The 288,358-nt window shown below is 39.1% G+C and overlaps 23 protein-coding genes and 1 long non-coding RNA gene across 37 annotated transcripts in view; 10 read left to right on the forward strand and 14 right to left on the reverse strand.

The window, feature by feature from the left end:
- Positions 1-12,740, forward strand: part of LOC134816096 (uncharacterized) — a 14,708-nt gene extending 1,968 nt beyond the window's left edge. Inside the window, exons 5-6 of one of the 2 annotated variants that reach the window (XM_063824840.1) lie at positions 1-37; positions 3,157-6,353. The exon at positions 1-37 is cut by the window's left edge and continues 139 nt beyond it. In XM_063824840.1, the coding sequence (XP_063680910.1) occupies positions 1-37; positions 3,157-5,275 (2,156 nt within the window). In that variant the 3' untranslated portion in view covers positions 5,276-6,353. Of the gene's footprint in view, positions 38-3,156; positions 6,354-7,699 lie in introns of those variants that run through there. The other variant, XM_063824842.1, reaches the window with a different exon arrangement.
- A 4,881-nt stretch (positions 12,741-17,621) lies between these two features.
- LOC134815627 (protein salivary glands marred-like) lies at positions 17,622-24,665 on the reverse strand. The gene is made up of 4 exons (XM_063824177.1): positions 24,490-24,665; positions 24,035-24,208; positions 21,681-21,793; positions 17,622-18,918 (listed from the first exon to the last, which is right to left on the reverse strand). Exons 1-4 carry the CDS (start codon positions 24,646-24,648, stop codon positions 18,753-18,755), a joined length of 612 nt encoding a protein of 203 aa, XP_063680247.1. The 5' UTR covers positions 24,649-24,665; the 3' UTR covers positions 17,622-18,752.
- A 7,261-nt stretch (positions 24,666-31,926) lies between these two features.
- Positions 31,927-33,452, reverse strand: LOC134815712 (uncharacterized). The gene is made up of 3 exons (XR_010160280.1): positions 32,932-33,452; positions 32,499-32,660; positions 31,927-32,386 (listed from the first exon to the last, which is right to left on the reverse strand). It is a non-coding gene; the product is annotated as an uncharacterized LOC134815712 (long non-coding RNA).
- Positions 33,453-36,501: 3,049 nt separating this feature from the next.
- LOC134815643 (uncharacterized) lies at positions 36,502-66,477 on the reverse strand. 3 transcript variants are annotated; one of them, XM_063824196.1, is made up of 8 exons: positions 66,304-66,477; positions 45,451-45,574; positions 41,772-41,854; positions 39,413-39,599; positions 39,156-39,266; positions 38,715-38,929; positions 38,361-38,466; positions 36,502-38,073 (listed from the first exon to the last, which is right to left on the reverse strand). In XM_063824196.1, the coding sequence occupies exons 1-8, from the start codon at positions 66,417-66,419 to the stop codon at positions 37,294-37,296; spliced, it is 1,722 nt and encodes a 573-aa protein (XP_063680266.1). In that variant the 5' UTR covers positions 66,420-66,477; the 3' UTR covers positions 36,502-37,293. The 3 variants fall into 3 exon arrangements, with proteins under 3 accessions (XP_063680266.1, XP_063680268.1, XP_063680267.1); XM_063824198.1 differs by lacking the exon at positions 66,304-66,477 and adding an exon at positions 60,566-60,651; XM_063824197.1 differs by lacking the exon at positions 66,304-66,477 and adding an exon at positions 52,974-53,185.
- LOC134815644 (uncharacterized) lies at positions 63,445-66,681 on the forward strand. The gene is made up of 4 exons (XM_063824199.1): positions 63,445-64,378; positions 64,490-64,693; positions 64,782-65,030; positions 66,032-66,681. Exons 1-4 carry the CDS (start codon positions 64,250-64,252, stop codon positions 66,173-66,175), a joined length of 726 nt encoding a protein of 241 aa, XP_063680269.1. The 5' UTR covers positions 63,445-64,249; the 3' UTR covers positions 66,176-66,681.
- A 2,742-nt stretch (positions 66,682-69,423) lies between these two features.
- On the reverse strand, positions 69,424-79,921 carry LOC134816108 (zinc transporter ZIP3-like). 3 transcript variants are annotated; one of them, XR_010160355.1, is made up of 9 exons: positions 79,624-79,921; positions 78,412-78,545; positions 77,757-77,831; positions 76,374-76,547; positions 75,138-75,276; positions 74,907-75,000; positions 73,842-73,995; positions 72,093-73,472; positions 69,424-69,627 (listed from the first exon to the last, which is right to left on the reverse strand). XR_010160355.1 is itself a non-coding variant. In XM_063824856.1 (9 exons), the coding sequence occupies exons 1-9, from the start codon at positions 79,742-79,744 to the stop codon at positions 73,251-73,253; spliced, it is 1,242 nt and encodes a 413-aa protein (XP_063680926.1). In that variant the 5' UTR covers positions 79,745-79,833; the 3' UTR covers positions 73,169-73,250. The 3 variants fall into 3 exon arrangements, 2 of the variants coding, with proteins under 2 accessions (XP_063680927.1, XP_063680926.1); XM_063824856.1 differs by lacking the exon at positions 69,424-69,627 and adding an exon at positions 75,908-76,036 and having other exon boundaries at positions 73,169-73,472; positions 79,624-79,833; XM_063824857.1 differs by lacking the exon at positions 69,424-69,627 and having other exon boundaries at positions 72,044-73,472.
- Positions 79,922-84,284: 4,363 nt separating this feature from the next.
- Positions 84,285-85,688, forward strand: LOC134815481 (digestive cysteine proteinase 1-like). The gene has a single exon (XM_063824017.1). It carries the CDS (start codon positions 84,285-84,287, stop codon positions 85,686-85,688), a length of 1,404 nt encoding a protein of 467 aa, XP_063680087.1.
- A 156-nt stretch (positions 85,689-85,844) lies between these two features.
- LOC134815482 (nucleoporin SEH1-like) lies at positions 85,845-92,643 on the reverse strand. Its single transcript, XM_063824018.1, has 6 exons — positions 92,617-92,643; positions 92,242-92,400; positions 91,679-91,793; positions 91,295-91,401; positions 88,895-89,050; positions 85,845-86,012 (listed from the first exon to the last, which is right to left on the reverse strand). The coding sequence occupies exons 1-6, from the start codon at positions 92,641-92,643 to the stop codon at positions 85,845-85,847; spliced, it is 732 nt and encodes a 243-aa protein (XP_063680088.1).
- A 1,113-nt stretch (positions 92,644-93,756) lies between these two features.
- On the reverse strand, positions 93,757-100,402 carry LOC134815348 (beta-alanine-activating enzyme-like). Of its 3 annotated transcripts, XM_063823873.1 has the most exons (5): positions 100,384-100,402; positions 98,071-98,138; positions 97,887-97,948; positions 94,336-94,459; positions 93,757-94,213 (listed from the first exon to the last, which is right to left on the reverse strand). In XM_063823873.1, the coding sequence occupies exons 2-5, from the start codon at positions 98,128-98,130 to the stop codon at positions 94,136-94,138; spliced, it is 324 nt and encodes a 107-aa protein (XP_063679943.1). In that variant the 5' UTR covers positions 98,131-98,138; positions 100,384-100,402; the 3' UTR covers positions 93,757-94,135. The 3 variants fall into 3 exon arrangements, with proteins under 3 accessions (XP_063679943.1, XP_063679942.1, XP_063679941.1); XM_063823872.1 differs by lacking the exon at positions 100,384-100,402 and having other exon boundaries at positions 98,071-98,139; XM_063823871.1 differs by lacking the exons at positions 93,757-94,213; positions 94,336-94,459; positions 100,384-100,402 and adding an exon at positions 94,586-97,667 and having other exon boundaries at positions 98,071-98,144.
- Positions 100,403-105,608: 5,206 nt separating this feature from the next.
- On the reverse strand, positions 105,609-111,675 carry LOC134815206 (protein disulfide-isomerase A4-like). The gene is made up of 12 exons (XM_063823720.1): positions 111,612-111,675; positions 109,985-110,075; positions 109,641-109,835; positions 109,243-109,363; positions 108,939-109,049; positions 107,931-108,054; positions 107,703-107,810; positions 107,405-107,533; positions 107,003-107,192; positions 106,624-106,707; positions 106,260-106,468; positions 105,609-106,083 (listed from the first exon to the last, which is right to left on the reverse strand). Exons 2-12 carry the CDS (start codon positions 110,069-110,071, stop codon positions 105,825-105,827), a joined length of 1,617 nt encoding a protein of 538 aa, XP_063679790.1. The 5' UTR covers positions 110,072-110,075; positions 111,612-111,675; the 3' UTR covers positions 105,609-105,824.
- Positions 111,676-114,832: 3,157 nt separating this feature from the next.
- On the forward strand, positions 114,833-116,588 carry LOC134815370 (uncharacterized). The gene is made up of 3 exons (XM_063823901.1): positions 114,833-115,811; positions 115,933-116,106; positions 116,275-116,588. Exons 1-3 carry the CDS (start codon positions 114,869-114,871, stop codon positions 116,361-116,363), a joined length of 1,206 nt encoding a protein of 401 aa, XP_063679971.1. The 5' UTR covers positions 114,833-114,868; the 3' UTR covers positions 116,364-116,588.
- Positions 116,589-117,758: 1,170 nt separating this feature from the next.
- Positions 117,759-125,523, forward strand: LOC134815038 (uncharacterized). 3 transcript variants are annotated; one of them, XM_063823486.1, is made up of 11 exons: positions 117,759-118,014; positions 118,276-118,392; positions 118,720-119,117; positions 119,408-119,549; positions 119,691-119,795; positions 120,033-120,112; positions 120,313-120,551; positions 121,733-121,906; positions 122,058-122,167; positions 122,343-124,134; positions 124,564-125,523. In XM_063823486.1, the coding sequence occupies exons 1-10, from the start codon at positions 117,842-117,844 to the stop codon at positions 123,217-123,219; spliced, it is 2,415 nt and encodes an 804-aa protein (XP_063679556.1). In that variant the 5' UTR covers positions 117,759-117,841; the 3' UTR covers positions 123,220-124,134; positions 124,564-125,523. The 3 variants fall into 3 exon arrangements, with proteins under 3 accessions (XP_063679556.1, XP_063679558.1, XP_063679557.1); XM_063823488.1 differs by having other exon boundaries at positions 122,343-122,575; XM_063823487.1 differs by having other exon boundaries at positions 117,794-118,052.
- A 203-nt stretch (positions 125,524-125,726) lies between these two features.
- On the reverse strand, positions 125,727-133,031 carry LOC134815483 (mucin-2-like). The gene is made up of 5 exons (XM_063824019.1): positions 132,930-133,031; positions 132,719-132,812; positions 130,168-132,613; positions 126,093-126,195; positions 125,727-125,765 (listed from the first exon to the last, which is right to left on the reverse strand). The coding sequence occupies exons 1-5, from the start codon at positions 133,029-133,031 to the stop codon at positions 125,727-125,729; spliced, it is 2,784 nt and encodes a 927-aa protein (XP_063680089.1).
- A 254-nt stretch (positions 133,032-133,285) lies between these two features.
- LOC134816098 (translocation protein SEC63 homolog) lies at positions 133,286-177,356 on the reverse strand. Its single transcript, XM_063824845.1, is given in 7 exon segments — positions 133,286-134,476; positions 134,647-134,749; positions 134,922-135,106; positions 135,269-135,351; positions 135,630-136,483; positions 136,486-136,980; positions 177,328-177,356. Coding segments are annotated over 6 exon segments (2,229 nt in total). The 5' UTR covers positions 136,976-136,980; positions 177,328-177,356; the 3' UTR covers positions 133,286-133,962.
- LOC134815484 (uncharacterized) lies at positions 137,549-138,439 on the reverse strand. The gene has a single exon (XM_063824021.1). The coding sequence runs from the start codon at positions 138,437-138,439 to the stop codon at positions 137,549-137,551; it is 891 nt and encodes a 296-aa protein (XP_063680091.1).
- Positions 152,947-156,922, reverse strand: LOC134816116 (uncharacterized). Its single transcript, XM_063824871.1, has 2 exons — positions 155,235-156,922; positions 152,947-153,964 (listed from the first exon to the last, which is right to left on the reverse strand). The coding sequence occupies exon 1, from the start codon at positions 156,917-156,919 to the stop codon at positions 155,996-155,998; it is 924 nt and encodes a 307-aa protein (XP_063680941.1). The 5' UTR covers positions 156,920-156,922; the 3' UTR covers positions 152,947-153,964; positions 155,235-155,995.
- On the reverse strand, positions 157,329-163,328 carry LOC134815362 (mediator of RNA polymerase II transcription subunit 6-like). Its single transcript, XM_063823885.1, has 5 exons — positions 163,115-163,328; positions 162,826-162,908; positions 162,562-162,701; positions 157,679-157,780; positions 157,329-157,526 (listed from the first exon to the last, which is right to left on the reverse strand). The coding sequence occupies exons 1-5, from the start codon at positions 163,293-163,295 to the stop codon at positions 157,406-157,408; spliced, it is 627 nt and encodes a 208-aa protein (XP_063679955.1). The 5' UTR covers positions 163,296-163,328; the 3' UTR covers positions 157,329-157,405.
- Positions 171,078-190,578, forward strand: LOC134816114 (death-associated protein kinase 2-like). Of its 5 annotated transcripts, none has more exons than XM_063824866.1 (11): positions 171,078-171,240; positions 171,380-171,595; positions 171,736-171,877; positions 172,074-172,200; positions 173,237-173,285; positions 173,942-173,968; positions 185,231-185,383; positions 185,600-185,656; positions 188,360-188,422; positions 188,965-189,062; positions 189,584-190,578. In XM_063824866.1, exons 1-10 carry the CDS (start codon positions 171,152-171,154, stop codon positions 189,053-189,055), a joined length of 1,014 nt encoding a protein of 337 aa, XP_063680936.1. In that variant the 5' UTR covers positions 171,078-171,151; the 3' UTR covers positions 189,056-189,062; positions 189,584-190,578. The 5 variants fall into 5 exon arrangements, with proteins under 5 accessions (XP_063680936.1, XP_063680937.1, XP_063680938.1 ...); XM_063824868.1 differs by lacking the exon at positions 188,965-189,062 and adding an exon at positions 189,159-189,183 and having other exon boundaries at positions 171,084-171,240; XM_063824864.1 differs by lacking the exon at positions 188,965-189,062 and adding an exon at positions 189,159-189,187 and having other exon boundaries at positions 171,084-171,240; positions 189,584-189,749.
- Positions 190,579-190,746: 168 nt separating this feature from the next.
- LOC134815378 (N-alpha-acetyltransferase 60-like) lies at positions 190,747-216,828 on the forward strand. Its single transcript, XM_063823911.1, has 6 exons — positions 190,747-190,919; positions 203,372-203,662; positions 204,320-204,436; positions 204,861-204,981; positions 205,110-205,348; positions 215,955-216,828. Exons 2-6 carry the CDS (start codon positions 203,573-203,575, stop codon positions 216,066-216,068), a joined length of 681 nt encoding a protein of 226 aa, XP_063679981.1. The 5' UTR covers positions 190,747-190,919; positions 203,372-203,572; the 3' UTR covers positions 216,069-216,828.
- Positions 216,829-217,775: 947 nt separating this feature from the next.
- LOC134815716 (uncharacterized protein ZK1307.1-like) lies at positions 217,776-220,932 on the reverse strand. Its single transcript, XM_063824291.1, has 7 exons — positions 220,765-220,932; positions 220,482-220,583; positions 220,078-220,239; positions 219,757-219,854; positions 219,239-219,421; positions 218,976-219,061; positions 217,776-218,526 (listed from the first exon to the last, which is right to left on the reverse strand). The coding sequence occupies exons 1-7, from the start codon at positions 220,837-220,839 to the stop codon at positions 218,372-218,374; spliced, it is 861 nt and encodes a 286-aa protein (XP_063680361.1). The 5' UTR covers positions 220,840-220,932; the 3' UTR covers positions 217,776-218,371.
- A 2,046-nt stretch (positions 220,933-222,978) lies between these two features.
- On the reverse strand, positions 222,979-239,033 carry LOC134815377 (uncharacterized protein ZK1307.1-like). Its single transcript, XM_063823910.1, has 7 exons — positions 238,910-239,033; positions 233,980-234,086; positions 233,655-233,812; positions 233,177-233,345; positions 224,600-224,710; positions 223,822-223,969; positions 222,979-223,636 (listed from the first exon to the last, which is right to left on the reverse strand). The coding sequence occupies exons 1-7, from the start codon at positions 239,017-239,019 to the stop codon at positions 223,540-223,542; spliced, it is 900 nt and encodes a 299-aa protein (XP_063679980.1). The 5' UTR covers positions 239,020-239,033; the 3' UTR covers positions 222,979-223,539.
- A 2,362-nt stretch (positions 239,034-241,395) lies between these two features.
- Positions 241,396-241,854, forward strand: LOC134815485 (octapeptide-repeat protein T2-like). The gene has a single exon (XM_063824022.1). The coding sequence runs from the start codon at positions 241,396-241,398 to the stop codon at positions 241,852-241,854; it is 459 nt and encodes a 152-aa protein (XP_063680092.1).
- Positions 241,855-242,058: 204 nt separating this feature from the next.
- On the forward strand, positions 242,059-242,553 carry LOC134815486 (octapeptide-repeat protein T2-like). Its single transcript, XM_063824023.1, has one exon. The coding sequence runs from the start codon at positions 242,059-242,061 to the stop codon at positions 242,551-242,553; it is 495 nt and encodes a 164-aa protein (XP_063680093.1).
- Positions 242,554-266,382: 23,829 nt separating this feature from the next.
- On the forward strand, positions 266,383-287,888 carry LOC134815487 (titin-like). The gene is made up of 34 exons (XM_063824024.1): positions 266,383-266,503; positions 272,260-272,364; positions 272,581-272,736; positions 272,908-273,069; positions 273,229-273,303; positions 273,537-273,642; positions 273,759-273,970; positions 274,235-274,408; positions 274,555-274,708; positions 275,220-275,335; positions 275,931-276,062; positions 276,251-276,412; positions 276,767-276,858; positions 277,090-277,219; positions 277,396-277,561; positions 278,005-278,129; positions 278,930-279,023; positions 279,246-279,451; positions 280,818-280,936; positions 281,391-281,565; positions 281,798-281,951; positions 282,117-282,250; positions 282,445-282,563; positions 282,721-282,904; positions 283,053-283,231; positions 283,350-283,467; positions 283,736-283,864; positions 284,094-284,258; positions 284,417-284,548; positions 284,710-284,804; positions 284,937-285,012; positions 285,211-285,317; positions 285,500-285,671; positions 287,869-287,888. The coding sequence occupies exons 1-34, from the start codon at positions 266,383-266,385 to the stop codon at positions 287,886-287,888; spliced, it is 4,566 nt and encodes a 1,521-aa protein (XP_063680094.1).
- Positions 287,889-288,358: the final 470 nt, after the last annotated feature.

Below are 288,358 nucleotides of genomic sequence, written 5' to 3' on the forward strand. Positions count from 1 at the left end.
AGGAGGATGTGGATATTGAGGGGATGGAAATCGTCGAGTGAGTAGATTATTTTTATTTTAATGAGATCTTTTATACTTTCAAATTTATTATGAAGACACTAGTGACACTACACATGTTATTTCCGAACAGTTCTTGTGATTTACCATTTCATGTCACGTTCACTGCCATTCGTACATCTTAAAATTGAAAACCTTATCTCTTAAAAATAATCGGCGCGGTAATTGATGTTAAAAGACAAAACTGAACTATAATGCTCATGTGAAACATCTCACAACATAGCTGTCAGAAAAGAAACATCTTGTGGATTGTTCCCGTTCGGTGTTAGTTCTTAATCAGCATTTTTCGATACATCATAGTAAAGGAAGTATAACCGCGGAAACTATATTTAGTTTCATGCAACAAAACGACCCAAAATAACAATTAGCTATCACGATGGACCTTTTCTTGTTGATCATGCTCAATAACTTGTTCCACTGCAGTTGTAAATATAATATTATGTCGATTGATGTGTCATGGCGAAGAAAGTCGTTTTTTCTTGGCAGTGGCAATTAACTGTTGATTGGAATTGAGTTTAGTTTAGTTTCATAACTAAGAGAGTAGTTCTTAAGGAAAGAGTTCCCAGAGCTGAGTTACTTTTGCATTTACAATTTTAGTCATCTTCTTACCGATAACTCTATTAATTTCAAGTATTTATTTTGTGTTCTCGCATCCATATTTTAAAGTTAAAAAAAGCAATACTCTGCCTTTAAAAGGAGTAAAAAATATGCAAATACATACGTGTTACCATGAAGCGTGTCGTTTTGTATATTTGTCTTAGTTTTGTGACTTAGTTTCCAATTTTATTGCTATTTCAGTAATTGTTAAAGTGACTGACATTTACGTCAAATCTGTCAAATCTATTACTTCTAACTCTCTCTGAAACTTTGTTGCTCGTTCGTGTGTGTAGTTCCAAGAAATTGGTTTTTCTTGGAATTTGTTTTTCTTGGAACAATTTTTAAGTGTTTCAATCTATATCATTTAACCCTAAATTGACGATTCCCAAATCGTATAAAAGCCACTGCAGCCTTTATAACTGCCCTAGTTATAACTAGTTATATCTATTAATGCCCGAAAGTTAACTATTTACTACCTAGCTCTAGCAGTACTTCAGCTTCATTAAAATATAATTATCATATTTAGGAATTAGGGTTGCTTATTAACGTAGTACTTGCACTGTAATTATATTTTGGGTTGATTATTTTAGCAGTAATCGACTCTCTAAGTTTCTTGCCAGTGCTTTAATCATCTGTTTACTTGGATTGTGGCTTACCAAGCTCCTTTTATTTTCGTGATAGCTCGCAAATTTTAGTGTAATTGTTTTTTAGCAGCTAAAAGTTGTGATGCTGATCATTTCTACTTGTTTAAATAAAGTTGAATAATCTAAATATAGGACATTTTACCTCACGACCTTCTGTCGTGAACTACAATTTGTAATTAGAATTGAATAGGGATTATTTAGTTTAAGGAATGCGGATTTCAATCGCCCCAAGACATCGACCATGGCCCTTTCGGTCCTTTAAATTAGTACAATATATATACATAATATTATATAATGTGTACTTCAAACTCTTTTACATTCATTGTTTGTACATTAACATTTAGCAATGACCTTATACTGACATACAGTAAATTATGATTACATGCAGTTATCCTTACATAGAAATAACCATAAGTCCGCCAGACTATTAAGATTGCAGCGGACAGAAGATTCTGCTAAATTTCAGTTTCAGATTCTACACATATTATTTAAATGCATACTTATACAAGACTGTTGACTAGTCTTGCCAATCCTACTTATTGCACAGCAGATGAGTGGAGTATTACAAACTCTGACACGGGTTCAAATCTGCCTATTTTCTTGCTTTAAACTTGTGAACAATCTAATTCGTCTAGTACTAATTTTCCACATTTAGACCTTTTCCGTTTGATAATTTTTCATTCTGTTATTGAATTATTAATATCCAAATTATACTCAATCAACTTCGTGTAACCGGCTACTCAGTAGACTAGAAGGTTAAAAGTAGTTGACTGAATCTACTGCTTTAAAGTATAATTTTGATTAACTACAGGGGCAAAATTCAGTGCACATACGTTTGCATCGGATCATATAACATGGCCATGTTTCATATTTGGGACCTATAACTTGATAGAAGGAATGCTACTCATTTGACGATTCCGTCGCCAAAATTTGAATTCGATTTTTAGAGGCCACATCCAATCAACACTGAATTGCTTTAAATACTCGTGTTTGTAGACCTGCTAGAAATTAGGCTTTCTGCACGATTCCCATAGTGCAGATCTAGTGTCAACCCAATCATCTGATCCCACGTAATAGCTGGAGCTCCAATGTTTTCAGGATAAGTTTATCTTAAAAATTTATCTTAAAAGGCCAAACATAATATATTACAATTTGACTCGACCTGATCATTCAAAATATCTGAAAAACGCAAAATTGAACGTTAATTCGGAAAAAATGAAGATTGTTATTATTTGATTTGATATATTCGTCAAATGAGTGATAATAGCAAGTTAAACATTATGTTTATAATTAACATTATGTAATATGTATGTGTAATGACCCCTGTAGTTCGCAATCCTGCTTAATTAACATTAATTGTTTGCTTGTATCGTTGTTGAAACATTAAACGATTTTAATTTTACATGTTTTCGAAACTGTCGTGAGAGCGTTTCTCATATTTATGTCCATAATCTGAATGCTTGTCAATACATGTTTAATGTTCTTATCAATGAACAGATTCTTATGTTTCTGTGTCATTACTGTTGCATTGTTAATATTAGTTAATTAACAACTTAGTAGTAAACATTTAGGATTGCTTAGCAGGATATATACATTCCTTTGTTGTAAGGGCGTCGGCCTCCTGAAATATAAACAATTATTAAATTCACTGTGCTGTCCTGTAATGAGCTATTGTAAATAAGCCACAATTTTAAGAGTTACTGATCAGACTGGTGAAAAAAAGGTTATAGCACAATCTTGAATCTGCAGTGGCAAACAATTATTATGTAACTTTAGAAGCAACCCTAATTAAGATAAAAATGTTTGTATTTTCTTGCAAAAGTTTACGTTTTGAATCTATCTAACTTTACTTTTGCAGGTATCAAAAGCTGGACAGATTGGACAGTGATGGCGTCCTTTTTGCACGCTTTGCCTCATTTTGCTTCAACATAGAGAGCAATTCCATCTTCCAATCCATTCTTGAACAATATGACTTCTGCAAAGAATGTTGCCCTGTTGAGTGGGTCTGTGTCGTTTACATTTCGATAAGGATGATTCTGCATGCTTTCATGAAGAAACGCAAACTCAGTCGACTTCGTGACATTGGAGTATCTCCCAAGATCAGAAAATCTTCACACCTCAGTAAGATTGGCACCTTTCATGATGTAAGTTTTGTGGTGCGCTCACTTTCGGTGAACCAAGTTTTCATGATGAACGGAAGGTATGGCCCTAGTTTACCGCAAGCCAATTCGAACACTTCTAATCCTGGAAATTATGGTCCTAGACTTCCAAATACAATGAATCACGACGTCTTTCACCCAGAAATACCTCAACAATCTGCTCAAAAGTTTGGACCATCTCTTCCAATTGGTACATCCTCTGGGAATTTTGGGCCTCCTCTACCGAATTTCCAGAGAAGTGGTGGTATGTTTGGACCAGGTATACCTGTGAGGCCCACATTGCCAGAAACTTTAAACAACTTAGTGAATAATCCTGACAAGTTTGGACCTCCTCTTCCCATACAATCATATCCGATATATAGACCTACTCTTCCTTCTGCTCCAGTATTTTCATCCTTTCCCGGAAATTCTGCTGCTAACAATGAACAGTTCAAGCAGCCTGCGGATGATATCCAGAAAGACAAGATCATCATATCTCAAAGTGATGACATTCAACCTGTTCCTGTTCCTGAAAACTGCCACACAACTATAGAGAGACTATTTCAGCTCTACAATACTGAGCCTGTGGTCCTTCCAAGCAAAACTAATTTGCAGGATGTATTTGGGGGGAATGCTAGAGGTTTTGATCCATCTGATGACAAGATTGAACCAAAGATTATTTCCCAAAGTTTGGAATTGCTTCCTAACAAGGAGCACCAGCCTGAAGAACCAATTGAAGATCCTCCAACCTCAAATAACCCTATCTCTAATGTTCTTGAACCAATTCTTAAAGCATACATTGGTTCATTCCAACCACCTACATTCAGTTTGTTTCCTTCAGATGTAGTCAATGCTGTGATTAAGGGAAAGCCAGATAAAAGTGACTCTAATGCAGATCAGAAGGGTGCTCATCCAGAGCAACCTGCCCATTCTCCTCGGCATCGACATAATTCTCCACCACGGCAGCGGCAGCGGACTCCTCCACGGCAGCGGCAGCAGACTCCTCCAAGACAACGGTCTCCTCCAAGACAACGGTCTCCTCCAAGACAACGGTCTCCTCCAAGAAAACGGTCTCCTCCACGTCAGCGGACTCCACCTCGCCAGAGGACTCCCCCACGACATCGGGTTTCTCCACGACAGAAATCTCCTAATCGACAGCGTTCCCCTCCGAGACAACGCTCTCCCAGGCGAGAAAAGTCTCCTCACCGCAGACGCTCCCCTCATCGTGATCGTAGACATTCTTCACATCGTAGACAATCCCCAGCACGAGATACAAATTTTGATAGGTCAAGATCAGAAAGTGGGAGACAGTCTGATCGGGATAGAGCTCCAGATAAACATGGTCCAATGATGGGGGACCCATTAGTTCTGGGACCTCCAATGTCATCCCCGAATATTATGCCTCCAAATAATATGCAACAAAACAGGTTCGGGCCTCCTATGCCACCAAACAACATATCACCCGTTAGATTTGGCCCTCCCATGCCAAGAGGTAATATGCAAGCTGGTAGATTTGGTCCCCCTATTCCTAATAATATGCAAGGGGAACGGTTTGGTCCTCCAATGCCATCAAATAATATGCAGCATAATCGATTTGGTCCACCAATGCCACCAAATGATATGGGGAATATGCAGGGACCTAACAATTTTGGGGCCTTTCAGCCACCTGGCAACCGTTTTCCACCTGGAATGAACCAGAATTTCCCTCAAAGACCAGGAATGGGAGGTTCTGGTCCAATGAACAACATGATGGGAAATCCTCAATTCAACAGAGGTTTTAATCCTCAGCAAAGAATGATGCAACGTGGTCCTGGTCCATTTCGACCTAGAGGGATGTAGATTTTCATGATTGTGATGATTCAGATAATAAATTATTTGTGACTTTAGCCAAGTACAGCTTTTCATCTTTATTAGAATATTATAATCAGTACAAGATAACTGAAGACAATTAACGTGCTATCAGAATTTTCTGCTGGAATCTAATGATGTTTTTTTCTAAGAAGTAAGGAGTCTTATTTCATTAAAATAATTGCATTGCTGGTTATTCTTTGTATTTTTTTAAGTACAATGTAAATTATTTAGTATTACTGTGTCCCACTGTTTGTAACAAAGTACGTTTTACAATCTTGAACACAAACATTTATGGAGAAATACCTTCCAAAGTTCCAAGAAAATTCAGTAATTCTGCATTTCTGCAATCTTAGTTTACTAAATACAGAACTGCATAATAAATTGATCAAACCCGCTAGGCAAAATTTGTAAGATTCTTTAAACCAAATCAAACCTTTATCTTAAGTAAAAGTATTCCATCGAAACACAGGTGTAATGTCACGTTAATTTTAGCACTAAACCTGATTCCAGTAATATTTGACAGCGTAATTCTACGAAGCTATGTCGGGCTCCTTGGATAGTACCATATTTTCATGATCAGTCATGTTATCAGAATGTATCAGAATGTATCAGAATGTATCAGAATGTACAGTGTCGCTTTTAAATTCGGATTTAAATTGGGGCAAATAGTTCTCGAAAATAGCCAGTTAAATTTTTTTTGGGACAACTTAACCAAGTACTTAATCAAACACACAATTGTTTACGATTTCGCTTTCTTGATGCTTTGCTTGTATGTTGCACAATTATTTGTATTTATTGGATGCTTTTGGGTTGATTTAATTTTTTGTTAAGTCAGCTTGGTGGTTAATTTTGTTACAGTGCCACACTCTTGGAGAGACAATGGGGCTTTCAAACCGTATTCATCCACCATGACCCGTCCTTGAAACTGAAAGACAGGGCCCGGCTGGGGCCATGGGTTGAATTATAGACGGCTGGGACTACATGTTTTTGCTGTGCTGCATCATTCAGTAAAATTTGTGATTTCTAAATGATGCTGCTGGCAGGGGAGAGAAAAGGATATCGACAAGTAAGAATTTTAATATTTCTCAAAAATATATATTTTGAATAATATTATATCTACTTTTCATCTTAAAGAAAAATTCCATTTTGTTTTTCCATTTTTCCCCACGATTGCTCTTCAATTCTTCTTCACATAATATTATCATTTACCAGCTCATTTTCAGATTTTCGTGACTGTGGTACAATAACAGTCTTGACGGTTAACCCAGTACAAGTAAGTAACATCTTAAAACTTTAATTAATCTTGATCTCTGATTCATTTGGACCAACATTATATTTTCGTTTTAAGTAATCGGTGATTAATTGACTGATTTATCACAGCCGAGTATTGCAAGAAGAAGATTAACGATTCTGTTTGAGAGGTAAAGCAACTTTACTTAGATTATCTTGATTTTTGCGTTTGAATATCAGATTATACATTTATGTACTTCCATCTAAAGAAACTGCTCATAGCATAGAAATCTTTCAGATAATTAAACCGTGGCAGCTGTTTCCTAATGTATGCATTCCATGTTTTCAGGTTCCCAAGGCTATATGCACCTAAAACGCAGACAGGACTTTATCTCAAGTCTCGATAGTTGGATGAATCTTATTTAAAAAGGACTTCTCCTTCATCTACACATCAAGTAAGTGGAGAAGGCTTTTAAGTCTTAAATTCACTGCTCGATCATCAACGCTTTCAATCGTTTTCTGAATGTTTCATGGTCTGTAGATGAAGATTCTCTGATTGAAAACATTGTTGATTTATATTTCAGGTCAGAACAAACAGTAATCAGTATGTCTACAGAATGGAACTGATGCGGATAACTATTGCATTGATTTAATATTTCTGTTTGGATGATAATATTAGTTAGAAATAAACCTTCATTTTGAATCCTTGCAGCATTTGTTTTAAAAATAAAATCGAGAGGTTTTTTCCATTGTTTTAGATGTCTGAAAGCCCTTGCTAAATATCTTATTATGAAATAACCGTATTTTTAATAACATAGCATATAATATGTGGTACTGGTGTTTTTCTTCTTGGTACATAGGAAAGTGACCACTGCTTCGTATTCTTCATCTGCTGATAATGTTTTAATCCCAAAAAGATGTCAGAAATCAAATTAAATCATTTGAAATACGATCTTCCAGTCAAATATTCCATAAAAAACATTCCTACCATATTCACATTTCATATTATTCACATTTCATATTATCCCTACCATATTCACATTTCATTTTATTCATATATTTCATATTTCTACATTTCGTAGACATTCAATCAAATTTAATGTAATCGATTCTCAGGTCTTCTGCCGAACAGTGAAGAAGATAATTAGCTTTATTTAATTCTAACGTTTAAAACTGTTTCAGATCGTCAAGAAGGAACGATAGAGACGATAGAGACAGGTCTGATGATCCTTTGGCTGATGACTTCAACGGAAGTTTTGCTGATGATGGAATACGGCCAGAAGATGCCATAGACGAGCAATTACCATACGCCAAACCTCGAGAGCAAAAGAAACCAAAGAAGACAACAAAGAAACTGCCATCATATGATCCACGCCAGATTTTATCTTATGGTTTTCGATTGGATGCACCGCCAGATGGTGAGCAAGCTGTTGGCTTCATGTTACTTCCTGATGGAACTTTGGCTGCAATACCTATCGCTCCCCACATGTTCCTTGCTAAACCGAAACCAGTCTCTCCAAAGGCAGAGGAGGTTGAGGAAGAGGTAGAGGGTCCAAAAACTCCTGAAGGAACACCTGCAGTTCAAACTCTTGAAGAAGCTGATGGCAATGAAAAGACTGGTCCAAAAACTCCAGATTTGGAAGATTCTGAGCTAGAAGAAGGTGAAGTTAGTGAATCAGAAAACGAGGAAGAAGATTTAAAGGTCAATCCTGGTGCTGCGAAATATGATCCTACTTCTGAGTATAATCCTGAGCTGTCTGGGAAATATAATGATGAAGTTGATGGTGTTCCATTTGACATCGGTGAGGATGGATACATTACTGATGAATACAAGGATTCTGCTTCCTCTGCTGGCAGTGCTCCCTCTATGCCATCTCCGGAGGTTTCTGATGAAGAGGACCCCCAGGCAATAGCCTTGAAAAATGTTGAATCGTGGAAGGACGATTATAATGAAATTGATGGTGAGGCACTTGAGGAAACCAAACCACCTGAACCGTCTTCATCAGAGGAAGGGGAATTGTCTGATGGAGAAAATGCCCCTCCTGCAAAATCAGGTATGACTGGTCTTGCATCATTCCTTGATAGATTATCAGATGGTGAAGAAAAGAGTGCTGTTCAAGAGGAAAGATCTGAATATGAGCAATTCTATCCTCCAGGATATCTCGAAAATTCTAAAATCGAAAACAAGTCTAGTAATAAATCCCCTCCAGTTAAACCATCTAAACCTGCATATCTGATGGGAGCAATGTAAGCCCTGACAGGTCTTTAGATTCATCTCGCAAAATATTTCATCAGGAGGATAGCCAACCTCCACAAGGCTATCAAGACATGATGGGTATGGACAAAACATCTCCTGAGCCTAGGATAAGACACAACTCATTTGGTTACAACAGTATACCTCCAATGAGGCCTAATGCTCCTCCCTACAATGGTGGTGGGCCAAGATTGAGGTATGAACAGAGAAATCCTGGTCCTGGAAATGAAAGAGGATTTCCTGGTGATTATGTGAGACAGAGACCACACCATGAAGTATATTCCCCATCTCCTCCCCATTATCAACATTCTCCTCCATCCCTTTGTAACAGATCACCACCCCCACCTAGGTCACCTCCAAGAAATAGGTCACCTCCCCGCAATAGGTCACCACTGCGGAGTAGGTCGCCTCCTCGCAACATGCACATGATGTCACCGCCTCCCATGCTGCATCAGCAACATCAGATAAGACCCCAGCCTTCAGGTTCTCGTGACTACCAAAGACATCCTCGACCTTACCCACCAGCACCTGTACAGAGACATGCTTATCCTCCTCCAAGGCATCCTCGACCACTGAGTTACTATTCTGCTAGACCTCTTTACATTAATCCTAATTCCGATGACAGAAGGGAAGAGGATTTTCCTCCGATGAATCATTTTTTAGGGGTAAGCCCCCGCGCCATGCGACTCGAGGGAGTTGGCAGCGGGGGTACCATTAAAGCAGCTGTTCAAATGTTCCAAGTTGTTCATTTTACAGTTAAATGTGCAGTGACTCTGTGTGTTTTTGCTACTATCATAGAAAAGTTGAAAGTCAGATTAAAACTGATAGGGTTACTCCCTAAAAAGTCCAAAGATGTATCAAGCATATTTGGGCCGAACTTTGCCTCTCAAGAACAGATTTTGGTGTATGTTATGACTGGTCACTCTTATGGTCCACCACTACCACAAAGACCTGCTGTACCTGAACAGACTGCTTACTCTGAGAGCTCACAAAGTCATGGGAGCTATTCAGGGCATCAGCAGAGACATGCAGATCATCAGGAACAAACATATTACGCAGAAGATCCACGATATGAATCGAGACGAGAAAGGCACCATGGTGATGAATATGTTCATGGTACTAATCCAAGTTCTGATAGACATCCTGACAGACAAAAGTCATCAAAAAACAGAAGGACCATAAGCCCTAATCAAAATATTCGTTCAATTAACCATTCAGGGCACTATCCAGGTCAATCCTTTGGATCTGATAATCCATCTATAGATGGAAAGCTAGTTATGCAACAAGAAACTGCTCAAAACAGTGAAATTCAACAGTATCATACAGATGGCATTCAAAGGTACAATACTCCTAAAAAGTTTGGTCCTCCTTTACCCTCTGCCCCATCCAACAATCCACAAGTCTATTATAAGGATGATTCTGATGAAGAGTATTTCAAACCACGAGTGCAGCAATACTCCTCCAGACCAGATGTTCCTAGTAGAAGACCAGATCCTGTATACCCCCGACCAGATCCTGTGAACACCCGACCAGATCCTGTGTACGCCCGACCAGGTCCGCCTGAACTAAAGCAAGAACCGGTAAAACCACCGTTTGAGGACCAGGATAGGCATAGTGTTAAAAAAAGCAGGGAAAGAAAAAGACCTCAACCAGTAGACATTAGCAGCAGTGATGATGCTATGTCTGAAAGTTCTGAGGATGCATCAGAAGCTGTTCAAGATATTAATCATGTTCCCTTTGCTGATTTGCCAGTGCCAAAAGTAAATTATTCAAAAGAAAAAGCCAGTAAGCCCTTCAGTGATATACCAGCACCAAGAATTTCTGCCCTGCCTCATACGGGCATGGACTCCTTAAATTTCAAGCCATTTGATGAGTTATTGTTGAATGAGAAACAGAAATTCAAGCCAATTGAAGAAACCGGTGAGGAACCAAAGTTTTCAAGCTTTCCAAAGTCAATCTATGTTATGCTTAAAAATGAAGAATTGGCAACATCCATTGACAAAATTCTAGGAGCATACGATATGGAAACTATCCTAAACAAGCAAGATAGTGAAGATGAGGGAGCTGATATTGGACCATCAATTTTACAGTCTATTTTTGGTGGAGAAAGCAGAATGGCCCCAAATTATGACATCATGGACAAAGAAGAACAAATGGAAGAAAGACGATTAGAAATGCAAAGAAGGGAACCTGCAGAAGCTCAGGCACTCAAAGAAAAAGCACTAGCAGATAAGACTCCTGAGAAAGAACCAAAAAAGATGAAAGACAGACGGAAAAGAGGAAAGAAATCTAATGTTGAAAAACCAAGTTCTTTGAAGTCTCAATCCTCTTCGATGGCTGTCAAAGCTTCACCTTTGCATTCATCCATATCCCCTTCAGTACCACAAACGGTGTTATCCTCTGCTGTGACTAGGCCAAGTAATGTACCAACAGTTGCTCCAACAACCACTGTGGTGACTAGCAGTTCAAAGCCAAAGATACTAGATGCAGATATGGAGGCTAAACGTGCCGAGGTGTTAGCTAAAATAGCTATGTTCAAGCAGCAAAATGAACAGGAGAAACAAGAACTTCAGAAGTGGAAAAAGGAGAAAAAAGGGGATGTTGTTATCAAAGATGTTGATCCCAAAACCTTGACGAACTCTGGGAGAAAACGATATACTTTCAACATCGAGGAAGCAAAAGCACAGCAAGAGGCAAAAGCACAGCAAGCTGCTAAAGCTAAAACTTCAACTACACCTGCTCCTTCCGCAGCTACAACATCATCAGCTACGTCTACTATTACATCTGTGTCCCCTTCTGTGAGTAGTGATACCACATTAAGCACACTGCCTAGATTTTATCAAGCTGCAGTTCAAGGCATACCTCCGACTCTGGAGACCATGTCAAGTGTTGGATCTTTACCTCCCTTACCAGTCATGCCTACTCCTCCTGGTATGAATCCAGGTTTTAATCCAGGTTTTAATCCAAATATGCCAATGAACATGGGTATGCCAAATATGCCTATGAACATGGGGATGCCAAATATGCCAATGAACATGGGAATGCCAAATATGCATATGAACATGGGGATGAATATGGGGAACCAAAATTGGTATGGGCCTCCTATGGGCAATTTTAACCAATTCCCAAATTCAATGCAGAATAACTATAATGGTTTCAATGCTCCCCAAGTTAGACCTTCCCCCCCTATAATTTCTGCTCCTCCAACTATCAGACAGGTTGGTCCCAGACCAACTCCACCCGGACTAGAAGGGCCACAACCATCAGGGGTCAATCCAACTTGGTCTGCATCAGCTGGTCCAAGAGCCGGGTCCTTCTCTTCAAATGCCTTGCCTACATCTAGCACACCCCGATCTTCTATACCAACCATAACCATGTCTACCAAATCAATTCCAACAGTTCACAGTTTACAGCTTGCCTCCTCCCATGTTTCAGGAGTGCCTCAGACTATTACTGTAGGTTCACACAGCTCTTCTAAATCTGCACAAACTAAAAAACAAGTGGCTATAGATGAAGAGAAGATGAAGAAGGCACTAGAGGTGAAGCAAAAGTTAGAGCAAGGAATGAAGAAATTTCATGAAATGAAGGAAAAAGGAATGGTGGTCAAGAGGAATAGGTTTGATGTTACTCCAGATGAATTGAAGCTTCAAGGGACAATGAGCAAGACCGAAACTATGTCTACTCCATCTACCCAATCTAGCCAGCAGCCTGCAAAGTCTATATCTGATGAAGCGGCACCTGGTGTTGATTTGGATGATATTGACAATCTTGTTGATCTGAAAACTGATATGGAGTTAGATCTTGATTTTTAAATGATGGCCTCTTTGATCTGAGCTGATAATTTTCTTGTTTGAAAATTCGTTGTGCAAGGGGTTCCTCAACTTTCTAGCTAAAATTATTTTCTTTCACCGTTTTTATCTATCTTTATTTATTTTCTTCAAATTATACTAATTGATATTGATTGTTATAAAAAAGAATTTTCATTGTTCGCTCCAAAACTATGCGACTAAATTACAGTTTACCAAAAATAACTACCTGATGCAATGTAATGATAGTATGTGCTGCAATTCCCAAGATTTTAGTGCCAACCTCCTCCTTCTTAAACTGTTTTATACTGCCCACATCTGGATAATCTGAAATTACCTAATTTGTTCCACGATATTTTAGTCCCCCTACCCTGACTCGGACATATGGCCCTAACTAAAACCTACAATTGCAGCACTGTTTCCGAAGCTACATAACTGTCAATTATTCTATGTGCATTTGCAATGTTACGGGGGCCATCTATAAATTGTGCTGTTGATTTTTGAACTGTTTTTACACCCCCTGCTCCCAACCAAAATTTAACTGGCATTATTTGCATTTGATGTGGCGTTGGAAAATATTTTATACTGGGGGAAGCATTCACAAAAACATAAGCTGACATCAAGGGGTCTCCAAACTGAATAATTATAATAATAAATAAATTCTAACATTTATTACACGCTTCGACATTAAAATATACCCAACAAAGATGTAATTGATATAAGTAACATCCTTTAAAGCAGTGTGAGCGCACTCTAATCAAGTGATCGTGGGTTTGTTAAGTCACGTGGTCTGTGTGAACAGAGAAATGAATATTGGCCATACTTATAATACGCCACATAAACAGTACAAATCAGAATACAGTTCCGTACAGAGCGCCTGTGAATCCTGTTTGGCAATTAAAGTCGGTCACAAATTTTCAGCGTGTTTGTCGTAAACGGAAGGCGCGAAACGCTTGACTCACACAAATGACCTACCTCTTCAGCACTAACACGTGCGAAGTCTAGCGCGCCGATATAGCCATAAAACTTAGAAGATAATAGTTGCGGTCCGAAAGCTTCGGAGTTCTCTTCGGAGCCCGTTTTCGATTTGTTTATTTACACCGAAGTTCACGAAATTTTATTTTCAATCATCACAACCAAAACTGGCGTCTTACTATATCCCCCGATGCATTTACAGATTAGCTTAGTATTACATTGAACATCGACCGCTACATGTCATTATTCAAGTTTCAACAGGTCCTCTGATTAGCAGCTTACCCGGGGTTATTATGTTCATACACATATATATTCCGCCGAATAGAGATTTGTCGGAATGACAGTCTGAACGCCGCCCAGTAAATTAGCAGCTAGAATAAAATATGAAATGGGCCATTTCCAGCGTCCAGTGTGATTGCTATGACAAAGATACTAAACATGCTTCCAAATCCTACCATATTGCTGTACACTAAATTCGTGTGTAATTTAGTGGTAAGAATAACAAATTACATCAGATTAATACTAAACTAAGTCTGGGTATTTTAGCAATTTATGGATTTAGCCACCTTATAAACAAGTGTGTCTCATTTTCTGTGTAGCTACTACTTTAAAGAGGTGTAATACGTTCTTTAAAACCTTTAGTATCCTCTGCTCTGTTTTGACACATGAAAATCAATTGCAATGCAAGTATGTTTGTACACCGCCTTAACTGTCACTAACTTTATAGCTACATTGAACCAATGTGGCTACAAGTTCCACTGACTTTTTCACAAAATAATTATTACTGCGTTTAAAGTTTAGACACTAGATTGTAATGGCAGGCGGTGTAAACCATACCATGTCAAGTCAGTCACTCAACTATTTTTCAAGTCTGTGATATCCTTTTAAAAATCAGGCAGCATCTGCAGTCTGCATATTCAATCATCTAGTTTTGTCCTAAACAACGTAGTTACACCGGTCCCACTTGTTCAGAAATGGGGTCATACAAAATGTGAAGTACTATTTAAGTCGGTATTAAAACGGTATGGGTTCAGTCTACTTCTCAAAATTACAAATTTGTCTTCACTCTTTATAATAAGCTTAGTTGTCTTCATGATTAAATTTGAAAGTATGTCTTAATATCAAATAATAAAGTGTTCTGAAATATTTTAAAATTGTATTCGAAATTACAAAAAATCACCATGTACTATTATTTAAAATTAACGGTGCTTTGTATTGATTCAAGGATGGAGATGAGATTATCAACTGTACGCTCGTTTTGTTCGAGAGATGGCGACAAGTTCAGATTTAGCTTCCAATCAGAAATGGTCACAGTCTCGATTTGATGCCCCACCAACCTGCAAAATGATCAGGTTAAAGACTGACAAACTTTTCTTAAATTCATCTTTCTCCAACTACAAAATTGCATATCTGCATCTCTTTATTTGTGCCTGGTGCTGATTGATAACAAACCTCTACAACTGCAGGTGAACGGAGCGATAAGCGATTACTTTCTTCTCACTGATAAGTAATAGTATGATGTGGCTAGACCTCTTTCTCAATTAATGTAAGTTTCTTGCTTCCATTAAGGTATTATCTGCTGTCAGTGAATTTAAATTCATCGCAAACGATCAATTTGATCTCCTTGAACAATTCTGATGATAACCGGAGTATAACCGGGGCCGGAATATACCAAAGTCAAGATCATCCTTGCTTGAAGAATGCATCCAACCAGTTTTATGAACTGTGTGTGCAGATTGCGGTTATATTAGGATCCCTATATTATGGCTCATATAATATGAGGTTATTTATATTACTGCACCCGATTAAATGGTTTAACCACTATTTCACTACAGATCTAAAATATGAAAGATAACACTTCTATATCACTCTGACAATGGATATTGGAAGGGAAGTGTATGTAGTGGTGGAAAAGATGGCTTACAATCTTAATAGAGATAGGTAAGTAATGAGAAAAACTATTGATCTTTGGCTTTTTGCATAATACTCGAGAAAATTGAGGGTTGCACTATTTATACTTGAATTATTGAACCAATCACTCTGGTTACTACTTTGTGATAATTTATTACTAAGCTTTGTCTCACATCAGATCACACGGTTTCTGTGAAGAAGATATGAGGCGGACTGTGGCGAGCAACGGTGAATCTAACCTGAACCGAAGACACATTTCTCAGTTGTCAGTCGTCTAATTTTCAAGTGAACTAATATTTATGGACCATTCCATCACAAGATTGCAGCAAGGAACTACTATATTCAGAAGCACCACATAAATTACTGTATTAACTTTTATCGCTTATATTGCTGCACCCAAGAAAAGAGGAAAAATAAAGATTTTTTGTTGCTGAAGATTTTTGTTTAATAAGAGAAGAGAAAGAAAAAAAAAACAGTATATGTAGCTTTCTTTCTGCATGAGATGCGGAATACCTTTTCCAGCTCCCTGCTATTTGCTTGTCAGGCGACTTCACCATTTTAAAGCTTCATATATAATACATTTTGGATAGATTTAGTGAAATAATTAGACTGTTTTTCGTATTTTTATTACTTGAATTAAATGAGTTTTTCACTTCATGATAGACTTAAAAGAGGGTGGGATGGTAATATAAGATTGTTGTCTATCCTGTCGGTTGCATTAACAGATCATTAAGAAAAGCCTGAATTAGATAACGACATAAACCAAAATTATAATATGGAAAGACTAATTTATCGTGTTAACTATACTTAACAATTAAATCGTGTCTCCTACGATTAACATGCAATATTATGGACATAACCACCATGGTTGTACGATTAAAATCTGCGGAATTGCCAATATTGTCTACAGCGCGTATTTTAATTATGTATGTAGTGCACATATAGCGCGCAGCGCATGGGGTTCTCGCGCGACATGTATCATCAAGTTTTCTTCAGCGTGCTCCATCAGTAATATTTGGTAGACCCTTCCAATAACGTTATCTCAGGATTAGGTCTCCCTCTAAGTGTGGTCTCTTGGGAGTTTAATTATATGCTTGTGTCTTGTATGATATGTATATAGATCGGCCGTAAAGAAAAGTGAATTTTACAAAGCAAGACTGTCAACCGTCTGAAATTGATCAAAATGGTATAAATAATATAATTCGGGACAGATATGAACAATAAACCAGACAAACGCGAACTGACACAATTACAACCATCGCTGATTTTAACATAGTTGTTGGGTTAATGAACGAGCTCTTAGCGGTTTCTGACAATACAGGAAGCCTCAACAGAACCTCTGGTACTGTTCACACCTTAGCTCAGGTATGTTCAAGTATTTGGATGTGGGACATCTCGCTGAGTTGGGAATTTGTAGAAAGTTTTCGAGAAAACTGCCCGGGGACAACCAGTCCGTACTCCGTATTTGGTCGTCATTTACAACGAATCACCGATATTACTGATATTGAATATCGTTACAGCTAGCTTGCTAATCATCCTTCCAAAATATGTCATTGCCTAATATTTCCTGTTACCACTTTATAGTGTCGCCATTATAACTGAATGCTCGGAGACAAAGTTCGCAGCAACTTATCCCATAATTTGTCTCTTTGAACAGCTTATTAAGCATCTATTTAATCTTTTAGTCTTAGGAGTGTGGATTCAATACTTAGTTAATATATGTAAAATACAATATAAATACCTAACGTCATATCAGCTTGAGGAGATTGAAGCCTAACTAGGGAAGTTAACTAGTCTTAACCTGATATTGTAAACACGTTGTGCGTGAATTAGGTTATGTTTTTCTGAAACGCTTAACTGTATATTATCAAACTTAACGCTGAAGTAGCAGATTTTAATCCGTGGATAATTACATACTTAATTAACGACACGATTATATCTCTCTATGTAAACTGTTGTTTAAATAATCTTATCGAGTTTGCTTTAAATCACAATTCCTCGTTCCTCTGTTTAATAGTGTAAATAATTATCATTTGTAGAAGAAACCAGACCTATAAATCAAGTTTAGACATCATGCAAATTAATGCAAATTGATGCTGTTAAATTGCTGACTGCTACTTCTCCATCATATTGAAAACAAATTGACGACAAATGATGTCAAAATTTTAATCAAACATGAAATAAATTAGTTACAAATGTAATTTTATAAGATATAATGTGTCAACAATTAAAACATTATATTAAACATCCATTAAATTATTAAACATTATAAAACATTTAGCTAGAAACATTGAGCGTCAAAATGTGGTTATTCTTGACAGAGCAGTCATCTGAAAAGTGAGTACCGAGCCTGTGATCACGCCTCAAAAGTCAGAGACGAAAACTGCAAGCAAGTGTAAATGAAGGAAAATCACAATATTCATATTAACATGATATAATTATTATTATAATTATTACTTCTCAACTATTTTAGGCATCATCATTTAAAATCATCATAAGGCATACTTTAACGAATAGAGCAAGCAATAAAAACATGCAAGAGTCAGAGAATTTGGTTAAACATACATAAATAAATTATAATAAATTACTTGTGTGTAAGTTATAATATAGAATTGAATAATTTGGCAGACGTAACATTAAAACAATCAATTTAAATTTTCATAGGTCATCAGATCTTTTTACACATTTAAAAATATATCGCTCGTGCGATTAATATAAACAGCAAATAAACAAATCAAAAACAAACTACATAATTAGTTAATCCATTTAGCCCGTTTTAAAAACGTGTGAAAAGCTCATTCCGGTTCATGTTTACTGTTTTATTACTTTGTATTGTTGGAACCAGTAAATTATATAAACACGTCCTAACAGATTTATCGGAACTTTTAGGAAGTAAGAATTAAAAAAATAGGAGGAAGCAAATTTTTGTGGGCAATCCAGCTTATACAAACTTCTGCTAAATCAGGATTTAGATTGACATAATATCTTATTAATATGTACCGTTTTAGTCGGGGCAAGTTTACACTGCTACACTTATACGGATCCAGCCAATTAATTTGGTTCTTGACAAATATTTGTTACAAAGAGTGGTGGCAGCAGACAAAAGACGTCACGGACTTTAAACATTTAGTCCGTGAAATTGAAAAAAAGGATTGTGTCTGATAACAGTCCCCTGTCTATACAGTGTAAATACAAACACGTCCTAACTTATAGATGAAGACGTCTCAAGATAACACCACTGAAACGGGGAACCTTTCTGATCGTCTCTAACAAACAGGGCTAAGTATTATTAGTGTTGGAGGGAGCAGGTTTCAGGATCCTTCCCGAACACATAGTCCCTGAGGATGGGAGCCAGCACATCAAGGTAAGGGCTGTGGAAACGGGTTGTATCTTCAGGAGGAGGTCTGAATAGGGTCCCCAGCAGAACACTGTCTGTCATGGTGGTAAACACGAACCTGCAGGATATTATTGGATATTATAGGGTTTGATTAAACAAGGAAACAAAAGTGATAATTACTTTATTGAGAACACAATAGTAGTAATCCTGAAATAATTTAAGTTGAAAACAATTCCAATTATTTACAAATATAGGCGTCATGTAGCCTCCAGGCTCGACAAACCCCGACAAACCCCGACAAACCCCGACAAACCCCGACAAACCCCGACATATCCCGACAAACCCCGACAAACGGGGTTTGTCGGGGTTTGTCGAGGGGTTTTGCCTCGGGCCCACCGACTACATGAGGCCTTCTTGTATAGTGTTTTTCCACGTAAAGCTTGATGACTCCGTCTCGGCTTTTTGTTGGGAGACTCAAAAAAAAAAAAAAAAAAAAAAAAAAAGCCTCCAGGCTCGACAAACCGGAAACCCCGTCAAACCCTGACAAACCCCGACAAACCCCGACAAACCCCGACAAACCCTGACAAATCCCGACAAACCCCGACGTGTCAAGATATGTCGTATCATGTCGGGCCCACCGGCTACATGATGCCTAAATATGTGGGAATAATTTAGAAATATTATATTATGCTAGTTTGAAAATAAATCGAATTTGTAGGATTAAATTTTATTTATTATTGGATATTATAGGGTCTGATTAGATTAGCCTTATCTCGCACTGCATCAGGAGGGTGATATTTTATTAAATCATGGGCTTAATTAATATCTTGTTAGTACAGGTTGGTGGTAATTACTATCCAATTACTAATCATCCACACGTGGAGTTTCTAGGAGACAATAGGAAATTGGAATTACTGTTTCAGTAGTTACATGGTATTCACCACAACCGAATATGAGTGATCAATATTTCAAAATGAACGAGTTGTCGTCAGTGCGCTGCATAACAGTATTATTCAACAAACAAGTATTAAAATACATGCAATTCACGTCACTGTGAGGCTTACTAGAGAATGTATTTTTAGAACTAATTCACCAACGTAAGCAATGCCCGTCTCTAGCAGTTGATAGTGTGAATTTTCAAAAGCCTCCCACTCCTTTCTAGCTACAGTAAAATGATATGCACGATTCTAATGCATTAAAGTACCGTAAACTGTATACTAAAGTATACTATACGTTAAACGGGTCCTGTTGTATAAAATGAGGTCCACTATTAATACCACGACTACCTTTAAATTTCCAGATTAAAGATCAAAGTGATTCCCGGGACGCTCTGCGTGAATTTAACCTAATATTGCTTGAATATCGCCATGATATTACATATTCCAGGCAATGAGGGAAGCAATAATACAGCCTAAAGTAGCAGCGTGCACTGTTCATAATCTCCAACATCACACTAGTCAATATCTCACCTCAAAGTGCAATGATAGAAACATCCTTAAATTCTTCCTCAACAACATTATTTAAATGTTAATTTACCTGACTCTTCTCTCTGATTTACTGGTAAGATGACGGGTTATGATAGTGATTATCATTAATTTACCTGACTCTTCTCTCTGATTTACTGGTAAGATGAGGGGTTATGATAGTGATTATCATTAATTTACCTGACTCTTCTCTCTGATTTACTGGTAAGATGAGGGGTTATGATAGTGATTATCATTAATTTACCTGACTCTTCTCTCTGATTTACTGGTAAGATGAGGGGTTATGATAGTGATTATCATTAATTTACCTGACTCTTCTCTCTGATTTACTGGTAAGATGAGGGGTTATGATAGTTATTATCATTAATTTACCTGACTCTTCTCTCTGATTTACTGGTAAGTTGAGGGGTTATGATAGTGATTATCATTAATTTACCTGACTCTTCTCTCTGATTTACTGGTAAGATGAGGGGTTATGATAGTGATTATCATTAATGTACCTGACTCTTCTCTCTGATTTACTGGTAAGATGAGGGGTTATGATAGTAATTATCATTAATTTACCTGACTCTTCTCTCTGATTTACTGGTAAGTTGAGGGGTTATGATAGTGATTATCATTAATTTACCTGACTCTTCTCTCTGATTTACTGGTAAGATGAGGGGTTATGATAGTGATTATCATTAATTTACCTGACTCTTCTCTCTGATTTACTGGTAAGATGAGGGGTTATGATAGTAATTATCATTAATTTACTTGACTCTTCTCTCTGATTTACTGGTAAGATGAGGGGTTATGATAGTGATTATCATTAATTTACCTGACTCTTCTCTCTGATTTACTGGTAAGATGAGGGGTTATGATAGTGATTATCATTAATTTACCTGACTCTTCTCTCTGATTTACTGGTAAGATGAGGGGTTATGATAGTGATTATCATTAATTTACCTGACTCTTCTCTCTGATTTACTGGTAAGATGAGGGGTTATGATAGTGACTATCATTAATTTACCTGACTCTTCTCTCTGATTTACTGGTAAGATGAGGGGTTATGATAGTGATTATCATTAATTTACCTGACTCTTCTCTCTGATTTACTGGTAAGATGAGGGGTTATGATAGTAATTATCATTAATTTACCTGACTCTTCTCTCTGATTTACTGGTAAGATGAGGGGTTATGATAGTGATTATCATTAATTTACCTGACTCTTCTCTCTGATTTACTAGTAAGATGAGGGGTTATGATAGTGATTATCATTAATTTACCTGACTCTTCTCTCTGATTTACTGGTAAGATGAGGGGTTATGATAGTGATTATCATTAATTTACCTGACTCTTCTCTCTGATTTACTGGTAAGATGAGGGGTTATGATAGTAATTATCATTAATTTACCTGACTCTTCTCTCTGATTTACTGGTAAGATGAGGGGTTATGATAGTGATTATCGTGTTCTCCACTGCTCTCAGCTGGGTTACCAGGTGCTGCTCGTCGTACGAAAACGCCACCTGTAAACATGTTGCTCAGTTTCAAGGAGAGGAGACGTAGCTCAGCTTCAGGAAATTGGAGACGTAAATTGAAGACAACCAAATTTATTGTAGGACATGTACCACTTGTCGAATGTCGATATATCACTAATTATCAGTACATGAAAGCTCACAAGGGCCCATGATAGCAGCGAGCTAACTCAATAATCCTTAAAACACTATATGATAGATCAGGTGCTGCAAGTAAATGCCATTAAAAGCATGCTACAAGCTGCTAGAACACTTAAACTTAGAGTTCTTACATGCAACATTTTATAATGCTGTCTGTGGGTCCCTTTCCTAAGAGAATTAATGCACTGTGTTTTAAGAGCAAGAGAGATCCATCATATCACAACCTTTTTATTTAGTATTATGAACAGCATGTTTGACAAGTTAGTAATTCTAAAGGCTTAAAACCTGCAAAAGGAATAATATTTACTGGCCATTCTGTTTGGCGAGTCACGTGATGTCTGTGAGTAAGATGGTTTAGCCTGTACACGGTTTATATTAATCTACATAGTCTATACCACGTCCACACACATACAGCTAGCCTGTAAATTTAGAGCTTTGAATGCATTTATAATGCAATTTCGAGCTTTTAAAGGCCACCATTTTGTGGCTGTGGTATATCAGTATTAGGTTAGTCTATATGAAAAGAGGTTTAGTTTGCGACGATGGATATTTTAGTACACATGATGGACTTTGACATAATTTGATTACATTTATTCAAATATGATGAATACTATAGCTACGACTATTCATTGATGTAGCAATATGAGTGCTATATGCTATGTTTAGTACCACTACCAGAACACACCTTGCAAGTTGCAACACACCTTTAATTGCATTTACTTAAATGGTCAACATGATCATATCGATTTATATGTGTTGCACAATCTGATATGCCCCTTTCAGAAGAAATAATTGAAAATCATGCGACAGTTTAAACAACACTTCAATGATTTTTACAGATATATAATGTCCACTCGGGTCTCGGATAGTCGGAGAATAATATAAACTCAGAGCTGAGTCGGGATACTCATTATATGATGTTGAGTGTCATGATGACGTAGTAAATTAATTATTACAGAATTATGGGGATCGATACGGTTACCCTGGCGATACTTGTGAGAATTAGCAAGGAATGTTCGGGAGTACCCGGGTAATCTTATACCCGAAAATATTTCATTAATCTTGCAGATCTGTCGAGAGCTGTGATGCTCCCTACTGAACACTACAATGTCATTAATCTCACGAAGACCTAGATAACACAAGTGGTTAACAAGAAACCCAAGCTATCAATCCAACCATCAAACGTAGATCCAGTTCTACATGGCTAGAGTGATCTATCAAATATTAGCGGAAACCCCGGGCCCGCTCATAACTGTGAGTCCCAGTTACACTAATTTTATAGATAATTTGACAGCCGTTAATACTCATTATTATATTTGACAACAAAGCCTTTTTCTGTTTTTTTTTCAGGGAGCAAATTTGCCATGTATAGGTACAGGATAAGACTATACTATACAGAAGTAACCGGACAGTGTATATATACTGTGTATACCGGACTTTTGGGCAGGATGATAGAATATGCGACACACAAATAGAGCTTTTACCCACAGCAGCTAAATATAATATTCTGTGATAAACTGTGTTTAATATATGGAGACATATTTTGCCAATATATACTGCCAGTGCCACTCGGTTCAACATATTTAAGCTTAGCAGTAATATTAGGGCCTTGTTTGTTCTGCCGTAGCTAAATGTCTGCACCAATACACCATACATGGTATAACCATAGTTTTTGAACGCCTCAAAGTAAATGGTGCATTAAGTTTAAGGGTAGCTTTTCAACATGGGTAAATAATCAAAGATTGTCATAATATGCAGGTGTTAGAAAAAGAACATTTTGCAATGAACGTTAATTCTGATGGTTATGCTGTTATCCTGTGCGCAATAACCATTTTGGAGCTGAGCCAAAATTTAAGAACACTCAAATTTCGACAACAGGGATTGAACCACTTTTCCTGATCCATACTGTAGGTTTTTATATTCAACAGATAAGTCTCTCGATAACATAACACAGAAAAGGGTTAACAAAATTTACTGAAACATGGGAACATGTTAAGGAAGATACTGACAACGTTTAATAAACATGGAATATATTTATTTAAACAATAAGTTAGGCTGGATTATATTTGATAAAATTGTAACTACTCTTACCTCCCAAAACGTAACTAGGGTCATGATAAGTTTAGAAAAGTTTCGAATCATCTGTTTCAGCAGTTGCTTCTCATTTGGTGACAACTTTTCGTTTGAATAGAGAATTCCAAGCTTAATTATTATCTTAATTATGCATTTTATCAGTTTTTTTGCCTCGACCTCTGACTTGGCCTCCTGGGGAGAGTTATTCAAAATAAAAGATTGCTCAATAAAATATAACTGTACCAAAGATTCCAGGAGTAAATATTACTGTAAATAATTAATACATCTGCATATAATTTGACACACACTGTATTGTGATGATCATGGAGTAATAATGCCAATCTTAGAAACAACAGTCCTTTGTGATATGTGCCTATTACTTTATCAATCACAGATTAAGGGAATCAAAATCCCAGCATGATATTTCAATGGGAAAAATGCAACCCAAAGATGTTCATTGATAAGGTACTCACCTTCAAGAAAGCGTACAATGCGTCAAGGATCTTGCCTGCATCGTCATCGATAAAATGTCTTGCAACGGAGCGGGAAGCCATCTTACCAAGAATCTTCTTTTGGATTCTGATACCCAAAGAGTGGGACTTAACACAACTTGCTCCATTTTCATCAACCATTACAAAGTCTGAGAATTGTTTGTAAAAAAGTCAAGTTGACTCATTTCGACTATTTTTTCACATAATTATATTATTATCTAACAGCATATTATGATATGTATACAAATAAAAATAAAAATCAATAAAATGGGGTCTTAAGGAGGCCAGGGGTCCCAATACTATAAATGACTAAGTATTATTAAGAAAACAACAAATTTAATTTAATTTCCATAGCACATGTGATTTCAACTGGGATGCAACAAAAATGACCTTTGTTTCTAACCAATAAGGATTTGTGGGATCGTTTTGAAACTTAGCAGGCATAAAATTTACGCTGTTTAGAGCAGACAAAATTCATACTGTCAGCATTTTCGATTTAAAGGCCTAACTTAAAGTTTTGCTCTGAAATAAATTCCCTAAATAGTATTTTGTTTAATACTTTGACACTACTGCATAACAAATAATTTTAGTTATGTCAAATCGCAAGGCACTAGTCGAGTAATGATGCATATTGCATATTACCGGTTAAGTAACGATTCAGTTTCCCTCCCTCCATCCTGTACCAAGCCAAAGAAGCTTGTTTATCTCTGTACAAGGTACTGTTTTCTTCTATTTAAAAAAAAAGCAAATTGCAACAACAGTTTTGTGATAATCCTCTAAGTATTTGTTTAAGAGCTCTGCTTCGGATGACTACAGCATCAACAACTTTTGTGAGTACGGTGACGCCCTTTTGGACAGTGTGGAGAATGATGATCTTATGGCTTCAAGTATTTAAAATCGGGTTTCAATAAAAAAGTATCAAAAGCTGAGGAGCAGAACAAAATTGTTCGCCTTTTTCTGATGCTTACACCGAGAACTCGATCCTAAAAAGAGTCCTTTTATCAACCATGGCCATGATTTAAACAAATTCCTAGCCACAAATAATACTCTGACCAATATTTTTTTTCTTGAAAGTTAAAATTGTTGTTTTCTTGGAGATAAGATCAACTGTGAATTTGGAGGTAACCTGAATGTCATCAGTTAAATGGTTTCCCTTCTGATGCTATCAGAAGTGTGCAATTTGTTGATAACAGACAAAAACATTTTTGGAGCAATGCGCTGGCTATAATTTATATCCCCAAAGATGGTATGACCTAGTGATGCGTGTCAGTTTTCAGTAAAGGTTCCGTCGCCGATCAGTCCACTCCAAATGTGTGAAAGGGTGAAAGATTTGAAATAAACTTGTCCTTTACAGCGCGGCGTTCATCACCCATTTGAATAATACAACCCTCCAAAATCATAAATATGTCGGATGTTTCTCACTATGCAGCGCTTTACCTAACTTGCTTTTCTTACGTAGAAGCGAGCTAGAGCTGTTCAGGAAGCAATTGAAAAGAGCGCGGTGCACAGGGACTGGCGTGCCAGGTACGCTCCCACTTGTCAAACGTTGTATGACCTGCCGCGCACGAGTGCGCGGCCCTGTATTGTCGCGTAGAAACGCTACACTTAGTGAAACGACAATGGGGGTCACAACGTGATACAAGTACTTACCCAGCTCAGTATATTTAATTGCTTGCTTCTCTCAGGAAGCTTGCGCTTGAAAAGAACGCCGCGCACAGGGATTGGCGAGCCAGGTAACTATATTTCATACTAGTAAGGTTTGCTGGAAAATTGGAAATGAGCGGGAAATTATAAGGATTCTGGTCCGAAAAACTATTGATATTGTAGCTGGCGCGATGCGTTACTGGGTCGCGCGCTGCGCGTATCCAATAATGCTTCTGTGTTCTCGTTAGATTTAATCGGCAAAATGCGCTACTTGCCTCATGCCAAGCTACTATACAAAAAATGTTCACCTAACCTTAATTGACGATGTCAATTCATGGCAGCTCGGCGCGGCACAGTAGCGCATCTCGCCGATCTCTCTGTCGCTGTGAGAAGCCTCATTGAGTGCGCGGCGCGGCACAGTAACGCATCGCGCTACAACACCTAACCATATGCTTTCGCGCCACTTCGGGCGCGCTTGTTTCACAAGTCGTGAGGCGGGCGCGCGCTACTGCAAGCGCAAGGGCTCTGGATAGAGCAACGAAAAATTGACACCGTCAATTAACCAAGCGCGCAAGGATATTAAAAATACAAAATAAAACGTTCTAATATTATTTGGGGACCTCGAGCTTTTTCTGCCGCGGATAAATAAATTGATGCTGCGGCGGAATAACAATGACCTGAACAAGCTGATCGCCTACAACCAGAGGAACCCCAATAGACGTAAGTCACTAATGACGGACGTAGCATCCCAATAGGGAGGTAAAGTGGGTGCCCCAACATTTAAAAAAAAAAAAGCTGATCGCCGCCCAGTTATAACGCGTCCCGGCGCGAGTTGCTCCAACCAAAGCCCTCTCGCTTAATTGCAGTAGCGCGTGAAACAAGCGCGTCACGCAGTACGCGTAGACACATGGCTATGTGAACGGCGCGAGGGTGGAGGGTATCAAAAATATAATACATTAATCATCGAAATGCACAATGCATATGTGCCTATTATTTCGTCTATCGCACATCGAGTATCGAATCGACAAAAATATTTTATTACGTACCGTTCATATCATAGAAAACGTACATGAAAATAAAAATAAATTTATTGTCATGCAAGACGCTTTAAGAATTTAAAATCAGCAACATCAGTATACATTATGAAGCAAACAATGTTAACGTTACTGTCAATCCAATTATCGGCCGTTCAATCAGTCAGTCTCCTTTTTACTTAGCCATGAATCTACGCGTACTGCGTGACGCGCTTATAGTTATTTCACTTTCGGCGGTCGCGCGCTACTGCAAGCGAGACTCGAGAGGGCTCTTGATAGAGCAAATTCTCCTAGTTCACTATCAGTTTACCTGGGGATCCCAGGCTACTATATATATAAATAGAGATTTGGCGGAATGACAGGCTGAGCGCCGCCCAGTAACTATCAGTCTCCTTCACCACACGATCTACACCAAGAAGTGACTTTTCTCCAGTAGTTTACATATTTTCTCCTCAACTCCTCCTTCCTGCAGATCAAGATAACAGGATAAAACACTGCGTATATTAGCGGCAGTGTGAACTCGGAAAATCCTAGTCCCACTCCCAAATCTGCTATCACGTTATCTGAATGGGATTCCTTATCCCAATGATGAGCGTTGTAGTATAGCCAGAATCCTACGATGAGGCAGACGTACAAAGTGTTACAGATGAAGAAGAGAAGTGATACAGACAGGACTGTGATAGAAGCATTTCGAGCAGGGTTGGGCATCAGTGAGGTAGCTTCATTCTCTTCTTCTGGCAACGATCGCCTCAAGTACACCACTTGTATCACCATACAAATGAGCACAACCAGTGGTGGAACTAAGAAGTAGACTGCTACCATTGAATACTGAAGATTATCAAAAATCTCCTTGTTATTCCCCGTGTGCATATGGTCACGGTCACATCTTGTCCTTCCAGACTCATCTCGCATGCAATATAAGACGAGAGCGGTGAAGCCTCCAGGCACTTCGAATACAAATAGCAAGAACAAATACAGATAAGCGCTTCCGATACCAGGATCATACAAATTCAATTTTGGTGTTTCTTCAATCACCATGATGACATCCGAAAGGTGAAGCATGGCTATAATCGTAATACAACAACATGTCACCACACCCATAAAGCGATCAGAATCGATCCTGTCAAAAGGGTTGACCACTTTTATGGTGATAGAGATGGTCATCGCGAGATTGAACACCTTGGACCAATTCGCACCAGGGAGTGCTGTCAACATGTAGTAAACCAAGCTCTTATAAAGAACAGTCACCTCGACCAGTCCTGTGTACGCTAGGATACTGATCACCGAGAGAACCAACTCTCCTTGTGCTCTGAGAATGTCAGACACGGCAATACCCATGAACAAGCTTGGGATCAGCTTGTTCCTGTCCTTGTAGTAGTTTAGAAAGATGACAATGTTTCGGGTTATCACTATCAGACTCAGGGGGATGGTGAGAGGAGATAAATATAAGAATGTTCCTTTGAAAACGAGGTAAACAACGTGGTCAGAAATATGTTCTACATTCGACTGATTCATTATCAGATTGTGGTGCTGGTAAATAGAGTTATCAAGGTGAAGGAGGTGTTTTAATTAATTGTACAAAAACCAGCTTTAAATTTTAATTTAGTGGAAAGTCTACCTAACAGTAGCAATCCCGAGAAGGCTAGAACAAAAAGAGGAATACATGTTTGCATCAGATTTGAGTTGCACTTGCAGGTTGTGCTTATAATTTAACAATAACAAACTATTTATATTAGCCAAGTCGTAAAGAGAAACACTCACTATGTAAAATAGGTAACTCGGTGTTCAAGGTAAAGGATCAACATTTTTCTAGCTTCTACTCAGAATAAATGTTCAGGCACGGTAAAAGGGCCCTGCTTGTACTTGTAGTACTAACAAGTAGCAACTATTTCCATTACATTCCACATTCCATTATATAACACCATCAAGAATATTCTTCACTCTCCACTTACTTTCTCAGTCAAAACGTTAACATTTAATCTCCTATCATTTCCTAATACCCTCAGAAAATTGTAAACTCTTTGTGGGTGAATTATTACGCTTAATGAATAATGACGCTTGATGACTGACCAACTTTTCCAATATATTTGAGGCCACCTTTCACCACATGTCAAGTATAATCTTATTTATTTATAATCCTACCTTCAACTGTTTAGACCACGATTGACAACAAGTGTCCCCAAGAAAACAACATTTTTTTTCAAGAAAACAACATTTTTATTTAGTATCAATTAAAGCAGACAAAAGTATATTTCATATATATATAACTAGCACGAACTTTAGATCAGATATCTTAGGGGACTTGGTATGGAGTAGCAAGAGATTGACTAGAAGGTATATACCTTTTACAAAGATACGTCGAGAAGAATCCAGGGTGATACAGGATCGGAGAGGGTGATACAGGATCGGAGAGTGCAGACCAAAAGTTTACGCACCCACCTTTGCCTCCTGAGTTCTTGGGTGGATATAAATTTATGCAAACTTGGTCGTTTATACTCCAAGTCCCTTTCTTAAAAGAAGTAGTATTAACTATGTCTAGAGTTAGCTTCGTTCAATAATAACAATAACAATATAATCAATATCAATACCAGATAAACCTACCGAATAAATTATTAAATATCAATTAATTCATTCCGATAAAAAATTTTATAAATTTAGATATTTAGTATCTAAAAACATTACAACAAATGGTTAAAAAGCGCCCAAAATCGATTTGAAAGATTTTCTGTCTATAGTACAATCATGATAGTAATAGTAAGTGTGTGCCGCTGCAATTAGATTTGATTACTGCAATTTAAAATTGTTTGGAGTCCAAGTATCTTTTAAGTCAGCTGCCTGTGCTTGTATTAATAGTGCTTTGGTTCTCAGTTTTATCAAGCTAATGGACGTTTCTAGGCAATTGCTTGAAGTTAAAATTTTTTTATGAACAGCGTTCCAAAGCTTGGCTGCATTAAACAAAAAGGTATTTGATTTATTTAGGAGAATAACCGTGAGACTCGTTGCACGGTTTGAAATGTTGATAGCCTCATAAAGGGAGTATGGGCAGTGGTACTTGATAATCTTAGAGAATTCTAAGATGCAGTGATATTTGTACAAGTTTTGAGCCGTAAGAATTTTTAATCTATTAAAAATGGGTTTTGTATGCTCCTTTTCAAAGTGTTTATGGTCTAGTTTTTGCATACCGTATGGTCTAGTACGTGCACATGTTGATTGTTTATCTAAATATGAGTCAAGGTCGCCAAAAAGGATCCTTATACAGTGCTTCTGTGTGATGAAAAGACTATCATTGGACCGTTCTCTGAGGACAACACCCCAAACACTTATACCATAACTGAGATGTGATTCAAAAAGAGCGTTATATATTTTCAAATATAGTTCAGAAGGTATCGATTGCCGAATTCTGCAGATTGCACCAGTCATAGATCGCAGTTTTTTACGGATGTAGTGCATGTGGGCAATCCAGTTTAGCTTACTATCTATAACAACACCTAAGAATTTGGTATCCTTGACTTTAGTAATAACCTTACCATTGATGAATATTGATCTAGATTCATCTAGCAGGATAGCAAATGGTCTGGTCCGTGCACAGGTGTCATCATATTCAGAGGCTGGTTTAAAATGTATGTAGCAGCATTTGGACATGTTGATATGAAGTAGATTACATTTCATGTAAATCGAGACATGTTTAAGCACTAAGTTGGCTTTTTTGTATGTTGCTTCTCTAGATGGTCCTGATATGAAGATATTAGTGTCATCAGCATAAAGTACAAATTTCACCTCACTGTCTGAAAAGCAGTTTACTATATCGTTCATATACAATAGGAAGAGTAACGGCCCTAGAATTGACCCTTGTGGTACTCCAAATTTCACGTCCATTGTTTCTGATGGTACATCGTTATACATAACATACTGCTTTCTGTTAGTCAAATAGCTTTTTAGTAAGGTAAGTGCGAGAATTTAAGCGATAGACTATATCTATATAAATAGACTAGCAAGCTAGGTAATGAAACAATGTGACATTTGTACTGTCAAGTGTATCACTTGTTCAACATCAAATTATCAGATATAATACGGGACTCGGGAGGATATAATTTCTTTAATCCTTAAATCAGGCCGGTAATATTGCAGTTTACATCAGTCCCTAGCTATATATAGTAACTAGCCACACCGCTATTGAATAACGGTATTTCTCAGTCTATGGTCTACTCAACAAAATATTAGCATCTGATCAAACTGGTGGGACACAGGTTCGTCGAATGATCTTTCTATTATCTCATCATTCATTAATTATCCTTTCCCGACCCCGTGACTTTACTAACTACCATCACGTTACTATGAGACACTCGCCTCATCATGATGCTGGATCATAAATGCTACAATAAAGTAGCATTTAGTGGTTTGTGCGAAGTATCGTGTAAAAATGGGACAGCGAGGTTTATTTCTATGAGGCATATTAATCTTTTGTTTACCGTTCCAATATTTCGAGCCCGGATACAATTCTAAGTATAATATTCCTAGTTTGTAAACTCCCTTGCATTTCCGATTAGTGACTTAATTGTGTGATTAGTAACCCAGCAGTCTGATTAGTGATTTGTGGGTTGGATACGATATATATAGCAAAACTAACGCTAACTTGTTTTTACCAAAACCCAGAATTGGGTAGAGCGGACCGTTGCCTTGTTCCTCCTTTTCCCAAACAAAAAGAAACGATGTAAATATGAACCGTTCTCATATGCAAAATAATACTGATTAATTTGTCGGCAACTAGAACTTTATGTTTCATGCGATGTATGTAAAATAAAATCAATAATCTATCAAGCTTAAACTAAAAATTTAATTTAATTTAACATTCAAGTCATTGTCTGTTCGATTCCAAAACAATTTTTAATATTTTCCAGTTCCGCATGCTCACTTTTTTTAACCGTTTTTCATAGCTTTTTTTTTCATTAAAAAAAAAAGAAACTAAATAAAGTGTTTATCCGTGCAGTTCAGTTATAACTAATTTTCCATATTTAATTACAACTACCCGTAGCGGCAGTAGTGAGTGTTGCATCTTTGGTGTATGACGGAAGGTCCAGAGCACGATCTGCCACCATGAGCTGGGGCAGGATTGTTGCAATATCTTATGTTTACCCGATACCCTCCCCCACATGTTACAGAGCACGCGGACCAAGATCCATAGTTTGACCATCCTCCATTGACTGTGACAGGAATAACGTGTTCATTTTAAAAGAATATAATACTCTTTTAACACTTTCATACAGTTTGTCAAAAATATTTAGAACAATAATATCAAACGAATTTGTATCCTACCTGGGCAACTTTTTTTATTGCAACGTTTGGATTCCTCAGCATTGCCAACACAGTCAGGTTCACCGAACGCTGGGGCAGGGTTATTGCACAATCTTCTTCTTACCTGATCCCCTCCCCCACATGTTACAGAGCACGCAGACCAATCTCCAAAGTTTGACCATCCTGTGGCAAAAGTAACGTTACATACGTTGGCCTTTATAGGCCTTTATTTGGCCTTAATTATAGGCATAGCTCTGTCAGTGTCACTGATCGAGGTAATTATTTTTTGGTATGATTTACTATCACATCTCATTCAAAAAATATTCATGTTTATTTTTTTCGAATGAAGGTTCATTTTCGCATTTATTTGATCGATTGAGTACAAAGTAATCGCAAATCGGCCGATCGAGCTAAATTGATGAATCTAAATTCGCATTATTATGTTCGTAATTACCTGGGCATTTTTTTATATTGCAACTTTGGGATTCCTCAGCTTTGCCAACACAGTCAACTCCACCAAACGTTGGGGATGGGTTACTGCAAGATCTTCTCCTTATTTTCTTTCCTTCCCCACATGGCGCGGAGCAAACTATCGTGGTCCATTCTCTGTAGTCAGTCCAACCTCCATCAATCGGGGGCAGGCAGGAGTAGTCGCACTTTTTCAAAATCCCTTCGAGCTTGCGACATTTCTTCGTGGCCTTCTTGCTCAATTTTCCTCTTTCAGTCTTGCAATCGATAGATGATTGGAATCCTTTCTTTAGACATTTACTTTTGTACTGCTTTATTTTCTTTTTGACTGCATTCTTTTTAAGCTTGCACCCGCTTGAAGCTGTCAGCGCCACTACCGATATCGCACAAATTATTACAACAAAGAGCGTTATATTATTATTACTCATTACAAAGTAATTTATTAAGTTCAAAGTTATTAACTTAAAATAATAGAAACACAAACGAGAAATAACCTCTACTAGTACTACAGTAATTATACTACACCTTGGTTGGGCGGTACAAAGGGACACTCTTTGAATCGGTTTTCAGCCGCGTCACAACTTTAATTAAAAGGGCGGGCATCATCGCCATAAAGACATACCTCCAAGTTCCCACCTATAAAATTATTATAACAAAACATTGCAATAAGTATAACTGATAATAAAGAAACGCTCAAATTGTTGTTTAACTATAAAGTTAGTTTGAAAAGGACTCTACGTCAAATTGTAAATGGTTTCATGTGGTGCAGTAAACAGTGGACATAATTGTTAATGTTATACTTTAACTTATAGTGAAGAATATTTCAATATCGGTCCTGCATAATATATTCAATATTAGGTACACCGCTGGAAGTGAAGCTAGAATGAACACAAATAATAAAGTCACAATGCTGGCAAGCACGAACGTTGACTGTTATATAGTTATACCCCCTTTACTATTATACCCCCCCCCTTTACTACTATTTCCCTCTCACTATTATTTTACCTATTTATTTAGACTCAGTTCATCAGAATTCGTCCGGGAGGTTGAGTTTTAGTTAAAATGTATGTGTAGCATTCTATAATTCAATGCTAAAGAATTTAGGTTTATTAGTATTACATAGCATAAATCACACTTTGCAGAAATTCCTTTGGCTTGCTTTCGGGCCGATAACTATAAGCGTACTTTGAGATTAGAGCGGTAGGTAGTCTGTCCAATGAGGCCGTGAGTTTTATCACATCGTTATTGCCGAGGACTGCCTACGGATAATGCTCCTCAATGAATCATCAATTGTGAATGAATGGGAACTCCCGATTTTGCAACATAGTAAAAGTTCCAAATTTGGAGAATGGCTATATATTCCCGGCTCTGCTATATACTTATAGTATAGTATATAGTTTGTCAGGCGAGACGCTTTTATTCTGTGTTAACTGTTCAGTGTTCAATATGATTCAGTCACAACGAGATGCAGCAGGGCCTACTCTCATGCTGTCTCAGTGTCTCGAATATAATTATATGCGAATATATAATCTACAAACTGAAAAAAAAAATTATTCAGTCAGCTAAGACCAAGCAGTCTATTAATTTTAAATGAAGAACAAAGGATTCATAAGCGAAAGAAAGTCATATAGGCTGAAACATAATGCTGAACAAATGCACTCAGTCTCAATTGATCCACATCTCGAATATCGTTTGAACAAACATTTCTTTTGTTTTCATTTTTTATTCTCAAAGTTTTATTCAATTCGATATTTTATTTTCATGACATTGTAGATCGATGTTAAAAATGAAGTCTGAGTAAAACTAAAGGTTTAAAGGCGTGTTGAACTTGACGTTCGGTTACCTTAAGAAAATACAATAGAACTCTATAATCTATATACCAAATCTCTCGGGGGAAAGGTAAAACGTACGTTGTAGGAACAAACCCGGTATAGAGATCTCAATCCCGGTACTTGTGATTCTGTAGCCTCTCAAATAATGCATCAATTAGCGTCTCATATACCCCATTATGGCCGTATTTAAACACGAGCTAATTGACTAAAAGTATGAGGAAAACGGAGGCCTGGTATATCGAGGTACCCGATATAGAGAAGCATTGTCATACGTTGTATGACCCGCCGCGCACGAGTGCGCGGCTCCCCCTGTATCGTCGAAACTCTACAGGGGGTGTAGTACTCCACTATAGTGAAGCGACCGTGGGGGTCACCACGTGATACAAGAGAAGCACGGTATAGAGATTAAAGAAGTTCTACTGAAGCAAAATTCTTAATTCAGCTAATTTAAACTCTTTATAGGTCAAAGTACAATGATATTGATAATATCATAGCGGATTGTATAGACATCAACAAACTCTGCACTGAAAGAAAACGGCAACATAACATTTAAGTTTAACATCGACATGATTTTACTAATGTTGATATTCGGTTCTAGCGTATTGATAGCGATATTCGGGACAATAACAAACACTGTGTCCCTATCATACTTCATCAGTAAAATCATGGCAAATAGGCGAACAAGAAACTCTGACACTCTCACCACAAAAATATTTGCTGCTCTGAACATATGTGATCTATTGGTCAGCGTGATGATGGCATTTTTAATACTTGATTCATTTTTCAAAGATCTAGCTTTTGATTGCATATTGTACCCAACAGTATTAACGACTGGTTACTTAACTTGTCTACTCACAGCTGTCAGGGCAATACATTTGATATTCCCTCTTCACGTCATTAATTGGACGGCTTTTAAATTATTGTCTGCAATTTATACTGCACTTATTGGATTGACAATAGCAATGAAATTTGTAGACTCTTCAGAAGAGTCTAACAATAAAGAAGAGGCTTCTGTTGCCGTTTATATTCAATTTGTTTTGCTGGTTAGTTTGTTTCTACCTGTGGTTTACTGAACGTTATCAGCTTTGGAAAGCTTTACCTCTGCAAGCTGTCCCAAACAGATACCTGGAGGAGGAAAGCTGCAGTTACTGTGGGCATTATATCACTTATATTCTGTGTCTGCTATGTCGGTTTGTGATCATTGTTGGATGGAGAATCGTATCTGTATTGAGCATTCTGCAGATACCTCATGCTCAATTACTGACTGCTGTAACATATAACATCCTGCTTCCTCTCAATTCAGCCTGCAACCCAGTGGTCTACCTTACCAGGAAAAAGGAGATGAGATTCTGATTATACGTTAAGACGTCGTGGGGTAAATTCGTAGGATGCCTGTGCAGAAAGGATAGAGAGAACGATGCAGAAAATAGAAGACAACCTACTATGATGACTGCAGATGTATGATGGACACTATTGTAATGCTATACGAGGCAAAAAGATATGCATGTAAACAGCATCAACATTTTCAATTTGAATCGTACTGAACTACTTTTCACTGCAGTTTTGAACCACCGACTAAAAGCTGATATCATATTTTGAAGTTACAAATTTAAAGTTTGGATTTCTATTTTCAAGGTTGTTTTCAAAACGATTTATTACTTTTATATTGATATATGTCTGCATCAGCAAGGAATCAATCGATAGTTGAAACAGTTAAAAGAATAATTCTTATATCGCATTAAAAATAAAGAAGCATTTCATAACAAAACAGCTAAATCTTTCTCAAACTACTTTATCAAAACTATTTGAAGAATGCGTGCAGTCCTAGAACACTAGAAGTACAAAGCAGATCTGAGGCATAATGGATTTGTCAGACGCCGATTATTATTAAATATAATCACCAGGATTTAAGATGGATTTAATAAATATTTCTAATAAACTGTAGTTAAAATATTTATGCGGACAAGGTTTCACTTACAAGCAGAATAATTATCGGCGTCTGACTGTTGATAAATTAATTAAAACAGGAAATAAAATAGCAGGTAAACTGAAACTGATAGCGAAAAAATATGCAGAAATTTCTAATACTTGTTAGGTTGTTACTATAAGAATTGGATATCCTTACATTATTAGAACTGACAGTAGAATAATTACCCATATCTGTTTATATAACAAAATGATTGAGGGTCAAATATAACTGTAATGTGTAAGTTTAATATGGGATTGTTTTTCTAATCAGAGTGTTCTCGTAAAAATTTCAGATTCCTAATAAGATGACAGCTAAAACCAATAATCACCATTCGTTGATGTAGTTTGCAAGACTTAATAGTGCTATTTACTTGTAGTATAGGAGAATGATGGCAGATGGCAGTATGATAGAACTTATTTGCACTTTTCCATTTCATTCTGAATCTTACTGATGGTCTCAAATCCAAGTCCTAAGCTTGATCATTCAACCATAGCTGATAACACAATCTCTGATAGGATAGGAAGGTCGCTAAAAGGTTGGGTAACACCTAGACAGCAGTAGAGTGCTGGCTTGTTGTTCCATTGGTCATGTGACCATTGGACATGTGACCATTGGTCATGTGACCGTTGGTCATGTGACCATTGGTCATGTGACCATTGGTCATGTGACCGTTGGACGTGTGACCATTGGTCATGTGACCGTTGGACGTGTGACCATTATAGTTTGTGACGTTGTTATCCTGCCAGTCGGAGCAGGAATGACGTCTGTTCTCGAAGTTTCTGTTAACGAGCTCGTTTCTCTGTCTGTTCACTCTGAGCGTTTGAAGGTACTTCTCGTAACTGTTTGTTATTTTTTCAGGTATGACGTTGTCATGGCAACGTGTGAGCGTGCTCACATTGTTCACATCGGGCTGCTTGTAACTGCCAGCACGTGGTCTGAACTGCATTTGTTTGGGTTCAACTTTGTTCATGTTGTCCTGACGACGAGATCCAGATATCGATCCAGCAAGACTCTCGATACGGAAAGGAAATGAAGTATTGAAGAAGCTCTTTGATTTAGCCGAGTGAGGCGGAGTTACTGGGGAGGTTGGTTCATAGTTCACTGAGTTTTGCGGAGTAATTGAGCCTCTTGTGTCGCTTCGCTTTCTCGGCTGAGTTTTGGTAATTGTGTCGTCGAGAAGAGTTAGCTGCAAGGAGGCACGGACACTATCCTGACAATTGGTACCAATAGAGCTGGAGCTTGAGTGACGTGACGGTTGCTGGTTGTCACAGAAACCGGGAGAGAGCGGTGTGGACCAATCTGATTCTGTGGGATCGTATCCAGACACCTGTAATAGTATCAAACTTCAGATATAAGACATGAGGGACAACAATATTATGTTTATCAACGTGACTATAAACATCAGTGCCAGTATAATTAATGATGTTTGATCGCGATTATACGACTGTTATACAGGTTGTAGGTAAACATCAAAGGAACACTAATGGAAGAAAGCGGCTCCGCTCTTTTTGGCCTGATGATTATTGATTGCCCTAAAGAGAAGGATCTGGTTGGGAGCTATAACCAACTCCATTATCTCACTAATTTACAACAAGTTCTAGAACAATCTCGTACCTTATCTTCACTGGTTGACGAGGAGACAGTTCTGAAGTGAGGATAGTAGCCGTTATCAGTTACAGCCTTGTAGTAGGTCTGGTGCTCGTGAAGCTTCTGTTTCTCACTGAGGGGAGGTTAGAGTTTAGAGGTGGTTTCCATGGGGATTATTATTATCAGATACTCTACCGTACATTATTCAGCTGTGGCCTGATCTGTGTGGGCTTTAGAAAGTATATTGGTAACGCAGGTGACAGAAATAGTGAAGTAATTTGATAACCAGGGGTCCACAATCACCACGTACGTGTCAACTGACACTATTTCTTATTATTTTAAGCTGATATGATTACTTATTATTTTGGCGCGGCAAGTTACCTGTCAGAGGTATCCGGGTTACAGGGTCTCTGGAACCTCTTAGCACTCTGCAACTTCCGCTCTAGCTCCTGCAGCTTCAAAAGGGCCCGCTGGGTTGCCATCTTCCTTTCTCTTTTGGCACTCCGCCCAATTCCATGTTCACGAGCCAAACGGCGCGCAGCGTGCACAATCTTCTTCTGGATCTCAACGTCAAACTCGAGTTGGGAAACTTCGTCCTGATAATAATTGAAATATAAGAGGGCTATTATACTAACACTATTATGCTAACACGTCTTAACCATGACGTATTGTTCAGGTGGGTTGGGCAGTTTAACTCGTCATTGATAATAAGGACCTCATACGGGAAGGGGGAAAGTGCGTCATTACACATCCACAGAAACAAAAAGGAGACCAGGATAAGTTACAAATTAGCGAACAACTCTAAAGTTTAGTTACACCTACCATAGAGCTGATACCCTCGGAAGGGTTGTTGATGAGGAAGCCGGTGTTAATATGTTTCCTACTCCAGTCCAGACCAGCTACCTCGTGTATACGCTGTCCTGTTATAATTGCCTGCGGAGGACACATTGTCAACACGGTTACGGTAAACACTAAACAGCTGTGGCTAATATGGTAGTCATATTCTAGATTAACGTAAACAGTCTAGACACAATGTTTGTATGTTTATACAAATGACATGTAAACTATATAGAACTCACCGCTTCTTCGTTCTCCAGATGTATAACCCTCATCTGCATCTCGGCTCTTCTCTCCAGCAAGTGAGCTCGTTGTGTTCTCATGGCTGTGATCAGGTCCTCAGCAGCTATCTCGGCCATGCTCTCTGTCATGCTGCCACCGGTGGTGTAGCTGCTGCCGTCAAACAGTGAGCTGTTGTCCTCTGAGTGCCTGGAGAGGGTTTAGGTTAGTTGAGGTGATCACAACCACACACACAGAATACACAGAATACATTATGTATGACATTAGTTTAGGTCCCTACATTATTCAGATTATTACACTGGGGAACGCTATTAGTTGTTACTTAATATGAGGGTGAGACAGTGGTCTTTATGTAACTGGAACATTACTGTGCTGGTCATTATAACGCATTAGGGATATTAAAGTTTGTCTAATTCATTTTAAGTAGACTGTGAGGGTACCCGTACCCAGTCAGTCAGTCAGTCAGTCAGTCGATTGAAATCTGAGCCATGTAACATTATACCGGAATCATGGATCAAGTAACACTATTTGGTAAACCATGGAGATTTGTCCTGGATTACTGCCAGATATTGTGACGTTGCTATGGTTATCAAATTATCACGAGAGTTAAAAATTGGTTCTAGAAATTGCGATAATCAGTTTCCACATGTCACAGCCTTAGGCAGCGTACGAGACCTATAATTTGACATGGTCCCTCTAAAATCTCTGCCATATTAAATTACCGATGCAAAATCAGAATATTCCCCAGGTCTTATCTACCGCTTTAAATTATCAATATCATAAAACTAGGATAAGATGAAACACCTCCCTGTAAGAGAGAAGGAAAAGGAGTGGCCAGTACAAGTAAGGCTTACTTCATATTCAGATTTATAATGAAATTATGTCTGCAGGTCGAGTACAAATCTGGATTTGGTTATCTGCCAAGATATTACTATGGTGGTCCAGATGTGGTTAAAAAGTCCGATATGGTGACAATTATTTGAGCAGAATTGTTTTAGTGGCCTTCTTACTAAGTGAGCTGGCGCCAGGGGCTGCTGGATAACTTAAGTTATACATGAATAGTCAACCATCTTTATGCAATCTTTCAAGTAACGACAACCTATTATAACTGAGCAATAGCGTCACGTTACCATTTGTCAGTCACATAGGTCAACAATGCCGGACTTCAATTTTGTGTGTCGAGGAAAAAAACTACGTATATTTGGAAAGAAACTACGTATTTTATTTTTGGCGCGAAAATGTATGGCAACGACAAGTTTATGCTCTCTAGAAGGCCCCTCCCTCTCTATCTCTGGTACCGTTAATTAAATCACAGTCTATTAAATTTTTTCGAGTGAAATATTCTGATCTCATGTAATGAAACGCAATCTTAGATGGAAGTTGACTATAAAACTAAATTAATTTAATTTGATTTTCTTAGAAGAACATACCCAGATAATTGCCGGTTTAGGTTAAAAGTCTTCGGATACTTCATGAGAAAAACAGAACGAATATCAGATGAACGGAGATAAAATGATAAATAATATTAATTTTTCTACGCTATCCTGGTGTAAATTAGAGAGCAATTACTCCAACCAGAGTAAAGATAACCCGGGGAATGATCGCAACTCCTGTCGGATCAGGTAACACTCTAATTCAGTTTGTGAGATCCTGTTCTATTTGTTAAACATCTCATTTTCACGGATGCTAAAGTAACGAGGTGTGAGAACCCGCACGTATACCAACATTGTTTGCAGATAAATCTTGATAATCGATAATAATAGAAAGTCCAAAAAGTTGCCACATACTTGGAAGGATTGATAAAAGGGTTATCACCATTTTTGTGGAACGTGATTTGAGGTGCAAATATTATCTGATAGGCACCAAGTAGATCATATGTGGAATTTCGGACCATTGTTCGTTTGAAGAAGCCTTGATATTGGCAAACATAATTAACCCTATAAATACTAATCTCTATAAACACTATAACTTACTAACTACTTATAAATTTTATAAACTTAATATAACTCTAATTATTTTAAATTCTTATAACTTACAACTTACTTATAAATTTACTTATAAACTTACTTATAAACTTACTTATAAACTTACTTATAAACTTACTTATAAACTTACTTATAAACATACTTATAAACACTTATTAACTTACTTATAAACTTACTTATAAACTAAAGTTACAGAGAAACCCCGATTGGATAGAAACGGTATATACCCATGTGAAGTCTGTGAAGAGTTTTATCAAATATCTCAAATTGTTAGTTGAGTCATTAGTGATACTGTCTTAACGAGTAGCTGTAAAAGCTACTGAATGATTGGTTGTTATAGCAACTAGTAATTAGTAAATATAAGTAGTTTACATACCCAGCTGAGTCAAGAGATGCAATTGAAGAGTTTAGCTCTGACATGATATCGTTTAGACTCCGACATCCACCATTCGTTGTTACCTACAGAAAATCAGTTAATATCAACAGAAATAAACATGTAGACTAACATCATAAATTAAAATGATCGTTAGTAACAAATCAATGATCACTGCTTATCTATTTTATTTGTCGATTACGCTTTGAATTACCTCAAGAACCATCAATTTCTCAGGACTAATCGATTATTTTGTAAGTTCAACTCAAAAGTCAAACTGGAACTCCAACAACTGTCAACCACACAACAAGTAATGTACAGCTTCACAAATATCCACTGATAAGAGACATAACGACTCTTTAATTAACCCAGTCAGAACCTAGTCAGAATGATAACGAGAAATATAACCTATTACAGGGCGTGTACCACAGTCCACACCCAATCTAACAGATTATATGGCAGCAAGTGGACAACTAACAAAAAGTTACACCGTAACCAGCATCCATATGTTAATCCTCACCATGTGCGCATACGATTATAAACTCAAAATGTGAGGAGGTTACAAACTAAGAAAGAAACAACTCTCTTCCTAAAATAACCCAGCTAAATTCATCCCAGGCGGGGGAAGGGAAGGTGGGCGGAAACTAGATACCTCCCTTCTTCTCTCAACAGTCACAGGTAATTAACAACGTCAACCTAATTAACATGGATCTTAGTGAAAGCTGCTATATTTGCACTAACAGGAAAAGATGCAGTAACAATGAGAGAATGTGCACTGTGCAGTAGTACGCTACAAAAGCTCTCTCTCTCTCTCTCTCTCTCTCTCTCTAGGCCGGTGGTGTACAGTGCCTTGTTAGTGAACACTAAATATAGACGGTTATAGACACAACTACATTACAGTCCTTTCTGAGAGAGTCTTAACTAGATGAAGTGTGCTCTGAAGTTGACACCATTGTAGTGCCACCTAGACAAATCATTCGTTAGTTAGTTAGAACCATTCTCTAAGTCAGTGTAAGAGAGTAACAACACTAGTGCTGTTCAGACGAATGATTAGTTAGTTAGAGCTATTTTAAGAGAGTAGCAACAGGATTATAAAACTCGTGTAAAGAGACACAACCTAACAGTGTTTCAGAGAAACAAAACATAACAGCTTTAGAGAAACAAAACATAACAGCTTCAGAGAAACAAAACCTAACAGCTTCAGAGAAACAAAATCTAACAGTCGGAGAAACAAAATCTAACAGTCGGAGAAACAAAACATAACAGTCGGAGAAATAACACAGTCGGCTGTCGGAGTAAAAGAATTGCAGTAAAGATTGGAACAGGAGGCTAATATTGTAGTGGAGTAATAACACGAGGCTAGTCGTGTGCCTGTAATTTAGTGTGACCTCATGAAATATCGGAATTCAATTTGTTTATGTAACACTATATTATTATAGTCACACCAAATTTACTCAAAATAGTTAAGGTTTTTATAATTATGCCGTTGTTGGCAAAAATCGCGTATTTTCTGTGCGGTTTGACTGAAACTTGGGATATTACAATTGTTACAAAACTCGTAAAGTTGTTACAAATGTTACAAAACTCTAAAACTCGTAAGGTTGTTACTCTAAAACGCGTATGTTCTCAATTCTAAGCCACAATGCTCACATCCCAACCTTGTTAAGGAACACACACACGAGCCGCTTGTACATAAAAATTAAGACGACCAAGGCCACTAAATTATAACGATCGCCGCCAAATAACAAAATTTCCCGCCAAATTACATTAATATCTTATATGTTATAGTTCTACAGAATTAAGGAACATTTAAATAACTAGATAACATTCACCCTATAAAAACCTTCACTAAAACCCTCACCTCAAACGAAGCGGCAAAAAACGTTTCAAGAGCTGACTCCAAACACAAAAGATGGAACAAAAGTGAGCAACTAGGAGGGGAGGTAAGTCAACAAAGGAGCGGGTGTAATTAGATCCCTCCCACCTCGCTCCTAACTCCCGATCATACACTGTGTACCATCTCAAGACAATGAACTGAGAGGAGCCCGCTCACCCAGACCTGCTCATAAAGGAAGCACGTTTATTAGACGACATAGTAGTACCTTCTCTGCCATTACATATGTGAAAATGTGATTATCGTCTTGACGTCATGATCGCCGCCTCTTGGAAAAGAGCTGGATCAGTGATTGTTTAATTGATACTGCGGAAAAAGGCCGGGTAGATCTGTGTGTGAAGGATGTAGAACGGAAGTGTAGGATGTAGAACGGAAGTGTAGGATGTAGAACGGAAGTGTAGGATGTAGAACGGAAGTGTAGGATGTAGAACGGAAGTGTAGGATGTAGAACGGAAGTGTGTGGGGTATTTTCAGACAACTACCGACTATAAACTCAAGATTTGACACCTTCCCCTAAAACACAAAGGATATGGTATTCCTTGTACAATGTTCACAAGGACCATTAGGCTCAACTTGAAAAGCCGGGGTGTGATTTGAGAATAAAACACGCAATCTTTGCAGAATCTGCTAAACGGAGCAGGTATTATCCACACATGTGTGTTAAAAGACACACTGGATCTGGGCAGCTCAAACCTAGACCTGTTCTACACCGTCATGCTCTGTCATGCTCTGATAACCGTATTGTATATAACACTCCTATTATGGGGGCAGAGACTGATTGCGCTTCAGAATACAAACAATGATCTTACCGTCACCTGGTTTAATCATGACAGTGATTTGTTTGATGGGTAATATGTAATATGTCTAATACCCTCCCAATCTTACTACACGCCATAACAAAAGGAGCGTCAACTTGATCAGAACATGTAATCAGGATCCGGGATAGAGCTGACACCTGATTGGCTGTCAAATGTTTCACCTAAGTGATATTAATAAGGCTGAGGGCACCCATTCACCCAATCAACACGACCAGCTTGAGCGGTACAAGGTGCTAATGTACGTGTTATATGTTATATGCATGAGATCTGGTCCCAAATGTAGTAAGAAATATGACTTCCATTATTTTACCTCCGATTTCTGAGTGGGAAATGAAGATGAAATTTCGATTTTTACAATGAGACATGGGAATTAGAGGCCATTAATATTCCAATTAGAGGACCATGGTCAAAGGTGAAATCACTTAGTCGGCTACCTGATATTTAAGTAAGGTTATCCCCCATCAAAGGTTCCACAATGCTATAGCGGCTTTCTAAACTTTAGGTCTTTTGATAAATTTGAGCTTCGAGCTAGGATATAATATTCACAGAGTTCCCTCAAAGACAGCGCGATTTTTGATAGATAACAGTAAAGGCTTGTGATGACAATCCACTTTTGAACAATACTACCAGCATGAGATTTGATTTTACAGAAGGAAATAATCGATAAGATGAGGAAACTTGTCGGATACGGTTTAAGAGAAAAAACAACTGATAATGATGAGAACTTGTATGTTATCTAAAGGGATTACCAAGTAGGTTACAACTGTTTTCCTGGATCTAGCGTATACTTATGACCTCAAAATCAAAATGTTTTCGACTAAAATCAACGGGGGTAGATATTTTCAGAGAACCAAACAATTACTGCACACTTTATTTTGGAATTTTATCAGCAAATAATTACCACAAATGGAAATAAACAATAACATATGGTAAACAAATTTTGACAAAAAGTTAAAAAAAGTTAACTCACCCCAAGCCCTATTTTTCTGTCCTTTTTTGAGGTTTTGCTGTTGAGCATCTCAAATAGTCGGGAGGTCGATGAAGCGTGAACAATGACTTCCGGGTTCTTTGTAAACTCCTTACTGAATTCCTTCCTGATCAAACATATGTTATTAGTAAATAGGAAGGGTAGGAGTAGCACCCGAAAGGCGCCACTTGAATAAATAGTAAGAATTTATTCATTGCAATATTGCAATATTGAATTGATTCATTGCAATATTGGATATTGCATGAATTAGCAAGTGGGTAAACCCCACAAGAGAATCTGTAATTTGTGATTGAAGTAAGTTGTGCAATGATTGGGAAATGTTTTTGTAAAAGTAGCACAGGGCCGAGAATCACACTTAATTAATCACCAGATCTCCTATATAAAACAATGCGTTTGTTCAATCTAATGTAATCATATTCACTCTGAAATATAATCCACCGAGGACCCCGCACGTGGATCATACCAATGATCAAAATAAAAATCAACACACATACGAAAACATGGAAATTGATACGCAAAAAATAAAACACCTCCCCAAGAGAAAAAGGACATGTAATAATGAACGAAGACAGAGTAAGATAATATAAATGTTCACTATATAACAGAGAGCTAGTGTAATATAGAGGCCCGGGCAGCAGCAGGTGGCTGGACCTCACTGAACAGCCGCACACACTCTCTCTCACTGAGAGCAGCCGGGATCACACAATGACCTGAATATTAACTGTTGGCGTCGTGCCAGGGAGGGGTAGTAATGAGGGGTTTACTATGTTTTTAAAAGGAATTAGGGGGTAGTGGACGGATACTTCCTAGGTCTGGATGATAGCAGTGATATGTGTTTACATGGAGAGCTAGTTCACTGTTAGTACATGTTAATTGGGTATCAGTAATACGAGAAGGGAGACAATTAGTGATATCCCTGCGATCCCAATTAACCGATAGTGAGTTTTTTAGGGGAGCTACATTTTGGTTAGAAGGTGATAATTCGTCTGATTCAATTAGGATAAACTTAATTTAAGTAGAAAAGTGCCACATTTTTAGCAAAATAGAATCAACATGAGATATTTGATACAGCCCAATAAATACAGACTTAATTCCGTGGCCGCTAACTTTTTAGTTATACCACCGAGTGGCCGGAGTATTATCAAAATACAGGTATTGGATCCGGCTGCCCCGTTATTAGCTTATTAGTAATAATATAAATTAGGTCTAACTTGGTACTTGAAAATTAAAACTATCAACCAACAAGGCTCCAATACGGAGTCAGTTGAAACAGAAATAATTACACAGGAAATTAATTCACACAGAAACAAACATAATCAAGAATCACGAAAGAGTAAACACTACTTTCAATTTACATTTTACAGAGCAAAATATTTCGCTCGATCATGTTAGAACGAATATCCACCATATTTTATGTCATTTAATCCGATTTGGGGGACTTTATAAGATTTATTTCGGTAACTTAATGCGTTTTCTGTAAGGTGGGCAGCAGAGTTAACCACGCTATAGGCGAGGCTCTTATATAACTCGATCATTTAATTAATCTTGCAACTACAGTCACAGAGACAAATTGGAAGTTTGATGATACACAGCATTCATTATCAAACTTGGGTTTGGGTATTACAAGAGATATTTCAACTTCCCCCATGAGCAATTGACAGATATTAATGAATATTATGTCTCTTACTCATTGTCAAACGACGCATTCAGAAGTGGCATATCAATTAGCAACCATGCATATAGATTTAACCAGATGGTTCGATATCGCATAACCCGCGTTATCATTTCATTGAAGGAGGTTTTCATTTGATATTTGTCATTTATAATGCCATGTCGCAGATTTCTTGCAAGCTCCAGGTTACTTGTCAGAAGGAACCCGGAGAAGGGATCATTCCTGCACCTCAGAACTGCGAGCCTGTCAGGTTCTTGTGGTGCTGATAATGATTACACCATGTTTGGAAGCAGTATGTTGCATCTTTGTGAGAGCACAATAGATATATTATTCATTTTCATGCTTGATTTACGTAGCGAACCGAATCAACAAAGCCATGTTAAGTATCATTGGGGCCCCCATGTGCTTTTTATTATGTTCGCGAGTTATACTTGGTTGTGATCTAAAACGCAGCATAACGTTACACACATTATGCAACGTTGGATTATAACAACAAACAGAAGAATTCATCATATTTACTCACGAAATTATCTGGAACATCAAGATATCAAAATGAACTCCGAAGGGAAAAATTTAGGGAAATGTAAAGAGCTAAGAATACAGTACTAAAGATACTGCACAGTGCACGAGGGTGTACCAGGTACCTATGTGAAGTGTACTTATGTGAACCGCGGATTTAACCATATGTAATACGATATACATGGCCAGTACTCAATAAAAATAAACCGCAAATATATACGGTTTGCGGATAATTTCGTTTAAATTAAAATGAGATATCCTAATTTCATCCAAACGGAAGATTAAATGCAATTCATTAATATTACGGTTAAATGTGGTGCATCTTCAGTATCTTATGAATAATGTTCATTAGAAATGTGGCAGTCTATGACCTATGTGAAACTTAATCTAAAATCGATTATGACAGAGTTCATACCCGATAACAACTTGATAAGAAATTGTGCAACTGCTTGCTACTATTCAGTATTTCCTTATTCCCCGGAAAATAAAAATATTAACAGTTCCGTTTGGCAGCAAATCACGAATTTGAACTGGTAGTTGGACAACAAAAATAAAATCACAAAAAGCGTAAGAAATATTGGTGGGAAATCAACTTAAGAATAACACAATTAAAAAGGTTCGACTAGGACAGGATTTACACAGTTACAGCTCGCACGTCACAGCTATGACAAATACAGGAAACGAGGCTTGACAAGGTAACAGTAAAACACCGTCAGCCATAGAGAGAGAGAGAGGGAGAGAGAGAGGCTGATCCAGCCCAGATCAATCACCTTTAAGTCGTGACGTCACGCCCTACCCCGGCTGTAATACTCGCCATATTTGGAGAGTCTCTCACTCCATGTGTGTGATCTTTATAACCATGTTAACGTCAAATCATATTAGGTTGGGGCATGATATGTACAGTATGGATTACATATTATCCACGGTTTATGTAAGTAGGTACTAATTATAGATTGTAACGTATTTAGGCTGGTATCTGCCTGGTGCTGTGTTGTTTTGTAATTGATAGCCCTGAGGGTTCCATGTCAGTAATCATAATAGTATCAATATCAAGTGATACGATTCAAGCAGCCTGATATTTTACTGTTTAGTTACACTTCTAATGTAATCCTGAGTGTCTTAAGTTTCTGAACAGGAAATTGTGAAAAAATGCCGGAAATTTCGACGATCGCAATGACTCATAATATGACCAAATATGTGGCGAGGTTTTTAAATTGAAAATTCCTCGAATATTTCACTCCATTGTTTAGTAACCCTAATGAATTGCTGATAATGACTGTTATCAAAGAAAAATGTTGACATCATTACATATTTCCTCACACATACTCGACAGTTCAGATTAGGATTACATCTAACTGAGTTGCATTCCTACCAGATTAAAATTAATCATTAAAAAATTAAAACATTCGAGAAAATGGTACATGACCACTGACCAGTACGATAAACTCTAGTACTCAAAATCATTACTCATCGAAATGACGCTCCAACCACAAGAAATAACTGATTTTCCTAAACAACAACTACTAGACCACAGTGTAACATCAACAAACAAATAACAACACTTCCCACACAACACCTGACTAGTACACTACACAAGAGAACAAAGAGCGGTAGCAGAGCAGAGAGCGCGAAGAAGAAAGAAGAGCTCTGCTTGAGAAGTGAGTTCTCAGAGCTCCGGGGCTGCTGCTCCTACATAAACACTTTACATGCTAGCTGCTTGCCAAACATAGGAAATATCCCCCACTCACTAGTCACCACATCCCGGTCTGTCAGTACATTTCCCACTATAAGTGTACCTCTACTGGAACTACTACTGGAACTTTCTAAATATAAAGCTACGACATATAGCTGCCCTATTGTTGTAGTAATATACACGACGTTAGTCACTGACTGGTTGGAGGTGATTTTGAAATATAGAGACCATGTATAAACATATGAAATGTATACGTTTTGAAATATAAAGAGCATATTATCTATCACATCACATGGAAACGAACAGCTGTTAAACCAATTCACTGTGCTGTATCACGAGTTACAGAACGTCTGAGGAGGACCAATGTTCATTGTTCATTAGTAAGTCTTGTCTTACCAGACGAAACACAGTCTATTAATAGGACGCTCACTAGTGAGTACTGAGTTATAGTGAGTCACTAGTAATGTTACTATGAGGAGCTCACTGTGGAGTCCACATAATCACGGACCATCACTTGGACTCATGCCGAATCAGTCAGAACTCTCGACAAATGAATACGATAATTCACAAAACAATCGTGTGTTTTAACAAGCATTTTACGGTCATGAGGAAGCTCGTCTCCGGAGTGTGTTGCTGTGTATATTATGTGAATATTATTCAAGTGAATGTTATGTACGGAGCGTCTCTCTCTCTCTCTCTCTCTCTCTCTCTCTCTCTCTCTCTCTCTCTCTCTCTCTCTCTCTCTCTCTCTCTCTCTCTCTCTCTCTCTCTCTCTCTCTCTCTCTCTCTCTCTCTCTCTCTCTCTCTCTCTCTCTCTCTCTCTCTCTCTCTCTCTCTCTCTCTCTCTCTCTCTCTCTCTCTCTCTCTCTCTCTCTCTCTCTCTCTCTCTCTCTCTCTCTCTCTCTCTCTCTCTCTCTCTCTCTCTCTCTCTCCTTAGCTGCCTCTACCTCTGTCTGTATCAATTACACGACGTCTAGTCACTGCTAGTGTGTTGAGTGATTTTGTATAGAGACCATCTTATACATGTACTGAAATGTATTATCTTCTCTGAATACAATAGCTCATTTATCTATCACATCTCATGACAACACATCGTTAAACCTTCAATTCTGTTCCACGAGTTTACAGATACGTCCTTGCAGGAGGCTCATGTTCTTGTCTTCACTTACTCTCTTGCTCTCTCTCAACAATACTCATCTATCTAATGACCTCATCTCAGTATACTGAGTCTCTATCGAGTTCTTGATTTAGTGACTCTCTCACTCAATGTTACTAGAGGACTCTACTCTATCTACATATCTCTGCTCATCACTGTGATCATTCTCTCATATCATTAGAACTCCTCACAACTATACATAATTGCATAAATCAAATCTTCGTTCTTTAAAAGGCATCCTTTACGTCTGGATAGCTCTACTCCAGAGGTTTGCAGTTATTTGTACATTTATTCAATTGAATGTTTGTATTAGGACTCGTCTTCTAGCTCTCTTCTCCTGCTCGAATTACACGAATTATTATTAACTCTCATAAATTAACTTGCAATTACAAGACTACTTTGAAGATAAGTGCGTGCTAAACTATGCATAGAAACATAGTTAGTATTATATACTGTGAGTTTCTTCAAATTGAAATTGCTTTTTGGGACATACATGTACTTGTAGCATTAACATTGTCATAGGAACCTATTGGGTCAAAAGGGTTGAAAATCAAGATGTAGTATACACACTAGGAAACTTATAGTAATATGTTTTGAGTATGACAGAACTGTATGGCGATATCTTTTTAAAGAGCTTGATGTTGTTAGAGAAATGATTTTCAGAAAAGCGGCAAGCAAGATGTAAGTCAGAGAGCAAGTTAATTGTAAATGATTAGATGACTAAGGCGGAGAAGATATCGGATATCGGACACTGGTTTTGCGGATGACATTGCTCTGATAGCAGATACTGTAAAGGAGGCAGAGACGCTGATGCAAGAGGTAGAAAGGGTTGCTGCTACAGTGGGACTTAGAATGAATGAAGGGAAAACCAAATTCATTACTCAGAACATCGAGAACCCTGATACCATCAAGTCCTTGGGTAACAGCACAATAGAGCATGTGGAAGACTTCACCTACCTGGGTTCTAGAATCAGAGACAGTGAGAGTGATATCAGGGTTAGGAAAGGAAGAGCATGGGGAGCATGCCAAACGTCAAAAAAATTTGGAATTCTAAGCTTAGGAAGTCTATCAAGATCAGAGTGTTTACAGCACTAGTCGAGTCGGTGCTTCTGTACAGTTCCGAGACTTGGACTATGACGAAAAGCTAGAGAAGATGGTTGATGGTTGCTATATGCGAATGTTAAGAATCAATCAATATCGAGCCCATGTCAGCAACCACAGCCTGTACGGTGATCTTCCCAAAGTCAGCTCCAAGATAACCCAACGAAGGCTCAGACTTGCAGGTCAGGATCACCGACATCCGGAGCTGACACTGAACAAACTGATCCTCTGGAAGCCGAGTCATGGGCACACTAACAGGGGGCGACCTTACTTAACACTACTAGATATTAGATAACCTAACAGCAGATACTGGGCTGAAGTCAGTAGATGAGATAACTAGACTGATGAAGGACAGAAAGCTGTGAAGAACTGTTGTTAATGGATCTCGGGAATACTACCCGCCTTAAGTCAAGTAAGTCAAGTAGATGATCAAGCCACGAGTGTCATAGGAAAGTGGGCGAAACTTACTTTAATGACTCAGAGTTTGAGCTCAGTATCCTCATACAAATAGGTTAATTCTTCGGAAATGGTTTATTTCTTCAGAAATGGTGGTATAGAACGGCATTTCCTGTTGCTTTTTGTGTTACTTTAAGGTTGTTGACAGTAAAACTCCTTCGTAGTGAAGTTCCATGAACATTCGTAAATATAGACCGTTAGTCGTTAATCGTTGATTAGGTTCAATAAATCTATACAATTATATGTCATTATTCAAAGTTGATGATTATATATAATTACTATGTTGTATGATGCCTTCAGTTACATTTGTTTTGAATTCAACGTGGATCCATTTAGTCACAGAAGTTCTCACTCGAAAAATTGAATATTTAGTAAGGAGAGCTGATCTAAAATAGGTAATTTATAATTTTTAATATTCATGCTCGGCATGAGCGGGATATAAATACTCTCTTTCATCTCATTACACATAAATCAAAGGAGGACAGTATTAGACAGCAATACGAGACTATAATAGCATCCTTCTAAATACCAGTAATTGTTTAATGTCTATAAAATCACAGTCCAGTATCTACTAATAGTACATGTGGCTGGGAATACAGAGATGTCCTGAGTTTGTGGCACTTTCTTCCATGCTTATAAAGGGCCGTACCCTCTTGGCTTCGGCAAAAAGGGACAATTCATAATGCAGTAAAACACTGATTTCCTGTGAACTCATGTTGAATCGGTGTAAGATATTTTCTAAAAGTTATCCTAAAATCCCCGTTGTACCAAACTGCACAGCGATACTTTACGGCTGATGTTCAGGCCTATTGAGAGGGGCTGAAGTTGACCTAAACAAAACCAGAAAGATTCACAACACAAACAAAAACCCGTTGTCATGGTAACAGGTAACCCTAGCAACACCATACCTGTAATTCCTGAAGGAGTTCCTAAAGGAGATCTTCTTAAACGTCATGTTGTGTCTCACCTTCAACACTAAATTCTCAAGTAAACCAGATACACACACTAAACAAAACGTGATATACAATTACAAAACGAAAGCAGATTATATGATACAGTTCGCTCTGAATACGCACTTAGCAGTGCGAGACAAGCAAAGTGAAGAACAGTGCACCGAATCACGCATACGCACCGGTCGTCGCTTGCTGTGTTGCTTCTCAAGCTACAATATACTACATCGCCATATTTAGAGCAGCCATTAAATGATCTGGAGGAAGGGCAATAATAGTAGGATTTATGAGCTTGGTGACGTCACAGTTCAGGGCGACCAATAACCACTGCTAACTGGTATCGTCTAGGTAGAAGTTGGGTATGGTAAACGAAGGTAGGCTAATATATCATATGATAGCTGCAGTCTTATTGTAGCCTGACAAAGTGAAACAGTGCGGTGGTCTGGTGGTCACGTGATCTGATGTTCGTTAATAGGCCGACAAGCTGGCTGGTAATTGGAGCAGAGAGAAGTGAGCTTATAAGTGTTATTGAGTTGATAAGCTCATTATTATTGAGTAAATAAAAATGATTGTAAGCTGCAAAGTGTGGTGACGTTTTATACAGCATGAGAAAAGAGAGCCTGCTTGAATAGGGCAGCAGTCGGCGAGACAAAATAATCGTTTGAGAGGAATTGTTTACAAGATTGGAGGAGATAGTGTTATCTGGACTGGAACATGGGTTGTGATCTTGAGGAGATAATTATTTCCTTAAAATATGTTGATTGCATATTGTTATTCAAGTTTCACTAACTAACCAAACCCCCTTTGGTGTTCATGGAGGGATAAAGAAAATGCTGGACATCTACTTAGCCTACTGCCCGAATCTAGCGGTTCTGGGAACATTTTTATATTGTAACAGGCGTAAGTTTTTGATTTGTATGATTTTACGTATAATAGTTTGTCATGCTTAGAATTGTTATGAACTTAATATTTCCAACTGAAATAGGAACATTCACTATGGTATAAAAAGTGCACACTGTGCTGTGTGAACTGCAAAGGTTCGTATTTTTACGGTTAAGAAGTGACCACACAGTGTACTGGACTGAAATATTGCAAAATCTCGATAGTTTTTAGGCCATATTTTTTTGGTAGATCCATTGGCACTCAACAACTATGATGGCATAGTATCTTGCTGTCCTGCATTGTCAAAGTTTTTATTAGGCCATGTTAAATAGTTCCTGTAATATTTTACGTTTCCAGAAAGTTCAAACGTTTTAATGAGGTGTGATATTAATATTAACGAGTAACATTTTTAATAGCTGTTACATTCTTTTTGTTTCTAAATTCCGAAATCAAAATTTGCCATTAAGTTAAATAATTTCTCTTTAGCGCTGCTGTATTATTATAAAATGTGGTTGTTCAGTCAGTGGTTACTTTCGGGACAAGTCTGTTGAAATTACTTGATAGTTTAAAGAATAATCAGAATCTGTCATTTGCATCAATCAGTTGCACTTTACAATTCACAATCTTATACTGGAGACAGCGGGGTATAGAATTAGAAGGCTGCCAAATTATCAAAAATGCGACTTTTACAAATAGTAGTTTCAATAGTTTCAACGCCTTCTTCTAGACTTACTAATAACTTACAATAATTTATTTATTTTCCTGAAGGAGCTCAACGGACTGAAAACATGCATGCACTTAGGAGGAACTTGTAGAAAGAATCAGTTAGCGTTTGATAAGAGTGACATAAAGGATTAGGGAACATGGTCTTCAATAACACGCACCACTGCACATGTCTCTATACCAACTATAGATCAACTTCAAATAAAGTTAAGGTCTAGACTACCAAATATGTAACACCCTATCGCGCTTCAATTTTGGACATAAAATGTGGGTTTAACTTTTGTGCGAATTTTGCAGTAGATGTGCACTGCATTGTTTTCGATCTGCATTGGTTTGGCTATGCAAAGGTTTTTATAATTTATAAGCTTATACCTGCTTTATTTATAAAATTAGACTTATTAGAGGGTAATAGCATCTTAAAACGATAACAAATCATTCCTTGGTCGGTATTCTCCAAACAAAAAGCCTGGCAAATAGGTCCCTCGACCACTCGTAATCCTGATAAAAGGCCCGCAGTTTGCCGAATATATTAGTAGTATTGAATGTATTAAAACCTTTATAAACCAAGAATATTGAATAATAGGTCAGTGTAAATTAAGCAGCCAGTTGTCTAACATAAGCTCTTAGCTCAGGTACCCTAGTAACCAGCTAGTAACCTAGTAACCAGCTAGCAACCTTGACTTGAACAGCAGATAGTATGCTGTTACCTTAATAATTCAATAGCTTTGTTATCAGCCCTGATAAGTTCATACCCCACCCTTGGATTTCAACGACATTTGTAGCTCCGTCACAATTTGGAATCGGGATTTCATCATGTCATTCCACAATCCACGTCATTTATGAGCCTACTTAAGTAATCTATTTCATAAGGCCACTTCCGCTATTTTATCTAATGTATTGGTGATAGCATGAGTAGTGGTACCACTGTGATTTGGCAGGTTCTTAAATTAAGATTGTTCATGTTTGATTTTCACTTATTTTACCACTATAAAATTGAATATGTACGTGTTTCTCAGTTTTTAGTATTAAGTACCTTTAATCACATTATGTTTCTACTTTTTCTCCGTATGATTTAAATCGTTTCATGAGCTTAATGTCCCATGTAACGGTGCGTATCTTAATAAAACTAAATATAAAATATAAAAAACAGTAGTAGGTCGACAGAGATATCCGCATTTCCATTAACCATGATTCATTTACGGTAGTCAAACGTGCGAACTGCTAAACAAGATTTAGTCAAAATAAGCCATGCAATAGTCTGAAAAAGCTTAAAAACATCAAAGCGGCATGGTTTTTATAGTTCGGGATAAATATGTCGACCTTAACGCATCAACCTCTGCTAACTTACTTTCTCACTTCACTTTTATTGACTCACCTAATCATAGTAACAGCCTTCATGAAGGTTCATGTGTTCTGACTTCCGTGTGTTTATTGTGCCGTTTTTATTGTAAATGTATAACAGATATTATATCATTGAGTTGTTGAATAAAATTATGGAGAATTGTGAATATATTCCATGATTGAGAAGTGAGAACTAAGTCTTCTGATTTTTCCGGGTTTCAAATAAAGGGTCCGATCACAGCACAGAAATTCAATTAATAAACCCCTATATTAAATTTAAAACGTACACAACATGCAGTTGTCAATTTCCCGGAATTTCCGTCGGTATAATGTAATACTATAGCCTTATCACCCAAACAATTATTAACAAGTGCGTAATATTTCTTCCTCGTCAACGGTAATGGTTACTTTCATTTGTATCTGTCTTTTAACACAGTTATTATTACGCAAAACTCGGCCGTGAACTTCAGGTTTTAAACTGTTTTGGGTCGTGAGGGTTCTAGGAGAGCAACAATTAGAGGTAGGTCAAAAGCCCCCGAAACGCCCCTATATTAAGATACAGAGAACTGTTGAGGTAGCAAAAACACCCTTTCTATGGGGGAACTCATGAGGTTTCAGTGTTCTTTTACTATGCGTATAGTCACGTGTACTTTTCACATTGTTTCATTATACGATAGCGTTTGTAACGTTTTTAATATGACTGAGTTTCTAGGTTCTGATTTTAGTTCTGGTTAACCTTTCGACTTGGAAATTCCATTTCACTTCACACTGGCAACCGTCCAGTTTCCCCAACTTGCGGAAGTTTCCCTCCAGCTTAAAGGTCATTACTTTATTAAGCGCTATTGGTTGGAATAAGAAAACGGCTCTCACATGACACCTTAATTGCTCCTTGACAAAAACAATCACTTCGTTAGAAAAGGAGTGTTCGGTTGGAAAGTGTTATGTGACAGCCTAGCAAGAGCTTCAGGATAGACCCCCAGGGAAGTCCGTTTGGGGAGGAATCGTCACGCTCTATTGTCAACCAGAGCCCCGAATATACTGACAATAATAAACCTTGACAAAGCATTGTAAATTTAGAAACTTGCCGATGTTAATTTTGTGGTAAATCACTCCTTTGGCAAAGAGCGAAATAGAAGAGCGACTGGCTCCATGTGTTTGTCAGCGTATATTTACGTTTCCCCCGTGACTTGTCAGGGTATGTTTGTTAAGGATCCCGCGGGACGAATTAACGATTATCCCAGCACCTTGCGGTCCAACCAACCTCAATTATTGACATCACAGTGCTCATCAATATAATTACTGTTAAAACATCTCACCATAACACAAACTTTGTTATAGTACGAGTCGTCAGCTTGGTATCCTGTGGTAGTATCCTGTGTTTCTAGACTGTATAATTCCTACCATTTAGGTATGGGATCGTTAGACTGCTTCTTCAAAGGTTTCATTCTGTATAAAGGTAGATACTGCTTCTCTAATCACTTTTATTAGTCTCTGTAAACTCGAGCCGAAAACTCCCGACTTTGTCTATAATGAAGAATTTTCTGATACTTTTCAGTGTCAGTAAATACGGCGTTCTTAGAAGTTTTGACAAATCCAGTGTTCTTTTTCGTAACTTCAGTACACTTTCGTAAGCAGTCCTATAAAAAAAGTCCTATTCATAACCAATCCCTATTCACAACAATCCTACTGGAAAATCTTATCCGATCTAAAGAAGATGATGACTTGATATTTGTTTAAGACTTTTACTTTTGATGATTTGAGTTTAGTGAACACGTGAGAGCTCGTTTTAAAGTTACGCCTATTTCTAATTGTTGGTTTTAAACTGAGCTATAAACATTCCACATACTGCTACAACTTACAACAGAATTATCATTTTTAAACTGAGCAATATAAACATTTATTGCATCACGCACTGATCTCATGTAACAAAAACAACAACTCTCTCCCAGAGATGTAGATATCAGGTCAGAGAGAGAAACAATGCAGCACAACTACACAACATTTCACAACAAAGTTAACAACTACTACACTGAGCGGATACGAAGTAGAGACGAGCGGTATTTCTGGACTTTATACAACATTATCGTGGCTCTCTCATCCCTCCTGGGAGACACGACCATCCTGATCGCCACCATAAAATGGAAAGCAATCAAACTGCACCGGGTAATCGTGGTGGTGATCCAGCATTTAGCGGTATGTGACCTCCTCCTCACCACATTCCACGTTATCCCAACTATTATCTCCCTCATAGCTGATGACTGGGTGTTCGGACAGTCCCTCTGTCATCTCCAGGAAACAGTAGACTGGTTGTGCTTCCCCATGACGGGAGCTCTGACTTGTGTTCTTACTCTCAGTAAACTAATCATTGTAAAGTTCCCCCTGAAAACAGGGACCTGGTCGAGGAAGAGGGCCCATGTGGTGTGTGGGATGGTTTGGGTCCTCAATGTCGTCTCCCCAGTTCACGTTATCCACATCTTCTACACCGACTCCGATACCATCTTCTTCAGCTACGTCTCCTACTCTTGTAACTTTGACTTGTCTTTAACTCGAGCCCCAGGATGGCTCCAGAAGTCAGCCCACATCTCCATGTTAGTGTCTCTAGCTGTTGTCTTCATAATCCTGGCTCTGTCCTCAGCTCTGCTGCTGTTTGAAGCCAGGAAGACAGCAATGCGACAGAGGTCCTCACTGAGGTGGCAGGGGGTTGTAACAGTCATCATGACCACTGCTGTCTTCATCATATCCTGGTGTCCTAACCTCCTGGTGGGAACCACTAGTCTCACCCTCTCAGTTCACTACAATATCTCAACATGGAGAACCACTCAGTTTCTGCTGAACCTCAACATTATGGCTAACTTCTTTGTATACACTCTAACAGTACCGAGCTTCAGGGAGACCCTGAGGTCTAGATTTCAGACGGCAGCAGGGAAAGTAGGACAGTTGAGAACGCCGCCCGGTGAGGGGATCAGACACTTTGGTGGGGTTACAGCCAGGGTGGGCAACTTACCACATATTGTGTGGCAACAGCTTGAGAACTCAGATCAGTCTGAGCCGGGAAGGCCCGGATAATCAGTTAAAGAGGGCCAGATATGAACATATCGAAAGTTTTTAATAATTATTATTCGTTGTTTGCATATAATTATAAACGTACAGACTGAGTGATATTTGTAACAGGCCTGATGTGACTACATTTTGTAAACCTACGTCGCTAGTGATTCTAAAATTCTATTTAGATAAAGTCTCCAAAAATATATTCACGTATTGTATTTTAAGAATGTCGTTATAAATTTCACAAATCGACGTTGTCTCAGACAGGAGCCTCCCGGTTTTTAAAGTTACGGTAATCGAGTAATGGGAGTAACTGATATACTGATTATAAAAAGCGAGCGGTTAACTAACAGAAATCATGAAAAAATGAATGAAATTAAACGTGTATTAACAAGAGAAGAAAAGTGCAAAAGTGACCATCAACACAAGTGAAGAGTCAAACTAAATCTCACGAAACAAGAAAAGACGAAACAGAGCAAGAAATGACACACTGCAATATCATCACACAGTATTTACAACCACCCCAGCAGCTCATGAGGTCGCATCATACGACGATGATGTAATGTTCTAGAACACTAGTTCCACATCGAGTGTGTACCCCACTAAACGTAACAGTTAACTTAATGCTATTCAACTTTACAAGTGTACAGATAAACTAAAGCTGGACCTCACTTTTCGATTGTGGTACAGGAACTGTTCAGATAGAAAATGAACAACATGCCCAGTGGTATATATACCAAATACAATACAAAATACAAGGGGGGAATAAATGAGGAGATTTGGCTCTCGAGATGCCCCCTATATAGTGTCATTATTCCATGTGTGCGTATTGGTTTACATGTTATTAACCACCTGGATCATTTCTACATCCAGTACTCTATTTACCTCTCTACACATAGCTCTCGCTACTTGTAAACACTAGAGCTAGTTAACAGGACAGAGTAAGAGAGGGGGGATAGGGGGGGGGGGGGGGGGGGGGACTGGCCACTGGGGGAGCTATGAGAGTGAGATGAACAGTCGGAATAGCTCTGCTAATTTCATGAGAAGATAATCATTTTCATAACACTGTAGAGATCAGTATATATTCAACGAAAAGCCGCAAATATCCTATGTAACCTAGCTCACTAAAATGAGATGCCATAATGAACCGCAAGATTGAAGATACAATCTGGAAATTAAAAAGTATCTTAACAATAAATAAACGTTACGATTAACAGTATCGAGTTATACGAGAATGGAATCAACGCTGAGTAATAATATAAGGGGAGATTTACTATTTAGGAGAACAAATGAAGCAAACAAAAGCATTAAGTGTGGGAGAGTAAAGTGTGGGAGAGTAAAGTTAAGGAAGTGGAATATAGCTGGAGTGTTCTCCTCTGGATTAAATAAACAAATTTAATGAGGCCTAGCAGCTGACTTCTTACTATAGCGTGTGGTGTGTATTGTGTGACTTATTGGTGGAAAGTTGCACACCTTTTGTACAAATTAGGTGTTAAGTAAATATTAGTTGTGTAAATATTGAGATCTACAGCTCTAATGAGGATTAGGAAAATACTCACATTTTTCTGACAAGTGAAGACATCTCAGTGGTCAAAGGAAAGTGGACTAGTGATTAATTGTCAACTTCAAGCAAACAGTCGATGGTAAAATGGAATTGATCGTTGAAGCTGTGATAGTGATAAAGCAGGAACTCGTGGGAGACAGGAATGTCAAGTGATAAGATTATAGAAGTGATAGCGGTACATTTACATAGATGATAAAACAAATTCTTAAGTTAACATCATCTACATTATACATTCTACACCAATTTAGGAGATAACCGGAAAGTTGTGGGTTCTATTTATACGAACTACGGAACTGATACTTGATAGTAATATGATCAGAAAATCACAAGAACTGGCGTAGAACGTCTGCATTTTGAAACACGTGCGCGCGGCGTGGTGGTGTGACGTCACGCTGCACCCCTATTTTTAAGTGGCACTGTACCACATGCTGGGTAGTGGGTATGCTCTGATATCCTCTCAACCGAACTATCCCCGACCTATTCTTGTAACACAGTAAATATACCACTAACCTAAGTTCGAAAGCTTACCTGGTAACTAATGTATAACAACTTGAGAATAATAATTAGAGAAAGGAGGGATGATAAAAGAAAAGTTTGTTAAAGCAACTAGACTTTAGTTATTACTCCACCATGTATGTAATTATAATCTAACAATATACATATTATATAATAGGGGAATTTTTCAATATCGCCGTATCTCAGGGAAGCGGTACAAGTAGAAATGCAGATCCCATATAATTGTGATGCAGCAGCTCTGTAACGAATGTAGATCTCTTGTTAACAATCACCCGCACGGAAATTATAATGAAGCAATTATTGGTAAGGAGTAGACAATGATCTCTCCGAATCTGCAGCCCCAAATACAATAGAGGATGTTCTGCATTGTCCGTGAGGCTGATGATATAGTAGTAAAACATGCACTGTGCAGTAAAGCATGCCATATTGGGTGCATACTGCATACCAAATCGTCATGGCATGGACCTTCAAAATCTCTTCAAAATCTCTCAGAAGTAGAGGTGAAACCACCACAAGGACTATATAAGGCTTGAAAATGTACAAACAGAACAAATGCCACACCATTTCTGATCTTTACGTGCTGGCTTTTATATATCGGTGACAACTGCAGAGAACATTCGCATTTTTACAAGTATGTATTAAGAAATTACGAGCAAACGTTGTATACCTTGAAACATTGCAACAAAATTTTGAGATATTAAATCGCAATTATTAACAGAAGTAACGCGGACACTAATATTGACATGATCGTTCCTAACGATGTAAGATGCAACACCAGTAGTCGGATGTATCATATGATCATATTATGGCTCCAGCTATTAGCTAATATGTAGGCTGATGTTTCTACTTGGCGACGTTATGATTCTTGGATATACGTTAAGTGGCATCAAATTTCAGGGAGGATGATCTACCAGTAATATCAAAACCGGACGTGCCTCCCAATGCCACCTGATTTAAAATTTGCATGCTGATCATTACATTTTGTTTGGAAATGTATCAAAATAAATATGAATATGTCATTTTAAGGGTAATCTGGCTTTGATCATTGACGAAGACACCAAATCTAAGAGTACTGTAAACAAACTGCATGAACTAAACAGAAACGGAAATGAAACCATCAAATCTACAGTTTATCACGATAAACGCGGCAGTTAACAACAAGAAATGAGTCAAGGGTAAACAATATGATATTTAAATATACAAATGTTTTACAAGTCTTATGAGTTTCTAACAGGACTGAGGACGGCACAGCGTGATTGTACCCTGCTGTTACTGTCCAGCCGGGTAGAGATGCAGGTTGGACTAATCTCTCTCTCGACAACTACGCAGCCTCATTGGAGCGCAAACATTACAGGCCTGGTTCCTGGAGCAACAACCGTCTGCACGTTAACCATGGTAATAACTTTGCAGAGGTAAATGGTTAGCCTGATAATAACTTTGCAGGAGATAATGACGTAATGATCCCTCTAGTCGAATTGTGTTGAACAGCTCAGGATTGTAGTGACGTGCCCGTATAATAATCTGTAATCCAAGCAGAGCTGGGGGTTGGTCTTGTTAATGTTTTGTGCCCGTACTGTCGGGTCTAATTACGTCATTGAGAGATAATGTTATCGCTACAATTACGTGTGGCCGGTGGTTATTTCAATTTGGGCGTTAGGAAATGACTCATCAATCAGGAATAGAAAAAGTCAAAACTCGAAAGTATCGCTCAATTTCGGTTACATGCACCTGCAGGCTCTAAAGTGACACCTGCAGTTTTGATAATTAACAAAGACCTAAGTGCTTGGTGTGCTTCAAGTTCAAGAGTGAGATCAAATAACGTACACAAATCACGGCACAATGCGCTGAATTCATTTTCACTGACAAAAGAGCTAACCTGAGCAGTTGACAAGGGTAGAGAATAGAGCAAAACCTCGGGAAGTTAACAACATCCTCCCCACTAACTACATCTCCACATCCAATACAGATTGTGTAAGAACACTCCTCAGTCTGATCTTCACAAACAGTTTCCTTGTGTTTGGATTCGCTTATCATGATAACTTCATTGTCCTTTTAGTCGTGATATTGATGAATCAGTCGTATTTGAAGGTGGAAACTGACGAGGATCTTCAAATATCTATCGTACTGAACGGATCAAGAAGTTGAGCAAGAAGCGTACAAGTTGTCATATAATCGTTTACAGCCCCTCTAGTACTAAGACAGTTGAAACGAGAAGATGAGAGCGATAAAAAGAGACTCGTTAATTGTAATGTAGTACTGTGGCTGTAACAACAGCAACACCTGGACTAAGTTTACACATCCCCCACACCCTGCGTGGGTACATTATATGATAAGTCTGCTAATAATGAGAAACTTGCTGGCCTCCCCTCCCCAATGTTTGGTATTTTAGTAGTTTCTCTCGATATGACGTAAGATTTGAGCTTGTTGTTCTGTCTCCGATAAGTTGGAACTCTGCCAGGAGTTAGCGATCAAAAGCTTTTGTGTTGTTCTGATAACAGATGTTATGGAGTGTTACAGCTCATTTGGCTGACTATCGACATCATGAAACATGACAGTTTCTTTGCTATGTCTTTATAAGGATCGTTTGCATATCAAAGTTGGCCTAAGTACGGACGCTGATAAAATTTTTGTAATGGCCAGGATTAAGCTCGCTGAGGGAAGCAAATTTTCAAAATCTTGCAGACGTCATATGTGAACAGTATCTAGTTATTTCTACGGTTGGAAAACAAGTTTTTACCCATCAAAAACTCCTGCATGCATACACTAAACATTTCCATCTGCATAGTGATTCCGCGTAGGAATGGCCGAGTCTAGCAGTACCTTACACGTGTTAACAGGAAACAAAGATGCAAATGCGGTCCAGTTGATGGCCAAGATATCCAGCTTGAGTTTGAATGTGGTAAAGTAGGTCACAGGTCACTTTAGCTTTAAATCGATCATGTTACTGAGATGACCTTATGTTATTGTAACACAGTTACTTTGAACAATAAATTGTACAGGAATATTCTTAAATTCAGTGCGACGGAATCATATTTGTTTTGAAGTTGTACGGGATTATTCAATCGTAATATTCGTTGGTATTCTGTATTATTTCCTTAAAGCGATTAATGATTTAATCAATCAGTCACCACCTACGTCCCACAGTCACGACAAAGAAGACGAAATGAAAAGTTCCGTACCATTTGGAGAGTTGCCAGCTCTGGAGGTGGATTTACAGCTGTATTCAGGGGTGGAGCCTATCCTTCGTTATGTGGCTCAGCTAGCTGGCTTCTGTCCTACTGACCCCATTGAGGTTGAGCTTGAGCTGTCTTTTTGTTAAACGTTTACTTTCTTCGCCTTCCTCATAGTCATACTTATCGTTTTGTTTTATCCACGAGAGTTACCTTGACAAATATTTGTCCAGGTATTAGAAGCAGACATGCTGTTAAAAGCAGTGGAGGATTTCAGAAGGTGTCCTAAACCGATGATCCCGAATCCAACAGACGAAGAGCCTGGCCAGGAGATGAGAGGTCTGATGAGAGGAGTTAGGGGGCTGGGGAGACCTCCCCGACGTGGAGGCAGGGGGATGAGGAGGGGGAGGGGCATGAGGCACCTTGTTGATGACGAGGTAGGGTATTATCATTCCTGGTCCGCTATCATTGCTTGTCAGTTCTTAGTGTTTGAAAGATCTATATAATTGGTTATCTGTTTATCAGTCAGGAGGGTTTGGACCAGTACGGAGACAAAGACGACGGCACGGACTGGATCCAATGAGCGGTGAAAGAAAGAACCCATTCGACTTGAAGGAAGAGGAGAACACACCTGGTAATCTGATTCTTGGTAACCATCTGCTGGAAAACCATCGCCAGCTCAGAAAGATTAAAAAAGCAAAGGATTACTTGATTGGATTTAGTCGACATCTAGAGAACAGTCTAGATGGAGCAGAGTTCCTGGTGGGAAGCAATGTATGTGAAGTAATCTAGATTCACGTACTCTAGTTCGACAGTCGACACGCACTATAGTTCGACAACTTAAGTTCGCCAGATATATACCCCTGTCGAAATTCGGTACGTGTCGAACTAGAGTCCAGGTAGCGTACTCTAGTTCGACAAATAGTTTCGGCTTGTGATCCAACGGCTATTGCCAGGTCCTCATCATAGAATTATAAATTACAGGGTTCAATGACAGATAAAACAATTTTCTGACATCTAGCAACTAGATTTACCAGCGGTTAGAAATTCCAGAACCTTTCAGTGGTTTTAATTCTCCTGTTTGCCACTCGGTTCTGGTATAGGTAACAGGAAAATGGATTGATATCCGACTGTTTCCGGTTCAGCAGCCAAATCTCTAGATCGGTACTCGGTTACTAGTCGTTTGTGATAATATAAAGTGTGGTATGTGATATTTATATTAATATAGCGTACTCTACAAGCTAGATCTATAAAACGGAGTACGAGTTACCACGTTTGTCTTTTATCTCTCCGCTAAGTCTACAATTCTGCTAACTAACAATTGAGTATGGAGTCAATTAAATGTTCATAGATATGGATTATAGATCGAGATAACATTCACACACAATTGAACAGCATGGGACAAGTGGAAAACAAACGAATAAATTTCAAGCTCGTAAAGGATCGTTGGTTGAGATCGGAGATTTCAAAACTCTAGTTTGACAGTCTAAGTTCTCTTGTCGAACTTTAGTACGCGTCGAACACTAGAAGTTGAGTTCAGGTAGCGCACTTTATTTCGACAGAGTCGAACCTAGGTTTTGTCGAACTACAGTACGTGTAGAACTAGAGTGCGTGTCGAACTTGAGTACGTGTACCTTGTATCACGTGGTGACCCCCACGGCGGGTCATACAACGTATGACAACGTGTACCCTAGTTCTAGATATATAGTGACGATGATTTAAAACTAACAGTAACAATTACAAAAGTACTCCCATAATGATAATTCAAATTTCAGCTGAGCTATGCGGATTTTTCTTTGTTTGCGGAGCTGAGGACTCACTTAACGGCCCAGCCAGAGTTCCTGAAACATTTCCCAACTTTGCAGAACTGGCACAACAGCCTGGCAAACGCTCAACCTTTCAGCAACTTTATGAACTGAAATCTGAGCTAGTGAAATGAAAATGATCATACCTTCCGCATTCGATGTTGGTGTTGTTGTGAAAATGTTGTTTTAAAACTAAAAGTGAACAAGATACCATAAAGCTAGGAGTAGGTGTGTTAACTCACCTCAAAGTTGAAATACATTCATGAGATTCAGGGATATCTTCCAGTGTGGCTGTGTGGATGGGTCTTGGAGCCTGTTGATATGCTCTTTGTTGCAGCGGCTGCCACGGCCACGCCATTAAAATCTTATCGATTTAACCAACATCACAAGCCATCAAGTTATTGTCATGCTAAATTGAAGCACCTTGAAAAATTAGAGAAACAGAAGGCCAAATCATTGAAAACATTTACCGACAAAGACAAGTATATCATTTGTCTTTTATAACGCAGTTTTCCAAAGAACTGTGTAATATTAGCCTAGCTATTTAAACTTTTTAAGGTCGACTGTAAAACGGGTATATCAACTTCATGTGACTTTTAATGTATTGCATCTTAAATTCTGAAACAATCTGACTTTAATGTTATTGGAGCACTCGTCCCATAAAAAACTTCACAACAATGAAAGTATTATCAAGAAATGCGATTACCTGGGGACCCCAGGCTATAATGTTCATAAAGTTAAACATAAACATAAACCGAATAGAGATTCAGCGGAATGATACATGATAGGCTGAGCGCCTCCCAGTATAAAGAAATGCGATTGCTGTTGATGGGATTAATCCTCAGGATCTAGGAGGGTGTACGTGTTCTATGCAGAAGACTATCGTTTTTGCATTTCAGAAATTTGTCAAACTAATGTTTGTCCATTAGCTGATGTTCTGGGGGGGGGGGGGGGGGGGGGGGGGAGGGGGGTTTCCAAATGATTACGCTGGTGTAATTTTGATACAATGGCTATGTGTAAAACTGCTAGGTTGAGATAATACTACAGAAATGGATCTTTCACAGCAGCAAATACTGAACTGAGGGCCAAGGCTCTCCGTGCTCTCTATGGCCTCAAAGGCAATATCGTCAAAGATGCCCTCTCTCACCGTTCTCTAAACTTTCTATTTGACTCTCTAATAAAACCGATACTGCTCTATGGCTGCCAAATCTTATGTCCTCACTGAAAAACCATGAGATACCTCTCCAAAGCAGATAGCAAAGCCAACCCCCAGCATACTCTCAGGTACATCTCACAAGACCACTATGAAAGATTCCACCTTAAGTTTATCAAGTGGTCCTTGTCTGTCCATTCAAAAGCATCAAATATAGGCTGCTGGGGCGAAAGTGGGCGCCACCCCCTCTTCTTTGAAGCCTGCAAACTTGCAATAGATTTCTATACTCGCCTTGAAAGCACTGAAAATGAACTTCTCTCCGCTGCATTTCACGAGCAGATTATGCTGGGCCTTCCTTGGTACACCAACATCTCTAATCTTCTCACCAAATATAACTTCCCCCACTCATCCTCTTCAAAATCCAAGCTCTCTACCCAAATCAGTCACAACATGAGGGAAGAATTTGTGGATACCTGGAAATCTGCCAAGGCATCCTCACCTAAATTAGAATTCTACAATCAAATTAAACATGATTTTGAACCAGAAACATACTTAGGAGTGGTTAAGATCCCCGATGCTCGGAAAAGCTTAACAAGGTTTCGTATTAGCTGCCACAATTTTTACATTGAGAGGGGCCGTTACGAAACCCCCCTGGTACCAAGAGAACATCGATGGTGCACTTTTTGCTTTTTCAGCAAGGGGCTTAAGCCTATTGAGGACGAAATTCATGTTCTAACTGACTGTTTACTCTACTCCTCAGTTAGAGAAAAATTTAACTTCCATCCCAAAAATATTACTGACCTAGCCGGTTTGCTATCCGATAAAACACTAGACCCTACAAAATTTACTGCCACAGCAAGAGCAATCCATTCAATTCTCTCTGTGAACGAAAATTTTACAGCCTACTATAAGAGCCCAGATTTCCACTCAAATACTGGCCAATGCATAATGCTATAGGACCTCAAAAATAGTATTATATTAAACATTTCTATTTTATCCCTACACATCTGTAAATAACTAGAATTGTGTAACCTTAAATTATTTCAGAATTATAACTATTGTGAATTCAATAAAATAATTATCACTTTTGTATCCTTGTATCCTTGTATCCTTGTATCCTAGCGGTGGCATGCCGGGTGTTTTAAAAACCAATCCATAATCAGTAAGCAGTTAGCGGGAAGCAGCCAATTAATCAATAGGTAGATCTAAGATCCAAATAATGTGAATATAAGCGAATATGAGGAGAACAATTAAAGCTGTATTATATCATCAGAGGAAAGCGGTGGTAAGTAAATAAGGTAAATAAATAAGTTTAACCTAGTGGCATTAAGGATTAAGGCAGCACTCGTCTCATATAAAATTAACAACATCTAAACATCATTGAGGAGAACTAACTAGCGCTAACAAAGTTTTGATCAATGCAAGACTACTCTTCTCAAAGTTGGTATACAAAGAATGTCACATACATAGGAATGTCGTCCATAAAAGTATGGTGTAAGACTGCTGTCCCTCAATTCCTCAAGTCTCTTTTGATCTGCAATAATTTAACAATAACAATGAGCAAGCAGAAAACAATAGCGGCCGCCAATAAATCTACAGGTTGATAATGTTCACTCATGGTCTGCACTGAGTATCGATTGAACTTCTCAAACAAAAGGGTACAACAAAGAAAACAACAATTTCAAGAAAAACAAAGCGATAACATCATACAACTTTCCCAGTCAGTACTGTTGAGTTCCATAAACAAAGGCGCTGAAATCTATATAAGAACCTACCCTACATAAGAACTATGCTCTATTTCTAAGCCAATCAACAGAAATCCATGGATCACCGTCGATTAACCGTCACTGATTTAGGTGACGAAACCTGATCTCAGTGGGATTCTAGATGGATTCTTAACGGTGGTCGGTCACCGGTTGATTAAGCGGCAAAATTTGTTGCAAAACTTCTGTTTTGTTAAGTACGTATATCATATTCATAATGTGGTGATCTTTAAAAAGTAAAACTGGCGAATTCATAACGAAATTTTGTAAACTATTACAGTTGAATGTTTCAATAATTATCTAAACGTACAAACCGAACTCCTCGGTAACGATCGCACACTGCACACCATCTTGTAATGTTTACATGTACTATTATAGTAAAATAAGTAATACTTATTAAGTATCGATAAAAGAGAGTATTAAAAGAAAAGAATAGCCAAAAAGGATTTACAAAACTATCTTTTGAAATCAATTCGTAAAAGAATACATAATTTTTGATGGATTATATAAATAATTAAGATAACATCGACAAGTTTTCAATAAACCATAATTAATCAGATCTATGAAACCGTATTTAATTGTTTTCGTATCACTTTGAAAGGTTCATCAGATTGAGAAACTTCATAATCATAAGTCTTTGTAAGAGAGAGCTCCTTTAAGGGGTCGTTCACATATTACGTAATCAGCCGAGGGGGGAGGCACAGTGGGGTACCATTATGACTTTTGCTAAAAAGTTGACTTTCTCAAATACTTCATTTTAGGCTTTGTTTTAATTGAGAATCGTTTGCACAATCCAAAACTTTTTCAATTATGCAAATATTCCATTCCTATGAAACGTTATGGCTTTTGAAGTGACGCGCTTGCCAAATTTTGGTAAATCTGGTCTTTGCTTTGTTGTGAGGGTAGTGATTCAAGTGGCAGGCTGAAACTGCTCATACACATAACTTACATGAAATGTCATCCTGAATATGCTTGTTAGTGATTCTACTATACTTGGAGCATATAATCTTTATAAAAGGACGGCTGTATCTCCTTTTTCTGATTTTTAGTACCCAATAACAAGGTCTGGGCTTAAAAATTCACCTCCAAATTGTGTTTTTGATTTTTTTTGGCACCAAAGGGCTCAACCAAAAATCGGAAAGAATCGGAAAACTAGCTGTTATGTTATTTCGATAGCCTAATATGTTTTAAAGAACATATTTTTTTTTTATATTGAAATCTTTCAATCATTATCATCAGAATTTATTACAATATCAATGTTGTATAGAATTTCTAAAAATGGACTAGAGAAACCAAAAAATGCCTTGACAAGTGTACAGCGATGATAACAATCAGGGGACACCAATACACCCAAATAACCAAACAAAAGGCCTCGAGAGACCTGATGAAAAGTCGAGCAATTACATTGGGCCCCAAGTGCAGAAGGAGAAAAATGGGCAAATAATATGAGCTGTGAACTTAGGAGGCATTTCTAGGTTTTTAAGAATAATTGCCACAACCCAAAAATTCTCAATTACAATTGGCTGATTTGTAATATTTCCGATGGAATGAAGTTTTAACGATAAAATTTAAATAATTGAATATAAAAGACTAAATCAAAATTGTATCCGAATAAAGCAAAAATGCGTGATGAGTACCTCAAAAAAAATTAAAACAAAAATAATAGAGAAATACACTACCCGTAGTCTGGAGAAAAAGAATTGTCAGGATCTGAACTAGGGTCAATATCTACAGATGCAGTACAAACATGTTCCTTCCAGATGTGTTTAATAAGTTCTGTTTTAAACACACCTGGTCTGATAATCTCTCGAAGGGAAAGAGGAAGTCGGTTCCAAGTGAGATGAGCTCGATAAAAGTAAGATTTAGATATAGCTGAGCCAGGTGGAATTGAAGATATTACTGATAAGTGATCAAGATGTGAGCTTCTCAGTCGGCTTGACCCGGAGAAGAAAGTAAGGTACTGAGGCAGAGTGGTGCATGGGTGGTATTGATGCACTAGGGAATGAAAGAACTTGAGATCATGGTAATCAAACCTGTACTTTAGGGGCAGAATATTTAACTGTTTACAATGGGCATTATAGATTTCCTCTACACTATAGCTTACACCGTAATCATTACGAATCCATTTGAGGGCCCTTTTCTGCAATCCTTCAAGCCTATTGATAGTGCTACTGGACGCTGGTCGCCAAATGATGGGACAGTGTTCGAATATTGAGCGTACAAGAGTAAGATACAAGACTCTTCTCTTGTTCAGATCATTAATAAAATGACAATTTCTCTTAAGCATGCCAAATTTTTGGTTAGCTTTACCATATTTTTATAAAAAAAATTACCGTTGCCTACCGTTGCATTTTTGAGAAAATTTTTCTTAGCCTTGAAAAGCTCAATGATAGACTAAAAACTGATTTTTTTCATTTATTTCACAGCATTTTCGGGCACACTTTGATATTTTATGTCAATACCAGCAAAGTTCAATATGAATAAGCAATATTTGGATGGAAAAATAGTGCATATGAGCCAAAAATAGCCAGGGGCAACTCTGATTTCATAGGATTTTTCTTATATTTTTGTCATATTGCATATTGCATAGATTTATGGTTATCCTTGCTAAAATACCCTTAAACAATCACATCAGCATGATTGATGACCATTGCCATACGACTACTACTACTACTATGTTGGAGCTAAGCTACGCCAGAAAACCCCCTTCATATATCCCTGTCCCGCATCAGGGTTCGCAGTTCCTCTTTAGAGTTTGTCCCAATGCACTTTTTCTAATGAGGAACTGTATAGTGATATACAGAAAGAAAATCTGTAGTAGATCGAAAATTTACTTCCATACGAAAAAGCAGAAAATGGGACAGAAACCGTTAAAAAATCGATGAAATCTTAAAATTGCTAGTCAAAAAAGATGTTTTTTGTGCGACAGAAAGTGCCAAATTTTCAAAAAAATTATTTTTTGCCCAAAAAAGTAGTGACAGTTTGGAAACCCTCCGGAGGGTTTCCAAATTTTACGCTAGTGTAATTTTGACATAATAGTTATGTGTAAAACTGATTACGGAGGGGGGAGGGGGTTAAAAATTTACAAAAAGTGATTACGTAATATGTGAACGACCCCTTATGAGGAGCATACATTACTTTTAAAATATTTATGATAAATGTTACGAAAAATCAGTTTTATTGACACTTCGAGACGTAACTTGATTTTAAGATTTTGTAATTTTCGTAACATTCATATTAGAGTCCTTTGCGGCAATTACAAAACTAAAATTTAATTAAGAAAAGAGAATAAATTAAGAGTTACTATTAATAAATACTAAAGGATAAGAAAAAAGGGTAATCTATGCACGAGAGATACATACTATTAAGCTTTACTATTAATAAATACTAAAGGTTAAGACAAACAGAAGGGTTATCTAAGTAAGAGTCAGCCAGAATCTTCATAATTGAATACACCTGGCAAGTTTGGATCCCTTTCCTGTCTGTCGATAATGTAAAGTGTAAACAACCAGAAAAATGTAGAGTAGAAAACCAACAATTCTTATGATAAAAAATAGTACTCTTCAGCTGCTCACATGATTACCCCCAAAGCTAAATAAAAACCAAATCATTCCTCCATCTTCCATCGGATACACATTATAATACAGCAATATATAACAATTGATGAGCTATTAACGATAAAAAATAATTGTTTCGCTTTCCGTTTAATATTTATATACATTTTCAACTGAAAATACGTGCAAAAAACCTAAAATCTAGCCAAAAATAATCATTGTGGAGACTCTATGGCCAATATTCCCAAGCTCACTTGACATTCCCTATTTAAAATATTGTGTGAAGTGCTAAGCATCTTCGATGTTTTCTATAAAAATAAAATTCGTGAATTGATGGTGCGGGAGTTGCTACATCAGCCAAATAAGGAATGATTTTAGGAGCTTCGACATTACTGCGAGTACATTACATTATGTACTCAGGAAACAAAGCAGTTCTGCACCTTTGGTGACGAGAATTTGAAGCTAGGGACCCAGTATGTTTTCTTACTACTGCATTGTTCAACTCAAAATTACCATTATCTGTTAGCAACTTTGTTGGAATGAATAAAACCGAGGATCTCGCTAAACATTGCATAATGTCCTGATTTCAAGAACATGATAATTGAAGTGGCATCACTACGTCAGCAGCAGCAGTGATCAAAATTTCAACATTCCTTATTTGGGTGTGGCTTGTTAACGTTACAAATACAGTTCCTATATCCTAGTTTGATGCGGGGGGACTAATCGTGGTCCAGGTGATTTCCCAGATCGTCAAGGTGGTCCTCGTCATGATGTCCCACTCCGTGCGCGTGAGTGTGGGTGTGAAGCAGAGAAGCCAGCCCAATGATAAAGATCCCAAAGCAGATACAAGGGATCTTATACTTCATGTCTTGCTTGTTTTTTAGCTCCGGGAAAAGGATTTCTGCAAAGGTGATGTAGAGGAAAATACCGGTTCCTAGTGCCTGAAAAAGGGCAAAGATTAACAAAAAGAACAAACAAAGAGGGGTTTATGGGTGGCATCTAAATAGCCGATAAGCGGGTGGGTTGCGAGGACATAATCAATTTGTTATGAAATAATGTGGAGCTAACAAGATTAGTTTAGTCGCAATTTTCTGTATATTCAATCCAGGATTTAACTAGATTCCGGCGAAATATATTTCAGTTAATCATTCTATTAGAACTTTAGAATAAATCAAATTAACCTGCACTGTGCAGGTTGCAGAAATGATTCTACAATCTATGCCACTCACTTTATTTATATTGCTTATGATGACTATTGCCTTTGGTGCAAAAAAGATTCCGAAAATTTTCTCGTAGAATAATAGACTTACCTGAATGACAGCAGTCGTAATAAGGAGAGTGGATCCAGTCAACTTAGCTTCAACAGCTACACCCAGTACAATACCAATAGGGGTCCCGACAGACAAGATAACCGCATACACGCACCCTTTCTTGAACTGTATTTCTTGGGTTACCAATCTCGACCTAGAAACATTTAGCGTTAACAATTTCTATTGATATCTAGAGAAGTCACCTTTCGCGATGCCGCATCAGCCTGATAGACGACCGACTCAGGTGATTTCGCAGGATGAATCGACTGCCTCGTGAGTAAGCTATTGATAACAACTTAATTCACAATTGGTTATTATGTCTGCAATGATAACACTGCATGCTGAATTCTGTTGATAAAATACGATAAACGGCCACATGACAACGTAACGCGCCGCGCGGATGTCAATTTGATTCACACGCGCGTCTTTTTGCGCATATTTATGAGTAAAAATGGATACGCGCGTTCCAAACTAAATAAAATGTAGACCCTCTTTTGTTCTTTGAACTTTTCGCCTGTCAACGATGAATGCAAACAGACAGGACTCTCACCTTGACCGCGCCCAAAATCGAATTTAGAATTCAAATGAATGTGAACCGGACACTCACGCTTTGAGGTACACGTATTCGGTCAACAAACCGCAAATACCTGTCTTAAACCTCATATCCCGCACTGTAACAAGGAACAAAGCCATAGCAAGGTCAGTAGTCAACAAGAGCGAATCCCCAAATGTAAGTAACCGCTAATCAAATAATTATGGGGATGAAACTAGACGCACGTCGAAGTGCAACCAGCGTCTTGCCCTGCTGAGATCACGTCATCCATCTTTCAACAACAATTACACATCAAAGTTGTATGACGAGATGAGCAGACCCTTACAGTGTTATCTTACTCTACACCCCCACACACAACCAAACAGCTGCACATTTAACACGTCAAGTGTAAGGGTTTGTGTCAGGTTATAGAGTTACATGCAGGGAGACGGCTATAATCCTACCTATCGTTAGTATGACATAGCTACACGCGTGTTAGTATCAACACTTTAATGGTATATAATATAGCTCACCCCAGGGTCAGAGCTATAGCACATTTGTGAATTAGAACAGCGCCCATCAGACCCATTATAGTCTCTGCTTGTCTCTCCACACCTACTGCACCCCCTGCAATGTTAATAGATTGTACAGATTGTGGGGGACACTAGATAACACTGAAGTAAAGTTAAATTAATAATAAAGCTGTCAAATTAATAATAAAGCTGCAGGGATTTAATTATGTCTTAATTATGTCTTAAACTAACCCTCGAAGACGGAGTGAGTAAAGAGTGAAGCGAGTAGTATGCCAATGTTATGTCTCTTTTCTACGACACATCTTTTAGGAGTGTTGGAAGGCATCAGAAGAGAGTTCTTGTCAGCTTGTAGGATCACGTCCGTTGTTTCCTGTCATAGATATTCATATTATAATTAAAATATCATAGATATATTCTATAAATATAATATTCATAATCTAATTTCATAAAAACACGATGGTAGAAAAGAAATACTAAAAAACGCCATCTATTTTTAGATTGAGGTAAAAAGCAGCCGTTGATCATGCTACCGTTCCTTTCGTCAAAAATGCAAAAGATCTTATTTCACCATAATATCAAGATTAAACATAAACTCATTAACTCATTCATTAACAATGAACATTAAGTAATTAGAACAGATTATGGCCCTCTGCACCATCAATTCAATGCATACCATGCATTACCCTCTTTCAAAATCTCCCGTTTCTGGTCAAAGCACCATTCTTTACCTGGAGGAAGCCTCCTCTATGTTCTTGTACACGAGTTTTATGTATATATATAAATATAATATCTTATGTCACTGAAGATGACGCCTTGCAACATGTTTGACGATAGCCTGTAAATTTATAGTTTGATCTCAGTATTATATTAACAAATCATCTAGCTTGATTGATTCAAAGGGAGAAAATAAATTCTTCTGGAATAGTTTTAACCGTATCATGCATTACATAAGTTAAACCATGCCGTTACTACGCATTCCGATGTTTTGTATACCAATTTACTTTTTGCAAGTTCGTACGACATGTACACGAATCTGGGATCACCAATTTGGGAAGGAAAGGACTTTCAACTTGCGTATTCTCAATCTGTGTCATGTCTATGACTTCAGTTGTTGCTGTGGCGACATCACCCTTATTGTTTATAAACTCATAAACATCACCCTTATTGTTTATACCTTATTGTTTATGAGCCACTAGAATAATCCAAACCGAAAAATATCACTTAAATCCACTAGGCAATCAATGCCATGAAAATATATATTAAATAGAAATTTAATTAATGCTGTTAATCAAGTGCCTTGTTGGTTAGATTGTAAAGATAAGGGAAAGATAACCACCACTGAACTATATAATTAAAATGTTTTATAAAATAAATATCAATTATCAAGTAAAGGTATGCCTGCCAGATTTCGGCATATATAAAAAAAAACAAAACTATTATATGGTATGAAGTGAGATGTGAACGTACGACGGGAGGTAGGTTGTTGCACTGGTCAGGGCTGATATTCTCCAACATGTGCAGGTCGTTGTGTTTCTTCTCGCACTTCTCACAGTCCTCTGCGAACACGCCCTTCTTCAACTTCCGTACTGATAGCTGGTCAAAGAGCGTCTCTAGAAACAGGATCAGACAGAATCCTAACACCTGGAGTATTAGGGTTACAGGGAGTGAGACAGAATCCTAACACCTGGAGTATTAGGGTTACAGGGAGTGAGACAGAATCCTAACACCTGGAGTATTAGGGTTACAGGGAGTGAGACAGAATCCTAACACCTGGAGTATTAGGGTTACAGGGAGTGAGACAGAATCCTAACACCTGGAGTATTAGGGTTACAGGGAGTGAGACAGAATCCTAACACCTGGAGTATTAGGGTTACAGGGAGCGAGACAGAATCCTAACACCTGGAGTATTAGGGTTACAGGGAGCGAGACAGAATCCTAACACCTGGAGTATTAGGGTTACAGGGAGCGAGACAGAATCCTAACACCTGGAGTATTAGGGTTACAGGGAGTGAGACAGAATCCTAACACCTGGAGTATTAGGGTTACAGGGAGTGAGACAGAATCCTAACACCTGGAGTATTAGGGTTACAGGGAGTGAGACAGAATCCTAACACCTGGAGTATTAGGGTTACAGGGAGTGAGACAGAATCCTAAGACCTGGAGTATTAGGGTTACAGGGAGTGAGACAGAATCCTAACACCTGGAGTATTAGGGTTATAGGGAGTGAGACAGAATCCTAACACCTGGAGTATTAGGGTTATAGGGAGTGAGACAGAATCCTAACACCTGGAGTATTAGGGTTACAGGGAGTGAGACAGAATCCTAACACCTGGAGTATTAGAGATACAGGGAGTGAGACAGAATCCTAACACCTGGAGTATTAGGGTTACAGGGAGTGAGACAGAATCCTAACACCTGGAGTATTAGGGTTACAGGGAGCGAGACAGAATCCTAACACCTGGAGTATTAGGGTTACAGAATCCTAACACCTGGAGTATTAGGGTTACAGGGAGACAGAATCCTAACACCTGGAGTATTAGAGATACAGGGAGTGAGACAGAATCCTAACACCTGGAGTATTAGGGTTACAGGGAGTGAGACAGAATCCTAACACCTGGAGTATTAGGGTTACAGGGAGTGATACAGAATCCTAACACCTGGAGTATTAGGGTTACAGGGAGTGAAATAGAGAATAATTATTATCAAGAAGTAATGTTAAACACTTAGTTTATGATTATATACTCGCCACTGCGTCATGACAGAATTTTCTGTAAGAGTTGAAAGCACTATTAAAAAAGGGCCATCTCATCATAAATTAGACTTTTTGAAGATAAAGAAGTTATTTTTTACCTCTAGGGTTTCAGCAAGAGGAACAGGCATTTCTTGACCAGTCTGCAGCAGATACTGATTCATCTGTTGAGACACCTGAGCACAGAACCATAGAGTGAAAAATTCTAATGTTACAGTTTAACATTGGAGCTATTGAAAAAGGTTAATAGAGGGCTCTTTGTTAGTATGGTCGGCAAAAAGGACAAAGAAGAAATGCAATTATCAGACAATGATTAGTCAATGTTCAGGAAGTAATATTCCAGAACCACGGGAACAATGATTGCCTTAATTGATATATTATTGTGGTAACAATAATATGTCAATTAATAGATGTGTCAATTATAGATGTTTTTATAATCTGGGAGCGTTTGAAGGGTCATTGTTCATCTAAGAAATCTGTAACGCCATACATCTTAGCTAAACGTCTTATTAAATAAATCTAAGCATCTTAAATCCATTCAAACAAAAATTAAGGACTAGTATTTGTCTATATGAGACAAGAGAAACACATCATAATGTATAACTTAGAAATCTTGTCTTGACGAACAGAAAATGATTGTCTAGACAGTAGACACTGTTGTCTATACATGCTCTAGAAATATATATTTATTTAATGATATTTCAGAAATAGCATTAGTATGCTGAATGTTGGATCTTGGAACGGAAGGGAACTGACCTCAGGAATAAGATGAAGGAAGATGGTCCCAAACAGAACACCACCACCGAAACAGTTAGCAAATGATATGAGCCTCTGTCTGTGTTCGCAGGAGTACGTTTTATAGGGTAGCACACAGAAAACTGTTGTCAGAACTGAGAGGAGACCTATATTAAGGTTTTGTATATGTGGATTGTGGTGGGGAGGTGATGCTTATATTTTCTTAACACGTGACAGCATTTTTGGAGTTTGATTGTTCAATACTGGAAGCTGTTTGGTTAATTGTGTTAGGAATATGTTTCACATCCCAACAAGGATCCACATCTCTGAATACTACCCACATCATGAAGTATAATGCAATACGAGTTAGTGATGTCTGAGTTGGGACCTAGGACCTGTTCGGTCCACAAAATCTCAAAATCTTACCGGTCGCGGTATGGAAGTTGGTTTTCATTTTGTACTTTTTTGTTTTTTTAAGAAATGGGTCCCCTTCAGGACCAGTACAATGAGCACCAACTCTTATCTGTACCATTGTGCAATACACCATTGTGCAATACACCATTGTGCAATACACCATTGTGCAATACACCATTGTGCAATACACCATTGTGCAATACACCATTGTGCAATACACCCTTGTGCAATACACCATTGTGCAATACACTATTGTGCAATACAACAGTGCACTTACCATTGTACTGGTCTTAAGTGTAATTTAAGGGACGGTGTCAAACCTTCCTTACAATATATATCCATCCAGGTGCCTAAAAGGGCCGATATTCATAAAGTGCTTTAAGTTCTGTAAAAAGTCCAGCAACAATTGTGCTAATGTTGATCAATTTTGTGCTAGTATTACTTGCACTCTAAATTTATTTAAAGACTGACAGTAGAGGCGATCATCCTTGACAAAAATTGAAGAATATTGCGAGATAAGTCTCTAACGTATACCCCGAATTTGTACAAATGGCAAGTGTGTGATACTTATCCCAGCGTGCCGTCAGCTGTTCATGCTTCTTAATTTTCAAATTCATCGCAAAATGTACTGGATATGTGATAAACGCCCATTTATAAACGATATAAATTATCCAGATTTTGAGGACAATTCTCTTAAATCTCTCATGGTCTCAGTGGTAAATGAAGAGTTTACAGTAATTTAACGACGAAAGTCTTTCATAAATCCTGTAAAATTTTCTAAACCATGTTAAAACCATGCTAATCAACCTACTGACATACCCATCATGACGAGAATTCCAATAGACTTCATGGTGATGATGTAGTTAGGATTAATGAGCATCTCCTCTCCTCCTTCTCCCAACTCCAGTCCCTCGTCATGGTGGTCGTGCATATCTGTCATGCTAGAAGAGGACGTGTGTGTGTGTAGGTAGGGGTGTAATTAAGTCAGGAGGTGTAGTCTTCTTTATCTTTCTCTTGATATCTCAAACTCTCAGTTTGTTGTCCAGGGGTTTGGTAGTGTTCAATCAGTTGGTTGAGGGTTTACAGGTCTCCCTTCAACAGTCGTGTTTCATAGAACCTACAGTAAGACAGGTTGGTTATTAGAGGGAAACATACAGCAACATTGCGCAAACACTGTTCTCAGTAGGTTAAGTTAACATTATAGGTTTAATTAGCATGTCACGGTGAAGCTTGAAAAGTGAAAGTTTGTTACATGTTGTTAACCGCTACATACAATAAGATATCAGTTACATAATGCAGTCTACCAATAACATATAACCGGTCATAGCACAGAACATACTAGATCAAACATGTTATACGGATGTGATTCCGGGGTAACATCAGAGGTTATATTGTCTCGTTGCATCAGACACGTGCATTTTTATAAGTTGACTCATACGCGAGGGAGGGATTGATTGTGATTGGAAGATGCTTTCAACTGAAACTCATACGTAGAGAATATTTATATTTTATGGTTGCGACATACCATTAAAATTGTGCATATCACTCAATAAAATCATTCCGCATAAAAACAAAACTTCCGAATAAGGCAAATTTGATTGATTTTTATTTATAAACCAGAAATCTAATAACTTAAAATGCGTTGCATTTTGCAATCCAATCAGTCCGAATTAAGATATATATTGAGCAATAGTTCTCATACAAAATGTGAATATTCAAGATCACAAACAGCAGATAATTTCGATCCTAAAAACAGTTAAAAAGCAAGTAGTCATGGCTATATCAGTTAAAAAGCAAGTAGTCATGGCTATATCGGTTATAACATACTATTAACCAGCAATAAAACCACGCGAGAAATAGAACACATCACAGTCTCTATTATACACACTACACAGTGAACACACGTAGAGTCCTCACTCAGATTAGATACTCAAACTAAAGTTTCACGTCATACAACATAATCAATACAGTGTAGCCAGTCCACACTCCACACCCATCCATAATATGAAGGACTTGTTTTAATTCTAAATGAAAAGCTAGAATTTACGTCATACGTCATACAGAACAGGATGTACAAAATACCAAAATAGCGTCCTGTAATTGTAAATTGGTTCGAGTAATCACCGTGTCTACTGGGGGAGTAACTCGCACTAAAATCATTAATTGTAAGATTAAACCAGGGAGTGGAGCTCCGAGAACGTTGTGAGCCAGCTTTGGTTTAAATAGAACGAGTGCATATCACGCGATGTTGTCACGCGATGTTGGGTTGTGATGTTTTATCAGCTGGATGATGATGAGGTTAAGTGTTCGGACTGATTTTTTAACAATTTTATGGTTCGATGCTAATAATGTTATAATGGTATTTGCAAAACAGCGAAAAAGTGGAAATTTTGAAAAGACCTAATTGATCTTAACGAAGCGGAACGTTAAACAAAATGATTGGCAGAAATCCAAAAAGCCTGACTCGATAATAAAATAAAAATTTAGGGCATTCCAATTTGTAGGTCATGAATGATCTAAAGAACCAGTCATACAAAAAACATAATTTAATAAGCCTGCAAATTGGAAAAAATGTGTTATCTTTACTTCATAAATAAAGAGAGCGAACAACAGGAGTCAGTAATAAAATCCTCTGAGCAATAATCACAGACCAAACGAATAAAAACAATCGTCATACAATAAATATATAAAATTCTAGAATCACAGACTCTCATAACAAAAGCACGCCACTTAATTACTAATTTTAATTGCCGAAATGTGAAGCAATCCGTGAATTACCCGCCCTCAAACAAATTTAACCAATCACAAATCACACAATTGGGCGCTCCCAAGAGCAATTAATAATTGAGCCAGCAATCTGGCAGCGGCACAAATCATGATCTCAACATGCAAGCAGTTTAAAAATGGTACGAAACTTCCTCCTGCAACCACTAACTGTGTGATATTGGGAGGTTCCCAGATCACGTCAATTACCCTGATCAACGCATCTACTTTACAAAGCAATTATATCTGCCTGAAGCTCAACCAGCAACAGGAACCATATCCTGGAAATTGGACTACAATCAATGGGTATAATTTCTTAAGCCAGCACTGCATCTTAGAACCAACAAAACAATTCCATATAAATGGTTAAGTACCCTGCCCATCATTTATACGCTGTTAAGTAGACGTTACGTAGTGAAATATTTGGGAGGTTTCGTAATTTTGAGATTACGTCCATGGGCTGTGGGCGGACAAATCATATGGCTAACTGTAGTTCTGGAGATGGATCTAGGCGGACTGAAAGCAAGGAGAGGGAGGCAGAAAGTAGTGGGATGAATGGCGAACTACCTTCAATAGCCTTCATGGTACAGGGTTATACCATCGCCAAAAGACACTCCAAATTTGGCCAGTATAAGGGGGTACTTAACAGGGAGTCTACGACAAGAGAGCTGGCAAACCACTTCGTGCGAGCAGGAGCTGGGTTGAGACGGCGTCAAAATCATTGCACTGCCAATTTCCGGGGTACTAAACGTAGCTAAGTTTGTAATGAAAAGTTGGAAGATGGATATATTGCTACTAAATTGTAATTGTTTATAATTTCAGGTACTCTGAGGTCGGCTAAATAGATGATAATATGCCAGAAAGGTTGGAGTCATCACAAGTTTCAATTGTTGCATACCACTCCCTGTCAGTCTTAATCTCACAAAAATAAAAATTTTGTTTTGTGAGCATAGCTGCTCTGTGATGATGAAACGTAATTTATAGTATTTGGAAGAAGCTTCGGATTTTGTCAATCAATTTTCATCTGAATCATATCTAGATACCAAATCTGTTTCTTTACAAATTGATAAAAATCAGCTGAATAATGTCTCTGATACCGAAATATTGAATTAATGATAAGTAATGTTCGTTAGATCCATGTTTGAAACTAATTCACTGGCTGTCCACTGCCTTCTCGGCTGAAACCTGGAGATAAAAACAAATAAAAGACAATTGGCAATGAGCCAAAAAGTAAATCAAGTAGAATGCAGAAGCTTAGAGTTTAATAAGAAGTTGAAGCTTAGAGTTTAATAAGAAGTTGAAGCTTAGAGTTTAATAAGAAGTTGAAGCTTAGAGTTTAATAAGAAGTTGAAGCTTAGAGTTTAATAAGAAGTTGAAGCTTAGAATTTAATAAGAAGTTGAAGCTTAGAGTTTAATAAGAAGTTGAAGCTTAGAGTTTAATAAGAAGTTGAAGCTTAGAGTTTAATAAGAAGTTGAAGCTTAGAGTTTAATAAGAAGTTGAAGCTTAGAGTTTAATAAGAAGTTGAAGCTTAGAGTTTAATAAGAAGTTGAAGCTTAGAGTTTAATAACAAGTTGAAGCTTAGAGTTTAATAAGAAGTTGAAGCTTAGAGTTTAATAAGAAGTTGAAGCTTAGAGTTTAATAAGAAGTTGAAGCTTAGAGTTTAATAAGAAGTTGAAGCTTAGAGTTTAATAACAAGTTGAAGCTTAGAGTTTAATAACAAGTTGAAGCCAGAAAGGAAATATAATCTAGTTCACTTTAAAATTGAAAATCCACAGAAATTAATGAAATGATGAACATACTTCCAAGAATAGCTCTTGACAACTCCTGAAGCGAACAGGGCGATGATCTGCCTGCCGAACATGTCCCAGGAGAGGTGTTTTATGGGCTGACTGTGGTCCTCCTTGGGACGCAGTACTGGTTCTCGCTCCGGGACTACTTCCTCTGCCATTTCCTGAGTCGGGAGACTAATTATCGTCCAGCAGACTAATTAAATACTCCAGTAGACTAATTAGGGTAATTAACTAACAGCCTGGGTTTAATTGGGGATCTGTAGAACATTTTACGACACAAAATGTTTCAATTTTCTGTACTAGCATAATTCTGAAATTATATCGAAGTCTAGGCTTGAATGAGCTTCTGCAGAACGTGGTACGATAAAATGTTACAATTTTCTGTAGCACAATGCTAAAATTTCTCGTACGAGTATTAGAGTTCTTTATAAAGTTTACTGGAGAAAATTGGCATTCTAATTCTATTTTCAAAGACTTGGCCGAATATAATAAAAATTAGCAGGTGCAAGACACCTCAAACCTTATCAGTTTTATAAAACTTGTTAGCGACCACAAACCATATATGTGGATCTAGGAGCGGTTTCTTAGTCTTGAATAATATAAAAATTCAGGTTATATTAAGACACCAGAATGACACATATATGCGAGGATAGCACTTGGAAATTAGATTAATTATATTATGTTTACTGGAATAACCTGAATTAACTCTAAAGTATGAAACACAGTGAGACCATAAACGAGTGACATTTACCGTACAATTGCAGAAACAACTAGAAAGTTAGAGTCCCTGAAGCTAACTCTATTAGCATGGCACGGATAAGTGGCAGCTGGCTGTAGGTAATCCGAGTTTATAAACCCAGCAAAACCTCCAACTTGCTATAAATCTGACCCCAACTTGTGACTTATCCTACGAAGACGATTTGGAAATGACGAATATAACTCTACTCCTGTGCTGCCTGACAAGTGCCCTGGCCCTCCAGGGTGATCTCAAACAGATTCTGAAGTCTCCTAAAGCTACTCTAAAGCTCTACAACGGATTTAAATCCCGCCAGGGCATCCAACACGATTCTCCCTCCGAAGACAGACTTAGATTCGGACTTTTCAGGAAAAATGCCCAGTTTGTGGCAGACGCTAACTCCGTAACCGCTGACTCAGCGCTATACGGTTTAAACTTCTTCTCAGCGATGACATCTGAAGAACAGGGAACGTATCTGGGACTGAACGCAACAGGCAGGTCCCCCAACCCTCCTCCAGCTCTAACAACCTCCGAAGATGTGATCCCTGACTCTACGATGTGGGTCAACAAAGCTGCCGTCACCCAAGTCAAGGACCAGGGAAGCTGTGGATCTAGCTGGAGTTTTGCAGTGGTTGGAGCGATAGAGACACGGTACCAGCAGTTATCTGGCAGACTGAGAAACCTGGCTGAACAAGAACTCCTCGACTGTGTGTACTGGTTTAATGGTGGGTGTAAGGGAGGGTGGATGAGTGATGCTTACGATTGGATTATCGAGTTTGATGGGACTCTCTCAGCAACGAGCGAGTATCCTTACACTGGTAAAGACAGTTGGTGTAAAGTTAGCAACACTTACAACGCTCTCAGATCTCACAAGATCGTCCGGGCGAGGTCAGTTCCTCAGGGTGAGGCTGCTAACATAGCCGCCCTGGCTCAAGGCAGTTTAGCTGTATCTATCGAGGTGACAGACCACTTCAAGTACTACTTGAGTGGGATTCTGAGAGACGAGACGTGCTCTGGAGATGTGAACCACGGAGCTGTAGCTGTGGGTTACACTAGGGACTACATCCTGGTTAAGAACTCCTGGTCTCATCTGTGGGGAGAGGATGGGTTCGTGAAGCTAGCAAGAGGACACCACAACTGCGGCCTCTACCAATACAGCAGTTACCCTGAGTTTGAGGAGACAGGCAAGATGGATAACGGCGAGTCTGATGCGGCGACTGAGTACAGAGTTGACGACATTCTACCAGAACCAACCCCCACACCCACCATCCCTGAACCTACCCAGGCTGAAGTTACAACACCACAACCCTCTCCAGCTCCCACACCAGATCCTGAGTGCAGAGACAAAGCGACCAACTGTGAACGAGACAACCTGTGCCAGTACCCGAGCCAGGCAGAGACCTGGTGTGCTAAGTACTGCAAGTTCTGTGATTCAGAGCCTACTCCTAACCCAACTCCAGTAACCAACCCAAACCCAACTCCTGACCCAGAGCCTCTGTGTTACGACAAAGCTACCAACTGTGTGAGGGACAGTTTGTGTGATTTCCCCGATCTAGCTGAGACGTGGTGCACAAAACAGTGTGGTTATTGCTAGTGCTTCACTTCTAGTAAACTTTAAGCTTATTTTAGCAATTAGTTTGTTTTTATTCTTCTTTCAAGGCACAATCATAAATAAATATTAATAAAAGTAAATTATAGGTAACACTGGAAATAAAACCAGAATGACACCAGTAAAAGTAAAATAGCACAACTAAAAGTAAGTGCAAACTACCTCAGAGCAGATCTTGAACACAACCAGTTCAGCCTCAGTAGCCACAGCTAGAATGTTATCCCGAGCTCCATTGTTGGGTCGGAATGCCACGTGGTGTAGTTTACTAGTCAGGGGTATACTCACTATCTTGCTCCACTTTTTGGGGCTCTGAAAGAAAGGATTTTAGTTTATTTAGTGGACCTAATTACAACGAGTAGTAACATTTTCAGAATTTTCTAAAGAATAATTAATCTGGTTATCCTGAAGAAGTACACATTACAACACAGTATTAGTGAATGAAATATTATTTTTATCCGTTAGAAGCAATAACAGTCCATCATGACGTCAGCAAGGTTTCTAATGAACAAATTAAAACTTTAAAAGAGCTCCATCGTCAGATTAGCTGGTGAAGATGGAATATTAACTTTATTAATCCTGGGTAACTTAAGTTCATTAATCCTGGATAACTTAAGTTCATTAATCCTGGACGCAAACAGTTTGACCAAATATTTTAATCGAATTGAAGAGTCCTACTCAACTGTGGTCAGGAAAATAAGGTCCTTATTATTATAAATTACTATATATAATATATGTATTACTATAAATCTATACCTACACGACTGCAACGACTGATTTTAACTTCCAGATTTTCGCAGAGTTGGAAATAAAAACTCACCATCTTTAAGTGTCGTATTAAAATCTTGATGAAGAGTATTTTTCAGATAATACTGTTCAATCGACAAAGAAATGGCAAAGTGAATTCGATGGTTTATCTACTTTTTCAAGCCGGTTTCGGGATAAATAAAACTTTAAAAAGCAAAAAAATCCGGAAGCCCGGAGAAGCAGTGACGAGCCGCTGGCGGTCGTCCATAAAACATACCTCGAGCGTTTATTTACTGAGATAAAGAATATGCTTGTTGAAAAATCACATGAGGTGCAAAAAGGAGAATGACTAACGTCAAGCAACACATAGACAGTACATTCGTACGAGTATTTGTATAGAGACTAGTAGAGTTTATATCAACATTTGAAAACGTCTACTATACAGAATATTTTAATAACGTGAGAGTACATTTTTCGTTAAGAATTGTTTTACTATGAACTTATTGTTTCTACTTCTGGTTGAATTCCTTCTGATCTCATGGAGCACGTGATGATGATTGTTGTTTTATAATTATATAAAATTATGCTAGAGAATGTTTGTTACCGTAAAAACTTTAAATTTAGTGATCTACTGTTTATGTGAGCCCAAGCGGCTGTTTCAGTTTTATGTGTAAAATACAGAAAAACAAGGTAGCTGCTTCAAAAATGAACTTCTAAGTGGTCCTCGTAAACTAGATAATATGGTTTCAAACAGTAATTGGCCTGCATGCTGGGCAGTCCAAATCATGCAATATCGGTTTTATGTGTAAAATAGAAAAACAAGGTAGCTGCTTCAAAAATGAACTTCTAAGTGGTCCTCGTAAACTAGATAATATGGTTTCAAACAGTAATTGGTCTGCATGCTAGGCAGTCCAAATCATGCAATATCAGAGTGGGTGCATTATATAAACAATATACGGTAAACTAGCAATCATATAATGAGCGGCGTATATATAATGTGAATGATAAGTTCTAATAGAATGAACGGTTTCCTTAACAATAACTACAAGATTAGTTGATAAAATCATAACAATCATGCATACTTACTTACTTTCTTACTTACAATCTAATGCATCATGCTGCATGCATATTATTATGATCAAGCAAATCACTAAGCAAACTTACGGCTATTTACCAATATGCTGATATGCTGCTAGAGCTCAATCATCTATACTAAAGATCCGACATAGTTAAACTGCCCTTAAAAAACATGCACAAATAGTTTATTTACGTTCCATTTCTAGATGTTCATTTCTTATCGATGTTTATCTAAAAATACTACTAACCGATTAAAGCATAATTCGCACTAGGTTCACAAATCCGCCCAGAGTAATATTTAACTTCATGTTCGCGTTCTACACGTGATCTTGCTAAAACCTGCCACCATGTTGACTATCAACAGTAAGACACGTGGAGATAAATTAAGACCCATAAATTGATCTTAACAAATCATAGAAGTGAATGCCATCAAGCTTCGCTATTCTTTTATCAAATTTAGTTGACGGTAAGTGAATGTATTTGTAATCAGTAATTCAATAAAGACAATAATAGACTTAGTGCAGCAGAGTACACACACACGCTGGTTTTATAATCAAAGAAGACAAATGATCAATTGAATGAGTTTAATCAAAAGAATTGAAACAATTTGCTCTAATCATTACTCAGGAATCTTGATACAGACTCAGGAATCTTTGGAATAAAAAGTGACAGTTTTGAAAATTTCCTCGTCTTATAGATTAGATTTTTAATTGATTTTAATCGAAATAAAACAGGGATCATGTATGATGTATGATCGCCTTTAAATCGGTGTAATATACCTATCATGAATCTAGAGTATAGGGTCTAAACAGGACTCCGTAGCTATCCAAATAAAAAGCACACAAAAGTGCATAAGAATAGACAACACAATATAACAATGTTAACCAGCCTAGATATAGAAGAATATAGTATATACTTCAGAATATATTTCAGATTATACCCCGAGATTACATTGCATCATTATTAATTTTGAGAATACATTCCTCAGGCCAGAAGAACGGACCATGATCTCTAAAATACTCCAGAAGTATAACACCGAGCTGTGTGTACCTCGTAGAAGGGCCTAAGCAAGGAAATGACTAAGAAATGTTTCAGTTGATACGGAGGACTGGAGGGGAAGTTTCTATCGGATAGCCAGGAGGCCTCACTTAACAGCAAATCAGACCATCGATCCTGCTGAAGTATTACAGAGAATCTAAACAATGTGAAATGCACTAAAACTGCAACAAGAATTATGTTGATTAATTCAAGTATATCTTAGAGTGTTTTATGCACCAAGCGCGCAGGGGCAGGGACATGCGCGCAGGGACATGCTAAATATTGTCCCCAACCAGGAACCTACCCTATCAGACAGAGAACCAGGAACCTACCCTATCAGACAGAGAATTCTCGCTGAAATTGTAGAGGTCGACTCTGGAGCCTCCCTTACCTCCTAGCACTCCAACAGCCAGGACTAGGTTGGTGAAGCGAGACGAGGAGTTCCAGGACAGACAGGAGATCTTACCCGGCTCATCGGAGTAGTCTATCTGAGGGCAGTTTTTAAACTAGCTTAAAAGCTAATTAGAAGCTAATTAGAAGCTAATTAAAAGCTAATTAGCTTAAAATTATACCTTTATACGCTATTTGTGCATATTTGTAAGGGCAGTTTCACTATAATATATGGGCAATTTCATGAAACATGAACAAGGAGGGAAAAAAATAAATTTCAGTTATGGCACTAGCTTTGATTGGAGTCTGAAAGAGAAGATTATAAACTGTTAGACACAAAAAACCGCTTATAAATATCTCACTTCGTTTCTGTGTTATCGCGTTTTCAAAATACCCATAAATTGTCATGTTTTACAGGCTAAAACTACTCTATAATAAAAGCTGTTTACTAAAAAGAGATTGTTGTAATATTCATTAATTCTTGATCTGTAAAGGTTCATACCACTTCACTGAAGCTGTATGCAAAATTTGGGACTCAAAATTTAAGCAGATTCGGAGCAATGCTATTCTACTTTCTCCTGTTTTTAGTGTAAATTACTATACATAAAAAACAAAAAAGTTTTCTGTTGGCCACATTTCATGTTATTTCTTGCTGAAATCTTGCTAAAACAAGCTAACTCTGATGTCAAGACATAATGTACTTGTTTATTTGGATCCATAGATATCAGATCATGTCAATACCAGCGTCAAGTAAGTTACATGTCAAGTAATTTACATGTCAAGTAATTTACACATATGCTTTTTATTCAGTAATAGTAGTAAAACACAACAAGTAACGATTGTCAAACAGAATAAAAGTTATTTAAAAGTGATAATAGATTGGTTCTGGTCAGAATTTCATTAAAGAAATCTATAAAAATGGTTTAAAATGGTTAAAAATTGACTTTTCGAAAATATAATATAAATAATACTTTACTTTACAGAAAATCCAGTGGCCTGCTTGAACACAAATTTTTGAGCTGGGAAACATTCGTACATTTACGCCCACCTACCTACTCTGTATAACTGGGCTAACTGTGGACCCAATCAGTGGATCAATCAACCAATTAAGGGGGCCGGGGGGTCTTCATCAAAATTCCCTCGAAATTGACTTTTTAGTTGTTTCTGATAGAAGGGAGTGATATCTATCAGATGCTTTTGGTCCCATGGAAAAATATTATTCCTAGCCGAAATTATTGTCGGTCAAAGATCAGCACTTATGTGTAATTGTATTGCGCGAGCGATTTTTAATCACATGTCCTGAAAATCGAGTCTAAAAATCTATTTTCTCCTACATGTTTTGAGCAATCACCCTGAAACTTTCAGGATATGTTCTAGAGATAATTTAAAAGAGATGAGCCAAACAGAATTTTGAGATAGGCCTTTAAACATATTTTATTCGATTTTGAAAATCTTGAACCTCGTTTTTTGACGATTTTTTGAGGTCTAAGATTTTCAAAAATTGAAAATCGCTCGCGCAATACAATTACACATAAGCACTGACATTTGACCGATAATAATTTCGTCTAGGAACAATATTTTTCCATGGGACCAAAAGCATCTGATAGATATCACTCCCCTCTATTAGAAACAACTATAAAGTCAATTTCGAGAAAATTTTGATGAAGGCCCCCCCGGCCCCCTTAATTGGCTAATGATAAACTGATATATCATTATTAATCATATATTACATAGTTCATACACTTAGCAAACGAATTAAAGACAAAGGGGCAGCTTTAAACAGTTAAAATCAAAGGATTGTGTAACAGTGTAAACTACTTGACACAAAAGAGTAACTTACTTTACAAGGAACAAAGGCTTCTACAGAACACAGCTATTAACCATTTACCAAAACAAACCCTTTCCAGTACAGGCAAGACATTTGCCAGTGTGCATGAAAAATATTTAAATGTTTACTCTCACACCTGGGCACGAAATGAGATTTCAATACACGTTGGTCAGGAATGTCAATTTGTGCCCTGTAATTTACTTTACATTTTCAAACGTGCCTCACTCAAAAGCCATAGCAGTTGGAGTAAAAATCTTAATATAGCTGTGTGTGGAGTACATAAGAGATGTTTCATGCAATTTATCATGATTCTGTTATGTTTGTGTAATGCTTGAGAGTCAGAATAAGGCCAAATTTTTGTGCAAAGTGTAATTTACTTTACGTGAAATCGCCCATATACAGAATACAACTTACTTAATACAACTTGTTAACGTCTCAATAGAATCTAATGTAGTTATCAGCAGAATAAAATTAAGATCTTTAAGCTTTTTCATTGAATACGATTTCAACTCACGATATTTTCAGAGGTGCAGTCACAGTAAGTGTCGTTGAGTTCTGAGTTCACTTGCACAGTGTACAACCTAACTTTATCCTCACTACACGCAGCTAGTCTCAGCTGATCTGGCGGGGTAATACACTTTACCACAATTTTTTCAAATAAATATTATAGAAATATTATAAATCAATTTATGTTCTTGTGCTGAGCTGTTTTATACTTGAAAATTGTCCAATGAAGAAAACATGGCAACATCCAAGAACCTCGACCACTAATGTCTAATAGTGACCACTAAGGGTACACATTAGAGTAGACGACTTAGTGGTGGGGCTTGTTGAATACTGGCAACATGACCAGATAATCACGTACCTTGTTGAATACTGGTAACAGATAATCACGTACCTGGAGAACCAGTCATCATATCAGACCAGGTTCTGGGGGCGAACTTAACGTCAGTAACTGGTGTAGAGCTGTCTGTTAGCTCTTTCTTAACCCAGTTCGTCTTGTCGTCGTTCATCTGAGGGAGGGTGCGTGTTACCAGATGATGACAGGAGATAGCACTGATAACAGGAAATCACCCAAAATTAAACTTAAAACTAAATAATAAGATGAATAATTTAGTATTTTACAGAATGTTAGCCTAAAATCTTACCTGAAATAAAATAACAAAAAAACTAAAACCCCTCTCCATACTCATGTCTCATACAAACATGAGTTAGTTAAAGTTACAGAAGCAACTAACCATGCGCCAGATAGTTGCCCGGTGGCTTGTAGCACTAACAGCACTAATAGCAGGAAATCACCCAAAATCAAACTTAAAACATTATAATATGTAGAATTTACAGAACGTTAGTCTAACATTTCGCATGAAATAAAGTAAGAAAAACAACTAAAATCATTCTCCATACTCATACAAACATGAATTTAAGTAACAAAAGCAACCGAAACCCCTCCTAGAAACTAACCATGCGCCAGATAGTAGCCCGGTGGTCCATACTACAGGTAGCCAGGATAGTGCCGTAGTCAGGATGTGCCCACGTGACCCTCCAAACTGGGGAGTAATGCGCCATTATCTCCTTGACTACTGTCCACGTTCCACTTTCCAGCTTCTCCCATATCTTTACCTGCATATATATTTTATCAACTGGTATGGTTGATGGAAACGGCCTTAATTAAGGTTTGGTTTGAAGTACTAGATTGAGGCAGAGCATTGAGTAAGATTACAAATCATGCTATTTCATAAAACAAATATCAAGGAGCCAGGAGAAATGTGCTCAACTAAAATTAAAACAACCAATAAGTTATCAGGCAAACAGTGATAATTAACACCTGAAACTAACCTTGTGATCTGAAGAACATGTAGCCATCATGTCACCGTACCAATTAAACTGGATATCATGTATCGTATCTTCATGGTGATATCTTCGATCTGTTATAATGTAAGCAGTTTCATTACGACATAATAATTGAGCTTGCACGTCCAATCAGGAGTTTGAGTTTAAGTACAAGAATGACAAATGGTCAGCTACAGGTCGAATAACTGGTCAATGCATACATCGGAACTCATAGTTTCAATAAAGTTCAAATGAGAAACTAAGAATAAAGTCATCTATTAAACGTTTGGGAGATAAAAACAATTAATCAACTCGTAGCGGTCTCTCAGCGGTCTCTCAGCAAATATGCCACCACGAAGAAGAAACACGATATGAATTGACACAATACCGTGTGTCTTATTGTACGAATACTACAATGAAGAGCTATCATATAAAGAATAAGGATATAATATTGCTATCATATAATATAGCGCACCGGATACATTATCATCATAACTTAATTTAATTAAACAAATATAATGCAGGTCGTTGTAACTTAGGCAAGATCAAAAACAAAAAATACCAACAATTTATCTTCATGCACAATCGTCACCGAGACGGAGAACAGATTGTGTAATGTGTGACGGCATTAAAAAAAGAGCACTAATGACTAAACTTGGGCCTTATGTTAGAATTAGATTATGAAATGAGATAATAGCACTATATAGCAGCACTATATAATAATATAATATAACTGTGTACCTTTCTTATTTTCTGAGTTCAAGAACTGGATTTCAGCGGTTGGCATGACTGGAGTCCACCACTTTCTTCTGCGTTATTTGCACTAGTTCATACTTTGTTCCACCTCAGACATCTAAAATTGTTATTTAATGTGTAATCAGATACTGGTGAGCAATATTTTCAGTTTATCTAACACGTGACTGCCAATAACCAATCAGCTATTTCAACTCAAATATGGTTCACTTCCCATGTTATATAAGAAGTATATAACTGATAAACATCAACTAATGATTTTAGTTCCGTGTAGAAATTCAAGTTCAAATTTTCTACTACGTAAGTTGTTTAATGTTTATGTTTACCAATGGTAACAGTTAATCGTTATAATATAACAACTCTCTTAAATGCGGCTTCTAAAGAACACAATCCTTGTTATACTACATAGTATCAAAATATAATATTATGATAGATAACAATTAATACTGTGATCAACAAAACATCACATATCTAATAAATAAATTTCTGGCTTTATCCACAATATTTACAAATGGAATGTACACGTGCAAACGATTTTGTCAATTCTAATGTAAATCACAAATATAATCTGAAGAAACGTCTGATAAATCTGAAAATACTGTCTGAAGGGTTGTATTATATAAGTCTCTGATGGGTCGTCCAGTCCTAATAATAGTACTGGCACATAGTTACACATGTTTAGTAGTTACTAGTGGTTACTAGTGGTTACTAGTGGTTACTAGTGGTTACTAGTGGTTACTAGTGGTTACTAGTGGCTACTAGTGGTTACTAGTTATCTGGATTCTGCAGAAGGTGTTCGCGAGGTTTCATCTCTGCTCATGCTCGTCTTCTCTGTGTCTTCAACAAGAGCCTGATAAATTAGTAATATAGATAACAAAATATGGTGATTTAACAGGAACCGAACTAATTCTGGGAGAAGTTTATTTTGCATCAGATTTGATAAGAGGAAAAGAAAAAGCGTTTAATTTGGACCTGTTGATGTTGTGTCAGGACCTGCCCACTGTGTTCTTTACGCCACGCAGCAAAGGACTCTGCACCATACTCCGAGTACAACTTTTCTCTCTTGTCAGCGCATTTAGCTACCTCTGAATTCATTCTGTAAGACAAGATGTTACAACGTTTGAAAAGAAGGATGTTTTCAAAACGTTTTCCTTGAATTATTTTCGTGTCGGCTTGCCTTGCCTATTCAGTTAATTAAATAACAATGAAGAATGGCTTTTATATTTACAAAACAATATTAAAAATCATGACAATATTCATAAAAAAAGTTGAATATAATTTATTTTTGAAAACCACCCAAAATCCATAATCAAGAACAATAGTCATCGCGATCGCTTCAAAAAAATGTGAACATAAAATAAATTATAAACTCCTGATTATAATAATAACGAGCTCATTTCTCAATAGAATAAATTATCTCAAAAAGGTTCTATCAAAGACAAAGTTTCAAAACGTAACAATAGTTATCCCTACACCCGACAACACAATACACATCAGATCCAAGATAACAAACCCTCGGAGAAGAGAAACACTTGCCTGGAAGAGCGAAACTGCTGATACACTGCCCGTCCTTCACTTCCACCACAGACACTGTCCCATCAGTGGAGCTTAACAGAATAGCAGAGTCCCCGACCAGAGCAGGTGATGAGGATACTTTGTGGGGTGTGTTACAGCTCCAGTCCTGGTGTTCAGGGAGACTGTCAGGGTAGCAGTGTAGCAGGTGGTCGTGTGAAGTTATGTAGAGCTTACCGTCGTCAAGTACCAGGTTTGAGTAGATTAGTCCATTTGTAGTTATCTTCTGCTGAACTGACAAGTCTATTGTAGATAACTTTAAAACATCACCAGTTACTAAGGCTATAAATATGGAAGATTCGTCAGTTGAACTCACAGGTGAGCTGAATATGGGAGCTTTAAACTGGTTCGAAAACAGATGATCAAGCTTTTTGTTTAAGGTAGTTACTTTTCCTGACAGACTGCAAGCCACCAGAACTGACGAAAGAACAAGTACAGAAGCTGAAATGGGTTTATTGTCTATTTCCACAGATTTGGTCACGAAGTTGGTTGAGCCCTGATCCAGCTGAGGTGACACTTTATACAATTTACCGTCGTGGGAACCACAGTAAACAGATCCACTTCCAGAAGTGTCAGTGGAGGGAGAACACTTGACCTGATCTCCCGTTCTAACACTATACTCTATAGTCCCAGTATCTGAACTAACAACGTAGATAGACCCGTCATAGCACCCCACGTAGACACGTGACAGTAAGAAGCAGGGGGAGGATTCTATCCTGTCTGGAAGCTGACATCTCCAAATCTCTGTAGACTCCGGGATTGTACCACAGAAGAGGACCCCTGAGTGGGACCCAACACAGTAACGTACTAAACCGGTGCTTGTAGTGAACACTACTGGGGAGGAGTCAACACAGAGACTTAGGTTTGCTCTGGATATTACTGTTAATTTGTTCGTTTTGTCGTATGGAACTTGTGTGTCTTTTGGTGTAACCTGTTTTGGCAGAGTTTCCCATAGTCGGTCAAGTGGGCAAATAAACAGGGTTTGGAGCAAAGAATCTGGGTCTGAAGATAAGGCAAGGGTTGGGAAAATATCCAATAAATAATTTGAAAGCTGCATCATGTCGAGTGAGTCGAGTCCTAAGTTGACGAGAATTTGACAGGAATCGTATGAGCAGTAGCCTCTCAACATCAGGAATTCTCTTACAGTATTATTCAAGTTAGTTTCCGTGAGCTCAAGAGTCAAAACATCACAACATAACTTTTCCTCGTCAATCTTAAGATGCAAGGTCATAGGGATCTTATCAGAGGCAACCTTAATTCTGTCAAACTTGTAGTGAGGTGGTAAAACTTTTTTCAGTTCAGATCTCAGTTTATACTCTGGCAGATCTAAATCAGAAAATAGGAACAAGTACACCCGATTGTTAATGAATTTGACATGTGATTCAATACTGAATATTTCTTTGATGGTTCTCTGTATAACCACCCTGCAGATCTTCTTGCCATTGATCTTCACTTGATCTCTGTTAATTCGACCAGAAATGTACAATCTCCCATCCTTAACCAGTACCATATCGCCAGTTGCATACCATTCTGGTGCCAACTTTTCATCAATGTAACACTTTCTATCACCTCCCAGAAACAGTTCGCCGTTTTTTACACAATACTTTGTTCCAGGTACTGGTTCTCCAAGAGGGACATTTTGTAAATTGATATCGTTCCTGGTGAACTCATGGATGAAGCTCCAACAGGATTGTTCAGTAATACCATAGAAGTTGAATATTCTCAATTGTTTGTTACATTGCTTTGATGATGATGTTTTGCAGTAGTGCTCATTGATCAGGCCCAAAGGAAACATTTCACCTCCCAGTGCAAGAATTCTAAGGTTCTTTAGTCTTTTACTTATAGGATCAGGAAGAATGCTTAGTAGAGAAGGTGTACACAGTAATACAGTTGCCTCAGATATGTGTTTACTGAGTGTTCTAGGATCACTAATCTCCCCCTCAACGAAAACAAAAGATGCCCCAGCCAACACTGTCAAAAATATTTCAATGATTGAAGGATCAAATGTCAATGGAGAGCACGATAAAACTTTATCTGAAGTCTTCAGTTGTAACGTTTCATGAAAGTTAATAATATTTGGTATAATAGATGAGTTTGGAACTGAGACCGACTTAGGTACGCCAGTTGTGCCCGATGTTGTAAAAATATATGCTAGATCCTGATGAGGCACGACTATAGACTGTTTCTCCTTATAACCATGAGTACAGGATGGGTTTGAAACGCTAATTGTTACTAGCATAGTTTCAGCTGCAGGTATATGAGGTAATAACATAAAAGCGGTTTCATCAACCAAGCAAAAGTCGACCTTACATCGATTAAGTTTCTTGGCAAGCCGTACCCAAGATGCACAGTAATGGCAATGCTCTATTAGAGTCTCCAAACATGGGCTACAAAACTCGTCTCTGCCTTTGTGTCTTTTTACAGGTTGATGTCCAGGAAAAGAGCTCCTTGATAGCGAACACTCTTCAACACTGACAACAATTTCATCACAAGTTTGGAGTTTAGAATCAAAAATGGATATAGGAACATAAATGCAGTCTTGTTGGATAACATGTAAAATATTTATTATTGTCTGTGCTGTCTTTGGACCGCTATGAATGACTCCAACAACAGACTTGAACTGCAGGGAAGGTTTTGAGTCGAGTAAAGTCAAAACATCAGAATAGAGTAGACATTCACAAAAATGTTCTTGATGATGTTTATTGAAAGAAATCGTTAACATCTCTCTTAACCTAAGGATATAATTTACAATAACTGATGATACAAATTGGCTCATTGTACACAGCAATAAATAGTACAAAATATTGTTCTGATGTTACCTCATGATAAGGCCATGTAGCCCAACAAATATCCTATATAACTCTATGGCCTTCACCTTAGCTACTGATGAGATTTTAATTTGAATAGTTGTTTTTAAGAAAGTATTTTTAGGAAGTTTTCAACAATCTTACTGTTTAATAGAAGAGAGAGCACTGTTGTAAAAATTTTCCATCTTGTTACTGTCGATACCATCCTGAGAAATAATTTTAAGAAAGATGGCCAAAAAACTTGATCCAAAACATCAAAATATGTCAAATAAATCCTAAAATAATGAGTAATGAAACTAGTCATCCAACTTTGAACCTCTAAATTTACCTCTTGTGATGAAAACTGGCGATCTGCTTCCTCCATGACAAAGTTTTTAAGATTAGCCATACTTGAGCCTAAAAATTAATGGGAATAGTTAAAAGCTAACAGACTTGGTGTTATGATAATGATAACAAATATTTTTATTGGTAAAACATTCCTTGTTGAGATTTTTTAATAGGAGCAATCTCGTTTATAGCATACTCAAAAGTACTCAAAACTCTTATTTACAAACAAATGTATATTGTATAGTTATACAAGAAGCCTGACCATTCATCAGGAATTAAGCCAACAATTCAACAGGGCAAAAAGTGGTATACAAAAATATCAGGTATAGAAGGGTTAACACTATAACACTATCACATACTGACTAATGTGTCATAGGTGAAAATAAGTTTAAAAAGTGGCACCTTAACGTAAGCCGAAATATTTTAAACCTGGCTTTTTTTTTGCAAGAGATGTTTACCTTGGCTAGGGATATCGCTAAATTTTAAAAGGTTTTTTCAACATCAGTTTAATTTATTATTAATTTTCTGGGGGTTTCTCCATGAGCTTGTTGATCTGGGCCCCTACAAAGTTTATGCAGTTTAGAAACGCTTTGAAAAGAAATAAAGGGGAGAGCAGGCTTTGGAGCAAAATGATAAATTTTATTGCTCTCTGGGACTTTCAAACAGGTCAAATTAACCTCTCTCAAGTTAAATTACTTTCATGTTCATCTTTTCACTTTAACTTTTTCAACAAAAAAAAGGTTTTGCTCTGGAGATGATCACTGAAGGAATACTGGCCGCAGACCAAAAATGTTGATCAAAATGATCAATTTTATTGCTCTGTGGGACTTTCAACTAGGGTTAATTAACTTCTCTCAAGTTAAATTTCCTTCAGGCTAATCTTTTCACAATTTAACCTGGCTTCAAAATTTAACCTGGCTTTGAAATTTTAGGAGGCCGAGGGGGCCATGAAAGGTACTTATTTACAGTGGTGTACTGTGTCGTTTTCTACTGTGTCGTTTTCTACTGTGCAGAGGAGAAAGTTGTTATGGACACTGACTATGCCGATGATATAATGGCTGTGATGGATAATACTGTAGGCGGGTTGCAAGAATCCACTGACCTTACCGGGTTGAAGATCAAGGCCAAAAAGACAGTGTATGGTTATCAGTAAATGTGCGTCCCAGCGACCCTACACCAAAAGAGACACAATTGAGCTGACAATGGAGGGGGAACCTGTTGAACAGGTCAGTAACTTTGTCTATCTGGGTGCCAACATTAGTGGGAATGGTACTATCAACCGAAATCTTGACATTAGGATCCAGCGTGCCAACTGCCAATGGCGCGTTCCACCAGCTCTGGAAGATATGGAACAGTAGAACTATAAAAACACCTGCCAAGATCCGCATCTACAAGGCTGCTGTTGTCACTATCCTGTTATACAAAGCTGAAGTCTGGAACACTACTAAGAAACAAATAAAGCGTTTTGAGGTTTTCCATCTAACCTCCCTGAGAAGAATCTTGAAGATAAAGTGGTTTTACCAGGTCTCCAATGATGAAGTTCTAGGCGTGCTGGCGTAAAGTCTATAGACACTTTCATCGGTTCTGCTAGACTACAGTGGTATGGACACGTTGTAAGAATGCCAGCGACTAGGTTACCAAATTTTCTACTGGAGTGGAAACCTAACTATGGAAAGCGATCGAGAGTGAGACTCCAAAAAGGCTGGATGGCCTGTGTACTCAAGTATGCTGCTAACTTTACAGGTGTTGACAACATCAGGCGAGATGCAGTAAACTGAGTGGAATGGAGGAACCTGTTACTCCATACAAGGGATGTGTGTGATGCAGGCCATTTCAACGACTAGGAGGAGACTAGGAGGAGACCATCACACACATCCCTCTACAAGGGATGTGTGTGATGCAGGCCATTTCGACGACTAGGAGGAGACCTCTTCATGTAGCATGTGTAACTTGTCGTATTTTGATTTTTAAAAAGTTTGATGTGTACTAACATCCAAGGATCAACCAGGACCACTTTTTTGGCCAGGACCAGGACTGGAAAAAAGTGCCAGGACCAGGAATAAGACCAAGACCAGGAATAAGACCGGGACCGAGAATAAAACCGGAACCAGAATTAAGCTGGGATTGGGACCAGGATCGTAGCTAATGACGTTAGGTTTAGCATTTAAACAATGTGCTATGTCAGCAAGTTGGTTGATCAAGTTGGTTGATCAAGTTGGTTGATATTGGATTTCTAGAATATTCTTCATTTGATTTTAGCATAAAACATACTACTGGTATTTAGTTTTCCGAATCTATCAGAGCATCTCTTTACCTACAAGTACAAGGCAATCTCAAGCCGCCGAAGAGTTTCTGATCTCCAGGTTTAAGAGAGATGTGGGCTTCCGATAGAGAAAATGTACAAGAATCAGTGCGGACAGTGATATCAAGAAAGGAAAAAACAGCGATACTGACGACTCAGTCAGAGAGATTTACGATGATGCAGCGACTTGGAACCAACTGACCAACTTCTACGCAGTACTTCAGACAGCTAGGCCCGGTTTCTCAGATATTTGAAGGACAAGCTGGTGCCCCAGAGAAGTAATCCCCTGGAGTTCTGGCGGAAAATCACACTCTGTACCAGTGGCGTAACCTTGCTTGTGGCCCCCTGCTGAAAATGCACCCCCTGTTAGCGCCCCCTTCCTTTTGGCATCCCTCCCTAAAATTGAACAAATTAGATGATTTTAGAGGATACGTCAGTAAAATCTCTAAAAATGTGTGTTTCTTGAGCAAAACGTGCAGTTTTGCTAGTACCGCAGTTAAGTTTTTCCAAATTGTCCCACATTGAAACGACGATTTGCCCCCCCCCCCCCCCCCTCCCCTAAGATTGCCCCCCCCCCCCCCCTGCACAGCGGCCTCCGCGGCGGGGCCCTTCATTACGGCCCTTCAAAATCAACTTGATTATTAAATACAACTGAAGAGTGAAACTACGAAAATTGAAAAAATTTGTTGTTTTCTCGAAATATATATATATATATATATATATATATATCAGCTCAATTTTCCTCCTGATTGGTTATTAGTTATATTACGTTGCCCCGAACAATCTGAACAAAGACGACTCGGACGACGAGAGTATGGTTACGGAGTCTAATATAAAAAGGCAGTAAGATTTACAGACGAATTAGATGATGAGGACATAGCGTAGGGTAGTATTAAGTATGCGTTAATTTACTGACTCTGAGTTCTGAACTACTATACAGCCTTGGCATCTTTTACTGATTTAAAGCACAGCTCACCACAAAAAACCAGCACATAACTCTCAATAAAACAAAAAATTTCAATGAAACAAGAAATTAAATTGTTAGCACATTTTACAAAATAAAATAAATTACAATTTCTCCACTTTCCGTTTTTGATCTTAAAACCTTCACTCGCGACGTTTTATATTGTTAAAATATTAAACTTCATTCAAATTACTTTCCAGTCGTCTACCTGTTTACCGTTCCTCCTTCATCGATCTGGATACTCAACAAAGCTTACTGGCATGTTTGGGTTGCGTTACTAGCAACTAGAGGTGATTGTGTTTTCACAGCGTGCTCATGCTCGCGCGCGCGCTTAAGTTTGTTGCTCGCGTTACGCATTGCAAAAATTCAGCCAATCAGAGGACAACCTTTTTGTATAACCTACCAAAACGCGCGCCGAGTTGGACTCGTCGCCGGTCTTGATATTAATATTTGGAACAAATTAAATATTTGTATCACGTCGTGACCCTCACGGTCGTTTCACTCTACCGCTGTAGCATGTAGAGTTTCTACGATACAGGGGGCCGGAGCCGCGCACTCGTGCGCAGCGGTTCATACAACGTATGACAATTAAATATTATTTACGAGTTATATCACCCATTAAGTGTTAAGGTGTAAATAGTGATGAATCATTTCACCTAGCCATGAGTCTACTTGTATCACGTGGTGACCCCCACTGTCGCTTCACTATACTGTAGAGTTTCGACGATACAGGGGGAGCCGCGCACTCGTGCGCGGCGGGTCATACAACGTATGACAAGAGTCTACGCGTATAACTGCGTGACGCGCGCTTGTTTCACAAGTAGAATACTTCGACGGTCGCGCGCTACTGCAAGCGAAAGGGCTCTGGATAGAGCAACTGAATCATTATATTATTTGTCTGTTATGTACATTGTAGGGTAAATTTTGTTACACGCTTCACAGGAGGGCCAATTAAATGCAAAATACTGCTGCTCAGTGCTCACTGCTGCTAACTGCTGCTCATTGCTGCTCACTGCTGCTAACTGCTGCTCATTGCTGCTCATGCTCACTGCCATGCTGTTTGGAGGACTTCGCCGCTTCGGCGCGCCGCGCAAACTAGCATTCTTGCTTCGCATCGTCGATCGTTGCTTTGCTTCGCAGAGCAACGATCTTGATGGGTTGACATCCTCAATCAAACTGCTGTTAATACATAATATATATAAACTGCTGTTAATATATAAAGGGGTCATTCATAAACGAAAACTCAGACTCAAATTGTGAGATAATCTTAGATTTTGAGATCAAATTCGCTTTTGGTATTCGTAAAGTTAATTATTTGCTGGGCTGAGTATTTTGTCGCTAGTAAATGCTCAGAGTTGGAACTAGCACTCAAATCGGTATTCATAAAGTTAGTATTTACTCGTCACCCAAAACTAACTCAAGATTGGTATTCATAAAGTTAGCAAATGATCAAAACTCATGCTCAAAATGTGAGAACCGAATTCACATTCTCAAATCATTTTCTCACATGTTGCTCAACGACTTTTAACGTCAATAACTTCCCTTCTAATTGATATTTTCACTTCAAATTTTCAGGGACGACTCCTCACTGCCAGTACAAAAGCTCTAATAAATTTTGTCCCGATTGGATGACGTTTTTGCAAATTTTCCCAGAAAAATAAACACGTTAGAGTATAAGCTTCCTTGTAAGTCCAATATAGATGCGACCATTACGGTTATTTAAAGCTAAAAATGGATGTGGATCACATGAATCGGGTTCATTATCATTATTATCCCGTTCATCAGTTTCATCATCCTCCCAGTCATCCCCCAAGTATTTCCCTACATTGTGCAGCACACAGCATGCTATAATAAACTTCGGAACCATTTCAATACTCACACGGTTAGGGACACGCAACATTTGAAAACGAGACTTTACTTGCCCAAAACTGTGTTCTATTGTCGATCTATCCGAAGTTAGAACATCGTTGAATGCCTTTTTGCGGGATCAGTAGCAGTTTGTGCTGCGGGAAATGGTTTCATGAGAAAAGGACTTAGTGTATACGCACTGTCAGTGTCACCGATAAGCAAACACCTCCCACTAACACCTGTTGATAAAGTCCGATAGGCTGCTGAGTTTCTCCATATTCGAGCGTCATGAACTTTACCAGGCCAAGAAGCATCAACATCCAAGAATTTGTAGTCAGCATCGCAAATCGCCTGAACGTTAAAGCAGTGAAACTTTTTCCTACCAGAGTAGTACTGTTGAGGGTTGTGTCGTCGAGGTGGGCCTTGAACCTTAATCAAGCAGCCGTCTACGGCCCCAAAGCAGTATGGGAAAAGTTTTTTCATCGCCCAGAATTGAGCCGCTTGACTGAAGTCCTGAGTTGTTGTCGGGAAAATAATCCAAACATCACGTTTTGCCACAATTCTTTCTATTACATACTTCACAGTCCGTGAAACAGTAGGTTGGGAGACGCCGACTATTTCGGAAACCCCATTTTGGAAACCCGGGTCTGAAAAATATCGGAGACAAATCTCCATTTTCTGTTTATTTGTCAAGGCGCCTCCTCGCGTTTCACCGGAATCAGGTCCCAAAAAATGCCTGGCCATCCAGTCAACGGACGGTTCTTCAAAGCGGAACTGGGTTTTGTAGTAAAAGTCCGTTTGGGGCTGACGTCGGGTCTTGAATGTTCTAGTCGAATGTGGGGCCGGTGGTAAAAGAGGAAGTGCCATAGAGCTCAGACTTAACACAAGCTGAGTTCAAACTTCGTCAATTAATCAATAACAAAATTAATCAATAACAAAAGACACAATCATGTCGAAAACATGCCACGAACATGATCATACAAAAGTTCAGCTTACCTTTCTATCACTGTCGGTATTGGGTTAGAATATTCTGCTAGGTAATTATTGAACATCGATATGTATTTAATAAAGTTTGAGAAATTGACGGCAAACCACAGTAAAACTACGGTGGGTTTCGGGAAACTACCGTGGATAAAAGAAAACTACAGTAAATCACGGTAAACCACTGTAAAAGGGACGTGAAATTACCTGTAGGGGACACAATATCGCACACGAAACATTCATTATAGATGTCAAGAATGATTCTGAATTATCTTCGGAGTCAAGGGTGTTATCATTTTGCCGCCATTTCAAGATTGCGATATCACAAATTCCATCACAGACATATGCGGTACGTGATGTGCGAATGTCGAATGTACTCGACACAAATTTCCCTCGAAAATGTTTATTTCACATTCCTTCGATACATCGATGTACACCCGAATTTGGGTGTTTTCCCATTAATATAAGATGGCAAACAAAAGATCTGAATTAACCTGTCGTGCTTCTTAAAATACTGATTTGAGTATTTGAGTGCTAGTTTGAGAGCATTTTAGTGAGTATTTACTTGAATGTAAGTCATACTCACGATGAATTCAGCTTGAGTATTAGTTTTTACTGGGCAGTAAATGCTCAAACTTTGTGAATACCGATTTTGAGACTCAGAAAAATCTAAGTAATTACTACTACTAGCGAGTATTTACTTAAGAAATACTTAGTTATTATGAATGACCCCTTAACTGCTACTAAGTCCACTAACTAAATATAAGCTGCTGCTAAAGCCATGTTTTAATGGACGATGTCAATTCATCGCAGTTCGGCGCGGCACAGTAGCGCATCTCGTCGATCTGTCGCTGTGAGAAGCCTCATTGAGTGCGCGGCGCGGCACAGTAACGCATCGCTTGACATACGTTGCATGCCAATTTTCGCGCGCGAAGCTACAACTAACCGCTACAACTAACTGCTGCAAATGCAAATGGCCCGCGCGACAGCAGCAGTTAGCAGCATTTGGCAGCATTTAGCATCAGTTTCTGAGTTTCTTGTTGCACTTTGTTCTTCCTGTGACGTGCGTCTTTGTTGATTGACGATGCCAACCCTTCCAGATCGTTGCTCTGCGAAGCAGCGAATGCTAGTTTGCGCGGCGCGTCGAAGTCCTCCAAGCGTCTTGCATGATGACAACTTATGCTTTGTCAAATATAATGTAGAGGGTTTTACAAGTGTGCGCGGTTATCTTACCCACTAACCTAGATTATCTTACCTAGCTTGTCAGTATCTTACCTAGCTTATCTTACCTAGCTTATCTTACCTAGCTTATCTTACCTAGTCTATTGCTCGCTACTCTCAGTTCTCACGGAGCTGTGCAAGAAGCTCGACAATATTTCTTCATTATCATGAATGAAATTTAGAGATAATCAAACGTAAATAAACCTAACAAAATCAAACAAAATTTTAAGACCATTCTGACGCGAACGTATGTGGTATGACTATCAGATATAATGTACAATAACAATATTAATAAATAAATCACCGAAATACAAACCCAAAAATTATTCTCACATGTAATAACAAGCCGCTGTCGTCAGTTTTAAACCCATGTTAATTGCAGAGTCAGATAGCAAAAACAAGGGACATGAATACAAAATTAAAAATTACTGGATGAGAATTAAAGTTCACTTTTTCCAGCGGAACATTGACCCTCCGAGGATTGACCATCAGGTGTACCTGAGCAGGTTTCTGAATCTTCGTTTTCAGCCTTTTCTTCTGAAGACGTCTTCATGAACTTCTCTTCAGGTTCAACGAAATGAAGGTCTTCTTTAGTATTAGCTTGCATGAAACTTATAATATTTTCAATGGATCTATCTCCCTCAAATTTGATAGGTCGAGAGTTCTTTCCCTTCGGTACGAAATAGATAGTGGGAAATCTGAAATGAGAATTTCGTTACTGTAAAATATATTATGAATTATGATAGTGTAAGGTATAGGTAATAATTAATAAACCCCATTTACATCGCGGTATGACTCAGTTAAAAATTAAATGCTAACATGAACTGCGGAACTACTAATACGAATGTCACAAAATTTTAGTTCAAACACCTACCCTCTAGACTCAAAAGGTCTGGGAAGAGAATTAGAAACTGCATCCATCTTTGCAATCAAGAGATTGGTGTCCTCCCTTGCACGAGATGCGAGCTCGTTGTACGCGGGAATGAACTGCTTGCAATGTCCACAATACGGAGAGTAGAACTCGATCAGGACGTGTTTAGACTCGTCCAGTACCATGTCATGGAACGTTGTCGCGACTACTTTCTGAAAGTAACAAGGAGTTTGTGGAAAATTGAGATATTGGAATGTAATTTCGCACGTATAACTATAATTCTCATGTAATCCTTACAGAAAATGCTCAAGTTTTTTTGGATCGATCTTAGGACTCCAGGGATACAGATTCACATCAACAAATCTACCTTCACTCGTTTCTTCTGAACTGGAGGTTCGTCTGTCTTGTAAGGTTTACCCTCGATCTTTCCCGACAAAATATCTTCCACGACCTGTGAATATTGTGAGGGTTATAACACATGACATCAGGGACAAAAGGAAATCGCGGCATGTACGGAATCGCGATTTTTCCCATTATTTGCGACAAATTTTAATTTTTATGTATAGTTTAATGTATAGTCTGTTAAAATTCGCGGTATCGTGAATTTTTGGCCAAAATAATCGCGAAATCCTTTTGTCCCCGCATGACATTGAGCGGCAGATCTACACAGATTATAGAACAATCCAAAGGTTCACACAACAACATTGTTATCTGGAGTACCGGGAGGAGACAGCATCTTAAATCACCTGCTTGACATTATCCAGAGAGAATTCCAGCTCCTTGGGTACGGTGTATTCCCAACCCTCCTTAGTAATCACAGTCATAACAACTCCAGTGTCATTGTAACGGTCGTCGGGAGCGTAGTAGTGCGTCATGTTCAGGTTACCCATTGCAAATGTCACCCGTGGACTGTATTCGGAGGCAACTTTCAGAAGTCTGGACAGAGGGAAATAAGGTTATTCAAATTCAATACTGTCACATGTCAAATCAATAGTGTATCTCTTAAGTCATCCGCCAACCTAGAATAGCTTATCATAATGCCTTGCGAGGATGACAGATTCAATGTAATAACACGAACGATCGCATATAATTATATGGGAGGTGTGTAAGGAACGGACGACATCGTTACCTGTTCCTGACATCGTTACCTGTTCCTGACGTAGTTAGTGTGTTTCCTGTTCACATCAAAGTCGACATCAAATGTGGTAATGAGAAGAGGTCGTGAAATCTCAAAATCTTTAGTCGTTTTTTTCGTTATCATACCGACCAAATCAACTCTGTGGAACAGACAAATAAAGTTTATTTCTGATCATGATTAAACGTGATTGTCCATTGGTAAAGTTATTGATATGAGCCTGATTTCAACGCAGAAAAATAAGCAATACTGAAACTCTCGTTCCCCATATACTTATAGTCATGTTGGCCAAAAGTAATGCTATACCTTACCTAGAGGAATGCATGAAGTTCTTGAGGTCGAAAGGTTCACCAGAAAACACTATAGTACTGGATTCCCACTTGTTTCTCAGGAATTCTGGCTGATACGCAATAACTGCACTGAAAATAAGTGGTCAAATTAGTTATCACCACCGCATAATCACTTTTTATGCAGGAATGAGAAATTGCTTTATAATATGCTACTTTTCAATTGAAATACATCATGCAGATCTAACTAACTTAGTTTGTCCAAGTTTCTTCAAAAGTTTAGGATCCTGTACGAGTGCGAACTTGAAGAATTCTCGTGATTCTTCAGCTAGTTTCAAAAACTCATTTGCCAGATCTGTTTCTTCGGCAAAAGCTCCTGTGAATAGAAAGCACAATTAATAATTACAGGACAGGATATTGCTGTAAAGTGTGAATTCTACTGATTGAAGACGTGATCGAGTGAAAAACGTAAGTCCTGTCATCTTTAGTTGATTCCGAAAACGGAGGCACCGGATAGCACACTGCACAGTCACACTGCACAGTCACTTGCTCAGTGCGTTCAAGTGCAGAAATAGAATAACAATGTTGACACTTTACAAGTCACTTATCCGAAGTCATTTAGAGTACTGCTGCCCTCTGTGGAATACCAGTAAAATCTCAGACATCCAACAGATTGAAGGAGTACAGCGTACTTTCACCTCAAGGATTTGGGGTGTTCAACATCTTGACTATTGGCAGCGGCTCAAAGCACTAAATCTAATGTCGATGCAAAGGAGGAGAGAGCGTTATATTATCATCCACATGTGGAAAATCTTACATCAACGCTGCCCAAATGACCTTGGGATTCTTTTTTCTACTCCATCAAGACACGGAATCAAGGCCACCATTCCAAGTCTCAGCAAGAGCAGTACTCAACGTCAACAGTCATTGTATGATGGTTCATTTGCAGTAATGGGGCCACGTTTATGGAACACCATTCCATCAGATCTTCACCTCATTGAAGACCCACTGCTGTTCAAAGCAAAACTATCAGCATTTCTTAAACCGTTTCCAGATAACCCACCTGTGAGCAATTACAGCTGCCCTAATGGAAATTCTTTGCTGGACTGGAGTATGAATAAGGCAGCAGCGATGCTGCAAGGGCGGTCGAACTATTCGATGACCCAGTAGAGGAATCTACGAATCTTTCCAAAGTATCCAAAGTAAAGTACTTATCAGTTTGGAAACACTCGCCAAATTGAATAATTAAAAGAGTCTTACCGACAAACATATACTCAGGATCGCTGACTGTGAACTTGTTCAGCTCCTCCTCTGAATCTATTGCTTTAGCGTGGTCTCCAAGCATGTTCAGAGCGTAGCGCACCAAATCCTCTGCAACATTATTTAGTTTAAGACTTACATAAATATATCAAATCAGCTGTACTGTAAAGTCCCTCTACAATTTCGATCAGTTTTATTCAGAAAATAAATATTAGGTTTGACGATAAGGACCTGTATTTCGAATAACCTATTTCAATTTCATTTCTCGGTGCGATAAGCAAATAACTTGATATAATGGACTCACTAGGCGTTCTCTCCCCGTAGTACCTCCTCTCCTCTACTCCATTCCTGTACAGTTTTAGGGTAGGGTAAATATCCGCATTGGCGTGGTGACAGGTGTGGTATCCTGGCCCGTCACAGTTTACCTGAAAAAATAGTTAGAGATTAAAGGAAATTAAAACTGTCATGATTTAGAATGCTGTTGAAATAGAAACTTTCAAATATGTACAATGATCAATATTGCAATTGGTAAGTTTCAATAATTTTAAATATGATTTTAGACGTATAGATACTAAGTAAAGCGTTAGGTACGAATTGCAAGTATAGGCAGATTAGAGTTTAGTGATAACCTTTACGGTGCCATGTTATCAAAAATAAACTGTCTGCTGATAACCAATAGTACCATACAATATGGTCAATTACCTTGACAAATGTAACCGGGATATCATTTGTTGTCAAAACTTTTGCTGCTTTTTCAAAATCGGGAGTTAATCGTTTGCAATGCGGACACCAAGGTGCGATGAACTCAACGAAAGCGGTATCAAACTTTTTCATTTCAGCGTTGAAGCTATCATCTGTCAATTCTACAACTTTGCTGTCAATCCCATAGATAAACCCCTGAAATAATATTCAGATTTCAATAGCTATAAAAGTTTAAGGAAACTACTCTAGTCTTGGAACATAAATATCAAATATATATAAGTGTTACTTTACAGTTAAATTCTAAACAATGATCACTAATCAGATCAAAAGTGTGGGGGTTTTACCTCGACAGTATCCAGAAGTCTGTCGATGTCATCTTTACAAGAGATCGAGCACAACAAAACCAGGAAACAAATAGCTCGCAACATCATAAACCTGATGGGTAATTTGATTAAACCAGGAACCAAGATGTTACAAAATGAAGTCAGGGTCGAGATTCGATAATTTTGCATTTGCGAAGATTTAAGATACGATAGAACCACATCTTAATTCTTGAAGAGCTATTTAAACATCATATCAGAATGATTCAAAATGAACAATCTGCATTGATAACACGACGAAACCTAAAAAGTGAATTTATATTCATTATTCTATGCTTTTTCTTAAATATTAAGACGCAGCAAACACAATTCGCCCAGCGCAAGACTTAAAAGGTATAGAAGAAATACATTGTATTTGCGTGTACAAGGGCGGGATGCATTGCGCGCGCATTTCGCGCGAAATTACACACGTGCAATAGATTATAATACCATAACAGGTTATAAGAACAGAATACCTTAATAGAACTATTTACTTAACTCAGCTCAATACAAAAACTCCAATTATAATAGGCAGGTTGAAACATTTAAAAGAATACGTTTGTAACGAACAATCTCATGGAGCCGTAGTCCGAACTACCAATTGGAAATTCATAATCTCAAGGAGGCAGTGCTGAGTGCTGGAACATTATATATCAGCTTTGAACGTGATTTAAAGAAGTTCGAGGCAACAACGTGAACACATTTTACATGTATAGTGTATACACTAATAAAACAAACATGTACATTAATTAATAGTCATAAACATTGCATTGCTAGACAGGCATGAGTCAACAACGGAAATATCCCACATAGTCAGTGTAATAAGCGCCAAGCGCGAGCACAGAACTTTTTTTCTCCTATTTCGATAAATTTGGTACCAAAAGTTGTCTAAAAATGTGAATAAAATAAATCCACCGTGTAGCAATTTTCGCTAAAAATGCTACACGGCGCTTGTTCGCCGCGCGTGCTTTTTTTGCGCAAATTTTTGGTTTTTGGCCTATAACTTTCACATTTTCAGTTATTATCACGTAATTATTATGGCATCGTAATAAACTCATCGAGACGAAACTTTTGGTACTAATATTTTAAGATTTAAAGGAAAATTATTGTCAAAAATTTTTAATCTGAACACAAGGGTCCCCCCTTGTGTGAAATTTTGACCAAATTTTTGAAAATTTTTGTGCTTCAAATATTATAATTTGCGTACTAAAAGTTGCGTCTGACTAAGCTCATTACGATCCTGTATGAATTATTTCAAAATATTCAATATGTTAGGAGTTATAGGCATTTTAAGCAATAAATTACCCATTTTTCGTCCTTTGTACACTCTTGCGATGCACAAAAGGCCCACATACAGCTCGACGTTATCGTGCTACACGGTGAATTTTCATTATTCACACATTGAGGCAACTTTTGGTACCAAATTTATCAAAATCAGAGACAAAAAATTCTGTGCCAGCTCATGGCGCTTATTACATACTTACATAGACTAACAAGTCACGACTTAATGATGCCACTGCTAAAAGTTAACAGCGAGTAAAAAATCAGCAAGTCTTAGAAAGAAACAGGTGGCTAAGCTAGGCCTATTGGTTGATCGAGAAACTCGTTATACCTGTACAACCTCCGAGATATTTAGCAAATAATTAGACCCAGCAGTCAGCACCATAAAAGATGACACAAGGGGAAGCACCAAAGTTAAACTAGAACGAAACGAACAATGCAGATAAAACAAAAAGTTTCTTAAAAAGTGGGCCACGTAAAGAACATAGCTGTAGTGATGTGGCAAGAAGAGAGAGGTCCACGCTGCCTAGCACCACACCACGTGACACCACCAACTCAGCTGGTCAAACAAAGGAGCACACTTTATTAGGACACGTGTTCATTTCTCCAGATACAAGCCCTGGACCCCTCATTTCCGTCTACCCACACCCCGTCATTGTTAGCACCCTGGTTATCACGGAGGGAACTGATCCCGGGTCTGGGTTCAGGGGGTTAATCCGACACTAGTTACCTGGTGGTATCGTATCCAACAATATCACGTGTTTAAAACAGTGTTTCACGTGGCTGGGTCGAGTTACACGCCTTGTTAATAATTGCACCTTCTGGTTAATTTGATGGCTTTTGTTTAGGGGGACTACTATAACGGTGGTGTCAGAAGGCATGTAACAAGTACCAGGTCAAATATTGGACACGTTGTGGTGGAACATGTTTAAAGACACGTTGTGGAGCGACTGTCTTTAACAAGTCGCGCTTTGTTCTCATTACAATGACCTCTAATTACTAGTACCCTAATATTAACGGATAGTAATTATTCATTTATTAACCATGACAACATGGTTAATGGCAGATAAGTCCCCACCTCCGTGGTATGAGGCGGAGTCCGCCTCATAATGACCTACACCTTTATATAGATGTAATATTATATAAATATAAGTCCCCTTCTCCTCTTTTAGGAACTAACTCATCCGTTAATACCTCTAATCCTCTCCAGTCTCCAATTATATAACTCTAAGTCTCTACAAAATTAATGGATGTTGCGTCACTATCAGGGGTGTAGGAAGGGGGGGGGGGGGGGGGGGGGCAGGGGGGAGACCACCCTAACTGCAGTCTAGCTGCACGATAGTTGCCGATTTATAAAATTCAGAAAACATTGCATGAACCATGGAAATCTGTTAATTTATATTACATACTCCGATATTACATGTCAAGATTCATCAGAAGTTCAGGAACCTAGCGATTATAAAATTCAGATAATATAACTGATTACTCTTTTATGCCGTGTTCAGTATTTTCAATACCAGAATTTTTCAATGAACCAGAAATCTGTTAATTTATATTACATATTCTGATATTAAACGGGTAGCTGATTTTGAAAGAAAGAAAAAAATAGCGTGATCCGGCGTGATCAATTATTGTAATTGAAGTACAGTGGCTGCAACTTAATAAGAGACGTATATAATTATATTAGGACATTTTTTAATTTGATAAAATTTAAGGTTTTGGTACGGTGTGTGAATTGAAGGTCTTTAAAACAAAGGATTGATCAGTAAACTAGCAGGACACAGTTTGCCCCTTAGCTAGAATTCGTTCCTTAAAACAAATTTACAAGAATTGTTCCAGTTTTCCCTCCTTGCATGTTGTACCCTCTTTGAGAGTGAGACCTATTACTGTAAGCATATTTTTCAAAATTTGCCGGACTTTTCCTTTGACCCTTAATTAAATTGGCACAACAAAATCTTCATGGATTTATCATTTCACTTAATTTGCGAGAATGCAATATGCATCCCTTTTTCGAACTAAACTTATTTCTCAAGAGCTGCTTGCAGGCCCTAATACTCTAATATGCATTTGCATTTAAAATCGTATTATTTTAATCGTTCTTGAAACTGTGTTTGAAAATTATCTCTATTGCCAAATTGCTCAGCTAGGCCTTTTACAGGTTTTGCTGTTTTTGAAATTCAGGCTGTGGCCAAAGCGCGTGCTAAATTTGAAAAACGCTAAGATTTTGGCCCCCTCATGAAGAAAATAATTCCTACATAACACCCCTGGTCACTATGGACAAATGATATAAACATTTCACTGCACCGGTGTAATGTGGTACTAAATGAACCAACTAATTGTATATTTGTACAGACATGCAGTTACCCTGTACATACCGCGCGGGATCCGGTTTCCACTTTCCAGTTCCACCATGGTGGTACTTCCTTTAGCAAGTAAATACAATTTCATGTGTCTGCAACCTGAGAAAAAAAAGTGTTTTAAGCAAATGATTACTGGAAATTGTATAATAACTGGCCCCTGACTAAATATTATAGTAAATAATATTTACTAAATAATCATCATGATTTGCTACAGTTCGATATAAATATGAGGTGATTAGCTACGATTTGTTATGGTCATCTCCGCCTACCCTGATAAATAGAAACTATTTACTATTTAGCCACGAAGCATATCCAGGTTCCAAGTTATGTAGATTGAAGGAAGATGGAAGCTGGTTTTACAGATGACCTGTCTAATATCACGCGAACTCGAGTCTCTGGCTGGGCTTCCATTGGCTTATTATGTAGCATTATTAAAATATTCTTTATAACTACTTCCGGGAATTATATGCACTAAAACTCGTGGACAATGAGAGCTGATAATTTGCAGATATTTCCCGCAAGGAACAGACGGTATTATCAGCACATATTGAGAGTCACCTCAGACTAGCTCTCAGTGTCGACGAGTTTTAGTGCATATAATTCCCGGAAATAATAACAATAATACCTTCGCTTCTTCGGGCCGCAAATTCCCTCCAGCAAGCTGTCGGGAATTATCACGCGTAGCCCTCAGGCTCAAAAGCGAAGGTATTATTGTATTATAATATCGGGATATCATAATGCTTTTATCACTATATCTTTCCATCACCTTGGCTAAAATCTCACATATAGAAGCCATACAGATGATAAGTTTGATAACTGTCGTCCTGCCCGAAAATCCCAAAAGTAACCAATAGAAATTTGCTAGTATTATTGAGGACTGCACCTATAAATCTACCATCTTCTATTTATTCATGATTATTTTTATCTCCAATTGTTCAATATTTCCTGGTAAGCTCGACAGTTATACCAAGAAGCTAAGCTCCGTGAAACATGTTCTATTCGTCTATCTCGTCTTATTAACTCTGCTCATAGCACCTTGTCGTGTTAGCTGCTTTTCCCTGAGTTCGTTTTCTGAATTTACACTTACAGCACTCAAGTTTACCCAGATCAAGTTTACCTATCTCAAATTGTAAAATTAATCCTTGTTACTTTTAAAAATCTCCCGCTAATTTGTGACTGTTTGATAGGACACCAAGACACCCGATTCACAGTAGTCAGTAAGTGAAACATGTCTGCCAATCTCCTCTTCATAACTCTGCTGGTTGCAACCTCTCGCGTTTCTTCTGATATATTGTCGACGTTCAAAGTACTCCGGTTTACTCAGGAACCAAGTAGTTATATACAATTCAACCCAGATTTCAGCCAGTACACACAAGCCATCTCAATATGTGGATGGATCAAGTCTCTTGGATCTGCTACCTACCCTACAGTCTTTTACTATGGTAGCTTTAGTAACGCTGAGCTGACAATGCTGGATGATGGAGGTTACATCTGTATATTTGATTCCTGTATGCAATTGAAGGGCAAGTTCACAGTGAGTAAGAACACGTGGTTTCACACGTGTGTTACATGGGGGGCCTCGTCCCGCTCTCACAAGTACTACGTGAACGGGCAGATGTTGGGTTCCCAGCAGACTCCATCTGGCAGGTTACTGAAAACCGGACAAACACTCACACTGGGAAACTGGAGAGGAGACGAGAGTAACAAAGAGTTCGGAGGAGAAATGGTTAACCTTAACTTCTACGCTAAAGAACTGACAGCCAGTGAAGTAAAGACAATGGCAGATGATGGGATGTGTATCAACATGGTTGTGGATCAGCACGAGGAGGTCCGTCTTTTGAAGTGGGAGGAAATATTCAAGCAGCCGAGGAGCGGGACTATCACTGAAGTAGACATGACAGGAACATGTGCTGCTTCGGTAAATACGCTTTATTCGCAACTGATGGAGGCAAAAACTAAGCTAAACGAGACTGCTGAGAAGCTTCTGGAAGTTTCAACAAGACTTAATGAGACAGAGAAAGGACTGGACAGAGCAGTGAAAGAGCTGGAGAAGTACAACAACACCAAGAACAAATGGGATTGGAACATCTTTCTTTCTGAGCAGTTTATCAACCAGACAGTCTCCCCTGAACAATCAGAGCAGATCCGGACTAGTTGGGATGATATTGCACGTGAGATTTATATTCAACTTAATATTAATTGTTATTATCATATTATCATTATAAACTTTATTTCAATAGTAAACTGAATATGATATATGATATTTTGTTATCAAAATTAACTGTATTTCAGAGAAACTGGTAGGGTTCACAATAACAGAAGATCTGATAAAATTCTGGAAAATCGTAGACTGTGTTGAAACTGAAGGTAGGCCCTGGTTCATGCTCCAATCTGAAGATTACCTGAACCAAGTCCTGACACAAGATCTGGCTCAGCAACTTACTTCCACCTGGGACGGAGTTAGTGGTATGGAAATCGTATTTTATAGGGAATATATTATACAATTAGAATTTATAATTCTTGATTTTACCTTGGTTGAATTAGTGTACTAGAGATTTGGTAAATTGCATGATTCTCGTTGGATAAGACCCTGTTGTTTCAGCTGATAATTCCCTAATACCTTTTTAATTACAGAAAGAATTGCTGGCGTTACCATGACCAAGGAGTTAGTGGATCTTCTGAATTACGTATCCGAGGAAACTAATTGTTACTGTGGTGACTGATATTGTGTCACGTGTTGTACACTTTAGACGAGGAACAATCTGAACAATTTATAATGTGAAACTGGAAACTCAGCTAATTAAATTATTTACACTTTACTTATATGATTCGGATAATTTTAAACAATCTTTTAATGTACTTAAAGCGATCGAAAACCTTTATTTAATCCTGAATTCGGTTTTTTGTTCTAAAAGATTAAAGTTGTCTTTAGTATTGTAAAGCTAGATTGATTTGGTGTTTTTAACTGATAAAAGTTTATTGCATCTTATTTTATTTCCAAGGATTTAATACGTTAAATTTTCGATTAATCCTATGATTTGGGGACATGGGAATTGGGAATGTTTATGAATGTAGTGTCTTTCTTTACTACAATATGTTCATTATTACTTTAATTAGTGAAATTACGACAGGCTTGGAACAGTTACTCCGCGAACTTTATCAAATTGACTTGAATTTTTTACAAAACTATGTGTATACATCAATATTCAAAATATGAACGATTTCTTAATATGATCTTGTTTTTTTTTCACTTAGGATGAATAAATGATAATTATCAAAGCGAACAAAAAAGTTTGAATCGGTGATCATAACGGCTGAACGGTTCATGAAACCATTCGGAGAAGCAGAGATATAATTATAATCCTACATAAAAATGAAAATTATCATCAATTGAAAAGTGTTCTCTTTAAATTTAATTTGGTAAGATCAGACTAAAGTTGAATCGAGATAAAAATCCAGATTTAGATGACAATACGTCATAAGCATTAAATTTCTGATGAGATAATTTTAAAATCTTCTATTCGCAATTGTTTCAAACAATGCTTAAGTGTTAACAATTTCAATCACGTTTAAAACTTAATTACATCACAAAACGAACATGTTATCTAGCCAATGCTACTGATGACCAAGAGCTGATGATTTGAATTTTAACAAGTAAAATGTAAATTATGCGTAAAATTACGTTTTGATCTCTGTACAAATTTAAAACACATCATTCGGTAACGACTCAACAACGATTGGATAACTTCCCAAGTTTCATATTCACAACATTTTCCTCCTCGCATGTGCACGTATCATCACGAAGACGAGTTTAACTTGTCCGGGGTAACCATATGATCGGCCATAAATAAAGAGTCACGTGACGAGCTCGTAGGATGACACGTGACTTTTGCTGGCAAGCAAGGAAGTTTTTTAGATATTGTAACGCAAGTACAGTTTTAACTGCAGCACATGCCAGCTGCCAGAACGTCCTGAGAATGGTCAAACAAAGGTAAACCATGAATATCTGGGCTGGGTTTCAGGGGAATCATGACAGCGTCACATACTCAGGTTGTTTATCAGCGTGCGTACTCGTGCGTATCTCTGGCGTAAAGACTTGTTACGATAACAGATTGACGAGCAGTATTTAACAGAGATCGTAAGGCGGTCCTGCATGCCATTTCTTCGTCACTGAGCGTACAATTTGTGTGATTTTTGCAGCATGATGAGTATTTCACGGTCAACAGCTAGTTTGGACAAATTTCGTTCGGAGAGCACCGTCGACAAGCTCGGAAGGCTGTCAAAGTCATACAGTTTAACTAATTTGAGCCAACGTAAACGTAGTTCTTCTTCTGAGAAAACTTTTGATAAGGACACTCTCTCGTCACGATCCAAGTTTGTTCGTTTTTAGATCGAGTTTTATTTCACCTAAGGTATTTACATTCATAGATTCATTTTGCCACATTCTCTGTAATTTCGCGATCTTGTCGATTGGATAACCTATCAAATGTTGTGGTCAACGTAGCAAAATCTGTCGTAGAAGTTGTGCAACCATTGTGCCTTGGCATCCGCAGTGCTTCTCAAATACTTAAAAAATCTAACCATGTAAGCATGTACATGTCAGTAGAAATCCAAACTAAGCTAGAGATCTGTCAGGTTAAAGGTGAACAGAAAGAAAGAAAATATAAGAGACAAGACACTTAATCGGCTCTCGAGGAACATCGAACGCGACAGAAACTCAGAACAAGTCTTCTCTAAGGCATACCGTGAAAGGTAACACTATAAAATATAGGATAGTGAAATACAGCGGTTAAAATAAATTCAGTCCAGCAAATGTTTGAGTTTACTATTTCTTTGCACATGTGTATTGTGTACAATATGAAATTAGTTGCTCGTGTTCTTTTATCTTTATATTATGCTAGCGACTTTATAAAAGTAGCAATATAATTGATGAAGCATGATTTTGCGTAAAGAATCGTTCCCTGCATCTCCACAAATTATTTTGCATTGCTTAACTCCAATTCGTTTTTTCTGTCCCTCTAATTTCTGATATAATCTGAGAACAGCCATGTTTCTGGTCGCTAACACGAGTGATGACAGGTGGGAAGGAGTCATGAACCAGACCACATCTCGAACAGAATCCAAAAAGAGGGACTCAGCCGCCCTTTCTGGCAGTGCCGGCAGGACTAGACTGCCTCCCATCTCCAAAGCAACAGCGAGGCAATCAGCTCCAGGTCCCAGAGCTAGGTCCGGGAAACTGGAGGTTACCAACCCTGCACCACGTGCCAGATCAGGGAGGAATGTCAACGAGGAACCAGCAAGACCAGCTCGGTCTGGTAACCGTAAAGATGAGGATGCTCGTAAAAAGTCGGGACGGGTGGAGGAGAGCAACAGAGGAGGACGAGGAGGGAGGAACTTAGCGGGAGCAGTGAATAGGGCAAATCCGGGGAGAGGTGTTGCAGGAACTGTTAACAGAGTTGTGGCTGCTAATAGAGGAGGTAAGATCAGCTTCACATCACTAACATCCGGATTAATAAGTGGCTTGTGAACTTTGAATAATATGCATTTTATTTCAGAAATGTTGAGTGTTTTTTTACTACTATCTAAGTTATGCTGCAGAGTTTTTAACCTTTTAAGGTAGTTGCAAAAACGGGTAATATCACACTCATAAATCTTGCATAATATTAATACATTGAGTGCTCAAAACATGTGAAACTCTGAACCAAACCTACTGATATCTCACATCTCAACAATATGTTCAGCACATAAACGCTCATACACTTATCAGGAGCAGGACACAAGCCTGCAGATGATGTCAAGTTGAACAAGAAGTATGCTGGGGTGGTATGTGAAACATGCAAGTTACAGATACACGAGAAGTTAAAGAGAGGTTACACTAAATACCGGAGCCTGGAGAAGATGAAACCTTGGTATTTTGGTCTTACGATAATTTCATGTTTCTTGAAGTGAAAAGATAAGCCTTCTCTTAAATGTTGATATGTTTTAAATTTAAAACAGTCAAAAATACACTACCTATTCAATTATCCATCGTTAAACTTACTGAACTTCAGTGAAAAGTGCCAGAAGTCAGTGATAGACTTCGACTTCTACAAGATCTGCGTTACTTGTGCTAAGGACCTCCAAGTCTGTGCTAAATGTGCCTGCGGCTCGACACAGTGAGTAACTAAAGTCTTAACCTGCCCATAAAATCTTACGAGCATTCTAATTTAGATACTTACGTCTCATTAGTCATTACAATTCATTTAAATCTGAGGTTTTCCGCAAGAATTTCGTACCCAGTGCGTCATCGAATCCACAAGTAATTAATTTGTATATCAATAACACCGCAAATTTACAATATTGCAATAATAATTGAGCCTGTCTCGAACACCTACTAACAATGTTGAAACCAGGATTTCGGGAGAACGGTTTGTGGAGGTAGTAAGACATGGGGTGACAGAAAACATACTATCGATGAATGATAGGGAACTCAGTAAGTAATGCGAATTAGCGACACTATTCCTACATTATCCTCTTACTATTTGAAATTCTTAAATCGGTCGGGCCTTCTTTTATTGAATCGGCTCATAAAGGATCATGGGGGCTTTGATTGAGAAAAAGGCTTCGATTGAGAATATTCTCGCTGTAGATAATAATTTAACTTTAGAACCAACATTTATCGAACTGATGCAGGTCAATTTGCGAAGAAGCACGCAAAGATTGGTATAGTTGAGCAACAAATAGAAATGATAGAAGATGAAGCGTCAGACCAACCTGCTCTCACAACACGAACTCCCTCGGCTAGATCCTCCAAATCTAGAGCGACCTCGTCAGCGAAATCAAAGAAAGGCTCTAATCAGTCGCCTAAGCAGATTGAGGCGAAGTTAAAAATGGAGGAACCGCTTAATGTTTCCACTTCAAAATCTAAAAAGGTATTCGATTTGAACAATATTTCGTATGTACTTCGAAAAATGTCACTACGACTTTAAACAAGCAAAAAGGTTCATGACCTGCAGTCTTTTTCCTTTGTCCTTTTTCCTTTGTCTTATTTGAATTTCCTAGTATAATACAGAGTAATTTTATTTAAAGAACTGGTAATTAAATCCAACTTTTTAAAGTACGTGGTCCTCAGTTCAGGCTTGTAAAAATCGTTTTCAAAAATTAGTCTGTATTGAGCTGTGAAATAACGCCATGGGTGATGAATAAAAATCTGGACTGCGCGGAAATCAATAATCTGTCCCGTGTGAACGAGCATTCCAAAAATACCGGGGAGGTTATCTAAAAGTTATCTGGTGAAAAATTTCAGTTGTCAGCAAGAACAGCGCCGAAATAATTTAGTACAGTTTCCTGAAAGATGGAAACACCGCTACAACTCTACAACGATTGGATATGTATGACAGATCATCATTTAATGGACCATCAAGGCTTTCCTAAGTCCATTATGTACAATGTCTTAAGTCAGTGTAAACGTCTGAACGTATAGAGCGCAAGAGAGGGAACTGGACCGGAGAAAAAGAGGGGCTCAGAAGAGAGAAGTAAATCATAAAACTAACATTTCTGGATGAGAGCTTGCAGTGTGATCCGGCTGTGTCCAGTCGCATATTTCTGGAACTATTAAAAGACTCAGAATCATGTTTCAGAAATGGTCGCATATTTCTGGAACTATCAAAAGACTCAAAATCATGCTTCGAAAATGATGAAAAGTGCTAAAATACATAGGAACAACGCTGTATAATTCGCCAGAGCAGCAGTTTCTGTTTTGGGGAGAAGATTTCGGGCGTACATCGAAATAATCCAGTACTAGCGACTTCGACTGCACAAGCTATGACGAGAAAAAGATTCTTCGAGCGTACAAGCTGGGGATTTCCGAACTTTAACATTGATTGTTAATGTTTTTAAAATTTTTCAAAGAACCTGTTTATTTTATTGAAAATGTCAAAATTTTAAATTCAACTAATTTAAAGCGATAATGAACTTAGACCAGATTTTTATGCATCACCCTGTTAATACGATAGGCGACAGCTCTAATCTGTAACTTAATGCTCGGGAAGCATGAACTTAATAATTTCGAATTAGATTAAAAACCAAGTATTCACATATTCAAACCGTGCAGGTATCCAAAACTACTCGGTCAATGACATCCTCATCGAGTCCACTGATTGGAGAAAGTGAAAACGAAGCCTGTCTCAGCAGTACAGAATCAGACGAGGCATACGGGTCGGGACACATTTCATCAGTTTCTGACGTAAAAACAGTTCGATCAGCTACAACTCGATCAGCCACAAGAGTAAGCTTCTAAGTTAAAACCTTGCAGTTTGAGACTTAGAGTGAAATTGTGAATTTTTCAAGACATATCATCCTTCTACATCATTTGTTAGGATTCTTAAAAGATTACAATTAAATTGAGGTCGTTTAAAATTTAATCGTTATTATTTCAGAGTAACCGGTCGAGACATAAATCAAGTGAGATTTTGAGACAGATCAGATCTCTGACAAGTTTACAAGTAATATCACCGTCCTCAGCACAGTCCGTCATCAGAGAAATAAGGTAATTCTAAATTATAAGACTCAAAACTCCTTACTTTAAAATTTAAATATTCAATGACAAACTGCTCGGGAGAATTCTACTTTTCATAACAATTATTCATGAAAGTTCTACTTATCATAATTCTAGTAACAGTGTGAAAATCATCTATAAACCACTAAAAACATCACAACTGCAGGTCACTAACGGAGATGGAATGTTATGATGACGATAACAAATCTCCAGAAGGAGAAAGACGCACACCCAACACCCCGGGCAAGGCAGACCACACCCCAGTCGCCTCCCCACAACCCAGTTACACTCCCTTCAGTGCCACCTCCGATAAATCAAACCTGCACGAGGACAGAGAACTGACGGAGTACATGAACAGTTGCAGTCGAACCCCCAACTTTCCTCCAATCACTATAACAGGTACAGTGAACCAGGCATCACATTCACATCCTCAGCTGGAACCGAGCCAAGTATCGGCGGACCTCCAACAAGAAGTGAGGGAGTATTCCCCCTCACCACCAGTAGTAACGATAACTACCCTCACTAAAGAGAGTGGCGGAGACGAATCCAGTGGAGATTCCAGTGATGACAGTGCAACTGAAGAACACAGTGATAGTACGTTTGAGGGGGTACAGTTAGATAACATAACCCAAAATAAGGAAGAAGAATACATTGTTAGCGAAGATGCCACGAACGTAGAAACCGGAAATAATGATGGTGAAGAAAGTATAGATGATGAAGCTGAAACGGTTACAGATGAAACGGAAAGTATTGCCGAGGTCGTAGAGCACGTGTCACAAGAACAAACTGCAGGAGTCCCTGGAACTGGAGGAGTCCCTGAACCAGCTGATGAAGATACAGCGTCACAGCTGGCTGACATTGAAGTAACCTCTACTAACGAGTCTTTACAATTACTAGACTCTGTAACTGTACCTCCTCACAACCAGAAGCCTGATGAAAGGGACGATGAAAATAATTCCTCCGAGGTGGCAGTGGAGGTTGAGGCTGATGAGTATGCACCAGTCGAAGTGATGGAGACTGAGACAGAAACCGGTTTATCATGAGGAGGTTCTAGAAATTCATATTCCCGTCGAATATGAGACCTTTGAAGAACCAGCACACGAACTTGCTAGTGACGATGTAAAGGGAAGCAACACTAACGAAGAGATATTAGATGCGGATTCGCGACAAACGCTCGCAGAATCCGAAGATATCTATGAAGACACTGCTGCTACAGTAATTGAGGAAAGCCGTAAATTAAAAAGGGAAACAAACAACAACGAGCTGGTAATGATAGAAGATGTCCTTGAAGATGAGACGTCTCCTGAGCCGATATTTTCCAAAGAGGATCATACAAAAAGTGCAGATATTCTAAGAGAGGACATCCTGGAGACTATAGAAAGTGTTACTGACGTTAATGAATCTTCTGAAAAAGAGGAGGTGACTGAAATTGTCACAACAGAAAATCAGGAAATTGATGATTCAAAGGTTAATGAGATTGTAGCGGCTGAGAGCCGACAAGTTGATGACGTTCGAGTCGAGGACGTGGACGATGAACACTTCCTGAGTATCGACCAGAACATCAGAACAACCGAAGTAAAGAAACTCATGGCAGAAGAATTGGCCGAGGATTCCAGTGACACGACTGATGAGGCGAGGCTCTCATCAGAACTGGAAACCTTTATGGGAGACACACCCAAAAGTATTGATAGCAGCGAGATAGTCCACGCAACCACCAATCCAGGTCTCAGGACCCTTCCAGCACAGAAGTCCAGGTATCCAGCAGTGCGTCCGACCTAGAACAACAAGCAGATGAAAACAGCGAGGATTCTACTCCCAGAAGTCGGAAACCAGTCTTTGAAAGACAGATTTCCGAGAATGCCGACGAGAAAGAATCTGGATCTGTTTTGGATACGGTTGGACAGAACTTTGAAGATTTCAGCCAATTTTATCAGAACCACGCATTTGACATCGTAGAGGTAAGTGTCTGACTGATCCGCTCAGTGATTTACAAATTAATAAATAGGGTGGGTTATTTTAGCCCGAAATTAAACAAGGAGTAATGATCCATGACAAATATCAAGTCTCACCTCATCATAAACAACTGTAAAGTTAAGAGTAGATACAGTGATTTACACGCTCTCTACCCAAAATTATCCTTGAAATCAGTAAAATATGAGACAATGCAGCTCCAAGATCTGAAAGTTTCAAAGAATTATATTTAGTATTAGTACTTAGTAATATTTATCGTTATTACGCATTTAAATAACATGGACCACAAAGGTCACGTTACCGGAAGGCCTGAAACTCAGCGGTAACTGAGTGTTATCTGAGTGTTTACTGAGTGTTTACTGAGTGTTTGCCGTCTGAGTGTTTGCCGTCACATACAGTAAAGAACTGTTCCCCAGATCCACAAGAATACTAGTCCAGAAGAGATCCTGTACGAGGAAGAGGAGCAACAGGACTACTACGACCAGTGCTATGACCAGTACCAGTATAACGTTAGACTACGGATACGACTAGAAGATATCCCTGAGGAGGGTACTCTCTCCAAGGAGTCAACCTACCTCAGTAGACCCTTCACTGACACCATGGACACCCTGGAAAAGGAAGATACTGTGGTAGATAGAGAGGAATCTAGCTCTGAACGAGGAGAGAAGGTGCTGAAAAACGTGGAGGTACCAGAGAAGGATGACTCTGTCGTAGAGAAAGAAGAGTCTTCACTTGACAAAGAGGACGATCTTGATAGAGAAACTTCGATGGTTGTAAATGATATTGTAAACTGTGCTCTGATAAGAGCTTCACTCTCTCTAATGGATGAAAAACAATGACAATACCCACAATAGTTGGAAGGTTTGCCTTGATAAGGACAATAATAGGGACTGACGTCAAAATAGAAACGTGGAGAGCTTGTTACCTAGATTCAGCGAGATGATGACAGAAGATTTAGGGAGTTAGTCATTGTGCTACGAAACTATTGATTGATAGGAGAATGAAGAACGCTGTAGGGAGGCAATGCTTACAGATTCAGACAAAACGATCAATTTCGCCTTCTGAAAAGACTTGAGAATGGAAAGTTTTAAGATGAAAGATTTAGATATGCTTTTGTTAGAGAATATGACTTTGTTTTATTCTTTTGAAGTTAAGTATCACTTCAATGATTGGAATGTTTCAGATTTTTTACAGTATGTGGTTTTAACAAATTTGTATTCACAAATTTTCGAGAATAAATCAAAGCTGATTCATATTGTTTTCACGAAGAATTTTAAACCTTAGAGTTTGTATTCTGTATTGTGTCTGGTTGTCAGTTTATATCGTGTATGATATCCAAACTTATTAAAACATCAGCCGGAATATTCTTTCACAAAGTTTGTTTGAGTTTCTTTGTCTTGAAGTCTGCAACAATTATCTCAAATAAGGGCACATAACGAATGGTCCACACTCCACAGTCGATAAGCTTTAACACAAATAACTTCTCACGTGGCGTCAATAGTTACTCCTCTGGGGCTCCTCTGGGGCTTATCTGATAGTGGTCACTAAGAAGGAAGAGGAACTGATACTCTCATCGGCTTCAGATCTCAGAAATTGTGGCAATACTCTCCTCAGGAATCTGAAGTAGATCTAAATGTGTGAAGAGAATATTCTATAATTAATGTTAAAAATGCGGAAAACTATCAAAAGTAAAGAAATTACTCAAATGCAGATTACTGCGAAATAAATTGTATGATAGTAAATTTGTTATCCTTTTGTGTAAGTTATTAAACAATTATAACAAAATGTGACACTCTTAAACCAGTACAACACCCTTCATCAAACATCCAAACAACATTCTGCAAATTGTACCCAACATCCAATACCCACATATCCAAATTAAACAAGCTCTGTATTATAACATCATTAACTAAATAAAATTAGACAAATCCACGTATTTTATTACCTTGACTCTTTCACTGTTAACTTTGACGGTGTACTTCATGGGATTGTTTCTACGTTTGAAAGTGGAACCCTGCACTTCATGCCAAATACCACTTATCAGAATCCTGAGAGAGTTGAATTGGGTAAACTTTGTGATGTAAGCTAAATCAGAGTCAATCAGATATGAGAATATAAAGGATCACTTGTTTTATTTTTTCCCAATTTATCAAAATATCTTCATCGGCTAAAGTAAATATTTAGTTGGTTTACTGCAGCTTTCTGGAAATTAATGATGGGGGGGGGTCCAACCCGATCATTTCCGATCATTCCGATCCCGATTTTGGCCTCATCAACCCTCATATCGGAAAAATCGGGAAAATTTAAATCTTTCCTCTGAGGTTTCTAGGCGATATATGTAGCTATTTCTGTACTTAAATATGACAAGAAATCGATTGGTGGTGGTCCCAGAACCCCAAAATGGTTTCTAGTTCCAAACAAGAATCGTTTCGTCCGAAAAACAACACACTGTCGTATCAACTCTTGTTTGACAGAAACATCCACCCCGGTCCACAATTGAAAGAGGTACGGTTGGTAATAACAATAGTAACAAATAGGGAACGCTTTAGTAACTTTTGATTTAAATTGTCTCCACAATTTGTAACAGGCTATCTGCAGAAATGGGTAGCACGGTTAATGACCATTGACCATGGTCCTTTCTCAAACTTCCAATCCTCAGTTAGATACAAAGAATAGTCTACACAATTTTAAATAACATTAAAAGAGAGGAGGAAGAGAAGGAGGAAGACTGAGGAGGAGGAGGACTGACGAGGAGGAGAAGGACCGAGAAGGACAGAGGAGGAGGAGGAGGACTGAGAGGAGGAGGACTGAAGAGGAGAGGGAGGACTGAGGAAGAGGAGCAGGATTGGTGAGGAGGAAGAGGAGGACTGAGGACGGGGAGGAGGAGGACTAAGAGAACGCGAGGGCTAAGGACGAAAAGGACTGAGGACGAGGACGAGAGCGAGGACTGAGAGGAGGACTGATAAGAAAGAGAAGGAGGAGGAGGAGGAGGACTGAGGATGAGGAGGAGGAGAAGGAGGACTGGGGGAGGACTGAGGAGGAGGACTGAGGACTGAGGAGAAGGAGGACTGAGGAGGACAGAGGAGGACCAGGACGAGGACTAGGAGGATGAGGACGAGGACTAAGGACGAGGACTAGGAGGATGAGGACGAGGACTAAGGACGATGAGGATGAGGACGATGACTAAGGACATGAAGAGGACGACTGAGGAGGAGGACTGATTAGGAGGAGAAGGAAGAGGAGAAGGAGGAGGAGGGTGAGGAGGAGAACTGAGGAGGAGGAGGAGGAGAAGGAGGAAGACTGAGGAGAAAGAGGAGGACTGGGGAGGAGGAGAAGGACCGAGGAGGACTGAGGAGGAGGAGAAGGACCGAGGAGGACTGAGGAGGAGGAGGACTGAGGAGGAGGAGCAGCTGATTGGTGAGGAGGAGGAGGACTAAGGAGGAGGAGGACTGAGGAGGAGGACGAGAGCGAGGACGAGGAGGAAGACTGAAGAGGAGGACTGATAAGAAGGAGAAGGACGAGGACTGAGGAGGAGGACTGATGATGAGGAGGAGGAGAAGGAGGACTGGGGGAGGACTGAGGAAGAGGAGGACTTGGGGAGGACTGAGGAGGAGGAGGACTGGGGGAGGACTGAGGAGGATGATGAGGAGGAGGACTGAGGATGAGAAGGAGGAGAAGGAGGACTGGCGGAGGACTGATGAGGAGGTGGACTGGGGGAGGAGGACTTAGGAATAGGAGGAGAAGGAGGAGAAGGAGGAAAAGGAGGAGAAGGAGGAGGAGGACTGAGGAGGAGGAGGAGGACTTAGGAGTAGGAGGAGAATAAGGAGAAGGAGAAGGAGGACTGAGGAGGAGAAGGAGGAGGACTGAGGAGGAGAAGGACTGAGGAGGAGGACGAGGAGGATGAGGACGAGGAGGAGGAGGAGGAGGAGGACTGACGAGTAGGAGGAGGACTGGGGAATGAGGAGGAGGAGGACTGAGGAGGAATAAGATGAGCGCTGAGGAAGAGGACTGAAGAGGATGAGGAAGAGGAGGAGGACTGAGGAGTAGGACTGAGGAGGAGGAGGAGGACTAAGGAGAAGGATGAGGAGGATGAGGAGGAGGAGGAGGACTGAGGACGAAGACTAAGGAGGACGAAGACTAAGGACGAGGACTAGGAGGATGAGGACAAGGGTTAAGGAAGAGGAGGAGGAGGACTGAGGAGGAGGACTGATTAGGAGAAGAAGGAAGAGCCCGAAGAGGAGGATGAGGAGGAGGACTGAGGACGAGGACGACTAGTGTAGGACTGAGGATGAGGACTGATGAGGAGAAGGAGGAGGAGGACTGAGGAGGACGATGAGGAAGAGGAGACTGAGGAGGAGGAGGAGGACTGTTGAGGAGGAGGAGGAGGATGATAAGGAGGAGGACTGAGGAGGACTGAGGAGGAAGACTGAGGAGGACGAGGACGAGGACTAAGGACGAGGAGGAGGAGGAGGACTGATTAGGAGAATAAGAAAGCGGAGAAGGAGGAGGAGGATGAGGCTAGGAGGAGAAGGAGAAGAATGAGGAGGAGGACTGGGGGAGGACTGAGGAGGAGGATAAGGAGGAGGAGGACTAAGGATGAGGATGAGGACGATTGTGAGGAGGACAGAGGATGAGGACTGATGAAGAGGAGAAGGAGGAGGATGAGGAGGAGGAGGACTGTGGAGGACTGAGGAGGATGACTGAGGAGGAGGATGAGGAGGAGGACTCAGAAGGAGGACTCTGGAGGTGGACGAAGATGAGGAGGAGGACTCAGGAGGAGGATGACGACTATGAGGAGGACTCAGGAGGACTGATGGGGAGAAGGAGGAGGAGAAATGAGGAGGAGAAATGAGGAGGAGAAATGAGGAGGAGGAGGAGGAGAAGGAGAAGGAGGAGGACTGGGAGTAGGACTGAGGAGGAGGAGGGGACTGAGTAGCAGGGTGAGGAGGACTGAGGAGAAGGACGAGGACGAGGACGAGGAGTCAGGAAGAGGACTGAAGAGAACTGAGGAGGAGAAGGACTCAGGAGGAGGAGGAAGACTTAGGAGGAGGAGGAGGACTGATGAGAAGGAGGAGGAAGACTAGGGAGGAGGAGGACATGTAAATGTTTTGTCTGTTTTTGTCCGTTTTTGTTCGCCCTACTTTTTTTCCGTTTTGAAAATATAGGGTACCGAACGGACACAAAACATGATCCCCCAGCCAAGCATGTGTTACGATACAAATGTACTTGACTACTACTGGTATACATTTAAGGTGCAGTGTACTAGTGATATCATGGTATGTTTAAAGACCGGACCACAAAATATAACCCGGTACCTAGTGTTGTACTAATACATAATAACAAGTAACAGGGATAAAATTAATGAGCAGAAACAATCCGACAATCGATGTCACGTCAAAAGGCCAAAGCACTCGGGTCTGGGAGTACATGACAACTCCAACTAGTAGTGAGCATACTAATAAGCCCCTGCAGTGGAAAAACACATAAAACATACTATTGGAATGTCCAATTGGTTTGTTTTCTTATAACAATATAGCATATGTAGGGGTTCTGGTTGAATTATATCACTTCTGAGAGGTTTTAGAGATCGATTCTGTAAATTTCTCAATTTTCCGATTTTTCCGATTCCGATTTTGGCCTCATCAACCCTCATATCGGACATCGGGTTGGACCCCCCCCAATGATAGGATTACTTGATAGAACATCACCTGTATCGCTTACTAGCGTGTATATTAAAGTCTCCTATTCTCAGAGTTGAAAAACACAGCATATCTCGCGGTACAACAATCATCGGGGCATCGTCCTGAGTGGAGTATCACTTCAAATCACGTGATAGTCGATATCCTACAAAACTTTATACACATAAGTTGTTGAGAGGCAGTAAAAATTTCATCAGAACTGACCACTTGGTCGTCCAAGAGAAGAGGTGGATTTCTCAAATTCTCAATATTGTTGAAAATAAACAAATATAACTAATTTCACTCACATTACAAAGACATGCATATTGCGGGTAGACGGACCCGTCAGGTCTGAAAATCTGTTTAAGAGGGAAACTTTTGTAGTTGTCAGGTAGGATATTCTCCAGAGGACAAAGAGTTGTGGCGGAGTCACAGCGTTTATCAGTTAAACCAGGTCCTGGCTCCACTGGTGCTGTGAGTGTGAGGTGAGGATCTGGTATTTTGTTGTAGATACGAAGGGGGATGGTTTGAGGTAGTGGACTGCACATGTTGCAGTAGGGACGTTGTGAGGACTGGAGGTTGATGTTAGAACCTGGAGACTGCTCGTGAGGTTGCGGTACTGGAGCCTGGTTATCAGGGAGTGTTGAAGAGTGCGTTTCTGGGACTTGGTTGCAGAGGTTCTGGTTACTTAAGGCAGGTGGAACGGTTAGTGCCGTATTATTTAAGATTCCTTGATTATCTGCAGAGGGAGAATTAGCAAGACGAGTGACATAGTTCTGATGGGAAGGTCTAATGTAAGAAATGTGTTGGGGAATATTGTGGTAATCAGAGGGCAGATGTCTCCATTCTCGAGCAGCAGCAGTTGTCCTATCCGGAGGATTACTGTACACATTTTTGGGTGTAGTCGTGGTTTCGGAGCTATTTAAAGGTATTTGTAGTCCACCTGACATGCTCGCTCCAGGTTGTACAAGTTGCTGTGCAGGGATATTATTGTAGGGGCTCTGGGGACTATTTAGATAATGTAATCTACCTGGGCTATCACTCCATGGCTGATTAATGTACCCAACATTTGGAGATATTTGTTGACCAATATGGTAGCCAGGAGCTTTAAAACCGGGCCCAGATTGCCACTGAGGGACAGATTTACAGAGAATAGGATATCCTGCAGCTGCAGAATCACCGTTCATATTAGGACCGTTCGTGGAGGGTGGTGGGAACTGTTGACTTGCTAGGAGGCAGCCAGTGCATCCAGGAATTCCACCATAGGTGTGGGGTGAAGAGAGTTTGGTACACGGTGGGTTATTAGACCATGTGTTAGGGCATCTTGCCTGTTGAGGAGATGCAGTGTAATTAGGTTCTGATCCGAAGTTATTAGCAGTTAGATGAGGGGCAGTACAAGGGTTCTCTTGTCGAGGAGAATAAGCTTCGTGGTTAAGAAAGGAAGGGGCCATATTGAGATTTTGCATAGAATCGTTTAAACCATCAGAGTTTCCAAGGTTACCGTGATGAGCTCGATCCACCTGGACACTCTGAAACGCTGAAGGGTGACCACTTCCAGGACTGGAAGGCTCCTCTGGTACAGTTGAGACAGCCGGGCTAGGGAACCTGCAGGTAACAGTGTTGAATCTGGAGGAGACTTGACTACTCTCCGTACTAGGTGAGCTGCTGATGTTTGGTACTGAGAGTGGCGTAGAACTGAGCACACTAGAACAAGGTCTCTGTGCAGGGGAGGTTGCTTCGTCAGATCGGGTTACTTGCCCGGGGATACCATTGCTTGGAACAGGAGGAAATTGGAATACTGCAGGCTTGTTATAGTAATTAGGCGCAACTGTAGGTTGAGCAGTGGATTTAGGGTTGCTATAGTAATTAGGAGCAACTGCAGGTTGACCAGGAGATCTAGGGTTGCTATAGTAATTAGGAGCAACTGCAGGTTGACCAGGAGATTTAGGGTTGTTATAGTAGTTAGGAGCAACTGCAGGTTGACCAGGAGATTTAGGGTTGCTGTAATAATTATGAGTAACTGCAGGTTGACCAGGAGATCTAGGGTTGCCATAGTAATTAAGAGCAACTGCAGGTTGACCAGGAGATTTAGGGTTGCTATAGTAATTAGGAGCAACTGCAGGTTGACCAGGAGATTTAGGGATGCTATAGTAATTAGGAGCAACTGTAGGTTGACCAGGAGATTTAGGGATGCTATAGTAATTAGGAGCAACTGTAGGTTGAGCAGTGGATTTAGGGATGCCATAGTAATTAGGAGCAACTGCAGGTTGACCAGGAGATTTAGGGATGCTATAGTAATTAGGAGCAACTGCAGGTTGACCAGGAGATTTAGGGTTGCTATAGTAATTAGGAGCAAGTGTAGGTTGACCAGGAGAATTAGGGTTGCCATAGTAATTAGGAGCAACTGCAGGTTTACCAGGAGAATTAGGGTTGCCATAGTAATTAGGAGCAACTGCAGGTTTACCAGGAGAATTAGGGTTGCCATAGTAATTAGGAGCAACTGCAGGTTTACCAGGAGAATTAGGGTTGCCATAGTAATTAGGAGCAACTGCAGGTTTACCAGGAGAATTAGGGTTGCCATAGTAATTAGGAGCAACTGCAGGTTTACCAGGAGAATTAGGGTTGCCATAGTAATTAGGAGCAACTGCAGGTTTACCAGGAGAATTAGGGTTGCCATAGTAATTAGGAGCAACTGCAGGTTTACCAGGAGAATTAGGGTTGCCATAGTAATTAGGAGCAACTGCAGGTTTACCAGGAGAATTAGGGTTGCCATAGTAATTAGGAGCAACTGCAGGTTGACCAGGAGATTTAGGGTTGCCATAGTAATTAGGAGCAACCGTAGGTTATCCAGGAGATTTAGCGCAAGCGGTATAAGTTGGCGGATGAGACGAACTGTCGAAAGTATCAGAGGCTTGCACTCCTGAGAAAACAGCTGGACTGTCAGCTCCTCTCCCGGCCGTTCTCTCGGGTAACAGAATCATACAGGACTGAAATAGCCTTTTGTCAAACTCTCAGTAATTTTCTGTATACACACTATAGTATTCACTGTTAATTAACTCAAAATAAACGAACCTAATAACAAAACGCAGACATCAGTGACTCACGTTGACAATTTGAGAGAACTGAGGAAGAACCTGAGATCCGCAGAACACAGTCGAGGCTGGTACAGCCGTGTACTTGGTGAAATCAAGTGAACCTCTACTCATTTTGTATAGAAAACCTCGAAATTTTAGGTCACAGAAAAATAATAGTAAACCCGAACGCTATATTCTAGAGTAAACCACACGTCACATGAGAGAAGATAACTTTAGTCAGGTGGAGACTGGATACCTTAAACAGTGATTGGCTCACATTAGAAAACTTTTGTTTACATTTTAGAAAGACAGACCCCATCATCCAATTCAGTTTTTAGAGTACTACGAAACTTGATTGTCAGAGGAATCAGGGAAACACGCAGATCTAAATGTAGTTTAAATCAAAACACTTAATATCGTTATGTTCACAATGAATCCGAAATAAATATTATTTTCTTCGACTTATCAGAAGTAAATGGCGTGTTTTAAAACAAATTATTCGAACAATGCAAATAAAATAGAATTTTGTTAATTTATCTAAATTATTGTTACCGTAACCCAACCATCTTTAAATCTAAAAGGTCAATCATCTGAAAATTAAATTCATCACAAACAAAAATTGAACCGTGTTCAATTTACTGCATATATGAGGGGGAAAAAAGTAAAAATCTCTAAACAAAACCCATAAGACAATTTCAATTAAATTAACATTTTCCATCTAGATCTATCCGAGCCAAACATAAAGTTTTATAATATTGTAAGATTGTTTCTTCCGAACGATTAAGACAAGGGTAATCAGCGATTTATAATGATAACATAAAGTAATGACTTGAATTTAAGCTCTAACAGTAACTCCTAACTCCTAAGCAAGGATTACATACAATTTCGACGAACAAATATATGAACATCATGGATTCTGGATCTCAGCAAAAATAAACAATGATCTTAATTCTTAGTTCTGACGCGATATACCGATAAGAAAACTGTGGCAGTTGTAACGCGTATTGGTGCTAGAAAACCTAAGGACGAAGGTAACTTATAAACTACAAAAGAAGCAAGACAACTAGTCCTCATCCTCCTCCTCGTCACTGTCCGTATCAGTGATCTCACTCTCTGACAAACTATCACTCTCCTCAGAGTCGGATATGTGCTCCCACTGCTTCACTGCCTTCGTCTCTATAGCCTTCTCTACCAGCAGCTTCAACAAAACCTCCTTCTCACAGCTCAGGTACGAGTCACTCTTCAGTATAACATTAAACTTGTGGTGTCCCAGAACTTCGGGTGCCTGGAACTTCAGGATAACTTCCTGTTTGTCCTCCAGACCCGCCACGTATTTGGGAGGTGTGATGACCTCGCCAGTCTTTCTATCCGCAATGAAAACCCACCAGCCCTCCTCCTTGTCGACAGGGAAGAAAGGGCAGTGAACTGGGTGAGAGTCAGCTCCATCACCATCCTTGTTCTTCTTCTTTGTGATTTCTTGTTGTAGGGATCTCCATTCCTCGTCGTCATCGTAGTCCTTGTCACCTCCTCCTGTCGACTCTTCGTCTTCACTGCCTGATTCGTTCTCATCATCAGACCTGGTTTGAGAGCTAAATTTAAAAATAGGATTTCAGCTTTCTATTTACAATATAAATTATTTATAATAATAAATACTAACAAAAGTCGATCATCATTTTTAAATGCGAACTCTTTATAAATTGACCTTGAGTCTTATAAATTCTAAACTGAAACAAATATCAGCTCATACCTGTCTTCAGCGTCTGACTTCTCCCGCTCATCCTCGCTGTCTTCCTCGTTTTCATCGTCAGCTTCCTCCTCTCCCTGTTTTACCAACTGCTTGTTCTCTTCCTCTGAGAAGTTATCGTTGAGACCAATCCGTGGCAAAATGAAATTGAACTTATGGATGCGAAAACTTAAGTAGAAGAAGAACGGTGTAGTTATTGACTACTAGCAAAGAAACTGATTTCATAAACATAAAAACATCCTTCGAAGAGAATGAAAAAAGAAATAAAGCTTGATTACCTGCATTCTCGTTCTCTTTATTTTCCTCACTCTTGCTTTTCTTCTTTTGGGAGACCTTCTTTTTCTTCTGCACATTTTTCTGCTTCTTAGCTTGTTTCTGCCATGATTTTTTCTTGACATCCTTATCTTCTTCATCCTTGAGCGCAAGAACTGGCTCATCGTCATCTAGAATGTCAACCACATCCCTGGAAAATAATAATTCTAAATAAAGTATTATGACGATACACAATTTGCGTTCATTTTTAATTTTCTGTAATTGCTGTCGAGTGTCAACTTAGCAACATCACATGGCGCCTGGCGGAGCGTTTAAAAAAACCAAAAATTACGTATATGCTAAATGAACAAACCTGAGTGACTTCCTGTCCAAGAAGCACGTGACCGTCACAATGGAACCAGCAGAGATAGTCATCGTGTTCTCGTCATCTAAAACCTGGTGTAGGACAGGGTAAACACTACTGGTAATTAACTGAAGTCAACACTCAGCACGGACTTCTATCTTACAAGTTCTACCCGGGGAGGGGAGGGGGGGGGGTCTGCTACACTATTTTAGCAGACCCCCCCCCCCTGTTCTACCCGGTAGTTTGTTAAGCAGACATATGAGATTTCGCTGGTTAAGAATATTTGTGGCAGACGTGTTTCAGTAAAAACTGATCAGGCAAAACTCTCAAAACAATAAGTCTCAAAAAATCTATATAAAACATTGCTAACCTCGCTCTTGACTTCCATATCAATATGTGGCATCTCCCAGCAGACCCTCATCATATTATCATACTCCTCTTCCCCCAACATCCTCAGCCTACTCCTCCTATCAGCGTCACTGAGCTGAGCAAACTGGAGCAGAGACTTGATGTTACTACGTTTGGTGGAGAAATACTTCAACATTTCCTCAGTGAAGTGAGGGAGTTGCAGGAGAGGTGACTTGTTGTCCCACGTCGCTTGGATCGCCATTACGTTTATTTTTATCAAGTTTTCAAATGTTTTAACGTTCGGTGCTGCGACGTGTTTTTGTCGCTTAGAGAAGTAGATCAGTTGGAAACAGATGTTGAGTGCCTCGCTGATCAGGGCAGGTATTTTCTTAGTTATGATGTTGATGTCAAGATTATTTTCTTCATTTAGTTTCTCTGAACGGTTGCAAAACGAATGAAACAGTGTCCTAGCCTTAATACTGTAAAGGTATTTGAAGGGCGGATTGGGATTTTTCTCGTGAAGCTGCTTGCACTCCTTCATCAGGAGTGGTATCTGGATATTATCTGATTCCCGTTCTTTCACCTCTTTATTCTGTGATTTCTCGAACTCAAACGCAGAGCACAGGATCATGATGCACTTGCTAACATTATGAAGACTGTTCTTGGCAAGGAATGAGAGGTAAAGCTGGGTGGTATGAAGTAGAATATCATCCGCTGAATATTTTATAGATCTGTACCACCAGGACCCCACCACAGTTGGGAGCAGGATCATGAACATTAGCACATACAGTCCCAACACGAACACGGAATTGTTCTTGTCGACTATCCAGGAGGGTAGGGCAATACCAAACTGCATAGCTTGAGGGCCATCAGGATTCCATGATCGATCCAGTTCTGACGCGTTACATCGTCAGTTAAAGCCTGGTAGGCCTTGTTTATCTGTACAAACATTTGCTCGTCACCTCCCTTGTCAGGATGGTGAACCAGCGACAGCTTTTTGTAAGCTTTCTTAATCTCCTTAGTCGTGGAACTAGGATCAATGCCAAGAATTGTAAAGGGGTTATACTCGACATGCGTATTCTCTGTGGTGGACGCTTTGAAAGCAAAGTACGCCACTGCGCTCCACCCTAGGATAATAACCAAACTTTTTATAATCTTACTGCCAGTGTTCTTACGTTTCTCTTTGAGCATGGAAGATTTGCCAACACAAGACTTACAGGTACAGGGCACAGTTCGTCTTTTGGATCTGGGGTCAGGGTAAAATGGCCATATTACGTAGGTCAGAGGGATAAAGACGATGAGGAGGAATGCCAACATAAAGTAGTAGAAGGTAGACCCCGTCTCGTCATACTCAAATTGCATTCCCATCCTGCCTTAGAGAAGTAACTGATTAACAACAAGATAATAATGGTAATTAATAATTTTTACTAAATACAGCATTCCCATTAAATACAGCAACTCACACAAAATAAACAAAATTTCAATGGCACATCCATGACAGTGAATCTATCTGACTATTATAATTCTCTTTTAGGATAAGCAATGAAAATGTGCATCTAAAATTTCCGTGCGATACGTCTAGTTAGAGCTACTCAACATAATTTCTACAAATTTCAACAAAATTACCGCGTGAACATGACGTTTCCGAGTAAAACAATTTATGCGTCTTCGCGTAAATTTGTCGTCGCGCCTTACAAATACGAATATAAAAACGTGCTTCTCAATACTTAGATATTTAGAGTATCAAGATAGTGTTATCAGCTTTCTTAGGGAGACGGGAGTGTGACACAATTTCGTTGTTTTAAAACACAATATGGAATATTCCTAGCTCACATGCTCAGATGAATCTATGAAGTTGTTAAAGTTGTTAAAGCATTAGATAAAAGTCCAGACAATAAATAAATACAGTACAGATGGCATGTATATAAAAACCCGTTAAAATCACAGAACTTGGTAAAGATGAACTGATTTGAGGGACTCCAAATCACACTCATCAGGAACCAGTTCCTCATCCAACTCCCACTCAATCTCACTAACCCAGTTGTCGGGTAGTTGACCTTTCAACTCATCCAAACTTTCCTGTAAAGACGGAACCGTAACAATAACCTGACCCTTTCTTCTCAGACTACCAAATATAACGTCCCAACACTTTGCTTGATCCTCTGGACTTTGGAAATGTTCGAATACGTTGTTCAGTATTACCACGTCGCAAGATTTCAGCAGCTGATCTTGTGTTCTGATATCAGCTTGTATCACTTCTATCTTGTCGTAGTTGTACTGTTCGATGATGGAGTTCTGCAGTGCACAGAAATCAGGGTTTAGTTCTACACCGATTATTTTAGAAGCGTTTGTGTACTCGGCAGCAGCGTAAAGAACGCATCCCAACCTAGAACCAACATCCATGATGACTTTGTTAGCGAGTGGAGGGAGGATTTTAGTGAAGAGCCATTTCAACTCCCACACTGAAAAGGAATGTGATACCAAGTCTAGTTTCTGAGTTTTCTTAGAACCACAGTTTGAACAGTAATGTCTACTCATCTTTCCCTCGTCACAGAAATCATCTAAAACATCGTCTGGAAAGAGAAAAGCGTCAATGTGTTCAGTCTGAGGATCGTCCAGGTTGACGATTGATTCAGATTGTAAAACTCCAGAACACGGTACGACTGAACGCAGCTGCTCTGAAATGGACTCCAGGATTTGAACATGGGAATCGCTGATAAAATCTTCTATTTCTTCAGAGTTCTTGAGAAAGTTTATCAGATCCTCTCTTGACTCAGCTTTTGTGTTCAATAATAGCTCTGAAAACTTCTGCTTTGCTTCGTTCAGATTCATATTCCCTAGGAGGAAACAGTTCAATGTTAAATATTTTAAATTTGGAACAAAGGAACATTTATCCAACAAACAGTATTATATTCTTAAAGTACCAAAATCCTATCACTGATATTATATATATTGGTAATACATCTACACGCATTGTTGGCCTTTTAGCTGCTGCCTATAGCTCCCAAATGCTCAGATCACATGTCAGAATATAAGATTTAAATCGTTGTATTTTAAGTAAGGCATGATTGTCGTGTGATCTCAACTGCCTATAATTTATGAACCACCTGGAGTTTTAGGCGCCTCAACGGTTTTTAATAACCCTGACGGAAAGTTGCCCTGACGTAGAAAATCATTTGAATCGTTCAAGTAAGATTTTAATTCGACAAAGTTATTCCACTTTTTGATTTATAATATCTAATTCAATTTAAAATTTCAAAGACATGATCTAATTCTCTAAATTCAGTAGGTGTCCCACTAAAACAATTAAACTCGTAAGATTATGAGAAGATTTAATAAGAAAACAAAGAAATTTTAAATGAGATGATCACATAACTTAATCAAAGCTGTCCAACTCAAAGTTTGACAATGGTGAGCAGAGTTTACGACGAACTAATCAGTTTACAATTCAACCATCTGTTCTACAAATTAATGGTATATATATTATCTAGTCACCGCTGACTGCACCAATATTTCTAAATTAACTTGCCCAGTTTAACTTTTATCTATCTCTCGTGATGTTTAAGCATCTTTTTGTGACTGCTGCCTTTGTGGCCACTGCTTATGGGTAAGTGTTCAACATTCAGCTTTATGTTAGCCTTATCTATCAACATACGTTCTAGCCGATGTAATTTATATTCGTGTCGATGAATCCGTTATTCTGTTGAACTAACGCTGTTTACCGTTCAGTTACACTTTACATGAATTTCAGTGTTGAAGTAGCTCTCCGAGCTGAGGATGGTGAACTTGAATTCATCGACTTCAACGACCCAGTCATTCAGGTACAGTTATTAGATTCAAGAGGGCTCTTATAGTTCAGGTTATAGAGAATATTTAAGTCATCACAATTCAATTTTGGATGCCAAAGATTGATGTCAAAATGAAATGGTCAATACTGAATACTAATTACTTACCGTAAAACTTTTTAAACCATGAATTAAGTTGTAAAGATCTTCAAAATAAACTTAACATCCGAATCTAAAAGAAGAAATCACTAAAACTGATTTGTCCTCAGGAGCTGATTAGGAAGCTGATTGCATTGAAGAAGGAGCTACTCTGTGGAGGAACTGTGGACAAGGTTATTGAAGTTCTCAACCTTCCTGAACAGCTCAAGGGTGTTGTTAACCTACTCAAAGGAATCATCTGCATCTAAACTGCATTTCGTATTCGATACACTATTTGAGATACATTTGAATTACTTTGTTTAATATTAACACATCGATTAAAAAGTAACATGCTTATTAAAGGGTAAATTCAAAGTCACAAAAATCACGTTCCATAGAAACGGTGTATAAACGTTACAATCTATAATTTAATCATAATGGATAATATTTCGCAACCTTTATTAAAGGTACACATTATTATTAGCATTTAACAGGAGCATACACACAAAAACTATTCAAACTGAGTATCTTAATGAAGTTGAGTGACAATTTATTTGTTATTTGCAACGAGTAAAAATTTAGATCACAGTCTATGAGTCTTAGCCTCTTACTCTCTCAACGGATTCCCGATTCTGTAGTCTGTACCAAATTTTTGGGTCATCCAGGAAACTGTAACAATTTATATCACAATTATTTATTGATAAAACAAACCAGTTTTATCTCCTCGTTACGACTGAATGGATAACCATCAACGTTCCATAATTCTTCTGGGAATTCAGGATCCTTTTCAAATATTATTCCATCTTCATTCCAGGTGAAAAATCCTAGCATATGTTCCATATCAGTGGAATAAATACGGCTCATAACAGTAAGGTGTATTTTTTCTGATTTGACACACTCAGGATGAATGTGAAGTCCTTCAGGATATTCTGATTGAACTAAACAGATATTAGCAGTAAACTTGCATGGTCTGCCTGACTTGAAAATTGGTGTAACTTTTAGCAAGAACCCACATTTTCCGGCCCTGGGACAATCCCTAGTGTTAGGATGCTTGAAATGGAATGCAAATTGTTGCTCGGTGGAAAAAAGCTGTTCTATAGTGCACGTGGTTTTGATTTTATTGTTTACTGATCTGTTGCCTAGTCCAACAATCTTGCCAACCCTTCGAAAACTCTCATCGCTCGACAGGAAATCATGGCCATAATTTTTGATCATATCACGATATTTGGGGTAGTCCTCATCAATATCAGGCCAAGATTCAATAAAGAGTGGAGAGATTTTCCCCCAGCCTCTTTTAATTCTAATTTTCTCCAATTTATTGATTAATAGGGCATTATGAGCTTGATCATCATTGTAATAAAAGTTCAGAATGAGTCCCTCAATAAGCATGTACAGATTAGCGATTAGGGGAAAATCAGCTGCTGCATCTAAGAAATCCAGATCGCTATCATAATGACCCGGATCGAAAGGGGCAAAGGATGAAAACACATTGGGAATCACAGTTAAAATCGAATCTGTATTACAGCAAGAATGAGACGCTCTTGAGGACATGCGGTCTTTGGCATATTTAACAGATTTTCTGTACAGCTTATTAATCATAACCGAATCCTTTAGAGTTAGCTGCACGAGATTCTCTAAAGTATCAAACACCTCCTCAAAAAGTGCTTCGTTATCGGTGATACATAAAGAGAGGTTTATATTCTGCAGCAGGAATCGGGAGGTTTCATCAAGCACCATTCCTTGCTTCTCTATATTTTGTTTTACAATGTGCAGCAGAGAAGATGGACTGTTTTGAGTAATCTGAATGATACAATTCAGTTGAATAGCATCTAGTCCAACATAGTTCAGCTTCATGTAGGGTTCAACAAATATCTCAGCTCTGTTCTCCAGACCACAAATCTTCTGTACCACCACGTCCACAAACTTGTCACATTTCATCACTCTCATACAAAACCTGGCCTCCTCAAACAAGAACAACAAAGTCTGGTAGTCAGTGTGAACACTAACATCACCCACCAGACCAGTGAAGTAGTCCCAACATCTCCCTGACAACCACTCCACTTTGAAGACGTGACAGAGCTTGTTGACATCTCTGAACAAGTGCCTCACTAGTTGGATCTCCCCGCTGTACAGGGCCCCCAGGAAACTCTTCACCGCCTCCCCCACAAAGTCCTCCATCTCCAGAACAGACTGTTGTAGTTCCAGGAACAGGTGAACAAACACTGAACTGTGGTAAGACAGGATTAGAGAGTTTGCTTTTATGTCCTCTCCTCCTCGTAACTTTAGGACCACGTTACCGTGAAACTGAGAGTGTAGGTTCTCTATACCAAAATCTGCCGGTACCACCACTTTAGGAGCCATGATATTCTAGTGGATTGATATTGTTAGTAAACAACACATTTTTGAGCTATTTTATAAAGAAAACGTTTAAGCACAAACTTGAAGAGCTATTGTGCTGTTTAATATCTAATGACAGTTATAATAACATCAATCATTGATGAAAACAAAGAAGATTTGACAAAAAAAAACACTATTGAAAATTATTCAATTTTATTTAAACGTATTAGATTCCCTGATATAAATGATTCACAGGGTACGGTGTTTCAAAAGTAGATTGGTATAAAGTGGTAAAGTTATTCAACATAAATCGTAATTTCACCTACGAATCTGAGGATCTATAGCCACTCCAAACCAGTGGAATATCTAAAACTCGTAAAAATTGCTCAAAAGAATCACAAAGTTATGAACGCAGACAGCTTAAGAAAGTCACCAGGGGATAAGTATACACCACCTACTTTCCATGCTAACATTGATCCCTCATCATATTTTATCACAATACCGAACTCATTCCAGGTAAAACTGGCTAAGAAGTATCTCATTCCATGGTCATACTCAAACAAAGGCACCAAATGAATTTTGTCCGCTTTCACAAAGTCAGGATGAATATGAAGTCCCTCAGGATATTCTTCTTGATCTAACAACAATACGGTTTTCGGCCGGGTCGGTCGTGTGAGCATGCGCTCCTTGATGCAACCAACACGATTAGACACGACCTCTCCAAAAAAGAGGTCTCTCTACTCCTCCTACTTGATTTTAGCAAAGCGTTTGATGTAATTTCCCACGATATTCTCTTAGACAAACTGTATCATTATGGCATAAGAGGACTAGCACACCAATGGTTCAAGTCTTATCTAAGTTCCAGGAGTCAGTATGTTTCAATAGGGGGCACAAATTCTTCCTCACAGTCCATGAGACACGGAGTGCCGCAAGGCAGTATTCTAGGACCTTTACTTTTCATAATATATATCAATGACATGCCAAAAATCAAATCGTACGCAAAATTTGTTTTATATGCTGACGACGCAAACATAATTATCTCAGGTAAAAATCATCAAGAAATACTACAAAAGATGACAGAATTTTCACCTTTATTGATAAACTGGGTAGATCAAAATGGTCTTTCGTTAAACCTTAAGAAAACGTGCTACATGCTCCTCTCACCCAACAGAACCTCAACACCTGACGTAAATATTCAAATTGCAGGCACCACTATTGAGCGAAAAACTGAGGCCCGATTTCTTGGCGTAATTGTTGACGAAAAATTGACCTGGACCAGTCACATTACTGCTCTTAAAGCGAAAATGATGCGGTATATTGGTATTATGTACAAAATAAAAAGTCGGCTGCCGATTAAAGTTAGACTCCAGATATACCAAAGCTTTGTACAGTCTCATATAAACTATTGTTCATTGATATGGGGTTTTGCTGCAAAAAGCCATATAGATGCTTTATTCAGCAAACAGAAGCAAGGAATAAGGGCTATTATGCCTGGCTTCGTAAACTACTACTTTAAGGAAGGTGCCTTACCACAACACACAAAGCCATTTTTCAGTGAACATGAAATTCTCACTGTGCATGGTCTTATCGTTTACAACACAATTATCTTGATGCATAAAGTTAAAAACATGCCACAATTAGTCCCCAAAAACATCTCTCAAGCTTTTCCCGCCGACATACCCACAAAACTTTCTGATCACACGTCAGCCTGCTCCTGGCTCCAGTTATACGGGAAAAAAACACTTTCAAAACAGTATTTTCTACAAGGGACCACTGCTCTCTGTCTTCGCAGACAAAGCAGACGTTACTACACTTCCGACATTATTTTCGATAAATCTGTTCAAGACTAGTGCCAAGAAAATGCTACTTAATCTTCAAAGTGATGGTGATGTTAACGAGTGGCAACCATTCCTACTGCACAATGTTCCTGGCCTAAGACAGTCTAGACGTGAAATTTAAACTTTTAACATTTAACCTGAATCGAATTTCAACTGAAACGAATATAATCTAAGTTTAAATTAAGTCTATTGTCTAATTAATGGCTTGCAACAGGGAGCAGTATGAAAATCACACAACCCAACACATAGAAACTACACTAAATGACACAAATTTAAATAACAACTTGCAATTCCTGACTACCAATATAATAACCGCTCGCATAACTACCCCCACTTAGCGTAGATAAGCAAGCATTTCACTGCCGCTAAATTCTTTTTCCATACATTAATCTCAATCGCGCACTCATAATTACTGTAAGCGCTGAGTTACCGGCCAAAATCATTAATCACTGATGGTAAAATTTTGCACAAAATTTTAAAAACAATAGTCTAAGCTGTTCAGTGCAATTCTAAACTTCTTAACCTATAGGATCGATATTATGGATGTGTAATATCATGTGTTGGTGAAGCGTTGTGTTTTTAAATCTGTAGTTCATAGTACTTCATGATCACAGTGTACTTTTTGATAAACCGTGTGCAGTGCCCTTTCCAGAGGGTTTTTTTAAAAAGAATTCTTTAACGTTACTATTTTCTATCTATTACTGTTTGTATTATAATTTTGAGTAAACATTAATCGAGTATACCGCTCGATTCCCAATCAAATCTAAACAAAGGTTTACTTTAAAGTGACTAAGGTTTTTTTTTAACATATTTGATAGATTTACAGATCTGGCTTGACAAAAATTTTCAGAAAAAATCATGTTCGCGGGAAGCAAAAATCCGATGAGTTTTTTAGGGGGAGGGGTAGGGGGTTGAGGGGGGTTGGGAAGGGTTGTCACATGACGAAAAATTTTTTGCAAAAATTAAACAATCTTTATTTGTTGATATTATTCACCCCTGTTGCCTAGAGTGGTGGGTCTGCACTTGAGAAGAGTGGGTCTGGCCGCTAGAATGGTGGGTCTGCAATCTAGAAGTGGGTCTGGCAACCAGAATGATGGGTCTGTACCCTTAAAGAGTGGTCTGACAACCAGAGTGGTGGGTGTGCACTTGAGAATAGTGGGTCTGGCAGCTAGAATGGTGGGTATGCAATCTAGAAGTGGGTCTGTTAACCAGAATTGTGGGTCTACACCCTTGAAGAGTGGGTCTGGCAGCTAGAATGTTGGGTCTGCAATCTAGAAGTGGGTCTGGCAGTTAGAATGGTGGGTCTGCAATCTAGACGTGGGTCAGGCAACATGAATGGTGGGTCTGCACCCTTCAGGCTTAAAGAGTGGGTCTGACAACCAGAGTGGTGGGTCTGCACTTGAGAAGAGTGGGTCTGGCAGCTAGAATGTTGGGTCTGCAATCTATAAGTGGGTCTGGCAACCAGAACGGTCGGTCTGCAGTCTGCACCACCCCTGCAGATTTCGTCGATTTCAGGTGCCGTCGGCACCATAAAAATTAAAAGCAAACATAAATTTTTTCCCCTAAAATCAAACGCTTTCTGCGCAAAAAATCGACCTCAACAGAAAAAATTAAACATGGCTTCAAATCCAAATTTGAACCAGAGATTTTTCACTTCCTCTCGATAAACTTAATTTTCAACCCAAAATAAAGTCTCAAAGGGGTAAATTACTCAGGTCAGGATTGTAGGCAATGATTATGCCAAACCATACATTTTTGTAAATTCATTAAACTTTCAATTTAGCCTAAAACACCCTATTTCGCAAAATTTTTCCGGGGGGCTGCGCCCCCCTAGCCCCCGCCAATGTGGTCCGCCCCTTACCTGGACCCCGCTGGGGGCCGCGCCCCCAGACCCCTGCCACAGCTTGCAGCTTCGCTTGCCGACAGCCCCCCCCCCCCCCCCAAAGAAAAATCCTGGCTACGTGCCTGAGCAAAATATAGGTTAAGGGCTTTTCAGATGATTTGGCTCCTCAACAGATACCGACGTACATAACGGTCAATATGTAGTCTAGGTTTACCTGGCCCGTAGGTTACGAATGTGCCCGAGGAGGAAAAAAAGCAAACTTAAGAAAATTTCTCGGGAACTTAAAAGTTCACCTCAAAACGAAATCTGCACCTATGGTCTGCACCCTTAAAGAGTGGGTCTGACAACCAGAGTGGTAAATATGCACTTGAGAAGAGTGGGTCTGGCAGCTGGAATGGTGGGTCTGCAATCTAGAAGTTGGTCTGGCAACCAGAATGGTGGGTGTACGTACACCCTTGAAGAGTGGGTCTGACAACCCGAGTGGTGGGTCTGGACTTGAGAAGAGTGGGTCTGGCAGCTGGAATGGTGGGTCTGCAATCTAGAAGTTGGTCTGGCAACCAGAATGGTGGCCGGTGGGTGTACGTACACCCTTGAAGAATGGGTCTGACAACCAGAGTAGTGGGTCTGGACTTGAGAAGAGAGGGTATGGCAGCTGGAATGGTGGGTCTGCAATCTAGAAGTTGGTCTGGCAACCAGAATGGTGGGTGTACGTACACCCTTGAAGAGTGAGTCTGACAACCCGAATGGTGGGTCTTCACTCTAGAATAATAGGTCTGGTGGGTCTACACTTTAGAAGAGTGGGTCTGGCAACTAGATTGGTGTGTCTGCAATCTATAAGAGTGGGTCTGGCAACCAGAATAGTGGGTCTGCACTCTGCAATCAAGGGAATCAAGATGAGTGAGTCTGGCAATCAGAATGGTGGGTCTGCACCTTAGGGTAGTGGGTCTGGAAACAAGAATGGTGGGTCAGAATTCTTGAATAGTGGGTCTTCACTCTAGCTAAGAGTGGGTCTGGCAACAAGAATGGTGGGTAAGAATTCTAGAATAGTGGGTCTTCACTCTAGAAGAGTGGGTCTGGCAACCAGAATGGTAAGTCTACACTCTGTCAAGTGTCAACCAGAATTGGGGGTCTAAACTAGAATATAGGATATATGGCAACCAGAATTGTGCGTCTGGAGTCTAGAGTCTAGAATAGTGGGTCCGGCAACCCGAAAGGTGAGTGTTCACTCAAGAATAGTGGGTCTGGCAATCGGAATGGTGCGTCTACACTCTAGAAGAGTGGGGCTGGCAACCAGAATGGTAGGTCTTCGCCTTAGAAGAGTGGGTCTGGCAACCAGAATGGTGGGTCTGCATTTTAGAATAGTGGGTCTTGACTCTGTACCTACTAGAAGAGTGGGTCTCCTCTCTAGAAGAGTGAATCTGGCAACCAGAATGGTAATTCTTCACTCTGTCAACCAGAATTGGGGGTCTATGAACTAGAATATAGGAGATATGACAACCAGAATTGTGGGTCTGGACTCTAGAATAGTGGGTCTGGCAACCAAAATGTTGAGTCTGCACTCTAATAGAGTGGGTCTGGCAACTAGAATGCAGACACGTAGCCAAGGGGAAGACCCCCGGAAAAAAATTGAACCCCAAAAAAAATAAGCCCCCTAGTCCCCATGGTCGCCTGGTAAGTGGGCTGTGTTTATGACTGTTTGATTAAACGACACGACAGGCAATCGACTTTAGCATTTCGTAAATTATTCCCAAATCCCACTATACAATATGTACTTATTCCATTCAATGTGACAAGTACTGAGTTCCCCCCTAGCCCCCAACTTTGTATTATTGTGATGTCTGAAATTACAAATTTCTAATGCCAAATGTCGTCTGAAACACCCTATTTCTCAAAAATTTTCCGGGGGCTGCACCGGGCACCCCCAACTTTGTATTATCGCCGTCCTACAAATTTCTTTAATGCCTAATGTCGTCTAAAACAAATAATTTCTAAAAATTTTCTTGGGGGCTGCGCCCCCCCCCAGTCCCCCAACTTTATATTATTGTGATGTCTGATTATTACTGCGCCCCCCCCCCAGCCCACCAATCTTGTATTATTGTAATGTCTGATTATTGCTGTCTCACAAATGTCGTCTGGAACACCCTATTTCTCAAAAATTTTCCGGGGGCTGCACCCCCAACTTTGTATTATCGCCGTCCTACAAATTTCTTTAATGCCTAATGTCGTCTAAAACAAATAATTTCTAAAAATTTTCTTGGGGGCTGCGCCCCCCCCCAGTCCCCCAACTTTATATTATTGTGATGTCTGATTATTACTGCCCCCCCCCCAGCCCACCAACCTTGTATTATTGTAATGTCTGATTATTGCTGTCCCACAAATGTCGTCTGGAACACCCTATTTCTCAAAAAGTTTCCGAAGGCCAGGGCTGCGCCTGCCTAGCCCTCCAACTTTGTATTAATGTGATGTCTGATTATAATTACTGTCCTACAAATTTCTTTAATGTCAAATGTCGTCTAAAACACATAATTTCTCAAAAATTTTCTGATTGGCTGCGCCCCCCCCCCTCCCTAGCCAACCAACTTTATATTATTGTGATGTCTCAGGATTATTACTGCCCTACTAATTTCTTTAATGCCTAATGTCGTCTGAATCACCCTATTTCTCAAAAATTTTCCGGGGGGTGCGCCCCCCTAGCCTCCCAACTTTGTATTATTAGATTATTGTGATGTCTGATTATTACTGTCCTACAAATTTCTTTAATGCCAAATGTCGTCTAAAACACATTATTTCTCAAAAATTTTCTGGGGGTTGCGCCCCCCCGGCCCCCCAACTTTATATTATTGTGATGTCTGATTATTACTATCCCCAAATTTCTTTAATGCCAAATGCCGTTTTAATCACCCTATTTCTCAAAAATTTTCCTGGGGGTTCGCTCCCCTAGCCCACCAACTTTATATTATTCTGATGTATGATTATTGCTCTCCTACAAATTTCTTTAATGCCAAATGTCGTCTGAATCACCCTATTTCTCAAAAATTTTCCGGGGGTTGCGCCCCCCCCCCCCCCCAGCCCACCAACCTTGTATTATTGTAATGTCTGATTATTGCTGTCCTACAAATGTCGTCTGGAACACCCTATTTCTCAAAAATTTTCCGAAGGCCAGGGCTGCGCCCCCCTAGCCCCCCAACTTTGTATTATTGTGATGTCTGATTATTACTGTCCTAAAAATTTCTTTAATGCCAAATGTCGTCTAAAACACATAATTTCTCAAAAATTTTCTGGGGGGCTGCGCCTTCCCCCCTCCCTAGCCAACCAAAGGAGCTTCGCCCCGGCTACGTGTCGTGTCGGGCTACGTGCCGAGAATCGAAAAAACTTAATCTTTAAATGAATAACGGAACCTTCATTATGAAGTTACGAGATGATAATATAATTGGGAGGCAAAGTGGGTATCGGGCTTGGGGCTCATAATGCGCAAAATTTGGCCGCTGTCGAGTGGGTCTGCCTAAAATTCACAGATCTAGCTATGGGTCTGAGACATTTGTAAAAAAAAAACCTTTAAAGTTTAAACTTGTGTGGTTCACCAGACTTCATATCAGGGGTACTTTTTAGAAGGAACCCACATTTTCCAGGTAAACAACAATCAATCGTGTTAGGGTGTTTGAAATGAAAAGAAAAAGATAGTGGTCTGTAAAACAGATCTCTAACTTTGAACTTATTTACCTTTGATATTTTGTTATCAATTCCGACTGTCTTTCCAACCCGTCTCACACTCTCTTCCTTAGACGTAAGATCACAACCGTTTTCTTTTATAATATCAGCCTCTATGACATCATTGTCATTCCATAATTCAAGGAATTCTGGTGATAATCGGCTCCATCCTCTCTTGCGACGAATCTGCTCTATTTTATGTACCATATTAGGTGTCAGCAATACTTTAAAATTGGAATTATCTTTGAATGCCAAAAATCCCTCGATGAGCATGTACAAGTTTCTAACAAGAGGAGACTCTTCTGTCACATCTAGAAATTCACGTTTATTAAGTCCTCGAAATGACTTAAATGAACAAAAGATATTCGGAATTTATGTTGAACTTGAGGGAACTACAGAGACAGAGTATACTATATTTGATAGTCCTGATGAACAGCTTGAAGGCTGGCTTTTCTGTCTTTTCTTGAACTCTTTTACAGACTTCCTGTACAATGTGTTAACAAATAGTGCATCTGTATCAGATGATTTCGTTGCACTATCTAAAACATCAAACAGCTCTTCAAAAAGAGCTTCGTCATCAGCAATACATTTACAAAGATCAACATTTTCTAACAGGTAACGAGAGGCTACATTGAATACTTCTCCCTCATTCTCCAGATTCTTTTTCATTATCTTCAGCAAGAACATTGGATTATCATATTTTGTTATCTGTATCATGAGATCCAGTTGACTAGTTTCCAGTTCAGAGTAGTTCCTCATGTAGGGTTCAACAAATATCTCAGCTCTGTTCTCCAGACCACAAATCTTCTGTACCACCAGGTCCATAAACTTGTCACATTTCATCACTCTCATACAAAACCTGGCCTCCTCAAACAAGAAAAATAAGGTCTGGTAGTCAGTGTGAACACTAACATCACCCACCAGACCAGTGAAGTAGTCCCAACATCTCCCTGCTAACCACTCCACTTTGAAGACGTGACAGAGCTTGTTGACATCTCTGAACAAGTGCCTCACTAGTTGGATCTCCCCGCTGTACAGGGCCCCCAGGAAACTCTTCACCGCCTCCCCCACAAAGTCCTCCATCTCTAGAACAGACTGTTGTAGTTCCAGGAACAGGTGAACAAACACTGAACTGTGGTAGGATAGGATCAGAGAGTTTGCTTTCATGTCCTCTCCTCCTTGTAACTTTAGGACCACGTTACCATGAAACTGAGAGTGTAGGTTCTCATTACTAAAATCTGCGGGTACCACCACTTTAGGAGCCATGGTGTTCTAGTGGATTAACATTGTTAGCATCTTTCAAATTAAGTGTTTAAAATTAAGAGAAGAAAAAAAAATTATTCTTGACTGAGCTGGGTCGGCTATAAAAGGAATTGATAAACGGTAAGGAAAATTATGAAATTATGAGAGTTATCATTACTCCTTTTGTTAATTGGTTCATCACTAAACACGAAGTAACGTACATGTATAAAACGAAGGTAATATTTATAAATATTACCTTCGTGATATAAATATCAAAAAGTCCAATAACGGGTACACAATTTCTTTTTTAACAATTAGCAAATAAATAAAATTTCGTGAGAAATATTTTATACACGTGATGAGGAAATCAACACTGATTTAATAGCACGATTATTAGAAAGTAACATTAATGGAATGTAATAACTGAATTTATGAACTTATATGTTCCTCAAACTCAATGATTTATGCAGGCTGTAAAAAGAGTGCATGAATTAACACATGTCTATTCACGATAGTAGATATAACGTAAATCGTAGGTTTGTCAAAGAATTTTGGAATTAATAACCACTCCACGATATAATATTTATATGAAACACGTTGAGTATTTTAATCTCGTAAACTTTCTGTTTCATATTGGATCATAACGTTATGAACGCACACAACTTCAAAGGTGTATCTGAGTATATTTTAAAACTGCCGATATCCCAAACTGACAAAGATCCCTCACCTGTCACATTATTTACACCGTAGTCATTCCAAGTGAACATTGCTAAGCTGTATCTCATCCCAGAGTTGAATTCAATCAAAGGCACCAAATGAATTTTGTCCGCTTTTACAAACTCAGGATGAATATGAAGTCCCTCAGGATAATCTTCTTGATCAAAACAAAGGTTTACTTTAAACTTGTGTGGTTCACCAGACTTCATATCAGGGGTACATTTTAGAAGGAACCCACATTTTCCAGGTAAACAACAATCAATCGTGTTAGGGTGTTTGAAATAGAAAGCAAAAGAGTGTGGTTTGTAAAACAGATCGTTAAGTCTACACTTATTTATCTTTGATATTTTATTATCCAGCCCGAATGTTTTTCCAACCCTTGGCCTTCTAACACTCTCTTCCTTAGACGTAAGATCAAAACCGTTCTCTTTTATAGTATCAGCCTCTTTGACATCAGCGTCATGCCACAATTCAAGGAACTCAGGTGATATTCTGCTCCATCCTCTCTTGCGACGAATCTGGTACATTTCATGTACCATATCGGGAGTTATCAACTGATAATGACCATTATAACATTTGAAAGCTACAATTACTTCAATCAGCATGTACAAGTTTGATATAAGAGGAGATTCTTTAACAGCATCAAGAAATTCCTGGGTATTCAGTCCTTCAAACATCTCATACGAACAAAAAATATGAGCAATTTCTGTTGAACTTGAGGGTACTACAGATAAAGAGGAAGACACAGTTGATGAGTTTGGAGAACTTACAGGTGGTTTTTTCTTGAACTCTCTTACAGATTTTCTGTACAATGTGTTAACAAATAGTGCACATGAATCAGATGATTTAGTTGCACTAGTATCTAAAACATCAAACAGCTTCTCAAAAAAAGCTTCATCATCAGCAATGCATTTACAAAGATCAATATTTTCTAGCAGGTAACGAGAAGCTGCATTGAATACTCCTCCCTCATTCTCCAGATTCTTCTTCATTATCTTCAGCAAGAGCTTAGGATTATGATTGGTGATCTGTATTATAAGATCCAGTTGACTAGTTTCCAGTTCAGAGTAGTTCTTCATGTAGGGTTCAACAAATATCTCAGCTCTGTTCTCCAGACCACAAATCTTCTGTACCACCAGGTCCACAAACTTGTCACATTTCATCACTCTCATACAAAACCTGGCCTCCTCAAACAAGAACAACAAAGTCTGGTAGTCAGTGTGAACACTAACATCACCCACCAGACCAGTGAAGTAGTCCCAACATCTCCCTGACAACCACTCCACTTTGAAGACGTGACAGAGCTTGTTGACATCTCTGAACAAGTGCCTCACTAGTTGGATCTCCCCGCTGTACAGGGCCCCCAGGAAACTCTTCACCGCCTCCCCCACAAAGTCCTCCATCTCTAGAACAGACTGTTGTAGTTCCAGGAACAGGTGAACAAACACTGAACTGTGGTAAGACAGGATCAGAGAGTTTGCTTTCATTTCCTCTCCTCCTTGTAACTTTAGGACCACGTTACCGTGAAACTGAGAGTGTAGGTTCTCTATACCAAAATCTGCTGGTACCACCACTTTAGGAGCCATGGTGTTCTAGTAGATTAACATTGTTAGTAACCTTAACATTTTTGAGCTATTTTTTAGAAACATTCTGTAATTATTTGTACATCACTTTTAAAAGTAAGATAAAATTATGGGGTTTCAATGGGGTTTCAATACTTGAATGCAATGACAAAGGTCAGCGCTTATGAGTAATTGTATTGCACAAGCGATTTTCAATCGCGCGTACTGGAAAATGAGCTAGGGTGAATGCACATAAACTGTAGACTCAACAGACATAATTAGGTTACTACATTTTCAAGAGATCATAACAAAAATTATCAAAAATTACAAATAGAAATGAAACACAATACAAATTATGCGATAACGCAATCTCTGTTATTAGTTGGTGCAATTACGCAATCTCCAGAACTAGCTGGCGGGTCTGATATTGTGATGAAAGCGATCAACTTCAAACTAGTTACACACTGTATGTTGGCGTTACCTAATTGAAAATGTAGGGAATTAAAAAAAGAACCATACAGTTCGTAAAAAGCCGGCTGAAAAATGTCGCGTATACCAAACTCATTCCACGTAAAACTGGCTAAGCAATATGAGTATTCCGACTCGCTAACTGTTTTAAGCATGGGAACCAAATGAAGTCTCTCCGCTTTCACAAACTCTGGATGAATATGAAGTCCCTCGGGATATTCTCTTTGGTCATAACAAATGTTTACTTTAAACTTGTGTGGTTTATTAAACTTCAAAATAGGCGTGCTTTTCAGTAGGAACCCACACTTTCCAGGTAGATTACAATCAGTAGTGTCAGGATGTTTGAAATGATAAGCAAAGGATTGAGGGTAAGAAAACAGGTCTGAAATTGTACAGACACTATTATTTGATAACTTATAGTCTGTTCCAACTATCTTCCCAACTCTCCTGACACTCTCCTCTTGAGAAATAAGATCTTGGCTGTTTTCCTTAATATTATCAGCCACTTTGACATCAAAATCAAGCCACGATGCCAGGAATTCAGGTGATATTCTGCTCCATCTCTCTTGCGACGAATCTCCTCTATTTTATGTACCATATCGGGAGTCATTAACTGAGCATGACCATTACAATATGTAAAAGCTACAATTGCTTCAATCAGCATGTACAGGTTTAATATAAGAGGAGATGTTTTTACTGCCTCAAGAAATTCCTTGTCACTAAACTCACGAAAATACTCAAATGAACAAAAGATATGAGCAATTTCTGATGATTTTGAGGGACTTAATTGGATAGCGGGAACTGAAGTTGATGGGTCAGGGAAACTTACAGGTGGTCTTTTCTTGAGCTCTCTCACAGACTTTCTGTACAATGTGTTAACAAATAGTGCATCTGAATCAGATGATTTAGTTGCACTATCTAAAACATCAAACAGCTCCTCAAAGAAAGCTTCATCATCAGCAATGCATTTACAAAGATCAATATTTTCTAGCAGGTAACGAGAAGATTTATTGAATATTCCTCCCTCATCCTCCAGACTATTTTTCATTATTTTCAGTAAGAACATTGGATTATTATTGGTGATCTGTATCATTGTGTCCATTTGACTAGTTTCCAGTTCAGTGTAGTTCTTCATGTAGGGTTCAACAAATATCTCAGCTCTGTTCTCCAGACCACAAATCTTCTGTACCACCAGGTCCACAAACTTGTCACATTTCATCACTCTCATACAAAACCTGGCCTCCTCAAACAAGAACAACAAAGTTTGGTAGTCAGTGTGAACACTAACATCACCCACCAGACCAGTGAAGTAGTCCCAACATCTCCCTGCTAACCACTCTACTTTGAAGACGTGACAGAGCTTGTTGACATCTCTGAACAAGTGCCTCACTAGTTGGATCTCCCCGCTGTACAGGGCCCCCAGGAAACTCTTCACCGCCTCCCCCACAAAGTCCTCCATCTCCAGAACAGACTGTTGTAGTTCCAGGAACAGGTGAACAAACACTAAACTGTGGTAAGATAGGATCAGAGAGTTTGCTTTCATGTCCTCTCCTCCTTGTAACTTTAGGACCACGTTACCGTGAAACTGAGAGTGTAGGTTCTCTATACCAAAATCTGCTGGTACCACCACTTTAGGAGCCATTCTATAACTCTATTAGATTAATATTGTTAGTACCGTAAACAACACATTTTTGAACTATTTTATAGAGAAAACTTTTAAGCACAAACTTTAGGAGCCATTGTGCTGTTTAATATTTAAAGACAGTTATTGATGAAAACAAAGAAGATTTGACAGAAAAACATTATTGAAATTATTCAATTTTATTTAAACGTATTTGATTCCCCGATATAAATGATTCACAGGCTCACAGGGTACGTTGTTTCAAAAGTAGATTGGTATAAAGTGGTAAAGTAATTCAACATAAATCGTAACTTCTCCTACGAATTTAGGGATCTATAGCCACTCCAAACCCGTGGAATATCTAAAACTCGTAAAATTTGCTGAAACGAATCACAAAGTTATGAACGCAGACAGCTTAAAATAGTTATCAGGGAATATGTATGCATCACCTACTACCCATTTTAATGATGATCCCTCATCATCATTTATCACCTCACTTATACCAAACTCATTCCAGGTGAAAGTGGCTAAGCAGTATCTCATTCCAGAGTCGATTCAAACAAAGGCACCAAATGAATTTTGTCCGCTTTCACAAACTCAGGATGAATATGAAGTCCCTCAGGATATACTTCTTGATCTAAACAAAGGCTTACTTTAAACTTGTGTGGTTCACCAGACTTCATATCAGGGGTACATTTTAGAAGGAACCCACATTTTCCAGGTAAACAACAATCAATCGTGTTAGGGTGTTTGAAATGAAAAGCAAAAGATAGTGGTCTGTAAAACAGATCTCTAACTTTGCACTTATTTACCTTTGATATTTTATTATCCATCCCGACTGTCTTTCCAACCCTTCGAACACTCTCTTCCTTAGACGTAAGATCGCAACCGTTTTCTTTTATAATATTAGCCTCTTCGACATCAATGTCATGCCAAAATTCAAGGAATTCAGGTGATATTCTGCTCCATCCTCTCTTGCGACCGAATCTGCTCTATTTTATGTACCATATTAGGTGTCAGCAATACTTCAAAATTGGAATTATATTGGAATGCAAAAAATCCCTCGATGAGCATGTACAAGTTTCTAACAAGAGGAGACTCTCCAGTCACATCTAGAAATTCACGTTCATTAAGTCCTCGAAATGATCGAATGAACAAAAGATATTCGGAATTTCTGCTGCACTTGAGGAACTACAGTGACAGAGTATGCTACATTTGATAGTCCTGATGAACAACTTGAAGGCTGTCTTTTCTTGAGTTCTCTTACAGATTTCCTGTACAATGTGTTAACAAATAGTGCATCAGAATCAGATGATTTAGTTGCACTATCTAAAACATCAAACAGATCCTCAAAAAGAGCTTCATCATCAGCAATGCATTTACAAAGATCAATATTTTCCAGCAGATAACGAGAAGCTTCATTGAATACTCCTCCTTCATTCTCCAGATTCTTCTTCATTATTTTCAGCAAGAACATTGGATTACTTAATGTAATCTGCAACATTAAATCTAGTTGGCTAGTTTCTAGTTCAGTGTAGTTCTTCATGTAGGGTTCAACAAATATCTCAGCTCTGTTCTCCAGACCACAAATCTTCTGTACCACCAGGTCCACAAACTTGTCACATTTCATCACTCTCATACAAAACCTGGCCTCCTCAAACAAGAACAACAAAGTCTGGTAGTCAGTGTGAACACTAACATCACCCACCAGACCAGTGAAGTAGTCCCAACATCTCCCTGACAACCACTCCACTTTGAAGACGTGACAGAGCTTGTTGACATCTCTGAACAAGTGCCTCACTAGTTGGATCTCCCCGCTGTACAGGGCCCCCAGGAAACTCTTCACCGCCTCCCCCACAAAGTCCTCCATCTCCAGAACAGACTGTTGTAGTTCCAGGAACAGGTGAACAAACACTGAACTGTGGTAAGACAGGATCAGAGAGTTTGCTTTCATGTCCTCTCCTCCTTGTAACTTTAGGACCACGTTACCGTGAAACTGAGAGTGTAGGTTCTCTATACCAAAATCTGCTGGTACCACCACTTTAGGAGCCATTTCTGTTCTAGTGGATTAACATTGTTAGCCTTTCATACAATTTTATGAAACTATTTTCAATGAACATTAGAGTCAATATTCTGTATAGTATTAAGAGCCAAAGTATACCATCACTTGAAGATTTAAAACGTTAAGTTGGCTGAGTTATGCCAAACGAATAAAATCAAATTAATTTATAATTTGAGGTCGTAAGGTACAGAAATGTATCTTCACTAAAAAGATAAATTATTAGTGTGATTTGAAGAGATATTAAAACTTGAACCACTTAGAAACGTAGAGCGTTATAATAAAACAATACAGAATGTATACAGCATGGTGGAATCTTCAAATAGAGACAACAGTGAATGAATGTCAATGTTCTTCGCTTGATTGCATGGGTGGCTCATTAATAAGTCATAATAACCTCTTTAACCTCATTTTACCTTAGCTCATTATGAGAGGAAGTTCATATTCATAATTACAGTCAATGTGTACTTATATTCTTGATCACCTTTGAGGCTCATCTTTTGTCTCCTGTTTGATGTTTGATTGTTCTGTGACAACTGGCCCAGTGCGCAGCATAAAATGTTGATACTTCTTAGTTAAAATGTCCATCAGCTTATCAATACTGAAAATAATGTATGTGATCAGTAATTTTAGAAACAGTTCAAGGCATATTTGAATAATCAGAAATGAAAGAACATCACGATCAACTGCATCAACGAGATAAAGAGAGAAAATAAATACCTAAAAATCACAATCTACATAACCAATTACTACCTTTCCTTTTGGAACTGTGAACAAGGTTCACTTCGTAGCTTCTCCTCCTTTGATGGTTCAGGAGGATCAAATGACCAGTAATGCCCTTTATTAGGATCATACCTGAAATTTATTCGAGGTTCTCAAAACGTTGACATAAAGTTTCGTATACATTGATGAAATCAAAGGCTGCATCTCACTGTCAAATGTTCACTTCTATATTACAATAAATTGCAAAAAAATTGACTCTATGTGTGGAGGTAACTCAATAGAATAGGCAGGATGAGCACTTGTAGGTAGGATTGCACATTCATTACTACAAAGGGGGGGGGGGGGGGGGGGGTGTCACGTCCGTCTATGTCCGCCTATGTCCTGTCCTTTTTGGATTCTATGAGACAACGGACGTGTTTTTTGGGACATTGGCGGACACGGACGGACATTGGCGGACTCGGACGGACATTGGAATCCTTTTTGGATTCTATGAGACAACGGACGTGTTTTTTGGGACATTGGCGGACACGGACGGACATTGGCGGACTCGGACGGAAATTGGCGGACTCGTACTCTGTTTTATAGATCTGGTACATTGTTGGCTCGGAATATTTGTTCAATATAACACATACGGGGTGATGAAGTGATCACTGTGGATTAGTCTACCCAGCGGTCTCCAGTAATCTGTCTCTATCGGGTCCTTCAACGTTAAGCTGTTAAGCTGATGTTGTCGTTCTATTGTTTATATTATCTCTATAATAGACGAAATAACGTACGCTCATTGGTCAGATATTTAATTGATAAACCAATGGACGCGGCGATCTGAACAGCGAGTCTCTTAACTTTAGGGGGGGAGGGGGGGTGTCACGTCCGTCTATGTCCGCCTATGTCCTGTCCTTTTTGGATTCTATTCTTTTTCGCAACTTCTATGTATTATAATTTTGTACAAAACAAAAGACTTATTTATCACACTAAAGCTATTAATAGCTTTAACTTATATCAAATTATATAGGGATCCAGGAAAAGGCCCCAGGAGGAGGAGGAGGAGGAGGACTGGGGAGGAGGAGGACTGTTGAGGACTGATGAGGAGGACTGAGGACGAGGAAGAGGAGTAGGAGGAGGACTGAGGAGGGGAGGAGGAAGAGGACTGGGGAGGATCAGGAAGACCCAGGAGGAGGACCCAGGAGGAGGACCCAGGAGGAGGACCTAGGAGGAGGAGGAGAACTGAGGAGGATGACTGAGGAGGAGAAGGACTCAGGAGGAGGACTCAGGAGGACTGAGAAGGAGGAGGACTGAGGAGGATGGCTGAGGAGGATGGCTGAGGAGGATGACTGATAGGGAGGAGGAGGAGGAAGAGGAGGAAGAGGACTGAGGAGGAGGAGGGGAAGGACCCAGGAGGAGAAGGAGGACCCAGGAGGAGAAGGAGGACCCAGGAGGAGGACCCAGGAAAAGGCCCCAGGAGGAGGAGGAGGACCTAGGAGGAGGAGGAGAACTGAGGAGGATGACTGAGGAGGAGAAGGACTCAGGAGGAGGACTCAGGAGGACTGAGAAGGAGGAGGACTGAGGAGGATGGCTGAGGAGGATGGCTGAGGAGGATGACTGATAGGGAGGAGGAGGAGGAAGAGGAGGAAGAGGACTGAGGAGGAGGAGGGGAAGGACCCAGGAGGAGAAGGAGGACCCAGGAGGAGAAGGAGGACCCAGGAGGAGGACCCAGGAAAAGGCCCCAGGAGGAGGAGGAGGACTGGGGAGGAGGAGGACTGAGGAGGACTGAGGAGGAGGACTGACGATGACTGAGAAGGAGGAGTACTGAGGAGTACTGAGGAGGATGGCTGAGGAGGATGGCTGAGGAGGATGACTGAGGAGGATGACTGAGAGGGAGGAGGAGAAGAACTCAGGAGGAGGACTCAGGAGGAAGAGGAGGAGGAGGGGAGGAGGAAGAGGACTGGGGAGGATCAGGAAGACCCAGGAGGAGGACCCAGTAGGAGGAGGAGGAGGAGGACCCAGGAGGAGGAGGAGGACTGAGGAGGACTGAGGAGGAGGACTGACGATGACTGAGAAGGAGGAGTACTGAGGAGTACTGAGGAGGATGGCTGAGGAGGATGGCTGAGGAGGATGACTGAGGAGGATGACTGAGAGGGAGGAGGAGAAGAACTCAGGAGGAGGACTCAGGAGGAAGAGGAGGAGGAGGACTCAGGAGGAGGACTTAGGAGAAATGAGAAGGAGGACTGAGGAGAACTGAGGCGGAGGAGGAGAAGGACTGAATAGGAGGAGAAGGAGGGGGACTGGGAGAGGACTGAGGAGGAGGAGGACTGATGAGAAGGATGAGGAGGAGGACTGAGGAGGAGGACTGAGGACCGAGGAGGAAGAGGAGGATGAAGAGGAGGAGGAGGACCCAGGAGGAGGAGGACTGAGGAGGACTGAGTAGGATGGCTGAGGAGGATGATTGAGAGGGAAGAGGAGGAGGACTGAGGAGGAGGAGGAAGACTGAATAGGAGGAGGAGGGGGACTAGGGGAGGACTGAGGAGGAGGATGGAGGACTGAGGAGAAGGATGAGGAGGAGGACTGAGGTGGACTGAGGAGGACTGAGAAGGAGGAGGACTGAGGAGGAGGACTGGGGAGGAGGAGGACTGTTGAGGACTGATGAGGAGGACTGAGGACGAGGAAGAGGAGTAGGAGGAGGACTGAGGAGGGGAGGAGGAAGAGGACTGGGGAGGATCAGGAAGACCCAGGAGGAGGACCCAGGAGGAGGACCCAGGAGGAGGACCTAGGAGGAGGAGGAGAACTGAGGAGGATGACTGAGGAGGAGAAGGACTCAGGAGGAGGACTCAGGAGGACTGAGAAGGAGGAGGACTGAGGAGGATGGCTGAGGAGGATGGCTGAGGAGGATGACTGATAGGGAGGAGGAGGAGGAAGAGGAGGAAGAGGACTGAGGAGGAGGAGGGGAAGGACCCAGGAGGAGAAGGAGGACCCAGGAGGAGAAGGAGGACCCAGGAGGAGGACCCAGGAAAAGGCCCCAGGAGGAGGAGGAGGACCTAGGAGGAGGAGGAGAACTGAGGAGGATGACTGAGGAGGAGAAGGACTCAGGAGGAGGACTCAGGAGGACTGAGAAGGAGGAGGACTGAGGAGGATGGCTGAGGAGGATGGCTGAGGAGGATGACTGATAGGGAGGAGGAGGAGGAAGAGGAGGAAGAGGACTGAGGAGGAGGAGGGGAAGGACCCAGGAGGAGAAGGAGGACCCAGGAGGAGAAGGAGGACCCAGGAGGAGGACCCAGGAAAAGGCCCCAGGAGGAGGAGGAGGACTGGGGAGGAGGAGGACTGAGGAGGACTGAGGAGGAGGACTGACGATGACTGAGAAGGAGGAGTACTGAGGAGTACTGAGGAGGATGGCTGAGGAGGATGGCTGAGGAGGATGACTGAGGAGGATGACTGAGAGGGAGGAGGAGAAGAACTCAGGAGGAGGACTCAGGAGGAAGAGGAGGAGGAGGGGAGGAGGAAGAGGACTGGGGAGGATCAGGAAGACCCAGGAGGAGGACCCAGTAGGAGGAGGAGGAGGAGGACCCAGGAGGAGGAGGAGGACTGAGGAGGACTGAGGAGGAGGACTGACGATGACTGAGAAGGAGGAGTACTGAGGAGTACTGAGGAGGATGGCTGAGGAGGATGGCTGAGGAGGATGACTGAGGAGGATGACTGAGAGGGAGGAGGAGAAGAACTCAGGAGGAGGACTCAGGAGGAAGAGGAGGAGGAGGACTCAGGAGGAGGACTTAGGAGAAATGAGAAGGAGGACTGAGGAGAACTGAGGCGGAGGAGGAGAAGGACTGAATAGGAGGAGAAGGAGGGGGACTGGGAGAGGACTGAGGAGGAGGAGGACTGATGAGAAGGATGAGGAGGAGGACTGAGGAGGAGGACTGAGGACCGAGGAGGAAGAGGAGGATGAAGAGGAGGAGGAGGACCCAGGAGGAGGAGGACTGAGGAGGACTGAGTAGGATGGCTGAGGAGGATGATTGAGAGGGAAGAGGAGGAGGACTGAGGAGGAGGAGGAAGACTGAATAGGAGGAGGAGGGGGACTAGGGGAGGACTGAGGAGGAGGATGGAGGACTGAGGAGAAGGATGAGGAGGAGGACTGAGGTGGACTGAGGAGGACTGAGAAGGAGGAGGACTGAGGAGGAGGAGGACTGAATAGGAGGACGAGGGGGACTGGGGGAGGACTGAGGAGGAGGATGGAGGACTGAGGAGAAGGATGAGGAGGAGGACTGAGGACTGAGGAAGACTGAGGAGGACTGAGGAGGACTGAGGAGGAAGAGGAGGAGGATGAAGAGGAGGAGGAGGACCCAGGAGGAGGACCCAGGAGAACTAAAGAGGAGGAGGAGGACTGGGGAGGAGGAGGACTGTTGAGGACTGATGAGGAGGACTGAGGACGAGGAGGAGGAGTAGGAGGACTGAGGAGGGGAGGAGGAAGAGGACTGAGGAAGATCAGGAAGACCCAGGAGGAGGAGGTGGAAGAGTAGGAGGAAGCATCTAAATGTTATTTCCATTTTTGTCCGTTTTTGTCCATTTTTGTCAGTTTTTGTCCGCTCTATTTTTTGTCCGTTTTGAAAACATAGGGTACCGAACGGACGAAACTACATGATCCCCCTATAACAGCAAAAATTGAACATTTTATTTAGCAATTTAGGTGTCCATTAATGTCCGCTAATGTCCGTATATGTCCGTCAATGTCCGTCTATGTCCGCCTATGTCCGCCTATGTCCGTCTATGTGCGCCTATGTCCGCCTATGTCCTGTCCTTTTTGGATTCTATGAGACAAGCGGACATAGACGGACGTGACACCCCCCCCTACAAAACAAACTTCTAGTCTGTTCGATTGGTCAACTCCAAGAGCTGTTCAAAATTCCAAACAAGATCAGGTCACTTACCGACTCATTGTCAGAGTTTTATCCAAGGCTTCTTGAAGATGAAATAGTGTCCCAGCAAGCCGAGAATTGAGCACATGATGGAGATCAGGTGCTTGGTAAATAGTTCCTTGGAGGACGTAGTAATTAGCGAGTGGGACAACCTGAAGAATATTTATCATCTAAATAGTTTGTGAGTTAGGGTATTTAAGCCATTAAATCTACAATCATTTCTCATCATAATTTGCATTTTATTATATTGTGTCATAAAATAGTTGACAGACTTACATGAGATGGGCTATGTCTTTCTTGTTTTCGGATTATCATGAGATCACTTGCTTCATCAACGTGAAGAAGAGTATATTCAATCCCTGAAATTGTATAGCATAGAAATAGAGCATAAATACTCAAATAGGTTTTGGAACTTGGAAAATATTCAAGAGATTTGATTGCTGCAGCATTTGGTTGCAATTTGGTTCAGAAAAATCAGGAAAAAGGGCAGATTAACAACTAGTGTTACTACCCCCATAACTCTACGCAATTACCCAGCAGTAAAATTAAAATTTTTGAGAAAAACCTTTCATGTGAAGAAGTTGATTTGGATTTAATCTTTGCATCTTTGCTATTTCGTTGTTACATGTCTTATCATAAAAAAGATTGCTGCGTTGACAAAAGTAAGCAAGGACATTGTGAGGATTAAGTTGTTGGTTCCAGTTACTGTCCTTCCAAGATTTTGTCATAGGATTTTCATTAGCCATAGTCAATCAATTTTAAAGACTGTCTGAGAGTAATAATTAATGGTTTTAAAGTTAAAACCGTTTTTTCATTTAAGATAAATATATTATTACAGTCAAAACTCTATATTATATACTGTGCCTCTCTACACCAGGTACCTTAACGTACCAGGCCTCTTCTTTCCCCCAAACTTTTAGTTAATTAGCCCGTTTTGTGCAAGGAAAAGTGACTTATCATACTTCATAGTTCATATCGCATTTTATTGGTGATTTGAGTACATGATATAGAGCTGTCTTGCATCACAATATATGCATACAAGGCCTGTATATGAGACACTTAATAGGTTATTTGAGAGACTGCAGATGCTGGAGATTAAGATCATGTGCGCCTCAGCATACCAGGTTTTAGTCTATATGTGCACTTTTCTTTCTCCTGAGAAGCCGATTTATAGAGGTTTGACTGTCCCAGGAAATCACAAGACAGGGAATTAACACAGGAATTAAGAATATACACATAAATTCAGCAATGATTATTAGTTCTATGTTAACAGTACACTACAAAGCAGATGTATAGATCTCCAACAAAACTCTAGATCCTACCACACTCACTGCCACAGCAAGAGCAATCCATTCAATTCTCTCTGTGAACTAACAATATACAGCCTATTATAAGAGCCCAGATTTCCACTCAAATACTGGCAAGTGCATAATGCTATAGGACCTTAAAATAAAATTGAACTATACAAACTCGATTTATCTAATTTTCTAAAACTAGCATTATATAACATTTCTAAATTATCCCTACACACTTGTAAATAATTAGAATTGTGTAACTTAAATTATTTCAGAATTACAACTATTGTGTACTCAGTAAAGTAATTATCACTATTGTATCCTTGTATCCTAGAAGGGGTATCCTAGGATGATTCTTGATATTTTAGTAAGGCCCTCCTCATTTAACCTTCGATCTCGTTTTCCATTAATCGGCTGAGTCAGCCGAGGAGACATTACACTTATGTGTCAACGGGAGAGAACTTCCTGCAGGGGCCAACAAAGCAGATGGAGCTAGATTAGATGTTAGTGCTAGGAGTGTATGGAACCCATTGGAAAGGGCATTTTTAGATGTAAGAGTATTTCATGCTCAAGCTCCTTCCAATAAGGCTCTTGGATCTCCAACCACTATGTACAATAGCCACGAGAGACAGAAAAAGAATTTATACAATAAAAGGATTGTAGAAGTGGAACATGGGACGTTTACACCAATAGTCCTATCAACCACTGGGGGTATGGGAAGGGAAGCTAATAAGTTCTTCAAGAAATTAGCAGATAAACTTTCTAGGAAATCAGGCCAACGATATAGTGAGGCAATGACATTTATTAGGAAGAGAGTAAGATTTGACCTTTTGAGAACAACAGTTATAGCTCTTAGAGGAGAGAGAGGGTTAAAAAGTAGTAGTGCAGTAAAAATAGCAGAATTAGATATAAATTTGGAGCCAGTTCTTTAAACTGGCTTACTTATACTACTTAAAGGGTGTTTATTTAGTTTTCTATTGAATTTTTATTGAATTTTTATATAGGGTAATTGTTATATTATGTGTATATTGTTTGAATAATCTTACTACTACTTATGTGTAATTTTGCGTAGATGAAATTTATTGCCTAACTGAATAAATATGCACTTATGCTTTTATCTTGAAAAATACGTCAGTTACATTTATCATCAGACAAGATGTAGCTCACGATTTTCTCAAATGAATAGCTGCTACAAGATGCAACACGGTTTTTTTGAGGCACGGTACTTTGGGTTTGCAAAAAATCAACCTTTGTATTGTGATTTCAGGGATGGTTTAACAGTTTTAAAGTAAATATTGTGGAGATCACACTCAGCTCTGCAAAATAAATGTCAGTACTAGTCATCATTAAACCACGCTTTCAGTCACACATGATCAACAAAAAACAAGCACACATTCATTAAGGTGGAATAGTAATACCAAATCTGATTTATTTGATTATATTAGATGGGTTGATAACAGGTAAATTTTTATTGATAAAATTGTATAATAATAAAATAGTTTGGATGCATGAGCTGAGAAATAGTTCTTCGGCCGCGCGCTTGTTATTTCGTCATATCTTCAATCGATGCAATGTGTATAAAAATTTTATTATTAATAAACCTTCGAAAATCCTTAAAAACTCCTTTCTTCATTCTTACTAGCAACTTTTATAACAAACAACAAAGTTGCAAACGGCGCGCGTAATGCGTGGGCGCAATTGCATCAGTTAGCATCAATTAATAGCAGTGAGTAGCAATGAGTAGCAGTGATTAGCAGTTGGCAGCAGTTTATTTCCACGTTGGTCCGCCTTGTCATACGTTGTATGACCCGCCGCGCACGAGTGCGCGGCTCCCCTAGCTGTATCGTAGAAACTCTACCATTGTGAAACGACCGTGGGGGTCACAACATGATACAAGGTCCGCCTGTGAGGTACAATGAAATTTATAAACTATCATACACATTATCACACATTATATTCATTTTTATAAACACACAATTATCATCACATTAGTTTAAAATACAAATAATTCTTTACCAACATAATAGTTCATTAAATACAATTTTATTAATCTCATATTATCAAATCTATAATAATCTATAAAAATTGAAAACCCTGATATTACTTATTTTGCGGCGCGGTGTAATACAAATTTATTCAAGCTTTTCATTTGAAATTTAATCAAGTCCTTGGCCTTTGCCCTTTATGCTTCAATTTTGTAAGTTTATAACTTACCAGGACGCGCGCCGAGTTGAACTCGTCGACGGTCATGTATAATATTGGAAACAAATATCTTACAAGTATCACTTGTTAACTTCAATTTAGTAGCCAGGGTGTGCAATGGCTGCATTTAGTTTTCCTGAGTGCAAGTCCGAAATTGCTTACTTCGTACTGCGTAGTATTTAAGATTTTTGCCTGTGGTAAGCACATGCCAGCATAGCTAATGGCTTACTAATGGCTTACTGAGGAACCTGGTGAGTATTTGAAATTGTAATTAATTGATATGTTGATATGCTCACATGACACTGGATCTGAGTTGATCTGATTTGATACATGTTTCGTATCCCAATATCGGATACGCCTTCGGCGGCGCGCGCTTCACGCGCGAAAAGTGGCATGCAACGTATGTCATGATCTGATATGTTATGAGACAATTAAAATTGCAAAATGATATAATAGGTCATTAAAACATTAAAATAAATTCATTTTGTCAATTCCTTATTTCCCACAAATTCAGCTTAATTTTAAAAACTTTACAAACTTGTTGCACAAGGCTCATAAGTCATAGAATGAATAATATAATGACACTCTAAATATCACATCCTTTGATAAATACTACTGTTTAAGTCAATATTTTATTCTATAATAAAATGTGCTAAAAATTAAATTTCTTGTTTCATTGAATATCACAAAATTTTCGAGCTGAAATATTTTCATTATTAACTATTAACTATCATTTCTTTAGGATAGATATATTATATACTACTGTATAAGTAAAACAAAATTTTAAGTAAAACAAAATGTTGTTACTGTATATTTTTCTATATTTTATGTGTCTCTCCGTAAAAATTACAATAACTTTTGTCGATGTGCGGTTATCATCATAAAAAGTTAAAAGGCAAAAGGCCCACATCCAGAAAGTTTATAATTTCCTCGCAGATACAAATTTTCTGTTTTCTGTGGCCCGCTCGCTTCGATCGCGAATTTTCCACTTTTGCAATTTGGGCGAGTGAAGCAAGACAGTCTTAAGCATTTGGAGCTAGGCCACAGAAAAAATGTTGGGTTTTTGCTTGGCCACATTAAAATCTACAATATCAAAATATCTGAAGTCCTTCAAAATAGTGTATTACAAAACGGCTTTCTCCTACAACCCACAAGTAAAACATGGCCAGCTTGCATCATCTGTCGTAGTTATCACAAATTATTATATGTGCCTTGCAGAGTAGAGGCAACCATACCCTGAGAAATATAGAGTGCATACAACTTAAACTTTCGCACAGACAGGAATTGAAGATATGTTTGCCGCAGGTAAAAATTCTTGATGATTTTGCCCACACAGAAGGCCTAGAAGCAATTGGACAATAGAGATCACTTTCAAACACAGTTTCAAGAACGATTCGAAGAACTGTTAGTTTTTTCCGCTTTCATTTGTCAACAATTTTGGATTGTTTTTAGAAAATAAAACATATTTTTATCGGTATAAAATTTCACTAGATATTACCGAAAATACTGCCACAATACCATAAAATTGTAAAGAAATATTAGTGTTTTTGCCTTCCCAAGTAATCCAAGAAACAGTCCCAAACGTCTTCTAGCATGATAGAATAGGTAGTTTACTTAGATGTGAGCTTAAGAGGTTTATTTACATTTGTATACCTTTGGAACTGTAGAACTGTATGAACTGTTGAAATCCAGAGAAGGTTATTGACATTGTTCTCTTGAGGGTGCTGGCGTTTTACCTTATAATCATTCTGGAGACGGGAACGAGCATGTTACTGTTAACAAGAGTCAAAAATACCGGCTGGGCACTCAATTGAATTCCGTAAGTGTTCTGGGCGTGAAACATTGTCTTCAGGAGAAGGAATCTGTTGCTCCAAGTTATCAACAGGATAAGAAAATGGTTCACTGAATCACTTTAAATGCTTTACTGTATCTATTCGAGGAGAATTGGTATTTGGTGCACTACTGCAGTTCTCAGGAGAAAGAAACCCTTGGTCTACTGTTTTGAAGAGAGCTGGTGCACTACTGTTCTAAGGAGAAGGAAACCGTTGGTCTACTGTTTTGAAGAGAACTGGTGCATTACTGTTCTTAGGAGAAGAAAACCGTTGGTCTACTGTTTTGAAGAGAACAGGCGCACTACTGTTCTCAGGAGAAGGAAACCCTTAGTCTACTGTTTCGAAGAGAGCTGGTGCACTACTGTTCTAAGGAGAAGGAAACCGTTGGTCTACTGTTTTGAAGAGAACTGGTGCATTACTGTTCTTAGGAGAAGAAAACCGTTGGTCTTCTGTTTTGAAGAGAACAGGCGCACTACTGTTCTCAGGAGAAGGAAACCCTTGGTCTACTGTTTTGAAGAGAACTGGTGCACTACTGTTCTCAGGAGAAGGAAACCGTTGGTCTACTGTTTTGGAGAGAACTGGTAATACACTACTGTTCTCAGGAGAAGGAAACCCTTTGTCTACTGTTTTGAAGAGAACAGGTGCACTACTGTTCTCAGGAGAAGGAAACCCTTGGTCTACTGTTTTGAAGAGAACTGGTGCACTACTGTTCTCAGGAGAAGGAAACCGTAGGTCTACTGTTTTGAAGAGAACTGGTAGTACACTACTGTTCTCAGGAAAAGGAAACCCTTGGTCTACTGTTTTGAAGAGAACTGGTAGTACACTACTGTTCTCAGGAGAAGAAAACCGTTGGTCTACTGTTTTGAAGAGAACTAGTGCGTTACTACTTACTGTTCTCAGGAGAAGGAAACCCATGGTCTACTGTTTTGAAGAGAACTGGTACACTACTGTTCTTAGGAGAAGAAAACCGTTGGTCTACTGTTTTGAAGAAAACTGGTGCACTTCTCCCGGAGAAGAAAACTGATGCTCTAATATTTTCAAAAGAAAGGAAGTGGTACTTTAGCAAGATTACTGGTAAACAGTAATAAAAGTCGACAATTAGTTTTTGCGAAATTTGGAGAAAAACATTTTGAGAAAACATTTAGGCTTTGGCCTTCAGCAGAAAAATTATCGGTTTTATCGGTTTTATCTAGATAAAACCTAAATTTTTATCTGTTTATCTAGATAAAAGATTTCATACCGATAATGGATTGCCTAATACCAGCACGAAAATCTGTGGAACCATACCTACCATATCCCCAAATATAAAGTCAATTGGGTGAAAATTGAATATCTTCAATTTTTTAAAAGGGCATAATATATTAACATAGTCCTTTTTCAATAAACTGAACTGCTACTGATATTTATAAAATAAAAGGGCACATGTCGACATAGGCCCTAACAAATTGTTGGAATGTGATGTTTTTGATGATGTTTTTGAAAAGTAGAAAGGGCCTAAGTCAACAAATGCCCTAACAAATTTTTGGAATGTGATGTTTTTGAAAAGTGCAGAAAGGGCCTAAGTCAACAAATGCCCTAACAAATTGTTGGAATGTTTTGTTGGGTGTCCAATCGACGGACTGAGGAGGGGAGGGGGTGGGGGGACTTGGGGCCGGCCCAAGCTCCCTCAAAACTACCGATTACATTACACACATGCACAGGGCCTCATGTATGTAATGTGTCACACTTCACAGATGACAGCAAACAAAAACAAAAACTTATAATATGGTTGAAACAAGACACCCACGTGTACAATCTCAGCCGCGCAGTATCATAACAGTCGATAGTTCAAATTGCAAGGTGTCCTGGACAAGCAAATCATATAGATTACCTGTAGTGGATGCGCTTGATGTGCTTTGTACGATTAACTATGTGTTAAAACTGCGTGGCTTAGTTGTCCAAACGTAGGATTGGACAACCAACAACACAAAATTTCACAAAGATCATGCTTGCGCTTTCATTCGAACGTTTGAGTGAATATAAAGAGCTTTATATTGCGATTAGATATTTCCGAACACTATTACTTTAAAGCACTATTTCTATTTTTAAGCACCAGCCACCAGATGATAATTTTAGGGCTTCCACAGACGCCTGGACGCCCTCAATAGCCGCCTCTGGGACCTATGTACACATAAGCCCTGTAACAATTCTCACATGTAATATGTTTCAATTAATTAAGAGGGGCCTATGTATCAAATTTTGTTTTAAATGGGCCTATGTCAAAATTAAATCAATTACCCCAATTAATTGAAAAGCTTCAGGAACATTTTCAGAGTGTAGGCCAGTCATTCTTTCCATTTAGGATACATAGAAATCAAATTAAAATGCCTATCCTAAAGTTAATTTCCATAAATAGGTTTTTGTGCATTTTCTCAAAACGACTTTTTTGGCATATAATGCCATTTCTGTTTGTAGGTGACGGTATGTAGCAGGGACAAAAGGATTTCGCGGTAATTTTGGCCAAAAATCGCGATACCGTGAATTTCATTTCGCGGTATATTAAACTATACATAAAATTTGTCGCAAATAATGGGAAAAATCGCGATTCCGTACATGCCGCGATTTCCTTTTGTCCCTGGTATGTAGTATTGAAGTGATAAATACAATGCATAATTCATGCAGTCTAATAAGGTAACATCTCCACTTTTTTTCGTCCCTCTAGCGTTCTCTCTCTTGGAAGTGATACCTTGGTGAAACATTTTTAATTTCAAAGCTTTTAAAAGGGTTTGGTGATTCTTCTTCTTCTTCTTCGGGGGCTGTGGTCATTATCACTATAAGATAAAGCATGATCACTGTAAGATAGAGCATTGAAGCCCTGTGCTTACCCCAGTAAAATATTTATTAGTGGAAAAACGTTTAACTTTGTTTTTCCACATTTAGTAAATCGTTTTGTTGCTTATAGTAGAACAACTTTATAATACTCCTTAAGCCGATGATCTTTGGTAGTGAGAACTTGTCCACTATGTCTGTCACACTAGGGTTTGATGGTTATTTCATAATACTTCTATCATGAAGGAATTCCCCTGAAAAATGTCTCCCTGAATTTCGCATTGTCATAAATCTCCATCCAGATCCCAAGATAAAAATGGATAATGGGAGGAATAGTATATTACCAAAGAATAGAATTAATCTGCTGACATAAACACATCATTCGTTTCATAGCGATCTATATGGGCAGAATTTAGCAGATGAGATGGAATAGATCATTTGACAAATTCGGAGAAAGTGAAGCAAATGTTGGTAATGGAGAATAATGCCAACAGGTTCATTTGCAACTATGAGGACATCGCCGATTCATATGAACTTCTTGAGGAGTTGGGACGGTAATTAACTTTAGCATATATTTTTCCTATCTTTATCTTGATAAATGAGATCTCAAGAATCATAGAAAAATAATATCTGAGTTCCTTCAAAAAGTTTGCTTTTTAATTAATTGAAAAACCTATAATATCTTAATATCAGAGGAAAGTTTGCACTGGTAAAGAAATGTAGAAACAAGAAGACTGGGGAGCTTTTCGCAGCTAAAGTTTATGGGAAGCGAGCTGGGAGACGAGGGGAACGTGCCAAAGCACTGAACAATGAGATATCGGTACTTGGCATTGTGCCACCTCACCCTCGGATTGTTAAACTACTGGAGGTTTACCACGGACAAAACGAAGTGGTCCTTATCTTAGAACTGTGAGTACCGGGCTATACATCTCAAACATCATCATAATAATATATCAACTGTAAATTGTAATCTAACCGTCTCTCGAGATTAATTAGATCTAATATTCTGATAATCTGAAACTGAAAAGTGAAATATTTGTTAACACCAGGTTGAAAGGAGGGGAGCTGTTTGAGAGGCTGCTCCAGGAGTCTGTTGGATTGTGTGAGGCACAATCAAGACGAGTAATCAGACAAATATTAGAGGCAGTGAGACATCTACATCAGAACAACTTAGTTCATCTTGATATCAAGGTTTCTGCGTTCAATCTATTCTTATAAATCTTTGTGCCAACTGTTATAGACCAAATAAATAATTTTGTATGTTAATAAGTAAATGTTTGAAACTAAACATCTGTAGTAGTTTACGATCATCAGTACTCCATGTTATATAAATTATTATGTTTAAATGTGTATGTATATCAATTGTACTAACATCTGAATTTGACAGCCCGAAAACGTTCTGCTGGTGTCTCATGACAAGGACAGTGATATAAAACTGGTAGACTTTGGTTTAGCTAAAATGTTAAAAGAGGGTGAAATCATCAGGGACATGGTCGGCACTCCAGAATTTGTTGGTACGTGATCAGTTATATTATCTTAGTTGACGTCTTGTCCTAACGACATGTTAGTTATTTTCCGAAATACCAAGCTAATTTGACAGTTTTGATAATTTGGACACTTTGACATATTATTATATTTAGATAATTTAGATAAATGAAGCCACCGTACCTAACGTCATAATGATCAATAGGTAATTCTAAAAGCCACATAATATTACATTATGTATTTATATAATATATTATATACTAGTGTAACCCGGCCTACGGCCGGGATTTCACTGCCGCAGTTAAAAAGGGTAGGAGTAATTACCCGCTGAGTCAAAACCCGGATTAGGCGAGCAATTGTATTCGGAGTGCCCTCACGTATCCAATAGTATGCTTAAAAAAATAGTAATTCTTAATCAATAATCAATAGAAATTAACCCTGCACCACACCAGCCTATCATATTTGTGAACATGCATTACATTGTCGTATGAAAGTATGAACTCTCTCTACAGTCCAAACAGACCGTTTGAGCACTCCCTCCCCTAATAAGTTTATAGTATCATATGACCATGTAATATATACGCCATGTAATATATACGCTACATATGCAGAGAGAGAGAGAGAGAGAGCTAGCCCCGTAACTCTTGCCGTTCTTCTCAAGCCATTTTATGTAACATATTTTGTGGTACAAAACCATCAATTAAACCACTTACCACCGGCCGATTTTTATAAAATTTGCTTATGGGCTTCATCAGAGTTTTGTCGGCACTATACCGAAAAAACCAGTCCCGTAACTATTACCGTTTTTTTTGTATAACCGTTCGGAAATTACACACAGACAGACACACAGACAGACACACACACATTCTGGTGTTATTAAGTTGATAATCAGGTGCACAGTATACACTGTACAGTGCACAAATTTAAACTAGAAGAATGGATTCCTGGGTTACAATACCCAACACTAATTACTGACGCAACAGGTCCTCTCTTAACATTGTCTTATTTAATCTTGTTGAAATATAATATTAGATCTGATCACACCGTGATATTTAACCTTTCCAGCTCCGGAGGTGATAAACTACGAGCCGATCACGCTAGCTGTAGATATGTGGTAAGTCAGCATCTCTTTATTTGGGCATCAATACCCGCAGATCCTTATTTGGCCATCAATCCCGTCCATCCGTGCGTATGTGTGGCGTGTGTGTGTGTGTGGGTCGTGTTTACGAAATATCAGAATTCCAAACGTTTCGGGTAAAACCCTACTATTTCGTCCTGGCAGCTGGACAGAGAAATTCCTCAATCACGGGCTACTATATCCCATACCAAACCCGGGCCCCGGAATCTGGGTTCTAATTACTAGGGAGGCACTAAAAGTAGTTAAGTTAAGGACACGTGTTCCGAGCAAGTTTACACTGGAACTGCACCAGGTCTGAAATGTAGATAGGAGGAAGCAATGGTAGAGAGAGTGTGTGAGTTTAAAACAGGGCACTTTCTAATTCCCAGGGGATGGATACTGTTGAAATTTAATAAAAAACACGTATTTTACCAGGGATGTGTGAAGCAAGCTAGCAGCTAGACGTTTTCCTTGCTTGTCCTTGTTCTGCATTATTTATTATCTTATTTCGTAACTGAATTAATGACATCATGGTAGAATTTCATTGAATTTGAACTTAAAAGGTTCACGATGACAACATAATATAATATATCTAAATAATATATCACCACCTTAGTAAGGCGGGAAACGTTATTTCACCTTCACTTTTTCAGGAGTATTGGCGTTCTGACCTACATATTGTGAGTACAGATTAGTGTGCACACAGTATTATATATATCACGATAATTATAGTACTTTAAAGTTCCTGATGTTAAAATGTTTTACCTAACACCTTCTAATCCTGTGTGTATTTTAACATGTATAGTTGAAACCAGTACATACCATCATCACATACAGTAACGTACTGTAACATACAGTATAATTACTCGATAGTGTCCGGTAAACGCACATAAGACCAAACCAATGCCTTATATAGTCATACTCGGCTCCTTCCGCAATGTGCTTAGGGTCAAACGTGTGTTTAAACAGGCATCCAGAGAGAGAGAGAGAGAGAGAGAGAGAGAGAGAGAGAGAGGGAGGGAGGGAGGGAGAGAGAGAGGGAGAGAGAAAAAGTTTAACTCCACATTTCCAGTGGGTTTGAAGAAATGACAGTAGTAATAATACAATATAATAATAACATAATAACATAATACATGTAATAACACACACCCACACTTGTAATATTATGCAGCTCTATGCAGCTCTATTTCCCACGTCGCGCCTGTCATGCGGCGATCCCAGGCAGCACTACAGGAAGTGTACAGCACTATAACAGGAACCAATATTATAATACTGCACTTCTTCTTCCTGGATATACAATACTCTGGTAGTGTCATTCTGATGATGATGATGAGGAGGAGGCGGTGTGTGTGTAGTGCTGAGTGTGGGTATATTGAGATACGTTATAGAAGTGTGCTGAATATATTACATTATATTAATGTATTACGTGAGAGAAACTTGTATTATGACGTGGTACGTACCGGCATTATTTCGTTATAATATTTGTGGGATATTCTTTAGATTGAAGAAGGTTCTATACACTTGACTGGAGATATTTTGGAGGATAGTATCTTTACACACTGGGACTTTACAAAATGTTTGTAACTCTCAATAGTTTGACATGTCGTGCATGTAACCATGAAGCAAGTATATGAAGTTCAGCAGGTAACCAATTAGGGGATTGGAAATCTAGAGACAGTCTGGTTTCAAGTTGACTGTATTACAATTAGTCCATTGAGCGGATGATATCACTATTATATCAGATTGTTACCAATCAGCAATTTTCATGCTCCTCTAGACGAATTAGTAGAATAATCTATAATTACTAGAATTAGTCTGAATAATAATGATAATTTGCTGGTGTGAAATGCAATCCTAGATAATTAGTCTTAGAAGCTCAAGGCATTGATATTACAGGTCTAGAAATATACGTTATATTACAAGATATAAAGGGGTCTATACTCTATCATATTAATTAGTAGATGTAAAAAGGGTCTGTTAGAATAACTAACTGAGTGTTAACTGTAAAGGGTCTAAAACAAGGTAAATTTTTGTCAGATCCCAGTAAAAAATTGACAAAACAGACAAAAAACACAGCACTGCATGATATTATAACTCACAGATAAAGAGGAAATAAAAGTTTATGTCAAGAGTAAGTTTGATATTAGAAGAGTTAAACTACTATTAATTAAAGTACCTGGTAAAAATAAAATGTAAAGGGACCGTTCACATTATATATTAAGAAAGCCACCTAGCGGCCAGCGGGGATGAGGGAGGGGTTTTGGAAAAGCATACGATTGCCCACGAAAAAGGGGGTCTAAAATGACAAAAAAACTGGTTTTACGTGATGAGTGAACAATCCCAAACAAGAATAATAAAGTAATAAAACGCTGCTGTCGAACTGCAGGTATCTCAGAGAGAGACTTGTTTTTACCTGGTCAGACTTACCAGCCGCCTGTAACAGTTCTCCTAGACAACTACCAGGAATGTTATGTCTACTCGGGGTGAGATGGGTTGTTTTGCTTGCTTTTCTCAGAAAGAAAGGCAAGGTGTTATTCCCGATAAATTCTTTGTATATCTCAAACAGCACTGATATTTTCTGTGCAAGTTGACTTCTTTTTATCAGCTCTCTCTCTCTCTCTCTCTCTCTCTCTCTCCCTCCCTCCTAGCTGTTTTAGTTCTTCGTAACATTTCCAGCTGAGCAGTCTCATTAGGAATCAATGTTATGGTTTCACACTACTCTGTTGTGTAGTTGGGTGGAGTTGAATAGTTTAACCATAATAGGTTTTCGTCTTGGCATTGTGCCAGCTAAAACTCTAGCAGTGTTTTTAAACGTCTAGGTGTGTGACTGCTATTATAGCTAACATACGATATGTTTTATAACAACGTCCTGGAGCAGCCCTTCTTATGGAATTTCTCATTTGTTCAGTACACTGTTACCCTCTATTACTTCATTCTATTACCATAGTCACAACCTCAAAACACATGACCTGCTCCGAGCGCTGTGATTGGTGGAAATCCTGCTGTTCTTGCAGCTGATTGGTCGAGCCAGTGGGCCCTCATCGGGTTTCAGTAAATAGGATCCCCGCTCTGGCAGCAGCTTCACACATCAGCGAGCTGAACTATGTACCTTTACTCTGGGACTCGGTTAATAATATTCAGAAAGGTTGAAATATTTCGTCAGACTCGGTAGCATTCCTGGGAAGTGACACTTGTAGTTGCACTGTACGCTGTTATATATATATATATATTAAAGTACGCAGTTATATATATTAAAGTACGCTGTTATATATTAGGGTACGCGCTTATATATTAAAGTACGCTGTTATATATATTAGAGTACGCGGTTATATATTATATAAGAGCTGCACACCGCGCGATTATTAATTCTTTCTCAAAATAATGAAAAAGAAGTTAAATGGTTCGTCCTTAAATTTCGTCCTTCTAATTTAAACAGTTGGAGATATCTAAGGACAAAGAAGTTGGAGAAATTCAATTATTAATGATCAAAACAACAACAATAGTTTGTATAAAATGAGCTTAATCTATCAGATGGCTTATTTTACATGTTAGTTAGTAGCTTCCAGTTCCATGACTAATTATTGTCAACAATTTCATTCTTGAAGCTTAATTCAAAACTACCTGCGTATTGAACCTGCATATTGAAAGTTCATATACAGACTGTTCGTGGTAGCCTACTGCTAACATCCACAGAAATATGGTATATATTATTTAGTTCCAATCAATGTCACATGATTGGCTTGCAACTATACAATATTTAATAAATGACAACCTGATGAATCATTAATTGATAATAAGCGTTTGAAGTAAGAACCAGTTCTAAATCTACGAAAGCTCTTCATGTTGAGAATTTCTAAACTCTCTGTGATAAGTAAGCCCAGTAACTGTACTAATAGATCTTAGTCTTCAGCCAGACCATTAGGCTACCCACCACGCTCTGTAACCTACAGTATAGCAGCTATTATAGCTGTTAAATTGGATAAGCAATGAAACGGCTTCAAGTAGGTGATGTCTTCGTAAATAAAATTACATCTCTAGCCTCAAATTATTTGTTATATAGTAGTGTTGAAAGTATTATTATAGCTGTTATAGCTGCTATTAAAGCTATTATTATAGCTATTATTATAGCTGTCCTAGCTTTTATTATAGCTGTTATATTTATTATCACAGCTGTTATAGCTATTATTATAGCTATTATTATAGCTGTTAGGTATTATAGCTGTTATTATAGCTATTATTATAACTATTATTATAGCTGTCATAGCTATTATTACAGCTGTTATAGCTATTATTATAGCTATTATTATAGCTGTTATAGCTATTATTACAGCTGTTATAGCTATTATTATAGTTACTATTATAGCTGTTATTATAGCTATTATTATAGTTACTATTATAGCTGTTATTATAGCTATTATTATAGCTGTTATTACAGCTGTTATAGCTATTATCATAGCTGTTATAGCTATGATTATAGCTATTATTATAGCTGTTATAGCTATTATTATAGCTATTATTATAGCTGTTATAGCTGTTATTATAGCTGTTATAGCTATTATTATAGCTGTTATAGCTATTATCACAGCTGTTATAGCTATTATTACAGCTGTTATAGCTATTATCACAGCTGTTATAGCTATTTTTATTTTATTCCAAAATTCAAATAAACTTTACATCAATGTATTACAGTTATATTCAATAAAAAAGACCACAATATCTCCTGTGAGGCAAAAACATGGAAAAAGAGAGCTAGAAAAATATTCATGAGACTCAACACTACCAGACTACAGCTGGAGTGAGAAACATTATGTAAACATCAAAGTAAAATTTATTTCGGCTGAACCAAAACACGGTGGTTAAACCATAATTACATTGGTGCCGACCCTACATAAAATCATTAATAAATAATCAATAGAACAAATATAAATGTATACTATACCTTCTTGCTACTACTCCATAAACTTACACGACGTAACAACAAAATAACATAATTATATATATTATAATATTATGATAACAATCTATCTAGCCACTCACGCACCTACTGCGTGACGCGCTTGTTTCGGGTTGTTATAGCTGTTATAGCTATTATTATAGCTGTTATAGCTATTATTACAGCTGTTATAGCTATTATTACAGCTGTTATAGCTATTATCACAGCTGTTAGAGCTATTATCACAGCTGTTATAGCTATTATTATAGCTGTTATAGCTATTATTATAGCTGTTATAGCTATTATTACAGCTGTTATAGCTATTATTACAGCTGTTATAGCTATTATCACAGCTGTTATAGCTATTATTATAGCTGTTATAGCTGTTATTATAGCTATTATTATAGCTGTTATTATAGCTGTTATAGCTATTATTACAGCTGTTATAGCTATGATTATAGCTGTTATAGCTATGATTACAGCTGTTACAGATATTATTATAGTAGGCTGGAGAGTGGAGAAGTAGCGGCTGCCATGCCAGCTCAACGTGATGAAATACCTGCATATTGTCCAATCAAGTACTTAGCCAACATTAACACAATATCTGACTGGCTGTTATTTCTAAGTTCTGAGTACGTTGAATTTAGTGCCAATTGACCCAGCATGGACACAGCTCATGTCGCAGTTCTTACAATCTTATCAGAGCAGCTATATCAACATTTCAACTACATCAGCTACATCAGCTATATCAATATTTCAAGTACATCAGCTATATAATCAGCTACTTCAGCTATATCAACATTTCAACTACATCAGCTACATCAGCTACATCAGCTACTTCAGCTACATCAGCTACTTCAGCTACATCAGCTATATCAACATTTCAACGACTTCAGCTACATCAGCTTTATCAACATTTCAACTACATCAGCTACTTCAGCTACATCAGCTACATCAGCTACATCAGCTACATCAGCTACATCAGCTACTTCAGCTACATCAGCTATATCAACATTTCAACGACTTCAGCTACATCAGCTATATCAACATTTCAACTACATCAGCTACTTCACTCTTCAGCTACTTCAGCTACATCAGCTTAATGCTAAGTAGAGTGTACTGAGATTACAGAGCTGTGCTGTCAGGTGAGGAGGAGGAGGAGGAGGAGGTATAGTCTCATTACATCACACATGGAGAAAGGAGACCAATGACACACTGTCACACAGTAATCCTAGACACGTTCACAGGTCACATACTGTGTGTGTGTGTGTGTGTGTGTGTGTGTGTGTGTGTGTGAGAGAGAGAGAGGACAGTTTGTGTACCTACTAAACATTGTTAGTACCGTGTCACCACCTGTCTTGTTATCAGGGTGTACTCTGTAGACAAACCACTATTGTACACCCTGACAGCCAGGTTATCAGTTGTAGAATGTTCCGGTTATTTTAGGGTATTCTCCTGTTTTAGTGTTAACAAATGTAATAATGTGACGTGAGTGTTATACCACCACCACCTGCCATTATTTGTAGTAATACTGGTATCAATGATGTGATCTATAAGCCAGTACATTTAGTGCTATGAAGGTTACATTTAGAAGAGGTGGGTGTTGAACTGTCAGATATAATGAAACATGAAGATGAAATGTTGGGGGGGGGAGGGAGAATGTTACAAGACTTTAAATTTCTATAAAGTATACTCATATTAACATATAATTAACACATAATTAATAATACAGATATTAACCTTAAAATAGGATGTGAGTCAGTTTAACAAATTGCATCTTCTAATGCTCTACAGACCACAGTGCATGTGATTGCGCCTATTTTTAAAGGTCACACATAATTTTTCCAAAGTTCATCTAGGTCAAAAACGTTTTAAATTCTCTTTATATTGATAAGTTTCCGGCGTGCGCAGCATAGTTTTCAGGGGCGTATCCTCACATAATTTAAAACCAATATAATATACTCCTGAAATGAATATTCCCGTTAGACTAGCGATGAATTGTCAGGAATTCAATAAATCTTTGTAATAAAAGGTAAAACACTTTCATGTTGATGTTCATTAAAAGAAAGTTAGTGAAAAATGTCAGAAGCTTGAGCATGAAAGTTATGCAGTATGCACAGAAAATACTCTTTAAATATCGATTTCACAAATTATATTATTATTTACGTAATACTTCTAATCCTCATTTTAGTCTGAAACATAATGCGAGTGCCCGTTTTTTGGGCAATTGATAAATAGGTGAGTTATAACCATTAACCAATGTTATGGAAATAAAACCAATTTCATCATAATCTAATTTGGTCGTGCACTAAAGTTGGATTTATGATATCTTTTCTTGAAAAAAAAAACCAATTTTCTCCAAATTAGATTACCCAGGCTGACTATTCAGAAAAAAATCAGAAATTTTCCTGAAAAAATAAATTTTCTCCAAATTTGATTACCCTGGCTATTTGCCAAGTCACAAAAAAGAAACATGATGTTATTTGCCAGGTTATTTGTAGAACAGTTGTTGTGACCGTATCTTTAACCGTCTACAAAACAATAGAAAAACAGCTGAACTAAAATCAAAAATATAAATTTCACAGCCGGTACACTCCACTCCCGTCTACTCCAAACAATTTAGTCGGTGAAGTTATGACAGCATTCCTCCCGTTAAAACTGTGTGGGATAAATTTAAAACAATCCACCTTGTAAATAAATAAATAAAACGTGATATGGTCCCCTTGATGACAGGTGCTTACGGTCTGCAAATTGTTACTGTCTATTTATAAGGTCCCCATTTATAGGTTTATAGGGCGTGTTTTTTGCACTATGTATTCTAACGAAAATGACAGGGAAAGGGGTGTGATTAAAGAATTCCTCCACTTTCAAGGCAACTTTAATCAGGTACGGAATTTTCTGAGACTTTCCAAATTAGCGCGCTTGCAGGTTGGCTTGTTAATTTGTTACTATTAACAATGAATGGGGAGGTTTGTGTAAATGACCACTCGCCCATCTTATTCTATGAAAACAGGATATTATGTAATATTGATAACAGTTCGTACGTGAGATACACGTGAGAAGATACCAATGTTACCTTTGAGTAGGTTACTGATTTCAAGATCATCCCACCTTAGCACACATTATTATATAATATTATATAATATTTATATTTAAGGAACAGCTGATCATGTGTAATCAAACCCAAGTCTACGAATCCAGATAAGATATATAACATCTAGCTTTTACTGAAAAATGTTGTCCGTATCTACATTTTACAAGGATATAAATAATATCTCGTTCTAAACCCGGGCCTGCGAATCCAAAACTTTAAATAACATATTTCGAATAATATATCTGAAGTAATATATTAAAGTTGATATATCTCGTCCTAGAGGCCGTACGAAAGTTATAGAACCAGGTACAAACTAAAGAACATGCCCGGAGTCTAGGTGTAGACAGTGCAAAGTAATGTAATGTCACGTGATCAGTACAAAGTAATGTAATGTCACGTGATCAGTACAAAGTAATGTAATGTCACGTGATCACTTGATCAGTGCAAAGTACTGTAGTGTCACGTGATCAGTACAAAGTAATGTAATGTCACGTGATCAGTACAAAGTAATATAATGTCACGTGATCAGTACAAAGTACTGTTTTGTTATGTCACGTGATCTCATTCTCAGTGATATTTCAGCAGAGTTCAGCACATACTGCCACGAGTTGTTGTATTGTAGGGTACTTAGTATTCTATTCCGGTACGTGACTGCAGTTTCTTTATAAATCATATTGTTATTTACCAAACAAGTTTTACTTGTATATTTCCAAAATGATTTCATTTTTAGATGGGTTACCTGCAGTAGAATTGGATTAACTAAAAGATTATATAGTTCACTTTTAAATATTATAGCATTATCATATCGATTGGATCATGCATAATTTGCATCAAAAGAATACGGTTAAACGCGGATACTTCAGTTTACCAGGGTAATAACCTGATTCAGGGTTCACAGCAGTTGACTGGTAAAATAAAGCAGCCCGAAAGTAATCAATAGGAAGAGCGTGTGTTTTGACGTAAGATAGCACGTGCTGTAACGCAACACAGCACGTGCTGTAACGCAACACAGCACGTGCTGGCGCGCTAATAGAACGACAACATAACTCCAACCTAAATACTTTCTCTGTCGGTACAGGTGCTGATAGAAAAGGGCAGGCTTCCATACCTCAGTATATATATAAACACTATCAATTGTGTGTACAGTGTACGTGTCCCTAAGTAGGGTATCAGCAGAGCTACACCACGTGACACAACACCTCGTGACACGACACCACGTGACACAGCACCACGTGACACAAATTCTTCGGATCCCCAGGAGGCCACCTTCAACAGGGCACATCCTGCTGCTTTGAACACACAGCAACAAGCTACTGATTTATCATGAGGCGACACAAATATAAATACTAGTAATCTCTGACTTGTTCTGTAATTATTAATATAATTTTTTCCCTTAACAACGCAGTAGCACGCTTATCGTGTGGAGAAAGAGAGATATAATATTGAAATTAATATCCGGGTACGTCGTTAACCGCCTACACAGTTAACACTGATATAACTTGAAGCTCGCAATATACCAGCAGATACAATGACACGCGCCGCCGAGAGCTATTTGCTACATAGCCGACTGTTAAGTAAGATACCCTTTTGTAGCTGAGTAATAACCGGGGGAAGGAGTGAGAGATATAACCCTATATAGTAGTGGCAAGCTCAGGTAGGTGAGCGCTGAGGAATGTAGTTGAGATATCAAGGTGTGTCCTCTCCTGTATTATAATGAGATCGCGCTACTCAGCATTCTCTGACACAACGGCAGCAAGCTACCACTGGGCTGCTGTAGGACACGCTGCTGGCCGGCAGCATGCTGCCACTGGGCTGCTGTAGGACACGCTGCTGGCCGGCAGCACGCTGCCACTGGGCTGCTGTAGGACACGCTGCTGGCCGGCAGCACGCTGCCACTGGGCTGCTGTAGGACACGCTGCTGGCCGGCAGCACGCTGCCACTTTGCTGCTGTAGGACACGCTGCTGGCCGGCAGCACGCTGCCACTGGGCTGCTGTAGGACACGCTGCTGGCCGGCAGCACGCTGCCACTGGGCTGCTGTAGGACACGCTGCTGGCCGGCAGCACGCTGCCACTGGGCTGCTGTAGGACACGCTGCTGGCCGGCAGCACGCTGCCACTGGGCTGCTGTAGGACACGCTGCTGGCCGGCAGCACGCTGCCACTGGGCTGCTGTAGGACACGCTGCTGGCCGGCAGCACGCTGCCACTGGGCTGCTGTAGGACACGCTGCTGGCCGGCAGCACGCTGCCACTGGGCTGCTGTAGGACACGCTGCTGGCCGGCAGCACGCTGCCACTGGGCTGCTGTAGGACACGCTGCTGGCCGGCAGCACGCTGCCACTTTGCTGCTGTAGGACACGCTGCTGGCCGGCAGCACGCTGCCACTGGGCTGCTGTAGGACACGCTGCTGGCCGGCAGCACGCTGCCACTGGGCTGTTGGAGAGAGAGGACATAGAGAGGGCAGAGAGAACACACTGCAGTCATACCAGCACGCTGCCATGCTGCAGGACACAGCACGCTGCCCGTAATGTCAGCCTAGAGAGTTGACGGAGAGTGCTTGACGACTCGTGCTAATAGATTTAATACTGACCACGTCCTGCTGTCAGATACTACTGTTCGGCTGTTCGGTACGTGGTAACACTTAAATACCTGACTGGTGGATACTCTGGTAATTCCTGAGCAGTAGTAAGATGACGGGATTACAGTGGGAACAAGCGGGATGGAAATATTATGGACGGGACGTAATGTGACGGATATGTATTAAAACTAGTTGAATTTCCTGTAATCTTGCAAACTAAAATATTCTTTAGTAGACTCTCACAATCATTTTGTCGGAGTAAGGACTAATGGTATCGTAGGTGTAAGGATAATTCTATTTTGTTATTTATAGTTATAGTGTACGGTACTCGGTTGACAAAACTGCATAGTGCAGCAGGGAATATGGTCCACGTACAGATAAAGAAAGTTCTAGTAGAATCCAGAGTAATCTAGTAGAATCTAGAGTAATCCTGAGTAATCTTCAACAAAAGGAGCAGGCGGATAATTATGAAATGACCCCGATACAGTGCTGATAACAGTGGTGTTACAATCGGGGTTTTATTGTAGACTGTGTGTGAGCGTGTGTGTGTATAGTTAGGAAGGTGATGTCTGGTTCTGATACAGACGACCATTCGGCTGCTCAGACCACATTTTACTACCAACACACGTTATCTTCAACATCCTACCTTGCTGATTAGTAGTTAACATACTATATTTATTTTACTTACTTACTTAGATCACAGTTTACTATTCGTATTATTCCGGAATTTATTCCGGCATTTATCCCGACTTCGGTCTTCGGTGTGACGGTGTCTTGAAGCTGGGGTGCTGCCCGATAGAATAATCTAGATAAAGTTGATGATTCCACCTGATGATAGCGCCTAGTCTGCTCGTAATATCGGTTGGTCCAGTTAAAACTGTACTCTTGCTTGATATCAAGCCGAGAAGAACGATGTAACATGAACATATTAATCGTGCGGCTAATAAAAGATCGCTCAACACTACTGACTCTAAACGTTTCTCTCAATATTACCAGTTACTCTAAATGTTACGGGTCTAACAAATAAGTACTTTCAATATTAATAAATAATATATTATCGGTCTAACAAATTCCATGCCCATATGTGGTTGATTTACTTAGGGAGTCCTTGAGTGTAGCCAGCAGGAGTTGTACTCCGAGTACACGGCGAGAAGGCTTTCCGCTTACCCGGGGGAGGCCAGCGACCTCCGACCTTAGCAGAGAGAGAGAGAGAGAAATATGTGGTTGGATCACGTGTTTATCACGGGTCAACTTTAAGGTAAACAATTTTGCCTCATCAGTCACATCCCCACAAACATTCACGCCTATTACTATAGTACCAATCTAACTGACTCCTTCGCAGATTGAGTGGTAGTTCCCCGTTTTTGGGAGACACCCAACAAGAAACCTACTCTAACATATCTCTCGTGGACTACGATTTCGAGGAGGAGGTGTTCGATACCATCTCTGACCATGCTAAAGAGTTCATCTCTAAACTGCTGGTTAAAAGATCAAGGTAATTGTAATACCTGGATCAACTATTGATCTTCTTTAATAGAGAATAAATCAACAGTTACTGTCGATTTATTCTCTATTAATCAGAGTGTTAATGAAGTACACTCTAATTCTTCTTGTGGCTATCAGCTGTGAATTATTGTCATGATCCTCAATTCTTTACTTACAACTGATCCTCAAAGATTATGATTAGGTCAGGTGACGTGATATATTTCAGTAAGCGGATGACAGTAGAAGAGAGTCTGAACCACCCCTGGATGTGTATGCTTCTCAGGTCAGTTCACGAGATAAATATCACTATATGCATATACTCCATCGTGTCCCCCGTCACCACCACCCCAGTGGAGAGGTGAGTGTTTAAATCCTATAATGGCAGCTCTGATATTATGAAAGGTGAAAACTTGTAGACCGTTTCAAGGAGATAGCCACTGCATTGCTCCAAGATTTTTACCCGATTAGGGAGTATGTTCCAGACCCAAGCTGCCTTGATAAGCAACCTAAACTGAGTTGTGGGGGTGATTGTAGCCAACTGTGGTCTTATTATATGGGGTATGAGCGAAGTTAGGATTGGTAGAGGTCAGGTTTACAGAAACTAAATTTATAGATGTTAGAATTCAGGTAAAATGCATCAACCTCTTTGTATTCACCTGAAAATTCAGACTTAACCTCTTAACGTTACAATGACTGTTACATTTTCCACGCACATTAATTTGTTTCAATTATAACTCATCATTGATGCTTTTATCCTTTCTTGTTTTCTCCTAATTACATACTTCCGCCTATCTATACCAAATATTATGGGCTAATCTGAAAATTGATGCATAATATCCATTTGCAAAAGAATATTACATGGTGTTATAATAAAGTAGAAAGATTTTTCTGGCCGAAAATTAGGCCTGACTTAAATTTGTTTCGCCCGGCTCAATTCCTGTGCTATCATACGAATTTCAAGTATACTTTTAGCACACAGTTATTAGTTTGACGTTGTTGGGTGTTCCCTATACTATATAGTAAGTAGTCTGTTCTTGGACGCGAAAGTGGAGGAGATTCCTTAATAACATACTTCGCATTTTATCATCTCAATAGTGTTATAAAATTTGTTAGTGCTATATAATAATTTGTTAATGTGAGCACAATTAGTGTGCACAATTCTGTTATAAAAACGGTATATTGTGAAACATTCCGGCGGTTCACTTACAAAAAGTGGTTAAAACTAAAATAAAACTACGTGCTGCTGGTAAAGATATCGTTATATAATATATTGCCGGTCTTTTAGCACCACTCCCCCCGCAAATAGCTTACAAATAACCCTTCTAAACAGTACTGCACATTCCAATCTGCCAGCCTTTCATTTCTTTCATTTCTTTCATCAGAAACTCAGCTAAAACCCGATTATTTGTGTCGTAAGAAGAGATTCCGCGGTCCAGATTACTGGGTTGTAGTAATATAGCGTCAGGAAATGTCTAAAATACGAACTTAGTCAATAAAATGTGGCCTCCTACTGACAGGTATCATGTAGGTAATGTTGAATTATCAGGGCTACTGGGCTACTGTATTTTTAATGGCTTGGTATGTTAAAACTTGTGCGTCTAATTACGCGATGAAAAGAACACAACAATCTACTAACAAGAGTTAGCCATGCTACGTGCGTGAAAATATATTCGAAAAAGAAAAAAAGAAGTGTGTTGCAGTTATTTCTCTACTTTCTATTGGTTACAGGTAAATCGGCGTCATCATGTTCCTCCGCAGACGTTTCCATCGATGTAGTTAAAAGATCTTTATGTTAGAAAGCATAATTAGATTCCTTCATTACCGTTATTTTGGATTGAAAACAGACACATATTTCGTCTAAAAGTTGACAGGCATTATCTTGTGACGAAAATATAAGACGTAAGGGCCCCGAATTCTTTTGATCTAGAGTCTCAACAATTGTAATTATATTACATACCATCCAGACTTAAAAGATTGGGCTTATACAAATTTAATTAAGTCGTGTTGACGAGTTTTATTGCTATTAGTAAATGGACTCAAGCATTGGCTGCGATCCAGTAGGAAACCCGTACAAGATTTGTTAAAGAGTCTCGAATTCTACAACTTCGACTCAGCCGTTTCATGAAATAGATTAGCATCACTGCTTCCTCAATCGTTTATAAATTCCATTAGTAATACAATTGCATTGAATTCACGATTGTAACCTAAAGAATATAACGTGATGACCTTCAAGAGGTTGGATGCGTTTCTAAAACGTGACCCGGTCCTGTAAGCCTTCATCGACTGCACCCTTTAAATGTTAGATGATCCGATGTGTTAAGACTATAACGGAATGATTGTGAAGCCATTGTAGGATACTGGCTACCTTATCTCAGGAGGGCAAATGGTTTTAGCTTCTTTGAGGATGATCGAAAATCTAGTAAGGTCTACTTGTGAGACGTATTGTAACGCGCGATATACTCTTTATCGAGGACTGCGCGCTATAATAGCGCGCATTGTGACGCGCGCACGGTTTCGCAAAGAGTCCAGAATTTGAATCGGTTCCAAGGGAGTTCCTAATCTCAGGAGACGGTTCGCCGTCCAAGTCTGAGATCCCCGAGGCCCCGACCCCCAAAGCCTGGGACAGTGGGACCAACAATATTGCACCTACGATCACAATTTGTTGTTATTTCTTTTAAACAACTCTTCGTAAGCGATGAAGGGATCCCTCGTAGCCATTGTTATTTAACGGGAATGCATTTCGAAGCACCTTATTGGCAATGATTACACAGGGGCACTAACTCCTGAGATAAAAGATCGCTTGTTCACATCGAACTTAATATAACGATCTAACGTGGGTAGTTGCACAATTGACATCATTTAACCAGTGTTACAAATATCAATATGATATTGCCATAGATGGTATAATTGACAATTTTACTGACACTATGCATTTTTATGCTAACTATGAATCTATAATTTTAAGTTCATTTAATGCTTATTTCAGCGCTGACACATCTCTGGAAAGTGAGACGTCACCTTCGAAATCACCTACTCTTAAAGTTGACAGGTAGGATTTTTCTCGAAAATTGTTTCAATCTCTTCTTGATTCTGCTCTACTCTAGTCTAACCTCTAATTTCTAATTTCTACAGTCCGTCTCTTAGTACAAATGAAGGTCACAGACTAGATCCCGACGGCATAACCTTGTCACAACCATGTCATAACCATGTCACAACCATGTCATAACCATATCAAAACCATGTCATAACCATGTAATAACCATGTCAAAACCATGTAATAACCATGTCAAAACCATGTCATAACCATGTAATAACCATGTCATAACCATGTCATAACCATGTCATAACCATGTCGCAACCATGCCGTCGGGGCTCTAGTCTATGACCCAAATGAATGCGTCCAATCATTAACATTTCGTTCTTTCGTGGCTTTGACAATGTTTACTGCTTTAAAGGGAAAGCAGGGTTAATGTTGGGAAATTAATTTTATAATTAATCTTATAAGAAATGCTTTTAGTTTCCGATTTAACGCCATATATATACAATATTGGTCGCGATCAAGTTTCCAAGTATAAACATTGTCATTTCCAGTGAAGATAATGGGTCAAATCCTAACCTTCACCGTTTAATTACATTCATATGGATGTTGATAGATTTACTCTTCAAGCGAATTTTGAAATAGATTCAACGTAAGTTACCGTGACGAATCAATGCATTTGGAAGGTTTTGTAGATTGAAATTTAAATGTACGATTAAATCGAACCGTAACCCAACCATGTTCGCAGAATTTCATACACTGTAAATGCAAATGTTGGTTTGTAAAATACACAAAGATTAAAAAGCACGCAGCATTCTATCTAAATTCTACATTAAAAATCTTTATCGAATCTTTGGGTTTCTTTTCTTGTGTGATGATCAGTGTATGGAGACTAATTCTGAATGTTTATCATTTTTGTTTGCTTGCTTTTTGGGATACCTGGCCATGGGATGTTAACGTTATTCGCCATTTAATGACATGATATTATAACGAAATGATGCATAAAAAGGATTATTATTCATGCAGAATTTTTGCTTGAATGAGTTGCATAACCCGCATTTAACTTGCATAAAACATAGGTCGCACTTTTACCCATTTTTACCAAATTAAATCATTGCATCTATTAGCTGTGACCCTCAAAAATCCAAAATATAATCATTTAATGCTGCTCAGGACTCGCTACAGAAGATCAGAAGTTCAGATTGACACGACAAAGCTGGTTATACCCAGCAACCACGCATAGCACCTAGCAACCACGTAGCAACCTTGCATAGCACCTAGGACTAGGAACTAGTAGAATGTACATTGTCAAAGGAACTTCAAGGACCCTTGGCATGTAGGAGAGAGTGGGTAAATGTAAGCCCGCGTGGGTAAATGTGAGCCGCGCCGTTCAAGTAGACGAGTGGTCTTATCGTGACGATATGGATCTTATCTATTGACTTGTTTGATTTTATTGTATTATATCTGTGAATTCACGGCCTGACTTTAAGTTTACTTTATTTAATTTAAATTACGTTCGAGCTGTAGTTCTATATTATAATGGTGTAATTCCTTTCAACAGGGATGCAGGTTATGAAGTATACTTAGCAGTTAGATCATGATTCATGCTCATAGTTTATCAATAGCCCCTTTTTGTTTTCAATTCTGAAAACATGCGATCACTTGGACATAGCCTGTTGTAGATTTAATCTTTTTTATTGAACATTTTCTGAGCTTAATCGATGTTTGTATAACCTTGTTAAAAGAAATTGGACTTGGCTATTTTAGATATAGGTAGAAAAGATGCTTTCTTAATTTGATAAATTATTTCTATATTATTTAAAGTTATATGTTATGTATGTTCTTAGTTTGAATCGCACGATCTTAATATGGATGTCTGAACATTTCAGTTTAAGACCTGTTTCATAATTATTATAAGGCTGTTTTAGCTTAATGCCCTTTATTCTGACATTTTAGTTGGGCTGCTGCTTTCGGAGAAAAGGCCTTTAGCTTAAGTTCTATCAGTTATTCAAAACTATTCTAGACTGTTTGACCGAGTAATTTGCCAAAGCTTGTTTATATTTGATTGATTCTGATTGCTATTATTAAACCCTGTAACATATATTTCTGTTTTGTACAAATTATTACCATTTATTCCCTCCAATATTCATTTTATATGTTACACAGAACTGACTTTGTTTTCGGAGTTTTGAAATAAAAACCGTCCGTCAAACAGATGTGACTGAAAATTTCACACAAAAAAAACAATTTTCCAGATCATTCCGCTAAAAACCCCATAATAACAGATAAACAATATCCAATTAACGTTTTTAACTCTTTCTAAACATCAGTATCTCAATTTAGCCGAAGGTAGTAGACAACACACCAATACAACCCAAGAAGAAGACAGCGCATATTTGGCACTTTTCCAGAAGTGCATATTTGTCACTTGTCCAGACAGTGGTGGTGATTCCTGGACGCTATGGCTCCTCCGCTCAAACACTCCTCACACCTCCCATCTTGTCGATAGGTAAGCGTGAAATATCAGCTTCAGAAAACCGAACTATCCCGAGTTTATCGCACATGTTTTAGAAGGAATGCTGTAGGGGGTGGATTTGAGTGGCTCTGAGGATCATGTCGGCGGTATTCGGGGTGACTGACTGGCTGGCTGAGCTGGAGGTAACGCTCAGGCCTGGTGTTGCTAGGAGACGGTGGCTCCCCCGTGCTCTGTGATAGTCTGGTGGCACCGCTCTCAAAAGAGTGGCGCATTCTCTGATCTGCTGAAATCTAGACAATAGTTGTGGGCATTTCGTTGTTTCTTGTTAGCTTTTGTCGTTGTGAGAGAACTGCCTGAAATCTAATGTCGAGGTCACTTTATGACCATTTTCATTGTTATTTCTGGTTAATGTTGTCTTCAGGGACTATTTGGCTGTACTGATACGACAACATGGCTCTTATCCGTAAATTACGGGTGTTAACTGTACGAATTTGACGTCAAACAATTGTGATAGAATAATAAACCAAGTGCAATTAGAGGATTTTCAGAGACTTCTTTCTCCCCTTAATTATAGTCTAGCACTAGTTATAGTTCATACTTCTAATCAGTGGAACTATTTAGTAGTTGGGATATAAGCAGGCTAGTGGACAGAATATGTAATAACCACAGTGTATATTATGCTGACCACGTACTAGTATACTAATAGGTTGGGTAGTCTGTAACATACCGAACATACTTATGTCATCATAATGGTGAGGTTTCTCGGAGATCATTAGAGTTACTCTCCAGGGAATCAGTGGGTTTACTACAGAGGAGAACAGAGTTTGATAGTGGTAAAGTGTACAGGGTGTTCCAAGACTCGTGTTCAAATTAGAAATTATCATCTTTCATTTTACGAAGGAGCAAATTATATGCAATCGGTTTTAGAATGCTTTTTAGGTTTTACATTTTATTTATTTCTTGCAAAATCGTTTCAAAACTAATTTTTTCACAAGTTTGCATTCTGAGTTCTTCTCTGGAACTCTGCTCTTTATTTTAGCAGGGTTTCAGTTTGAGGTTGATGCCTGAGGTAGTGATTTAAATTTTAAATTAGAGAGGAGACATGTCAAACTTAAAAGGTATAATCTTATGTTTTCCGTTATTACAACTAAATTGCCAGTAATAAGTTCCGTATCTCGAATATATAAAGATATTGTAGAGCTGTATGTACTACAGGCAGAATGAGATGCTGAATGGCAGAGTGCCAGTGTTATACAGATACAGAATGTACTGTGTATTATTATTATTGATTAATTACCCACGGATACACTTACAGAAGGGTAACTCCTCTCTTTTGGCCTACTTTTGATAAGTACATTATATCACGCCTCCTCTGGTCGTCTCGCCGTTATTACTTTTATATGTTGATTAAATTGTGTACTCAGTAGAACACGTGAAGTGTTTGCTTTTCTTTGTCGTCAGGTAGTCCGGATTCCACTACAGCAATACCCTGCAGGTACACCCTGAACAAACTGTCTGAACGCCAGTCTTCAATTCTAATCTAATCATAGGTCGTACGTTTAAATATAATTGCTGGCATTATTTACTTGTTGCATTATAACCCATAAAAACTACTCCCGGCTCATAATAGAGCGTAAGCGTAGTTATTTTACAACCCTAGTCCCGGTTAAACTGTGTTAATAATTTGACCGGCGGCTAGTTTGACGGCTCGTATGAGATGACTTTTTACAATATCCCGACGCACAGCTTGTCCTTTCTTTTTAAGTTTTCACCGACGAATCTCAGATATTTGAGATATTTGGTAGTGTCGTCAGGTCCCAGTACTGAGCTGAACAAAATGAGAACCTCTATCAAAGGAGTCAAGACCAGTGACAAATGACGTGTGCTCGAGTTAAAGAACGTTGCTTATACGTCCAGAAACAAGTTTCAATAATCGCAGGACACTTCTGATATTTACAATACCCTCTAAATCTAATATCCATCTCTCTCGTTTGAGTCGTTACCCCGCTCCATGCAGCATCGACCCGCTCACTAACTAACAGTAACAGTTAATACTGTCGGTACACTCGTCGGTACACTCGTCATAACACACTTGTAAGTACACTTGCACTTGTCAGTACACTCGTCAGTACACTCGTCAGTACACTCGTCAGTACACTCGTCAGTACACTCGTCAGTACACTCGTCAGTACACTCGTCAGTCATCTCTCGTGCATTAACAGATTAAAATCCAAAATAACGGTCACGACGTCACGTATAAAATCAAATATGGTTCACCTCCTCACGTCCACTGGGCAGATATATTGTTTGACATTATTTTATTCGTTGGACCATTATATCGTGGTTATTCTACAGAATGAGATTGGGTTGGTTCGGCCGTTAGAGAGTATCGTTTACTTGTTTGCCTTGATCTCTTAATATACATCATTGTTCATGACCAACCGAAAGTTCAGAGCTTTCGGGCATCATGATGACTCTATTGAATATTCTGAATAAATACATGCTTAATATGCCATACTCTGTTTATGGGTATATGCTTGATGAATTAGATATATTATATATTGTGAGGGTGGTTCAACCTATATATCATATATAGGTTGAACCACCCTCACAATATCACTACTTGGTTGCCGACTGTAACATGTGTGTTGGTGTGCTGTTTTATTCAGGGTATTCTGCTGTATTCAGGATATTCACGAAACATTGGAACGGCTTTAAATATTATGTTGTTTCCTTTAAATATCTATACATCATTTTATGAGGGAGCAGTCCACTATATTTTCCACTCATTTTCTTTAATCTGTTAAGATTTTGTTACAACCAGTTCAGATGTATCAATACTAATAATCCCAAAATGTGTGTCTGTCTGTCTGTCTGTGTGTGGGAAATTTCCGAACGGTTTAATCTAGAAAACGGTAAGAGTTATGGGACTGGCATGGGTTTTCCGGTATAGTTTCAAACAAACTCTGTCGAAGCCAATGTGCAAATTTTAAAAAAATCGGCCTGTGGTAAGTGGTTTAATTGATGGTTTTGTACTGCAAATGTGATATCAAAGTGACTCACTTTTTGTCCCTCTCACACTCTCTCCTTAATCACCCTCTCTTCCCATTTACAGCTCCCCTAATTACCGCTTTGTACATAATTAGGTAATTTGGCAGTGGAGCCTATTAAGTATTACTATTGGATACTTATAGTATTACGTGATGGGCCTCTCAAAATTAAATTTACTCTATAAATGGGGTCGGTTTCAACTGAGCGAGTTTATACTTTTGCACAATTTTAACTTTTGCACTGTTCATACTTTTGCAAATCAACTGCGATAGCGAAATCCCTGCCGTAGGCACGGGTTACACTAGTATTACATATTGTGAGCATGTATCTAAAATATATACTTCATCTTGGCTTACTTGGTTTATAATTTAGCCACAGTAAATTATTTGCTCATTTCTCGTGCGGAATATATACCAGATATACATTCTGTACATGTATGTAGTATGTTCTCTATGATATTATAATTTTATTTAATATTTCTTTGTATGTTACTTGTTCGTTTACAACATATAGTCTCATAATTTGTACGAAATAAGGTTTAAGTTTACCGTTAATTTTTCAGTAGATGCTTGGTCTGCCTGCTCCTAATTTTAGCTTTCAAAACGTGGCTATTACAAATAGGAAAACTTTCTGAGTAAATCAAATGTAAAATTAGAAACTGTAATTATGTCAATAAAACCATTAAAGTGAATATTCGCATAATTAAGGTGCCATTTAGTAGGGTGTGCATTGTGTAAATCTGGTGCTGGAAGAGGCAGCTGAGTTTAATACACTATAAGCACAATACACTGTGCAGTGTACATATAATACTGGGTTAAGTTCTCTTCAGTTGTGTCCCACAACGACAAGTTTTATGAAATAATGTATAAATTCGCTGAACCGAGCGCTTATCATCATCCACCACCTACACTTCTCTCTTGGCTCCTATTGGTTGATACCCCACACGTGGAGCTGTATGATCGTCTGATTGGAGGACCCCCAGCACACATGTGAACAGTAATAGTGCAGTAATTGTATATTAGAGAGACAGAGAGAGAGCGTATAACGATGTGTATAGTTGTCATGGTTACAATGGCAGTGTACTGGCTCACTACTGGGTGGGTATATGTGTAGTAGTTCAGCCTTGTACCTAATTCAGTTATTATATGTAGTATGCGTCTTTAAGTGAATATTACTGAAGTCTGAAGTCTGAACTCTTGTTGTTGTTGTTGTTGTTGTTCGAACGTGTGTTGACTTAGATTGTCATATTCGTGTCTAAGCGGGGCTAGTATTTCCTTCCTGTGTCCCATTATATGTCTCAGTCTGCTCTTAAAGATTATATTTTTATCATAAAGCTTACAGTTATAATCGTTCGTGTTATCAAATTTTACCTTGTAGCTGCATCAGTACTTTTAGCTATAATACTGTTATACAATACTAGGTTCACCCTACACCCTACACCCTACACCCTACACCCTACACCCTACACCCTACACCCTACACCCTACACCCTACACCCTACACCCTACACCCTACACCCTACACCCTACACCCTACACCCTACACCCTTCACCCTACACCCTACACCCTACACCCTACACCCTACACCCTACACCCTACACCCTACGCCCTACACCCTACACCCTACACCCTACACCCTGCACCCTACACCTTACATCCTACACCCTACACCTTACATCCTACACCCTACACCATACACCTTACACCTTACACCTTACACCCTACACCCTACACCCTACACCCTACACCCTACACCCTACACCCTACACATTACACCTTACACCTTACACCTTACACCCTACACCTTACACCTTACACCTTACACCCTACACCCTACACCCTACACTGTTTAACACTATACAGATGTCTGCTTCCATCATCAGATCAATCTCATTGATTAAATAATCTCCCAGCTCTGCTATCTTGTGTCATGTGTGTGTGGCTCCTACACATTCAGTGTGTTGGTGAGGTGTGACACGTGTGTGCTCCTACACATTGAATGTGTTGGTGAGGTGTGACATATACTGGCAGCACTCTAATAATGCACTCTGTCTGTCTGTCTTAACACTGATCTTATTTGTGATTGTGTCGCCGCTAAATTGACGCCGTTTTAATTCGATTCCAGTGTTCCATTTACATTTATGTGATTAAGAGACGGTATTTTATTCGGTAATTGTTGTGGAGATAGGTCTGGCAAATTACCAAGCAAAATACCTGGAAGTGAGAGTGGGAAAGAAGGCGTGGCAGGGGAACAAGCTAAGAAACAACCACATTCCTGAAGAGCAGTGTGACGTATCTTTAATTAGGGTAATTGTTATCCGCATTAATGAGGAGGAGGAGTGCCCACACTGTCCGCGGTTGCAGGTTTCAGTTTTACATTGTTCTAATAACTTAATAACTTAATAAGATTTGTAAGAGAGGTAGTGGGTAGGAGGTCTCCGATAATATAAGCTATTTTTAGTACCAGTATATTTACTGTAGTGATCTATTTTGAGATATATATATCAGTATCACGGTCTTCTTTATCGCGTTACTTTCATTCAATTTACCGGCCGTTTTACGTGATAATTGTGCGTATTTACTGTTCAGTGGTCCGAATAGGAATATCAGTTGCTTGTTTTAGTGTTGCAGATATTCTGTGTAGTGAACCTTTATATTCTCATGTCGGAGAGTGAGTGATACCAGGTGACATTTATAGCCATACTACAGCCTGTTATATACTACACTTTATATATCATTACTATACACACTGGCTTACTCACATCATAGTTTAAAGCTGCAGATTTAACAGTTTGATATAGGCTTATTGTTCTGCACGCTCTAGCTGCTGTGTTCACTGTACGTTGTATAGTGTATAAGTATACTGTATACCTTAGAATGTATACTTTATACTCTATATTGTATATTGTAAAATGTACAATACACTATACAGTATAGTGTATACAGTCTACAGTGTCCGATCACCGATATGCACAACAGTTTTCAGGTTGTCTGTATAATATGTACGGGGTTTTGTCCTCCCGTTTTCCTGGTATATATATAGACTATTATAGAGAGTATACTCTTCTGGTAGCAGTCATCGTCATAATATTGTGGCGAGTACTAACTAGTACACAAAATAAGTAAATAAATTTTAAGTTTTTTATCCGCACACTGCACTCGTAAAAGAAACGATCGACTTCAAGACTTTCTGAAATCGAAGGAAACAATTAATTAAGGTTCGCGGCCGATGAAAAATGGGGAATGTGTGAGAAGTGAGTTAATAGAGATGGTGAAAAGAAGTTGAGAGTTCTATTTAAGCGTTGTCTGAGTGGTGGCTGGGAAGTGTGTTCCCGTACTGTGTCCTAGTTCATAAGGTGTTGAAGTCGCTCTACACCCCATTTCTCGACAGCTCCTCTTTTAATTATCCTCGTCTCCTCGTCTCCCAAACAGTCGAGAGTTCCCTCTCAAAGTCTGAGCACTGCTCACATACTGCTTACGCTTTTTTTAATTATATTCCTCTGAAAACATTTAATTTCCCTTCCTCTGGGGATTCGAAACACGTGTTATCGTGTTCTGCCACGTGTTGTGTTGCCATGGTTACTAGACCACGACGCTGTCTGTATCTAGAAGTGTAAGCATGTCACAATATCTCCATTTCATGCCTACTGTATTTTGGTTCTCTTAATTCATCACCAGTTTCTGCTAACTCGTACGCCTGGGTAACCGTTAGTTTTCAACCGATATCTCATTGACCTATTAACTTATTAACTCATTAAATGTACGATATTGTTTTATCGAAATGTACTATTTATGTGGCTTCAAACTGTTTTGTAACGGTTTTTATAAACACTAAACACTTGGTACATCTTGTCTCCTGATAGCAATTTACTATAATATTATATACTACTGTTATAATTTATATAAAGCTAATATTTATATAGTTTGTAGTTACTGCTAAGGACTACTGTATAACAACTATTTATTATATGATATATGCGTATTTCTCAACAGCTAGACGATTCAATTTGTCTGAATTTTTGCTAACTCGAGCTTGAGAAATTCTCAATGTTGCTGTCGTAAATTGAAGCCTTTTACTTAGTCTTTAACTTTCACTACCGATCAGATTTATTGACGATTCATATTAAGGGTCAGATTGCCGAGGTATTTGTGGGAATTTAAGAGAATTTAAGAGTATTCCGTCATTGGATTCCAAGTCAACTTAAAAGTTAAACATTTCGTTTTTTGACCCACACCCAGCACAATATTTACGCGTGTAGTTTATACACCTTGTACAGTTTACACACAATGCACGTGTAGTTTACATTGTACAATACACGTGTAGTTTACACTGTACAATACACGTGTTGTTTACACTGTACAATACACGTGTTGTTTACACTGTACAATACACGTGTAGTTTACACACAATACACGTGTAGTTTACACACAATACACGTGTAGTTTACACACAATACACGTGTAGTTTACACACAATGCACGTGTAGTTTACACACAATATACGTGTAGTTTACACTGTACAATACGCGTGTAGTTTACACACACTCACACAATACACGTGTAGTTTACACACAATACACGTGTAGTTTACACACAATACACGTGTAGTTTACACACAATACACGTGTAGTTTACACTGTACAATGCACGTGTAGTTTACACACAATACACGTGTAGTTTACACACAATACACGTGTAGGTTACACTGTACAATACACGTGTAGTTTACACACAATACACGTGTAATTTACACACAATACACGTGTAGTTTACACACAATACACGTGTAGTTTACACACAATACACTTGTAGTTTACACACAATACACTTGTAGTTTACACACAATACACGTGTAGTTTACACACAATACACGTGTAGTTTACACACAATACACGTTTAGTTTACACTGTACAATTAACAATACACGTGTAGTTTACACACAATACACGTGTTGTTTACACACAATGCACGTGTAGTTTACACACAATGCACGTGTAGGTTACACACAATGCACGTGTAGTTTACACACAATACACGTGTAGTTTACACACAATGCACGTGTATTTTACACATAATACACGTGTAGTTTACACACAATACACGTGTAGTTTACACTGTACAATACACGTGTAGTTTACACACAATGCACGTGCTCGTTATGTAGCAATTTCCCACATTTCCTGGATCTCCTCATTACGGTCCACACTAACTATCTCATATCTGACGGACTCGCTTTACTTCAGAGCTGCTATTGTCAGGATTGGTTTGCCCGGCAGAGTTTAGTTTATCCTAATCGTTTCACTAAACCTGGAGTTGCAACGCTTGATCGCCCTATAGAAATAAATGTAAAGCCCATATATATTGAGCTTGACTGTGGAATGAATTGAACGGTTTTAATTTTATCATATTATTTGTTAATCATATTACAGTTTGTATTATAGTTGTAAGAATCATTGCTATTGTGCTGCATTGTGCTGCATTGCACAAGACATTGCCCAATAACTGCTTGAGAGAGAGAGAGAGAGAGAGAGAGAGAGAGAGAGAGAGAGAGAGAGAGAGAGAGAGAGAGAGAGAGAGAGAGAGAGAGAGAGAGAGAGAGAGAGAGAGAGAGAGAGAGAGAGAGAGAGAGAGAGAGAGAGAGAGAGAGAGAGAGAGAGAGAGAGAGAGAGAGAGAGAGAGAGAGAGAGAGAGAGAGAGAGAGAGAGCGAGCGAGCGAGCGAGCGAGCGAGCGAGCGAGCGAGGGAGGGAGGGAGGGAGGGAGGGAGGGAGGGAGGGAGGGAGGGAGGGAGGGAGGGAGGGAGGGAGGGAGGGAGGGAGGGAGGGAGGGAGGGAGGGAGGGAGGGAGGGAGGGAGGGAGGGAGGGAGGGAGGGAGGGAGGGAGGGAGGGAGGGAGGGAGGGAGGGAGGGAGGGAGGGAGGGAGGGAGGGAGGGAGGGAGGGAGGGAGGGAGGGAGGGAGGGAGGGAGGGAGGGAGGGAGGGAGGGAGGGAGGGAGGGAGGGAGGGAGGGAGGGAGGGAGGGAGGGAGGGAGGGAGGGAGGGAGGGAGGGAGGGAGGGAGGGAGGGAGGGAGGGAGGGAGGGAGGGAGGGAGGGAGGGAGGGAGGGAGGGAGGGAGGGAGGGAGGGAGGGAGGGAGGGAGGGAGGGAGGGAGGGAGGGAGGGAGGGAGGGAGGGAGGGAGGGAGGGAGGGAGGGAGGGAGGGAGGGAGGGAGGGAGGGAGGGAGGGAGGGAGGGAGGGAGGGAGGGAGGGAGGGAGGGAGGGAGGGAGGGAGGGAGGGAGGGAGGGAGGGAGGGAGGGAGGGAGGGAGGGAGGGAGGGAGGGAGGGAGGGAGGGAGGGAGGGAGGGAGGGAGAGAGATTACTCAATTAGTATTATACCGTGTATACACTGTATAATGATTACACAGTACTAGGTGATCCTTTTGGTTCTATTTACAGTATAGTGATTGTTGGGTGGTTACATCATATGGTTAACTGATCAACAATTATCCAGCGTGGTTGCACGTTTTGCAAATTGTAACCAAAATGGTACAGAAATGGCATTTCCACTTCGGGTGTGATGAAAAACTTGGTTTTCCTCCCACGCGACCTTCTGCAGGAATCCGTATTAGCTGCGAAAAACTCTACTGTTTCAATTACATCAGAGTTGCTAATTGGTATCTGAATATTTGAACCTAGCTCTCTTTGAGATCTCCTTAGCTCACTCTTGTTACTATAACATACCTGTCTTGAGGTCTACTCAGTCAGATCTCATTACTTACTTCTCAGTACACACTTGTGTCACCACTAGTGACTCACTACCCCTCCTGTACCCCTCCCGTACCCTCTTGTACCCCTCCCGTACCCTCTTGTACCCCTCCCGTACCCCTCCCGTACTCCATCCGTACCCCTCCCGTACCCCTCTTGTACCCCTCTTGTACCCCTCCTGTACCCCTCCTGTACCCCTCCCGTACCCTCTTGTAAACGGTGAGCTTTGTATCGCTCTAACATCCCAATGTACTATGGTCCCCTAATAAAGTGTTGTACCAATAGACAGGGTGTATTGCGCCACACTGCCCCCTCATTTGCGGTTTACTAGGGCCTCTTAACCCGCTCATCTCTCGTAGAACTGTTATCAGTATATGGTTCGTTACCGCTAAGATAAGGTTCCCGCTCGATTCTCTTAACAGTTTAAGTGATATATGAACAATATAACACCACTCCTTTTTAAACTTTTAGATCGGTATACATTTTATGTACACTGTACATTGTACATTGTACATGATCAGTGGTCGACCGGGATAGAAATTTAGTCCCGGCCGGGACCGGGCCGGGATGACCTTCATCCCGGCCGGGACCGGGATCGAAATGAAAACCCGGCCGGGACCGGGATTAGCCTCATCCCGGCCGGGACCGGGACCGGGACCGGGATTTTTCCAATATTTCTCAATCTCAGTTAAAATGAAACAGTGTTAAATGTTAAATAAAATCTTCCAGAACAAACTGAGGCATGTCAAGTTAAAATTGACAGTAAGTAGTAGTAACTACTCTATCTCTCTCTAATCTCTATCTCTCTCTATCTTTCTCTATCTCTCTCTCTCTCTCTCTCTCTCTCTCTCTCTCTCTCTCTCTCTCTCTCTCTCTCTCTCTCTCTCTCTCTCTCTCTCTATCTCTCTCTATCTCTCTCTTTATCTCTGAGATTTTTCATAGAATTTTGATCATGTAACATAAACATTTCACATAAGACTTGAAAGTTGAATTTTCAATAAACTTTTGGCGACGAGAAAGTGAAATGATCTAACTATTAAGAAGCACTGTAGAGCACTGTTGTAGTAAAACTTTTCGGAAAATGTTCACAGGTTCGTGAAATTTGGGCTCAAATATACGCTCAAAAACCGACTTTATTTTGGAAAAATCCCGGCTAAAAACAAAATCCCGGCCGGGACCGGGACCGGGACGGGGACAAAATCACCAAATCCCGGTCGAGCTATGTACATGATACTTGTAGTGGTGTGCTCATGCCCTCTTACATTAGTTCTCCAAATGTGATATTGATGACAGTTTTAATGAGCAAATTCTAAGTTGAGGACTGCTGATCACGCCATACATGGGCGTGTCCTCTTCGGTAAAATGTATTGTACATTGTACAATGTACATGTACATTGTACATGTTTATTGTACAAGAACAATCAGAAATAAAACATTCAACTTAAAGTTTCCTGAGAATCTGCATTTTGGTTGTTTTCTTATGCCCCACTTCACTATCACATTAGAAGAAATGTTTTCAAAACTTGTCTAATTTAAAAATGCGTGTGCCGGAAATTTGTTTTAAAGTTATATATCAAAGTAAAGCGGAATCCTAGTGTCACAGTGACGTCAGTTTATTCTGACGTCAGTATAATATATTTCTTATTTGATGAGTGAATGTGTAACACTGCTCAGGTTACAAATTAGCATAGCTTCCAAACAATGATCCTCCCGACACGTATCATTTTTCAGTGGTTTCCTTTACTTCGACCTGTCATTTCATTCCTGAACTAAATCATTCAAATATTTCGCATATTCTTCCTTTTTGTTTGTATTTTTATTGGTTGTTTGTATGACTTCAGTTCTCAGTGCGTTAAAACTTGGTGTCAAAAATGTGGTTCCAATAGCATTCCAATGGAGGTGCACATTATCGTATTATCAGCCCTATATATTCTAGAACATAATACTTCTACAATATGCATATATTCAGAATATTTAGTGATCATTATATTCAGAACATTTGCAGTGATCACGCATATTTCTAATTTCATGCCAGCTCGAATAGCGGGCCCGTCACAGCACATGTGTCTAAATATTTCGCTCGATTATAGCCAGCTTTATTACAATATGACTTATTGACAAGCTCTGCGGTGTCCGACAAGTTGCGCCATGTCTAGTTAACAGTTTGTAATGAAGTTACTGTAGTCGGTATTGCAGACTCATGTACAACATCTGTCAACCGCCCTCCCCACAAATTAGCCTTCTTCAGCTACTTTCATTTTAATGTTTTTTAAATTACTTGACGAGCAAACCGTTGCGAAGGGTAAAGCTTACATTAGCTTTGACACTAAGTAAATCGTTCATCGAGTTATGGATAATCTCCATACCAGTGCAAGGGACAGGGGTGTAAGAGTGTACTGATACTAGTAATACACTAGGAAGTTATTGCTGTTTGTCTTTAGTTTGGTGCCTGGATGGCGGCCACTAGTGGTTATAAGGTCGTTATAAGGTTCGCTGCTCTTTGATCACGGACGGCTGCATCGCTGCGATTCTGTCATAGTGATCTGTACAGGTGTTGCTCAACACCCTTTTTAAAATGTAGTTACCAATACCCATAACTGCAGTGTGACCGAGTATTTGCAACGTTTTATAATTTGACATTTTCCACGCTACTTCATTGCAACACATCTCTCAGTAAAACTTATTTTCTAGCTCGATTGAACCCTCTCTGTCGTTATGGGCCTGAAACTCTGATCTTACTCGGGAGAACGAGCCACACCAACACACGTGCGAGACAAGACGAACATTGCACGTGGTAGAAGTACGGTAGAAAGTGCGGACGTGCGATAAAGTGAGAGCACAACGCTTCGCGAGGGAGCTGGGTGGTTGTGCGCTGTAGTGGAGGTGGACTGCATGCGGAGTACTGCCGCCAAATATCCGGACTACAAGCTCCGACCTCTACGGGCTGATGACGTGACCCAGCTCAAATATCTCCACACTCAGGTATATTGACTATTTTTATCTGGTTGTGAATATCAGCACAATTAGCTGTGTTACTATTACAGGTCTTATTATATAGTTATTGTTTGGGTTATTAAATTTTATATTCTACTCTATAGCATAGACTCGGAGTTTATATACTTTTTAATACTTTCAACACTACTATATAAAAAAATAATTTGAGGAAACGATGTAACAGAGTCGATGTATTTTAAGTTTCATTACGTCTCAATATACTTAGGTTTAAACCTCATTTCTTTAATTATGGTGGTAAAAATTACTTAGTACTAATAATGAAGGTGGTGATGAGCTTACTGACGTATTTCTTGGAATAAGGCATTTTTCCTAAGGCTCGTACAGGCCGATCAACACTACTATATAAAAAAATAATTTGAGGAAACGATGTAACAGAGTCGATGTATTTTAAGTTTCATTACGTCTCAATATACTTAGGTTTAAACCTCATTTCTTTAATTATGGTGGTAAAAATTACTTAGTACTAATAATGAAGGTGGTGATGAGCTTACTGACGTATTTCTTGGAATAAGGCATTTTTCATAAGGCTCGTACAGGCCGATATGTGCTCTTTTATATTATCATCTATATAAGAGTAACATATTAATGACATGATACATAGCAACATGTCCCATTATCTTACAGTGGTTTCCGGTGGAGTACCCGAACAGTTGGTATCATGATATTACCACTGACACGGAGAGGTACATGACACTAGCAGCCGTCCAGGAGGACACCATCATTGGACTTGTTGTCACCGAGGTAATTATCCGGTAATTACATAATTACATAATTACATAATTGCATAATTACTTCATTACTGGAGCTATAATCTCTCCTAGCTCATCCAGGGTCTCATTTATTCGTTCTATAATTATTCAGTTCTGATGGAGTAATAAACTACAATTTCATGGTATTCAGAATTTATCACTCCACGATCTACTATACCATAATTATCATTTTCGCTTTCTTTTCGGATGTGCACTAACTTTACAACTTTACAACAGGACATTGCTTCAAAAATCTTCATGATAGCTTACAATAGAATATCATTATGAACTTTAATAGGCTGATTATATCATACACAACCACCTTTAGTCTGGTCATTTAACATCTTCAAGGACATCTACCTGCAAATCTCATAAATGACTGGACTACTTAAATAACCTGATCCGACCCCTCTCAGTTGAGACAGAGTAAGTCTTGTTCTCCGGACGAGATAGCTCTCCTTGACAGAGCACAATTGAGGGATAGTATCCTGACTTATATCATGACACTTGGAGTCAGACAACCCTTCCGCCGTATGGGTACGTCTTCAAACACAAGGAAATATTATCTTAAGTCACGATTTTTACTTCAGCTATTGTACAGTTTATTGATAACAGATAACCTAAATCGTGACACAGTACTGCTTATAACACCCAGCAATTTGCAGGTATAGCATCTGTGTTAGTAAAAGAGATCTTGTCCCGTTTGAAAACCCTGCCAGAAGTAAAAGGAGTCTATCTGCACGTGCTAGCGTCCAACAAGCACGCTATAAAGTTCTACGAATCCCTGGGGTTTGGGTGCTGCGAGTTCATACCTCATTATTACAGCATCATGGGACACTTTCAGAACGCCTACTGTTACATTCTCTATATGCACGACGGTCAACCTCCTCCTACCCCCATGCAGGTCAGATATTTCAGATATTGAACTTGAAGTGAGTTTGTTATCCGAAACTTTTATAGTTTTACAGTCACCTCTTATCTAGTTATGGCTTATCTTGACAACTTAAGACTTCTATTCAATTTCAAAGCGGCTGGCATGGTGATAATTTAAACTCCAGAATGCATGTATATTCCCAGTTAATAATGTAAAGTGCTAAAGTTAATATAAAAATGGCCGAAAATATGTAATCGATACGAAAGGTAGAGAGATAAAGCTGAACTCTTAATACACTGTAATATCTATATTATTACTTATAATTAAATCATTTACAAATCTTTTGAAAAACCGAAATATAGATAAAATTAATTCATAGTTCCTAGCAATTAAGTTTTAAATTTAAACCCCGATTTACTGCAAACATTTCGTTTCCCAAATTGGCGCTTAATAAAGCGAAAAGTCAAAAACTCGCGGCTCTAGCCTTTTCCCCCAAACTCTTACAAAAGACAACTAAACATATCTCAGTTTAGTTCTGAGTCATTGTAAGTTGCTGCTCTCTGTTCCTCAATTTTCTTGCAGCTTGCACCTTACAGTGGTATTGGAGGGACGTGAGATGGTAAGGGAGGCAACCTTGCTTGCAGTTCAACGGTTTCAGCGTTGATATATTCAGCCTCCAACTCCACTTCCACGTTTCTACAGAGGCATTTTCTTAGCAGACATTTTCGTGCAGCAACTATTATCAGAACTAAGAACATGCCAGCTAAAGCACATGCCACAGGCAGAATAATATTGTAACCTGAGATATTGTTCTCGTCATTCATATTGTATACCAAAAACACTCCATTTACCAGAAATGAATTAAGTTGATGCGGAAATACCACTACATACTACATACTACATAGTGGGTAAAGAATTCTATTTGATCTAGACATACCACTGGTAATACAAAGTGTCTTCTGCTCGTTTACGACTGTTCCATCTGGGCAGTCGGAGCAGATTGCCGCACCTTTTATTGAGCTAAAAGTGTTTCCTTCGCATCTAACACATTCCTGGTCCGTCATAGTGTAGTTCCTGTAGCTCCCTTCCGAACACACATCTGAAACAAAGTAATTAGATACATTGCTTAAAATATCAAATATTATAATATTCCCTCTTTAAATTTAAAAGAGCCATTGGATAATGGTAAATTGGACAATATACCAGTATAACTTGATGGGAGTTTTAGTATTCATTGCAAAAATGCAGTTATGATAGGTACATACCACAAAGTGTGTTCTGCTCGTTTACGACTGTTCCATCCGGGCAGTCGGAGCAGATTCCAGCACCTTTTGTTGAGCTAAAGGTGTTTCCTTCGCATCTAACACATTCCTGGTCCGTCATAGTGTAGTTTCTGTAGCTCCCTTCCGAACACACATCTGAAACAAAGTGACGCTTTTAGTTGATTAAACGCTCAACTTTATATTTAAAAAAAATATCTTACAATTTCATAAAGTGATATGCAGATGTGATAAAATGGTGATAAAACATTAACCCACCTCTAATATCCACTGATAGTGTCCAAGTAGGAATCTTGATGAACCTTACTGTACTAGTCTCCCATTCTGAGGATGAACATCTTTCATTTTGACTTGATTCAGCAAAATTCATTTCTGCCACCAATACTCCGTTACACTTGATTGCAATTCCTTTGAATCCCAGCTTAATGAATGTCCAAATCCTCACGTCATTTTGGGCGTCGGGTAGATCTTGCAGCGCAGTGTCATCTTGGCACATGTGAATGAAGAAGATAGGAGTATTACTTAATCGCACTACAACTCTTGCAAACGGTATACCGTATAAGTGCGCAACATCAAAACGTATTGAATCACCACTTCCTATCGTGGAGGTTGTCTTCACTTCAAGAGGTATATCATCCCATATATGTGGAAACCAGACGCCATTTTCTTGATTTTTCCATCCCCCCGCTGAAAAAATTAGAAATATTAAAACATGGATGTTAAAGTTAAAGAGTAAGAAAAGGATATTTAGCTACCACTAATTCCTGTCCACATTCGTTTAAAAAGTAACTTTTGCAGTGTTGAACAGAAGTATAGTGTAATAAAAAAAAAACAATTTTCAAACCGTTTCCTATTGAGTGTAGTAGTGAGACTATGAGGGATATTGGTACCAATCGTAACATGGTCTCACTTCTTGAAGTCAATATTCGCTCTAGAGACAAGTTCTTAACACATTGATCTCCTGTCCATGCAGTTCAACTTCAATTTACTCCAATTTATATTTGTGAGTCATCCAAATGATGAATATTTGCAAATTGCAAGGAAAAGCAGTTAAGCAAGAAACGTATGACAACTAACCAATCAGAGAGCTATATTCTAGTCACGTGATATAGAGAGCGTATGTTAGCACTTTCTGAGGTAAAAAGAGTCTCCGATAATGCTGATCCGGTCATATTCTATTAAAGCTACGAATCCAATTGAAACTTAATCATAAACAAGAATTTCGCCGCGGTTAAACCACCCACGATCAATTTTCCCTACGATGTACTACTACTTGTACCATCAAATCTTTTGAGTGAAAAATGTGACTGGAAAAAAGTGCAACATATTTACATACTAATTACTATGCAATGTTTTTTTTTGTAAATGAGAAGGATTCGTGCATGGTAAAAATTTACAATTTATTTCACCAATGCAGCGCCGCGCATCAACATTTAATAAATCCAGAAAATAACTTTGCGAAGGAGGAATTTCACTGTAATTAATTAACACATGGCTATCGTCATTCGTCGCGCGCAGCATACCATACGCTTCCTATACACTTAATTATAGGGGAGTGGTATATATTGCGAAGGAGCAGACTTTTTTCGACACCGTAGGTTCATCGGGCCACCTCATATATCCAAACCCGATTACTTATTCCCTACGATCTTTTTGCCTTCGGCAAGAGTAGGGAAACAAATTAATTGAAGTCTGACTTTCAACTGAGAGCAAAAAGATAAAGGAATGTGGAATGTGGTTATAGAGAGTCATACAGTGAATGGGAGATCATACAATGGGAGAGCTCACATGAAGGATTGTTTCCTTAATATAAGTAAAAAATCCGTGGGTGCGGGACGCGGGTGCGTTCGTTCACGCGTAATGTCAGAAAGGGAGCGACGTAAACTAAAAGTAAAACTCAAAACCAATTATAATTTCTTTCGGAATGGGTAAAACCTGGATGTAGTCCAGTTACTAAAAATAGATCCCCCAGTCTCTTTCTCTCCTCTGATTTAACCGTTGTTTACTCTTTCACTGTACCGACACAGAATCACTGCGTATTGTGCGGGTAAAACTGGTCACGTGAGCGTTTAGGACGTGTCTAATTGGGCCGATACCAACCCATAGGTCACGTGACTCCTAGAATCAGCTGCTGAGTATACTACCCAGAAAACCGGCTCGGTTTAGAATTAAATTAGCAAATTCGAATACTTTTCATCAAAATGGAACTATTTGAGTATTTGATCATATTATATACGTTCATCTCAAGAAATTTTGATTATTTATTGAGACTGACTTCGAGCCTTGCATCTGTTAGAGTAGGTTCAAGTGGCCAAACTTAATTTGTGATTCCTTCCACATTCGTCTAAAGCTGTATAAACTATCCATGTCAAGTGTGAGGACTGTATATGTGCCATTAGAGATATTATTTATTTGCAGCGGTTGCAGAATGGCCGCGTATGCAGTGGCGTAACGAAAGGCCCTGCTGACCCCGCTGTGCAGGGGGGCGCCGTCTTAGGGGGGCGCCAAATCGTCGTTTGAATGTGGGACAATTTCGAAAACTTAACTAAAGTACTAGCAAAACTGCGCGTTTTGCTCTAGATACACACTTTTTTAGAGATTTTACCGGCGTATTCTCTAAAATCACCTAATTTGTTCAATTTTAGGGAGGGGCACCAAAAGGGGAGGGGCGCCAACAGGGGGGCGCTTTTTTCGGCAGGGGGCGCCAACAGGCAACGTTACGCCACTGCGCGTATGCTTTCCACATTTCTATGCAATTTTATATCCGAATTCGCGATTTGTCGCACCTGAATTGAGCTTATGTTTCCAATCAATACAAATATTTTCCATGAAGAAACGAAACAAACGGATAAATGAAAAATTTGGTATACTGGGGTCACTATTTCATCATTTATTGCAAAATATAAAGAACATCCACAATATATGTGAGATTTATATCAAAGTAGCTTGTTTACCCAGCAACAAAGTAGCTTGTTTACCCAGCAACAAAGTAGTTTGTTTACCCAGCAACAAAGTAGTTTGTTTACCCAGCAACAAAGTAGTTTGTTTACCCAGCAACAAAGTAGTTTGTTTACCCAGCAACAAAGTAGCTTGTTTACCCAGCAACAAAGTAGTTTGTTAACCCAGCAACAAAGTAGTTTGTTTACCCAGCAACAAAGTAGTTTGTTTACCCAGCAACAAAGTAGTTTGTTTACCCAGCAACAAAGTAGTTTGTTTACTCCCCACTCCCTGCGACTCAGCAACATAGTGTATAAATTCTAAAAGTACTGCAGATAAGCTTCCAGCAGCTGGAGATTAGATTTGAACTGTCTCCACTTCTGAACTACTAAAGTTAATCGTGACCACACAAAAGTTCTGAAACTGGGCACGAAGTTATAGATGAAGAAGTTGCTCAGTGTGTTGAGATAAGCAAGTGAGACTGCCAGTCTGTAGAAGTGGAGGTGGAAGTAAATGTTTGTGACAGGAACATGGTCCTCTCCTAGCCGGTATATTGCGTAGGGCAGTCTCATTAAACTATATAAAAAATAAGAATAAAGAATAAGGAAAAGGAACAGGAATGAAGCCAATACCAGAAGTGAAACCCCACCAAAGAATAATTGATCCTTAGGTAGACCTGGTGAAATAAAGTAACTGAACTGTAAGTTTAAGAAAAGACGGAAGGAATAAAGGAGAGAGGAAATAATGTTATGTGAACATCATCAGCAGATGACTTGGCACACCGGTTTCGGGGGTTTAATACCTGTACCGGTTTAATGTGCCAAGACCCCCTAGCAATCACTCGTCAGTGATCACCTGTTCACGTTAAATGTGATGTCAAGGATGTCGCTGACATCAAGTATACTGTATTTGTACAGAATACTAGGCCGGTCTTTCAGAAGCTTTCTGAATTTACTCTTCAGGAGTCTGTCATTATAACATCTTGAAAGAAGTGTCCTATAAAGGGTGTTGGTAGAACACAGAAAAGAATCAAGGTCAGGTATAAGATACCGTACACCACAGCAGTAAGAACAGCAGTTATTATCCCCTGGTACCTGGGGTATTGTCCTACCTTCCGGGAGAGTTTGTTAGCTTGAATCAGGTGCAGTATCATGATCACCGTGCAGGTTACAACCACGAGGTTGGGGATTATCATAGTCAGGGTTATTTGTAGAGGCATCAGCCTGGCCCACGTGGGGGAAGTGAACAAGTAGTCGCACCCATAAGACCTGAAGTCGAACCTAACATTGTCCTTATCTACCAGCAAGAGCAAGAGTAGGAAGAAGGAAGCTGATATCCAGACAGCTGCACATGATACATGAGAATGCCACCAACTCAGAAACCTGGTTTTTAGCGGGAACTTTAGAACGAAGAGTTTGGTGGTTGTCATGGCACATACCAGGAGTACGCTGACCGTGTGGAAGTAGTTGTAAGTGTAGCCGAGCAGGTAACACAGCCCCTTCCCAAACACCCACTTCTGGGTTATAAGGGACACTGCTCTGGGTAACACGGTTGTTACAGCTACCAGGAGGTTACATACCGCTATATTGTGGATTATCACTACGATCAGCTTGTTCAGTTTCAGTGCCTGGTACTTTACGGAAGCTATGAGGATGGTGGTGTCTCCTAGTAGAGATGCTAGCAGGATGAAGATGTGGTATCCTATCCAGGTGTCGTGTAGTGCGGCGTTCTGGATCCCATGTAGAGCGATGTTGGAGATGTTAGAGGGGAGCATCTTGTTTTGTTAAGGAGATGCCTGCGTTTATAAAGGAGTTCTGTCCCACTTGTGAGAAGTGTGAATATTGGATCTTGGTTGTCGTTGGTTGATGGTTTAGTGTAAAGATCCAAGGGAGTTTTAGAGGTCAAGCCTTGTTAACATACTGCTCTGAGATATTTGAAGTTAAGTGAGATATTCGAAGTTTAGTGGTTGAATATATTTCGTGTATCAAAAACTCGAAGAATAAATAAGTTTTTAGCAAGATAAGATTTGTACCTCAAGAAGTAGCTCAAATACTCTAAATATTATCAACATACGAGCATGGATAGGGACTGTTTGTGGATGACATTTCCAATGTCTCTTAAACGTGTTGTATCAGTTTAGTCAAAAAAATATCGACCTTTTATTGGTTAAACCGTGGAACTGGGAACCGGACCCGAGGGAGGAGGACACATAGGCGGAGAACACGAGGGCGTAGGACACGAGGACTTTCCTAAAATGGTGGACACGAGGGCGGATTTCATTATATTCACTTTAACATATCAACAGCATGGACACGAGGCATCAAGTGATACTCGCAATTAGGCTCTTCACTTGTCGTGGGAAAAGGTTCCATAATCCATAGTCTCACTGCAGTAAGGTATTTGGGCATATGTTGACTTAGGTAGAAAGGGCCTAAGTCAACATATGCCCAAACAAATTATTGGAATGTGATGTTCAAAGATATAAATTTGAAAGTTAAAAGGACCTATGTACACATAAGCCCTGTACGGGTCACGTACTGTAGTGCGACACGTACTCTAGTGCGACAGAGAATTTTCAAGGCCGACACTGTCGCACTACAGTGCGCTACCTGGACTGTAGTGCGACACGAACTAAAGTGCGACGAAACACTTTACACATTCAATAAAAATTGGCCCAAGCATATGAACTTGTTATCCCAATTGGAGATAGGTAACACGACTCCTGTCCGACAGCGACATCTGTCCGACAGCGACATCTGTCCGAATCAGGGTACCAGAAAAAAACGACATCTGTCCGAAATTGTGACCTGATTTCAATACGACACATTTCCAATTAGAGACATGATCTAAACTGTTACTTGCTAAATTGTATACGTAACATGTCCAATTTGAGATATGATCTGAGCCATAGTTTACTACCAAATCATCTACAAATCATCTACAATCATAACGGATCCATTTGGGTGCACGAGGCTCAGGCAATTCCCGCCCGTCTCTTTTGGTTTTCTTCACGTCTGTAAGGGCTTGTTCTGCTTTAAGGCAATCAAGGAACTTCCAAATTGAGGGCTTCGAGCAGGACAGCATTGAATGGAATCCGTGATGCCAACCTTCTGCGATGTTGGATGAGCGAGGAATCCTCATCTGTGCAGCTTCGTGTTGATTCCACATGTGGGGAGCGAAGTTAGGATTGGTGGTTGATGTCCCGATCCAAGTGTTTTCGTGTCTCCAGATTCGAGGGACGTCAGTCTCCGGTACGTAGGCAATCGCTCCGGTCATCGCGAAGAAATCCCGAACAGGAGAGTTTGGAGTCAGGTACTCCTCCCAGATGTTGGTCTGCTTAACATGCTTCAGGAGGGCTTTCTTGTAGTGGAAGTTACATCCGCTTCTGGTAGTGGAGGGCCACACGGAAGCAACTGCGTTGTGAATGGCGAGCTCGTAGTCCATGAGGATGGATTGTGGTTGGTAGCCCCCAGAAGCCCAGGTGTCTATCTCCTCGAACAGGTTGCGGTAGAGGGTCGTCGTTTTTCCAGGAAGGCGTGTCTGAAGCCATTTAGGACAGGGTTCTCCGAGCCTTGTTTGCGTCCAGGGATAAACTGAAGATTGGTTGCCATTGTGGATTGCGATAAGTGATCTCCATACTGCTGTCCTATATGTATTCATGTCCTGTGATGTGATCGACAGCTTGTTAGGGTACGGCTAGCACGATCCTGTTCTCAACTAGTCAATCACGTATCGATGGATCAGATCTTAAGGGATCACATCAGCTTTAGAACGTCACGAGATTACCCGTGAGCTTGTGAAATACGAATGTGAACCGAAATTACAATATGATCCGAAATTCGGACAGATGTCGCCAAAAACGACTCCTGTCCGACAGCGACATCTGTCCGAAATCCCTAATTCAGCTTTCGGACAGATGTCGCTGTCGGACAGATGTCGCCCAATCTTGGAGATATACATACCTTCATACGGTGCGTGTGATAGGAATGAGGATAATATGCTGCTGACGAGTTACCCAGTGGATCACACACTGCATACGTGGCTTGAACTGACCCGAAGGAATTATGATCAGTGGATCACTTCGAAACATGTGATATGAACCAACGAATCGTATTCGCAAGATCACTTCGCAATAAGTGACGTGAACCGACCCGACGAATCACTTAATGGTCCATAAGAAGGATAGGATGTGACCTCAACTTGGAAATAAGTCAGGATATTTTGTCGCACTAGAGTACGCTACCTGGATCGTAGTGCGACACGTACTGTAGTGCGACAGAGGGTTTTTTTTGTCGGACTTCACACTAGAGTACGTGTCGCACTAGAGTGCGTGTCGCACTAGAGTGCGTGTCGCACTACAGTACGATTACCGCCCTGTACCAATTCTCACATGTTAGATGTTTCAATTAATTAAGAGGGGCCTATGTATCACATGTTTTTTTTAATGGGCATATGTCAAAATTAAATCAACTACCCCAATTAATTGAAAAGCTTCAGGAACATTTTCAGAGTGTCGGCCAGTCATTCTTTCCATTTAGGATACATAGAAATCAAATTCAAATGCCTATCCTAAAGTTAATTTCCATAAATAGGTTTTTATGCATTATCTCAAAACGACTTTTTTCGACATAAGCCTTTTCTATTTTAATTTATAGGTGACGATGTATGGATCAGGATATATCGCTCTCTCCGCCTCTGCAGGGAGTGGGACAGTAGGTCCAGCTTCTTAAGACAATCGCAAGAATCCAATTTTTGACACTACCGCATCTCCAACAAGTCCTATATTTAATTACGTTTGTATATTTAACTGGATAGATCAACTTTATCTAAGTTGATTGTAAATAAATTCCAAGCAGCAAATGCTGAATAGGCAAATGGGAAATCATAGGAAATCGGGCGTATCTTAGCCTTTAAATGCAATCCTATCAGCCGCTTTCGCCATATATCTCAGCAGAGTACAGACAAACAATAATTGTAAAGTCGCTTCTTTCTGGCTGTAACATTTAACGTGTCCCGAATTTTAAATTTAAAACCCGGTGGAACGCATCTTCTTGGCTATTAGCCACCTTCTTGGCACATTTACTCTTCCTTTGTTGCCGTTAACCTGGGTAGGGCCGGCGGTCGAAATGGCAGATTTACAAAGGTATGATAATAACACCCTTTTGAAATGGGTTTTCCTGGGCAGTCAAACGATCAGCGAGGATTCAATGAATCTTTATAATATTATGTCGTAGAATGCTTTCATTGCCCTTTTATTTCTAATTTTGCCGTTCGTCTCTGCGTCAGAGCACAAAATTAGGGGATGGTACAAATCCAGCTAGTCAAGTGGTCACGTCTGCAGCCTCACTACGCTGTGCAGCATCGATAAAGACTAAAAGAACTTTCTGGAACGCCAAAAAACCACATACTGAGCTGTGATTGTCCTTTATAATGGTTTAGTGGCATTAGTCCGTACCTGATTGTAGAATACTATCGTGCATTATAACAGAGGGAGTCATGTGGTCGCGATGGCATTTAGTGATGCTTCAAACTTGTAATCGGTTCTTTGCGTTATAATTTAATAGTTAGCATTATAAATTTATCAATCTCGTACAAAAATTCGACCGTCTCGGTCCTAACATTAATACCCGACTCTAAAATACTAGGAATACTGAACACTAGTCTGAGAGCTTGACTATAACATAAAGTATAATAATAGTATAATAAGATAAGAGATCGTACGTGTCCTTCATCTTATACTGATTTAGATAATAATAATAATGGTATTGGTAATATCATTAAAGAATCTATTCTATATATTATTCTATATAATAAATGTGATAACAACATATTGGCCACGTACAAATGAGTTCTCACAAACTAAAGTAAAGTTTGTTTAGTGAAGAAGTGTCAACCTTAGCGAGATCAAAGTGTTGTCTCATTGGACCCCGGGCCTCTAAATAGATAGCGGAGGTGCTGGTGGTCTCCAAATATAAGTATCATATTAAATCTCAAACATCTTTCAATATTTCGACGTCTGTAAGATTAATTTGAGAAACCTAGTATACTTGACCTTGTGACCTAATACATGGCCTTATAATCAATTACCTTATAGTTAGTTATGTACAATACACCTGCCTCGTCAAATTAATCTTGTGACCGTTTGACCCCGTGGTCTAGAATATTGTTGGCTGAGGAAATGATTTACCATGCGGGATACATTGAATTTATAACAACCAAAACGACTAATTAAAACGACGAAAACTTCTTCTATAATTGACTCTAGATATAAAGTTTCTTAAGTAGACTTGCTGTTCAAAAGCTAGTATCGAGGTCGACTAATATTTTGAAACAGATCCTATTCTGCGTTGAGATATCTGCTTCTTGAATATACTTAAAAAGTTACAAAATTGTCTTATCTCATCAACTCTCCATTTCAGGTGATAATAAGATCGCTGAGAAGTGTATTTTCGTACGTGTACACGCTCTGGATGTACGTTTATATGGCAACCAAGTCGAAACTGAGACAGCATAGGACTATAGCTGCTGGGTGATCGTGTGTATCTAGATTTAAATTATGTCAATTCAATTTTATTTTGTTCGTGTATTATGAATGATGTTCGAATTTTAAATTTTATTTTGAATATTTTGACGGATTTTTGGTTTACTGAATACTCACAGTGTCATTGAATGTTACTCGACAAACTACAGTTTCTTAATAAAGACTTAAGACATGCCCATAATATGACTATTACAATTTTAAATGGAGATTGTTAATATTTAAACTAGATTAAGTTATTCTTTTTAATTTCCTGTTCATAATTTTTGATAATAAGCCAAAATGTACTATCTCTTAACAGTAAACTTTGAACCTAATTTCTACCATCGAAATACTATTTGAGTCAAACTTGGTAAAATTTGTAACTGCTAAAGGAAGTGTGAAATGGGAATTGGGATTGTTTCTTTTGGTATTAACCAGGATATTCTACAGGAGATTCAAAGTCTCTTTCTTTCTTGAACTTTAAATTCTTGAGACCATGTCCCTTTTTATTCGTTTCTTTTTTTCCTGTATTTCGAACCAAATTCGGTGTATAAACTGTCCAATCTAAGAATCTCCAAGACTTTTACCAACAAGACCCTGAAATTGGACCAAATATTTTTCACCTTTTGATTGAGTTGATTGGATTTACGTTTAATAAGATAGGTTTGTATAACTTAGTAAGAGATATGTTGTGTTGGATGTATGGGTTTATAACCAGCTTATGTTGTGGTTTATTTATTGGTAAAATATATCCGTATCTATTTTATTTAACAAAAGCACGCTATTTATTTATACACAAAACAGATAATATCATGGCATTTATAAACGCATTTCATAGCTGAAATAATTATTAGCATGTTCTCATAACACTAACAGAATAATGTAAAGTTGCCTACAATTCAACTAAAATAAAATACCCAATAAAAGAGTAATCAAGAGTAAAATGATTTACTGGAATAATATCCACATAATTATCCACGCTCCACTAGTGTGTCCAGAGTCAGTGCCCTCAACTATATTACTAGCCCCAATCAAAAACAGTATCCCTCCTTCTAAATACCAATATCGAGAACAGAGCACCTGATACTGCCACCACTTTTACGGTATCCCTCCTTCTAGATACCAATATCGAGAACAGAGCACCTGATACTGCCACCACTTTTACGGTATCCCTCCTTCTAAATACCAATATCGAGAACAGAGCACCTGATACTGCCACCACTTTTACAGTATCCCTCCTTCTAAATACCAATATCGAGAACAGAGCACCTGATACTGCCACCACTTTTACGGTATCCCTCCTTCTAAATACCAATATCGAGAACAGAGCACCTGATACTCTGATACTGCCACCACTTTTACAGCATCCCTCTTTCTAAATACCAATATCGAGAACAGAGCACCTGATACTGCCACCACAAACAGTATCCCTCTTTCTAAATACCAATATCGAGAACAGAGCACCTGATACTACCACCACTTTTACAGTATCCCTCCTTCTAGATACCAATATCGAGAACAGAGCACCTGATACTGCCACCACTTTTACAGTATCCCTCCTTCTAAATACCAATATCGAGAACAGAGCACCTGATACTGCCACCACAAACAGTATCCCTCTTTCTAAATACCAATATCGAGAACAGAGCACCTGATACTGCCACCACTTTTACAGTATCCCTCCTTCTAGATACCAATATCGAGAACAGAGCACCTGATACTGCCACCACTTTTACAGTATCCCTCCTTCTAAATACCAATATCGAGAACAGAGCACCTGATACTGCCACCACTTTTACAGTATCCCTCCTTCTAAATACCAATATCGAGAACAGAGCACCTGATACTGCCACCACTTTTACAGTATCCCTCCTTCTAAATACCAATATCGAGAACAGAGCACCTGATACTGCCACCACTTTTACAGTATCCCTCCTTCTAAATACCAATATCGAGAACAGAGCACCTGATACTGCCACCACTTTTACAGTATCCCTCCTTCTAAATACCAATATCGAGAACAGAGCACCTGATACTGCCACCACTTTTACAGTATCCCTCCTTCTAAATACCAATATCGAGAACAGAGCACCTGATACTGCCACCACTTTTACAGTATCCCTCCTTCTAAATACCAATATCGAGAACAGAGCACCTGATACTGCCACCACTTTTACAGTATCCCTCCTTCTAAATACCAATATCGAGAACAGAGCACCTGATACTGCCACCACTTTTACAGTATCCCTCCTTCTAAATACCAATATCGAGAACAGAGCACCTGATACTGCCACCACTTTTACAGTATCCCTCCTTCTAAATACCAATATCGAGAACAGAGCACCTGATACTGCCACCACTTTTACGGAACTCCTGGTAAGGGGTGATTAGAATCTCGTAACCAAGATCTGTTAACTTCTTGTGCAGTTCCGGAGAGAATGCCATCCCAACTACATAGTGCTTGTCTCCATCTGGCAGGGGAGAGGAGATAGTCAGGATTGTCAGTAGTTACTGGTAACTATGGTAACTATGGTAACTATGGTAACTATGGTAACTATGGTAACTATGGTAACTATGGTAACTATGGTAACTATGGTAACTATGGTAACTATGGTAACTATGGTAACTATGGTAACTATGGTAACTATGGTAACTATGGTAACTATGGTAACTGGGTAGCTAGTTTAGTGTGTTACATGAACTAGCTGCAATTTCCGGAATTTGTTTGCGTTTTTGGCTGGCTACACGAATGAACAAGTATTAAGTTTTCAGGCAAGATGCCAGGCTAATGTAACGTTATGTGGAAGCTTTGTAGCATGGTTATACTCATTTTAATAACAGGTTAAGTGTTGGCACATGGTATCAGAAACGACCAACAAGTACAATTAACACTGCTTAAACAGCTGATAAAGGATCTAACCGTGGACAGGAATAGCGTTTGGTACAAAGTTGTCCACACAATCCTCTTCTGATATCTCTATAATGTTATCTGCCCCGTTCACTTCTCTGGGGAAATAAACTTTTTATACACGTTACTGTTAGAGTGTAAGATATCGTTATAATATTGCTTCAGCCAGTCTCTTAGACAATTGCCGGGTGCAGTTAAGTGCTGTTTGCTTTAAACTCATAAAATTCAAAGATCACCCAAACGGTTCAAGATAACCACAGCTGTAACATGCTCACTTGATAAGATTGAAGGAGTGTGTATCAAATGCCGGAGGGAACACTAGAACATGGCCCTGAGACAGGCTCAACATGGCTGTATCAAGATGATAACACAACTCGGAGACTAGGTGCAGGCTGTGAAACTCCGTTCCTGTGAAGTCGATAACGTCCTTTACTAGGTCGTAGGATTCTTTATCTGATCTGATAGTTAATGTTATAGTTAGTGTATAGTTAGACCGGCAATTGTGTTCTTTTTTTGCCAATAAAATATAGATTTATAGAAGAAGGTGCTGATGCCGCCTGGTATTAACGAAAGACAATATTGGTATTGCTTGCTGTGTTTTTCGTGCTCAAACATTCAAGTCATCATTAATTGTACATTACGTGCTGCGACAGTCGATTTGGCAGGAACATAAGGTAATTCATTCATGATTATGAGAGTAAGGTTGGTACCGTCGGCGATCAAGAGTTTCTAATTTTGGGTGTGGAGACATATTGACGATGACAATTCATATTCACACGCAAGAAAAGTCTACCTGAATCCGTATCCTAAGTAAGCATGTTTTCTGTTGTAGTTGTAAGCAAAATCACCACATCCCTCCAGGTTCAAACCATGAGGTCGAGAATCGTATACCTGCAATAATTTTAGTCTGGTCCAGGTCAGTAAGATAATTGGAACGTTCTGTGATTATTTCAATATGATTGCTGTGCTGCAAGAAGTCAAGAAGAGACTAAGGGATAACAATATTCAATTTATTATTAATTGAATGATGTTTGATAAAAACTAATAATTTACTTTATTAATGTCAATGCGGGTCATGACTTCCCGACAGCCGACAGCGGTTTCCACCACTTACCTCGAAGTTCCTTTCCTTAAACCACTCTATTGTGGGCTCTGACTCAGCTCTGCGTGGCGGGTTGAACATGTTTGAAATAAGAGCTTTCCCTCCCCAGACCAGAGCACAATTAGCACAGAAAACCTGGTCAACCTGACCCGGCATGTTCTTTATAACCTCCACCTAGGCAGTGCAGGGTGGCTGAGACGGCTTTGTGACGCATTTGTTGCATCATCATACAACAAGATCATTAGTATGGAAGTAGAGGAAATATTTCTTTTAAGGTAAGTACAGGACAGAATTGAGAGGGAACAAGACACAATTTTGTTGAAAGTTAACCGTTCTTGGAAGTTACCCAAGTGATCTGACCGTGTTTGTTTGTAGTGCCATAATGGTTAGTGAAAAAATGTTTAATGTGATTGTACCTCCACTCCGATAGACTCAAATGTTGATTTGACTCCCTCCCACTGTTTCATAGCAAGAGCCCTATCCACTGGTGAATCCATTGTCATGTACGCGTTATGCCCCTGCAAATATAAGTTCACGTGAGACGACTGACGAGCTAACCAGAAAATGTATTTCGTTGTTACTTTTCAAATATTTGGCAGAATACAATTTTGGTGAATAATTTTGCACAGTCAGTATTTATGAATATGATTAAGTATTTCAGTAAATTTGTTCTCAGGATCGATGAGATCAGACTCTCACCTGGTGTATTACGTCAAAGGAAGTGGGTTGGCACATCATCAACCGCTTCCAAGATCTGACAGCGAGATTTGTCATGTCCTTAACTTCAAACTTGGATTGTAAGTGAATGACTCATTAAAAATAAAAACAATTTAATCGAGTGAAGTTATTTTATGTGAAAATCTCAGCTAATACTAATAGAGCTTAGCGGGTATATAGCCTGCTTTAATATAACACGGACCTCGTTATAAGTATAACGCAGTTTTGGGTAAATTGTCCCCCTCAACTGCTTATAATACAAATAAAAAACCCGTGGTCACAGGGAGGAATCTAATAGTATTTTTTGTTAGTAAGTTTAAATCGCGTCAAAAAATATCCTAAACAAACCGAAGATACAGCCGATTAAAATGTTGCTCGCACTAAACACAACGTAATATCAACAAAACCGATAAAAAATGCCGTTTTAACAATCTTTGCACGTGCACGTGCGTGTAACAACCCTCGTTACCATGGTTACTACGCAAGTTCATATTTTTCGTTTGTTTTGCACGTGGGCGGTCGTACATACATACATACAAAAATAATTCTTTGAATTACAGTAGAGATTACAAGCGATATCAATAATGCGCCCCAATTATCAACCTCGCTCGCTATAATAACGGACCTGGCTGTGACGCGGTTTTTTGGTAAACATTATTCTGTCCCTCGCGATGTTTTACTGTACAGGTACTAGCAGTAAATAGTACTAGTAGTACTACTAGTCCTGGTTACAGAAGTTATTTTCATAGTTTAAAATACACAGATACAAGATAAGTCCAGTTTGGGATCGTGCCCATTTAAAATTACGTTAGTAGCTTATGAGGATTTGTTAAAACTTTAAAAGCAGACGTTGTATGCGAAATATTTTAGATTCCTCCATTATAGATAATTCTCAAAATGTATTTGGGGAAGATGAATAAATGCGGATTTTTAATGGTTTTGAAGTCCTTCGAGCGTTCATTTTAATGTCCGTTCAACATTATGTCTGTTCACATAATGTCTGTTCAAATAAGGTCCGATAAGGTAATTCGGACGGACATTAGTGTGTAAGCGCTAATATCCGACCGGAAACTTCCACAAACTGACATGACTCAGCAAGGATCAAGTTCAACAAGCTCAAAAAGGATAGCAAACAAAGCGATTATCTTTATATACGACGAAATATGGATGGAATTTACAAATTGAGTGTATGCAAATACGCAAAATGCATGAATAATCTGAACTTTAACAGAAATTTGAATATAAATTTGAATATATCAACTTCCAACTAACAATGTTTAAAAACAGTTATTTAATCAAATGTTAAACAGAAAGGTTTAACTTTAGGTATGTCGCGTCGGTAAAAACGTAATAGCATATTACCTAGTATAACACACGAGATGAGAGAATCCTTACTCTATTATGAAAATACCTCTGTAATATTAGAACTTAATTTCAATGTACAATCCTGACCAAGTTTGGAAGCCCGCCGAAATTCGATCTCGGATCTTAGCGCTGGTATTTTTCTTTTAAGCCACTTGAAGTTGAATACTTTTCCGGATTCTTTGTTATTCAGAAATCTGATTCTATAAGCCTATTACTCTATCATAAACTTATCAGGCATAAGCTAACATTTAACAATCACATTTTTGTAGAATTGTTCAGAGCCTTGATACAGCTCAGACAGTAAATATATGTGTCTAGACCACTGCTGCCCCACTTGGCGAGATGTCAGGCTTGTCTAAAAACTCCTTCAGTGTACAAAAACTGGAAATTTCATCTGTCAATAAAGTTCTTAAAGTTAAATTTAAAAATAGTAGTTCTTAACGCAGCGTCACGGCTTGTAACTGTATGTGGCAAAATAAAAAATTAATTATCTGCCTAATGATCAGGACACCCTACTAAGCTACTAGTGATAAACATTTTTGGATCGAGTAGTGATTCCAAGCAAGAGCGTATAAATAGGGCCTTTAATAGGGCCTTTAATAGGCCCCTAATAGGGCCCCTAATAGGGCCTTTAATAGGGCCCCTATATGGGACCTTCTCTCAGTATTGAATTCAGTTCTGTAATCAGATTCTAACTTCACTCATAAAATCAATCGAATAATCATCAACTATCTAAAATCTTATTTCATCTTTATCGTACGAAAAAGAAAAATACGAATTTGAATATTGAAATCTCCAGAGTTACAATAAATAAGCGGCTGAAGCCAACTTCAATGGCGAAATTGAAACAAATTCTTTTGTTTTAAATCAAAAATATTCATGATAAAATTATTAAAATCTGTCAAATTGAAATAAACATATGAAATAATTAATAAACAATGTAACTGTTGATAATAATGCCCCTATACTAAAAATATATGCCCCTATACTGAATTTATATATCTGATATTTACTGATAATATGATACTTAGATTCAATATAATAATAATAATAATAACTAGAAATTCATACATCGCTTTATAGCCAAAAAGAACTCAAAATCCAAAGATTCAGTTCAAGCCATCTAAAGCGACTCATGAACATGTACATAAGAACTTAGAATGTTATGAAGTATGGTTGTAGTATATAATGTATGATATTATTTATATATATGATATGTGTTCGTTATTTTCTCTAACCAATGTTCACTAACAAGCAATGGTCTCCTGCTCTTCACTCTTCATGACATGATGAGATGTTTGGTGGTATGGTGTTAAATACTCAAACAACTTCCCTGGATTCGTTTCATCCGTCACAAGCGTCCTTGTAAAGCTACTCCAGGTGTTTTATGATTTACACATCTCTTGTCTGAGCGATGTCAACCACACAGCATCTCACTGCACCTCCACTGAGCAGAAACTGATCGTAATCTATTTGTACACATTTGTACCTGTGGCGTGAGGTTCTTTTTAGTCATTCGGGAAAATTACAGTTATTATCATGGAATAAATTGGCGCAATCATTTCGATTTGTGGTAGTAAAAGTAAGCTACGTTTTAATTTTAACATTTTCCATCCCTATAATCGTAATTTTATATCAGATTCAGATCAAACAAAATACGTAGTTTTCACAAACCCTAGGTCTTGTAAAACATTTCCGAGTCTGTCACTGAAATGTGGAGCAACTACAACTGCTTCCAGGTCGTTGCTGATAAAGGATACACAGTTGCAGGAAAACTGGAGACCCTCCTCCAAAGTTAGCTCGATCACTTTATCTCTACTACCTGGGTTATTGGATATAGTTATAAAAGCTATGTTTTATAGGGCTTACATAGCTGTTTCATGTCCAAATACAGCGATATGTATCAATATGTAGAAGTTGTACAGCAATACTAAGGTAATGGGACTACTGTGGACCCTCTACCGGCCAAAACTTGTTATTGTTAACAAAGCCAAAGTCAAGGTTCGGTGAACGATAGTTAAAAGCGCTTAAAGGACATAAGTTAAAGTGGTAGAGCAGCATCATGAAGTGGACATCTCGAGAAATTTTTATTAGGTACAATGCAGGGTTGCTCCTTCATAAATCGTCTTTTTCTTCGATAATAAATTGACATAAAATCTTTAAAATTATTCGAGAGGAATCTAGAATAATTTAGTTGCGGCTAACACTCGACCTCTGCCTGATACAGAGGATGTCACCATTTTACCTTCAGACAGACATCGAACGCTGTACGAAGATGACGATCAAACCTCGTTACAGCGATAAATAGATTCGAAGGTTCTGCAATGCGGATCCGCTTCGAACTGGCCGACGGTCAAACATCCACCACTAAATAAAACGGTAAAGATACTCCAACTCGGGCTCCAATAGCTAAAAGTAAAAAGGCTTGATTGATCATGTGACTGTTAATTACCTAGAGCGTCATATACGTTCTTCAGGGATGCTTCGTCAAATGCTCCCGGGTAGAGCATAACATGTCCTAGAGACAGTGGTGCCATGCTAACATCCAGGTGATAGAATCTCTCTGAAAATACGACGATTATTAAGTAGGTGATTCTGATAACTGATAGAATCTCTCTGAAAATATGACCATTATTAAGGTAATTATTAATTAAGTGATACTGATAACCGATAGAATCTCTCTGAAAATATGCCGATTACTAAGGTAATGATTAATTAGGTGTTACTGATAACCGATAGAATCTATCTGAAAATATGCCGATTACTAAGGTAATTATTAATTAGGTGTTACTGATAACCGATAGAATCTATCTGAAAATATGACGATTATCAAGCAGAGGCAACATGCTAACATCCAGGTGATAAAATCTCTCTGAAAATACGCGGACGATTATTAATTAGGTGATTCTGATAACTGATAGAATCTCTCTGTAGATATGACCATTATTAAGGTAATTATTAATTAGGTGATACTGATAACCGATAGAATCTCTCTGTAAATATGACGATTATCAAGCAGAGGCAATTCGAAAGTGCGGAATTGCACTATTGATCTATCACCGCACTTTTTTGCACCATCGGCTGTTGTTCGTTTTATCAGATTTGTGTACGTCAATTTGACATCGCTGTATACAGTGAGAAAATATTGACATGCCCATAACTATGGTTAGGGGCACACATCTTTTTATTAAACAAAAGATGGCGAATCTTGGCATATGAACAACTTATCAAGCTGATCGCAACCTCAACAGATTGAAATTGAGTCACTTTATTTTAGTCACAAGGGTCCAACACATTCTGTGTCAGTGTAACTGTAAGTCGCTTATACACCTAAAGATTCTGTGTCGACCAACGGAACTAAAATAAAGTGACTCAATTTCAATCTGCTCATCGCCAGGGTACACACGTACTGTAGTTCGATAAACCCTAAAGTTCGACTCTGTCGAACTTTATTGCGCTACCTTGGACTGTAGTTCGACACACACTGAAGTTCGACAAAACTGTAGAACCTCATTTCGCTACCTGAATTCTAGTTCGACACGTACTGTTTGACAAAAGAACTGCGATTGGATAAAAAGACATTCACGAAGATAAATTTAGATTAGCTTTTGTAATTTAGATTAGCTTCCGACTCAGTTCCACTTTTGTAATTTAGATTTGCTTCCAACAGAGTTTAATTGAAGAATTTTAAGTCTACATAATACTGTTTCTGGGAAAAAATTTGAAGTGATCCCGTTAAAATTATGTTGTTCGATGGATACTATTACTGTACATAATAGAATTAATTGTCAACAAGCAACTTTGCTGCACATAAAACGTTTTGGCCAGGTGCAGAATCGCAGTTCACACTATTTACAAAATATTGCAACACCTACAATCTACATGTTGCCTTTGTTATCAAGGTGATACTGAGAAAGAATCCACCTGGAAATATTATGACAATTATTCGTCACTCTCTACTAAACGTCTCTGACTCTCTATAGTAAAGTAGTAATGCTAGTAACCAACACGACTAGTACATACCGTCGTTATTGGCTATTGTAAGGACAACATTTTTTCCATCGCCTAAAAAGGCAATAGATGGTTAGAAGTGGTAGGATTTGAGAATGGGTACAGTGGGTATAGGTTTTTCGTCGTGTCACAAAGCAAAACATGCATTAACCTCCGCAAACACGTGCTCCTTTACAAATTATCACTTGATGGTCGCGCGCGCATTTTACAATGCTTTTATGTCAAGGTGTACTCTATACCAAGAATCGAGCTAATAAATCGTGTCGTCGCGCATGTATATCTCTTTTCGCTATTATACATTTTGATTCGCATTGATATTTGTCGTTTAAGCTTTCGTTAACTTCATGCGATACAAACTTCTCATTTTTTTGTGGGTGCTTGGTGCAACCCGATATTAGTAATCCGTTATGCTGTTGTATAAATTATGATGTTATGACTATCATGTTGAACATGATTGCCAATAGATTGATTCATTATATTTAGACGAAATGAACGATACATTTTATTATGATTCACATTGTATTAACTACCACAGATTTGATTGGGTGACATCTGTCCGACAGTCGAATTACCGGTTTCGGACAAGAGTCGCTGTCAGATAGGAGTCGTTTTTGGCGACATCTGTCCAACTTTCGGATCACATTTCCAATTTCGGATCACGTTCGTATTTCACAAGCTCACGGATTACACAGGATTGGATTACACAGGATTACACAGGATTAAAATTAAATTATAGATCCATTATCATGGACCGTCATAATTGTTTACAGAAGTTAATGAAAACAATCATCTTTGCTTGAAGTCAGGGCCAGGGTTATCCTTGAGTCTTAATTATGACTAATTCGCGAGGTTCTCACCAAATTGATAGTAAAATTGTTTAAGTTTCGTGCATTTGAATTACGCTGACGCGTATCTTCGGTGAAGCTATTTCGCTCTTCGGAGCAGCGAAGGAAAAAAGTGCACACACAATTGACAGCATAGGAGCGCCTTTCTTGAAATTGAGTATACTGTGGGGTGTTTGGTTGAATATCAAGTGAGCGGTGGCAGTGAATATGGAGGCTCTGGTGATTTTGAGGAATTACAGTTGAGTAAGGAGACAAAATTTCCATGAGATGATCTTTGAGATTTGTTTCATTGATATTGCTGGAGTCGGTGATTTCATTGCTTATTTCAATGATTGGCATTTGAGAAAGATTTTTGACTAATTTCGACCTCTGTTTTGAATACAAGTCACATATGTAAAGAACATGCGACTCGTCTTCGATGGTCTCAACGCCCATACTTGATTGGCACCAACCACATAGTCTTTGCTCACGGGGTGTGTTGGAGTATCTGCCTCTTTCAATATGGAGATCATGTGCGCTGATTCTAAGTTTTGTGGTACTGTAACGACGAGAAAAGCCTTTGCATAAGTATAAGTAGGGCTCTCGGTTGAAGGTGTGTTTGATTGAGTGATAGAATGAGAGTTTAGAAGAAGTAGATTTTTGATATTGCCAACATTTTTTGAATTGATTGGTTAGAGCTTCGATGATTTTAGGAATTCTATACTTTTTGCTGCATAGTGGTTTGATGGATTGACTAAAATTTGACTGATTTATGAGGGAGTCTTTTAATAATTTGTGATCACTTACAGGGTTGGGCGCGGCTTTGTTAGCTGCATTTGTATTGAGAATTCGGTGCGCAGTTACGTGATCTAGTTTGTAAATTTCATCTAGTTCAAGGAGTGGTTTTATGTATCGATACCAAGGTAAGTTTAGTGATTTTTGTTCTTTTACGGCTGCAGTGACAAACGAATTCGACTTTGATTTTGTATTTAGCCTTTTGAAGTAATTTAACGTTAAGCGAATTGATTGATAAATCAAAGGAATTCTTCCTGTTTCTCCCCAAACACCTACATTTGATGCTTTACGATGGACTCCCAATGCCCATTTTAGGAATGAAATATGCACTCTTTCTTGCAGAGAGGCGCTGATTTTTTTAAGTAAGTTAGTAGCGGTTGCTTCTGTCGAGTTAATCGTTTTGCAAAGAGATTTATTGATCGTACTAGTGGGTGTCCATATCGGAGCACCATATAATAGAATGGGCTTGATGAGAGAGTCGAACAGTGTAAGGAGTGCTTTAAACTTAGTTGTAGTGAACGCTGAACTTAGTCGTACTGAACGTACGTTCCAATCATTTTGTAGTGAACGCGAACGTTTGTGAACGTTAGTGAACGTTAGTCAATATTTTGTGATGCTGTCAACGTTAGGGTGCGCTATGAACTCTCCCTGAAGTTGAGATATTTTACGTTAGGGTGCGCTATGAACTCTCTTTGAGGTTGAGATATTTAACGTTAGGGTGCGCTATGAACTCTCCCTGAAGTTGAGATATTCAACGTTAGGGTGCGCTATGAACTCTCTTTGAGGTTGAGATATTTAACGTTGGGGTGCGCTATGAACTCTCCCTGAGGTTGAGATATTTAACGTTAGGGTGCGCTATGAACTCTCCCTGAGGTTGAGATATTTAACGTTAGGGTGCGCTATGAACTCTCTTTGAGGTTGAGATATTTAACGTTAGGGTGCGCTATGAACTCTCCCTGAGGTTGAGATATTTAACGTTAGGGTGCGCTATGAACTCTCCTTGAAGTTGAGATATTTTACGTTAGGGTGCACTATGAACTCTCTTTGAGGTTGAGATATTTAACGTTAGGGTGCGCTATGAACTCTCTCTGAAGTTGAGATATTCAACGTTAGGGTGCGCTATGAACTCTCTTTGAGGTTGAGATATTTAACGTTAGGGTGCGCTATGAACTCTCCCTGAGGTTGAGATATTTAACGTTAGGGTGCACTATGAACTCTCCTTGAGGTTGAGATATTTAACGTTAGGGTGCGCTATGAACTCTCCTTGAGGTTGAGATATTTAACGTTAGGGTGCGCTATGATTATGAACTCTCCCTGAGGTTGAAATATTTAACATTAGGGTGCGCTATGAACTCTCCTTGAAGTTGAGATATTTAACATTAGGGTGCACTATGAACTCTCCCTGAGGTTGAAATTTTATAAGAGGTCGTACAGCATGTGTTTTTAATATGTTTTCAACATACCCAAAGTCAAATTTATGGTTGATTTCGGGGAGAACCCCTCGCCCGGTTACACTGTTACAGGTCACTCCATTTCTTCAAACTAAGTCGCGTGCAATAAATAAAGTTACGACGGAGTTGTTTGAAACTAAATATTATACAATTAATGGCGTAATTACATTGTGACAGATGCAACCCTCCCTTGCGGGTTATTTAAATAAAAATTTAATTCTTTCCAGAGAGCCGAAACCCATAAATCTCCGACCAGTGCAAGTGGGCGGTATATAGTAAGTATATAGTAAGATAGTGCCAAAGATATTTAACAAGGGTGATTTAACGAAAAATTTGAATTCATTTGAAACGTAAGTGGTCCGTACCGCTCTTTGTAGAACGATTTTAATTACGGCAATTGTTTCATTTTAAGAAAGAGTTACAGGAGTACAGAGGAAAATTGTGCATTTAACGATTATAATTTGAATCATTTCAATCGTGCTCACTGCTCAATGGGAATTTCAATCAATAATTTTATCTGGCTAGCAAATTAAAAGATAAAACACTTGGCAGCACACGAATATAAAAGTAAGAGACAATGCCCATAAATCAGTTGCCAGAAAATATCGTTTTTCATCAAGTTGTGCACCAACTAATCTTTCCTCATCCTTTGATACCATCATGGCCACCAGCCAACTCCTAACCATATCAGGTAAACGTAAATTCATTATAAAGTCAAATGTTCGCAAAAAACCAACCCAAAATTTAGATTGTATCATGAACCTTAGCTATTGCTTAATTCTGATCTTAGTTGTAGTGAACGCTGAACTTAGTCGTACAATGAGATAAAACCATGTTGTCGGAATTAGACAGTAAATAAACAATAATGAATAAAAATAAGTCACTAGTATAGCAAATAGTAATGAAATTATTGCTCCTTAATTCGTGAATTGTTCATAAGACGCAAACTTGCGTTAACATAAATAAGGTCTCGCTGCTTGTCAACTGTGAGGCGGTTTCTTTTTTTGTTTATCACCCAGTCGTACAAGCTCCAATTCGTCTCACAGGGTGACATGAGGCTGATGTCGATTGCGACAGCGCTTTCATTGCAAAACTCTGTAGTTCGGGTACCTCGCAACCGAAGTTGCTCCACCAAGAGACTGGATCGTCAGAATCTTGGCTAAAACTTGAGGCAGCGTCAGTACAGAATAAGCCTCTTTTTTTCTCGGTAGAACGTGTACTGCGAAATTATCTTCTTCTTTGTTGCGCCGTCACACCACGTGTCCATGACATCTAGAAACTCCTTCCAGACATCCTGATTCGTGTGCTGATCATATCCCTGATAAGCCGGGTGAGCACAAAACCCTACTGAATGTAGGGGGAATGGAGCTCGAGCCACCTTTTGTTGGCAAGACTAACCATATCACTTTTATGGTTTCTATTGCGGAAAGCAAAATTTGCTAACTTTAAGGTGAACAGATAATATTTGTAATAAATTACACCGATGAAACCAACAGGAATCTTAAGAATCAAAAAATCATCAAAAAACGAGGTCCAAGATTTTCAAAATCGAATAAAATTTTTTAAAGGCCTATCTCGAAATTCTGTCTGGCTCATCTCTTCTAAATGATCCTTAGAACATATACTGAAAGTTTCAGGGTGATTGCTCAAAAAATGTAGGAGAAAATGGATTTTTAGACTCGATTTTCAGGGCACGCGATCAAAAATCGCTCGCGCAATACAATTACCACACACGCGCTGACCTTTGACCGGCAATAATTTCGGCTAGGAACGATATTTTTCCACGGCATCAAAAGCATCTGATAGATATTACTCCCCTCTATCAGAAACAACTAACTAAAAAGTCGATTTTGAGAAAATTTCCATAAGACTCCCCTGCCCCCATAATACAGTCAAGTCGGCTATAGACAATTGTCTTACACGTTATCAATATGTCCTAGTTAATAAAGGACGATGGGTTGAGCAAATTATTAATCATTAAGTATTTTAATTGTATTATCATAAAAAGTATATATTTTCATTACCTAAATATGCAAAAGTTAACTGGAAATTTCATTTGTCAAAAAAAGTAGAGCCATTTACTTTCCACACACTATTTTCAACTCACCCTGTATTGTCTGAAAATCTAAGCAAGACCATTATCGGCTCGAGAATTGAGCATAAATAGTCGACTTCTATCCAGAAATGGGGGTCAAACACTAAATCTTTAGCGCACTCAAACAAATTCTTGTATGCATTACTTTTATTGCTAACAGACTCAGTAAGGGTTGGATCAATATAAGTCTTAATCAAAGTATCCTTGGAACCCTTCAGTCTCTCTAACATAATAAACTGGGTGGCAAACCGAGTTTCCCCTGGTTTTAGCAAATTGACAAGAGAATGGGTTCTTAACGTTTTTAGAATCATGTCGTGATTCTTCACATTTGTAACTATTTTGTTACAATTCGACAATGTCTCCTTGGTCCAGCTCAACTTCCCGACATCCTCGGCAAGTAGATCGAACTGGTGGGTTACACAGCATGATCGTATGATGTGTTCATAATCAGCTTCGATTAAGCGTCGTAGAGATTTATTGACATTTGGATTGTCTGTTACAACGTGGCAAATCCTGTCGGCAAGTGGCAATGGAAACGCTAGTACTTTGCCGGATAATTGGGCTATGTCCGGCATTTTAATTTCATTATAGCAATTAACGTTCCTTATGTTCCGAACGTTAAAATCTTTTAGCGAACGCGTTCACAAACTATTTTTAGTGAACGTTCCGTACGTTCACTACAACTAAGGCTTTAAAAGATAACTTTGAACGCATGACAACCCTTTTCAGGCCAAAAAATGCACGCATTGCTTTGGTTTTAAGATTTTGTTGAGCGATCTGTACTTGACCCGATTGATGAAGTTCAAATCCAAGGTAACAATAACTGTCAACAATTTCAAGATTAGATCCGTTGAGTGTAAATTTGATGTTTTGTGTGTCCTGTTTTAACGTTTTCTTACCAAAGATGACTGCTTGAGTTTTGAGTTCATTGATTTCAATGCCCCACTCCTTACAAAAATTACCGAGAATATTAAGTTGCTTTTGAGTGGTTTCCTGGTCGAGTGAAAGGAGTATAAGGTCATCCGCCCACAGTAGGTGGCTAACAGTCAAATTTGAAAGTACGGGGCAATTTGGAAAATCTAGGAGGCAGGACATATCACTGAGAAAAACTTTAAAAAGATCAGGTGAGAGTGGGTGACCTTGTTCTGTACCTTTACGTTCACGAGTCACGTGTAATCTTGTGACGTTGCTCCTACAGTCCTAATATAATGCTGATTTGATCCATTGAGATCTGATCCATCGATACGTGATTGACTATTTGAGGACAGGATCATGCTATAGCCGTACACTAACAAGCTGTAACAAGCTGCCAATCACATCACAGCCTACATTACACACAGGAGAGCGGTATGGAGATCAGTTATTTATATAACATTTAAACTATTGTCCAATTTTTGACTTTAAATGAAAATAAACTATGGTAGAGTTCAGCTCAGGTCATATCTCAGTTCAGATCATGTCTCTAATTGGAAAATGGAAATGTGTCGTATTGCAATTAGATCACAATTTCGGACAGATGTCTTTTTTTTCTGGTAACATATTGAGTCGGACAAGAGTCGCTGTCGGACAGATGTCCTTTTAACTGCATCATGCATATTGCATATCACCGCACAGGCTGCGCTACGGTTGTCCGGTCGTTTAACTTTCGATTCAAATAATTGACAACGGCAACCCCTCCATTTTGTTCTCTGTAACGCCCCAAAGAAATTTGGTAATTTAACCAATATGAAACGATTGTTAATTGTAATTAATTACGGGCGATGGAAATCTAGCGTCCGCTAACCGGCGCAATTCTTGTTAAAATTGTAGTTATAGCCGTCCAAAGTTGCTTATGCAAAAATAACTTTCCTAACCGTCAATCAGTCTAACTTTAAATGCGTCCTTCTTGTCCAAAGAGAAAAAGTCCAAGACAAGCTCATAAGAACTCTCGGCAGTTCTCTGTCCCCAACCAAAGAAATACCTTGACAGATCATGAGTGGGGCTAAACTCCGCGTTACCCTCGCAGAACATGTACGGTTTACCCTGTAGCAATGTTTGGTTATGTCGATATTAGACATACAGTTTACTCGAGTTTTAACTTTTGGATGTGATATAAAATTTTTGCAACTTACTAGACATATTAAAATGGACATGGTGCGAAAGTTGGTGGTTTTTGGAAAAAATCCCCAAATACCACGATTTAATTTGGGGTACGAAATTTTTCAGTTTTCGGAAAAATCCCCATATTTTCGTTCCCAAATCATTTAGGTCACCGGAATTATGTCGAACATGAATATTGAATATGTCTTGTGAGGTAGTTGGAATATTAATGACGAGGTTTGAATAACTCACGATCTTCTCAAGTTCCTCCACTTCGAACCCCTGGTTTCTAAACCAGTTAGCGAAGTGCGCAGATTCTGTCCTTCGTGGCTCCACTGCCATCTTCGCTATCAGAGCTTTGTTGTTCAGCACTATCGCTGAGTTGGCAGCAAATACCATGTCAACTTCCCCTGGATTGTTGGTAAATGAAGGAGTGCTAAAACGCGAACGTGATTGATATTTTTGTGCAAATATATTTACCTGTCAATAATCGTGCATTTAGGTCATTTTCGTCGGAAGGAAAGTGCCCGAAGGATAGTGATGGTATTGAAATCAAAGATTCGCTTATAATATATACCTGGAGCTGCAGGACAGATATCTGTGTGAAGTCCAAGATTGTTAAAAGTTTCTCTAAGAGCTTGCCATTGCGACACAGCCTTTACTTTGTTAACTGGCTTTGAACAACTACAGATATAACTGTGAACATTTATCGATAGTTACGCATGAGTAAACTAATAAATAATAATAGTAATAATAATAATTAGAAATTTATACATCGCTTTATAGCCAAAAAGAACTCAAAACCCAAAGATTCAGTTCAAGCCATCTAAATTCTAAAGCGACTCATGAACATGTACATAAAAACTTAAAATTTTATGAAATATAGTTTTTATGAAAAAGATATTATATGATACTTATATGAATTCTTTTTCAAAGAGAAGAGTCTTTAGTCTGAAACACTTTTTAGTCTGAAACACACATAAGTTTAAAACACTTGATTCATGATGAATTAAATTCACTGAGGTAAAGATAACATTCTGAAACAATTTAAAACATTAGTAAAAACTTAAAATTTTATGAAATATGGTTTTTATGAAAAAGATATTATATGATACTTATATGAATTCTTTTTCAAAGAGAAGAGTCTTTAGTCTGAAACACTTTTTAGTCTGAAACACTTTTTAGTCTGAAACACACATAAGTTTGAAATACTTGATTCATGATTAATTAAATTCAGTGAGGTAAAGATAACATTCTGAAACAATTTAAAACATTAGTAAATATTAACATAAACTGAAGTAAATGAATAAATAAGAATCATTACACTTTTTAAACAAGACAATTATATCGGTCAATGTTCTCAATTGATAGGGAAGCTGATAAGGAAATGTGGTTAATTAATGTAGTTATCCAGGTATTTTAATCTAGCTGAATATGGCGATTTTGGGTTTTTTACCGAATTTCGTATAACATACATACATACATGTTACATGTTACATGGTAAGGTCTCCTCCTAGTCGTCGGAGTGGCCTGCATCACACACATCGCGTTGACGGCGTAGCATATGTCTCCACTGTACTCGGTTGGTAGCCAGAGCTCCTATTGTGTTGTTGTCGATGTTTTCAACACCTGTAAACTTAGCAGCATCTTCAATCTTCATTCTTCAAGTACGCAGGTCTTCCAGTTCTTACGGGGTCTACCCCTTGACCTCTTTCCATAATTTGGCTTCCAGTTCAACAGAAACCTCGGTAGTCTAGAGTCTGGCATTCTAACTACATGTCCATACCAACGTAGCCTGGCAGCACTGATGAAAGTCTCGACTGACTTGATGCCAGCCCTCCTAAGAACTTCTTCGTTGGAAACATAGAAGAACCATTTAATCCTAAGGATCCTTCTTAGGGAGGTCTGATGGAAAACCTCGAAGCGTTTCATTTGCTTTTTGGTGGTGTTCCAGACTTCAGCTCCATACAACAAGATGGTGAGGACAGCAGCCTTAAAGATCCTGATCTTGGTTGGAGTCTTTATAGTTCTGCTATTCCAAATGTTCCAGAGCTGATGAAAGGCGCCATTAGCCTTCTGGATACGGACATCCAAGTCTCTGTCGATTGTCCCATCCCCACTGATTGTTGCACCCAGGTAGACAAAGTTGCTAACCTGCTCAACGGGTTCACCCTCAACCGACAGCTCAATACAGTCATCCTTGATGAAAGGTCGCTGGGAGGCGCAATTGCTTACAGCCATGAATTGGGTCTTCTTTGCATTTATTCTGAGCCCAGCGTAGGAGCTGTAATAAACTAGTAGATCAGTTGACTCCTGTAGGCCTTCACCTGAGTTGTCCTTAATAGCCATGTCATCAGCATAATCGGTGTCCAGAATGACCTTTTCCTCAACTGTCTTCATCTCCTTCTGCAGCACTGCGCCTTGACTGATGGTGTTGTTGGTCTCAGCTAGATATGCAGAAAAGTTTAGGCAGAAATTAAAGACAGGAGGTGCTTGAATGTCACCCTGACCTGTGCCTGAGTTAACATCAAACCAGTCTGTCAGCTCTCCATTAACCCTCACTGCACTCATAGTACCCCCAAAAAATGACTGAAATATTCTGATATATTTTTCAGACAGCCCATAGTGTCTCATACTGCACCAAATAAAGGTCCTTCTAATAGAATCGAATGCTGCCTTGAAATCGACAAAATTAATGAAAAGAGGAATGTTAAACTCAAGACAGTTATGAATAATAGTTCGGAGAGAATAAATCTAATCAATACATGAGCGGTTCTGTCTGAATCCGCACTGATTCTCCCTGAGAAGACACTCCATACCAGCATGTAACCGCTTGAGAAGAATCATCTGAAAAAGCTTGGATGCTGTAGACCTTAAAGTGATCCCTCTGTTGTTCCCGCAGACTGAAGTGTCCCCTGTCTTCCCAATAACAATTATCACACCCTTTAACCAATCTTGAGGAACAGTCTCTTCTTCCCACACTTTCTTGAATAGACACTCTAGTTGATCAACTAGAGCACTCGCATCATACTTCAGTTGCTCGTTAGTTATCCCGTCCGGTAATCACACTATATAATGACAACACTATATAGTGACAAGCACTTTATAATGACAGCTGATCTTTGTCATTATATAGTCTGCAAAACGCACTATATAATGACAACACTATATAGTGACAAGGGTCATCCCAGAGGAGGGGATCGCCAGTCGCAGTGTTGAGGTATGAAGGGGGAATTGACAGGAACTCGAGGGATGTGGGGTGGTTTGGTTGTCTGTTCGCAGCCGCTCGTGCTGTTGGTACCATCTTCGAGAGGCTGCTGGTCCGACATCCAAGGTTAGCTCTGCACTCGAAGTCCAGTCCTGAAAGAACTTCAGCAACGATCCGTTTAGTTGATGTGTCCGATGTCGCTGCACGTTCCTTTGTCATCTTCTTAGAGCGATGGACCAGGATCTCTGCTCTTTGTCAGGGAATAACTAATCTAGTCTCTGGTGGGTGGTCCATCCGAACAAGAGAGAGAGTCTAAGTGGGGTTGGGGTGATACTGTATCAAGGTCGGCTAGGTCGACACTTGATAATCGAGGATTCAGAAGTTCGGTAAAGTGCTCCTTCCACCTATCCATCTGCTGTTGGGGATCCGTGATCTTCCTATCGTCCTTGTCCCGGACAAAAGATGCTTGAGGCTTCTTGTTCTTACCAGAGATCTTCTTGATCTTTGCCCATACCTCACGCTGCTGACCTTTGCTCGCTGCTTCCTCAAGATCAGTAGCTACTCTTACTGCCCAGTTATTGTCGTCTAGCTTGCTGCTTTTCTTGACTAACTTATTAAGTTTAGAATACTCTGACCTGTTAGCGTCCGAGTTTGGGTCTCTGCGCTTAAACTGTGCCCGCTGAATCAGTAGATCCTTGGTCTTCCGTGACAGGTGTTGCTTCTTTGCCTTCCGGGGTCTTTTGCCGAGTACCTCCAGTGAGACATCAGTGACGGTCTGACTGAGATTACACCACATATCCTCGAGGTCGACCTCACTATCCAGACTTGCGAATCGGTTTTGAAGAGCCACATTGTACTCAGTAACCTTAGTTCTATCCCTCAGGCGCTCAATGCCAGGCACATTGTGCCTGCTGGCGTTGATCTTCGTCACTGACTGAAGTTTGATTTTTAGCAGTCCTAGCACCAGATAATGATCGGAGCCGATATCTGCCCCGCGACATACCCTAACATCAAAAAGTGACTGACGAAGCCGCTTTCCAATGCAGATATGGTCTATCTGATTGACCGTGAGCCCGTTGGGGGACCGCCATGTTCCCTTGTGAATGTTCTTGTGCTCGAAGAGAGTTCCCCCGATGACAAGCTGGTTCGTCGCACAGAAATCCACAAGTCTTGTCCCGTTGTCATTTGATGAGCTATGGAGTGATTCCCCACCGATGACCGCTTCACTTCCATATCTGCCTGATGTTATTTTTGCATTAGAATCGCCGAGCAGTAACTTGATATCGTGACGAGGTAGCCCATCAAATGTGTCTGTGAGTGTCCTATAAAACTTATCTTTCTCACTCTCCTCTGCACCCTCTGTTGGAGCATAGGCCACAACGACAGAGATGTTGATTTGCTTACTATGCAGCCTAGCAGTTAAAACCCGCTCCGATGTGGGAGTGAACGATATCAGGGAGTTTCTGATTCGTTTTGAAAGACTTGAGGCCGACTCCCTGTCTCTTGATCCCGTCGACTCTACCGGAATGGATGAATAGACTGCCATTGTCCAGTAGAGTGGTGCCAGATCCAGGCATGTGAGTCCATAGTTGGCTTGTGGTGTTACCACTCCCAGGTGTTCCGACGCTACTCGGACTCGGACCAAATGCATGAGGAGCATAATATAATATATATTTATTATATGCTCCTCATGCATTTGGTATATATATATATATAACATGCTGGTGCGTAATTAGAATGTTTTGAACTTAAATATACCTGCTGAACTACTTTCGATGAGTATTAATGTCTGAAAAACAACAAAGGGGATATAATAGTATAGGGGGTAAATAATATTGTGAATATAATGGCAACGGTAATGCTTGTCAGCATTGTGATATACTAGATAAGAGTCATACTCCTACTTATAAGTCCTCAGCTGGCACATTGATGCAATTGTCCTGACATTTGAGGCAGGTTGATTCACAATTTATTCCTGCTTTTCTGCATGAACAAGCATTGCCACATCCTGACTTTAAACAGTTGCAACTAATGTTTTATATGATACTTATATGAATAATATTTCAAAGAGATGAGTCTTTAGTCTCTTTTTAAACAAGACAATATCGGTCAATGTTATCAATTGATAGGGAAGCTGATAAGGAAATGTGGTTAATTAATGTAGTTATCCAGGTATTTCAATCTAAAAAATAAGATGTTTGAACTTAAACAAACAATACCATTACCAATTACTGATAATAATAAAGTAATAATGAACACCTAAAATTCCGAATTTGATTTGAAACTTGGATAAACATACCTCATATGAGCGTTCAGATTTTTATGTATGACGTCGAAGTGTTGCGGTGGTACCATCATCACTCTTTTGTAAATTTTGCTCGCTGCCCCTGTTATCTTCTGTGTCGACATATTCTGCAAACTAGAAATTAATAAAATTCAAAAAATTATCAAATTGCATGAAACGCGGAGAAAAATGCTTTTCAAAAAACTTAGTGAATTTTTCCTTTCAAGAATACTTAAATCACCAATATTTGTAGTCGGAGTTCAGTAAATCTCGGCAGATTTTGATAATCAGGAATTACTAAGTGAAAAGGTCTGAAACTGAAAAACGTTAACCATACGATATCAGAGTTTCATAACTAATTACAATACAGCCTTATCGATTTTCACAGAAACTGCACCAATGGCAGTTGGCAGTTGGCACAGTCAAGATCGAACCGATAGCCTGCTGTACTATCATTTTATGCGGTATATGAAACGCTTTATACCGCGAGAAACCCGGTATAGAGAGGTTTTATCACGAAAACGTCTACTTGGCCTCATGGATCATTTACAGCTCGAAGAAGGCAAAAAAAGACCAGGGAAACCAAGGAACAGCAGCTAGCTGTTGATTCTATAGGAAGCAAGTACGTGTAAATACACCTTCCAACATCTACTGTGACTTGTTTTGTATTGTACTGCATACCGCTTCATTTGATATGCGAGATACCTCAAATCTAGATACCTCGAATCTAACTAAAATCAACAAGGGTAAGATGTGGGCAAGGGTAAGATTTATAAATTTAGGCCGTGCCGTGCACCATCGACCGTAAAACGCGCGCGCTGACCATCGAAGGTTTTTTAGCTCGTATTTCGGCCAGCAAATTATTTCGGAAACAATCAAAATTTTATAATACTTCCCATATAACAATTTTGTTAAAATTTGGTCAGCTTACGTAAACATTCATGTTTTACTGAACCTGAATTAGTTTGAGCAATTTTGATGGTCAGAATTTGAGTTATCAACGAATTTATACCTATTTTGACATTTTAAGACCTCAGCTCTTAGTCTTATATTCAAGGCCAATCTCTCCCAACTAATTTAGGTTCGGTAGTTAAGTATGGTTGGAAGGTTCTGACAAATTTTCAGAATGATCTCATTCAACTTCAAGGAACCGAAGATATGACAGAATAATACGACAAAAATCAACAAATTTCGTCAAATTACGCAACTTTTACACCTACTTTTGCTCCAAAAGCCACGCACCATCAAATATGGTACCTAGGCGAAACTCACTGATCATTCCAAAAAGGTGTAGCAAATAATTTGGTACTGTGAAAATTCTCACAGTCTCTAGAAAACAATGGTACAAAAGTTTTGAAAAGTCGAGCAAGTTTATTAGTTTATTTTGATCGTGCAGAGGGAGAGGGAGAGGGAGAGGGAGAGGGAGAGGGAGAGGGAGAGGGAGAGGGAGAGGGAGAGGGAGAGGGAGAGGGAGAGGGAGAGGGAGAGGGAGAGGGAGAGGGAGAGGGAGAGGGAGAGGGAGAGGGAGAGGGAGAGGGAGAGGGAGAGGGAGAGGGAGAGGGAGAGGGAGAGGGAGAGGGAGAGGGAGAGGGAGAGGGAGAGGGAGAGGGAGAGGGAGAGGGAGAGGGAGAGGGAGAGGGAGAGGGAGAGGGAGAGGGAGAGGGAGAGGGAGAGGGAGAGGGAGAGGGAGAGGGAGAGGGAGAGGGAGAGGGAGAGGGAGAGGGAGAGGGAGAGGGAGAGGGAGAGGGAGAGGGAGAGGGAGAGGGAGAGGGAGAGGGAGAGGGAGAGGGAGAGGGAGAGGGAGAGGGAGAGGGAGAGGGAGAGGGAGAGGGAGAGGGAGAGGGAGAGGGAGAGGGAGAGGGAGAGGGAGAGGGAGAGGGAGAGGGAGAGGGAGAGGGAGAGGGAGAGGGAGAGGGAGAGGGAGAGGGAGAGGGAGAGGGAGAGGGAGAGGGAGAGGGAGAGGGAGAGGGAGAGGGAGAGGGAGAGGGAGAGGGAGAGGGAGAGGGAGAGGGAGAGGGAGAGGGAGAGGGAGAGGGAGAGGGAGAGGGAGAGGGAGAGGGAGAGGGAGAGGGAGAGGGAGAGGGAGAGGGAGAGGGAGAGGGAGAGGGAGAGGGAGAGGGAGAGGGAGAGGGAGAGGGAGAGGGAGAGGGAGAGGGAGAGGGAGAGGGAGAGGGAGAGGGAGAGGGAGAGGGAGAGGGAGAGGGAGAGGGAGAGGGAGAGGGAGAGGGAGAGGGAGAGGGAGAGGGAGAGGGAGAGGGAGAGGGAGAGGGAGAGGGAGAGGGAGAGGGAGAGGGAGAGGGAGAGGGAGAGGGAGAGGGAGAGGGAGAGGGAGAGGGAGAGGGAGAGGGAGAGGGAGAGGGAGAGGGAGAGGGAGAGGGAGAGGGAGAGGGAGAGGGAGAGGGAGAGGGAGAGGGAGAGGGAGAGGGAGAGGGAGAGGGAGAGGGAGAGGGAGAGGGAGAGGGAGAGGGAGAGGAGAGAGGGAGACATGGAGACATGGAGACATGGAGACATGGAGACATGGAGACATGGAGACATGGAGACATGGAGACATGGAGACATGGAGACATGGAGACATGGAGACATGGAGACATGGAGACATGGAGACATGGAGACATGGAGACATGGAGACATGGAGACATGGAGACATGGAGACATGGAGACATGGAGACATGGAGACATGGAGACATGGAGACATGGAGACATGGAGACATGGAGACATGGAGACATGGAGACATGGAGACATGGAGACATGGAGACATGGAGACATGGAGACATGGAGACATGGAGACATGGAGACATGGAGACTGGAGACTGGAGACAGGGAGACAGGGAGACCGGGAGACCGGGAGACCGGGAGACAGGGAGACAGGGAGACAGGGAGACAGGGAGACAGGAGGAAGGGAGACAGGGAGACAGGGAGACAGGGAGACAGGGAGACCGCCCGCAAATGCAAAATCTAATTCCATTCTAATGTGTGGTGTGTACGAATATTTTGTACCATATAATCGTTTCGAAACATGACAGGGAGACAGGGAGACAGGGAGACAGGGAGACAGGGAGACAGGGAGACAGGGAGACAGGGAGACCGCCCGCAAATGCAAAATCTAATTCCATTCTAATGTGTGGTGTGTACGAATATTTTGTACCATATAATCGTTTCGAACATGACAGGGAGACAGGGAGACAGGGAGACAGGGAGACAGGGAGACAGGGAGACAGGGAGACAGGGAGACAGGGAGACAGGGAGACAGGGAGACAGGGAGACAGGGAGACATGGAGACATGGAGACATGGAGACATGGAGACATGGAGACATGGAGACATGGAGACATGGAGACATGGAGACATGGAGACATGGAGACATGGAGACATGGAGACATGGAGACATGGAGACATGGAGACATGGAGACATGGAGACATGGAGACATGGAGACAGGGAGACAGGGAGAGATGGAGACAGGGAGACTGGAGACAGGGAGACAGGGAGACAGGGAGACAGGGAGACAGGGAGACAGGGAGACAGGGAGACAGGGAGACAGGGAGACAGGGAGACAGGGAGACAGGGAGACAGGGAGACCGCCCGCAAATGCAAAATCTAATTCCATTCTAATGTGTGGTGTGTACGAATATTTTGTACCATATAATCGTTTCGAAACATGACAGGGAGACAGGGAGACAGGGAGACAGGGAGACAGGGAGACAGGGAGACAGGGAGACAGGGAGACAGGGAGACAGGGAGACAGGGAGACAGGGAGACAGGGAGACAGGGAGACAGGGAGACAGGGAGACAGGGAGACAGGGAGACATGGAGACAGGGAGACATGGAGACAGGGAGACATGGAGACAGGGAGACAGGGAGACAGGGAGACAGGGAGACGTAGGGAATAGGGGAAACATTGCGAAAAGTTTCAACTTTGAAGTCAGAAATAAAACTAGTGGGGTTGATTTCTCGGGACTGTATTCAGTTAACAGGAAAATGTAATATTATAAAGTATTAATATAAGAATGCTACCAGAACCGGAGTCCGGACAAGTTTTAGCATCGTATAATCACGCAGGGTGGCACTGCAACTGCCACTGGCACGACAAAGCACAGCTGATATGAAATCTGACGAATTATCTTAAATTACATACTCTAATATTTATTTTACATATTATTCTGTATATTAATACCTGAGTTCACCAAAAGTTCATTACCATAAATTCCGATTGCCCTCGAGTGATTAGTGGACGTCTTACGATTATATGGTACAAAATATTCGTACACGCCACACATTAGAATGGAATTAGATTTTGCATTTGCGGGCGGTCATTCAAATTAATATCATTTCCTTTTGTTTGGGAAAGAGAAACGCTGGCAGCGGTCCACTCTACCAAATTATGGGTTTTGGTCAAATTTAATATCGATAAAATACCTAAATCACAAATGGTATTACTATTAGTATTAGTATAAGTTGGTTGTCAAAAGTTAGCCGTCTCCTTTAGGTGTGCAGACTCGAGTGTGCTAAATCACTCTTATCTACACTCGATCTTCTAAAAGGGCCCAAGACAGTTGAAATTAATTTAAATCAATGTATTTTCGGACGCTGATTCCGAATCACCTTACATGACTCCGGGTTAAAATGCTCCCCTGGCGAGATATCGGCAAAAACTGTCTCGATCAGTAATAGAAGGAAAATTAATTGAAGTGCAAAACACAACAGCAATGCTCATGCTGCGCTTGCGTCACTTTGGCAAGATCTTAGCAGAGCTATCTCGAGCTGGAAAGGGTTGGCATCGTCAATCAACAATCAAATATTAATTGGTCAAATAAATGAAACGAAATTTGATGTTCGATCAAGAAACAATAAAATAGGAAATATGAAACCACTAATAGATTTAGAAAAGCCTAGCAGCACCCTACGAGCGACGGGCCTTTATTAACCAAAATTTGCCCCCCAATTCGGAGGAAGTGATTGATGATCCAATCATGATAACCATATCCGGAATTCACCAACAACATACAAGGTTTACATATGAAATCTTAAATGATAGTTCTGCAAAAAGATTAAGGGGTTGGTGATCCAGTTATGGCCTCCATAAGCTCACGAGCGAGAAGTTCCTAATAAAGACAAACAATATTATCGTATCAGGAAATGATAAGATTTCATCAAGAAAATGGATAAAAGTATTTTTGTAAATGACTAGAACTTTAACCAACATTCTTAGTTATTATGAAACAGCATACAAGGTTTACTTACGAAATCGTTATATTATTAATGATAGTTCTGATAAAAGAACAACAAAGATTTCTTTGAAGTTGCTTTGCATTGCACTTTCGTACAAACTTCATAACACCAACAGCAATTGGCACATTTATTTTGATATTATTACAACACTTAAATTGAATCCCTTAATCAATAATAAGATACAATATTACAACCGTGTATGGAAGATACAATATTCAAATGGCTGGCCCAATTGAGGTAAAATGTAAGCAAGTTTTAAGAAAATCGCGTGTTTTTACAAATACTATTCATCAATAGTAGTAGTAGTAGTAGTAGTAGTAGTACTCATAGTAAAGTTAATGTGGCAAACATTACTGTGCCTGTGTAATGTGTACAGTATGAGTGCAAGTGTTATAATCAATTAACTGTACACTAAATTAACTGTACACTAAATTAACTGTACACTCAATTAACTGTACACTCAATTAACTGTACACTCAATTAACTGTACACTAAATTAACTGCACACTAAATTAACTGTACACTCAATTAACTGTACACTCAATTAACTGTACACTCAATTAACTTTACGCTCAATTAACTGTACACTCAATTAACTGTACACTCAATTAACTGTACACTCAATTAATAGTACACTCAATTAACTGTACACTCAATTAACTGTACACTCAATTAACTGTACACTCAATTAACTGTACACTCAATTAACTGTACACTCAATTAACTGTACACTCAATTAACAGTACACTCAATTAACTGTACACTCAATTAACTGTACACTCAATTACCTGTGCACTCAATTAACTGTACACTCAATTAACTGTACACTCAATTAACTGTACACTCAATTAACTGTACACTCAATTAACTGTACACTCAATTAACTGTACACTCAATTAACTGTACACTCTCTGACAACACTAAATAGTATTGGATCCAACCTTGACCGAATTTTAAAATATTGTTTATCAATTATCATGGTCATGAGTACTACAAAAAAGATTCCATCTCCAATTGATGAGCAAAACTTTTAGAGCAAATGTAAGCAGTCATCACTTGCTTCAGATTCGTAGATCATTTGTAGTAATTTAGGTTACGAACAACAAAAACGAAAGTAATAATGATGGTAAAAAGGGTAAGAAACAAAATGATTAGCAATTCAATAACTTACAAAATACACTTCCTAATTACTCTGACTTATACCGCCCTACATCTAAGTTGTAAAACACACGCCCTTACTCTACGTTCACCTATCACGGTTAACCATCGTTAACCGTCTCTAACGGAGTCTTACCCTTAAACTACACTTACATACCACTTTCAGTCCTCGCTGACTGTCCTTATATCAGGCCCAAATCCACTATAGTTCATTCTCGCTCTACCTGAGCCCGATTGTTGTTGACACGAACCTACTCGTGTTGGATTAACCCACGTGTTAACCCTGGCTACAACACAGCCTATTCCTGCTCTCCTGAGTTAACCAATGTTGACTCTCACTACGCTTAAGCCAGACTGCTCATGTACTCCGCACAGTTCCACTAACTACAGTCCACAATAATGCTCTCTCCAGGACCCCATCGTAACAGGTCCTGGCTCCAAAGTAACCTACATCAATGGCCCTCGATTCGGGCAAACTCCATCTCCTTTCTAACCTTTTCACCGGACCTTATATAATGTCCTGTCCGTGGTTTTTCACCCGACCTCTCTAACCAGACTCACGTGCCCCTGCTCACACCTTTGGCAGCTGGTCTTATCTCCCACTAAAGCTTCATTGTCCCGAGTCCACTGTCCAGGTGTTACGACTATTCATCTTTTTACCAAAGCTTCCTGTCTGATGACCTCTGAATCCATAGTTTGTTAGAACTCACATCTTCTAGGAGCTATCTTTGACTCTCTATCTACACAAAGGCTTTACGTCTGAGGTTTCCTAAATTCATTGTCTCTCCTCTAGAGGGTGATATATTTCTCGCCTGCCCAGGTGAGGTCCAACCCACAATCTCCATTGTATTCTCTTTCTCTAACTTTCCCTAACCACAGACCAGAACTGGATGTTCCACTTCCACTGCCTTATTACACAATACTGCCTTATTACACAATACTGCCTTATTACACAATACTATCTAAAATCTATCAAATAATCTAGATCAAATAATCACGGCTTACACAACTTTACAAAATATGATCTTTTTTAGAACTTTACTATAATATGTAGTATAATAATTTAATAGAACATCTCGTACTACAGACTATATTCCATATCAGCTTCTATTCGCTCAATATTCACAGCTTACACAACTTTACAAAATCTGATCTTTTTTAGAACTTTACTATAATAGTATAATAATTTAATAGAAAATCTCGTACTACAGACTCTATTCCATGCTTGCTCCTAATCACTAAATATTCACGGCTTACACAACTTTACAAAATCTGAGCTTTTTTATAACTTTACTATGATAGTGCATATAATAACTTTATAGAAAATCTCGTACTACAGACTATCGTTCCAAGACTATCTTCAACTCAGTCATTACTCTGTCCCAGAACCAAATAAAATTGTTCCTTTTTGAACACCATGACGGGTCATCTATTCACTGTTCATCTTCATATTATGTTCTATTGTCTATATAAGTATAATGCTTGACTTACTTCACTCCGTCTTAATTATGTCTGACTCTGTACAACATGGCGAAATCAGTTCTTCTGACGATCCCCCTGCTCCTCCTCCTCGTGTCACTTTGTACTTTATGTCGGGTACTTTTCCCCACTCCACTTGTTGCCCCGACAGCTCCGACTCCGACTCCAAGTCCTCCTATCCAAAATGATATGGTGAGCAGCTCCTCTCCGGATGATTAGATTCGCTTCCTATGTATTGATCAGCTTTTCTCCACCGCCCCTGGGGGATGATAATCCCCCATAGTTATTCAATCCAGTCTAAGTTTACTTTATAAATTCATTACTCTTCCACATCTATCAAATCTTTTCGTTTTTAGGTTGGAAGAATAGCGTAAAACCATTTGGATTCAACTGCTCCTACTAGAATGTATTTACAACCTGGTAAGTCTCCAAGTCTCCGAGTCTCCTCCAAACATCGTTCCATTGTTTCTTTTACTGTGTATCTCTCTTGTTCCACTGGTGTTCCTCTTAATTATCAACCTCTCTGCGTCTCTCTCTTCTTCTCACACCATGTCTCCGTCTTCCACTCGTTTTCCAACATTTTGGACAGTCCCCTGTATTATCGTACTGTTCTTCCCTCCAGCTTTCCATATCTGTGTCTTCTTCTAATGTTTCACGTGTCTCCTTCTAATGTTTCACGTGTCTCTTCCCAATGTCTCCATGTGTCTACATCCAATGTCTACATGTGTCTTCTTCCAATGTGTTCACAATTCACATGTCTCCTTCACAGGTTTCCTCCCAATGTTTTCATATGTCTCTTTCCAATGCCATGTGTCTTCTTCCAATTTCTCCATGTGTCTTCTTCCAATGTGTTCACGTGTCTCCTTCCAATGTCTCCATGTGTCTTTTTCCAATGTCTTCATGTGTCTTTTTCCAATATGTTCACGTGTCTCCTTCACAGGTCTCCACGTGTCTCCTCCCAATGTTTTCATATGTCTCTTCCCAATGCCATGTGTCTTCTTCCAATGTCTCCATGTGTCTTCTTCCAATGTGCTCACGTGTCTCCTTCACAGGTCTCCATGTGTCTTCTTCCAATGTGCTTACGTGTCTCCTTCACAGGTCTCCATGTGTCTTCTTCGTGACCTCCAATTCATCTGTCATCCAATCAGTCTCCGATCCATGTTTCTATGTGACCTCCAATCCATGTGTCCTCCAATCTGTCTCCGATCCATGCTTCTATGTGACCTCCAATTCATCTGTCATCAAATCAGTCTCCGATCCACGTTTCTATGTGACCTCCAATTCATGTGTCCTCCAATCTGTCTCCGATCCACGCTTCTATGTGACCTCCAATTCATCTGTCATCCAATCAGTCTCCGATCCATGTTTCTATGTGACCTTCAATTCATGTGTCCTCCAATATGTCTCCGATCCATGCTTCTGGTCACCACTCACCATGCTTCTTGTCGCCACTCACCATGTTCCTATATTATTTCCACTATTTACCACTAGTATTGCCACTGCAATATCTCCAAGTGGATTGACGTGTCTCCTTCCAATATCAGTACTCACCAAGGTCCAACAGCACCTTTATAATTACCACTAGTATCGCCACCGCAATATCTCCTAGTGCCTCGATGTGTCTATTTCTAATACCACTCTCACCCGTCACCAATCACCATGCTCCAATAGTATTTCCACTATTTATCACCTCTTACCATGCTCCAATAGTAATTCCACTACTTATTACCCCTCACCATGCTCCAATAGTAATTCCACTATTTATCACCTCTCACCATGCTCCAATAGTAATTCCACTATTGTCACCTCTCGCCATGCTCCAATAGTAATTCCACTATTGTCACCTCTCACCATGCTCCAATAGCAAATCCACTATTGTCACCTGTCACCATGCTCCAATAGTAATTCCACTATTTATCACCTCTCACCATGCTCCAATAGTAATTCCACTATTTATCCTCTCTCACCATGCTCTAATAGTAATTCCACTATTTTCCTATCTCACCATGCTCCAATAGTATTTTACTAGTCACTGCTAGTATCACCACCTCCAATAGTAATTCCACTAGTCACCACTAGTACCACCACCTCCAATAGTAATTCCACTAGTCACCACTAGTACCACCACCTCCAATAGTAATTCCACTAGTCACCACTAGTACCACCACCTCCAATAGTAATTCCACTAGTCACCACTAGTACCACCACCTCCAATAGTAATTCCACTAGTCACCACTAGTACCACCACCTCCAATAGTAATTCCACTAGTCACCAGTAGTACCACCACCTCCAATAGTAATTCCACTAGTCACCACTAGTACCACCACCTCCAATAGTAATTCCACTAGTCACCACTAGTACCACCACCTCCAATAGTAAATCCACTATTGTCACCTGTCACCACCTCCAATAGTAATTCCACTAGTCACCACTAGTACCACCACCTCCAATAGTAATTCTACTAGTATTGCCACCACCATGTCTCCGAGTGGATCCATATATGTAAAACAAACAAAACAAGCAAACGACCGAACAACCGCTACTTCGTTTATTAGAGGAAACTGAATACTTTATAAAACTCGCAAACTATAACTGAACATTTAACGATAGCCACTCTATATGAAACTTAGATCATGGCTCAGCCCCAGGTGCTCTTTCATAATAAACACACGGCTCAGACGTAACACGATATTATACTTCAACTAATATAAATGTTTCAAGTGCACACCAATACAACCATAGCTTTCTATCCTGCACTTCACTCACTCAATACAATACGCACCTGTCCGTTACATTTCTCAGCCCTGTATTTCTCGGCTTTTACTCTCATTATTAAACCAGTGTCTCACACAGTCACTCCTTGACTTTAATTACAAAACTGCTTTCGTATCATCATATTCAAATATTCGACCTGCTAATTTATCACAGTCTTCACATAAAAAGCAGTATTATAACTATAACTAGTTTCTTTCATCCTAGAAAATACCATACCCTGGCACCCCCCAAAACATAAAACGCACTCAAAACGTACCACGTTTTAAAACTAATACACCGCGTAAATTCACTAGTGACGTCACATCTCTCCGAATAACCTCCCTCTCCCTTTCCAATGCTAGCCTCACCCGGGTCTCTTTTATATAAATTTCATCTCTCTCCCCATACCTCTCTCGCCCACTCCAAACTCCCCCTCTCCAAACTCCCCCTCTCGCTATCTTCCATAATATAAACATTCGTAGCGCTAAAAAAAGAGAACAATTAGTCTGACACACAACAGAACGATTCAGCAGGCAGCCACTCCCACTGAGGCCCTGGTGGCTGAAAGTATGTCAAGTCTGCCGTCTTAAAACTTAAAATAAGAAACAGTAAACCATGAACTGCTCACGTACCCCCCTCGATAATAATCATAACACTCTCTCGATAAAATCTCTCAACGGACTGATATTTATTCCTCAAAATATCTCCTCAGCCCCTCCTAACCTGTGCCCCCCGGTATCTAACCTCCCTTCCCCTCCATGATGAAAGAAACCCAAAAATATCATTTAAACTTCACACTTAACCGTGCCTTCATTTACTGCTCTTGCACTGCACTAATCTGACAACGGTACCTGGCAACACTGTTACAACATAACGTAACTATACTCCTCACACCTGTCAATTCACTCTTGAATAATAAATAATCTCCTCCCTACCTTAATTAAACTACAAACAATCTATCCTATAATAAAATAGGATCCTACCGTTCGCGCCATTTGTAAGCAGTCATCACTTGCTTCAGATTCGTAGATCATTTGTAGTAATTTAGGTTACGAACAACAAAAACGAAAGTAATAATGATGGTAAAAAGGGTAAGAAACAAAATGATTAACAATTCAATTACTTACAAAATACACTTCCTAATTACTCTGACTTATACCGCCCTACATCTAAGTTGTAAAACACACGCCCTTACTCTACGTTCACCTATCACGGTTAACCATCGTTAACCGTCTCTAACGGAGTCTTACCCTTAAACTACACTTACATAACACTTTCAGTCCTCGCTGACTGTCCTTATATCAGGCCCAAATCCACTATAGTTCATTCTCGCTCTACCTGAGCCCGATTGTTGTTGACACGAACCTACTCGTGTTGGATTAACCCACGTGTTAACCCTGGCTACAACACAGCCTATTCCTGCTCTCCTGAGTTAACCAATGTTGACTCTCACTACGCTTAAGCCAGACTGCTCATGTACTCCGCACAGTTCCACTAACTACAGTCCACAATAATGCTCTCTCCAGGACCCCATCGTAACAGGTCCTGGCTCCAAAGTAACCTACATCAATGGCCCTCGATTCGGGCAAACTCCATCTCCCTTCTAACCTTTTCACCGGACCTTATATAATGTCCTGTCCGTGGTTTTTCACCCGACCTCTCTAACCAGACTCACGTGCCCCTGCTCACACCTTTGGCAGCTGGTCTTATCTCCCACTAAAGCTTCATTGTCCCGAGTCCACTGTCCAGGTGTTACGACTATTCATCTTTTTACCAAAGCTTCCTGTCTGATGACCTCTGAATCCATAGTTTGTTAGAACTCACATCTTCTAGGAGCTATCTTTGACTCTCTATCTACACAAAGGCTTTACGTCTGAGGTTTCCTAAATTCATTGTCTCTCCTCTAGAGGGTGATATATTTCTCGCCTGCCCAGGTGAGGTCCAACCCACAATCTCCATTGTATTCTCTTTCTCTAACTTTCCCTAACCACAGACCAGAACTGGATGTTCCACTTCCACTGCCTTATTACACAATACTGCCTTATTACACAATACTGCCTTATTACACAATACTATCTAAAATCTATCAAATAATCTAGATCAAATAATCACGGCTTACACAAATTTGCAAAGTTTGATATTTTAAATCGTGATTCGAGTATGTGTACGAAAGTAGCTGAAATATCGATTATTTTTCTACGCTGAATGAAATACGTGGGGCAAGCTGCTCGTCTTCTTACAAGATATAGTATAAGCACTATTAAAGTAAAGAACAGCTACGAGAGTGGAGTGTGGGCACTGCTCGGCTAATTGTAGATTAATTGATCCGGGCATTTCCCCCTACTAGATCCAAGTTATACTGGCCTTCATATCTGTTAAGTTATGCGGAGTAATCTATATTTGGCATGTATTGTAAGATGGTTTACGTTGGTAGGAAAGCTTTCGGACAGTGATGAGTATAATAGATTACTATTTATGTTACTACTTTACTATAAGTAGGAACTAAATATGTATAAATAAAATAATTCCTTTCTGGCAGGCCAGGAGGGTACGACCCCTAATAAGTATCCGCCTGCGCAGTAATATAATTAAAAATTCATAATTTTAATATAACTATAGAATTAATGCTGTTTTGAGGTCGAATTTATTCCAAAAAAGGCAATTAAACAAAGCTAGTTTTTTCACTTACCTTCGAATTTTACGTGACTTTGGTTTTTTCTTTTTACGACGTTCTAGCAAAGTGAAATTGAAACAGTTGTACCGAAACCATTAAAGCCCAATCTTAAACCTAAGCTCAATAATCACATCCACAGGTGATAACAAACTTTTTACATGCTCATCTTAAATTTCGGCAATGAGCTGCTAGGCAGCCCAAAACATGTGTCGGCATGTTACAACAACATAAAATAAGACCAGTACCACTATTGTACATTGTAGAAATAGGAAAATATGACGCTGTACTTAGCGTCAAGCACAAAGTACGATCAGTATCAAAAATAAAGCGAGCTGTTGTACAAAGACTACCAGATACGATAGCAGCTGATAGTGTACAATATGTAGATGTAATGATAAATATAATGACAGCAACTTGTCTACAGTGTCATTGTACAGTTTCACTTATAAAGTAATACCCGTTAATTTATGGCATTGTGCCTGAATTAGCTCTTGTGCGCATTGTTCTAAATTTAAGCCATTCTTAGCCATTGATTATTTATATTGCAATTGTAAGTCAGTGATTATTTTTTTCTGCCCATTAATTAGTATAATTTGAATCTATTAAGTTATAACTTAAATTACAAAAATCAAAATCGGATATGAATATTTGACCAAAACCCATAATCATGGGTAGAGTGTACCGCTGCCAGTGTCTCTTTTTTCCAAACAAAAGGAAATGATATTAATTTGAGGAACCTTCCGCTAATGCAAATTGATACCGAGAATGAAATCGGTCGCTCGCTGCAAAGGTATCAATTTGCATTAGCGGAAGGTTCCTCAAATTAATATCATTTCCTTTTGTTTGGAAAAGAGAGACACTGGCAGCGGTACACTCTACCCATGATTATGGGTTTTGGTCAAATATCATCTCTTTTTGATTATAATGTCAGGATAATTTACACAATCGAAACTTCATTAACAAGGAGGTAATTCCGACGATTTCGAAATTCTGCCTTTGAAAACGTTTCCTTGTGTTTAGTTAGGTATATCTGTCGATAACCGACTGAATATGGCACTTTTTACTCATTCAAGTTGGCATTAAATCAACTTAATAACACCAGAATGTGTGTGTGTCTGTGTGTCTGTGTGTCTGTGTGTCTGTGTGTCTGTGTGTAATTTCCGAACAGTTATACAAAAAAAACGGTAATAGTTACGGGACTGGTTTTTTCGGTATAGTGCCGACAAAACTCTGATGAAGCCCATAAGAAAATTTTATAAAAATCGGCCGGTGGTATGTGGTTTAATTGATGATTTTGTTCCAGAAATGTGACATAAATGGATGGGAGAGAGAACGAGGAGGATAACATGTACCGTAATTAGTTTAGCCCCACGTAATATCAGAGCTCACTCTTGCGGCCGCTTTGTTTTAACTGTAGGGTGATTTCATACTTTCATAAGACAGCATTATGCGTGATATCAAATATATAATGCGGTTGTCGGTTGTATACTTTTACATTGCAACTGTGACAGTAAATTCCCGGCCGAAGGCACGGGTTACACTAGTTCATATATAATGCCATTTAAATATCGTGGAAAGCAGAATATATTCGAAATCACGAATGAGCAAAATTCTCACCTTTCGCACGTGCAAACTTTGAGCGGACGTTGCGTGCGCATACAATATTGAATCACCGTAAATTTTTGCATAGTGGTATTTAATATATAGTTTGATAAGCATGCAAAGTTTCAGAAGATTTCAAAAAGAACTTGGATCACAACGGGACTCCAAAGTTGATAAAAATCGTGAAAATCAAAATTTTTAGTGATTTTAGCTATTTTAAATAAATTTGGGCGTGTCCCCACGTGTGCAACTTTTCAATTTTTAACTTTAAAACTAGCCTATAACACAATTTAGACCTTTAAGAAGTAAAATTGAGCTCCACAACCCAACAGATAGCCCAACACCAGAGAATACTAATTCACAACTTTTGTGTTTTTATAAAATTATTCTTCAAAAAAGCACTAACTTCAATAGCAAATATCTTTATGAAGGAGCAAGGTAGGAAACTATTCCGGTAGATTTTCGGAATGCTTGAACAATTATCTAGGGTGAAAATGTCCTCAGATTTTGAATAAAATTACTCCTTAATGGTGTAAAATCGATTTGAAAAGTTGTTACTTTGTCAAAAATCAAGTTTTTAAAACACTTAATTTGATGACGTCATCAAGTGATGATGATGACGTTAAATTATTTTTCAATACAATGTAAACTAAAGCTTAAACAATTATCTTTAAAACCTGAGGTTCGAGATGACTGTATCGTTTATACTTTCGAATCTACGGACACTTAAATGTAGGCTACAATTGACTGCAAAAAGCGTCTATACCTTATCGGACCTTATTTGGACGGACATTACTTGAACGCTGGAGGCCCTAGCGTTCATTTTAATGTCCGTTCAAATAAAGTCCGTTCAATTAATGTCCGTCCAAGTTAAAGTCCGTTGAAATTTTTTCAAAAATTTGTCCATTTCGAACTTTTTGTCCAGAATATGACAACTATGAGAACTTTATTGTGCCGTAAGTTAACGACGGAAAGGGTCTCCTTGGTCTGCTGGAGGCATTAACGGGTGATACTCGTAAAATATCTGTTCCATATATTGGACCGTCGACGAGTCCAACTCGGCGCGCGTCCTGGTAGGTTGTAAACCTACAACTGGAGGCACAGAAAACTCTACTAGTATATGATGTTTTCAAGGGTCACTTGGCGGAAAAAGTCAATAATATAATAAGTGACGTTCAGGAAAATTTGATGGACGAAGAAAATTGAAAATTGAAAATAAGACACAAGTCCGGAAATGAGCTGGCGTTGGGATCGAATGATAAATTAGCTTAGCCGACTGAATGATTCAATGAATCAATAAATATTTTAAGACTGTATAATTGGTGTGGAACAGCCCTTAAACATTTTGAAATTTCTGGAGGATTTCTGAAATTTCTGGAAATGATCTTACTTTACCTCACGTTTGCACCCGACACTAAGTGGACCGACAACGGTATGGGGGTCACGACATGATGGTATAGGGGTCACGACAATGGTATGGGGGTCAAGACTTCATATACAAATCTTAATCAGGTAACCGGAAGTTAACCCAGTAGAGGAATCTATGAATCTTTCCTAGCCGTTAAGTAAACATCTACGGTAAGGTAATGCTTCCCTTGACGATAACCTAGCCTGCAGACATACTATGTTTCTAAGATAAACATATATCTCTGCGGCTATTTCTATCCTCAGGATACCAGATAATGTGAAAAAACAGAACAGTTTAACTTTATATTGGTCGTTAGCTTTTCTTATTCTGATTCATTCACGACCGATTTCATTCTCGGCAACATTTCGCGTTTAGTACAGAAACGGTAATTTAAATTGATATCATTTCTTTTTATTTGGAAAAAGGAAACTTTTGTTACGTTCCATGCACTTTATATTATTACCCAATTTTAGGTTTTGGAATAATAATGGAATTGAACATGAAATAATTTAAGTTTAACTACAAGTACATGTATATTGTATAGTGTCAGTGACAAATAAAAGTGTCAATGCAATGCAAACATTTATATGTGCCATTAATTTACGGGAAGGCCGCCAAAATTTTTGTCGAAATAATTTTTGGGAACTACCTTATCGGACCTTATTTGGACGGACATTACTTGAACGCTGGAGGCCCTAGCGTTCATTTTAATGTCCGTTCAAATAAAGTCCGTTCAATTAATGTCCGTCCAAGTTAAAGTCCGTTGAAATTTTTTCAAAAATTTGTCCATTTCGAACTTTTTGTCCAGAATATGACAACTATGAGAACTTTATTGTGCCGTAAGTTAACGAAGGAAATGTTCTCCTTGTTCTGCTGGAGGCACAGAAAACTCTATTAGTATATGATGTTTCCAAGGGTCACTTGGCGGAAAAAGTCAATAATAATATATGATAAGTGACGTTCAGGAAAATTTGATGGACGAAGAAAATTGAAAATTGAAAATAAGACACAAGTCCAGAAATGAGCTGGCGGTGGGATCGAATGATAAATTAGCTTAGCCGACTGAATGATTCAATGAAACAAGAAATATTTTAAGACTGTATAATTGGTGTGGAACAGCCCTTAAACATTCTGCAATTTATGGAGGATTTCTGGAATTTCTGGAAATGATCTTACTTTACCTCACGTTTGCACCCCGACACTAAGTGGACCGACAATGGTATGGGGGTCACGACATGATGGTATGAGGGTCACGACAATGGTATGGGGGTCACGACTTCATACAAATCTTAATCAGGTAACCGGAAGTTAACCCAGTAGAGGAATCTATGAATCTTTCCTAGCCGTTAAGTAAACATCTACGGTAAGGTAATGCTTCCCTTGACGATAACCCAGCCTGTGGACATACTATGTTTCTAAGATAAACATATATCTCTGCGGCTATTTCTATCCTCAGGATGCCAGATAATGTGAGAAAAAAAAACACTTCAGTTTATATTGGTCGTTCGCTTTTCTTATTCTGATTCATTCACGGGCGATTTCATTCTCGGCAACATTTCGCGTTTAGTACAGAAACGGTAATTTAATTTGATATCATTTCCTTTTATTTGGAAAAAGGAAACTTTTGTTACGTTCCATGCACTTTATATTATTACCCAATTTTGGGTTTTGGTTGAAAACTATTTCCAATGGATTTGAACATGAAATAATTTAAGTTTAACTACATGTATATTGTATAGTGTCAGTGACAAATAAAAGTGTCAATGCAATGCAAACATTTATATGTGCCATTAATTTACGAGAGGGCCACCAAAATGTTTGTCGAAATAATTTTTGGGAACTAAGAGTAAAATAAGAAACTTTCTAATAGTAATTGTGGTACGAGAGAGCATATTATTATAAACAAATTAATTCTATCAAAATTCTTGTTACTGGGCGGCGCTCGGCCTATCAATTGTTATTCCAATATATATTCAACCTGTTTATGAACAGAGAGGTCCCCAGGTAAAATTCGTGGGGAGTTATAATTAAATTTCTCAATCGTTATGTGGTAGTTGGTATGGTACCCTGATAATGACTTGTAATTTATACTTATACTTAAACCCATGTCTATACTGGAGCTACGCGTTTCCAAGAAAGCTTGATTACTTGATTCAATCATTATTCAATTCCCCGTAAAACAAAAATAATTCCTCCTTTCCCACCTCTAGATACCTCGCAATGTTCACATGTAATAGCAGATAATTCAGGGGTGTAGGAATGATTTTCTGTGCGCCACAGTCAGAATTTCAAAGGTTTTATAAATTTCAATACTATAGTAGTAGTATCGTGCAGTTAAAGTTTGCCGAAGGCAAACATTTTTGAACATTTTGCTCGTGCAAAACGCCTGGAAGCAATTTGGCAATACTAATAGAGACATTTTTGAACTATGCTTACACTGTACACCATTAAAATATTCTCTACAAATAATATAACACTAGTTCTACTAGTATATGATGTTTTCAAGGGTCACTTGGCGGAAAAGTCACCGAAATTATGGCACTCAACAACATAGTTCATGAGTTAGTCCCCGCCAACATGACAAACTTGTTCCAGCCTCTAGATATTACGGTAAATCGTGTTGCCAAGGACATTGTCCGACGTTGTTATAGTTCATATAACTCAGGGGAGGTAATGAAACAGTGCTAGGAAAGCCCCACGTGATGTTAAGGTAAACCTAAAGTTGTCTAAGATAAAACCACTTCACGCCGAATGGCTTGTAAAAGTTAACACTGAAATGCAGGACCGGGGGGCGGGGTAGTTTGATAAAAAAGGTTTCCATAAAGCTAGAAACCACATATGCTTTAAGCATGGACTATTCTATGCACGAAAACCCATTTGATGAAGATGATATGTGATATTAGACACTGATCATGTACACATATTTTAACATTTTTAATGCTTAACGACTGCTTTTCTTACTTACTGTATTAAAAATGGATTGAAAATCATTTGCTGAAATTAAAAAAACGTCAAAAAATTGAAAAAAATTCGGATTTTTTTTGAATGCCTTCGAGCGTTCATATTAATGTCCGTTCATAATTATGTCCGTTCATGTAATGTCCGTCCAAATTAGGTCCGATAAGGTACATATTATTATTATTATATATCTTCACAACAATCTGTTGTAAAACAGGGGTTCCAGAAAACCCACTTCACGATACTCCTGAAACATGAATTTTTTTTTACAGTCGATTTGGACAAGGTCTAGACGCCCTGCAAAGTTTCAGATCTCTAACTCAATTTTAACATGGTTTTTAAGGCACCTGAATATGGCGATTTTGGGTTTTTTACCTAATTTCGTATAACATGCTGGCGCGTATTTTGCGCAAATTTCTTAAAAACCTCCATATAACTATTTCTTATTCCTGTCATCTTTAACATTGAATTAGAATGTTTTGAACTTAAATGTACCTGCTGAACTACTTTCGATGAGTCTTAATGCCTGGAAATCAATAAAGGGGATATAATAGTATAGGGGGTAAATAGTATTGTGAATATAAGGGCGACGGTAATGCTTGCCAGCATTGTGATAAACAATTAAAAGTGGTGCTTTGACACAACGTGACATAAAACGTGATATGATTAATTACGAAATTAATAAAGTTAAATGCCAAAGAAAATAATGAACTTTTCATGATAAACTGTATATTCAGAGGCCGGTTTGATAGTTGCAAAGTATTGTCAGTTGCATCGCTCCCACTAAATTGCTCGCCTAGATTTTGAAACAAATCTTGTGAATCGCATCATTGCTTTGTGCTTGGGTGACTTTAGTGAGATCTTGAGCTGATCAAAATAAATTTTAGAGTTTGAATTTAGAAAGGCTCGTCATCAGTCATTGATTAACTTAGGAGATAAATCTTTAATTAACGTATTGTTTTTTTTTCACATCAGCTAACACCCTGTGGATTTAATAGGTATTGCTAATTACTGCTAATTACTGCTAATTACTAACACACTAACACACTTACACATACCACTCTCTCCCAGGTAAAACTATAAACTTTATCCGTGTAGTGTGCCGGGACCACTCTCCCATCAATTTTCCCTTCTCCACGGTTGCTACAACTAACCAGGGCCTCAACGATATCATCGGACCTGACCTTAACGGCCACGTCTCCGAGGTAAGCATCGGACCTGACCTTAACGACCACGTCTCCGAGGTAAGCTTTCATCGGACCTGACCTATACCTCAAACAAAATGACAAACTCTGACGCCCTACATGGAAAAGATGATACGGAGAAAGCTTCTTTGATTGAACGGAAGCTGTCTTGGACGCGAAAGGATAAGTTTTTAGTATGTGTTTGTTGTTTTGATGAGTCTCGGACATGGAGTGGAAACTAATTTTCCCGGAGTGATAAATCAACAAATATCTTGAAATCGTGTGACATGAAATTGTCGCCGTGGCAGAATGGAACATTGGATTGTAAACTTTACTTCACACTAGCAGTGACTCTTGTTATTTCCGGACCACTTTCAGACTGGTTTGGAAAAAGAGAGTTGATCCTGTTCTCCCTTTATATAAGCATTCCGAGTACAGTGGTCTGTGCTATGGTTGCTGAATATTACACGATCATTCGTTCCAGAGCCCTCAACGGTAAATTTTTATGACTCAGCTTTTCGACTTTTAATGTCTCGTTTATAGTGACATAAGATGATCGTATTTTATTCGTTATTTAGGATATAGATTTTTAGAAGAAGGATATATTTTGATCGAATCGTAGAATATTATTTGTAGACCATCGTCAGCGTGCTAGGTTTCCACCTTTGGTAGATTGGTATTAAAATTCAAACAAAAACTACTTGTTTTCAAATCTATATTTGCGCTAATCTTGGCGTTTGACTCCTTATATTCAGTTTCACTATATTTGTATATTAACTGGGATACATTCTTAGGATATCTTAATCCTGTTTTAAAACAGTAAGTACAAGATCCATCAACTTTTTAAGATTCAAATTTCATAACCCGAAAGCAAAACCTAAAATCTTCTTGTATTTTAATTTTAATTAAAAGCAATCTTTACTTAATCTTTTTGATCATTTGGCTTAACATTTATTTGAATCAAACAACCGATAACCATTGAGTACAAGATCTATCAACTTTTTAAGATTCAAATTTCATAACCCGAAAGCAAAACCTAAAATCTTCTTGTATTTTAATTTTAATTAAAAGCAATCTTTACTTAATCTTTTTGATCATTTGGCTTAACATTTATTTGAATCAAACAACCGATAACCATTGAGTCAAACGATGAAACTTTCGTGCGATAAAACAAAATTGGCAATTACATTAAATCAAAGTTCATAAATACGGTGGTAAAGTTTCTTTTAGACAGTTTTAGCCATTTAGACTCAAAGTACATGCTATATATAGTCACTGCAGTAATAGTCTTGAGTTCTTATAGCACAGTAATTTATCTTAACAAGATGATAGCGAAAATAAATTCCTACAATTACGACAATTCAGATGCAATTTGACTTAAAAGCACACACCACTTGACTCACTATGAAATTGATAATTCAAATCATTAAATTTAAACTTCTACCGTCACATTGTCAACATTCTAATATCTACTTACTATTAATCAATCACACGGTATCCTTTGGCTCCTGAGCTGGTGTCACTGCTTCTGGCTCCTGGGGTGGTATCACTGCTTCTGGCTCCTGGGGTGGTGTCACTGCTTCTGGCTCCGGATGTACCTCGTCTATATCCTGGAGTGCCACAGCTTGTGAAGCACGCCTCACGATGTTGCACACGATGTTCTTTGCCGCAACTTCAACCTCTTCGGCTTGCACGTGGGCTGCCATGTTATCATATTTAGTTTTAACCAAACAGTTAGCAATATTGTAAACCACGAACTGGTTAAACCACGTACTGCTCTCAGTTGACGACAGATCAGATACCTTGTAATTCTCGCCACGATTCAAAAGAGAAGTGATCACCTCACTTAATGTAACCGGCACCATTGCAGTGAAACCTTCACCGGGGGTGTCTAACTTTTCTACCTCCAACTTGGTGTACAGTAAGCTCATATCAGCAGCCGATATCAGGTCATGAGTGTGCAGAACTAACGGAGGCTCAGGTTCGCCCTCAGTAGGTTCTGCAGCCTCGATACACAGCAGGTTCTCAGTATTACTTTTATTTGGCTTACCACCTAGCGCCGCCTTCCAGCTTCCAACAGTCTCACTCATCTTGCGGAGAATGTCGTTATCAGACGACGGGATTTCCTCCTCCACGGCTGGGACCTCAACCAATACTGCCTCCTCTTCTTGGTTACATATGTATGCATCACTCCGGATAAACTTAATTGTCACTTCCACTTTTTCAATGTCTGCAGGCTGATCTTCAGCATCATGTACAATCGCAAATTCAACTTTAGCTCCAATCTCAGATTCGACTTTAGATTCGACTTTAGATTCGACCTCAGATTCAATCTTAGTTTCAACTTTCGTAAGAAGGAAGCCACAGTTAGTCCCTTTCCAAGCACAAGACTCCCTATTCACACCTGGATGGGCGAACAAGAAATGGGAGACACCTCTGCTTTCACCACCGCAACCAACCTCAACGTTATCGTATTCAGAAGATAGGATCTCGCTGTACTCAATCAGATTCAGTAATCTGATGTAGCTTTCCAGTAGACCGTCCCCCATGTCCACGTTTATATTCTTCAGGAGGTTTATGGATGAGCGAATGTACGGCCTGTGAGCTCGATTAAGATTCTTTTTACAGCATATTTCTTCCAGTTCCTTGCAAATGTCTTCGATCCCATCGAGCTGCTGTATGTCACCCTCGAATCCGAGCAGCATGTGAAGAATATAGTCCACCAAAGTGTTTACACTCTTTATTTCAGTATCTCCAGCTACTTGTGTGATGGGTACAGGACCACTCTCTGGGAAGAACCTGTTTTGCATCCACTTGTAGTCAAATACCGCATTCTCTTGGGAAATATCTTTTGAGATCGCTAAACTAGATGAATCTCTTACGACGTCGAAAACCAGCTTCATGTCTTCGGGCGGCATGCTGAGAAACCTAGATGCCAAAACATCAACCATCTTGTTATAGTCCACACGACAAAGGATCTTGCAGAGTGTCATGTTAAGATTCTCCAACAAAATTCTCGACTTTTCTGTCAGCTGTTTGTTACCCTCGACATCTACAAGAAGTGCTTTCATCAGAAAGCCTAGGGTAGAGATCGCAGCAGATCTTAGAATCACGTTTATTTCAAGAGGCGTCAAATCTCTTTTGACAAATTCTTCGACGAACTTTAGATGGCCGCTTCCATTCAATTCTTTAGCTGTTTTGACAAACAAGTCAACAAAAACCATGTAAGGATCCCCCCACTTTGTCACCATAAACTTGCATTCCTCCCATATTTTCTCCATTTCCTTATACTCCCATTCTCCATTCAGGCATCTTTGTTCCTGGTTACGTATCTTTGTAGCAAAGTGCTTGTGGCATTCTTTTGTCAACCACTGGACAAGAAATTGCACAGAGAGTCTAAGAAGGTCAAGGAAATGTAGATCATTGATGGTGTCAATGGATTTGCTCTCAAGCAAGGTCAGAAAAAGAATCACTGTTTCGGGTTCAAAGTCTGTCATGTCGACATCTTGTTTCCCCTGTTTGGAGATGAGGTCGTCCAGCACAGAACTGTCAGACACCAAGACATCACTATTCACTGCGTAGCACCCGCCGGCCCGGACCTTAACCAAGATTGGCTTGGTCAGAACGGCCATCCTGTGGGTATCGGTTAATCTTAGGCAAAACAAGATGGAGGTCTAAAATTATGTAAATTTGTGTAAATTGACTAAAAATATCGTTGGAATAAAATGTTTCATAGAACCCAAAAAGCAATGAAACTGATACTAAAAAGCCCTCATAAAGTGTCAACAAGCACAAAACATGTATTGAAATCACAGAACAGAAAATCATAATACCACAGAGAGAGAGAGAGAGAGAGACGGAGAATCAAATCCGATCTGCAGATTTTTCTGGTGGGACTGCAGTCTGAGCAGGCGGTGTGCAGTTCCGTGTGGTCTCTAGTCCTACATCTTTAGCGTGGAATTCTAATGATTAACGGATAGTTAGGAAAGCAGAGAAATCATTAACCACACGGAAGACAAGGTATTGATGGTATTGTTCTCTCAAATATTAACTCCACTCTAAAGCAGCTCAAGTACCTACACACATTTTTGTAAAGCAGGATTAGTAAGACGCTCGGGATTTGTCACACGTCATTAGTAGATCATGGTTCCGGAGAGTGAATATTTCCTAATAATACGTCACAATTCATTATCTTTTCGTTAGGTTATGCAATTATGTTTGAATGAGAAACGTAGTATCAACAGCCGAGCAAGATGGACCTTTACTGGAACTTTAAACGTTTTTATCATCTTCAATTTCTACTCTTTTACTCAGACACTTCATGAGTAATGATTAGATGAGAAACTCAGTGTATTCTTAACAAGGCGTATTCTTGGCTCACAGCCAACTTCTCCATTTCGCCCGGGCCAAGTCCGTTGCAAGGAAGAATTGGAAGATCAATCAGTCTTTCTTGTTGAAATTTAGTTTTATACTTTACCCGAATATTCATTACGAGCGTGCTAAATCACTCTACACTCGATCTTCGAGATTTCTCTAAACCAACTAGGATAGATGAATTTTCGGACGCTAATTCCGAATCACCCCCCATGACATAGGGTTAAAATGCTCCCCTGGCGACATATCGGCGAAAAACTGTCTTGATCACGTGATATGACCGTATCAGGAAGTTGGTCTAATTTCTCGTTAGGGTTAAAGTTTCAGCATAATATGCTTTTGTCAGGGATTGGGTTAGGGTTGGGATCAGATTAGAGGGTTAGGGTTTCGAATAGTCGTTCAGGCCCAGCTAAAGAACGGGTTGAAAAATTGTAGACTCTTAAGCCTTAATTGGACATAACTCACTAGCTGAAAAAGCTCTGATACGTCCGACTAGAACCTGTAAGACTGGCCTCCAGCTCACCATTTTTGAGATTTAAGCAAATCGAGGATGTTCAAAGGGTGCAAGATGTTCAGCTCGACAAAATACCGGTGGAAATTATTTCGTAGGCCCTAAAATGACTCTTGCAGATTCGGTCTTAACTCACTATAGGCATAGCTGTTCAGTTAGTTCTTCGTCAATATGTACAACCAATTACGAATACATTTACAATCAAAGGAGGTTACGGCTAAATCCAGAGGGCCGACAAGCTAGTTTTTGCGTATTACTATTACAATAAGCGCATGACAATTTAGACATGTGAACTGACGTCTGATTATTCTAATTCATTCATTTATTATTCATATGAAAACTCGTTTTATACCTTGAATTCGAATTTAGTCATTGACTGACAAGAAACTGGACCTAAGATTAAAAATTCTTCACCGGTATTAAACATAATTGCGGTACGTACTTTTAGGAAAGGTTGCATGTACCGTACGTTTTATAAGCCGGGTACCGTACTTACTTCTTATCATGATGATTAATCACTCTACACTGTAGAGTGATTAATCATCATCCTATTTATTACAGATCTTCTAATCACCTTGAGACTACCTTAGCGGATCAAGCGAATTTATTATTGTGCATGGCATGCTTTTCATTTGTATTTTTATGCGGCATGGCGTCTGAACCGCCATTGATTATTTGGAAAATATTTAAACTTCTGCACACGATGTGGTAACTTTTTACGTGAAACTATTCAACTTTCGTTATGGAACTAGTATGCACTTCAGTGCAGTACTTGTTATTGATGCCAAGGTGATAAAAACAGATTTAAATAAAATCGAGTCATCAACTTTAAGTATCATACATAATGTACTGCAATTGCAAAGTTAATAAAGTAATATTTCATAGCACGCAAGAAAAAATTGTGATACCATCTATTTTCAAGTCTTTCATTGATGGCTGCTACTCTAATAATGATAGCATCAGAATAACGTCCTAATCAAAGAATAAGCGCTTCAACTAACTTTCGAGAGAAGATCTTTTAGCTTACAATATTTTAAATTTCTGCAATATTTGAGATCATGATGGATGCCAACAATACCACAAAATATACACCCCTATACACACAGGTGTTTTGAGCAGCGCCGTTCTTGTTGAAGCCATGCCCCTTCGTACTACTGACTGCCATCAACAACTCCCCGTCTCTAGCCATCTGGCTCATCCGTAACGCGTTCTCCAGAGTAGTCTTAGCTTCCAGTATGTACGGGGAAGGTTCTCTCTGGTATGGCAGCTGTGGGTTCATCATCTGGCCAGGCTCTGTAAATGGCCTCACAAACCCTGAATCGTAGCTAACACCTGCTCGTGAACCAGTCCAGCAGCTGGTGGTCGAGTCTTTGGAGAGAGAGCAGGGAAGCTCATCAGGGCTGGAGAGTATCCCGGAGAGACCCTTGTTAACTGAGTACATTCTAGGGTGCTTGTTCAGATAGTTCCCACTGTCTTTGTAGCCTCCGGAGAACGGGTTCCTCCGCACGCAATCAATAGTGTCTGTTGTCATGACTTGTTTTATGAAGAAGATTATCTTAGAGAGATCTCCATACCTAGATATCATCATAAACTTAAGCTCCAAATGCTGCCTGTCCATAACCTTTAGCAGCTCTTCATAAAGAGCAATGATACTGGTGACATCAGCAAAACAGCCCCTAACAGTGTTCATACAAGTACTGTGACAGGTCCTAGCAGCGGCTGTTTCATCGTTACAAACCGGGCACATTACATTCCCCAGCTCCCGATCTACTGGGATCCCATTCTGTATCACCTTCTCGTAGCACTGGTTTGTTATGTTGTGGAACCTCACCGCTTGCAGAGACTCGTATATAGCATCCAGGTTGGATTGGAGTGCGTAGAAATTGTTTGTTATGTTTTTGACGTGGGGAAGTGATCTATCTGCGATTTTCTGAATTTGTTCATCGTCCAGACAGTTCCCAGGGTCGTCCACGACCAGTCTGATTATTCCATACAGTACATCAGTGTAGGAAATCTCAGTCATCTTCTTGTCAGAGTACATAAACTCACTCACCTTTGGTATAAAGAAGAGCGGCATCATGGTGTGATTCTCGAACATCACCAGATACTGGTCTAGGTTAGAGTAAACCAGGTCAGGGAATCCCCAGGCATTTTTAATCATGGCCTGTTCAGGTGGCAGAGGAGCAGCAGGAAACCTCGCCCGGACAGAGGGAGGGCCAGAACACGTGGTGCTGAACAGAGTAGGAGGCAAAGGGGTAGGCTTGCTGGGCTCGGTAGCAGGTGTTAGCAGAGTGGAGAGGAGGAGAGATGTAGAGAAGGAAAAGGAGGAGGATCATTGTTAAATGTCCTGTAAGTGTAAACGGCTAAATTCTGGTGTTATCTACATTTCAACCAGTTCTCATCAACCCTAATCTGAAAATATGATTGTGAACGTTTATCAATTATTTTAAAGTTGTGATTGTGAACGTACCACTAGAAAAATCGGGACTATCAACTAGACAACAGATATCACAGAGCAGTCGTGAAGTAGCAAGTTCACAGGTCCAAGTGTAATTAACAGCACGTCCCCGGCACACTTCTCTAATTAGCACCGGTGACTGTGTGAACCGGGGCTGACCAGTGACCGACTCAGTTACTTTCTAACACTTCTCGACTGTCCTCCCGTGGTCCGGCATCGGTCGTGTGGAATCAATATTGACCATTGAATTTTAGTTTGAGTTGGAGTGATACAAAAATGGGTTTTTTCAAGGAAACTATGTTGCTGTGTTGCATTGATTTTAAAATAGCGCTGTGAACTTTCAAACAAAAATTAAAGACAATTAAACTTTAGAGAATGACGTGCAGTAGTAATCAGTATACAATATAAAAGTTAAAGTCCCCGCGCTGTAGCCGATAGTTTGCTGTAATTACCGAATAAACTAATAAAGGAAAATAATCATCGAAAAGCAAAAGAAAACCAAATGAAGTGACGAAAATACATAAATTGTAAAATAATTACAGCCTTAATTCACTAGCTAATGTAAGTTTTTATGGATTCGTTTCTCTGGGAAAATCAATTTAGAGAAGTTAAATTAGCCTCATACGTGGACTACTCAATTAATAGCAATAGAAGTGTGAAACCTGGAATTAACGAAGAAGATTCACAGGAAGACAGAAATAGGTGTTCCCACAACATCAGTAATATTTTAAACGTGTTTACAGCATAAAACTAAACAGTGTGAAAAGAGCTGTCGTCCTGGTGACAAACCTAATGCTATGTGGTGCAGGTTTATATCCTGCGCACGGCTCCTCTGTCAATATGCTAATTAGATTACTGTTTGTGTTTGTATTTACAAACTGGGCCCTGCATTCTGGTGGGTTGAAGAGGACTGACTGCTTGTACGCTGTCAAGAAAGATACAAAAGTTATAGTTGGACAGACAACTTGATATGGAACGGTAAATTTTAACGATTTTCAAATGTATTGACCTACTAATTTATGAATCAGCTACATTGTTGAATATCTCGCCTATGTAGCTTGAGAAACAGCGTACTCTACCTTTGTTGACAGCTAATGTGGGAAAACTCCACCTAAATACGTTCAATGTTACATCCCATCTATTTGTAACATAAGAGTAAGAAAAATGGCTACTTAAACACAGAAGTAAAATGTACCGAGCGGAATTGCAGCCCTTCTTGAAGTTGAAAAGCCAATAGATTCTCGATCTCATCAACTCATCAAGAATTTACATTTAGAAGAGGAATGAATTGTAATTGTTTCTATCTTTCTGTTCTGTGAATCTGTGGTAATGAGAAATGGATACAATCAGCATAATCACATTAGCATCGTAATGGTTTCCATTGTATAGATCAGCATATCATAATGATAATGAAGTGATGATTATGATTTTGACTCACACAAATGTGGGGATGGCAGAGGAAATGTGAATGCGATATTGAATGGAGAGTCAGTGTCTCAGAGAAGATATGCAGGTCTGGAGGGTTAGGACTGCCAGAGAACATGTGTAAATCTGTTTTCTCTTCAGGCAACAGTACTGTCCAAAAAGCCAGACCAGCGGAATTCCGCGCGAATCTCTCGAAGTGGAATGTGGTTGGGACTTGGGGCTTCCAGTTAGAGTTAGGGTTATGGTATTGGTTATGGTTGTGCTCAGGGTTAGGGTTCACTGTACTCGGAACTCCGCTGGTCGGGCTTATTGGATACTGCCTAGACAACTTTATTGCGGTTTGATTCTAGATTTAAAAAGATGATATATTCAAAACTTGTTTAAATTCTACTCTCTCCAAAAATTAAATAGGATCATCATCCCCGGAGAGCTTTACAAACTGATCTTGTGGAGGAAATTTATTACCAGAGAATGTTCTACAAATCCCTTTTTGTGATACAGGTAAGTGGCAGTTGAATTGTAGCAGCAGAAGTAGTGGCGTAGCTTTACAATTAGTCGCATCCAAGCTGCAGTTGTAGTATTCACATACTGTGCTACTAAGCAGTAAGCTATGCCATCATGACCGTTAACACTCTCATTTTAAAGGAGGTGCTTGCATGTGTTTCAACTTCAGTAAAAAGGACATTAAGAGCTGCACATGATACAACCTTAAATGGCCCAAGAGTGAAGAGGTTGCTCATCACATACATTTTTGAGATAGTCTCTGACAACAGAAAAAAAATCCTATTCATCAGGAACACAAACAATTGATTAATTTTTAGGTTTTTGCTTTTCTGGGATCATTTATGTTCGTTGTCTGATCAGCTTCAGCAGATTTTATTACAGCTAATCTTCTATTGATGCTATTAATCAGGTGGATGATATGGATGATGGATGACCTCAGTTCGTAGATCGATCAAGAGACTGATTAATGTTCGGCAGCTGCCAGAGATCGTGACGTTTTTCAACAAGCTGCTTGAGATGTTCATCATTGCTGTGATGTTTCATACGAGCCTTGTAAACCTTTACAGCATCTCGGCGACATAAGATTTTGAAGATCTGTGATAGGGTGAATCACTAGGGCCGGATATGTTTATGTAGCACCTCCTTGTTACTTTATGATATGTTCATAAGATTAAGAAAACTATTTATATTTAAAAATGTGGTATTTTGTTTGTTAATAGGAAACCAAATATAAAAACAAACGTTAATTTCACGACTTTGATCAGTTAAGTGAAAATTATGTAAAATATGGATATATCTGAGTTTTATCACGTCCGCCAACAACATCATGATTTTAAAAAGTTATTAAAATTACGTCTGTGGATGTTTTTATTTTTTATGGCAGACGTCACAGACTGGTCGTCATATAGATAGGGTTTTCTCATTGAACAGCTTGACTTGCATGAATATGTAAATGTTTTATTTCACGTGTTATGGATGATGATTTACCTCATAAAGTTAAAAAATTATGATTAAATTAACTTGGTTCGTTTTCATGTGGTGACATCCTTTGATTTTAAACATTATCATTTCCCGCTGTTTTTATTTTGTTATGCTTAAATTGACGATTACCCAGTCAAATGGTTCAGCCGAGCCTAAAAATGATTACAATTACATCGTAATTAGTTTTAATAATCATAATTTATGCACCTCTCCACATGTATCAATATCTTTTACGATCTCCCACCGTATGATGTGCGTTTTCAATACAGGTGTGTGACCTCCCTCTGAAAACAAGCACATCATTGCTTCATCTCAAGCTAGAACACAATGCGACAATACGCTCTACTAACTCAACTCTCTTTTGACGAGCTAGCCAAACTACTAACGTAAGCGATCGAGGCTGCTTGCTTGTTTGGACGGTGAATATATCGCGTTTTATACTATTGATAGTTGAAGTTATAGCTATTTTTCTCAGGAGCAGCATCAGTATCGTTACTTGACATTGTTATTGTGCAACTGCTTGTCGTGCGGGTGTTGGTGTGCATTTCATTGTTAACAACTACTGAGATGGTAACTCGCTTGCCGCACACTCTCCGTACGTGCAGGTTCGTAAGCTCTGTCATCGTATTAGGGTCTGCCCACACTACGCCTCTATTAGACCCTAATACTATTAGTACACCTATATTCTCAATCGTTTTATCTTATCTTGTCCTATTTGCCCTCACTCGAGTCGATCATATGACCATGTCACAGTTCACTGATTACGCTGAGAACTTGATACGTGTACTCAGTGCAGTCTATTAGATCTCAACATGTAGACAAGTAGCCGTGAATAGGACGTGAAGTGGAAACGATAAAAAATCAATTTGATTGGAATTTTATAGAGTACATAACGTGAATTGCATCGCACGGAAGAAAGAGCAGGTGCATTAAGCTAACAGTGATATTATAGTTCAGTGCGTGTTATAGGGGTGAGAATTTTTAGGAACGTGAAGAGGACTGCATAGACAGTGATGGTGGCCGCTGATATGTTACCGTGGACCTATCACACACTCAGCACCGCATTACATTTAAGCTTTGTTGTCATGGCCGTACTTTAACATAACGACGCTTAACTGATATCACGTGACTCGACGCCGTGACTCGCGTTAGGCTTGAGAAAAAAGCGCGCTCCAGGAATGTATACATTTAGCGAGCGTGAAGTTGTTTATTGTATAAAATGGTATCTTAGATAGATAAGCGATTTCGTAGATCCCACTCACTACTATACCGCTAGTCCTAATTTTTCATTTCTGCTTGTTTGCGCCCGTTTTTGTCCATGTTTTACTTCATACAAGCTGTCTCGGTTCTCTGGACAAGGTGAAGCGCGATGCCATCTGAAGCATTACTGGTAACTGATGAGTGATGTCAGGGACTATGATAGCTATCTAGGTCAAATTAATATGCAATCGTAAGAAGTCGAAGTTTAAAACCAAAATAGAAACGCTTTATTGAACAAGGCAGACACTCTTTTTTAGAGCTCAGCGCATGCACACATCTTCTAATTTCATAAAAGCATTACTACACTTGCAGACAGGGACTAGAAGAGCCTAAAAGCACGTCCAGTTCTACAGTTAGGTAGTACTACAGTGAAGTCACTATTTTTTTCAATAATTCCTAATGCACTTCTCATATCGATCGCATTCTTGGATTAATATTTGTATAGCGGCATGATGATAAACGTTTAAAATACTTTCAACACCGCTGCATAACAAATAATTTAAGTACAATTGTAATGATCCTCTTACTTCATATTGCTTTATTGCTCATATACCCTGTATCTTAGTACGTTCTGAAATACACTGAACCGTTTATAGAGCTCGGTACACCCGAGACCTTCACCAGAGAGATGTATCTTGCTTAAAAACTTTGCTTAAAAACTTTGAACCAATCACAGCATGATCTATGGGTTATAGATTCAGCGGTATGAAGTGCACGAGGTTGCCAAACCCTGGTTAACCGCCAATGTTGTTAGCTCCGATAATATTTATAGTGTCGCACTTTTGCTTTCCGGATTTTGCTTGATATTCTACATGCTTGCTGCTTGATGATAGCTGATTAGGTTTGACATTAAACTTATAACGATCGCGCCAGTATAAGGATTGAAGCTTGTTATTTTCAACGGCGTTTTTTTGCTGCTTGTCATTAAATTGAAAGTTAGAAACATTTGCTGCTTTCTACAACCTTTGGACAGATCTTTACTTTTTAGTCCCAGCTTTACCTATATTGCACTCTTGCTGTTTCTCCATCGTTAGTTACTTTATATTAAACTATAATTATATTATTAACATTTAATATATTATCACTTTATTAACACTTTCCTACTTAATGTGTTAGGTGTTGACCTAATATCAAACAACGTGTTTGCATCATTAAACGTATGAGAGTATTACAGTGGTTTTCTGTGGTACTTTTACTAAATGGTAAGATCCATTTTAATTTTAATCATGTTCCATTTTCCAATTTATGAATGAAAATTGAAAACATTATTAACGCTTGACAGAGCAGCCTAGTTCATATATATACATCATTTAAATATGATTAAACCAGTATAAAAACTTAGTGAAACGTACCAACACCCACAAAAGATAGACAATCTAAGGCCTAAGCTAATAATGTGCTCACCCAGGAGTCACCAGTGACTTTAGTCTGGACGGAGGGGACCCGTCGAGTGAAAACGAGGCTGTGATCTGTGGAGAAGGACAGGTCGCATCGTCTGATGGGACTACGTGTGGTATGTGCATCAATTCACCTGTAGATCTATAGTAGTTGATACGTTTAACCTTTGAAAAAATTAACTGCAGAATACTTAATACATTTTTATCGTGACCATTCAAGGTATTTGATTTAAAATTTCATCTTTGAGCGGCACTTATTTGCTATTGCAAAACAATTAACTATAAAAAACATTAAATAAATAAGAGATTCTAATCTTGAACCTCCTTTACAGTGGCATGCGCCACGGGTACGTACGCATTAGAGGACAGTTGTGTGGATTGTGCTCGAGGCACATATTCAGACAGAGAGGGTGCTACTGAATGCACCCCTTGTGGCACAGGACTCAGCACTATTAACACTGCTTCCACCTCTGCCTCACTTTGCATCGGTTTGTAGGATTCAAAATTTAGGACTGTTTGGCCATGATATGTATGGTAATCTGGTCAATTTTAGTAATTTTACAAAACTTTAAAAAGCCTTCCTTCACACCAAAAATCAGGATTTCGGTTTTGCATAATTTTCATCTGATGAAGCATTAATAACAGTTATGATTTTGCAGTGATATGCACGGTGCCGACAGTGTTTGCCGGTACACCCAGCCCGCAATCCGGTACGTTTGTAGCGCAGAACGGGGCAGTGGTTGTTAACTGTAACACAGGTTACTCTTCCAACAACCAGAACATTGTCAGCTACGAGTGTGAGAAGATCGTCTCATGTTCAAGTTAGTTTACTTTCAATTATTTGAGATGAATGGGGTTGTTTTGATATTTCTTTAGCTTGCATGTTCTTTTTATACTTGTGTAGAATATATTATTCATAATAAACTTAAAGATTCACTCTGCTTTCAATCTTTTAGTATGATATTTTTAAAAAATTTCAGAGGTGGAGGCGACAACTCAGTACACTCAAATAGTGAAGGGATACGACGCAACGATCACATGTGAAGTTTCTTCAGGTTAGTGTTTTCCCTTGTTCATTATTAGGCATTTAATTGAATGTTTTCTAAAAAGACCTGAAAAATAAATCCAAGGTGGAGACTGGAGATGTACGCTAGGCCTAAAGTTTCCCTTTTATCTACTATCAGGCTGCTGGTCAAACAGCTATCGTATAAATAAGTGCTAAAGGTGAAAGTGAAAGTGAAAGTGCCAAAGGTGAAAATAAAAACTGACCACACGATATCTCCCTCAGAGTACACACCAAGTAACTGTGTCTGGAACAAAGACGGCAATGTAGTGGTGTCTGGTGGTACATTCACCAGCAGCAACAACGTCCACACATGCACCTACAGTCTTGCGTGAGTCAATTTAAGCTTTCTTTAACCTTTTAAAGCCCGTTTTTAGCTATTTTTAAGGCCGTAAAGAAGTTAAACCATTGCAACATTGGCTGTTTACCTCCTGTCCCCCTTTACAGGAGTTTCAGTACATCTAACGAAGGAGTGTACACGTGCAGCGCGTCCATCAACAGTGTAACTACCCCCTCCACATCCATCTCTCTCTTTCTACTAGAATCTGTGTTCAACACCAGTCCTGTGTATGTGATAGGAGGAAGTCAGATCATACTGACGTGTGGAGCTGACGCTCCTTCTCAACTCAACTACCTTCCTACTATTGCTTGGGCTGATGGTCAGTAACAGCTCCTGTTTTTCTTCCTAATATATTGTCAGCTCGTCCTCCTCTCGTTAAAAAAAATACTTTTCAAACTTTACAGAGTACAGCAATTATAACGTATAAAATAAACTCAAATAAATTATTGCTCCCGTCTGTAAAATCTGACGGGAGACCGAACACCGGAACACGGTATTGCACAGATATTTACAACAGATATTTTCATACTAGTTATGATAACCTTTACCCAACCTCTAACCTCTAACCAAACCCCCCTCTCAGACGAAGGAAACACTGGATACAGCGAGTTTGTAACTTACAGTACTTCTAACAACATCCGGTACAGTTACCTGACCCTGACCCCCACTGCTCTGGTGGACTCCTACATTTGTACAGTATCCTACAGCGACTTTTCTGATAACCTTCTAGTCAGCTCCGTTTCTGTGTCCACTATCAGTGAGTCATCTTCATTAACTGTACTTTTCTGTTAGTGTACCTATCTTCGCTCCTTTGCCAACTACCATCAAATGAGATTTAAAAACGTTTAACCTCAATATTTTCCAATTTTACTCCCTTAAAATAACGAGAGAACCCCACATCAGCGATGTACGATGCACCGGAATCAAAAACAATCGTGACGGGGAGGTCAGTAACCCTGACCTGTGTAGCATCCTCAGCTCAACAGGCCACCATCACTTGGAGCACCACCCTGGACTCTGATATCTCTGGAGCCGCCGTTTCCTTCAACTCTGTTAGGTATTGATGGTTGAAAATCTTAATTTTATATTTCACCCTTCAACTACATGTCTCTTCCACAGTGTGACTGTGGAAGTACTGGGAGCGCTATCTCGTTCAAATGAAGAGTTAGGTCGTACTATTTAGATACTATTTAGATAAGTAGATATTCTTCTGCGAACCGTTTCGCTAGCATTTCAAAAACAATATAGTTTCTTGTACTGAATTTAATGTGGTGAATTCTATAAAAACTTTGTAAGCAGTTGTTCTGTGGCCCAGCCATGAAGTGGCCCCTGTGATATGCAGAGAGGAATAAAAACTTTCTTGAATGTTCTAGTATCACTTTTAAGAACCGCTGCATGTACATGCTTGCTCACAGAAATGTGCAGAAATAAGAAATTACACGAAGTCGAGAGTGGCCTGTTTCTTGTAAAGTTGAATTATTTTCACATATCAAAACACAAGAAAGACATGTGCAAAACACAGAATGTTCTGCGGAGGATTGAGGATTATTAACTATCTAATGTTTCAGTAAACACACAACCTCTACACTGACTATCGGATCTGTTAATTCTGATACACCTTACACGTGCACTGCACTGTATAACGGGGTAAAGGTCACCGGAGTTGCTTCCATTACTGTCCAATGTGAGTACAATCTATGGAATACAACTGTAAAACATAGTTTAGAGAACAGGGCGGTAGAAATGGTTTACAGACCATTGACCAGAGATGCCAAAGTGCTTTAATTATATACTCTACTATCAACGAAACGAACGTCATATTTCCATCAATATATGAAGTAAGCTATATCAACTGAATCATTTTACGACTCCTCTAACCCTCTCTCTCTCCATCTCTAGCAATAGGAATAGACACCCCACCCACTTCCCAAACTGTAAATGTGGGAGTCACAGTAACGATGTCCTGTACAGTACTTTCTCCCTCGATCAACCTAGTAACCCATATTCGCTGGTATAAGGGGGATACTGATGTGGAGCTAACAGAGGGAGTCACCACTTTCCTTGGTAAGATAACTGAGATAATGTTTATCATATTTCAGCTTTATCCATCAGTTATGGAGTATTTTTCATTACCTAGAGCATATTTTTTCATTAAAGCCCTGATTTAGATCAATAGAGCAACGTAAGACTTCCTATGAAACAGAAAGTATGACAATTAAATTTCTGAACATGTGATTCTAATGAAGTATTATTTTTTATCTTATCATATATATTCCCAGGCGACCCAACAGGCACTTCCAAGTTTATCCAAATGACAGTACAGACAAGCTCTGAAGGAGGGTTCTACTGCAAAGCAACTTACGCTGATAACACTGTTATCAGTAGCGCTAATGCTTACCTTCTTGTTTACGGTAAAGATCAAGCTATATCTATCTTTTCCCCCCTTAGATATGATAGATCAGATAAATATGGTAGATAGTAGGGTTTGCAGAATGCAGATACTGGTCTGTGTAGGAAATATTGCGATATCCTTAATTGCTACTCAATGGTGGCCCTTAGTCTCCTCTCCACAATCTACCACTAACCCCGATCACCTCAGGCATCAAAACAAGTCCGGGCACAGTGGTAGGAGTTTTGGACAATGAGGCCACTCTGACCTGTGTCATCAGTGGTCCGGTGCCAAGCACTGTTCAGTGGTATCACGAGTCTTCAGAGGTATCAGACTCTTCCAAGCACACCAAGCGTGTGGAGATTGTCGAGGGTGAGACTCGGGGAACTTGGCCATCACCTCGCTCGAACTTGCTGATAAGGGGAATTACAACTGTAAGGTGACTTATGATAGTGGTACTGTGGTGGACAGTGTTACTGGGAATCTTGAGATATACTGTGAGTCTTTTTTATTTTCCCTTGTGTTAGGTTGTGAACTTTGAGACATGATTGTGTGCCTTCATCAATTTTTCTTCCCTTACCCCTCTATAATTTAACCGTTTTAAATGAATCACGTACGGTCGAGCAGAACCCCGAGATGTGACAAGACTTGGGTGGGAACACCAGCGTTCCCAACCAAGTCGTGTCAAATGTTCTATCACCAAAAACCTCGACTTCATACTCTTAGCTTTAGATTCGCTGATGGTTGTTGGACAAAGTTTTGTCGGTGGAACCACGACGCTCACCTGTAAGATCTACGCTGGGGAGCAGCCTAACTTGGTAAGTACTTTAATAGTTAGATGTACAGTTTACACTCATGATCAATCAATTCTATAAATTTTAGTGGAATCTGTCGACTGTCACCCACAAATACTCTGGCGCTATCTAGATATAATAGATTACCAGTTCTTTATGCTCATAAATTCTTGTAATATCTGAATACTAATCAGTAATTTCTTCTCGTTAGTGTAACATTCCGAGGCTTTTATTTCTTAACTATTTCCACTCCAGGTTAACTTCTTAAGAGAGAAAGACCTGGTGAACGTGGTGTCTACTGACACATTTGATCTGGAATCAGGTCTCACCACCAGCACTCTGGTGCTAGAGAATCTCCAGGAGTCGGACTTCACACTGTACTCGTGTGATGCTTTCTGGACAAATATACTTCACGCTGTATCAACTCAAATAACCCTCGCAGATATGGTACGGTCTTGATAAAACTTATTTCTTCATCAACCGACAAAAGCATACCACAATTTTAGAAAGAAAATTCTTTTCTAAGTTAGGAGATTTTAAATAATTTGTACCTTGTTTCAGCGTTCATCACTCTACCGGAGACGACAACCCAAGTTAACGCTAACACCGAAGTAAAAGTAACCTGCAGTATCAACTACTCTAACTCGCCGCCTACCATAGTTTGGTACAAGGGCGCTGATCTCGCAACTCAGAGTGCCACCCAGAGTAACGACGATGACAATCTAGTGTTAGTAGAAATAATACGGTGTTGTCTTATTGTAATTTAAACAATCTGGCTCTTACCCTGACAAGTGCTTATTTGTTTTATCCTCATGGTGGATTGTTTACAAGTCACATTGGACATTACTGCTGGTTACAAACAATCTTTGTACTTGACAGTCATCTAATTTGTTAACATCCATCTAATTTGTTAACATCCATCTAATTTGTTAACATCCATCTAATTAGTGAACATCGATCTAATAAGTTAACATTCATCTAATTAGTTAACATTCATCTAATTAGATAACATTTATCTAATTAGTTAACATCCATCTAATTAGTTAACATCCTTTTAATTAGTTAACATCGATATAATTAGTTGAAATCCATCTAATTAGATAACATTCATCTAATTAGTTAACATTCATTTAATTAGTTACCATATAATTAGTTAACATCCTCCCTCAGATCAACGAGTACGTTAGTGTTCAGCTCAGTAGTGTTTGCTGACGAGGGCCAGTACAAGTGCCAGGCCACATACTCTGGACTTACTGGAAACCTCCAATCTACCGAATTCGAACTTTTTGTCAGAGGTGAGAATTGAACAGTTTTTTTGCCATGTAATGATTCAAGATCGTTCGATTGTTAACGATGTAATGTCTTTACTTAACTTTCAAGTACCGGTAGTTGTATGTGGCTATTTTTTAATTTAAAAGAAATACAATTGTCTATTCTGACGTCCATGATCAATTTGGCATTTAAAGTTTTGATACAATGGCTTTACTTCACCTGCATGAAATTTAATAAATTTGCTCGTTTCGGCAGCAATCAGTCGACCGTACATGCTAGAGGAGCAATTGTTTTAAATATTATTAGTAAAACTCATAATTGCATGCCTTCTTGGAATCAAATTTGCTTACCAAGAAAAACAAAGACCGAATAAAATTAAAAGTAATGAACAACTGTGTTTGCTGCAAGCTTGACGATGACGATAGTGTGTCGTCGAGCATGATAAAACGTCACAAGATTGGGATTTTAACTCAGTATTTGGTATTTTTTGACAATTTTATTGTCTATGTAACCTCGTACGGTCTGGCAAATATAAGCGGTTTTAATTAGTGGAATGAACGATGTCATCGGTAATAATAGCTCTTGTTATATGCAGACAAGGAGAGTGTCACATACCGTTATTGATCACGAGGAGGGGATTAAAATCGGGCTAATATTTATAGGTTTTAAGTCGCCTGATCCCCATATTTATCATAGGATAATCGTAAGCGCATATGATAAAATGAACAAGGTGAAAAAGTGATAATGAATTAAATGAAATCTCTATTTGACCACACAATTTCCTCCACCAGTAAAGCAAATCATCAACATTGTTCATTTTCAGGAGTATTCACCAATCCGAGGGATCTGAACGCGGTAAAGGACAATGATGCTAAGTTGACTTGTGTTTATAAAAACGAAGTTCAGACAGCCGTCACGTAAGTACCTCAGTATTTTACTATAAAAAGATACTGATAGGTTGTAAGCAACATAAAATAATAGAATAGAACTTGCGAACTGTGCTATTTAATCTGATAAGAAACATTTTCCCCAATTATAGTGGTAGTTGCTATATAAATATATTTATCTGATAACATCAAAATAGTTGCACATCGATTTATCTCCGTCTTATGACAAGTTTAACTAACATACACACACAGGTGGTACAAGAACAACGTTGCATTGACAGCTGGAGGCTCCACCGTGAACGAGAACCAAAACACCCTGACCTTCTCCAACTTTCTGACAACCAGTGTGCTCTCCCTGTCCCAAGTAACCGCTAGTGATGATCAGGCCCAACTGTTTTGCAGAGCTACACTGGGAGGGGTCACTGTGGATTCTAGTACTGTTACCATGACTGTTTACCGTAAGTGTTAGGCATATTGCTGATTTACATTGTGATCAATATTCTTGGGATCTTCAACGAAAATTTTGTTACCTCGGCTTTTATAAATTGTGGGAAAGCTTGATTTTTCAAGAGGAGATATTGAAACCCCACCACCACTAACTCTCACTAGATTTATAATCATGATAATTATCGAAGTTAAAGTTAAAGAGTTAAAGTGATTATTCAGTGGGTCACGGGGCTTAAAAGGTTATGGACCATGCAGATATGCTTTCGTATCTTGTTTAAAAAAGCTGCTGTTGATTTTTGTTATTATCAAAGTTTTTAAAACTGTGCCCATTAATCATTATGTATACATTATGCTTTTGTATTGTCAAATCTACCAATTAAAGGATTATTATTGGCGCAAACTGAGCCAGATAGTGCAAGATAAATCATCGTCATCGACAATTTCGTGGCAAACGTCCTTATATTTATAATTATCGTACTCGATTCTGATTGGCCGATAAGATGTCACGTGGTTATCCAACTCGATACTGATCGGGAACCTTCCCGTACGACGGAGTTTATCTCCTATAAGATAAGAAATCATAACAAAAGATAAGCAGCACGCGAATCGTGTGATTGGTAGGCCTAGCGTCACGTGACAGGAGGAACATCACGTGATTGGTCAGCTTATCACGTGATCGAAGCCCCTACCAGTTTTGTAAAATAGCAAAGTCCCATTTCCGTTTTTATCCCTTGGCAATATGCTCTTCCTTTCTGTTCTGTTTATCAGCGTCTGTGCTTTAAACTCTGATTTAACTTATTTTATCTCTTCCGTTTACAGAAAAACAAACTGGTTGTCGGCTTCAGTATCCTTACTTTTTGCGTTTTTCCCTTCTATTATGCTTAGTTGATAGTCCGAAAGTTTGAGCCACTGAGTCGAAAAAGTTAGCCAGTGGACCGAGACTTACAGAAAGTAAGCCAATAAGCCACTAATTCGAGCTATTCGTCTGAATCGGTGAGCCTGGATTGCGTTTATGAATTCCTAATTTTTGACTCACTCGAAGTCAGTCTCGGATTATGAGTATCTACTCGAGTATATAATTACTTTTATGAATGACCTCTAATGATATTAGGTTGTCATCTTATCTTGCTTTTGATTGGCTCTCAGGGCCGCCACGTGTTTGAACAGTAAATTTATCAGAGCCATTCAGAAGAAAAAAATAACTATTCTTTATTCACCTATAATATAGATTATCTTGTTACATGTTTTTAAATTCCTGAATTTTAATGTGTCAGTGTGGAAATGAATGCAATGCTGTTTAACTCGGCAAAAAAAAAACAACCAGCCGCATTGCCCGCGATTAGTATTTTACTCACTTTTAACATATTATCGTTTCAGAGCCTACCGCCTTACCCTCTATTTCCGTGGAGCTGGGATCTTCAATCTCTCTGGCTGGTTCAGCTCCTGTTTCCACTGGGGAGACAATCACTATCAACTGGTTCAAGTCCTTCACTCAGGTCAGTAACGTAAAGTTAGTGTACGACAAGGTGTAAAGTTTACAAATCATGCACAATGTATACAGTATCATACTGTCTGTAGATCCTGCTTCTTGTAAAGTTGAAGCAGGAATGTAGGGTAGGGCAAGCATGGGAGGTTATGTATGTTTACTCTAGATTTTCAGAGTTACGTGTTTAAAAACGTGTGTCGCCGGCCAACTCCATGCTAACGTTTACGTGCTGTTAACCAATGTTAGCACTAGATGACGTGCTGTTAACCAATGTTAGCACTAGATTACGTGCTGTTAACCAATGTTAGCACTAGATTACATGCTGTTAACCAATGTTAGCACTAGATTACGTGCTGTTAACCAATGTTAGCACTAGATTACGTGCTGTTAACCAATGTTAGCACTAGATTACGTGCTGTTAACCAATGTTAGCACTAGATTACCCACGAACACCTCTCCAACAGGTAACCGACAACATAGTTACAACCACTGTAGGAAACCTCTACCAGTCCACCATGACTGTGCCTGTAATAGCGTTCGGAGATGCGGGTAACTACTTCTACGAAGTAACCTACGGGGCTAGTGACAACTTCCTGGGTGGATCTTTGGAGACAGAGTACACTCAGGTTACTGTGTATGGTGAGTTCGAGAAACCAGATATTATAGCTTTGGCTGAAATCGAAACGTTTGATTCCATTGAAGTATTTTTTTTCCTGAAATCAGTTTTTGAGTAGTAATTTTATGGGATATGAATTATCAAGCATAACTTTTCGGAACCTCTCAGTTTATATGCATTGTGCAAGGATATGCGATGAGGACTGCTTCAAAAACTTTTATTAATTTAACAATATGAACCGAAATATCTCACCAGGATTCTCTGTCAACCCCGTGTCTACTCTGGGAATTGTGGATAAGAGCATGACACTGACCTGTGTCGCTAGAGCAGATTCTCAGCCATCCTCCCTGAGTTGGTTGAAGGATGACCAGCTTTATACTACCAGTGTTACCAGTCCGTCTTACGATAGGTTTGTCATGGATCTTTCAAACTTTGCTAAACTTTGCTACCTTTCACAGATTTAGTCGATTAAAATAGATGCTGTTTTATTTTATTTTTCTTTACTCTGAGGAGTACTTCAGTTAAAGTTAATCAACATTGGATCCTGTTCTATTAAAAGTTACTTTTTGCTCAGTGAAACGAAGAAGACGACATCAACAGCGGTGTTCTCCAGTGTCCAAGTAAACGACGCTGGGAGCTACAAATGTAGAGCAATCTGGAGTGATGTCGAGACTTATTACTCAACTGTCTCCACTATCACCACCTCCAGTTAGTTAATGAAATCATCATAATCTAATTGTAAAACCGTGATAGTAAGAATAAGATTTTTGGAATACAATGATTAATGGTGCATTCGCTCGAAAATAAGCTGTATACTGTCACGTGGGAGTAACATCAGCACAATTATGTAAACTTCAAATGGATTTATTCTTTTCACACAATCTTAACACATACTATCACAGGTCTGGGCTTGATTCAGCACCCTGCTGATGTTTACGTGACAGCCGCAGGAACAGTGACATTCACCTGCAAAACCTCGACCAGCAGCCAACTGAGCCAAATCTCGTGGATCACGGAGAAGGTACAAAAAACCCATTATTTCGTATTAAACAAAGACTATATCTATATTTGGCATCGTTACCTTCCTATAAATAAAACTAAATTTGGGTTGTTTAACTTCTTGCGTTATTGTACTCTATATAAAATGGTGTGATCTAACTCAGTAATCTCCTTGTCAGATACCCCTATCAAGCAACAGTCCCGTCACCACTACAGCATCTGTTGGCTCCGGTGGTGAGGACCGCACCCACACCTTCACCTACACTTCTACTTCCTCTGTGGAGAACCTGCAGGTCTACTGTCAAATAGACTATCAGACTGGGGAGTCCTTCACCAGTGACAAGGCTGATCTCTTCTATCGAGGTGAGGACATTTCTTTGGGTTTATAATTGATAGGGATATCTTGAACTATGGTATCGTTGTAATACTTTTGATTGAATTTTACGGAGCTATTTGGGAAACGTTATGTTGTTATTATGTTAACTGCAATACTTAACCATTTGATTGCCAGGATTCATGACGGAACCCGAGGCTGTAGCAGTAAGGACAGGAGAGGGACTGACTTTGACCTGTGTGGTGTCCGGTGATGAACCTGACTCCATCACCTGGTTCAAGGACGATGCTTTGGTGGTTTCTGCTTCTGCTGTATTTGAGATTCAATCAAATTATGATCCATTAACTTTCACAAAGGTACAATTTGATTGTTCAACATCATATTTGTTATGGCCAACTTTATTTGATTTCGCTGTCAAAAAAAACATAGTCCACCAGTCCACATCACTTTGAAAACAAAATTATCCTCCCACAGCAATCTCTGCTGGTAGTGGAGTACGTGACTAGCTTCTCTAAAGGCAGCTATGTGTGTAAAGCCAAGTTCTCTGATAACTCAGAAAAAGAAACAGACCCTGTTCTCGTCCAACCTATAGGTAACGTATTATTATATTGGAAATTGTGGTATACCTTATGAAACTGTAGAAACAGAGTATGATGAAGATTAAATATAAGATGTTTTCTGTAACGTATTGAGCAAATATGAAATAGCTGTCAACCCAAAACCTTTGTTAGAGTTGGGCGTTAGAACGTCAAAAAACGAATAAATATTCTTCTCGATTCACTCTAAAACTTTACTGATATATGATTTGTTTCAAAAGATTAATTCTAAAATAAAGAAACATAAACACCTCTTCTCTTCAGAGGTGTCCTTGTCGGATATCTACTACACATCCAACGCAGCAACAGTAACTTTGACGTGCGTTTTGTCCTCTAAGCCCAGCACAAACTCTGCAACTTTTACTTACCTGGACTCTGGTGGTTCCTCTACAAGTAAATACCAAAATGAATATGTTATCACTTGTAAATTGTAATTCATCTAACTAAAACTTGATTATTAAAATTCTCTTGTTTAAAAAGACAGACAAACCTCATTTGGAGGGGGTCTGTTCAAAACATATAAACATATAAGTGATACGAAATATTTATAAGCAGGAGCTTTCAAAATACTTGTGTAAATCGTCTTCTTCTTCTTCCTCACTCACCACTCTCCCACCCACAGCTATAGAAACGACCACGCTATCAGAGATCTCCAGCTCCGAGTACCAGGCCACTACCACCTACTCAGTCTCTCTGCTGACCGGGAAAACCTTCCTCTGTCAGGCTGACTTCTCCAGCATTGGTGCTGGAGTCTTGAAGGCAGACGCTAAATCTCCTAATCTACTCCGTACGTTGCATGATTTATCTTTTACTAATTTAAAAATCCTAACACCCCCGTCCCTTAACTTAGGAATCAAGAAAATTGCAAGTGTTTACAGGTGGATATATTTTTTGTAGAAAATGTATTCAATCTAGTTACATTGTTATTAACAATTTCATTTGCAGAGGTGCTGACACAGCCAGTGACGTCCATCGGTTTCTCCGGAGATGCTCTAACCCTGACCTGTGGAGCGAGCTACTACTCCTCCCTCCCCACCACCTTTACCTGGATCAATGCTGCTGGTACTACTTTCTCAGGTTACTCATAATACATGTTATAGAGATTAATGTTTTTTTTTCAGATTCAAACGTAGCACATTTCAACAAGGTTCGTAATTCACTGTTATAGAAGTATAAATGTCAGACGTCTTGGCAACTATTCGTATTGGAACAGTCATATAATAATAACATCCCTACAGCTGGCACTACAAGTGGAATCACAGTAACAAACACAAACGGAGCCAGTACCCTGACTATAGGATCTCTGTCCTACAATACGGTTACCAACACACAGGTATTTTTAGATAATTTCCTTTATTTTTGGTATGTTTACTGAATTTGGTTAAATAATATTCATTTAAAACTTCAGTTTTGATCTGATACATGTGTTAAATTATTAAGATATTTCTAACTTCTAAACACACAGGACCAGTACCAGTGCAGTGTCGCGTACACCGGGGTCGGAACTCTCCAGTCTAACTTCGCTGATGTTTACGTCAGAGGTGAGGGTCTGCACTGACCTGAGAGAGTTGTTGAGCCACTTTAGTCTTTACTTAACCATTCAGTGTTTTTTTATGAACATTTTTTGTTTATCACCATATATCATGATTAAAGCGTTGAGTACGCTAGACTTAGAATTTAAGAAGAGGCTTCTCATATTACATAATGATGAAAGAAATTAATAACCAATGTTATCCCAGAAATCATCAATTACTCGACGGTTACCAACAATGAGTTTGCTGGAGCTGCTTTCACCCTCTCCTGTAGCTACATGTCTAACCAGGCTGTCACCGTTTCTTGGAAACAAGTTCGTCACAAGAAGCTGTGCTTCTGTATTATTAATTACAATTTGAAGCCTGTTGAGTTTAATTTGATTTTTCGCTATCATATTATTTTTTCAACCGACACTACCTCTTTTTGCTCTCAATTCGATATCCCTATTCATATTCAGTATTAAAATTCACTACTATAACAATAACTAATCTCCAGGGAAACGACGTGATAACCACGGGAACAACAACTCACCTTGGAAACGGGAAGAATCTAGGAACTCTAGTGTTCGCCTCCCTGACAGTAGCAGATGCCGGAGATTACAAGTGTACTGCTACTGAGGACAGCAGAGAGGTGCTGTCTTCTGGGACTGTTACTCTCACTGTGCTAGGTACATGTGTTCGGGCTGTTAATCAGTTAATGTTGCTTAAGTTACTTGCAGTTACTTACAGTTAGTCACTGTTAATATTGGTCTCAGTTCTATGTGTTATTAAGTGGATTTTGTGTAAAGAATTGGTAATAGAGCCGGAAAAGGTTACAATCACCAAAATCATAATGACCATTATAGTGACACGCGAATAATCTATATGAAATAATCACGATGGCATCACAGTTCGAGACATCGCTATCGAGTATTGTAATTAGTATCAAATTTAAGTTTTAAGGTTTAAATATTGAATCGCTTCGCGTCATCGATCGCTTATCGCTGTAATTTTCAAATACCTGATTTACCGTTTATGATTCATCTCACCGTTATAGCTGTCTAGTCAGCATGTTAGTGCCTAATCGTCGAGTCCGATCTACAGTCTCAATCTGCCGTGTGTTAACTACACAATAAATGTGGAAAATTTCTAATGCTTTGTTCTGTGACCATTAATAACGTTCAAACGAATATCTGTCATTAAAAAACCCTTCCTAGAGAAATTAAAAATGAGAAATGACGGTGAAAAGTAAAATGCATAGCATTGTTAGTTTATACTCATTATGTCATCTGTTAATAGCAGTTGATTATCTCGGTCAGTGTAGCCAGACCATTTAGTATCGACTTGACAAGACAATTTAGACGAGATTTAAATCGGGTTTTCTCCCTTTCTTCTCAAATGTTATTTGTTCGTCCTCCAGTCCTTTCACATTAATAGAGGAGTTGAGTTTCGCTTTTGAAAAAAGTATCTCTTCGTTCAAATCGGGTGATGCCGATAATAATGATTCTTATAGTGGAAATTTAGCGAAGTACGTCATCCGATCATGTGAGAATATTCCAGCTTAATCTCTCACTCAGCTCTCCGTTATTATTACTTTATTAATGTGGTTGGCATGCCACACTCATGGATATAATTCATTTAGTTAAGTTTTATGATGAGAATAAGGGGCATAAGGAGAATCTAAGGTTTGGTTTTCGTACTTTATTTCTACCTCACCTTGCTTACTTTTATTTATTCAACCACATATCATACGCTTATTAATATCATTTTGCTTAATTTGTCAAATAAGTATTGACAATGTGACTCTGCTTGTCAGTGATATGGACTATGTTATTATGGATTAAACTGGGGCTGACAAATTTAGAACAGTTTCAAGTATCACAACATAACTAATTGTAGTCCATCCTTAACTGAAATTGTGCTCGCTACGGATATACCAGATAGAAGAGCATCTGTTGTTGACCAGCCCATAAGTTAAAAAATTATGAGATTGTTTTTACTATTTACTTATTTACAGTATTCATTTTCTATTCGTAATCATTGTTTTCTTTGCATTGCAAAATGGCTTCAGTCGCTTCATTCGTTGTGTGCAGTTTGCAGTTTAATTTTTACACATGTATCAGACCAACTTGTCAAGGAATTTAGCAAAGTATGCATGAGCAGCTGCCAGGACGTGACGTGTCCTGTAACCCTTGTGGTTTTGTAACGTCGTTTTGTGGTCCCGTTACGGTGTTAGCTTGGGATTCGGTAAACAGTTGTATGCTCAATTCCATAACGTTTGTAAAACTAAAAGCCACCACCCTGGGTCCTTGGGGCTGCTCTTCATGTAATGTCACATAATTATCATTACCTTATTGTTCGACAAATTGGGGATATCACTGCTGATTACTACTTTAAGTTTTCTAACAACATTGACAAATAAAGCAATATGTAGCTATGCTGGGTGACTAATATTAATAATACTTTGCGTGGAGTTCTATGGAGTTGCGAACGGTATGATTTATATCTTTGACCTTGGCGCAATTGGATTTCTCCGAAATTATATACTCGAATAAGGCTACGGTAATGAGGTTTTTTCAATTACTGTTGTTCAGATCAGTTAAAATATTTGGGCCAAGGCTAGCTGTCTCTACTGAGATCATTTTTCAAATTCGCTTCAAAGCGTTATCGGATTTCGGGGTTCAGGGGTTTGCCAAATGAAAGGGTGGGAATAAGATTGTAGGAATAAGTAAAGGAAGATCTGGAATCGTTCAATAGTTTTAGACATAAATCATTTTGCTAAAGTGCAAGCTCTGAAGCATGAGTTAAATGTCGTAAACATTGGCAGCAGAGTGCTCGTTGTCAAGCTGTAGTCAAATAGTCTCACGACACTTTGTTGTGGTTCAGCTCTCAAATCTGAAAAGTGAAAAGTAGTTTGATTGTTGCTGACAGATAAAATAATGAGCTCATTAGACCGCCCTTGGAATTTTGCTAAAGCTAAATTTGGCAAAATTATCCTGATGTCGACATATTTGGCAGTTTAAGCCGCGCTCGTTATCTCAAATATTTATGAAATCATGCCTTTGTGTCCAACCTGCAGTCAAATTCAAATCGGCCTACCATAAATGTGAAAGCGTACCACGTGGTATTTATTATAGGTGGGTAATAATAGGACAGGACGGACGGAACTTTGATGTTTTCTGGTATGAGATTTCTACCGCAACCCAAAAGTTCACTCTTTTGTAAATGTCTGTTCAGGGTTCAGGGAAGCCTGTTCACTGACTTAAGACTTAAGTCGGCTTCTTGGTCCGAGCAACTACAATTCCTCGCCACACGTCGCGGTCAAGCATAACAGATCTTATCTCTTCAACACAGGAAAGGCTGGTGTCCTTCTTTA

The sequence above is a fragment of the Bolinopsis microptera genome, chromosome 5 (genome assembly GCF_026151205.1).
Source record: "Bolinopsis microptera isolate Bmic1 chromosome 5, MBARI_Bmic_1.0, whole genome shotgun sequence".
Taxonomy (NCBI): domain Eukaryota; kingdom Metazoa; phylum Ctenophora; class Tentaculata; order Lobata; family Bolinopsidae; genus Bolinopsis; species Bolinopsis microptera.

Excerpts from the sequence above, each read along its gene's own strand:
- LOC134815627 (XM_063824177.1), bottom strand. The coding sequence starts at position 24,648 with ATGGTTGATGAAAATGGAGCAAGTTGTGTTAAGTCCCACTCTTTGGGT. Across the intron at positions 24,209-24,489 it reads CATTGTACGCTTTCTTGAAG|GAGGCCAAGTCAGAGGTCGA; the intron begins GTGAGTACCTTA and ends AACTCTCCCCAG. Across the intron at positions 21,794-24,034 it reads CCCTAGTTACGTTTTGGGAG|GTGGCGTTTTCGTACGACGA; the intron begins GTAAGAGTAGTT and ends ACATGTTTACAG.
- LOC134815644 (XM_063824199.1), top strand. The coding sequence starts at position 64,250 with ATGAAAAGTTCCGTACCATTTGGAGAGTTGCCAGCTCTGGAGGTGGAT. Across the intron at positions 64,379-64,489 it reads GTCCTACTGACCCCATTGAG|GTATTAGAAGCAGACATGCT; the intron begins GTTGAGCTTGAG and ends ATATTTGTCCAG. Across the intron at positions 64,694-64,781 it reads GGCACCTTGTTGATGACGAG|TCAGGAGGGTTTGGACCAGT; the intron begins GTAGGGTATTAT and ends TCTGTTTATCAG.
- LOC134815643 (XM_063824196.1), bottom strand. The coding sequence starts at position 66,419 with ATGGCGTGGCCGTGGCAGCCGCTGCAACAAAGAGCATATCAACAGGCT. Across the intron at positions 39,267-39,412 it reads ATCTGGAGAACGAAGAAGCG|GCAATTATAACAGGACAGCG; the intron begins GTGAGTTCTATA and ends TGTCCTCCGCAG. Across the intron at positions 38,074-38,360 it reads CGTCAACCAGTGAAGATAAG|GTGTCTGGATACGATCCCAC; the intron begins GTACGAGATTGT and ends ATACTATTACAG.
- LOC134816108 (XM_063824856.1), bottom strand. The coding sequence starts at position 79,744 with ATGACAGATATGCACGACCACCATGACGAGGGACTGGAGTTGGGAGAA. Across the intron at positions 78,546-79,623 it reads TGGAATTCTCGTCATGATGG|TTCTGACAACAGTTTTCTGT; the intron begins GTATGTCAGTAG and ends GTCTCCTCTCAG. Across the intron at positions 76,037-76,373 it reads GCAACAACCTACCTCCCGTC|GGTGATGTCGCCACAGCAAC; the intron begins GTACGTTCACAT and ends ATAAACAATAAG.
- LOC134815481 (XM_063824017.1), top strand. The coding sequence starts at position 84,285 with ATGACGAATATAACTCTACTCCTGTGCTGCCTGACAAGTGCCCTGGCC.
- LOC134815482 (XM_063824018.1), bottom strand. The coding sequence starts at position 92,643 with ATGGCTACATGTTCTTCAGATCACAAG. Across the intron at positions 91,402-91,678 it reads TATGATGACTGGTTCTCCAG|ATCAGCTGAGACTAGCTGCG; the intron begins GTACGTGATTAT and ends TTACCCCGCCAG. Across the intron at positions 89,051-91,294 it reads ACTGCACCTCTGAAAATATC|ATAGACTACTCCGATGAGCC; the intron begins GTGAGTTGAAAT and ends AACTGCCCTCAG.
- LOC134815348 (XM_063823871.1), bottom strand. The coding sequence starts at position 98,130 with ATGGCTAATCTTAAAAACTTTGTCATGGAGGAAGCAGATCGCCAGTTT. Across the intron at positions 97,949-98,070 it reads GCCAGTTTTCATCACAAGAG|GATGGTATCGACAGTAACAA; the intron begins GTAAATTTAGAG and ends ATTATTTCTCAG. Across the intron at positions 97,668-97,886 it reads GCTCTCTCTTCTATTAAACA|GTTAAGAGAGATGTTAACGA; the intron begins GTAAGATTGTTG and ends TTATATCCTTAG.
- LOC134815206 (XM_063823720.1), bottom strand. The coding sequence starts at position 110,071 with ATGATGTTGCGAGCTATTTGTTTCCTGGTTTTGTTGTGCTCGATCTCT. Across the intron at positions 109,836-109,984 it reads GACTTCTGGATACTGTCGAG|GGGTTTATCTATGGGATTGA; the intron begins GTAAAACCCCCA and ends ATATTATTTCAG. Across the intron at positions 107,534-107,702 it reads AACTTCATGCATTCCTCTAG|AGTTGATTTGGTCGGTATGA; the intron begins GTAAGGTATAGC and ends TCTGTTCCACAG.
- LOC134815370 (XM_063823901.1), top strand. The coding sequence starts at position 114,869 with ATGTCTGCCAATCTCCTCTTCATAACTCTGCTGGTTGCAACCTCTCGC. Across the intron at positions 115,812-115,932 it reads TAGTTGGGATGATATTGCAC|AGAAACTGGTAGGGTTCACA; the intron begins GTGAGATTTATA and ends ACTGTATTTCAG. Across the intron at positions 116,107-116,274 it reads CACCTGGGACGGAGTTAGTG|AAAGAATTGCTGGCGTTACC; the intron begins GTATGGAAATCG and ends TTTTAATTACAG.
- LOC134815038 (XM_063823486.1), top strand. The coding sequence starts at position 117,842 with ATGATGAGTATTTCACGGTCAACAGCTAGTTTGGACAAATTTCGTTCG. Across the intron at positions 118,015-118,275 it reads ACTCTCTCGTCACGATCCAA|GTTAAAGGTGAACAGAAAGA; the intron begins GTTTGTTCGTTT and ends GAGATCTGTCAG. Across the intron at positions 119,118-119,407 it reads TGTGGCTGCTAATAGAGGAG|GAGCAGGACACAAGCCTGCA; the intron begins GTAAGATCAGCT and ends TACACTTATCAG.
- LOC134815483 (XM_063824019.1), bottom strand. The coding sequence starts at position 133,031 with ATGAGTAGAGGTTCACTTGATTTCACCAAGTACACGGCTGTACCAGCC. Across the intron at positions 132,813-132,929 it reads AGTTCTCTCAAATTGTCAAC|TCCTGTATGATTCTGTTACC; the intron begins GTGAGTCACTGA and ends AGGCTATTTCAG. Across the intron at positions 125,766-126,092 it reads TTAACAGTGAAAGAGTCAAG|ATTCCTGAGGAGAGTATTGC; the intron begins GTAATAAAATAC and ends GATCTACTTCAG.
- LOC134815484 (XM_063824021.1), bottom strand. The coding sequence starts at position 138,439 with ATGAATCTGAACGAAGCAAAGCAGAAGTTTTCAGAGCTATTATTGAAC.
- LOC134816116 (XM_063824871.1), bottom strand. The coding sequence starts at position 156,919 with ATGGCTCCTAAAGTGGTGGTACCAGCAGATTTTGGTATAGAGAACCTA.
- LOC134815362 (XM_063823885.1), bottom strand. The coding sequence starts at position 163,295 with ATGGCTAATGAAAATCCTATGACAAAATCTTGGAAGGACAGTAACTGG. Across the intron at positions 162,702-162,825 it reads AAAGACATAGCCCATCTCAT|GTTGTCCCACTCGCTAATTA; the intron begins GTAAGTCTGTCA and ends AATATTCTTCAG. Across the intron at positions 157,781-162,561 it reads AAAACTCTGACAATGAGTCG|GTATGATCCTAATAAAGGGC; the intron begins GTAAGTGACCTG and ends AATAAATTTCAG.
- LOC134816114 (XM_063824864.1), top strand. The coding sequence starts at position 171,152 with ATGTTGGTAATGGAGAATAATGCCAACAGGTTCATTTGCAACTATGAG. Across the intron at positions 171,241-171,379 it reads CTTCTTGAGGAGTTGGGACG|AGGAAAGTTTGCACTGGTAA; the intron begins GTAATTAACTTT and ends TCTTAATATCAG. Across the intron at positions 171,878-172,073 it reads TAGTTCATCTTGATATCAAG|CCCGAAAACGTTCTGCTGGT; the intron begins GTTTCTGCGTTC and ends TGAATTTGACAG.
- LOC134815378 (XM_063823911.1), top strand. The coding sequence starts at position 203,573 with ATGCGGAGTACTGCCGCCAAATATCCGGACTACAAGCTCCGACCTCTA. Across the intron at positions 204,982-205,109 it reads ACAACCCTTCCGCCGTATGG|GTATAGCATCTGTGTTAGTA; the intron begins GTACGTCTTCAA and ends AGCAATTTGCAG. Across the intron at positions 205,349-215,954 it reads CTCCTCCTACCCCCATGCAG|GTGATAATAAGATCGCTGAG; the intron begins GTCAGATATTTC and ends TCTCCATTTCAG.
- LOC134815716 (XM_063824291.1), bottom strand. The coding sequence starts at position 220,839 with ATGACAAATCTCGCTGTCAGATCTTGGAAGCGGTTGATGATGTGCCAA. Across the intron at positions 220,240-220,481 it reads TTGAGTCTATCGGAGTGGAG|GTGGAGGTTATAAAGAACAT; the intron begins GTACAATCACAT and ends TGCACTGCCTAG. Across the intron at positions 219,855-220,077 it reads TTAAGGAAAGGAACTTCGAG|GTATACGATTCTCGACCTCA; the intron begins GTAAGTGGTGGA and ends AAATTATTGCAG.
- LOC134815377 (XM_063823910.1), bottom strand. The coding sequence starts at position 239,019 with ATGTCGACACAGAAGATAACAGGGGCAGCGAGCAAAATTTACAAAAGA. Across the intron at positions 233,813-233,979 it reads TATCTGTCCTGCAGCTCCAG|GGGAAGTTGACATGGTATTT; the intron begins GTATATATTATA and ends CCAACAATCCAG. Across the intron at positions 223,970-224,599 it reads GAACGTATATGACGCTCTAG|GTAGTAGAGATAAAGTGATC; the intron begins GTAATTAACAGT and ends CCAATAACCCAG.
- LOC134815485 (XM_063824022.1), top strand. The coding sequence starts at position 241,396 with ATGGAGACATGGAGACATGGAGACATGGAGACATGGAGACATGGAGAC.
- LOC134815486 (XM_063824023.1), top strand. The coding sequence starts at position 242,059 with ATGACAGGGAGACAGGGAGACAGGGAGACAGGGAGACAGGGAGACAGG.
- LOC134815487 (XM_063824024.1), top strand. The coding sequence starts at position 266,383 with ATGGCCTGTTCAGGTGGCAGAGGAGCAGCAGGAAACCTCGCCCGGACA. Across the intron at positions 273,070-273,228 it reads GAAGATCGTCTCATGTTCAA|AGGTGGAGGCGACAACTCAG; the intron begins GTTAGTTTACTT and ends AAAAAATTTCAG. Across the intron at positions 284,259-284,416 it reads TAAATCTCCTAATCTACTCC|AGGTGCTGACACAGCCAGTG; the intron begins GTACGTTGCATG and ends TTTCATTTGCAG.